General features: G+C 48.2%; 11 protein-coding genes, 1 long non-coding RNA gene and 1 pseudogene across 18 annotated transcripts; 10 read left to right on the forward strand and 3 right to left on the reverse strand.

Moving 5' to 3' along the window:
* Positions 1–2030: 2030 nt before the first annotated feature.
* LOC114607674 (uncharacterized) lies at positions 2031–110546 on the forward strand. Its single transcript, XM_077916264.1, is given in 21 exon segments — positions 2031–2165; positions 4362–4847; positions 5049–5130; positions 75475–75545; positions 77577–77703; positions 78165–79578; positions 80970–80979; positions 81734–81859; positions 84780–85286; positions 85490–85565; positions 92962–93044; positions 94128–94254; positions 94706–96517; positions 96520–96552; positions 96555–96691; positions 104176–104610; positions 104805–104886; positions 105139–105221; positions 107655–107781; positions 108226–109617; positions 109620–110546. Coding segments are annotated over 21 exon segments (7911 nt in total). The 5' UTR covers positions 2031–2045; the 3' UTR covers positions 110201–110546.
* On the forward strand, positions 7093–7842 carry LOC144329330 (uncharacterized; annotated as a pseudogene).
* LOC144324986 (uncharacterized) lies at positions 19984–58164 on the forward strand. The gene is given in 8 exon segments (XM_077916680.1): positions 19984–20878; positions 21003–21507; positions 21678–21759; positions 24552–24634; positions 25859–25985; positions 26424–27283; positions 42092–43329; positions 55291–58164. Coding segments are annotated over 7 exon segments (3603 nt in total). The 5' UTR covers positions 19984–20878; positions 21003–21093; the 3' UTR covers positions 56090–58164.
* LOC114607329 (zinc finger and SCAN domain-containing protein 31-like) lies at positions 31917–39932 on the forward strand. Of its 2 annotated transcripts, XM_028750437.2 has the most exons (4): positions 31922–32563; positions 36510–37146; positions 37332–37413; positions 39820–39932. In XM_028750437.2, exons 2-4 carry the CDS (start codon positions 36733–36735, stop codon positions 39822–39824), a joined length of 501 nt encoding a protein of 166 aa, XP_028606270.2. In that variant the 5' UTR covers positions 31922–32563; positions 36510–36732; the 3' UTR covers positions 39825–39932. The 2 variants fall into 2 exon arrangements, with proteins under 2 accessions (XP_077772801.1, XP_028606270.2); XM_077916675.1 differs by lacking the exon at positions 39820–39932 and having other exon boundaries at positions 31917–32563; positions 37332–37771.
* Positions 61027–70152, reverse strand: LOC114607673 (uncharacterized). Its single transcript, XM_077916638.1, has 6 exons — positions 69814–70152; positions 66007–66504; positions 65725–65806; positions 65381–65460; positions 64584–64710; positions 61027–63859 (listed from the first exon to the last, which is right to left on the reverse strand). The coding sequence occupies exons 2-6, from the start codon at positions 66418–66420 to the stop codon at positions 62619–62621; spliced, it is 1944 nt and encodes a 647-aa protein (XP_077772764.1). The 5' UTR covers positions 66421–66504; positions 69814–70152; the 3' UTR covers positions 61027–62618.
* A 3571-nt stretch (positions 110547–114117) lies between the features above and the next one.
* Positions 114118–128997, reverse strand: LOC114607284 (uncharacterized). The gene is made up of 6 exons (XM_077916611.1): positions 128860–128997; positions 121498–121996; positions 121284–121365; positions 120510–120592; positions 119443–119569; positions 114118–118660 (listed from the first exon to the last, which is right to left on the reverse strand). Exons 2-6 carry the CDS (start codon positions 121909–121911, stop codon positions 116985–116987), a joined length of 2382 nt encoding a protein of 793 aa, XP_077772737.1. The 5' UTR covers positions 121912–121996; positions 128860–128997; the 3' UTR covers positions 114118–116984.
* Positions 128998–132291: 3294 nt separating this feature from the next.
* LOC114607325 (uncharacterized) lies at positions 132292–138717 on the forward strand. Its single transcript, XM_028750432.2, has 7 exons — positions 132292–132619; positions 133897–134141; positions 134973–135098; positions 136389–136442; positions 136553–136783; positions 137292–137402; positions 138058–138717. The coding sequence occupies exons 1-7, from the start codon at positions 132307–132309 to the stop codon at positions 138142–138144; spliced, it is 1167 nt and encodes a 388-aa protein (XP_028606265.2). The 5' UTR covers positions 132292–132306; the 3' UTR covers positions 138145–138717.
* A 6323-nt stretch (positions 138718–145040) lies between these two features.
* Positions 145041–154052, forward strand: LOC114607336 (uncharacterized). Of its 2 annotated transcripts, XM_077916634.1 has the most exons (5): positions 145041–145284; positions 145418–145499; positions 147381–147463; positions 148108–148234; positions 148716–154052. In XM_077916634.1, the coding sequence occupies exons 1-5, from the start codon at positions 145174–145176 to the stop codon at positions 150308–150310; spliced, it is 1998 nt and encodes a 665-aa protein (XP_077772760.1). In that variant the 5' UTR covers positions 145041–145173; the 3' UTR covers positions 150311–154052. The 2 variants fall into 2 exon arrangements, with proteins under 2 accessions (XP_077772760.1, XP_077772761.1); XM_077916635.1 differs by lacking the exon at positions 145418–145499 and having other exon boundaries at positions 145063–145284.
* Positions 154053–158021: 3969 nt separating this feature from the next.
* LOC144324988 (uncharacterized) lies at positions 158022–193758 on the forward strand. Its single transcript, XM_077916682.1, has 9 exons — positions 158022–158113; positions 161215–161708; positions 161907–161988; positions 162258–162340; positions 163061–163187; positions 164137–165213; positions 166113–166216; positions 178002–178118; positions 192022–193758. Exons 2-9 carry the CDS (start codon positions 161295–161297, stop codon positions 193048–193050), a joined length of 3033 nt encoding a protein of 1010 aa, XP_077772808.1. The 5' UTR covers positions 158022–158113; positions 161215–161294; the 3' UTR covers positions 193051–193758.
* LOC114607301 (zinc finger protein 671-like) lies at positions 170664–176328 on the forward strand. The gene is made up of 4 exons (XM_077916678.1): positions 170664–170934; positions 171492–171618; positions 174828–174941; positions 176117–176328. The coding sequence occupies exons 1-4, from the start codon at positions 170707–170709 to the stop codon at positions 176128–176130; spliced, it is 483 nt and encodes a 160-aa protein (XP_077772804.1). The 5' UTR covers positions 170664–170706; the 3' UTR covers positions 176131–176328.
* LOC144324892 (uncharacterized) lies at positions 181563–190244 on the forward strand. The gene is made up of 6 exons (XR_013390288.1): positions 181563–181741; positions 184281–184483; positions 185561–185670; positions 187590–187718; positions 189725–189829; positions 190121–190244. It is a non-coding gene; the product is annotated as an uncharacterized LOC144324892 (long non-coding RNA).
* A 4518-nt stretch (positions 193759–198276) lies between the features above and the next one.
* Positions 198277–209528, forward strand: LOC114607280 (stonustoxin subunit beta-like). 2 transcript variants are annotated; one of them, XM_028750328.2, is made up of 3 exons: positions 199635–199773; positions 203532–203668; positions 207161–209528. In XM_028750328.2, exons 2-3 carry the CDS (start codon positions 203572–203574, stop codon positions 209164–209166), a joined length of 2103 nt encoding a protein of 700 aa, XP_028606161.2. In that variant the 5' UTR covers positions 199635–199773; positions 203532–203571; the 3' UTR covers positions 209167–209528. The 2 variants fall into 2 exon arrangements, with proteins under 2 accessions (XP_077772753.1, XP_028606161.2); XM_077916627.1 differs by lacking the exon at positions 203532–203668 and having other exon boundaries at positions 198277–199773.
* A 7370-nt stretch (positions 209529–216898) lies between these two features.
* FBXW5 (F-box and WD repeat domain containing 5) lies at positions 216899–232134 on the reverse strand. 4 transcript variants are annotated; one of them, XM_028750357.2, is made up of 9 exons: positions 231981–232134; positions 230156–230366; positions 228863–229020; positions 227511–227685; positions 226328–226476; positions 225122–225623; positions 223918–224065; positions 222010–222222; positions 216899–220297 (listed from the first exon to the last, which is right to left on the reverse strand). In XM_028750357.2, exons 2-9 carry the CDS (start codon positions 230337–230339, stop codon positions 220051–220053), a joined length of 1776 nt encoding a protein of 591 aa, XP_028606190.2. In that variant the 5' UTR covers positions 230340–230366; positions 231981–232134; the 3' UTR covers positions 216899–220050. The 4 variants fall into 4 exon arrangements, with proteins under 4 accessions (XP_028606190.2, XP_028606191.2, XP_077772769.1 ...); XM_028750358.2 differs by having other exon boundaries at positions 231988–232119; XM_077916643.1 differs by having other exon boundaries at positions 232002–232024.
* Positions 232135–236896: the final 4762 nt, after the last annotated feature.

Here is a 236896-nt window from a genome sequence, read left to right on the forward strand (position 1 = left end):
TCGTCCGTGTTGCTCCCTCTTTTGCTGCCCTGCTCAACCCACCTCCTTTTCCATTAGAGCCTATTCCCACCCACAGGGCACCCCTACATTCACCAAGATTTAGGGTGCGGAGAAAAGATTTGCAAGTTCTTACAGAACTTTAATGCAAATCTATCTCCGAATGGGGGACTGTTACGGAAGGGGGGGGCATGTCTTCTTCACTACAAATATTTGCTCAATTTCTCTAGGACTCCATCACCCCTGCTCAATTTCTCTAGGACTCCATCACCCCTCCCCTGTCCTCCATAATCTCTCAAGTAAGGTGTCAAGACCCTAATCCTGTCAAAATCACTCTGCCAAACCTTTCCTCCTGGCAATGCCAGGTGACAGACTACGCATACATGGACCATTGTCTTCTCAGGATGTGCTTATCTGCGCATATCTCCAGCTCTGCATATTCCCCCCTCCCTCCTCCATATCTCCAGCTCTCTGCATATTCCCCCCTCCCTCCTCCATATGTTAATCCAGTGTAACCCAACCTCTCCTTAATGTATTCATGATGTAATCTGTGTAACCCAACCTTTCCTTAATGTATTCATGATGTAACTGGGATGCATTTTGCACTGTATTCTGGGACATGGAGGGAGTTTCAAAAGTTCATGTCACCCCTTTTTCGCTGTTCAATCTCGTCTTGAACCTGTTGCGCAATAAACTTGGATCTTCTGCAGTTTGCTCCTGTCTGGCTGAGCTCATTTTCTTCCGCAGGGACCCGCGGACTTACTTAGTCCGACGAGCTGGGTGGCAGAGTAGCCCCGCACCCAGATTTAGCCGTAACACTGGCCCTATCAGCATAGCATAGTCTCTTCAAGGTTGGAATCTCCTGGGCTCACACAGGCAACCATCAAGCTGTGGCTATTGCTTCCCAAGGAATCTTGCAAAAGGTGTGTTAACTTGGAGTCCTTATAAGGGACAAAATTGCCCTTTTTGGTTTCCTCCCCAAGGGTGCTGATGGCATTCCCCAGACAGAGCAGAGGAGTCCTTTGTTGATGTTGATCCCTTCCCACAGTCGATCACCTTCTACTTTGGCCTCCTTTTGCCTTTCTGAACCAGCAAGTTCTGCGGGGTGCAGCTTGGCATGAAAACTGGTGTTCCTGACACTTGCTTTTCTGCTCAATGGTCATGGTGAACGTGGCGTGAGAGTGAGATGACTGGGTGCTCATTGCCCTGGCAGCCACCCTTTGGGAGGATCAGATTGTTACTATTGATGTTTGATGTTTGATTATGTTTTTATGTGTTGGAAGCCGCCCAGAGTTTCTGGGGCAGCCCAGCCAGGTGGGTGGCGTATAAATAAATTATTATTATTATTATTATTATTATTATTATTATTATTATTATTATTTATTATTATTATTCCTTTGACATTTTATGATGTCATATTTGGCCTTTCTCCTCCTCCTACCCTGCCCATCTTCCCTCGACTCACAACATTCCCACACTCTATGTGATTCTATGATTCTCTAAGGGCTTTCCTGCTTTGCAGATCCCTTTCCACCTCCTCCTGTTTCTGGACAAAGGAGGAAGCAGCTCAGAACCCAGCCAGGAGGGTCCCGTCCCCCCCTACCCCCCCCCCCCAGCAAAACCCCATGAATCATTGTGTCTGGCAATTAACCAGAAAGTTGGCGCTTCGAGCTGACCCAGGAACGGCTGCGAGCGCAATTCCTGCATTGCAGGGGGTTGGACTAGAGGACCCTTGGGTCCCTTTCCAGAGAGTACAGCATAGTATGCAGAGAGGGATGAAAAATTCCTTCCAGTAGCACCTTAAAGACCAACTAAGTTAGTTCTTGGTATGAGCTTTCGTGTGCATGCACACTTCTCAGATACACGCATGCACACGAAAGCTCATACCAAGAACTAACTTAGTTGGTCTTTAAGGTGCTACTGGAAGGAATTTTTTGACTATGGCAGACCAACACGGCTACCTATCTGTAACAGAGAGGGATGGTTTTGTTCCCTCGGCTTTGCAAGGGTTAAAAGGAACCGAGCTGGATTCCTAGAGAGGAGAGGAAATGAAGGCGGGAGGAGTGTCCTCCAGAGCAAGAACCCCTCTCTTCCTGCAAGGGGCGGGGTGTGGAGAGGTGGTCCTTTTCGTGCGCAAGCGCTGTGTCGGGGGCGCCTCCTGGGACCTGGTGAGTCTCCTCTCTCTCCCCCCTTAGGGTGCAGTGGGGAGAAGGGGGACCCAGGGCTGCAGGGGAGAGGGGGCGTCTGCCCCCTTCCTCTCTGCAAAGCCAGATGGAGAGTTCTGCTGTGGGTCCGCTGCAACTCTCCTCTCTTTGTACGCTGCCTGCCACTTGGGGGAAGGGTCTTTGGGTCAGAGAAAGAGAGCATGCAAATAAACCCCATGAAATGGGGATGAAAAAGTCGCATTTATTAACAGAGGTCGTAGCCGACTTGAACATTCAGACAACACATACGACAAAAACAAAAAAACCCCCTGCCAAAACTGACCTATGCAATGAATGAATGAATGTACTGCTTGCAATACAGATCCACCTTTAATACCCAGTTATAAGTGTATTTGCAAATATGTCAGGCAAAACTGATTACGGTGGAATTATAGAGTGATTGGGTGATGCTAAGTTATATCTGACTTAGCAATGTTTTGAAATGTTTAAGATTTTTTTTTTGTTAACTTTGTGTTAAATATGTATACTGTAGTTGACCTTCTCCTTTGTAATGTTTTCTTTTGAAATCTTTTAAGATAATATTTTATCTTCCTGTTAATTATGTTGCTTTGACTGTATACTTCATATCTGACTTTCTTAAAAAATGTTTGATTCTGGATTGTTTTATTGATGTTTAATATGCTGTAAACGGCTTTGAGATTTTTCTGAAAAATATAAAGCGGTATAGAAGTGAAATGAATAATAACAATAATAATAATGTTGAACATTGGAAGACGGAGGGCAAAGAAAAGAAAGTGCTTCTTTATGCAGTGCAGAGTTAAACCTGGTACACTCCAGTGCTTGGGGCAAAGAAAGAAGCTGGGAGATGGCTCATATGGGAGTGGAGGAAAAACCTGGTTGAATGCAACCGGACACTGGTGAGGGCTCATCATGGACTCTGCCTAGTGGCAGGGAAGGCAGCACAGAAGCTTCCATTGCACGCTCATGGACAGCAGAGCTGTTCCAGGTAGTGTGGAATCCTTTACAGTCGGCAGCAGCTCACTGCGGCTTTTTTGCAAATCCTTTTGAGGATAAAATCACTTGAATCCACCAAGACCTTGAGTTTGCTGTAATAGCAGATGAATCTCATGGTTTGTCCAGAGCCCTTACTGATCCTGTTGTGTTGGATGAGTTTCAGTTAGTGAGACTCGCGGATGTGGACAAGTTCCCAGATCAGTCAGTGCAACCACTTGCAGTCTGGACCTTTGTCCTTCTTCGATGAGAAGAAATAGCACTGAGGTCCAGCTCTGAGGGCCTTCTGGTGGTTCCCTCACTGCGAGAAGTGAGGTTACAGGGAACCAGGCAGAGGGCCTTCTTGGTGGTGGCGCCCGCCCTGTAGAACGCCCTCCCAGCAGATGTCAAGGCAATAAAAAACTATTTTACTTTTAAAAGACAACTGAAGGTGGTCCTGTTTAGGGAAGTTTTTAATGTCTGATGCTGTATTGTTTTTAATATTCGGTTGGAAGTCGCCCAGAGTGGCTGGGGGAAACCAGCCAGATATTATTATTATTATTATGGCAGGGAGGAGACAGCTAGCTGGGCCAGGGAGATGGTCATTGCCTCCCTGCATAAGTGGGTGGTCCTTTCCTGCCTGAAGGAGGCGGGGGCAGAACCAACCACTTCTCAAGAAACCCTCCCTGCATTTGGAAAATCTAAGTAACTGCAGGCCAGTTGCCAGTCTCCCCTTATTGGGCAAGGTTCTTGAGAGGTTCATAACGGACCAGATCCAGGCGTTCCTGGAGGAAATTGATTTCCTAGATCTGTTTCAACCGGGGTTAGGTCCACTTTTGAACACATACGTATCTGGGCCTCAGAACAAAGACAAAAGGACCTCACCAAAGTAGTATGAGAACGTTGCAGATTTCAAGTGCTAGAAAAAGTGACCGAAGCAGGAAAGAAATGTGCACTGGAGTGGGAGGGAGAGCAACTCTTATGGACCCCAGGGTTAGCACCCCAAGTCTAGCTCAGTGTCCAAATTACACTCGGTACAAATGACTCTTCAATCGCAGTTCTAATGGCATACGTTCACTGCAAACACTGAAAGGTGGAAGAAACCAGGCCTTTCATCTCACAAGACTCAGCCATGCTTAATTCAGGGAACATTTTTATTCTCCTGACCGTGTATCAGTTTTATAATGGAACAATCTATTTGCTTTGTAGAAGTTGCTAGCCCCTGTTGGCAGAAGACCAAGGGGTTCGTTCCGATCTCTTGGAAGCTTCCTGAGAGCCCAGATGGATGAGCAAGACTCAGCTGGCCCTGAAGCAGGAAGAGGTTATGCTGTCCAAACTGGGAGCAGTGGGGGATTCTGGGAAAACTCTGTGAAGAAGATCCTGGGCGAGGAGGACACTCTCTGCTCAGATTTGCAGAGCCAGCAGTTCAGGCAGTTCTGCTACCAGGAGGCCAAAGGACCCCGAGAGGTTTGCAGCCGACTCCACCACCTCTACCGTCAGTGGTTGAAGCCAGAAAGGCACACGAAAGCTCAGATGGTGGACCTGGTGATCTTGGAGCAGTTCCTGACTGTCCTTCCACCAGAGATGGAGAGCTGGGTGAGGGAATGTGGAGCAGAGACCAGTTCCCAGGCAGTGGCCCTGGCCGAAGGATTCCTCCTGAGTCAGGCAGAGGAGAGGAAGCAGGCAGAGCAGCAGGTGAGAGAGACTTTCCTCAGGATGCTGTCAAGGGGCTCTGAACAGGAGGGAGAGTATCCCCCAACACTGTAATAGTTTGCCCATCCTTTTTTGGAAAGCATTAAGTGGATCATATTAGATACCCCTAAATCTTTTGCTTCTGCCATTGATTTTCCAGTCCTTCTTCCCGTTCTCTGTTTTGAATCTTTGTTTCTCTTTCAGGGAAAAGATCTGTTTGCAGAATTGGGCCTGGATTCTTCTGAGGCAGAGAAGACTCCGTTGGACACCAGAGAGAGGCCACTGGGTAAGGAGGAAGGAGTTTTTTCTCTGTTTGGTCACATTCTGTTTGTTTTGGAACTAATCCGCAGGCTCTTTTAATCATTTGGGGCCAAGACCCCAAAGGAGGGGAGATGTATGTTTGCACAACTAACATATGAAATGGGTACAAACATCAACATTCACTCATCAGGTGAGGCTTTTAGAAAGGCTCTTCTGTGTTTAGTGCTGCGCTGCTTAAACCTCTGAGAAGCAGGCACTAAGACTTCCCACTTACCTTTTTGTCCTGCAGCTGACAGAAGGACGATGGCAAGACCTCCTCATCCACCTTTTCCTGGTGGAGGGGAAGCAGTGGCTGTGGAAGGAATTCAGGTAGGAGGAAGGAGCATTGTGGGAAGGAGGCTGAGGGACGGGGCAGCCAGGTGCCTCTGGGTCAGGATGAATCCCTCTCCTCATCTTGGTTTCTGTCATGCCTGTCCTTAACAAAGGCCTAAAATGGAATTCTAGAAGGTTAATAAACAGCCATCTCACCTTAACTGGCCGTAGGAATATTGCTGGTATTATTTATCTGTAATTGTAGTTTTATTTATTGATTTCCCATTTAATATTACAATAGGCTTCTAACCATAAAAATAATAGTGGCCAGGATTCACCAAATGAGCCCCATCAGTTGCGCTTTCTCCCTCCTTCCCCTCCTGTGACCCCCTGCCCCCCCTTGAAGTTGGTCTTAGGGCATTGGGGAGGTTTCCCCCTCCAGAACATCAGACGGGGGGAGGAAAGAGGATCCTTCCATCTGGGAAACAGGGACGCTTGCGCAGACTGATTTGAAGAACGCCATGTGAATTCCGCCACCCCGTTTACACATAGATTAATACCCATTATTGAAAGACATGTAAAAGAAGCATCCATAATTAAAATGTACAACAAAACAATCCCATTAAAAGAACTCAGCAATTAACAGGCAGAAAACAGCAAAGCAATGTGTAGTAGATAATGTTTTCTAAGAAGACGACTTTCCCCTTTTTCTTTTAGGGTCTGGTGTGCTTTGAAGATGTAGCTGTTCATTTCACAGACGAGGAATGGGCGTTGCTGGATCCTGACCAGAGAGCTCTGCATAAGGAAGTCATGGGGGAGAATCGTGGGATCACGGACTCGCTTGGTAAGGCTCCTTGTTGGATCATGATATCTTTTTTGAAATTCTGTACAGATCTCTATGAGATGTACCTCAAGTATTTTGATGAAGCTAAGCAACAACATCCACAGCAGGCTTCCTCAACTTCAGCCCTCCAGATTTTTTTTTGCGTACAATTCCCATGAACCCTATCTAGCAGGACCAGTGGCAAGGCATGTTGGGAATTGTAGTCTCAGAACATCTGGAGGGCTGAGGTTGGGGAAGCCTGACCCACAACATCTGGGATTTTGACAGCCCCACAGTGAACTGTGAATGGAGAGTTATCAGCTGTTTTATCTGTGAATATTCTTCCTCCAATTTTGCCTTTTTAAACCATGTTCTGGCTGGTCTGAACTGCCATGGCCTTTTTAAATGTAGGCTTTGGCGTGGTTAGGTTCTGTTATGTTCTCATGTCTTTCCTTCTTTCTGTCTGTTCTTGGTAGACCAAAGAGACTTCTGACATGGGAGATGGATTGGATTCCATTATTAGATCAAACAAAATCCATCAAAGAAAAGAGCCAGGGTTTCTGAATCTCGGGTTCACATAAATATGTCTGTTAATGCTTGTCAGAAAAGTCAATGAACCCTGTAGTAAGACTTTTAGTAAGTTACCATTGTTTATTAATCTATGGCCTGTAAAAGTGTGGAGGAGAGGAATGTTATTATGATGACAATTTTATTATTAGGCAGCCTATTTACTATGCTTTTATAACTGACAAAGGGTAATAAATTAATAATAAAAATAATAATAACTTGGAGCTCAATCTCTTCCTGGTCTTTCTCTTTTTGATACAGCTGGTAATGAATTGGAAATTGGTGATGAATTGGAAATTAACAAGGGAGACCGTGACAAAATCCACACAGTGGAGAAGCCATATAAATATTTGGAGCGTGGAGAGAGCTTCAGTCAGAGTTCCCATTCCACTTCCCATCAAAGAAATAAGAGCGGGAAGAAACCAAATCAGTGCTTGGAATGTGGAAAGAGCTTCAATTCCAAGTGGAGTCTCACTTGCCATCAAAGAATCCACACTGGGGAGAAACCATTTCAGTGCCAAGAGTGTGGAAAGAGCTTCAGGCAGAAGGAAAGTCTCACTTCCCATCAAAGAATTCATACATTGGAGAAACCATATCAGTGCTTGGAATGTGGAACAAGCTTCACCTGGAAGGAAAGTCTCACTTCCCATCAAAGAATTCATACAGAGGAGAAACCCTATCAGTGTTTGGAATGTGGAAAGAGCTTCAGTCGGAGCACCAATCTCACTTCCCATCAAAGAATTCATACAGGGGAGAAACCATATCACTGCACGGAATGTGGAAAGAGCTTTAATACAAGTGTAAGCTTCCGTCGGCATCAAAGTAGTCATCGTGGGGAGAAACCATTTCAGTGCCAAGAGTGTGGAAAGTGCTTCAGTCAAAAGGGAAGTCTCACTGCTCATCAAAGGATTCATACAGGGGAGAAGCCATATCAGTGCATGGAATGTGGAAAGAGCTTTTACCAGAGCTGCAATCTCACTTCCCATCAAAAGTCTCACAGGATCGGGACACTATTCTTTTGTTGATGCAGCCTAGAATAGCATTAGCTCTCTTTTTGGCTGCTGCTGCATCACTGTTCACACATGTAGAGCTTGCAGTCCACTAAGACCCCTAGATCCTTTTCACATGTACTATTGGCAAGCCAGGTGTCTCCCATCGTATATTTATGCCAAAGTGTGGAACCTGACATTCGTCCCTATTGAATTTCATTTTGTTAGTTTGTTCCCAGTTCTCCAATTCTGTGTTCTGGGGCATTAGCTACCCCTCCCAGTTTGGTGCCATCTGCAAATTTGATGAGCATCCGCTCAGTTCCTTCATCTAAATTGTTTATAAAGATGTTGAACAACAACGGGCCCAGGACAGATCCCTGTGGCACCCCACTTGTCACTTTTTTCCTGGATGATGAGTGTCAGGGAACTGACATCAGAGACTAGCGGAGAGAGAAGTCGCCCCAATGATGCAGGGGAGGGAACTAGCAAGGAGAGAGAGAGAGTTTCCGCGGGGGAAGGGAATCAAGGTGACACCAGGAAGAAAGGGGAGGCTGAGAGTACTTTGGAGGGAAGGCTCAGGGACTCTTCCAGTTTGATCAGCGGGGAGAGTGCAGGACCTCCGCTTGGCACGACCACTCTGCGCAGAAGGCTTCCACGCAGAGAAGCTAGGCGGAGACTTGCTGTCAAGGAATTCTTATGTTGGAAGAAGTTCAGGAAACGCCCACTGACGGATTCTGCCAGCGATTGAGGCAACCGCGCATAAGGGCTGTCCAGCCAGGGAAAGGTTTAACCACCCAAGCAGCTTGGAGCAGTCTGTGGCTTACACAGAAGCAACCCCAATTCCCATTACAATGAGGAACTGTTAATGAGTCCTCTTTGGGGTCAGTCAGTCAGCCAGCTACAAATTCACCTAACAGTTACCTCGTTCAGCCCACATTTTACCAGCTTCCTCGTGAGAATATCACGGGGGACTTAGTCAAAAGCCTTACTGAAATCAAGATACACTATGTCCACAGGAATTCCCCTGATTGACCAACTTGTTACTCCATCAAAAAAAGAAATTATATTGGTCTGGCATGACTTATTTCTGAGAAACCCATGCTGGGTTTTAGTAATCTAAGTGCTCTCAGACAGACACCTGAATTATATGTTCTAGGACTTTTCCTGGTATTGATGTCAAGCTCACCGGTCAGTAGTCACCTGGGTCTCCCTCCCCCCTTTTGAAGGTGGGGACATTTGCATGCTTCCAGGCTGCAGGGACCTCACCTGTTCTCCAAGAATTCTCAAAGATTATAGAAAGAGGCTCTGAGTTTACATCTGCAAGCTCCTTTAATACCCTTGAGTGCAGCTCATCAGGCTCTGGAGATCTGAATTCATTTATTCCCTTACTACCTCTTTTCCTATCTTGGGCTGCAGCTGTCTCCTTGCACCATTGATTCTGTTATCAGCTTGGGCACTGCTTTCTTTTGGGGGAAGACGGACGCAGAGTAGGTGCTGAGTGGTTCAGTCTTCTCTCAGTCACCCAACAGCGTTTCTCTGTCCTTTCCACGCAGAGAACCTTCCACTGGCTTGTTCTTCCTCTTGCTTTGAACACAGCTGAATAAAACTTTTAAAATTATTTTCAATCTCTCTTCCAAGCCTGAGCTCATTCAGAGCGTTGGCCTGCCCAGACCTCCCTGCAACTGTTGGCTACTCGTGTATACTCCTTTGTGATTTCTCCTTTCTTCCATTTGCTATACGTTGCCATAGCAGTGAGACCAGTGGGAATTTCATTCCTCGTGTTGCAGATGCGTGATTGTTGCTGTCACGCGTCTGTTTACATTCCACAGTGTTGGATGTCATGGGAACGGAAGTTCCGATACGCTGTTTCCGTGATAATGCTTTTGCTTTTCCCTTCTCTTGCTGATGAAGAAAGTAAGAGGAGCCATGTTTTCCTTTGTCCTGTAAATAATAAACATAGTGCTTCGTATCCATGCCTCAAGCCTCACTTTCACTGTCTGTTGATACTGTGTGCAGATGTTTACGGATATCTGTTGCACTGGTGGCTCGGGAGGAAGATCAATCACCCGAGTGGCACTTCGAAGAGAGTAACACACCAGCCGTGGTGTTGATTTCCCAATATATCAGTACCATATCAGATAAACTATATCAGTGCTTGGAATGTGGAAAGGGCTTCAGTCAGAGGGTCAATCTCAATGGCCCTTCAAAGAACTCATGGCAGGGAGAAACCATATAAATGGCTGTGTGTGAATTTAATTTGAGGACACTTTATGAATGTGCAGGTGAGGATTGCAACAGTGTTCTTCTCATTTGGCAATCCAGCAAAAAATTGTCATTGTCTCTCAAAACCATGGAGTGCACACACCCTCAGTGCCCAACATCTCTTCCTAGCCAGATCTGTGAGGTGCAAGTCACTGGGCAAGGGGTTGAATACCTGCTTCATGTCATGTCTGCAATTTGCCAGCAATTCATGTACTTCAGGAGCCTCCAATTTACTAATATGTGGTGCTCCTGAACGCCACTGCCATCCTCGGCACGTCCAGGATGGTGGTCGTGTCCCCTTGAAGCTCTTTCTGGTTTCTGTTCAACACACACACACACACACACACACCTTCCAGAAAAGCCACAAGTTTCAGGCTTCCCTCTGTGAGAAGCATAAGCTGAGGATTCCCTTCCTGCTGTCCTCCTTCGATTATTCTAAGTACATTCAGAGCAGATGCAAGGAGCAAAGGATTGTATCCAGGATGAAGAAAGAGCTTTCTGTTTGCTGTACTTCAGAGGTGATTGGGAGCAATGGCAAGCAGTCCAGACCCCACTTTCCCAAGCCAGGTGGAAAAGGCCTGCAAGGCAAGGAGCAGGTCTCTCAAGATGGTCCCTGGCCTCTCCAGCAACCTCTTCAGTGGAGACAGAGTGTGAGAGTAGTGGTTGTTGTCAAGCTCGACTAGTAGTAGAGAAACAGCATTGTAACACCTATTGTAATCAGGTGACAAAAAGAGGAGCAGGAACATTTGAAATCATAAGTTTATGTACCCAACATTATTTGAAACCCTTGTGTTTGTTTTAATAAATCAGTTGCATTCCACCACACATCTCCCCCTTTGGTAGGTTAGGAGTGAAGGTCCTCTCTCCCCAAGGTGGCAGCGGGAATAAAGCGGTGCTCTGATGAAAGACCCAGTCAAGACCCAGCTCATAGCTGTGCATCTGGAATAAAATGGGGAGGGGGCACAAGGGTGGGTGGGCGGTGCCAGAGCACCTAGGAGCGAAGGCAGTGCAGTGTGTGGGGCTTGTTGTTGACTCCTGCTTTCAAGAGAGAAACCACAGAGGGAGAGAGGGGTGAGCCACATGCGTTCGGCTTTGCAAGGGTTCAAAGGAACTGAGCTGGATTCCTAGCAGGGCAGGAAATAAAAGCAGGGGAAGGGTCCTCCAGTGCAAAAGCACCTTTCTGCAAGGGGAGGCAGGTGGCTGTTGCATCTCTGCTTCTCCAAAGCTGCCTCTGTGGAGCCTCCTGGAACCTGGTGAGTCTCCTTTCTGCCTTAGGGTGCAGTGGGGAGAAGGGAGGAGAGGGGGGCCCAGGGCTGCAGGGGGAGGAGTGCTAATGCATGGAGAAGACCCCCAAGTCTGGGAGAAGAGGGCCAGGGTGGCCATGAGTTTGCAACTACAGTGGTACCTTGGGTTAAGTACTTAATTCGTTCCGGAGGTCCGTACTTAACCTGAAACTGTTCTTAACCTGAAGCACCGCTTTAGCTAATGGGGCCTCCTGCTGCTGCTGCGCCGCCGGAGCACGATTTCTTAACCTGAAGCACTATTTCTGGGTTAGCGGAGTCTGTAACCTGAAGCATATGTAACCTGAAGCGTATTTAACCCGAGGTACCACTGTAGTCTTCCTTTAGATCCATACACTGCTTGCCACTTCTGCGGTGTGTGTGTGTCTTCAGGTCAGGAAAGATTTCATGCAAATAAACCCCATTCAGATTGATGAATACGTCACATTTATTAACAGGAGTTGTGGGCAGATGGAAACATTTGTGTAGGAATAACAGAGGACGAGGGGAGGTTGGATGCTGGTGAGCTGTGCAGAGGCTCCTTTTATTAACAGGAGTTGTGGGCAGATGGAAACATTTGGACGTAGAATATGCACAAAATACAAAGACAAAAACCTGACCTGTGCAGTAAGGACTGTTGGAAGATGGAGGGCAGAGAGAAGAAAGTGCTTCTTCATAGATGCCCACCAAGCTAGATGGCTTTTAAAAAGGCACATGACCAATGTGTGGAACTGTGGGCGGCTCCTTGCCCTTTGGGCTGTGCTCTGCAGTGCTTCCAAATCCCAGATGCCGGGCACCACAGGTGGAAAGTGTTGCCCTTGCGCTCCAGTCCTGCTGGGGGGCTTCCCAGAGGAGGCCCCTGGTTGGCCCTTGTGAGAACAGGAGCGGGGGCTCCATGGGGGAAAGTTCACAGGGCTCTCAAAGGCAGATCTTGATCCTTGTCTCTCAGAGAAGCAGGTAGGCCCTCCCAGCTCTCACCTGGGAGCTGCCCTTTCTTCTCCCAGCCCATGGGCATAGCCAAGGGGCAGCAAGGAGGGACAGCTGCCAACCCCCAATTTTAAAAAAAATCAGAAGTACATAGCTAAGGAGGTTCTCCCCCCCCAAAAAAAATATCCTGGCTAACCCCAAAAGCTTCCCTCCCTCCCTTGCCTCTCACACAGGGTCCTTTGCCAGCCAGCCATCATCTTCCAGTGGGTGCCCCCATTAACCCCTTCAGTTGCCTGCATATTTTGAGTGGTCACTGTCCCTCTAGGAGGGATAGAGGTTTACTTCAGCTTCTTCCTGTTAACGGAGAAATCTGAGGGCTCGCTTGGACAAAAAACAAGGACACCAGCCAGGAATAGAATCATAGAATCATAGAGTTGGAATAGACCACAAGGGCCATCGAGTCCAACCCCCTGCCAAGCAGGAAACACCATCAGAGCACTCCTGACATATGGTTGTCAAGCCTCTGCTTAAAGACCTCCAAAGAAGGAGACTCCACCACACTCCTTGGCAGCAAATTCCACTGTCGAACAGCTCAGGAAGTTCTTCCTAATGTTTAGGTGGAATCTTCTTTCTTGTAGTTTGGATCCATTGCTCCATGTCCGCTTCTCTGGAGCAGCAGAAAACAACCTTTCTCCCTCCTCTATGTGACATCCTTTTATATATTTGAACATGGCTATCATATCACCCCTTAACCTCCTCTTCTCCAAGGCTAAACATGCCCAGCTCCCTTAGCCGTTCCTCATAAGGCATCGTTTCTAGGCCTTTGACCATTTTGGTTGCCCTCCTCTGGACACGTTCCAGTTTGTCAGTGTCCTTCTTGAACTGTGGTGCCCAGAACTGGACACAGTACTCCAGGTGAGGTCTGACCAGAGCAGAATACAGTGGCACTATTACTTCCCTTGATCTAGATGCTATACTCCTATTGATGCAGCCCAGAATTGCATTGGCTTTTTTAGCTGCCGCGTCACACTGTTGGCTCATGTCAAGTTTGTGGTCAACCAAGACTCCTAGATCCTTTTCACATGTACTGCTCTCAAGCCAGGTGTCCCCCATCTTGTATTTGTGCCTCTCATTTTTTTTGCCCAAGTGCAATACTTTACATTTCTCCCTGTTAAAGTTCATCTTGTTTGTTTTGGCCCAGTTCTCTAATCTGTCAAGGTCGTTTTGAAGTGTGATCCTGTCCTCTGGGGTGTTAGCCACCCCTCCCAGTTTGGTGTCATCTGCAAATTTGATCAGGATGCCCTTGAGTCCATCATCCAAGTCGTTGATAAAGATGTTGAATAAGACCGGGCCCAAGACAGAACCCTGTGGCACCCCACTAGTCACTCTTCTCCAGGATGAAGAGGAACCATTGATGAGCACCCTTTGGGTTCGGTCAGTCAGCCAGTTACAAATCCACTGAGTGGTAGCATAGTCAAGGCCGCATTTTACCAGCTTCTTTACAAGAATATCATGGGGCACCTTGTCAAATGCCTTGCTGAAATCAAGGTAGGCTACATCCACTGCGTTCCCTTCATCTACCAGGCTTGTAATTCTGTCAAAAAATGAGATCAGGTTAGTCAGAAATCCATGCTGACTATTGGTGATCACAGCATTCCTTTCTAGGTGCTCACAGACTGTTTGCTTAATGATCTGCTCCAGAATCTTCCCTGGTATTGATGTCAGACTGACTGGGCGGTAATTATTTGGGTCCTCTCTTTTCCCCTTTTTGAAAATAGGGACAACATTTGCCCTCCTCCAGTCTGCCGGGACTTCGCCTGTTTTCCAGGAATTCTCAAAGATGACTGCCAGTGGTTCTGAAATCACATCTGCCAGTTCTTTTAATACTCTTGGATGCAGTTCATCTGGCCCTGGAGACTTTAATACATCTAGACTAGCCAAGTATTCTTGTACTATCTCCTTAGTTATTCTGGGCTGTGTTTCCTCTGCTGAATCATTTGCTCCAAATTCTTCAGGTCGGGCATTGTTTTCTTTATCGGAGAAGACTGAGGCAAAGAAGGCATTGAGGAGTTCAGCCCTTTCTGTGTCCCCTGTTTGCATTTCACCATCTTCTCCTCTGAGTGACCCCACGGTTTCTTTGTTCTTCCTTTTGCTACGAACATACCCATAAAAGCCTTTTTTGTTGCTTTTAACCTCTCTAGCAAGCCTGAGTTCATTTTGTGCTTTAGCTTTTCTGACTTTGTATCTACACGTGCTGGCTATTTGTTTGAATTCCTCTTTGGTGGCTTCCCCCCCTTTCCATTTTTTGTACACATCCTTTTTTAATCTTAACTCAGTTAAAAGTTCTTTAGATAGCCACCCTGGCTTCTTTAGGCACCTTCCATGTTTCCGTCTCATTGGTATTGCCTGAAGTTGTGCTTTTACTATCTCCCTCTTAACAAACTCCCAGCCATCATGAACTCCCTTCCTTTTAGTATTACTGTCCATGGGATCTCACCCAGCACTTCCCTAAGTTTTATGAAGTTGGCTTTCTTAAAGTCAATAAATTGAGTCCTAGTATGTTTGGCTGCTCCTTTCCGCTGTATAGTAAACTTCAGAAGAGCATGATCACTCGCGCCTAATGATCCTTCCACTTCTACCCCACTAACCAGGTCATGAACATTGGTTAGGACCAGATCTAAAATGGCTGTTCCTCTTGTTGCTTCTCCCACTTTCTGGACAATGAAGTTGTCTGCAAGGCCAGTGAGGAATCTGTTTGACCTTATGCTCTTGGCTGAGTTTGACATCCAACAAATATCCGGGTAATTGAAGTCCCCCATTACTACTATCTCCCTTCCTTTTGCATGCTTGGCCATCTGTTCCAGGAAGGCATCATCTATGTCCTCCGTTTGGCTTGGGGATCTATAGTAAACTCCCACAATGAGGTCACTGTTATTCTTCTCTCCCTTAATTTTGACCCAAATGCTCTCACTTCGGCTTTGAGGTTCTAAATCTTGGATCTCTTCACAGGTATACACATCCCTGACATATAACGCCACTCCTCCTCCTTTCTTGTCTGGTCTGTTTCTCTGAAATAGATTGTATCCCTCCATTATTACATTCCAATCGTGGGACTTATCCCACCAGGTTTCAGTGATGCCTATTATGTCATATTTAGTTTGCTGTACGAAGAGCTCAAGCTCATCTTGTTTATTTCCCATGCTTTGCACATTAGTGTACAGACATTGAAGTCCATTAATCATTCCTCCGTGTCCCTTATTTAAGGATTTTTTCCTCCCACCACTAGGTCTGTGTGCTGTTTGCTCCATTTGGTCTATGACATTTGGATGATCATCTTCATCAATTGATAGACTCCTACCTTCAGGAGCACTGTCTCCCTCCCCCACATTAGTCAGTTTAAAGCCCTCCTGATGAGGTTTCTGAGATTTTTGGCAAAAACATTCCTCCCAACCGTTGTGAGGTGCAGCCCATTGCTTGCCAGAAGTCCATCTTTAATAAACTGCAGTCTGTGATCTAAGTATCCAAACCGTTCCTGTTTACACCATTTGCGAAGCCAGTTGTTCACTTCCACTATTTTTCCCTCTCTCCCTGGGCCACGTTGTTCAACTGGGAGGACAGATGAGATGACAATTTGTGCATTTGATTGCTTCAATTTCCTGTCCAGAGCCTCGTAGTCTCTTTTGATCTTCTGGAGGCTATTGCTTGCAGTGTCATTGGTTCCCACATGAACCAAGAGGAAGGGGTATTTGTCAGTGGGTTTTATGATTCCTTGCAGTCGTTCAGTTACATCTTGGATCTTAGCCCCGGGGAGACAGCACACTTCCCAAGACATCTTGTCAGGCCCACAGATCACTGCTTCTGTTCCCCTCAGTAGGGAATCCCCTATCACCACTACACGCCTCCTCTTAGGTCTGGTCGGGGTTCTTCCGTGAGCTGTCTGTTCCAAGGTCGCCTGCACATTCCCTGAGGACTGACTTTGCTGCTCGTCTTCATATACCTGATCGACTGTAATGAGGGAGAGATCCTCAAATGGAGTCTGCTCTTCTTCTTCCATGCTAGGGGAGAGGACCTCAAAGCGATTGTGTATTTCTAAACAATCAGAGCGAACCCTGGGCCTCCTACTTCTTTGAGTCACGTTTCTCCATATATGTGGCTCCTGTGTTGGTGAACTAGCCTCCTTCTCAGGGGAGTCCCCTGTCTCTTCCTTGGTGGAGACGGTGTGCTCTGTTGCTTCCAAGAAGAGCTCCAGCTCTCTAATTCTTTGGAGCGTAGCTACACGTTCCTCCAGTTGCTGGACTTTGTCTTGTAAGAGGGCAATCAACATGCAATTGCTGCAAGTAAAGCTGCCTGCAACCTTTGGCAAGATGGCAAACATTGCGCAGGAACTGCAGGCGACTGCAGCTGTTCCCTCACCCTCCATCTTGAGAACATATCGTTGGGGGTGACTACAGCGGTCCTCCATCATAAAAAGCGTGAAGACAGGACAAATAACTCCCCCCCCCCAAAAAAAACCTAGGTCTCCGCCAACAAATGTGTGAGACTAGCTCCCCTAAATCTAAAAGATGGATCAAACTGCGCACGCCGCTGCCCTGCAAACTCTGATAAGCTCCTCCCACAGCTAATCACCTACCTCAACAGAAGCCCTGCCCCCTCTGACCTTTGCACAGAGAGAGCAGCTAATCAGCCACAAGTAACACACACAAGAAAACCCTTTTTTGCACCTTCTTCAGCTGCTGCCCTGCAAGCTCTCAGTGCAACCACTTGCAGTCTGGACCTTTGTCGCTCTTGGATGAAAATAAATAGCAGGGAGGAGGCAGCTGGCTGAGCCAGGGAGGTGGTCAGTGCCTCCCTGCATGAGTGGGTGGTCCCTTCCTGCTTGGAGGAGGCAGGGTTAGAATCAACCACTTCTCAAGAAACCCTCCCTGCATTTGGGAAATCTAAGTAACTGCAGGCAACTTGCCAGCCTCCCCTTATTGGGCAAGGTTCTTGAGAGGTTCATAACGGACCACCAGATCCAGGCGTTCCTGGAGGAAATTGATTTCCTAGATCTGGTTTAGGCCCAGTTTTGAACATGTGTATCTGGGCCTCAGAACAAAGACAAAGTAGTATGCCTTGAGAACGTTGCAGATTTCAAGTTCTAGAAAAAGTGACTGAAGCAGGAAAGAAATGTGCACTGGAGTGGGAGGGAGAGCAACTCTTGAGGACCCCAGGGTTAGCACCCCAAGTCTAGCCCAGTGTCCAAATTACACTCGGTACAAATGAGTCCTCAATCGCAGTTCCAATGGCATACATTCACTGAAAACACTGAAAGGCAGAAGAAACCAGGCCTTTCATCTCACAGAAATCCCTTCAACTGCCTGCAAATCTTGCATGATCACATTCCTCTTGGCAGGTCTAGAACAAGCATCCCCAAACTCTGCCTTCCAGATATTTTGGGACTACAATTTCCGTCATCCCTGACCACTGGTCCAGTTAACTAGGGGTGATGGGAGTTGTAGTCCCAAAACATCTGGAGGGCCGAGTTTGGGGATGCCTGGTCTACAGGCTTGCTTCTCCTCCTTCCTTTTTTTGTTAAAGAAAGTCCAGAGTCTGTGCTGTGGTACAGTCCAGTCCTGGTTCGTAGCAAGACTCAGCCATGCTTAATTCAGGGAACATTTTTATTCTCCTGACTGTGGAGAATAAATTTTATAATGGAACAATCTGTTTGCTTTGTAGAAGTTGCTAGCCCCTGTTGGCAGAAGACCAAGGGATTCGTTCCGATCTCTTGGAAGCTTCCTGAGAGCCCAGATGGATGAGCAAGACTCAGCTGGCCCAGAAGCAGGAAGAGGTTATGCTATCCAAACTAGGAGCAGCGGGGGATTCTGGGAAAACACTGTGAAGAAGATCCTGGGTGAGGAGGACACCCTCCACTCAGATGTGCAGAGCCAGCAGTTGAGGCAGTTCTGCTTCCAGGAGGCCAAAGGACCCCAAGAAGTTTGCAGCCGACTCCACCACCTTTACCGTCAGTGGCTGAAGCCAGAAAGGCACACGAAAGCTGAAATGCTGGACCTGGTGATCTTGGAGCAGTTCTTGGCTGTCCTTCCGCCAGAGATGGAGATTTGGGTGCGGGAATGTGGAGCGGAGACCAGTTCCCAGGCGGTGGCCCTGGCCGAAGGATTCCTCCTGAGTCAGGCAGAGGAGAGGAGGCAGGTGAGAGAGACTGGATATTCCCAAGGGGCTCCAAACAGGAGGGAGAGTTCCCCCAAACTCTCTTCTAATGGCCCATCTATTTTTGGAAAGCATTAAGTGAATGGTATTAGATACCCCTAAAGCTTCCCCCTCAGCCATTCCTTTTCCAGTCCTTCTTCCCGTTCTCTGTTTTGAATCCCTGTTTCTCTTTCAGGGAAAGGATCTGTTTGCAAATTTGATCAGGATGCACTTGAGTCCATCATCCAAGTCGTTGATAAAGATGTTGAATAAGACCGGGCCCAAGACAGAACCCTGTGGCACCCCACTAGTCACTCTTCTTACCAGAGCAAAACAGCAGCCAGTAGGCTTGGTCTTTATTGCAACAGGACTCCCACCTGCCACCAGGTGAAACAAGATGGAAACCCCGAACAAAAGAGAACCCAAACTTTTATTAGATGCTAATCCCCCATGCTACACCCCTAAGACTACATCACTCATACATCATGGTTACATCATGAAAGGGGAGGTCTGGTGGCAGGAATCTGAGCATCCTGGACCCTGCCCCATGGTTCCCCCTGCCCTCCACCAAACACCTGTCAAGTGTAACAAAAAAGATATTTACATTTCCCTGTTTCCCAGCCAAGTTCATCCCACCCTTTTGTCTTAATCTGGGTTTATTTCTGGAAGGGCTACCTGCCTGGCACTCAGGTATCAGGATGCCAGGGATTATCACTCAGGCAGAGGGGCTGCTGAGGAGCTGAGCTCACAGGTCTAGATGAATTTCTGAAGTTTTCCCAGTGAGCCAGTTCATAGAAACATTTATCAGCGAATTGTTACATTTGGTATCCTGCAGCAAAGGCCCTTTGAAGAGACAGGAAAAAACTGTGATGACATGTTTTGTGGGGACAAATCACAAATGTCACAAAAGTGATTGTGCTGATTTTGGTAGTGGGCTGCATGTGCCTGATATCTGCTGGAGGGGCAACACCCCCCCCCCCAACCTATACAATATTCCTTCTGCAATATTCCTTCTGTACTTAAAGAAAGCTCAGAATCCGGACTGTGGTGGAGTCCAGGCTTGGTTCCTAGCAAGACTCCAAGAGCCGGTTGCAAGCTTCTCATGGTCCTTTGGCCTCCAGGTAGCAGAACTGCCTGAGCTGCAGGATCTTCATATCTGAGCTGCAGGTGTTTATCCCTTGGAAGCCTCCATAAGACCGGAGGAAGCCCTTCTGTCCTCTGCCAACTTCTGTCCCCCTCCCGCAAAAGAAAACCTCTCTGGGCGGGTGCAAAGGGCGGGGCTCCTCCCCATTCATCATTTCTAGAGGGGGGGCTGAGCTCGGGGCGCTCCGCTTTGCAAGGGTCGCAGGGAACTGAGCTGGACTCCCAGAGAGTAGAGGAAAGGAAGGAGGGGGTGGGACCAGGTCCCCCCGCCCAGCAAAGGCCCCTCCCCCTCCCTCCCGTCATTTCCTGCAAGCGTGGGAAGCGGGGGGAGGTTTCGCCCGCCTCTCGCCCCGTGTAAGGGGCGCCTCCCGGGATGCGGTGAGCCTCCTCTCTCCCCCCCCCCCCGGGAGAAAGGGGTCCCAGGGCTGCAGCGGGAGGGTGCATGGAGGGGGGGTCCGGGAGAGGAGGGTCCTGCCCCCCTCCTTCCTCTGCACAGCCCGGGAGGGGGCGAGCTTGCCAGGGTGGTCTCCCTTGGGATGCTGAGGAAAGGCAGGCAAAGAAGCCCCTTTCAGGTTAGGGAAAGATGGGCAGAGATGGCAGCCAGGGGGAAACATTCTGAGCAGCTCCCCTTCCCAGACTTCTGGGTCCTGGAAACACCTGTCTGTGGGGTCAGAGGCCTTGGGAAAGAGGGGCGGGTGCCGGGGGGGGGGGCCTGTGGGGAGGGTATGCCCCAGCCCAGGAACTCCCACCAGGATGCCCTTTCTGGGGCCACCCTGCTCCCCCAAATACAAGAGGACCCCCCCCCTCTGCCAGCCTCCCCACCCCAGAGGGACTGTAGGGAAGGAGGCGCTTCTTCAGATATGTCGGGGGTCTAAGTGAACCCTCAGGGGAGACCCTTCAATAGAATGGACAACCATTGCAGCTCTTTTAAAACCGGAATACAGTGGTACCTCAGGTTACATACGCTTCAGGTTACAGACTCCACTAACCCAGAAATAATACCTCAGGTTAAGAACTTTTCTTCAGGATCAGAACAGAAATCATGCTCCGGCGGTGCGGCAGCAGCAGGAGGCCCCATTGGCTAAAGTGGTGCTTCAGGTTAAGAACAGTTTCAGGAGGTCCGGAACGAATTAAGTACTTAACCCAAGGTACCACTGTATTGGGATGTGATATACTGTATTATGATGTTTACACAGTATAATATACATCATAATATACTGTATTCTGATGTTGAAAAGCAGGCATCGTCCAGCCCTAAAAAAGATGCCAGACTCATTAGAAAAGGTACTTGTTGATGCCGTCAATATTATTTTTTTAAAAACACCTTGAACTTTGAATTATAGGATTTTAATAAAATAATAATGATAACAATATAAATTTTATACAAAAAAGACGTATTCCTTTGTAGGATTTGCTAGCCGCTTTAATAAGGACAGACAGAACTTAGCAGAAGGCCAAGGGGTTCCTTCTGATATCTTGGAGGCTTCCTGAGAACACAGATGGATGAGCAAGACTCAGCTGGCCCAGAAGCAGGAAGGGGCCATGCCATCAACACTGGGAGCAGTGAGGGATTCTGGGAAAGCTCTGTGAAGAAGATCCTGGGTGAGGAGGACACCCTCCACTCTGATATGAAGAGCCAGCAGTTCAGGCAGTTCTGCTACCAGGAGGCCAAAGGACCCCGAGAAGTTTGCAGCCAACTCCACCACCTTTGCCATCAGTGGCTGAAGCCAGAAAGGCACACGAAAGCTGAGATGCTGGACCTGGTGATCTTGGAGCAGTTCCTGGCTGTCCTTCCACTGGAGATGGAGAGCTGGGTGAGGGAATGTGGAGCGGAGACCAGTTCCCAGGCGGTGGCCCTGGCCGAAGGATTCCTCCTCAGTCAGGCAGAGGAGAGGAAGCAGGCAGAGCAGCAGGTGAGAGAGACTGTCCTCTGGATATTCCCAAGGGGCTCTGAACAGGAGGGAGAGTATCCTGAAATCCTCTACTAAGCTTTTGGAAAGCATCCCCAAATGGTTTTCCCTTTGCCATTCCTTTTCTAATATTTCTCTCCATCCTCTGTTCTGAATCCTTGTTGCTCTTTCAGGGAAAGATTATCTTTGCAGAAATGGGCCTGGATTCCTCTGAGGCAGAGAAGACTCTGTTGGTCAGGAAAGACAGGCCAATAGGTAAGGAGGAAGGAGCATTTTCTCCCTTTGGTTGCATTTTATGGATTTAGGAACTCATCTGTGGGTTCTTTTCATCTTTTGAGGGAAGACACTTGGGGCCAAGAGAAGGCCCTCTGCCTGGTTCTCTGTAGCTTTACTCCTCGCAGTGAGGGAACTGTCAGAAGGCCCTTGGAGCTGGACCTCAGTGTCCGGGCTGAACAATTGGTGTGGAGACGCTCCTTCAGGTCTACAGGGCTGAGGCTGTTTAGGGCTTCAAAGGTCAATACAGTGGTACCCCGCAAGACGAATGCCTCGCAAGACGGAAAACCCGCAAGACGAAAGGGTTTTCTGTTTCGGAGGCGCTTCGCAAGACGAATTTCCCTATGGGCTTGCTTCGCAAGACGAAAGCCCATAGGGAAATCTCCGGGGACCTGTTTTAAATTGCTGGCGGTCGGGAGCAAAGACTTTCGCCCACAGCCGGCCTTCAGAAGAGGTCCTGGACCTCTTCTGAAGGCCGGCGGGGGGCAAAAGTCTTTGCTCCCCCCCGCCTGCCTTCCCAGGACAGCGGAGACTTCTCCGCTGCCCCGGGCGATCTTAAAATGCTGGCGGGCGGGAGCGAAGCGTTCGCTGCCGACCCCCAGCATTTTAAAATCTCCCCGGGACAGCAGAGAAGTCCCACCCCGCTCTGGATGCCAGCGCAGAGCTGTCTGCCGTCCCGGGATCAGCGCAGCTCTGCGCGGCCATCGGGAGCCGGGGCGAAGCCCGCCCCGCTCCAGATGGCCGCGCAAAGCTGCCTGCAGTCCCGGGACTGCAGGCAGATCTGCGCCACCATCCCGAGCGGGGCGCTAAGTCCCGCCCCGCTCGGGATGGCGGCGCAGAGCTGTCTGCCATCCCGGGACTGCAGGCAGATGTGTGCCGCCATCCCGAGCGGGGCGCTAAGTCCCGCCCCGCTCTGGATGCCGGCGCAGAGCTGTCTGCCATCCCGGGACTGCAGGCAGATGTGTGCCGCCATCCCGAGCGGGGCGCTAAGTCCCGCCCCGCTCTGGATGCCGGCGCAGAGCTGTCTGCCATCCCGGGACTGCAGGCAGATGTGTGCCGCCATCCCGAGCGGGGCGCTAAGCCCCGCCCCGCTCTGGATGCCGGCGCAGAGCTGTCTGCCATCCCGGGACTGCAGGCAGATGTGTGCCGCCATCCCGAGCGGGGCGCTAAGTCCCGCCCCGCTCGGGATGGCGGCGCAGAGCTGTCTGCCATCCCGGGACTGCAGGCAGATCTGCGCCACCATCCCGAGCGGGGCACTAAGTCCCGCCCCGCTCGGGATGGCGGCGCAGAGCTGTCTGCCATCCCGGGACTGCAGGCAGATCTGCGCCATCATCCCGAGCGGGGCGCTAAGTCCCGCCCCGCTCGGGATGGCGGCGCAGAGCTGTCTGCCATCCCGGGATCAGCGCAGCTCTGCGCGGCCATCGGGAGCCGGGGGCGAAGCCCGCCCCGCTACAGATGGCCGCGCAAAGCTGCCTGCAGTCCCGGGACTGCAGGCAGATGTGTGCCGCCATCCCGAGCGGGGCGCTAAGTCCCGCCCCGCTCTGGATGCCGGCGCAGAGCTGTCTGCCATCCCGGGACTGCAGGCAGATGTGTGCCGCCATCCCGAGCGGGGCGCTAAGTCCCGCCCCGCTCTGGATGCCGGCGCAGAGCTGTCTGCCATCCCGGGACTGCAGGCAGATGTGTGCCGCCACCCCGAGCGGGGCGCTAAGTCCCGCCCCGCTCTGGATGCCGGCGCAGAGCTGTCTGCCATCCCGGGACTGCAGGCAGATGTGTGCCGCCATCCCGAGCGGGGCGCTAAGTCCCGCCCCGCTCGGGATGGCGGCGCAGAGCTGTCTGCCATCCCGGGACTGCAGGCAGATCTGCGCCACCATCCCGAGCGGGGCGCTAAGTCCCGCCCCGCTCGGGATGGCGGCGCAGAGCTGTCTGCCATCCCGGGACTGCAGGCAGATCTGTGCCGCCATCCCGAGCGGGGCGCTAAGTCCCGCCCCGCTCTGGATGCCAGCGCAGAGCTGTCTGCCGTCCCGGGACTGCAGGCAGATCTGTGCCGCCATCCCGAGCGGGGCGCCAAGTCCCGCCCCGCTCTGGATGCCGGCGCAGAGCTGTCTGCCATCCCGGGACTGCAGGCAGACGTGTGCCGCCATCCCGAGCGGGGCGCTAAGTCCCGCCCCGCTCTGGATGGCGGTGCAGATCTGCCTGCCGTCCCGGGATCAGCGAAGCGTTCGCTGCTGACCCCCAGCATTTTAAAATCTCCCCGTGTCCCGGTGAGATTTTAAAATGCTGGGGGTCGGCAGCGAAGCCCTTGTTCCCCCCCAGCCCCCCCAGCCTTCAGAAGCCCTTGTTCCCCCCCCCCCCAGCCTTCAGAAGAGGTCGGGGGACAGACTGTCCCCGGACCTGGTCTGAAGGCGGTTTCCCTAGGAACGCATTAATTGATTTTCAATGCATTCCTATGGGAAACCGTGCTTCGCAAGACGAAAAACTCGCAAGAAGAAAAAACTTGCGGAACGAATTAATTTCGTCTTGCGAGGCACCACTGTACCAACATGTTGAATTGTTCTCGGAAACATACTAGGAGCCAGTGTAGGTCTTTCAGGACCAGTGTTATATGGTCCCAGCAGCTGCTCCCAGTCACCAGCCTGGTAGCCTCCTTCTGGCTTAGTTTCTGAGTCCCCTTCAAAGGTAGCCGCGCATAGAGTGCCCCATCTGTAGTTAGAGGTGCATTGCTTCACCTCGAAGAAAAGCATGTGCTAATGGCCACTTCCCTTTGCCTCTCACAGGTGACAGAATGATGCTGCCAAGACTTCTTCTTCCATCTTTGCATGAAGGCAGAGGAGAAGCAGCAGCTCTGGAACCAGATCAGGTAGGGAGACGGAGCATAGCGGGCAAAGAGGCTCCTGCTCTTGACTTTGTAGGATATGAAACCCAAGAGCAGTCAAGTACACGATTCCTAGAGTGAACATGTTTACACATGGGGAGGAATGTTTGTCCAGCCAGCAGGTAAACTTCCTGTTTCCTTCTGAGCTGGGACAGACTTCCTCTGCATGTGACTAGAGGTGGGCGTGGCCTCACCTGTGCAGGTAATGACAAAAGCACAGGGCAGGGCAGCCATCTCTCTCTCTTTGACTACCTGCATCGAAGAAACAACGTCTTCTTAGCCAAAGATGCTCTCTTGGCAAGAGAGGACAGAGGGATTGTCTCCTTATGAGATAGTTTCCAGGTATATGTTACTTTTCTAAGCTAAGTCTGCCTTCTGGGATCTGAATGTGAGCAAACTCTTTTTTATACTTTTGTAGAAGACTGTGTCATGTCTTATCTTTTATGAGGGAATAAGGGGAAAATACCAGAACAGTTATTATAGAGGCTTTAGCGAGCCTGAGCAAAACGGGTCCTCTGCAAAGTTTAAAAATAAGGGAAATGTTAACACAAGTTAGATAAGGATATAATCAGACAATATATCCTTTCCTGCATCCCTGAACAGACTTCTGTCAAAATTGTCCTTAACAAAGGCTGTAAAGGCTACTCCAGAAGGTTAAGTTCAGAGAATGATTAACAACCACCTCATGTTCACTAGCCTTCTGAATGATGCTAGTATTATCTATCAGTAGCTTCAGTTTTATATACCAATTTAACATTTAATACTAAGATAGGCTTCTCAACAGCTGACAAACCATAAAAAAGAGGGGCCAGAATTCACCTCATGAGTCCCATCAGTTACACTATAGGGCTTTCCCCCTCCTTCCCCTCCCTGTGACCCCCTGCACCCCTGAAGTTGGCTGTAGGACATGGCGAAGGTTTCCCCCTCCAGAACAGTAGACGGGGAGAGGAAAGGGGGGAATGTTGAGCAGAGAGAATGATCTGAAAAACACCAGGTGGAGTTCCACCCATTTACACAAAGATGAATACCCATCAATAAAATACACAATAAAACAATTCCATTAAGAGGTTAAAACGTACACCCATAATTAAAATGTACAGCCAAACAATCCCATTAAAACCATAGGGCAACAAACAGACACAAAACAACAAAACAATGTGTAGAAGATTATATTTCTGCTGTCTGAGAGCAAGACTTTTCTTCTTTTAGGGCCTAGTATGCTTTGAAGATATAGCTGTTCATTTCACAGACGAGGAGTGGGCATTGCTGGATCCTGACCAGAGAGCTCTGCATAAGGAAGTCATGGAGGAGAATGGTGGGATCATGAACTCTCTCAGTAAGGCTCCCTGTTGGATCATGATATCTCTTTCGGAATTTAAGATCCCTTGGGAAGAATCTGGGAGAGGAGGAGACTTAGTCAGTTGTGGGAAGGCAGGGCCTTCAGTCCCCACAACTGGCTCATAGGGGCCAGACCCAGAGGGAAGTATTGCTGTGCTCACTAGGCCTGACACTTCTGAGCAGACACTTCTGTTGCTTCTCATAAAGAGTTAACTTCACTTACTCCTTGTGATTTATTGCTGCCCCACTCCTGACACTCAGGTTCCCATACATATGTTCATTGATGCCTGTCAACAAAAGCAGTGAAGCCTGTTGTAAGGCCTTACTTTTAATTCCCTTCAGTTCTTCCTGTGTCCCAAGCATTAATTAGCAAAGTTCAATAACTGAGGGCTGCGTTTCTCCCTGAGGCTGTCATCCGTTTCTTTCTTTGTTGCAGATGGTGATGAATTGGAGATTAAGAACCAGGGAGACCATGACCATGTCTACACCATGGAGAAGCAATGTAAATATTCTGAGTGTAGAGAGAACTTCAGTCAAAGCTCCCTCCGAAGAAATCCATTGGGGAAGAAATCCTATCAATGCCTGAAATGTGGGAAGAGCTTCACCTGGAAAAAAGATCTCACTTCCCATCAAAGAATTCATACAGGGGAGAAACCATATCAGTGCTTGGAATGTGGGAAGAGTTTCACCTGGAAGGAAAGTCTCACTTCCCATCAAATAATTCATACAGGGAAGAAACCATATCAGTGCTTGGAATGTGGGAAGAGTTTCACCTGGAAGGAAAGTCTCACTTCCCATCAAATAATTCATACAGGGGAGAAACCATATCAGTGTATGGAATGTGGGAAGAACTTCGCCTGGAAGAAAAGTTTCACAGCCCATCAACAGATTCATACAGGGGAGAAGCCATATCAGTGCATGGAATGTGGGAAGAGCTTTACCCAGAAAAAAAGTTTGAAAGCTCATCAAAGAATTCATACAGGGGAGAAACCATATCAGTGTTTGGAATGTGGACAGAGCTTCGCCTGGAAGAAAAGTTTAATAGACCATCAATGGATTCATACAGGGGAGAAGCCATATCAGTGTTTGGAATGTGGGAAGAGTTTCAGTTGGAAAGATGGTCTCACTTCCCATGAAAGAATTCATACAGTGGAAAAATCATATACGTGTTTAGAATGTGGGAAGAGTTTCAGTCAGAAAAAGAGTCTCATGGCCCATCAAAGAATTCATACAGGGGAGAAACCATATCAGTGCTTGGAATGTGGGAAGAGCTTCAATCGGAAGTTCAATCTCACAGTCCATGAAAGAATTCATACAGGAGAGAAACCATATCAATGCTTGGAATGTGGACAGAGCTTCAGTCAGAAGACCAGTCTCATAGGCCATCAAAGACGTCACAGTGGGGAGAAACCAAACAATGGCCGTATATGAATTTACTTTTCAGAGACTTTGATTAATATGTTCCACCTGGATCCTGAGTTCCACTTCTGAAGGCCTTCTGCCAGTTCCCTGATTGTGGGAAGTGAGGTTACATGGAACAAGGCTAGGGGCCTTTTTGATAGTGTCACCCGCCTTGTGGAACTCCCTCTTGTTAGATGTTAAGAAAATAAATAACTATCTGACTTTTAGATCAGGAAGTTTTTAATGTTTGTTAGTTTTACTGTGGTTTCACGAATTGTTAGAAATAATAATAATAATTTATAGGCTTTATAGGTCAAAACCAGCACTTTGAATTGGGTGTGGATGCTAATTGGCAGCCAGTTCAGTTGGGCCAGGATCATTAATGCCCATCAAAATAGGTCGTAAGCACTGTAATAAGTAGAGGTCTGTCTACTCAGGACAGCCAGAACTGGGCAGAAGACTAAAGGGATTCCTTCCTTCTGATATCTTGGAGGCTTCCTGAGAGCCCAGGGGGAGGAGCCAGACTCAGCTGGCCCAGAAGCAGGAAGAGGCCATGCCATCCAAACTGGGAGCAGTGGGGGGTTGATTCCAGGCCGTGTCTAGCCCTCCTAGAAGGGAAGTGACCCCGCCAAATGTGATGGCAACTGAGGGATTTCTGTGAGATGAATCTCCCTGTTTGCTCCTGCCTTTTGGTGCTTTTGGTCAAGGAATTAATTTAGAACTGTGTTTGACTGAGTACAATTTTCACACCAGGCTGGGGGGGGGGTTGGGTTTCTAACCCTGGGGTTCTCAAGAGCTGCTCTCCCTCCTACCCCAGGAAAGAGCCCCCATCACCTTGGAGTGGCCCCATGTGCCCAGGCCATTAGACCATTTCAGGTCTCAGGTGTCCAGCATTGCCCTGGCAGCCTCGCCTTCAGTGAGGAAGAGCATGCCCAAATCCTCTTCCTGGGTCTCAGATAGCTTCACGGAGAGCTGATTTACACTCTGCTGCTAAAACATCCTGCCATTTGTTCCACTTTCAGGGTCAGGTAAGGAGAGATGCAATGCAGCGTAAGAGAGGGGAGATTCACAAATGCAGAACACTCAGAAACCGTGCCTAATACATTCTAAAAGGTTAATGGCAGTTAAAGTGGAGCATTATTGAGACGGCAAAGTCTGCTTCCTTGCTTCCCTCCCGGCCACCAGGAAGGCTCCATGAGGAACCCTCACCAGCCTTGGTTGCATTGGACCATAATTTTCCTCCCCTCCAGCCGTCTCCCAGCTTGTTTCCTCGCCCTAACCAGGTCTAACTCTGCGCTGCAGAAGAAGCCTTTTCTTTTCTCGGTCCTCCATTTTCCTTGTTTATTTATTGCATGAGTCAGGTTTCCGTTTTCACTTTTTGCGTATTTTTATGTCTGTCTACATGCAGCCAGTCCTCAGGGCACCCCCAGGGAGGAGGAACGGGGCCTTGAGGGCATGGGGCCAATGGAGCTCGTTCTGTCGGGGCTCACTTGTGGGGCGATGGCTGTGCCAGTGGGCAGGCTGCCCCACTTGGCTCTGTCGGAGTGGGCGCCAATAACTCAGGCTACACTGCTGTCCTGACCCAGAGGTCCCCTCCCCAAAGTGGATGAAAGGAAACTTACCTTGAACCTTTCCTGGCTTTGCAGAGAGGAAGGGGGCAAGACCCTCTGCTCCCTGACTTCAGGGTCCCCCCATGCATGGGCAAAACACATACACCCCAACATCTCACTGATTCAAATAGGGATCCTGTGCCCTAGCCACTCTAGGCAGCTTCCAACATATATGAAAACATTATAAAACGTTAAGCAAAAACGCTTCCCTATGCAGGATTTGGGGGTTGGATAGCTCCATCTCCCTCCGACACATCTCCAATGAAAATAGGGACGTCCTAAAGGAAAATGGCTCCTGCCAGCCTAGCAGTTCAAAAGCACGTCAAAGTGCAAGTAGATCAACTGGTACCGCTCTGGCGGGAAGGTAAACGGCGTTTCTGTGCGCTGCTCTGGTTCGCCAGATGCAGCTTAGTCCTGCTGGCCACGCGACCTGGAAGCTGTATGCTGGCTCCCTCGGCCAATAAAGCAAGATGAGCGCCGAAACCCCAGAGGTGGCCACGACTGGACCTAATGGTCAGGGGTCCCTTTACCTTTTAATGATCCCTTTTAAGGGAAAAGGGGGCATTCCAGGATAAAATCAGAAACCAGGACAGCTTCTCTAAATCAGGGACAACCCTGGAACATAGGGGCACTTGGAAGGTGTGTGAACAGGCCCTGCATGCACATACCCCTATTACCCTGGGACTCCCCCTTCTCCCCAATGCAGAAGGAGGAGGAGGAGGAGGAGGAGGAGAAGAAGAAGAAGAAGAAGAAGAAGAAGAAGAAGAAGAAGAAGAAGAAGAAGAAGAAGAAGAAGAAGAAGGCGACCTAGGCCACCCATCTCTTCCGCTGGAAAGCAGGAGTTCCAGAGGAGCCCAGTGCATCGCGCACAGCCAGAGATGCTTTATTTTGAGGGACCCTCCTGGCTGGCCTCTGAGCTGCTCCCTTCCTTGGTCAGGAACAGGAGGAGGAGCAAGCAGGGGAAAAGGCTCTGCAAGAAGTAGGCAACCCCATCCTAGAGGGAGAGGGTTGGAAGAGGAGTGTGTGTGTGTGGGGGAATCCTCTTTGGCATTAAGAATAGCCATAGGACAAAAGCTCTGGTGCAGAGCATTCATCTCTTCCATCTCTTCCCAGGCAGAAGGTTCTAGGGGTTGCGCCAACCTTGTGGGGTAGGACTATTGTGGAGCTGGAAAACCTTTGGTGAGCATCTGATACCTGGCTATGAAACCTCACCTGTCTCCTCAGGGGAACCTCCAAGGAAGCAAAATCCACCACCATCTTACCACCAGAAAGTTCTTCCTGGTAAGAAAATTCCTTCCAGTAGCACCTTAAGAGAGCAACTACGTTTGTTATTGGTATGAGCTTTCGTGTCTATCTGAAGAAGTCCATGCACATGAAAGCTCATACCAATAACAAACTTAGTTGCTCTCTAAGGTGCTACTGGAAGCAATTTTAAAATTTTGTTTTGACTACGACAGACCAACACGGCAGACCAACTTCTTCCTGATATTTAGTCACAATCTCCTTTCTTGTAACTTGAGGCCATGGGTTCGTGTCCTACCCTGCGGAGCAGCAGAAAACAAGCTTGCTCCATCTTCCATGAGGCAGCCCTTGAGATATTGGGAGGTGGCGTTCGCATATTTCATTCTGGCAGATCTCAGTGAGGAGTAAGAAGACAAATAGTTCCTGCTTTTTTGTCAATGAAGATGGGGGACGCTACATCTATCCCAGTAAATATTCATATTGATTTTTAGTTGTATTTTAGTTCCTTCTCTTATCCAGCATATTATATTGCATTGCACTTTGAATTTTGTGGAATATGAAAAACTGCAATGTGTAAGATATAAAAGGAGCAATAAAAAAAATACAATTAAATATCATGCAGCCTCTAGCAGAGAACATTGGCCAGGGCCTGGGGCTGATAACATTGAGGTCGTGGTTTCTGGGACAGCTGCATATTCCTGCATTGCAGGGGGTTGGACTAAATGATCTTCAGAGCCCCTTCCCACTCTACAATTCTGGGATCCTGCCACAAAAGCTACAATAAACTGAATGAAATCATTAAGTGGCCAGAAATTTCCAAGTGGCTTCTGGTGGTGGGAGTTTGGAAAACCCTGCCGTAAGCTGTGCTGAGCACTTGGGCTGAGAAGCAGCATGCGCACCACCTCAAGGTATCCTTACACTTCTGTCCAGTTGTGGGCCAGCGTGGTCAGTATGAGTCCAATGGGCACCTGGAGAGGAGGTCGCTCCAAGGAGACACCAGCCAGGTCCCAGAGGAGAGGGGGGAGACTCCACCAGGCAAGGCCTCCTTCCACCTGCCTTGCTCCACCCTCTGGTTTCTGCTTCTCAATTTGCATTGTATTATTTTATATACTGTGGCTTGCCATTGTTTTATTGATTATAGTTTAGAAATTAGTGTAAGTGTTGAGTGGATTTCTGTTTAACTTTTATATGTTGATATTATTATTATTATTATTATTATTATTATTATTATTATTATTATTATTATTATTTTATACTATTCTAATGATCGTTGAAGGGATGTGGGTGGTGCTGTGGGTTAAACCACAGAGCCTAGGACTTGCCGATCAGAAGGACGGCGGTTCGAATCCCCGTGACGGGGTGATCTCCCGTTGCTCGGTCCCCGCTCCTGCCAACCTAGCAGTTCGAAAGCATGAAGTGCAAGTAGATCAATAGGTACCGCTCTGGCGGGAGGGTAAACAGCATTTCCGTGCGCTGCTCTGGTTCGCCAGAAGCGGTTCAGTCCTGCTGGCCATATGACCCGGAAGCTGTACGCCGGCTCCCTTGGCCAAGAAAGCGAGATGAGCACCACAACCACAGAGTCGTCTACAGCTGGACCTAATGGTCAGGGGTCCCTTTACCTTTTAATGATCGTTGAATGTTCTTTTTTGATGTAGGTTGCTTGTTTTAAAGTTTTGTTTTATTATCACCTTTTTACCTTGCATTAGATTGTTATAAGATGTACATTTTTTGTTTCTTCAGGTTGTAAGCCACCTTGAGTACTGTAAGATAGAAAGACAGTATACAAATTAAAGATGAGGATGAGGATGATGCTGAAGGTGCCCTCCTTGCGGAAGCTCAGCAGGTCGATGGTGACAGTTTGCAAACTGGTGTTCCAAATTGCAGAGAGGGCTTCCCTGCTCCTTCCCCTCCACCTCTCTTCTTCTAGGATTCTAGCAAGGGGTTCCCTGATCCTTGCACAGATTTCCCCCACTGCCAGCTGCTCCTGCTTCTGTTTCTGGCCAAGGGGGGGAGCAGCTCAGAGCCCAGCCAGGAGGGTCCCCCCCCCCCATAAAGCCTCTCCTCCGGGTGTGCGCAATGCACGGATCTGCTTCGGAGAGAGGAAGAAGAGGGGTGAGCTTGGTGCCCTCGGCTTGCCAAGGGTTAAACGGAGCAGAGCTGGATTACTAGAGAGGAGAGGAAATAAAGGCGCGCGGGGGGGGGGGGGGCAGGTCCTTCGGAGCAAAAGCACCTCCTTGCAAAGCCCGTCCCTGCAAAGGGAGGCTGGTGCTTTTTGTCTTGTCTGCGGCGCAAGCGCTGCCTCCGTGGCGCATTCCGGGATCTGGTGAGTCTGGGGGAGAAGCGGGGGCGGGGTCCCAGGGCTGCAGGGGAACGAGGCATGGGGGGGCTGTTCAGCTGAGGCAATGGGGGGCCCCCCAAGTCAGGAAGCAGAGGGTCCTCCCCGCTTCCTCTCTGCAAAGATAGGGAGGGGGCGAGTGTGCAGGAGCTCTGCAACTCTGTTCTTCCACGGTGGCAAGACGCTGCCATTTTGGGGAGAACATAATGGAATGCAGATCAGCCCATTTCAGATTTGTGAATCAGTCACACTTGTCTGCGGGGGTTGTAGACTAGACAGACGGAAACAGTCGGGCGCAAAACATATGCAGAACAATAACAGTGAGAGCCTGACGTTTGCCATCCAGTGTTGGACAGTCGAGGGCAGACAAAAGAAAGAGCTGCGTCATGGGACAAAGAGTTAAACCGAGGGAACTCCCTCCCACTGGAGGATGGGATGGGCACCAATCCAGACGGCTTTCCAAAGAGGAGGAGGAGGCTGTTACGGCTAAATCTGGGTGCGGGGCTACCCTGCCACCCAGCTCGTCGGACTAAGTAAGTCCGCGGGTCCCTGCGGAAGAAAATGAGGGAGGGGGATGTGGGTGGCAGTTCTGTGCGTCCCAGAGTGAGCTTTGAAGCATCTTCGCCAGGATGGAGATTCTCTGCATCTGCTGCTAGTTGCTGCTACCAAAGTGATGGAGGAGGAGATATTAAAATGCAGTAATACATCAAACATTAAAAGCTTCCCTAAAGAGGGCTGCCTTCAGATGTCTTGTAAAAGTCAGGTAGTTGTTCTCTTTGACATCTGATGGGAGGGCGTTCCACAGGGCGGGCGCCACTACCGAGAAGGCCCTCTGCCTGGTCCCCTGTAACTTGGCTTCTCGCAGGGAGGGAACCACCAGAAGGCCCTCAGCGCTGGACCTCAGTTCAGATGCTTCTGAACTCCAGTTGCTGGAAAACCACAGGCAGGGAGAAAGTTGCTCTTGCACTCAGATCTTGCTGGGGGGCTTCCTGGAAGAGGCCCCTGTAAGAACAGGAGGGGGGACTCAATAGGAAGTCCCATTGGCCTGATCCCGCAGGACTCTCTGATGCTGAGTTCCTCCAGATGCAAGCCAACCCTCCGTTGTTCTTCAGTTAGAAGGAAAGCTTTCCCCACCACCCATTCATCCCACAGGGGTCTTCTCCAGACTTTGACACATGCAGCCTTTCAGGTGTCCCCAGGATCTTTGGAGGCTGAACAGAAAGCCCCGCTGAGAAGCCCTGGAGGTCTCACCATCCAAGAATCCAAGGCAGGAGAGGAAAGGAACCTGAGATGGGGGTGAAAGAGGCAGCCTCCCCCCATTGCTGTAGCTACTGGGAGACCCTCTCCCCATCAGCTATAGTTCCCTGAATTCCCTGCACACAGGACAGATTGTTAAAGCGGACTTGGGGAGTGGCTCCTAGCAGCTCTCAGCATCCTTAAGAAAGTACAGACCCCAGGATTCTTAATTAGGAGGAAGCCAGTGCTCTCTAAAGTGGGATAATCCTGCTTTGCAGATGCCGCGCATATGGGGACCTGGGAGTGTGTGTTGTCTTTTTCCTTCCTTTTTGGAATACTGGTTTATTGGGTTTTATAAACAAGGATCATAGGAGGAATAAAGGATACAAATAAATAGACGGAGTGTTCTCTTGCCATCTGTGCATCACAAAAATCGCAGAATAAGTTTATGGGAACGTCTACAATACCTGGATCATTATTAGTGTACGAGTTCTTCATTCATGATTGGTTTAATCGAAACCAGAAAAGGGGGAAACAGGAGAGAGCAGAGTTAACAGGTCACAGTCCACATTTCCCGGCCAAACGCCTAGTCAGGAGCCCTTGGAGTTAGTTGTGCTTAGGTCAAGTGTGAGGCAGAGTCGTTTTCCCCCTCTTGCGTTACCAATAAAACCATGTAAGGTGCAGATCAACCACACTGAGCCAAATGGTGTTTCTGAGGCAGACATCCTGGATTTAGAAGGTCATGACTTAAAATTCGGCTGGCCTGCGTGTCTTTGGTATGGGAAGGCGAAGATTTATAAAACTTTTATTAACTATATCCTTAGGAAGAATCGGTATAGAGTTAGGGGGAAATATAAAAATCTGCTGGAAAGGGAAACACCTTTATGGCTCTCTCCTATTGAGGCTATTACAATAAAGAGAGTTAATATGGGCAGACAATGGGCAACTTACAGGGAACTGCTACCCTTTACAGAGGGGGACCTAAACTGAAGTCAATGGAAAATGAAGGGAGCCATGTGACAGATTGGCTAAAATATCATCAGTTACATGAAATGTTTAGAACAGACAGGAAAAAATGTTTTTTGGACCAAAGCTCACACTTTGAAAAATAACTTACAAAATGAAGAAAAACTCTTACCTAAAATGTACAATCTGTTATTAGACTGGGAAACAAAAGACGAGCTTGTTAAAGCTTCCATGACACACTGGGCAGTAGATATAGGAAATAATATAGATTTGAATCTCTGGGAAAAGCTGTGGAAGAGCGATTTGAAGTTCACAGCATGTTATTCCTTGAAAGAAAACTACCTGAAAATGATTCACAGATGGTATCTAACTTTGCGTTGACTTGCTAAGATGTACAAGACTGAATCAGCTAAGTGATGGAGATATAATGAGGCTGAGGGTACGTTCCATCATATGTGGTGGTCTTGTAAAAGCGTATTGGGAAATAATTTATAATGAATTGAAAAAATGTTTGTTTGTTTGTTTGTTTGTACTTTTAGAGCCCTTTTCATTGGGGATAATTCAGATGGAAATTACCAGGTGTCAAAAAAGGTTATTTATGTATGCTACTTTTGCCACCCGTGTTTTGTTAGCCCCAAAATGGAAAACTAGTGACGTCCCAACCAAAAAAGAATGGCAACTCAAGTTGACGGAATATGCCCAGCTTGCAGACTTATAGAATAAGAGAACAAGAAGAATACTGTATACATTTAGAGAAGACTGGAATATATGGGGGGAAATTGTGTAAACTTGAAAACGCTGGCAGCATTAAGATAAATTCAACAGTGTAAATAAGTTCTGAGGGATGTAATAATGAAATACTGAATGGTTTAGTTTATATATGTGGGGGTTTATGTTTTGCAAATTGAACCATGGAAGGAGAAGAAGGGAAGTCACTGATATTTTAAGGTTGTTCAAATGAATATTCTAAAATGTAAAATAGAAAAACAATAAACATATAATTTCTCTCTCTCTCATGATGCTCTAATGTTTGTGTGCTTTGTTCTGCCAAAATCTCAGAGGGAGAACATTTCCACTTCCCACAGGCTCTCCCACTTTCTTGAGATTCTATGCGTATCTTGAGGTGTGTCCCCCCCACTTGAGGCTTTATGTTATTGTTGTAAAGCTTGTTGTTGTTATTATTATTATAAGCGCACCCCCCCTTTGGCCTGCCCCATTCCGCCTCTTTCCGTGACATTTTCATTCTGCTTCCTGGTTCTTGACACTGAACATGTTCCTGGTTCTGTGTCCCTGGGAGGTTTGCCTGTTCCTCTGCTCCATTTATTACCCAGGACAAGTTATATCAGTGGTAAAATTCCATCTTAAAAAGAGTTAAAACAAATGACAGCCACAGGAATAGGATGGGTCTGGATTGTCTCAGGTGTCAGAGGCCTTGGTGAAGGGGGGAAGGAGCCAGACTCTTCCCTCTGGGGAGGGAATTTCCCAACCTGGGAACCGCCCCCAGGATGCTCTGTCTTGGGCCACACCACACTCCAAACTCTGAGGGTGTTGAAACGACCAAGAGGGTCGCCTGCCAATCTCAGTTTGACGCCATTCGATCATTGATAACACTGAAAGGAAGGCACAAGTAGGATGATTAATTTAACAGAAATCCCTTCTGTTACCTGCACATTTTGCATAGTAACATTCCTTCCAAGAGCTAGAAAATTACATCTTCCCTTTTCTTTTGTAGGAGAAAGCTCAGAGTCTGGGATGTGGAGTCCAGCCTGTTTCCTAGCAAGACTCCTCCATTCTTCTTCAGGGAACTTTTATTCTTCAGACTGTGTATGAATTTTATTATAGTACAATGTATTTCCTTTTGTAGAATTTGCTAGCAGCTCTACTTAGGACAGACAGAACTTGGCAGAAGACCAAAGGATTCCTTCCAATCTCTTGAGGGATTCCTGAAAGCACAGATGGATGAGCAAGACTCAGCCGGCCCTGAAGCAGGAAGAGGCCATATCATCCAAACTGGGAGCAGTGGGGGATGCTGGGAAAGCTCTGTGCAGAAGATCCTGGGTGAGGAGGACACCCTCCACTCAGATGTGCAGAGCCAGCAGTTCAGGCAGTTGTGCCACCAGGAGGCTGAAGGACCCCGAGAGTTTTGTGGTCGATTCTCCCACTTTGACCATCAGTGGCTGAAGCCAGAAAGGCACACGAAAGCTGAGATGCTGGACCTGGTGATCTTGGAGCAGTTCCTGGCTGTCCTTCCGCCACAGATGGAGAGCTGGGTGAGGGAATGTGGAGCAGAGACCAGTTCCCAGGCGGTGGCCCTGGCCGAAGGATTCCTCCTGAGTCAGGCAGAGGAGAGGAAGCAGGCAGAGCAGCAGGTGAGAGAGACTTGCCTCTGGATAATCCTAATGGGGTCTGAACTGGAGGGAGAGTACCCCCTATTTTTCTAATAATGGCATATCCTTTTTTTTGGGAAAGCATTCAAGGAAGTTTAGGGTTAGGGTTTACATCTGCCTTTTTTCTAATTCTCCCCATTCTCTGTTTTTAAACCTTCCTCTTTCAGGGAAAGGATCCGTTTGCAGAAATGGCCTTAGATTCTTCTGAGGTAGAGAGGACTCCGTTGGACACCAGAGAGAGGCCTCTGGGTAAGGAGGAATATGTCTGGAGGCGGTTGGAGGATGGATGGTGGCTAACGGATTAAGGTTGAATCCTGACAAGATAGAAGTACTGTTTTGGGGGGACGGGGTGGGCAGGTGTGGTCCTGAATGGGGCAACTGTGCCCCTGAAGGACCAGGTGCACAGCCTGGGAGTCATTTTGGACTCCCAGCTGTCCATGGAGGCGCAGGTCAATTCTGTGTCCAGGGCAGCTGTTTATCAGCTCCATCTGGTACACAGGCTGAGACGCTACCTGCCCACAAACTGTCTCACCAGAGTGGTGCATGCTCTGGTTATCTCTCGCTTGGACTACTGCAATGCACTCTACTTGGGGCTACCTTTGAAGGTGACCTGGAAAGATAATATTAGATAATATTTATTACGGCCATAGGCCCATACAGGTAAAAACAACACATAAGTGACAGCTTGTGCCTTGGGGAAAAGAAAAAAAACAGTCGCTAAAATACCACTATAACAATAAATACTATAAGATGGAAAGGCATGCTACGCCTTAATTAGCTTGTAGCGCTCCTTGGCGTCGCTTTTGGGAGAGGACAGCGACCAGGAACCTAGCCACTTTCAGGGTCGTGTGGGAATCCTTATCCTGCAAGATTTGGGCAAGGTGGAATTTTGGTGGGGTACCCTCTAGTTTCTGTATGATTGATCCCAACAAATTTGCCCGTGGCACATTGAACAGGGGGCAAGTGAACATAATGTGCTGGAGCGACTCCGGCGTCACCTTGTCACATTCGCACGTGGCGGGGACTTGGCCCTTTGAGAATCTATGTCTCAGGACATTGGAAGGGAAAACGTTGAACCTCGCTTTGGTGAAGGCCAGTCTATGGGCAGCAGTCGAAAGGGAGGAGAGGTATGATGGAACGCAATAAGTTAAAGTGATACCAATGTTCTGGGGCGAACAAACACCTCCCCCCAGCATATAATTTTGCTGCAAGTCGATGTCATCCAGTCTTTGACAGATCAGTCTTTGAGCAGTGATTTGATCTAGTTTTAGGGAATCTGAGGGAGAGATTCCATAGCTCAGGAGTTTGGCATGAATTTTACTAGTCCAAAGGCTGGAGAATTCATCTCGCCATAAGCATTGGGCAAGGTAATGGTTTGGTAATCTATGCCACAATGATAACCAGTAATTGAAGACTTGCTTCCACAGGCAAGTTTCTAAGGATGCGATCTTCAATTCTAGTCGCATGGCTGCGTTGCTTACGCACAGGGGGAGCATTAGGAGCCGGCGTAGGAATTGGCTTTGCAGAGTCTCAAGGGGAGCAAGATCTGTCATCACGGCCCAGAGCGGGGCAGCATAAGCAAGCACTGCAACCACTTTTGCCTTGAACACCTTTAGGGCCGAGGGAACATGCAGAGCTCCGTCCGAAAAGAAAAATCGGAGGAGCGCATATGACAGGGTTTTGGCCTTGTTAAGTAGGTGTTGAATTTGAGCTTTCCATCCCAAGTTGTATTGAAAAATAACTCCTAGATATTGAAATTTTAGGACTTGCTCTATTTTTGCTCCACCAAGCTTCCATTTGTATAATCTCCGGCTTCTGGAGAAAATCAGAATCTTGGACTTAGCATGGTTGATGGTTAATTGGTTGAGTTGGCAATACGTGGCAAAGATCTTCAGAGCTCTGGTTAGTCCAACACGTGTATAAGATAGAATTACCGCGTCGTCCGCATATAAAAGGAGTGGGCAGCGGTAATCCGCTAGTCTAGGCGCGTGTGTACTTGGAGATGAGTTAACTAGGGGTGCTCGCATGTCGCTGATGAAAAGGTTGAATAGGCAGGGAGCCAATATACATCCTTGGCGCACTCCCTTGTTTATTGGTATCGAATTTGTGAGTATTGGTATCGAATTTGTACCTGGAAAGTACAATTAATCCAGAATGCGGCAGCTAGACTGGTGATTGGGAGTGGCTGTCAAGACCACATAACACCGGTCCTGAGAGACCTGCATTGGCTCCCAGTATGTTTCCGAGCACAATTCAAAGTGTTGGTGCTGACCTTTAAAGCCCTAAACGGCCTCTCCACCCCCATCACTTAGCTTGGACACTGAGGTCCTCCTCCGAGGATCTTCTGGTGGTTCCCTCCCTGCAAGAAGTGAAGCAACAGGGAACCAGGGAGGGCCTTCTCAGTAGTGGCACCCTCCCTGTGGAACACCCTCTGTTTAGATGTCAAGGAGATAACGAACTATACAGCTTTTAGAAGACATCTGAAGGCAGCCTTGTATCAGCAAGTTTTTAATGTTTGATGCTTTACTATGTTTTAAATATACTGTAAGCAACCCAGAGTGGCTGGGGAAACCCAGCCAGATGGGCAGGGCATAAATAATAATACTACTAATATTGTTATTATTGTTATTATTATTATTATGTATTTTTACACAGCTTAAATACGAAATGGCTACAAACAGCCCCATGCATGCAGCAGCTGAGGCTTTTTCTATGGCCAAGCTGTAGTTAGAGATGCCCTGCTTCACTCATGGCTTCCTACTTGCCTCCGTCAGGTGACACAAGGATGCTGGCAAGACTTCCTCATCCATCTTCTTATGCTGGTGGAGGGGAAGCAGCAGCCCTGGAACCAGACCAGGTAGGGAGAAGGATTGCTTGGGGGAAAGAGGCCGAGAGAGGGGGCAGACAGGGTTCTCTGGGCCTCAACGAATCGCTTTCGCTCATCTCTTGACTTCTGTCAAAACTGCCCTTAACAAAGGCTTAAAATGCCATTCCAGAAGGTGTATGCGCTGAGAATGATGAACAACCACCTCATGTTCACTAGCCTTCTGAGTGTTGCTAGTACTATTCATCAGTAGCTTCAGTTTTATTTATATCATTTAATGCTAAAAAAGCTTCTAAGCAGTTGACAAACCATGCGAAACAGTGGCCAGGATTCACCTAAGCAGCTCCATCGGTTACACAATGGAGCTTCCCCGCTTTCCTCTGTGCCCACATGTGCCCTTTGAAGTTGGCATTAGGGCATCGGGAAGATTCTCCCCCGCCCAGAAAAGGGCACAGGGAGAGCAAAGAGGAGACCCCTCCATTTGGCAAACTTGCACAGACAGAATGCTTTGAGGAACACTACGTGGAGTTCTACCCATTTAAGGTAAAGGTAAAGGTACCCCTGCCCGTACGGGCCAGTCTTGACAGACTCTAGGGTTGTGCGCTCATCTCACTCAAGAGGCCAGGGGCCAGCGCTGTCCGGAGACACTTCCGGGTCACGTGGCCAGCGTGACATCGCTTCTCTGGCGAGCCAGAGCTGCACACGGAAACGCCATTTACCTTCCCGCTAGTAAGCGGTCCCTATTTATCTACTTGCACCCGGGGGTGCTTTCGAACTGCTAGGTTGGCAGGCGCTGGGACCGAACAACGGGAGCGCACCCCGTCATGGGGATTCGAACCGCCGACCTTTCAATCGGCAAGCCCTAGGCGCTGAGGCTTTTACCCACAGCGCCACCCGTGTACCCATTTACCCCAAGTTAAATCCATCATTAAAATATGCAATAAGAGAATTCCATTGAGACGTTAAAATAAGCACCCACAATTAAAATGTACAGCAAAACAATCCCATTAAAACTACATAGCAGTTAACAGGCAGAAAACAGCAGAACGACATGTGGAAGATAATCTTCATGCTGTCTGACAGCAAGACATTTTTCTTCTTCTTTTAGGGTCTGGTGTGCTTTGAAGATATAGCTGTTTATTTCACGGATGAGGAGTGGGCTTTGCTGGATCCTGACCAGAGAGCTCTGCATAATGAAGTCATGGAGGAGAATCGTGGGATCCTGAACTCTCTCAGTAAGACTGCCCATTTGATCATAATATCTGTTTTGAAATGCGATACAGTCATACCTCGGGTTACAGCCACTTCAGGTTGCATTTTTTTGGGTTACAGACCGCCGAAACGTGGAAGTACCGGAATGGGTTACTTCTGGGTTTTGGAGGTTGCACATGCGCAGAAGTGCTAAATCGCGCTATACACAGAAGCGCCAAATCTCAACCCGCGCGTGCGCAGACGCGAGTTGCGAACGTGCATTCCGCACGGATCACGTTCACAACCCGAGCCTCCACTGTACATATCTTTATGTGATTCTGACACCCCCACAGCTACCCTTGAATTATCTGTATTCTTGAACTCTAAATAGGCTGGCCTGAACTGCCCTGCCCTGTAAATGTAGCCTTCAGAGTTGTTAGGGAACTTGAAGTAGATTCTGTCACATTTTTTATTTTGGTTTATGCTTCCCACATTTTTGGTTGACCAACGAGATTACTGACATTTGAAATGGCACAAATTATATGACTGGGCCAAGCAAAATCAATAAATATGTATTGCCAGTCAACAACAGTGAACCCTGGGGTAAGACCTTCAGTTTTTCCTCTATCACAAGCCTTCATGAGCAGTGTTCAATAATTTGGGGCTGCATTTTTTCCTGAGGATATCTACTCAATTTCTCCCTTTGTTGCAGGTGGTGATGAATTGCTAATTAAGAACGAGGAAGAGCATGACGAAATCCAAATAGTGGAAAATCCATATATATATTCAGATTGCTGGGAGAGCCTCTTTCAGAGCTCCCATTCCACTTCCCTTCAAAACATTCCCATTGGGAATAAGCCATATCAGTGCTTGGAATGTGGAAAATGTTTTGGGCAGCGTGCGCATCTCAAGGGCCACCAGATTCTTCATACTGGGGAGAAACCATATCAGTGCTTAGAATGCGGAAAGCGTTTCAGTCGGAGCACCCATCTCACTTCCCACCAAAGATTTCATACAGGAGAGAAACCGTATCAGTGCTTGCAATGTGGGAAAAGGTTCAGTCAGAGTGCCAATCTAGCTTCCCACCAAAGATTTCATACCGGGGAGAAACCCTTTCAGTGCATAGAGTGTGGAAAGAAGTTCAGTCGGACAGCCAATCTCATTTCCCATCAAAGAATCCATACAGGAGAGAAACCCTATGAGTGCTTGGAATGTGGAAAGAGCTTCAATGCGAGTTCCAGTCTCACGGTACATCAAAGAATCCATACAGGGGAGAAACCATATCAGTGCTTGGAATGTGGAAAGTGCTTCAGTCATAGGCCTGGTCTCACGGTCCATCAAACTATTCATACTGGGGAGAAACCTTATCTCTGCTCAGAATGTGGAAAGAGCTTCAGTAAGAGGGCCCATCTCACATCCCATGAAAGAATTCATACAGGGGAGAAACCGTATCTCTGCTCAGAATGTGGAAAAAGTTTCAGTCAGAGTTCCCATCTCAAGGGCCATCAAAGAATTCATACGGGGGAGAAACTGTATCAGTGCTTGGATTGTGGGAAGAGCTTCAGTCATAGTGCCAAACTCTCTTCCCACAAAATGTTTCATATTGGGGAGAAACCATTTCAGTGCTTGGAATATGGAAAGAGCTTCATTGCGGGTTCTAATCTTAATGGAGACCACAACCAAATCCACACAGTGGAGAAGCCATATCAGTATTTGGAGAGTTCAGAGATGTTCGATCAGAAGGAAAGTCTCTCTTCAAATCAAAGAATTCACAGCAGGGAGAAACCCTATCAGTGCTTGGAATGTGGAAAGAGCTTCACCCAAAAATTAAGCCTCATTTCCCATCAAATTATTCACACAGGGGAGGTACCATATCAGTGTCTGGAATGTGGAAAGAGCTTTAATACAATTACAAACTTCCGTCGACATAAGTATATTCACAGTGAGGTAAAACCGTTTCAGTGTTTGGAATGTGGAAAGGGCTTCGGTCGGAAAGAAAGTCTCACTTCCCATCAAAGAATTCACACAGGGGAGAAACCCTATCAGTGCTTGAAATGTGGGAAAAGATTCAGTCAGAGTGCCCATCTCACTTCCCATGAAAGAACTCATACAGGGGAGAAACCCTATCAGTGCTTGAAATGCGGAAAGAGGTTCAGTCAGAGAACCCATCTCATTTCCCATCAAAGAACTCACATCGGGTAGAATCAAAGGATTGTAGAGTTGGAAGGCACCCAGTGCCGTCTGGTCCAATTCACCTCTTACCATCAGAACGTTTCCCCTCATTTTTAGTTGGAATCTGCTTTCTTGTAACCTGAATCCATTGGTACATGTCCTACCCTCCAGAGCAAGAGAAAACAAGTTTGCTCCATCTTCTATGTGATAGCTTTTTAGATATTTGAGGATGCCTATCATCTCTTCTCTTTTTCAGTACATACCCAAATACCATTACTGTTCCTCATCAGGCTTGGTTTCCAGAACCTTGATGATCTTGGTTGCTCTCCTCAGAACACATTCCAACTTGTCAATATCCTTCTTAAATTGTGGTGCCCAGAACTGAACAAAGGACTCCAGGTGTGGTCTGAGGAAGGCAGAATAGATTGGTACTATTACTTCCCTTGATTGGGACACTAGACTTCTGTTGATGCAGCCTGGAATAGCATTAAGTGAATTTGCTGCTGCATCTCTTTGTTGTCTCATGTTCAGCTTGTGGCAAGCCAGGATACCCCACCTTATATTTGTGCAACTGGTTCTTCTTGCCTAACTGCAGAACCTGACATTTGTCCTATTTGAAATCCATTTATTCAGCTTCATGGCCAAATTGGGATTTGAACCCAAGTCTCCCAGGGTTCCTGAAACCCTTATCACTATGCCTAATCACTTGCTCTCTAGTAACACTCTTGGAAAATGTGCATGCTTGTTCATCTCCTTAATGTTTGTGTGCAGTGTTCTGGTGTTTTGTATTTAAAGTTGTATACACCTGTATCAAAGTAATTAATGTAATAGTGGTAAGTAAGTAGAATGGTGGTTTTAAGGAAAATTTAGCTAGGGAGTGGGAGGGAGGCTTAGGAATGCTAAAGTCAGAGATTATTGGCTCCGAGTTTGAAAGCACCAAACTGAGCAGTTTTCACATAAATCACAACAAGATCTAAGATAAAGATTCGGTTCAGAAACTTCAGCTGGTGCAGAATTCAGTGGCCAGGTTGCTCAGTGGAGCAAGACAGTTTGAGCATATTACACCAATCCTGGTCCGACTGCACTGGCTACCGATTAGTTTCCGGGCCCAATTCAAAGTGTTAGTTTTGACCTATAAAGCCTTAAATGGCTCAGGAGCGCAATACCTCAAGGACTGCCTTTTTCCATATGAACCCACCCGGACCCTGAGATCATCTTCTGAGTCCCTCCTTCATGTGCCTCCTCCTTGAGAGGTCTGGAGGGTGGCAACACAAGAACGGGGCCTTCTCTGCAGTGGCTCCCCGTCTGTGGAATGCTCTCCTCAGGGAAGTTCGCCTGTCACCTTCATTATACACCTTTAGGTGCCAGGCAAAAGTGGTCCTTTTTAACCAAGGCCTTTGGTTAACATCCAATACCCTTTTAAAATGTAGCTCTTTTTGGGGGGAGTATTATTAGATTATTGCTTTTATTTTTGTTTTATATACTGTGATCTTTTTATGTGAACCGCCCTGAGACCTCTGGGTATAGGGTGGTATATAAATTCAATAAATAGTAAAATAATAAAAATAATAAAGATACAAAAAACTCGACAGCGACAACCCGTCACCCAAAAAGCCCCTAAGCCACAGAGACTGTTCAACAGGCTCAGCCATTGCAGCTGGAGTCAGTCCATCAGTCTTCCCAGGTCAGGTGGGAAAAGGCCTGCAAGGCAGGGAGCAGCTCTCCTGAGATGGTCTATAGTCGCTTCAGTAGAGACAGGTGGAGGGTGAAAGTAGTGGTTGTTTTGAAGCAGTGTTGCATTGGGTAGATTAGCAGTAAAGGAACAGCCTTATAATACCCCTTGTTAGGGACGCGGGTGGTGCTGTGGTCTAAACCACTGAGCCTAGGGCTTGCCAATCAGAAGGTAAGAGGTTCGAATCCCTGCGATGGGGTGAGCTCCTGTTGCTCAGTCCCAGCTCCTGCCCACCTAGCAGTTTTAATGCATGTCAAGTGCAAGTAGATGAATAGGTGGGAAGGTAAACGGCGTTTCCGTGCACTGCTCTGGTTCGCCAGAAGTGGCTCAGTCCTGCTGGCCACATAACCTGGAAGCTGTCTGCAGACAAATGCCGGCTCCCTCGGCCAGTAAAGCGAGACGAGTGCCGCAACCTCAGAGTCGTCCGGGACTGTCAGGGGTCCCTTTACCTTTACCCCTTGTTACAGTTGGGGGAAGAGGTGGGGTGTTCGTGATTTGTTTCTTGTTTTTATCATCATGCACTTGGTGTTTTTATATTGTATATTTATGTTGTGTATCGCCCTGAGATCTGCGGGGGAAGGGCGGTGTACGAATGTAATAAAATGAATAAATAAACTATTTAAAAAAAGAAACAGGAACGTTTGAAAGCATGAAATTATGTACACAAAGTTACCTGGGAACCCTAGTTATCTATCTATCTATCTATCTATCTATCTATCTATCTATCTATCTATGAGTTACATTCCGCTGCACACCTCCTCCTTTGCTACCTTAGGGGTGAAGTGTTCAGATAAGAGTTCTCTGTGATGACAGACAGACTAAAGGGGGTGTTTGGTGAAAACCCCAGTGAAGACTCAGGTTAAAGCTGTGCACCTTGGCTCAAGTGGGAAGGGGGCACAAGCGTGGGGGGCAGTTCCGGAGCAAATCTGAACAGGGCGAAACACCAACTCATGGAACAAACCCCATGAATTACTGTTTTGGACACACCAAGTGGAATGGAAGAAGCGAAAATCGAAGGAATGGTATTTCTAAGTTAGTATGATACATCTTGGGACGTGGGTGGCGCTGTGGGTAAAACCTCAGTGCCTAGGACTTGCTGATCGTAAGGTCAGTGGTTCGAATCCCCGCGACGGGGTGAGCTCCCGTCGTTCGGTCCCAGCTCCTGCCAACCTAGCAGTTCGAAAGCACCCCCAAGTGCAAGTAGATAAATAGGGACCGCTTTCTAGCGGGAAGGTAAACGGCGTTTCCGTGTGCTGTGCTGGTGCTGGCTCACCAGATGCAGCTTCGTCACGCTGGCCACGTGACCCGGAAGTGTCTTCGGACAGCGCCGGCTCCCGGCCTCTTGAGCGAGATGAGCGCGCAACCCTAGAGTCGGTCACGACTGGCCCTGACGGGCAGGGGTACCTTTACCTTTACCTTTTTATGATACATCTTGGCCTACAGGAATGGGTTCGGAAGCTATGGAACTGGATACGAATTAATGAATATTCAACAAAAAATAAATGGGCTAAAACTATTTTGAAGTATGAAGATATGTTACTCTTAATGTTAAGGGGCTTCGAGTATCCAAGAAATCACATTGTGGACTCATGTTCAGCTTGTGGTCTGCTAAGACCCCTAGATCCTTTTCACATGTGCTGTTGCCAAGGCAGGTTTCCCCTGTCTTATATTGGTGCAGCTGGTTCTTCCGGCCTAAGTGCAGAATCTGACATTTGTCCCTATTGAAATTCATTTATTGCCTTTATGTACCACTTTTTTCTCCAAGGAGCTTGAGGTGGGGCTACATGGCTCTCCCCCTCCTCATTTAATCTGACACTAACCCTGTGAGGTAGCTTAGGCTGTGAAGCCCAGGTACATATACACATTCGAAGGATGCTTTGTCGCAACAGACATTGGTCTTTTGCACTCACTATTGGAAGAAAAAGAACGTGCAAATATTGACACTAAAATACATCACTTAACAGTGAAGCAAAACTGGAGCCGTGGTGGTGAGGATTGTGGTAGGTGAGGCTTTTATGGACTGGACCAATTAGGACTGCACTTTGCCATTCGTCCATGTTGACAGCTGCCCAGTGATGCTACTATAAAAAAGCAGATCCAATGGTTCATGACACAAGCCAAAATAAAACTAGACCTCATTAATAACTCAAATACAGTATTGGTAGTAAAATAAACGTAGCATTTCAGTTGTATATTCTACTGTATTCGTATTGACCCTTAGCTGTAGTGCATTGTTTCTCAAACTTGGGTCTCCAGCTGTTTTCAGACTATAGCTCCCATCATCCCCAGTGGATGATGGGAATTGTAGTACAAAAACAGCTGGGAAACCCTGCTCCAGGGCTTGATATATGGATAATGCCCCTTTCATTGGGACAGAAGTAGCTATTAGTTCAGTAGAAACAGCCTCCATGAACTGCAAAACAGACTGAGAGTGCACAGAGGGAGTACAAACAGGGGAGCCAACTCTGCCCCACAATTGGAGATCTCTGTGATAAAAGGGGGCAAACCTGCCTGCTCTAATAACAGAGACAGATCTCATCCAAGACAGGCCTCTATTTTGGCATGGTTGGCTCAGACCCCATCCAGGTATATTTAGAGCAGTTTAAGGCTGTAATCCAAAACTGTTATTTTACACTTGGTCGCATTGCTCAAAGGAATTTGCTTTTGGGTATAAATGCTTAGGACTGTGATGTAAACTCAACCATTGATCAAGATGCCTATCATCATCATCATCATCATGGCAAGGTACGGCTTTTGCATATTGTGTGAACACCTTTGTCCTGTCTTCTTCAAGAATGACAAATCTCTTGCCCCAAAGGACGGCTTTCCACTCTTGAAAAGCCCACTGCTGTTCTGCAAGGTGCTTTAGGTTGCAATCCCATCAACACTTAAGACCTGTTGCCCTTAGTGGGGCTTACTTCCAGGGAGACATGAATTGTACAACTAGTCTTAAGAGCAGGGCTGGATTTAGGTTTGATGAGACACTAAGCTACTGAAGGTAATGGGGCTCTTTCTATATCCAGCTGACCTTTGTCAACAGCAAATTGTTGCTGTTTTTGTGTTGATCTGCTATATGGTCTCCACAGTCACTTATGGACTCATTGTTAAAACCATGTTTACGATCTTACTCGGCTACGAGTGATCGCTGAAGAAGAAGGAGGAGGAGGTATCTGAAGCCATTTGCACGTAACAAATAGAATCCTAGAGTTGGAAGAGACCCCAAGGGCCATCGAGTCCAACCCCCTGCCAAGCAGGAAACACCATCAGAGCACTCCTGACATATGGTTGTCAAGCCTCTGCTTAAAGACCTCCAAAGAAGGAGACTCCACCACACTCCTTGGCAGCAAATTCCACTGTCGACCAGCTCTTACTGTCAGGAAGTTCTTCCTCATGTTTAGGTGGAATCTTCTTTCTTGTAGTTTGGATCCATTGCTCCGTGTCCGCTTCTCTGGAGCAGCAGAAAACAACCTTTCTCCCTCCTCTATATGACATCCTTTTATATATTTGAACATGGCTATCATATCACCCCTTAACCTCCTCTTCTCCATGCTAAACATGCCCAGCTCCCTTAGCCGTTCCTCATAAGGCATCGTTTCCAGGCCTTTGACCATTTTGGTTGCCCTCCTCTGGACACGTTCCAGTTTGTCAGTGTCCTTCTTGAACTGTGGTGCCCAGAACTGGACACAGTACTCCAGGTGAGGTCTGACCAGAGCAGAATACAGTGGCACTATTACTTCCCTTGATCTAGATGCTATACTCCTATTGATGCAGCCCAGAATTGCATTGGCTTTTTTAGCTGCCGCGTCACACTGTTGGCTCATGTCAAGTTTGTGGTCAACCAAGACTCCTAGATCCTTTTCACATGTACTGCTCTCAAGCCAGGTGTCACCTACACAACACAAAACACACAATACAAAACCCTGGTGTTGTATGTAGGTTTTATTTTATTTGTTTTTTATCTTATATCTTGGAAGTGTACATCCAGGTTCTTTTTTCCTTTAAATTTTTTTGAAAAAAGAGAGTGGGGCCCTAAGCTCTTAACTTAGGAGGCTTAACAAACCGCTTCTGCTATAGAGCCCCTCCTTGAAGCTGAAGGGCCGCCGCCATGACACGAGAGGCAGAGCGAGGCGGAGGCGGAAGGCGCTCCGCGTCCCTCAGGAAAGGCGTCCCCCTAGGCGGCAGGGCCCGCGCGCGAAGGTTCCGCCACCGGCGCTTGAGAAACAGAGGGGGGCGGGGAGCGAGCAAGGGCCTGGCCTGGCCGGGGGCTGGACTAGATGGCCTCGCGGGGTCCCGGCTCTACTATTTCTCTGAGTCTGGCGGTGGTGGGCTCTCCTCCCCTGTAAGTTAGTAAGCAGAGGCGCGGGGGGGGGCGCGTCTGCGGGGGATGATCCTTGCACGAGGGGGTTGGACTAGATGACCCCTGGGGGTCCCTTCCCGAGAAGAGGTTTCGCAGCCAGGTGTCTCTGGCATTTTGGATTCTAGGAAGGCGACTCCTGCTTCTTGCAGAGCCTTTTCCCTTCCAGCTGCTCCTCCCGCTCGTGGCCAAGGGAGGGAGCAGCTCAGAGCCCAGCCAGGAGGGTTCCCCCCCAAAAATGAAGCCTCTCCTCTGGCTGTGCGCAATGCAGAGATCTGCTTTGCAGAGAGGAAGCGCAGAGAAGGGCGAGCTTGATGCGCTCGGCTTTGCAAGGGTTAAAAGGAGCAGAGCTGGATTCCTAGAGAGGAGAGGAAATAAAGGAGGGGGCAGGTCCACCTCCAGCTAAACACTCTCCCTGCAGCCCCCCCCCCCCGCTTGCATAGGGAGATCTCTCTCTGCAAATGCCGCCTCGGGGCTCCTCCTGGGATCTGGTGAGTCTCCCCTCTCTTCCCCCTGTGGCGCATTGGGGAGAAGGGGGGCTGCAGGGGGAGGGGGCATGGGGGGGGCTGTTCGGCTCTTGCATGGAGGACCCACCAGATCAGCGAGCAGAGGGTCCCCCTCCACGCCAAGGAGAGCTCCTCGTCTGCAACTCTGCTCCTCCGGATTCAGGGGCTGCCTCCCAATTTGGGGGGGGGGGGCTGGTCTTTGGGTCAGGGGAAATGTAATGCAAATAAACCCAATTCACATTGATGCACAAGTCACATTTCTTACCAGAGGTGGTAGCCAGACGGAAACATTCGGACATTAAATACACAATTAAAATGAAAACCTGAACTGTGCAGTGAAAAAATAAGGAATGTTGGAAGGTGGAGGGCAGAGAAATAAAGTGCTTCTTTCTGCGGTACAGAATTAAACCTTGGGAACACCCTCCTGCAGGAGGCAGGCAAAGTCACCAACCTGGTTGGCTTTGAAAGGAGGAGGAAGCAAATTCGTGGAGGAGGAGAGGGGGAGCCAGGGTGGGTCTGCTCTGCCCTCCACAGTGGGCCCTTTGGCCTGATCCTGTGGAACTCATCTTCTGTTCTGATGCTGAGTCTGTCCCGATGCAATCCAGACTCCTGGCTAACCCATGTGTGCCCATTCAGACATGCAACCATTGCTCAGATATCCTGAGAATCTTTGGAGACTTAACAGAAAGCCCCACTGAGAACCCCTGGGGGTCTCACCATCCAAGGAAAGGAAGCAAAGCTCAGCTGGGGGTGAAACAGGCAGCGCCCCCCTCTTCCACCAGCCCCCTCTGCGCCAAGATACAATTATCTGAGTTCCCTGGCAAGGAGGATGGATTGTTAAACCACTCTGGGGAGGGGGGGGGGTGTCTCCTAGCAACTGCCAGTATCCATAACTATGGTTCCCAGGTTACAGGTAGGTAGCAGTGTTGGTCTGTCATAAGTCGAAACAAAATAATAATAAGAAAATTCCTTCCAGTGGCACCTTAGAGACCAACTCAGTTTGTTCTTGGCATGAGCTTTCGTGTGCATGCACACTTCTTCAGAGACACTGAAACAGAAGTCACCAGACCCTTATATATAGTGAGAGGGTGGGGAGGGGTATTACAGTATCCCAGGGATACTGTGGAGGAAGCCGTAGAATCAGTTGGAAGGGGTTCCTGAGGATCATCTAGTCCAACCCTCTGCAATGTCAGGATCCCTTGTGGTTAATTAAGAGTAATAGTCATATTTCTCCCTATGTTACCAATGAAATTTTAAAAAATGTTGGTCTTTGGTTGAATGTGGGAGCGGTGTTCAAAGTGAAGATAATTTCAATTTAGATCAACCCCACTGAGCCAATTGCTGATGGGGTGAGTGGGTGTTTTCTTGCACTTTTATTTTCCTCCCCCCACACTTTTTTTTTATTGTTCTGGTTGTTGTTTTTGTTACTCTTATTACTAAAACTACATTTATAACCCAGGGCTGGTTGCAACCATATTCAGTATTAAAAACACACTTCTCAGCAGTCGGATATTGTGGTAAAGAGGGGAAGGTGCCTCTCTGGCCTCTGTTGGGAGGGAATTCCCTCACTGCCACCAAGATGTCCACTCTTGGGTCACCCCCAGCGAAAACTCTGAGGGTGGTGATGAAACTCCCAGGAGGACCCCCTCTGCCAACCACAGTTAGTCAGATATTTGGGGGCCTAAGTGAATCCCTCATGTGAGCACCTTGATGTGAGCCTCATACAGCCCATACACATTACTCATTCGTCAATCACAGTTCTGACTTTCAGTCTTTGACTGAAACTATTGAAAGGCAGGAGCAACCAGGCTTACTCGTATCACAGAAATCCCTTCAGTTGCCTCCACATTTTGCATGGTAACTTTCCTTCTAGGAGGGCTAGAGGCTTACTTCTCCTTCTTGCCTGCTTGTTTGCTTGTTTCTTGAATAAAGCTAAGAATCTGAGCTGTGAGGGGGTACAGGCCTTGTTCCTAAGCAAGACTCAACCATGCTTGCTCAAGGAATATCTTGTCTTCTCCTAGCAGTGTATGAATTTTATAACAGAATAATGTATTTGCTTTGTAGGATTTGGTAGCACCTCTCATGAGGACAGACGGAACTTGGCAGAAGACCAAGGGTTCCTTCTGATCTCTTGGAGACTTCCTGAGAGCCCAGATGGATGAGCAAGACTCAGCTGGCCCAGAAGCAGGAAGAGACCATGCCATCAACATTGAGAACAGTGGAGGATTCTGGGAAAACTCTGTGCAGAAGATCGTGAGTGAGAAGGATACCCTCTGCACAGATGTGCAGAACCAGCAGTTCAGGCAGTTCTGCTACCAGGAGGCCAATGGACCCCGAGAAGTTTGCAGCCGACTCTACCACCTTTGCCATCAGTGGTTGAAGCCAGAAAGGCACACGAAAACTCAGATGCTGGACCTGGTGATCTTGGAGCAGTTCCTGGCCATCCTTCCGCCAGAGATGGAGAGCTGGGTGAGGGAATGTGGAGCGGAGACCAGTTCCCAGGCGGTGGCCCTGGCCGAAGGATTCCTCCTGAGTCAGGCAGAGGAGAGGAAGCAGGCAGAGCAGCAGGTGAGAGAGACTTTCCTCTGGATACTCCCAAGGGGCTCTGAACAGGAGGGAGAGTATCCCCCAACACTGTAATAGTTTGCCCATCCTTTTTTGGCAAGCTTCCAAGGAATGATGTCTGATGCCATTGGAGTGTTTACAACTGCCATTCTTTTTCTAATTCCTCTCAAATCCTTCTTGCTCTTTCAGGGAAAGAATCCATTTGCAGAGATGGGCCTGGATTCCTCTGAGGCAAAGAGGACTCTGTTGGACACCAGAGAGAGGCCCCCAGGTAGGAAGCAATGAGGTTTTTCTCTTCCTTTGGTCACGTTCTGTGGATTTTGAAACTAATCTGAGAGGTCTTCACATATTTTTGGAGAAAACATTTGTGACCTAGAATCCTAAGGAGGGGAGATGTTTTTTTACACAGCTAAACAACAAAATGGGTCCAAATGAAAGCAGCAAGTGAGGCTTTGTCTAAGGCCCACCTGTAGCTACAGATGCACAGCTTCACCTCTGAGAGAAGCATGCCCTCATGGCTTCCCATTTAACTTTGGCAGGTGACAGAAGGATGCTGACAAGACCTCCTCATCTGCCTTTCCATGGAGGTGGAGCTGAAGCAGTGGCTGTGGAACCGGATCAGGTAGCGGGAAGGAGCCTTGTGGGGAAGAGGCAGAGGGGTGGGGCAGCCAGACTGCTTTTTGGCCCAAAGGAATCTCCTCTCCTCCTCTTGACTTCTGTCAAAGCTGCCCTGAACAAAGTCTGAGTATGTCAATCAAGGTTTATGTGTTGAGAATAAGGATCTTCACCTAGACTGGCCTTCAGAAGGTTGCTAGCATTATGTATCAGTTTTTGTTGTTGTTGTTTAGTTGTTTAGTCGTGTCCGACTCTTTGTGACCCCCTGGACCAGAGCACGCCAGGCATACTCCTGTCTTCTACTGCTTCCTGCAGTTTGGTCAAACTCATGTTCATAGCTTCGAGAACACTGTCCAACCATCTCGTCCTCTGTCATCCCCTTCTCCTTGTGCCCTCCATCTTTCCCAACATCAGGGTCTTTTCCAGGGAGTCTTCTCTTCTCATGAGGTGGCCAAAGTCTTGGAGCCTCAGCTTCAGGATCTGTCCTTCCAGTGAGCACTCAGGGCTGATTTCCTTCAGAATGGAGAGGTCTGATCTTCTTGCAGTCCATGGGACTCTCAAGAGTCTTCTCCAGCACCATAATTCAAAAGCATCAATTCTTCGGTGATCAGCCTTCTTTATGGTCCAGCTCTCACTTCCATACATCACTACTGGGAAAACCAGAGCTTTTACTATATGGACCTTTGTTGGCAAGGTGATGTCTCTGCTTTTTAAGATGCTGTCTAGGTATTTACATCTTTATCTCTTAATGCTAAAATCGGCTTATCAGCTGTCGGAAAACCATACAACAGAGTGGTGAGGATTCACCTAACTGCCCCACCAGCTGCACAACGAGGCTATTTTCCCTCTCACCCCCTTCCCTGTGTCCCCAGGTGCCCCTTGAAGTTGGCTTTAAGGTACTAGGAAGGTTCTGCCCCAGAACAGCAGACAGGGGGTCCTTCCATGAGGCAAACAGGAAGGCTTGCGCAGATAAAATGATTGGAAGACTACCTTGTGGAGTTCCACTCTTTTCCAAAAGATTAATACCCATCATTAAAAGGCACAATTAAATACATTAAAAGAATCTCACGTGTAATTAAAATATGCAGGAAAACAATCCCATTAAAACAACACAGCCACTGACAGGCAGAAAACAACAGAGCAGCGTGTAATAGATAATCTTTATGTTGTCTAAGAGGAACGTACTTTTTCATTTTAGGGTCCAGTGTGCTTTGAAGATGTAGCTCTCCATTTCACAGACGAGGAATGGGCATTGCTGGATCCTGACCAGAGAGCTCTGCATAAGGAAGTCATGGAGGAGAATCGTGGGATCATGGACTCGCTTGGTAAGGCTCCCTGTTGGATCATAATATCAGTTTTGGAATCATAATATCAGTTTTGGAATTCAGTACATACAGTATGTAACGAACCTCCAATATTTTGATGGGGCTCAGCAGGACCACGTACAACATTTGGGATTCTAACACACACACACACCCCAAAGCACACTGTGAATGGAGAGCTATCTAATGTTTTGTCTGTGAATGTTCTTCCTCCAGTTACGCCTTTTTAAACAATGACCAGGCTGCTGTGAAATGACCAGACTGTTAAAATGTAGGCTTTGGAGTGCTAAGGGAACCTGAAGTAGCTTCTGCCGGGATGTTTATTTATTTTATTGCTTCTGTCAGGTTTTTTATTACCAAAAAAGGCAGGCTTCCATGATAGGGCCAAACAAGAAAGAGCCATGCTTTTCCAAACTCAGGTTACCAAAGATCTGTCTCTTAATGCCAGTTAACAAAGGTAGCAAACCCTGTAGGAAGACCTCACAACTAATTCCGTTCAGTTCTTCCTCTATAACAAGCATTCATTAGCATCGTTCAGTAATTTGGGGCTGCATTTCTTCCTAATTTGTTTCTCTCTTCATTGCAGGTGGCGATGAATTGGAAATTAGGAACAAGAGAGAACAGGACAAAATCCACACAGTGAAAAAACCATATAAATATTTGGAGAGCAGAGAGAGTTTCAGGCAGAGCTCCCATTCCTCTTCTCATCAGAGAAGTCCCATTGGACAGAAACCCTATCAGTGCTTGGAATGTGGGAGGAGCTTCAGCCGGAACTCCAATCTCACCTCCCATCAAATAATTCATACGGGGGAGAAAGCATATCAGTGCTTGGAATGTGGAAAGAGATTCACCCATAAGAAAAATCTCACTTGCCATCAAAGAATTCATACCGGGGAGAATCCATACCAGTGCTTGGAATGTGGGAAGAGCTTCATTCGGAGAGAAAGTCTGACATCCCATCAAAGAAATCATACAGGAGATAAACCATATCAGTGCTTGGAATGTGGGAAGAGCTTCAACCAGAAGAAAAATCTCATTTCCCATCAAATAATTCATACAAGGGAGAAACCATATCAGTGTTTGGAATGTGGAAAGAGATTCCGTAAGAGCTGCCATCTCACACCCCATCAAAGAATTCATACTGGAGAAAAACCCTATCAGTGCTTGGAATGTGGAAAGAGCTTCAGTCGGAAAGATAGTCTCAATTCCCACAGAAGAATTCATAGTGGGGAGGAGCCATATCAGTGCATGGAATGTGGAAAAAGCTTCACCTGGAAGGAAAGTCTCAATTCCCACCAAAGACTTCATAGTGGGGAGGAACCATTTAAATGTTTGGAATGTGGAAACAGCTTCAGTTGTAAGAGAAATCTCACTTTCCATCAAACAATTCATACAGGAGAGAAACCATATCAGTGCTTGGAATGTGGGAACACCTTCACCCAGAAGTTAAGTCTCATTTCCCACCATCTAATTCATACAGGGGAGAGACCGTACCAGTGCTTGGAATGTGGAAAAAGTTTCAATAAGAGGGGCAATCTCACAGCTCATCAAAGAATTCATACAAGGGGGAAACCATAGCAGTGCTTGGAATATGGCAAGAGCTTCAGTAAGCCCCAATCTCACTGCCCATCAAAGAACTCATAGTGCGGAGAAATCATCTATCAGGAGACTTCAGTATGTGGATGAGGATTGCAATGGAGTAGAGCCCCAGTGCCCAGTATTTCTTCATGGTGCAAGTCGCTGTACGAGGTCTTGAATACCTTTTCCACGTCACATATGGGGAGACAGTTTGGAGCAATTTGGCAACACTGACGAGGTAGCCATCAATGCTGATCTCTGAGGACATTGATCTCCAATGTTGCAAATTTGTGCTGCTGCTTACTGCAACTGTTGTCCTTTGCATGTCCAGGATGGTGTCATCATGAAACCCTTCCTGGTATCTGCTGAGCACACACAGAAAATAAGGACGCAGTCCAGGAGGAGGACGCAGAACCATTGCATAACAGTTCCTCCAGCTCCCGTCCCTCCTAGACGGTTGCTGAGAGATCCAGCAGAACCAGGAAACAGCTTTCACATCTGTCCATAGTCCGCCGGAAATCATCGACCTTCGCGACCAAGGCTGTTTCAGTCCCATGATGGGGCCTGAAGCCCAATTGGAAAGGGATCCAAATGGTTTCTCTCGCACCACATGAAAACCCTCTTGAATGAGGAAGGGATAACACACTTGAGGAGTGTTAGCCACATGTCACACATTCATGTATTTGGTGGTACAGTGGTGCCCCCCCAAGACGAATGCCTCGCAAGACGAAAAACTCGCTAGACGAAAGGGTTTTCCGTTTTTTGAGTTGTTCCGCAAGATGAATTTCCCTATGGGCTTGCTTCGCAAGACGAAACGTCTTGCGAGTTCTTGCGAGTTTGTTTCCTTTTTCTTAAAGCCGCTGAGCCGTTAATAGCCGCTAAGCCGCTAATTGCCGTGCTTCGCAAGATGAAAAAACCGCAAGACGAAGAGACTCGCGGAACAGATTAATTTCGTCTTGCGAGGCACCACTGTATTACCTATGTCTGTTTACCCAAGGAAAGCAGGCAGAAGTTAGATTCCAGGGCAGAAGAGACTATGGCGATTGGCTGTGCTTCGGGGAGCAAAAAATATAGGGAAAGGCAGCACAAGGCATGAGGTTCATTTTGCTCATGGGTAGGCATACTAAGGCCTGGGGGCCGGATCTGGCTCAATCGCCTTCTAAATCCACCCCTCTGTCTGGGAATCAGCGTGTTTTTACATGAGTAGAATGTGTCCTTTTATTTAAACTGCATCTCTGGGTTATTTGTGGGGCACAGGAATTCATTATTATTTCTTTCTTCAAAATATAGTCCGGCCCCCCACAAGGTCTGAGGGACAGTAGACCGGCCCCCTGCTGAAAAAGGTTGCTAACCCGATTTTGATGAACACAGGAAGGCTGACGAGAAGAACTTTGATAGATTTTTACAAGGAGTCAGGGATTAGGGTTAGGGGCGTAGGATTAGAGGGTTAGAATAGGGTTGAGGGGTAGGGGTTGCAGTTAGTGTTACATTAGGGTAAGGGGTTAAAGCAGGGGTTGTCAACCTGGTCCCTACCGCCCACCAGTGGGCGTTTCAGGATCCTAGGTGGGCAGTAGGGGGGTTCTACGGCACAAGCTAAATCCTCCTTCCATTGAGCACTGGGAGGCGGTAAGGAAATTTTACCATCAAGAAAGATGCATTTGTGGGCAGTAGGTATAAAAAGGTTGATTACCCCTGGATTAAAGTCACCATTAGAGTTAGGATCAGGGGTTTGTGTTGGGGTTTCGGTTAGAGGGGTTGAGTTCAGGGGTTAGGGATTAAGGTTCAGGGTAGGGTGTGGGGTTAGAGGGTTGTTAGCTTTAGGGTCAGGATAATTGTACAGGATTCGGCGTCAAGTTTAGGATTAGAGCTTGAGGGTTGGGTTACGGTTAGGGGTTAATGTTCAGGTTTCGGCTTATGGTTAGGGATTTAGGGTTAGGTTTGAGTTGGGTTGTTAGGGTGGGTGGGGTTAGGGGTAGGGGAAGCTGGAAGCAAGGCATTGGGCTGGACAGAGAAATGTTTGATTTGCTTGAATACAAGACTATGGGGCAAGAAAGAACTTCTTGGGGTATTGATGGTGTGATCTCCTCCATCGCAGGGTCGGGTTGTAGATATGTGTAAATAAACCATATATCCTAAAGACACCACAGTCGTCCCTCATTCTAGGAAACATAAACCCTGGGTTTGTGAAGAGTGAGATATAGAGCTATGGATTCAACCCCCAACATCTTCAGATGGGGCTGGGAATGTCCTTTGAGACCTTGGAGAACATTTGCAGTCTGTGGAGACAAATCAGAGTTAGCTGAAGCAAAGGTCTGACGTGGGATAAAGGAGCCCCCATGATCCCATGTCTTTGTCATCGTAAAAAACATGGTAGCATCAGTGCAAAAGGATGCTAAACCCAACAAAGGAGTCCCCAGCAGGCCATATGACCTTGGTGAGAAATCTCTGAGAGAAGCAGGAATCCCACTGACACATTCCCCCAGAGAGAGAAGGGGCTAGTCTGGTGTGGGTCGCCATGCATAAGAGAGCCACTGTGGTGTAATGTGTAGAGCAGCCTTTCTCCACCTTGGGTCCCCAGATGTTGGACTACAAGTCCCATCATCCCTAAGGTGGTCAGGGAGTGGAGAGTCTTGGATGGACTAGGACCTGAAAGACCAAGTTTCGAATCCCCACTCCATCACTGTCTCTTAGCTTGACCTGCTTCCCTGTGTTGCTGGGAGAAGACCATGTATGGCGCCTTGAGCTCAAATGGAAGGTGGGATGTCAATATAAATAGCTAATAAATGAAAATAAATAACACACGTACATCAGAATAACATATAAGAATCTATTATCCCCATTCCAACCAAAGGTGACAGAATTCATGAGCTGCAATCCAGCAGTTTCACGCTGCAATCTCCTTTTGAAATTATTCTCTTGGAGAACAAAAGGTTTTGGGAAAGAGTTATGTTCTCCCCCACTTTATACTTTCAGATGCTCAAATGATCAGTGAAGGGCACAATCTGCCCTCCTGTAGCTGCAGGTACAAAGCAAGCATGCCCAAATGTTCTCAGGGCACAGCCGATCTCAATGCCAGTGACACAGCATCAGAGGAAAAACTGAGTTGAGCAGCTCTGTGACTGTAGTGCTAAGTATCCCCATTTGTTTGCTGAATCCACTGAAATTCTAACGAGGGCATGGTGAAAGCAGTGTTAGGAGCTAAATCCTGTGTGTGTGTGTGTGTGTGTGTGTGTGTAGCCTCAGAACTCAATCCTAGGGGCAGTAACGCTTTAGAAACTTAAGTTTTCAGCTCTGCCCCAGCAGGAATATCTTGAGGAGCCAGAAGCTTAGATGAGACCCCCATTTTAGAGAGTCGGGTATCAAAAAAGCGAAACCCATTGATCTATGGTTTCATGTGTCAGAGACTAAGTTCGCAGGAGAGCCATCTTAGAATCAACAACGTAGGTGTATCTCAATGCAAGCGTCAGTTTTTTGGTAGGGGAAGGAAGAATGGCGTATAAACTATGGATTCAGCTGTAAGTTTCATTCTTCAGTTTAAAACCAGTTAGAACTAGTTCAGTTTTTCAAAACCAGAATGTAAATTAATCACCACTTAACCAAGACCCACATTCCTCTCTGCTCTCTGCTCAAAACGTAGGACTAGGAGCAAGCTATCATTCCCCTGACCAAAATGCCCACAGTGATACTGAGTTGGAGAATGAAATCAAGGAAACAGCCTAAAGAGGAAGGGATGCCGGAATCAACAGCAACACTTTATTACAGTCGTAGACCAGCATAATATCAGAATCAGCGACTTCTGATTACCAGCACGTATACTGGCTACATGTGTGTTGTTTTTAAAGGTATTGTTATTGAATTGTTTTTTACACAAAATAAAAATCAGACTAGTCTACAGAAGAAGAATAAAAAACAAACAGGAACATGTACAGAGGAGGGCAAGCGTATGGAAACCAAGTCTTACGACGAATGGTTGAGGGAACTGGATATCTCTAGCCTGGAAAGGAGAGGAGATAGAATAGCTATCTAAAAATGGCTTACCACTGTGTGGTAAGAATTCACTTCTACACCATCTTGTTTGCTACCCAAGTGAAGAGCAACCACCTCTTGAATAAACCACAGAACCAGGGAAACTATTTTTCACGTCCCCCACCTGGATTTAGGGACCCAGCATTTATTATAGCTATTGCATTAGGACAGAGCTCACTCAACGTGCCAGTTGAGAAGGTCTGCCCCAAGGAAATTCAGAATGAAAGGAGAGGGTTCACCTCCACAGGCACATACCTCCACATGTGGTTGGAGTGCCCCCAAATCCAACTATTCTGGACAACAACCAATAAGTAAAATAACCAAGCAAGTATTAGAAATCACCCCAGAATTGGCCCTACTAAACATCTTCCAAGACAATAATGCCCATTTACACCACAAAGAACTCATAACCCACCTACTCTCAGCAGCCAGAAGCATAATAGCCAGACACTGGAGAGACCTGTCAGGAGTAAGCATGGACCAAGGTACCAAATAGTATGGGAAACAGCCTTACTAGAAAAATTAACCAATAAACTGAAACTGACAGGGGGACAAATAGAAGAAGACGCCTTCACCCCGGTATGGCTCCCCTTTATCACATACACAGCCCAACAAAACAACAAGAATCCACCAATAGCATACAAATCAATATGGCTAACCTGATCCAAAACACCCACCCCAGTCACACATGAAACAAAGATCACCACAGCAAACCACAAATGAATAACCACACCCCAGGCCAACCCCAACCTCTCTCAGGAACATAAGTTAACAGCAGAGAACCTGCACAAGCAACGCTGACACCAAACCCCACATACGGTATATTAAGTAAAATAGAAACATCGCCACCCGACCCCACCCCCACGCATCTTCCCCCCTCCACCTCTTTCCCCCTATTCTTCTGAATGTCTCAACAAATGAAACTGATTTGTAAAAATGTTACAGGGGGGGGGATACGAGAGAGAGATTGCAAACACTTTTGTAAATCACTAAGATCTTTAATAAAACAAATAAAAATAAGGCAATCTTAAACATAAAACATCTCCTTTACATGTGTCAAGAAAGGTCACAGGTCACTGGACAGAAAACACGCATGGCTCCATCCTGGTATCTTCACCCCTGCAGTCACCTTGGAGTGGCCCCGATGTGCCAAGGCCATTTGACCATTTCTGGCACTGGATGTCCCTCGCTGCCCTGGCAACCAAGCCTATGGTCAGTCTTTCTTGACATTTATCCATCTATCAGGAAGCTTCCCAGGATTTCTTCCCTGGTGCTACCTCATGACTGACAGAGGAAAACATCCTGTCATTTGTGCCACTTTCTGGGTCAGATAAGGAGAGATGGAATGTAGCCTTAAAGGGGGGAGATTCACAAATGCACAACACACACAAAAACAAGCCTTATACATTCTAAAAGGTTAAATGCAATTCAAGTGAAACATTGAAATATTATTAAAACAATAAAAATAGACACCTGGGGTCACTAATTCTTATATCATTCCCCCGCTGTGATCATAACCTTTTCAAGGATTATGACCACACTTTATCAAAGTTATCAATTGACCTATTGGCCTTAGGTACAAAACAACACACTTTTACAAGCATTGAATACCACAACATAGCAATATAAAACACAGAATGACTGAGAGGAAAACTAATAACTCTCCTTTCAAGGCTTCCTTTATCTCACTAATCTGAGGAGATCAACCTTTCAGGAACCTTGGGGAAGTATTCTCCCTTGCTTTAAACATGATAGTCTAGGTTTTATACACCGTAGGAAGGTCTATTAATAAAGAAACATGAATTTTATTGCTTCAGCTTTTTTTTTATTCCCGGTGTCAAATTAGTCTTCTGGACCCAATATCTTTGCTATTCCACAACAATTCCCCTTTAATGAATCCCTGGTAAGGGCTTTCATCAATCATCAGCAATCTCCTGATTTGGCACACGTCCTGAGAGAAATTATATTCAACATTGCCATCCATTCTGGCAGGTTTCATCCCATTGCAGGTGAAGCTGGAGAAGAGGACCCGCACCAATGGATGGAAGTTGCAAGAATTTAAGTTGCAAGTTGTAAGCATTTTATTTTCAATTTATATTATTGTGCTCCAACATAATTGCACCCCAGATTTAAGTGTATTTGCATATTGGGGGGGGCTATTGGGTGGTTGTTTTTATTCTTATTATGTATTTTGTGGTTTTATATCTTGATTTTGCTTGATTTTACTGTGAACCGCCCTGAGACCCCAGGGCATAGGGCGGTATATAAATTAAACTAGTAATAATAATAAGAAGAAAAGAGATGCAGACTAAACATCAGGAAGAATCTCCTGCAGGTAAAAGCTATTTCAAAGTGGAACCGGCTGCCTCAGAAGGTGGTGGTTTCTCTCTCTTGGTGTGTTTTAAGCAGAGGGTGAAGATTGCTGCATTGTGGAGGGATGGACTAGATGACCTGCAGAGTCCCTGCTCTGATACAATTATATGTCTCTATGATTCCCCCTGCCATGAGTTATTTCATAGAGAGTGAGATTGGAGCTATGTCTGAAGTTCTTTTTACATTCCAAGCACTGCTACGGTTTCTCCACCATATGGATTCGTTGATGGGAAGTGAGACTCCTCTTGGAATTGAAGCTGTTTCCACATTCCAAGCATATAAATGGTTTATCCCCAGTGTGAATTCTTTGATGGGAAGTAAGGCTATCCTTCCGACTAAAGCTCTTCCCACATTCCAAGCACTGATATGGTTTCTCCCCTGTATGAATTCTTTGATGGATTATGAGACTGGTCCTCTGACCGAAGCTCTTTCCACATTCAACACACAGATATGGTTTTTCCCCTTTATGGATTCTTTGATGGGACATGAGACTTTTCTTCCAACGAAAGCTCTTTCCACATTCTGTGCACAGATATAATTTTCCCCCGCTGTGAGTTATCTGATGGGAAGTGAGAGAGGCCATATTAATGAAGTTCTTCTCACATTTTGTGCACTGATATTGTTTCTCCCCTGTATGGATTCTCTGATGGTACATGAGACTGGCGCTCTGAGGGAAGCTTTTTCCACATTCCAAGCACTGATATGGTTTCTCCCCTGTGTGAATTCTTTCATGACAACTGAGAACATTCTTTCGACTGAAGCTCTTTCCACACTCTAAGCACTGATATGGCTTATTCCCTGTGTGAATTATTTGATGGGAAGTGAGACTATCCTTCCGACCGAAACTCTTTCCGCATTCCATGCACTGATATGGTTTCTCCCCGCTGTGAGTTATTTGGTGGGAAGCCAGAGCAGCCCTTTGACGGAAGCTCTTTCCACACTCCAAGCACTCATATGGTTTCTCACCAGTATGGATTCTCTGATGGACTGTGAGGGTGATGCTATGACTGAAGCTCTTTCCACATTCAAAGCACGGATATAGTTTCTTCCCCGTATGTATTATTTCATGGGAAGTGAGACTTTTCTTCCAGGCGAAGCTCTTTCCACATTCCGTGCACAGATATGGTTTCTCCCCTGTATGAATTCTTTGATGGGAAGTGAGATTGGCCCTCTGAATGAAGCTCTTTCCACATTCCAAGCAGGAATATGGTTTCTCCCCGCTGTGATTTATTTCATTGGAAGAGAGGTTGGATTTTCGACAGAGGTTCTTTTCACATTCCGAATACTGATAGAGTTTCTTCCCCAAGAGATTTATTAGATGGGGAGTGGAGTGGGAGCTCTGACTGAAATTCCCATGTCCCGGATATTTAAATGGCTTCTCCTCCATGTGGATTTTGTCATGCTCTCCCTTATTCTTATTTTCCAATTCATCGCCACCTGCAACAAAGAGAGAAACTGATTAGAGCTTCAAGAAGAAATGCAGGTCTTAAATACTGGAACAACCAGCTTCCTGTTTCTTGCCAAGGAAAATGGCTGCCTCTCATGAGATTGGGCCACCGGTCGTGCCAGAAAATCAGGGATAAGAGGAGGGTAATTAGTCCTGCCGACCCCTCCAGGATAGGGGGGGCTATCTCACCCACAGATTTCCATTATCAGCCACCTGCACCAAGATGTCGGGGCTGGGACACTGGGCGCCGATCCTGGCATGAAACTGGGCACTCTCCGGAGCCACTCCCACGAGCGGGAGATACCTGTTTTCTAAAAATTAATAAGATGCAGACTAAAAACAGGCGTGTTCTGGATGGAAGGAGATTTAAAAAAAACCAATCTGCCAAAGTATACAATTGCTGGACACCAAGCTTTGGACTTCAAAGAGACTCTTCTTTTGGCATTTGGATTAATGAGGTGAGCGGCTGCCGTTCTTTTGTTTACGTTATATTTGCTACTTCATGATTTTAAAAGTCCTGAGCAGTTAAGTGCAGCCTGATCGTAGTTTAGAAAGGCAAAATTGGAGAAAGAATATTCACTGACAAAACAGTAGATAGCCCTCCAATCAAGGTGAGCTGTGGGGTGTTAAAATATCAGATGCTGTATGCAGCACTGTCAAACCCCATCAAAATATGTTTCTAAGCAGATAATATGATCCAACAGGGAGCCTTACCGAGAGAGTCCATGATCCCACGATTCTCCCCCATGACTTCCTTATGCAGAGCTCTCTGGTCAGGATCCAGCAACGCCCACTCCTCGTCTGTGAAATGAACAGCTACATCTTCAAAGCACACTGGACCCTAAAAGAAAAAAGGGGAAAGTCTTCTTCTTAGAAAACATTATCTACTACACATTGCTTTGCTGTTTTCTGCCTGTTAATTGCTGAGTTCTTTTAATGGGATTGTTTTGTTGCACATTTTAATCACGGATGCTTCTTTTACATGTCTTTCATTGTGTCTTTTATTAATGGGTATTAATCTATGTGTAAGTGGGTGGAGCTCCACATGGCGTTCTTCAAATCAGTCTGCGCGAGCGTCCCTGTTTCCCAGATGGAAGGATCCCCTTTCCTCCCCCTGTCTGCTGTTCTGGAGGGGGAAACCTCCCCAATGCCCTAAGACCAACTTCAAGGGGGGGCGGGGGGTCACAGGAGGGGAAGGAGGGAGAAAGCGCAACTGATGGGGCTCATTTGGTGAATCCTGGTCACTATTATTTTTATGGTTAGAAGCCTATTTTAATATTGAATGGGAAATCAATAACTAAAACTACAATTACGGATAAATAATACCAGCAATATTCATACGGCCAGTTAAGGTGAGATGGCTGTTTATTAACCTTCTGGAATTGCATTTTAAGCCTTTGTTAAGGACAGGCATGACAGAAACCAAGATGAGGAGAGGGATTCATCCTGGCCCAGAGGCACCTGGCTGCCCCGTCCCTCAGCCTCCTTCCCACAATGCTCCTTCCTCCTACCTGAATTCCTTCCACAGCCACTGCTTCCCCTCCACCAGGAAAAGATGGATGAGGAGGTCTTGCCATCGTCCTTCTGTCAGCTGCAAGACAAAAAGGTAAGTGGGAAGTCTAAGTGCCTGCTTCTCAGAGGTTTAAGCAGCACAGCACTAAACACAGAAGAGCCTTTCTAAAAGCCTCACCTGATGAGTGAATGTTGATGTTTGTACCCATTTCATATGTTAGTTGTGCAAACATACATCTCCCCTCCTTTGGGCTCTTGGCCCCAAATGATTAAAAGAACCTGTGGATTAGTTCTAAAACAAACAGAATGTGACCAAACAGAGAAAAAACTCCTTCCTCCTTACCCAGCGGCCTCTCTCTGGTGTCCAACGGAGTCTTCTCTGCCTCAGAGGAATCCAGGCCCAATTCTGCAAACAGATCCTTTCCCTGAAAGAGAAACAAAGATTCAAAACAGAGAACTGGAAGAAGGACTGGAAAAGAAATGGCTGAGGGGAAAACTTTCGGGGTATCTAATACCATTCACTTAATGCTTTCCAAAAATGGATGGGCCATTAGAAGAGAGTTTGGGGGAACCCTCCCTCCTGTTTGGAGCCCCTTTGGAATACCCAGAGGAAAGTCTCTCTCACCTGCTGCTCTGCCTGCTTCCTCTCCTCTGCCTGACTCAGGAGGAATCCTTCGGCCAGGGCCACCGCCTGGGAACTGGTCTCTGCTCCACATTCCCTCACCCAGCTCTCCATCTCTGGCGGAAGGACAGCCAGGAACTGCTCCAAGATCACAAGATCCAGCATCTCAGCTTTCATGTGCCTTTCTGGCTTCAGCCATTGATGATCAAGGTTGTAGAGTCGGCTGCAAACTTCTCGGGGTCCATTGGCCTCCTGGTAGCAGAACTGCCTGAACTGCTGGCTCTGCACATTTGAGCGGAGAATGTCCTCCTCACCCAGGATCTTCTGCACAGAGCTTTCCCAGATTCCACCATTGCTCCCAGTTTGGATGGCATGGCCTCTTCCTGCTTCTGGGCCAGCTGAGTCTTGCTCATCCATCTGGGCTCTCAGGAAGTCTCCAAGAGATCAGAAGGAACCCTTGGTCTTCTGCCCAGTTCCGTCTGTCCTAAGTAGAGGTAAATCCTGCAAAGCAAATACATATGAAATTGATACACGGTCAGGAGAAAAAAGAGGGTTCCTGACCAAGCATGGGTGAGTTTTGCTGGGAACTAGGGATAGACTACACTGCAGCCCAAACTCTGACCTTTCTTTACAGAAAGAAGACAGAGAAGAAGATGGAAAAGCAGTGAGCACCTTGTCCTCCTGGAAGTTACTATGCAAAATGTGCAGGAAACAGAAATGGAATTTCTGACAGATGGATCAGCCTAGTTGCTCCTGACTTTCAGCGTTTTCAGTCAATGAATGAAGTCAGAACTGTGAATGACAAGCGAGGTATTTGTACCAAGTGTAATTCCAGCAATTGCAATTCAGAAGCATCCCTATCTCCAACTGAGGAGGACAGAGCAGAGCCATCCTGGCTAAGCACTTCTAAAAAGCTTTAAAGAGCTCCTCCTGCTTTTAAAGCCCTGTAGCTTGGCGGTCTCTTGTGGGAGGGAGTTCCATAGGTTTAACTCTGCACTGCATGAAAAAACGCTTTCTTTTTTCTGCCCTCTGTTGCAGGAATTTATGTATAGGTTTGGGGGGGGGGTTGCCCCTCCAACAGATATCATGAACATGCAGCCCACTACCAAAACCAGCACAATCGCTTTTGTGACTTGTCCCCACAAAACACTTCATCACAGTTTCTTCTTCTATTCCAAGGGCCTCTGCTGCACAATACCAAATGTGAGAATTCGCTCATAAATGTATCTATGTACTGGCTCACTGGGAAAACTTCAGAAATTCATCTAGATATGTGAGCTCAGCTACTCAGCAGCCCCTCTGCCTGAGTGATAATTCCTGGCATCCTGATACCTGAGTGCCAGACAGGTAGCCATTCCAGAAATAACAAACCCAGATGAAGACAAAAGGGTGGGATTAACTTGGCTGGGAAACAGGGAAATATAAATATCTCTCTTCTTACACTTGATGGGTGTTTGGTGGAGGGCAAGGGGAACCATGGGGCAGGGTCCAGGATGCTCAGATTACTGCCACCAGACCTCACCTTTCTTGATGTAACCATGATGTATTAGTGATGTAGTTTGGAGGGGGTGTAACATGGGGATTAGCAGCTAATAAAAGTTTGGGTTCTCTTTTGTTTGGGGCTTCCATCTTGTTCCACCTTGTGGCAGGTGGGAGTCCTGTTGCAACTGTCTTCAATAAAGACCAAGCCTACTGGCTGCTGTTTTGCTCTGGTCTTCCTGGCTGGTGTCCTTGTTTTTGTCCAAGGGAGCCCTCAGATTTCTCCGTTAACACCTCCATCTTCCAACAGCCCTTATTTATTTTCTGCTGTTAAGAGGAAAATATTCCGGGGTGAGAGACTACTCAACAGCCCAGCTCGTCGGGGTGCAAGTCCCCTGCAGGTCCATGCAGTCAGTAAAGGAAGGAAGTTCCAGCCAAGTAATTTGGAGCAAAACAGCCGTCAGTAGACCATGATCTATATTGTTGTGCAACAGATCCCCACAGGAGTAAGAAACCTGAACATGTGGTGACATCGACTTTAAAACCTTCCCTCTTTCCCCCAGAGTACACTTTGAGATGCATCATTGATACATCATCACTACATCACTAGCATGTCACAAATGGGGAGGGGTACACAAGGACGCGGGTGGCGCTGTGGTCTAAACCACAGAGCCTAGGGCTTGCTGATCAGAAGGTCGCGGTTCGAATCCCCGCAACGGGGTGAGCTTCCGTCGCTCTGTCTCTGCTCCTGCCCATCTAGCAGTTTGAAAGCACGTCAAAGTGCAAGTAGATAAATAGGTACCGCTCTGGCGGGAAGGTAAAGGATGTTTCTGTGTGCTGCTCTGGTTCGCTGGAAGCGGCTCAGTCATGCTGGCCACATGACCCAGAAGCTGTACCCCGGCTCCCTCAGCCAATAAAGCGAGATGAGCGTGCAACCCCAGAGTCGGCCACGACTGGACCTAACGGTCAGGGGTTCCTTTACCTTTGTACAAGGGTTACACAAGTTCAACATTAGGTCACTTTATCAGACACCTTTCCCAACACCTCTTAAGTACTGTAATAAAAAGATTTAAGGTCTTATATATATAATAAATGTTCATAACTGTACCAACCAAGCACATACATAGATATGTGGACCACATGTCTGAAGCAGCAAAGAAAGACAACCCTGAAACCATTTTGACTCCCAAACTGACCAAATGTTTTCTCTGCAAGGAGGGAGGGGGGTGAGTGAACCTTCCCATTGTCTCAGGAATTGGGAAATCACCATTTCAAAGAAATGGCCAGACTATCAGGAAAGGCAACCCCTGACCATTATCAGATAACCTGATAGACAGGAAAAACAACAACATTCAAATTTCTGTTGTAGACCGCCTGTTCTGTGATGTAGGCATGATGTTTGTGGGTGGTGGTCTTGGGTTACACCCCTTCTGTGATGTATGTATGATGTATAGAGGGGTGGTCTCCAGGGCAGGGAATTTAAAATGTCTATATAAGGGCAGGCACACCTTGGTTCTGGGTCCTCCGTGTGAGAGGAGCCCCCTGTTGCAACAGCTTTAATAAAGATCAGGCTTACTAGCTGCTTTGCTTCTCAATATTCTCTGGTTGGCCTCTGTTATTTTCTCCTACCAATAGAGAACCTACAAAAGGACTCATATGGGCTCTTGGAGACCCCATAAGGGAAGAAGTGCAGATTTTGTTTACAACAGTCCCCACCACCGAAAGAACAATAAAACGCTTTCCATCTCCTTGCCCTCAGGGCTTCTCTGGAGATGGGCTTTCAGAATACCCACCTTGCTAAACTGCCTCTGCGGATGTCTCCTGTTGCCCCCCTGGTCACTCCCTGGGTGGGGGGCCGTGAATGCGCTCTCACGCTTGGGGAATTATGGTGGGATGCCCTGTTCCTGCTGCCTACGTGACTTCCCGCTTCTCGGTCCATGGAGGGAGGGGGAGCCCAATTCACCTTTCTTTAAGGGTTAAAATGGCGTGGGAATGAGGAGAGTCGGTTAAAGTATGGATTTTCCTACGAATTTATAAAGCTAGGTATCTTCCCTGACCTGTCAAGTCGAAAGGCATAAATGTGAGATTAATTTGCACGCCTTTTTTCCTGATTTAAAGAACTACACACCCACCCACTCCGTGGCAAACAGAGTTGGGATCCAAAGTAAGAACAGGGTTGCAGACTTCTTGCAAACTCGCCCCCTCCCTGGCTTTCGTTTTTCAGGAAGGGGGAGAAACCTCTGCTCCCCGATTTTATTTGGGGGGCTCCACGCATCTGGGACCCCCCCTTCTCCCCAATGTACCCGAAGGGGAAAGAGAGAGGAGACTCACCAGATCCCAGGAGACGCCGCAGAGGCAGCGCTTGCACCGGAGGAAGACAAAATATGCACATTCCTCCCCGGGCAGCAAGGGACTCTGCTCTGGAAAACCTGCCTTTCTTCCTTCCCCCTTTAGTAATCCGGCTCCGCTCCTTTTAACCCTTGCAAAGCCGAGCGGAGCAAGCTCACCCCTCGCCCTGTCCCTCTGGAAAGCAGGAATCCGGGAGGAGCCCCGGGCATCGCGCACAGCCAGAGGAGGGGCTTCATTTTTTGGGGGAGCTGTCCTGGCTGGGCTCTGAGCTGCCCCCTCCCTTGGCCACGAACGGGAGGAGCAGCTGGCAGGGAAAAGGCTCTGCAAGAAGCAGGAGTCGCCGTCCTAGGAGAGGAGGAGGGGTCACCCCGGTGGGTCAACCGATAGTGGGGCTTTCATGCACCTTCGTGTATTTCCCCTTGTACTGCCCTGGAGCTCAAGACCACCCTTCCATACATCATACATACACCACAGAAGGGGTGTAGCCCAAGGCCACCCCCCACAAACATCATACCTACATCACAGAAAAGGCGGTCTACAACAGAAATTTGAATGTTGTTTTTCCTGTCTGCCAGGTTATCTGATAATGCCTTATCTGATTGCCTTTCCTGGTTGTCTGCCCATTCCTATGAGATGGTGATTACCCAAGTCCTGTAACAAGGAAGGTTTTTTTTAATCTCCTCCTTGCAGAGAAAACATTTGGTCAGCTTGGGAGTCAAAATGGTTTCAGGACGGTCTTCCTGTGCTGCTTCAGACATGTGGGTTACATATTTAAACCACAGGGTAGGGCAGTGAATTTAAAATGTGTATTTAAGGGCAGTCACACCTTTGTTCTGGGTCCTCCGTGTGAGGGGAGCACCCTGTTGCAACAGCTTCAGTAAAGATCAGGCTTACTAGCTGCTTTGCTTCTCAATATTCTCTGGTTGGCCTCTGTTATTCTCTCCTACCGATACAGAACCTACAAAAGGACTCTATATGGGCTCTTGGGTACCCCATAAGGGAAGAAGTGCAGATTTTTGTTTTCACTGGCCCCAAAGGTTGGCAGCGCCCGTGTAAGGATTTCTCATTGTGCAACGGAACGCTCTCCCCCTCTCCTCTCCCTCCCCCCAAATCTGCTCTGGGCGTCCCCCAACCTTTGAGAGCAGATGTGGGGGATACACAAGGCGCACTGGGAGGAAGGAGAGTGAGGCGGGGACGCCTCCTTGCACTAGTGCAAATCTTTTTGCTGGCACACTCATTTAGTCAAATTACAACCCACTAGCTTTATTTGAGACGTCACATCTCCCTTTCTGCAGATAACTTATTGGTTTTAATACACAGCAAGAAAGACAACAGCCGAGGGCCTCTGAAAAGCAGGAAAAGCATGAAAGCACCACTATCAGCACAATCCCAGTGAGGGTTGACCCACTTTGCCAGCAGGATGAGGTCAACATTTCCCATCGAAGAAGAGCTGGAAACACTTCCCTTGTCCTGCCCTCACTGCCCTGCATCCAAATGCCTCTGGGCTTCATGGCTGGGCTCTTCTGGCCTGAAGTGCCCCTGAAGTTTGATCTGCTCTCGGTTTGAGAGGGACTTGTCTGTGGTAGAAGGGGCTTCCCCTCTCCCTTTCCAGCAGACGACTATTTCTAAACTCCCCCCAGTTTCCCCATGAGGACTGCAGGAAGAGCCTTCACTCCTACCTTCAGCCATCTCTGCCACCAGGGTGGCAGTTTGCACATTTATTTTGTCTTCTTTGGTTTTGTTATTGTATAATTTTTATGTGGTGGACGTGGTACTAGAGAGTGGGTAGGGAATATTAAGAATAGTAAGCTTTCCCCATAGAGTTCATTGTTTTTTTCTGCCTATAACCTTCCTCTTTAGCTATTTCACACGCTAATCGCTTTATACATGTTCCTCTTCTCTTTGATTCTCTCCTATCACACAAACATTCCTTTTGATGCTCTGCTTTCCCCATTCTCATTCTCACACGTTTTCTTTCTGAGTTTATAAACGGTCGCCATTTGTATGCTGCGATTTCAACACACATCTCAAATCCGCTTTGCTTGTGATCTTGGTTCTCCTGCTCGTTTCTGGTTCCACACGCCTTGACTTCCAGGATCAAATCCATAAGTGAGTCTTGAAGAACATCAGGGCTGGGAACACCCCCGCCTGAAATGGTGGAGACACGGCCAGTTCCTATGCAGTGCAAGGGACCAGGGGCCCAACTTGGTCGAAGGCATGTTTTTACTTGAATCAACCTTTTGTTCAGGACCAGGAGCAGGGGAATATTACGCGGGTGGCGCTGTGGGTAAAAGCCTCAGCGCCTAGGGCTTGCCGATCGAAAGGTCGCGGTTCGAATCCCCGCGGCGGGGTGCGCTCCCGTTGTTCGGTCCCAGCGCCTGCCAACCTAGCAGTTCAAAAGCACCTCCGGGTGCAAGTAGATAAATAGGGACCGCTTACTCGCGGGAAGGTAAACGGCGTTTCCGTGTGCGGCTCTGGCTCGCCAGAGCAGCGATGTCACGCTGGCCACGTGACCCGGAAGTGTCTCCGGACAGCGCTGGCCCCCGGCCTCTTGAGTGAGATGGGCGCACAACCCTAGAGTCTGTCAAGACTGGCCCGTACGGGCAGGGGTACCTTTACCTTACCTTTAAGAACATTGAATGGGACGCGGGTGGCGCTGTGGGTAAAACGTCAGTGCCTAGGACTTGCCGATCGATCGGCAGTTCGAATCCCCGCGGCGGGGTGAGCTCCTGTCTTTCAGTCCCAGCTCCTGCCCACCTAGCAGTTCGAAAGCACCCCTAAGTGCAAGTAGATAAATAGGTACCGCTTACTAGCGGGAAGGTAAACGGTGTTTCTGGCCACGTGACCCGGAAGTGTCTTCGGACAGTGCTGGCTCCCGGCCTCTTAAGTGAGATGAGCGCACAACCCTAGAGTCAGACACGACTGGCCTGTACGGGCAGGGGTACCTTTTTAAGAACTTGGAGCCCACTTCCTGGGGAGTGGGGGTGGTGGTGGACTCTATTGCCCTGGAGGTTTTTAAGCAGAGGTTGGAAAATGCACAGAAAAGCTCAAGATACACGTTGATCTACCCACACGTAGTTGTTATCCCTGAGAAACGTAGAAATAAAAATTAGCTGATGAAGGTGAATACATCAAAACAGGGCCCTGTCCTGGTTTCTGATCCATAATTGACTTCTGACTTCTGCTCTGGGATTGAAACTGAGTCTCCATCTGCAAGCTGATAAATTATGAGGATCAACATTATTGTCGAGTGAAAAAGAGAAAATCTTTGTAATGAAATATTGTGTTATACATATCTTTATGAGTTTGAGTTTGTAATCTCTGTTAGAGTTTGTAATCTCTACTTGAGTTTGTAATTCTTGTCAGAATATATACATTTGAATGGATTAGTTTTTGTTACTACTGACTATTGACTTGTGAGTAGGGACCACTCCCACTATTGAAACTTAGATTGGCCTGAGTTCTTGGTGTGCTTTTTTCTCCGCTCAGATTCCTGCATTGCAGGGGTTGGACTGGATGACCCTTGGGGTCCCTTCCTGAGGAGACTGATGAGCTTTCCCAACCAGAAGTCAGAGGCTCCTCCACACCAGAGGAAGGTATTGTCCATCCTCGCAAGGACATGCATAGGAATAGATTGATGCTCTACAGCAGAGCTTTTGTTTCATTGTTATTTAAATAGCAGAGAGGATTGTCCCCTCCTCCTCCTCTTCCCCTCTCCCATTCTAGGGTTCTAGCAAGGGGCTTCCTGCTTCTTGCAAAGCCTTTTCCCTGTTCCTGGCCAAGGGAGGAAGCAGCTCAGGACCCACCACGGCCAGGAGGGTCCCCCCAAAATAAAGCCTCTCCTCCGGGTGCGCAATACGCGGGGCTCCCTCCGCCTGGACTCCTGCTTTGGAGAGAGAAAGCGCGCAGAGGGAGCGAGGCGAGCAGGATTCCCGGAGAGACCAAGAATAAAGGCGGGAGGAGGGCAGAGCAAAAGCCCCTCCCGCAAAGCCCCTTCCTGCAAAGGGAGCCCGGCTTTCGTCTCTCTCTGCAAGTGCTGCCTTGGAGGCGCCTCCCGGGATTTGGTGAGTCTCCTCTCTCTTCCCGCTTTGGGTTCAATAGGGAGAAGGGGGCCCAGGACTGCAGGGGAGGGTGCATTGGGGGGCTGTTCAGATCATGCATGGGGGGACCCCCAAGTCAATGAGACATTGCACATACTTTTGTAAACCAAGAAATCTTTAATATATATCAAGAGATACAGTGAGAGGGAGAGCAACTCTTGAGGCCTCCAGGGTTAGGACCCGCAATCTGGCCTAGTGCTCAAATTGCACTCAGTAAGAATGATTCTCTTGCCAATAACAGTTCTGATTCATTCCTTGACTGAAAATACTGAAAGGAGCAGCTAGGCAGATTCATCCTCCTGCCTGGACAACTTTCCTTCTAGGAGGGCTGGAGGCTTACTTCTCCTTCCTTTTGTTTGTTTGTTTGCTCGTATCTTGAAGAAGGCTCAGAGTCTGGGCTGTGATGAATTCTTAGCAAGACTCATCCACTCTTGCTCAGGGAACTTTGTCATTCCTGTGGCCATGTATCTGTATCATAACAGAACAATGTATTTGCTTTGTAGGATTTGCAGACGCCTCTGCTTAGGACAGACGAACAAGGGCTTCCTTCTAATATCTTGGAGCTTCCTGAGAGCCCAGATGGATGAGCAAGACTCAGCTGGCCCAGAAGCAGGAAGAGGCCATGTCATTAAAACTGGGAGCAGTGAGGGATTCTGGGAAAACTCTGTGCAGAAGATCCTGGGAGAGGAGGACACTCTCTGCTCAGATGTGCAGAGCCAGCAGCTCAGGCAGTTGTGCCACCAGGAGACTGATGGACCCCGAGAGGTTTGTGGTCGATTCTCCCACTTTGACCATCAGTGGCTGAAGCCAGAAAGGCACACGAAAGCTGAGATGCTGGACCTGGTGATCTTGGAGCAGTTCCTGGCTGTCCTTCCACCAGAGATGGAGAGCTGGGTGAGGGAATGTGGAGCGGAGACCAGTTCCCAGGCGGTGGCCCTGGCGGAAGGATTCCTCCTGAGTCAGGCAGAGGAGAGGAAGCAGGCAGAGCAGCAGGTGAGAGAGACTTGACTCTGGATACTCCCAAGGGGCTCCAAACAGGAGGGAGAGTATCTCCAAAATGCTCTCCTAATGGTCTCCTTTTGGGGTGGGAAGCATCCTAGGAATGATATCAGATACCCCAAATTTTTCCTGTCATTCCTTTTGTAATCCTGCTCCCCATTCTCTGTTTTGAATCTTTGTTCTATCAGGGAAAGGATCTGTTTGCAGAAAGGAGCCTGGATTCCCCTGAGACAGAGAAGACTCCGTTGGTCACCAGAGAGAGGATACTGGGTAAGGAGGAAGGAGCTTTTTCTCTGTTTGGTCACATTCTGTGGATTTTGAAACTAATCGGTGGGTTCCTTTCCTTTTTTTTTGGGGGGGGGAGACATTTGGGGCCAAGAGCCCAGAAAAGGAGAGATGTATTTTTGCAGAACTAAATTATGGGTACAAACACTGAAATGCATTCCACAGGGGGGACTGTTTCTGAGGCCCATCTTAAGTGAGAGAGGCACCGTTTCTCCTCTCAGAGAAGCATGAACTCATGACTTCCCTTTGTCTCTCGCAGGTGGCACAATGACACTGGCAAGATCTCCTCATGGTGGTGAAGGAGAAGCAGGGGCTGTGGAACCAGACCAGGTAGGAAGAAGGAGCCTTGTGGGCAAAGAGGGGAAGCCAGGCTGCCTTTCGGCCTGAAGAAATCTCTCTCCTCCTCCCTTGGGCTTTTGCCAAAGCTGCTGTCAAGAAGGGCTGAAACTGCCATTTGGAGAATAATGCACAGCAACCTCGCCTCGCCTCGCCTCGCCTTCTGAATAGCGCTAGCATTATTTATCAATCACTATATTTTATTCTAATTGTTGAATGCTGAAATTGGCTTTGAAGCCGTCAAGAAACCATACAAAACTGTTGTCAGGATTCACCTAAGCGGCTCCATCAGTTGCACAATGGCTTCCCTGCTTTCCTCGCAGGGACCCCTTGAAGTTGGCTTTAGGGCATCAGGAAAGTCTCTCCTCCGCCCAGAACAGCGCATGGGAGAGTAGAGGCAGAGAGGAATCCTTGTGCAGATGGAATGGTTTGAAGACCACCATGTGGAGTTCCACCTGTTCACACCTAGATTAAGACCCATCGTTAAAAGGCAATGAAGAATTCCATGAAGACCTTAAAAGAAGCATCCACAACTCAACTGTGTAGCTAAACAATCCCTTTAAAACAACACAATAATTGATAGGCAGGAAACAAGAGAGCAATAGGAATGTAGACTTGGAGAGTTGGAAGGGATCCCAAGGGTCATCTAGTCCAACCTTCTGCAATGCAATCATTTCAACAAAATGAAATAACATGACAGATGTCCATCCATCCAAGCTCTGCTTAACAACCTCCAAGGAAGGACAACCCATCACCTTCTGAGGGAGTCGGTTCCTCTACTGAATAGTTCTTACCTGCAGGAAGTTCTTCCTCATGTTTAGCATAATAATAATAATAATAATAATAATAATAATAATAATAATAACAACAACAACAACAACAACAATAATAATAATTTATTATTTGTACCCTGCCCATCTGGCTGGGTTTCTCCTGCCACTCTAGGCGGCTTCCAACAAAGATTAAAAATTCATTAAAATGTCACACATTAAAAACTTCCCTGAACATGTAGCTTTTTTCTTGTAACTTGGATCCATTGGTTTGGTCCTACTGTGCAGAACAGCAGAAAAGAGGCTTCCTCCATCTTGTTCCCTCTTCCCTCTTGTTCCTCGATCCATCTTCCACGTGACAGACATTTACATATTTGCAGATGGTTATCATATCTCCTCTCAGTCTCCTTTTTTCCTGGCTAAACAAATAAAGCTCCTTCAAGAATGCCTCATAAGGCTTGGTTTTCAGACACCCCCACCCCCCGCACACATTCCAATTCCAGCTTGTCAATCTCGTTCTTAAATTATGGTGCCCATAACTGCACAAAGGATTCCAGGTGTGGTCTGACCAGGGCAGAACGGAGCAGGACTGTTACTTTCCTTGATCTGGACACTAGATTTCCATTGGATGCAGCCTAGAATGCTATTAGCTTTTTTCCCTCCTGCATCACACAGTCATCTCATGTTAAGCTCGTGGTCTACTAAGACCAGTGCTTTTTTCTTGGGGGACGCAGAGGGACGCATACCCCTAAACATTTTGTGAATCTAAGTTTGGCCTCATTGAGGGGCAGTATTTCAACATGAGTAGGAAAATGAGAGTACCCCTAAACATTTTTTAAGAAAAAAGCACTGACTAAGACCCCCTAGATCCTTTTCATAGGTACTACTGGTAAGCCATATTTCCCCCATCTTATATTTCACAGAATCATAGAATTGTAGAGCTACTAATCCACAAGTTACCTTATCCAGCCCGCATGTTACCAGCTTCACCACAAAAGTATCAGGGAGGACACTGTCAAAAGTCTTATTGAAATCAAGATATACCACATCCACAGCATCCCCCTGATCCACCAAGATTGTAATTATGTCAAAAAAAGAAATGAGATTTGTCTGGCAAGTCTTGTTTTTGAGAAACACATGCTATAGCTTAGTAATCACAACATTCTTTTCTAAGTGCTCCCAGACTGTTTAATCATCTGTTCTAGGACTTTTCCCTGTGTGGAAGATAATCTTTATGCTTTTCTTTTTCTTGTAGGGTTCAGTTTGCTTTGAAGATGTAGCTGTTCGTTTCACAGACGAGGAGTGGGTGTTGCTGGATGCTGACCAGAGAGCTTTGCATAAGGAAGTAATGGAGGAGAATTGTGGGATCATGGACTCTCTCGGTAAGGCCTGCTGTTGGAACACAAGATCTGTTTTGAAATTCTTTACATATCTGTACATGATGAACCTCCAATATTTTTATGTACTTCCTACAGCGTCTGGGATTCTAACACCCTCCCCTGCTACAGCTCAGCTTGAATGGAGTGCTATTTACTCTTTCCTACTTTGAATATTCTTCCTCCATTGATGCCTTTTTAAACCATGATCAGGCTGGTGTGAACTGGCCAGGCTTTTTAAAATCTTGGTTTTGAGTTTGAGTAGCCTCTGTCAGGTTATTTGATTTTGCTTGTTTCCATTTTTGTTTGGCCAAAGAGATGAATGACATTGGAGGTGGTGCGGATTCCATGATTGTGCTAAACAAAATCCATTGCAGAAAAGAGTCTGGCTTTTCAAATCTCAGGTTCCCATATTTTGAATTTGCATTTCTTTTTGAAACTAGAATCAGTTTCTCTCTTTGTTGCAGGTGGTGATGAATTGGAAAATAAGAATAAGGGAGAGCACGACAAAATCCACATAGAGGAGAAGTCATTTAAATATACGGGACATGGGAATTTCAGCCAGAGCTCACACTCCACTTCCAATCTAAGAAATCTCTTGGGGAAGAAACTCTATCAGTATTCAGAATGTGGAAAGAACTTCTGTCGGAAATCCAACCTCACTTCTCATCAAATAACTCACAAAAGGGAGAAACCATTTCAGTGCCAAGAATGTGGAAAGAGCTTCAGTCAGACGAAAAGTCTCAATAACCATCAAAGAATTCATACCGGAGAGAAACCATATCACTGCTTAGAATGTGGAAAGAGTTTCATTTGGAAGAAAAGACTCACTTCCCATCAAAGAATTCATACTGGGGAGAAACCATATCAGTGCCTGGCATGTGGAAAGAGCTTCAGAAACAGGGCCCATTTCACAGTCCATCAAAGAATTCATACAGGGGAGAAACCATTCCAGTGTTTGGAATGTGGAAAGAGCTTCAGTCGAAAAGATAGTCTCACTTCCCATCAAAGAATTCATACCAGGGAGAAACCATCTCAGTGCTTGGAATGTGGAAAAAGCTTCAGTCGGAAGGATGGTCTCAGGTCCCATCAAAGAATTCATACAGGAGAGAAACCATTTCAATGCTTGAAATGTGGAAAGAGCTTCAGTCAAAGGTCTGCTCTCACTTCCCATCAAATAACTCACAGTGGGGAGAAACCTTATCAGTGCACGGAATGTGGAAAAAGCTTCAGTCGGAAGGATGGTCTCATTTCCCATCAAAGAATTCATACAGGAGAGAAACCATATCAATGCTGGGAGTGTGGAAAGATGTTTAATTGGAAGAAAATGTTAACTTCCCACCAAAGAATTCATACAGGAGAAAATCCATATCCATGCTTAGAATGTGGAAAAAGCTTCGGCCGGAAGGATAGTCTCACTTCACATCAAAGGATTCATACAGGGGAGAAACCGTATCAGTGCGTGGAATGTGGAAAGAGCTTCATTCAGAGTTCCAATCTCACTTCCCATCAAATGACTCACAGTGGCGAGAAACCATTTAAATGCTTAGAATGTGGGAAAAGCTTCAATTCCAAGAGACGTCTTGCTTCCCATCAAAGAATCCATATGGGGGAGAAACCATATCCGTGCTTGGAATGTGGAAGGGGCTTCAGCCGTCATGCCAATCTAATGTTCCATCAAAGAACTCACAGCGGAGAGAATCAAAGGATTGTAGAGTTGAAGGGACTCTGCGGATCATCTAGTCCCTCCCCCTTGAATGCTGGAATCTCCACTATGACAGATAGTTATTCAACCTCTGCTTCAAAAACTCAAAGGAAGGAGAACCCACCACCTTCTGATGGAGTCCATTACATAGCTGAATACATCTTACCTGCAGAAAGGCCTTTCTGATATTTAGTATTCTATTTTCTTGTAACTTGAATCCATTGGTTTGGGTCCTACCATCCAGAGCAGGAGAAAACAGGCTTGTTCCATGTGACAGCCTATTAGATATTTGAAGATGGACATCATATCTCTTCTCAGTCTCCTTTTGTAGGCCAAGCATATCCAGATCCCTCAACTGTGCCTCACAAGGCTTGGTTTCCAGACTCTTGATCACCTTGGTTACTCTCCTCTGCACATGTTCCAGATTGTCCATATCTTCTCAAATCGTGGGTGTCCCGAACTGGATACAGGACTCTAGGTGTCCTGTGAAGGCAGTTTTGAGAATCTTTGAGTCTAGTTGGGATTCTGGGTGGTTTGTTCTATTGTGTATCTAGTTTTTGTATTTACCTCAGGAGTTTATGAAAAAGATTCAGCCAAATATCACAGGCAAACTTCAGGCAAGTTATTGCATGAAGGGAGAGGAGAGGGAGATTATATTCTGTGGCAAAAGGGAGAAATCCCTGTGATTAGGCAGGTGCTGCCAACCTTGTGGACCAGTGAGCACATTTCCAGATGCTTAGATAGTGGATGTGAATTTTAATTTTTTCAGTATTTTATCTTTTTGTATGTTCTAAAGCATGGTTGTAGATTTTTCTTGATTTTCTTGTTTTATCTTTTTGTAAATCACCTTGAGATTGTTGTGTTTTTTTACAAGCAGGCAGGATATACATTTCATGAAATAAATAAAAGTAAAAAAAAATATATATTTTGAATTTTGAGAGAGTGCTGGGGGTTGACAGGAAAGAGACTTATAGCAGCAACATAAATAATGGGACTATATAATGAGGATGTGAAAATGAGAAGAGTATAATTCTAACTAAGTTAAAGATTTTAATATTAAAATATATTAGAGCAAGCAGGAGAAGTTAAGATGTAAAAAACCCAGAAGAGGAAGTTGAGGGAAATAACGGAGGGGGGGGGTTGGGAATTGTATTTTTTATATATAGTTGATATGAAATTTTGATGTTTAAAATGCAAAATCTAATAAAAAATATTTTTTTGAAAAGGAAAGAGGGCTTATAGCTCTGTTGTGGAGCAGAAAACCTACATCTGATGTGAAAAAGAGCCTTAGCAGGAGCAGCAAACTCTTTAGATCAGGGGGGCCCAGACTTTTTTCAAAGAGGGCCAGATTTCATGACGTGAACATGCGTGAGGGCCAACCAAAGTTATTGAGCTTTTTTTAGGGTTGAAGTTAGGGTTTTAGCCCGGGATATATACTGCCACAGGGACAGGTGGATCGGATATCCTGGTACCCACAGAGAATATTTCCTAGGTGAGCCTGTGCTTGTGCCCACACTCTGAGCATTCTCCATCCCACCCTGTCCTCCTCTACTGTTCTTTATTTCAGATTCAGTCAAGTAAAAAAGACATCGATCAACTCATAGGATTGCAACAGGTTGAAAGCAGCCTAAGGATGAACATGATCATTAAACGGATTATTCAAAAAAATACCCATCTGTCCATGAACCTGTTACCGTACTTAGATTTATACTGTTGGGTCTTCTCCTTTGGCGATCGGTCCTAGCCGAGTAACAGTGGCGTAGCGTGGGTTGTCAGCACCCGGGGCAAGGCAAGTAATTTGCGCCCCCTAACCCATGGATTTGCGCCCCCTAACCCGTGGATTTGCGCCCCCTAACCTGTGGATTTGCCCTAACCCCAGATGTTGCACCCGGTGCGGCTGGCCCCCCCTGCACCCCCCACGCTACGCCACTGCCGAGTAAGATTGTCTTCCATGAACACGGTCTCAACAGTGAATCTCAACAGTGAGACCATTGGTGGGGGGAGAAAAACCCCTAAACCTGGGAATTAATATATGGTCTGGTTTTGGTTATTTGGGATGTGAAAGGAGAAATGCCAGCTGCAGATTCTAGCAAGGGGTTCCCTGCTTCTCGCAGAGCCCTTTTCCCTTCCAGCTGCTGCTCCTCCTGTTTCTGGCCAAGGGAGGGGGCAGCTCAGGAGGGCCCCCCCCCAATAAAGCCTCTCCTCCGGGTGTGCGCAATGCACAGATCTGCTTTGCAGAGAGGAAGCGCAGAGAAGGGTGAGCTTGATGCGCTCGCATTTGCAAGGGTTAAAAGGAGCAGAGCTGGATTCCTAGAGAGGAGAGGAAATTAGGTTCCGGGTGGGGGGCCCAGTCCTCCAGTGCACCAGTCCCTCCCCCCAAAGTCCTCCCTGAAGGGGAGCAGGCGGCGGGGTCTTGGCTTTTTCTCCTGTGCAAGCGCTTCCTTGGTGGCGCCTCCGGTGAGTCCCTTCTCTCTTCCCCCTTTGGGTGCATTGGGGAGAAAGGGGGTCCGAGGGATGCATGGGGGGGGCTGTTCAGATCATGCATGGGGGGCATCCAAGTCAAGAAGCAGAGGGTCCTGCCCCCCCCTCTTTCCTCTCTGCAGATCCAGGCTGGGAGGAGTCTGCGGCTCTGCCCTTCCTTTGTATCGCTGCGCTGCGCTGCTTGCCACTTTGCAGGGGGGGCTCTTTGGATTCGGAGAAAAGGCGTGCAATATTTATGAATCAGTCACGTTGGTTAACAGAGGATGGAGACAGTCAGAAGTAAAATATAAGCAAGAAATAAAGGCGGAAATCTGCCCTAGGCGGTCAGATGGAAGGTGGAGGGCAGAGAAAAGAAAGTGCTTTTTCATGCGCGCAGAGTTTAACCTGTGGAACTCCCTCCCGCAGGAGCCAGAGATGGCCACTAGCCTAGACGGCTTTAAAAGGAGGAGAGGGCGATGGAGGGTTCCTAGTCGGGGGCAGGGATGCTTCTGAATCCCAGTTGCCGGGAAACCACAGGCAGATGCTCTTGGGCACGGATCCTGCTGGTGGGCTTCCTAGAAGAAGACTCCTGGGCCCCTGTAAGAACAGGAGGGGGAACTCAGTAGGGGCCCCTTTGGCCTGATCCTGCAGGTCTCGTCTTCAATTCTGATGCTTAGTTCCTTTAGATGCAATCAAATCCTCTGTTTTCCTTCAGTTAGAAGTATAGCCCCCCCCCCCCGCAAAATTCACCAGAAGGGGTGTGATCCAGACTCTTGGATGATACATGTGTCCCTGTTCAGACATGCGGCCTCTCAGGTGGAGATGGAACAGGAAGCCCTGCTGAGAAGCCCTGGAGGTCTCACCACTCAATGACTCCAAGGTAGCAGGAGAGGCCCTGTGGGGAAGGAAGCAAAGTGGGGTGGGGTTGGGGGTGAAAGAGGCAGCCCCCCCTAAGAGTTACTGGGAGACCCTCTCCCACCAGCTTCTTCTGCCTGGTCTATAATTCCCAGAGTCCCCAGGCAAAAAGAATGAAGTCTTAAAAAACTCTTAATGGGGTATCTCCTAGGAACTCTCAGCATCCTTAACAAACTACAGTTCCCAGGATTCTTTGGAGGAAGCCAGGGCTCTTTCAAGGGGTCTGATCCTGCACTGCAGATGGAGTGTAGGTGTCTCTGTTGTGTTTCCCCTTCCCTTACGGAATAACCTTTTTATTGGCTTTTATAACAAGGATCATAGGAGTAATAAATGATACAAATAGACGGAGTCTTTTGGCTTCATTTGTAGATCACAAAAATAGAATAATAAATTTGCAGGCCAATCCACAACATCTGGTGCATTATTGGTGGTCGGTGCATGAGTTCCTGGGTCGTGAATGGGTTTAAACAAAGCCAGAAAAACGAGAGAGCAGAGTTAACAGTCCACAACACATGGCCAGATTCCTAGTCATGAGCCCTTGTTGAATGAGGAAGAGTAATTTCCCCCTTGGCAAAGGTAAAGGTACCCCTGCCCGTACGGGCCAGTCTTGACAGACTCTGGGGTTGTGCGCCCATCTCACTCAAGAGGCCGGGGGCCAGTGCTGTCCGCAGACACTTCTGGGTCACGTGGCCAGCGTGACAAAGCTGCATCTGGCAAGCCAGCGCAGCACACGGAACGCTGTTTACCTTCCCGCTGGTAAGCGGTCCCTATTTATCTACTTGCACCCAAAGGTGCTTTCGAACTGATAGGTTGGCAGGCGCTGGGACCGAGCAACGGGAGCGCACCCCGCCGCGGGGATTCGAACCGCGAATTCATACACTGTCAGGAGAAGATAAGATGCTCCTTGAGCAAGCATGGTTGAGTCTTCCTAAGAACCAGGCCTCTACTCCACACAGAGTAATAATTTCCACCTTATGTTGGCAATAAAACAGTATAAAGTGTTGGTCTGTGCATGAACATGGGAGGAGCGTTCAAAGTGAAGATAATGATTTGTGTTTAAATTTAGACCATACCTCCTCTCTCAGTCTCCTCTTTTCCCAGGCTAAACATACTTGGCTCCCTCAACCCTTCCTCATAAGGCTTGGTTTCCAGACCCTTGATCACATTGGTCACCCTCCTCTGCACATGTTCCAGCTTGTCCACAACCTTTTTAAATTGTGGCGCCCAGAACTGGACACAGTGGCGTAGCATGGGGGGTGCAGGGGGGGCCGGCCGCACCGGGCGCAACATCTGGGGTTAGGGCAAATCCATGGGTTAGGGGGCGCATATCCACTGGTTAGGGGGCGCGAATTACTTGCCTTGCCCCGGGTGCTGACAACCCACGCTACGCCACTGACTGGACATAGTATTCCAGGTGTGGTCTGACCATTGCAGAACAGAGTGAGACGGTTACTTCCCTTCTTCTGGCCAGGTCCTCCCAAGTTTCCCAGTACTTCCCCACTGGTGAGGACCAGATCCAAGATAGATGATCCCCTTGTTGCTTCTTCCACCTTCTGGGAAATGAAATCTTGCGAATGTTGGAGATTCCAAGGGGTGGTGGGAGGGAGAGCAGCTCTTGAGGACCCCAGAGTTGGAACCCCCCTTCTAGCCTAGGGTCCAAATTACACTCTGTACAAATGACTCACTTGTCAGTTACCGTTCTGACTGGATTCATAGACTGAAAATACTGAAAGGCAGGAGCAACCAGGCTCATTCTTGGCACAGAAATCCCTTCAGATGCCTGCACATTTTGCATGGTAACTTTCCTTCTAGGTGGGATAGAGGCTTGCTTTTCCTACTTCTTCCTTATGTTTGTTTGCTTGTTAAAGAAAGCTCAGAGTCTGGGCTGTGTGGAGTAGAGGCCTGGTTCTTAGGAAGACTCAACCATGCTTGCTCAAGTAGCATCTTATCTTCTCCTGACAGTGTATGAATTTTATAACAGAACAATATATTTGCTTTGTAGGATTTGCTAGCAGCTCTCATAAGGACAGACAGAACTTGGCGGAAGACCAAGGATTCCTTCCGATCTCTTGGAGACTTCCTGAGAGCCCAGATGGATGAGAAAGACTCAGCTAGCAGTGAAGCAATAAGAGGCCATGCCATCAAAACCGAGAGCAGTGGGGCATTTTTGGAAAACTCTGTACAGAAGATCCTGGGGGAGGAGGACACCGTTTGCTCAGATATGAAGAGCAAGCAGTTCAGGCAGTTGTGCTACCAGGAGGCCAAAGGACCTCGAGAGGTTTGCAGCCGACTCTACAACCTTGACTGTCGGTGGTTGAAGCCAGAAAGGCATACAAAAGCTGAGATGCTGGACCTGGTGATCTTGGAGCAGTTCCTGGCTGTCCTTCCACCGGAGATGGAGAGCTGGGTGAGGGAATGTGGAGCAGAGACCAGTTCCCAGGCGGTGGCCCTGGCCGAAGGATTCCTCCTGAGCCAGGCAAAGGAGAGGAAGCAGGCAGAGAGAAAGCAGGTGAGAGAGGCTTCCCCCTGGATACTCCCAAGGGGCTCCGAACAGGAGGGAGAGTATCCCCAAATTCTCTCCTAATGGTCCATATTTTTTTTGGGGGGGGGAACAGCCTAGGAATGATCTCTTATACCATAAAGTATTTGTCGCTGTCAATCCTTTCTGAATCCTTCTCCCCATTCTGTTTTGAATCCTTGTTGCTCTTTCAGGAAAAGGATCTGTTTGCAGAAATGGACATCGATTCCTTTGAGAGGATTCCATTCGAAACCAAAGAGAGGCCAACGGGTAAGGAGGAAGGGTTTTTCCCTCCATTTGGTCACATTCTGTGGATTTTGAAACTAATCTGCGGGTTCTTTTAATCTTCTTAGATTAAAATATAAAATATTTATATAAAATATAAATATATAAAATGGGTACAAACATCGTGCATGTACTCAGCAGGTGGCGCTGTGGTCTAAACCGCTGAGCCTCCTCTTGGACTTGCCGACAGCAAGGTCAGCAGTTCAAATCCCTGTGACGGAGTGAGCTCCCATTGCTCTGTCCCAACTTCTCCCAACCTAGAAGTTCAAAAGCACACCAGTGGAAGTAGATACAGTGGTACCTTGGGTTACAGATGCTTCAGGTTACAGACTCTGCTAACCCAGAAATAGTACCTCGGGTTAAGAACTTTGCTTCAGGATGAGAACAGAAATCGTGCTCCGGCGGCGCGGCAGCGGCGGGAGGTCCCATTAGCTAAAGTGGTGCTTCAGGTTAAGACAGGGGTCTGCAACCCGCGGCCCCGGAGCCGCATGTGGCTCTTTTACACCTTTGCTGCGGCTCCGGGGCGGATACTAGCGAGGGGAGGAGGCGCATTGTGCGCCCCGACACTCCCCACTGTGGCAGGCGCTGTACTGGCTGTGACGTCGCATGGGGGCGGTGCGTGCGTTAGTCGCACACCGTCCCGACGTCACCTTCCCGCCCGCTGTCAGATCGTGGCTCCGGAGATATACCGTATTTTTCGCTCCATAGGACGCTCCTGACGAAAAGACGCACCAAGTTTTTAGAGCAGGAAAACAAGAAAAAAAAATCGGACTCAAATGTTGTACTAAGCTATTTAAAACAGCAAAGTGTGTGGCTCCTGTCCACTTTGCTGCTTTAAAGCGAGCCACGGTATATAATGAAGTGAATGGGAAAAGGACAGACATTCCATTATAATGCAGCTGTTTTCATTATCACTGGGAAGTCAGTATTGGCAGCAGTCACAAAAACTAAAATTTGAGCATTTTACTGTTATTAATCAAGAATATTAATAGTCAGGGAGAGAAACCAGGGCTGTGCAAATGAGAAGTGCTTGGAGTATGGAGGAACAGCAAAGAGATAAAATGATTGCGCTCCAGTTCCTAAATCTCTGAAGTTTTCTCAAAACAGGCATGGTTGTTTTGAAAGGAAGATTCAAAATGGAGTGACTGAGCAAAGAACAGAGGAGGAAAAGAGGGCAGATAAATAGCTTCCATTCAATAACAAGAGAACACAATGTTTTTGGTTTGGTATAGGTGGACTGTACTTGTAAGAATTTGTACAATGAATTATAGATTTGGAGTGGAATATCAGTGTCTCTTTTCAGCAATAAAGATTAGCTGCCAGGAACATGGTCCACACACAAACACACAGGATGTCTGGTTATAGTTGTGCAGTTTAAACTGTTCCTGAGCCAGATGCCTGCTCAGTTGTAGCTGAGCTCATATTACTGGTTTGTGGAGATGCTTTGCATGTATTTATGACTATTTCTGCAAAACTGCTACTTGAAGAAATCCCCAAACTTAATATTTTTAAACTTCAAATGGAGCTCAGAATCCTGTTAGGCAATCCTCTGCAGTTGAATAAGGAGGCACTGAGAGACAGCAATTTGCTGCTCCCCACCAAGCATCCCAGGGGTGCAGGGCAAAGAGCACCCCAGGAGCACACAGCCTTCCCTCTGCATGCAAACCTTGTCGGGGCTTCAGGGGAAAGCAAAGGCTGTAGGCAGAGCAGTGTGGCTCCTCCCCCCACCCCAAAGAGCACACAGCCTTCCCTCTGCTTGCAAACCTTGTCGGGACTTCAGGGGAAAGCAAAGGCTGCAGGCAGAGCAGTGTAGCTCCTCCCCCCCACCCCCAAAGAGCACCCCAGGAGCACACAGCCTTCCCTCTGCATGCAAACCTTGTTGGGACTTCAGGAGAAAGCAGAAGCTGCCAGCAGAGCCGCGTGGCTCCTCCCCCCCACCCCCAAAGAGCAGCCCAGGAGCACACAGCCTTCCCTTCTGCTTGCAAACCTTGTCGGAGCTTCAGGGGAAGGCAAAGGCTGCAGGCAGAGCAGTGTAGCTCCTCCCCCCCCACCCCCAAAGAGCACCCCAGGAGCACACAGCCTTCCCTTCTGCTTGCAAACCTTGTCGGAGCTTCAGGGGAAAGCAAAGGCTGCAGGCAGAGCAGTGTAGCTCCTCCCCCCCACCCCCAAAGAGCAGCCCAGGAGCACACAGCCTTCCCTTCTGCTTGCAAACCTTGTCGGAGCTTCAGGGGAAAGCAAAGGCTGCAGGCAGAGCAGTGTAGCTCCTCCCCCCCACCCCCAAAGAGCACCCCAGGAGCACACAGCCTTCCCTTCTGCTTGCAAACCTTGTCGGGGCTTCAGGGGAAAGCAAAGGCTGCAGGCAGAGCAGTGTGACTCCCCACTCCACCCCCAAAAAGCACCCCAGGAGTGCGGGGCAAAGGAGCACAGCCTTCCCTCTGCTTGCAAACCTTGTCAGGGCTTCAGGGGAAAGCAGAGGCTGCCGGCAGAGCCGCGTGGCTCCTCCCCCCACCCCCAAAGAGCAGCCCGGGAGCACACAGCCTTCCCGCTGCTTGCAAACGTTGCCGGGGCTTCAGGGGAAAGCGGAGGCTGCCGGCAGAGCACCGTGGCTCCTCCCCCCACCCCCAAAGAGCAGCCCGGGAGCGCACAGCCTTCCCGCTGCTTGCAAACGTTGCCGGGGCTTCAGGGGAAAGCGGAGGCTGCCGGCAGAGCCGCGTGGCTCCTCCCCCCACCCCCAAAGAGCAGCCCGGGAGCGCACAGCCTTCCCGCTGCTTGCAAACGTTGCCGGGGCTTCAGGGGAAAGCAGAGGCTGCCGGCAGAGCCGTGTGGCTCCTCCCCCCACCCCCAAAGAGCAGCCCGGGAGCGCACAGCCTTCCCGCTGCTTGCAAACGTTGCCGGGGCTTCAGGGGAAAGCAGAGGCTGCCGGCAGAGCCGCGTGGCTCCTCCCCCCACCCCCAAAGAGCAGCCCGGGAGCGCACAGCCTTCCCGCTGCTTGCAAACGTTGCCGGGGCTTCAGGGGAAAGCAGAGGCTGCCGGCAGAGCCGCGTGGCTCCTCCCCCCACCCCCAAAGAGCAGCCCGGGAGCGCACAGCCTTCCCGCTGCTTGCAAACGTTGCCGGGGCTTCAGGGGAAAGCGGAGGCTGCCGGCAGAGCCGCGTGGCTCCTCCCCCCACCCCCAAAGAGCAGCCCGGGAGCGCACAGCCTTCCCGCTGCTTGCAAACGTTGCCGGGGCTTCAGGGGAAAGCGGAGGCTGCCGGCAGAGCCGCGTGGCTCCTCCCCCCACCCCCAAAGAGCAGCCCGGGAGCGCACAGCCTTCCCGCTGCTTGCAAACGTTGCCGGGGCTTCAGGGGAAAGCAGAGGCTGCCGGCAGAGCCGCGTGGCTCCTCCCCCCACCCCCAAAGAGCAGCCCGGGAGCACACAGCCTTCCCGCTGCTTGCAAACGTTGCCGGGGCTTCAGGGGAAAGCAGAGGCTGCCGGCAGAGCCGCGTGGCTCCTCCCCCCACCCCCAAAGAGCAGCCCGGGAGCGCACAGCCTTCCCGCTGCTTGCAAACGTTGCCGGGGCTTCAGGGGAAAGCAGAGGCTGCCGGCAGAGCCGCGTGGCTCCTCCCCCCACCCCCAAAGAGCAGCCCGGGAGCGCACAGCCTTCCCGCTGCTTGCAAACGTTGCCGGGGCTTCAGGGGAAAGCAGAGGCTGCCGGCAGAGCCGCGTGGCTCCTCCCCCCACCCCCAAAGAGCAGCCCGGGAGCACACAGCCTTCCCGCTGCTTGCAAACGTTGCCGGGGCTTCAGGGGAAAGCAGAGGCTGCCGGCAGAGCCGCGTGGCTCCTCCCCCCACCCCCAAAGAGCAGCCCGGGAGCGCACAGCCTTCCCGCTGCTTGCAAACGTTGCCGGGGCTTCAGGGGAAAGCGGAGGCTGCCGGCAGAGCCGCGTGGCTCCTCCCCCCACCCCCAAAGAGCAGCCCGGGAGCGCACAGCCTTCCCGCTGCTTGCAAACGTTGCCGGGGCTTCAGGGGAAAGCGGAGGCTGCCGGCAGAGCCGCGTGGCTCCTCCCCCCACCCCCAAAGAGCAGCCCGGGAGCGCACAGCCTTCCCGCTGCTTGCAAACGTTGCCGGGGCTTCAGGGGAAAGCAGAGGCTGCCGGCAGAGCCGCGTGGCTCCTCCCCCCACCCCCAAAGAGCAGCCCGGGAGCGCACAGCCTTCCCGCTGCTTGCAAACGTTGCCGGGGCTTCAGGGGAAAGCAGAGGCTGCCGGCAGAGCCGCGTGGCTCCTCCCCCCACCCCCAAAGAGCAGCCCGGGAGCGCACAGCCTTCCCGCTGCTTGCAAACGTTGCCGGGGCTTCAGGGGAAAACGGAGGCTGCCGGCAGAGCCGCGTGGCTCCTCCCCCCACCCCCAAAGAGCAGCCCGGGAGCGCACAGCCTTCCCGCTGCTTGCAAACGTTGCCGGGGCTTCAGGGGAAAGCGGAGGCTGCCGGCAGAGCCGCGTGGCTCCTCCCCCCACCCCCAAAGAGCAGCCCGGGAGCGCACAGCCTTCCCGCTGCTTGCAAACGTTGCCGGGGCTTCAGGGGAAAGCAGAGGCTGCCGGCAGAGCCGCGTGGCTCCTCCCCCCACCCCCAAAGAGCAGCCCGGGAGCACACAGCCTTCCCGCTGCTTGCAAACGTTGCCGGGGCTTCAGGGGAAAGCAGAGGCTGCCGGCAGAGCCGCGTGGCTCCTCCCCCCACCCCCAAAGAGCAGCCCGGGAGCGCACAGCCTTCCCGCTGCTTGCAAACGTTGCCGGGGCTTCAGGGGAAAGCAGAGGCTGCCGGCAGAGCCGCGTGGCTCCTCCCCCCACCCCCAAAGAGCAGCCCGGGAGCGCACAGCCTTCCCGCTGCTTGCAAACGTTGCCGGGGCTTCAGGGGAAAGCAGAGGCTGCCGGCAGAGCCGCGTGGCTCCTCCCCCCACCCCCAAAGAGCAGCCCGGGAGCACACAGCCTTCCCGCTGCTTGCAAACGTTGCCGGGGCTTCAGGGGAAAGCAGAGGCTGCCGGCAGAGCCGCGTGGCTCCTCCCCCCACCCCCAAAGAGCAGCCCGGGAGCGCACAGCCTTCCCGCTGCTTGCAAACGTTGCCGGGGCTTCAGGGGAAAGCGGAGGCTGCCGGCAGAGCCGCGTGGCTCCTCCCCCCACCCCCAAAGAGCAGCCCGGGAGCGCACAGCCTTCCCGCTGCTTGCAAACGTTGCCGGGGCTTCAGGGGAAAGCAGAGGCTGCCGGCAGAGCCGCGTGGCTCCTCCCCCCACCCCCAAAGAGCAGCCCGGGAGCGCACAGCCTTCCCGCTGCTTGCAAACGTTGCCGGGGCTTCAGGGGAAAACGGAGGCTGCCGGCAGAGCCGCGTGGCTCCTCCCCCCACCCCCAAAGAGCAGCCCGGGAGCGCACAGCCTTCCCGCTGCTTGCAAACGTTGCCGGGGCTTCAGGGGAAAGCGGAGGCTGCCGGCAGAGCCGCGTGGCTCCTCCCCCCACCCCCAAAGAGCAGCCCGGGAGCGCACAGCCTTCCCGCTGCTTGCAAACGTTGCCGGGGCTTCAGGGGAAAGCAGAGGCTGCCGGCAGAGCCGCGTGGCTCCTCCCCCCACCCCCAAAGAGCAGCCCGGGAGCGCACAGCCTTCCCGCTGCTTGCAAACGTTGCCGGGGCTTCAGGGGAAAACGGAGGCTGCCGGCAGAGCCGCGTGGCTCCTCCCCCCACCCCCAAAGAGCAGCCCGGGAGCGCACAGCCTTCCCGCTGCTTGCAAACGTTGCCGGGGCTTCAGGGGAAAACGGAGGCTGCCGGCAGAGCACCGTGGCTCCTCCCCCCACTCCTAAAGAGCAGCCCAGGAGCGCAGGGCAACAGCGATTTGGCTCCAGGGACCACACATTCGCTCCATAAGACGCACAGACTTTTTCCCTTACATTTTAGGAGGGAAAAAGTGCGTCCTATGGAGCGAAAAATACGGTATTTGTTTTAAATGTCGCAATGGTTTTGCGGCTCCCAGTTTTTTCCCCCTTCGAAAATGGGTCCAAGTGGCTCTTTTTGTCTTAAAGGTTGCAGACCCCTGGGTTAGAACTGTTTCAGGTTAAGAATGACGCGCGGCGTAAATTAATAATGCAGAGTTTTTAAGTGAAAGAATAAGAGCTTTACTGAGTTAAAATAAACTTCTTCATAAACCACTTGGTTCCAAACAGTTTGACTGAGATTACATACTGACTCTGCTCACAACTGACTCTGACTGAAATCTTACTGGGAACACAGAGAGAAAATGGCTGCTACTTCTAAGGCGAATGAGTCACATGACAGAGTGACTCAGCATTTAGCAGTTAGGCCTGAAGAACTTGACTAGGCCCAAATGATTGTGCAGTCCCAGCACTTCCCAGCCTGCTTTGCTGCTTCTGCTCTCGTGTGTCTTTGTCACATGACAAAGAACAGACCTCCAGAAAGAATTAAGTTCTTAACCCGAGGTACCACTGCAAATAGGTGCCGCTGCGGCAGGAAGGCAAACGGTGTTTCCGTGCGCTCTGGCTTCTGTCACGGTGTCTTCTTGTGCCAGAAGCAGTTTAGTCCTGCTGGCCACATGACCCGGAAAGCTGTCTGAGGACAAGTGCCGGCTCCCTCAGCCTGCAGTGAGATGAGCGCTTCACCCCATAGTTCCCTTTGACTGGACTTAACCGTTCAGGAGACCTTTGCCTTTACGTTTTACTACTAAAAGCACCCAGTGCTTTTCCAGCTGCACTGGCTCCCGGTGGAGTACAGGGTCGGATTTAAGGTCCTGGTTTGGACCTTTAAAGCCCTTCACGGCCTAGGACCCTCGTACCTACGGGACCGCCTCTCCCGGTCTGCCCCACGGAGAGCCTCAATGTCCATAAATAGCAACACCCTAGTGGTCCCAGGCCCTAAGGAAGTCAGATTGGCTTCAACCAGAGCCAGGGCCTTTTCAACACTGGCCCCGGCCTGGTGGAACGCTCTGCCTCATGAGACCAGGGCCCTGCAGGATCTGATCTCTTTCCGCAGGGCCTGTAAGACAGAGTTGTTCTGCCTGGCCTTTGGCTTGGAGCCAATATGATTCCCTCCCTCTTTCTTTTTCCTTTTTCCTTTTCTCCTCCTGTGATGAGGTTGCATTTTAATATTTTAATGTTTCAATATTTTAATGTTGTATTTTAATCTTGTTTTTAAGTTGTATTCATTCAACTTGTTTTTATTATTGCTTGTTAGCCACCCTGAGCCCGGCCTTGGCTGGGGAGGGCGCAGTATAAATAAAACTTCTTCTTCTTCTTCTTATTATTATTATTACTATTACTACTATTTCTTTGGTCCGTCTGTGGTTAGAGATGCACTAATTCGCCTCTAAGGAAAGCATGCACTCGTAGTTTCCCACCTCCCTTTATTTCTCGCAGGTGACAGAGGGATGCCAGCAAGAGCTCCTCATCCTTCTTTCCATGGTAGCGGAGAGGAAGCAGTGGCTGTAGAACCAGATGAGGTAACCCTAACCCGCCAGTCTGTTTTTCCTACTCAGGAGTAAGCCGCCTTAAGTTCAGCAGGGCTTAACTCCCAGGTCAGTAAGCGTATAAAGACGGCAACCTAAGAAGGGGCTGCTGGGTTTACATGTTCAATAGGCTTTCCCTTGGAAGCCAACAGAGAAATAATAATATATTATTCATACCCTGCCCATCTGGCTGGGTTTATTTATTTATTTATATTTGTATGTGCGCATGCAGATAATCATTATTATCTCATATTAAAAATTGGGAGAGGGTGGCTCTTAGTACAGCCCTCCAGTGTACATTAGTGGCCAAAATTGTGGAACCTACTGGGAAAAATGTGCTTCCGAGGTTTGATGGCTCATGACACCACTTTATTTTGGAGTAATAATAAGGCTTTTTTCTCTGTGGGGACGCAGGGGGATGCATGCCCCTAAACATTTTGTGAATTTAACCGGAGAAGAAATTCACTCTATTTATTTTTCCAGATTTGAACTGTATTCATTTCCCCCCTGTGATGATTTTCTTGAGTCAAAATGAGAGTACCCCTAAACATTTTTAAAGAAAAAAAGCACTGAGTTATACCATAAAATTATATATCAACAGAAATATAATTTAATGAAGAATGTAATGCAATAACTTTTATGAAGGATTATTTATTACAACACCAGTCGTAAAGAAGAAACGTGAAACACACAGAAAAAATGAGATATACAGGTGAATTGCCATGTTGTCACTTTGTGATAAATAAGTGGGTTTTGGGTTGCAGTTTGGGCACTCGGTCTCTAAAAGGTTTGCCATAACTGCCCTAGATCAGTGGTTCAAGTAGGTAGCCATGGTGGTCGGCCATAGTCAAAATAAATTAAAACAATTATTTTAGAAGATATTTAAAAAGACTCTTCTTTTTAATGGGTTTCTCTTTCTTTATTTTAATCTGCCTTTTCTAAGAGCTCACAGACCGACTGTTTCATTCTCTGTTCTAGGACCTTTCTTGGTGTTGATGACACTCTTACTGGTCAGTCATTACCTGTGTGGTAGATGATCTTTAAGCTAAGAGGAAGATACTTTTCTTTTCCTTTTAGGGTCCAGTGTGCTTTGAAGATATAGCTGTTCATTTCACAGACGAGGAATGGGCGTTGCTGGATCCTGACCAGAGAGCTCTGCATAAAGAAGTCATGGAGGAGAATCGTGGGATCATGGACTCGCTTGGTAAGGCTCCCTGTTGGATTGTGATATCAGTTTTTAAATCCTATGTAACAAACCTATATCTTGATGTATTTCAACAATGCTACTTCTGGCATCTGGGATTCTAAGACTCTCGCAGCTCATGTTGGATGTGGGGCTTTCTGCTGTTTGGTCTGCAAATATTCTTCCTTTTGCCTTTTTAAACAATGATCTGGCTGGACTGAACTGCCCAAGCATTTTAAAATGTAGGCTTTAAAGTTGTTTGGGAAGTTGTTTGGAAAGTTGAAGAAACTTCAGTCAGGTTTTTTGTTTTTGTTGTTTCCATTTTTGTTTGACAAATGACATGAGATTGGAGATGTTTCGGCTCAACAAAAGACGTAAAAGAAAAGATCCTGGCTTTTTTATCTTTGTTGTTCCAATATTAAAGAGCTGCATTTCTTCCTGAAGCTCTAATGAATTTCTCTCTTTGGTGCAGGTGCTGAAGAATTGCAAATGAATGAGGAAGACCCCGACAGAATCCACACACAGGAGAAGCCGCTTAAATATTCAGGGTCTGGAAAGATATTGAGTCAGAACTCCCACTCCACTAACAATCTAACAAATCTCTTGGGGAAGAAACAACATCAGTGTTCGGAATGTGGAAAGAACTTCTGTCGGAAATCCAACCTCACTTCTCATCAAATAACTCACAGCACAGAGAAACCATATCAGTGCCAAGACTGTGGAAAGAGTTTCAGTTGGAAGAGAAGTTTCACTTCCCACCAAAAAATTCATACAGGAGAAAAACCCTATCAGTGTTTGGAATGTGGGAAGAGCTTCAGTCGAAAGGATGCTTTCACTTTCCATCAAAGAATTCATACAGGGGAGAAACCATATCAGTGCATGGTATGTGGAAAGAGCTTCAGTCGGAAGCAAAGTCTAACTTTCCATCAAAGAATTCATACAGGGGAGAAACCCTATACTTGCTTGGAATGTGGAAAGAGCTTCCGTCAGAAGGATAGTCTCACTTCCCATCAAAGGATTCATACAGGGGAGAAACCATATCAGTGCTTAAAATGTGGGAAGGGGTTCTATGGGAAGAATATGCTCACTTCTCATGAAAAAACTCATACAGCGGATAAACCCTATCAGTGCTTGGAATGTGGAAAGAGTTTCCGTCAGAAGAGCGAGCTCACTTCCCATCAAAGAACTCATACAGGGGAGAAACCATATGAGTGCATGGAATGTGGAAAGAGCTTCACTCACAGAGCTGGCCTTGTGTACCATCAAAGATTCCATACAGGGGAGAAACCATACGAGTGCTTGGAGTGTGGAAAAAAGTTCAGTTGGAAGACAATGCTCACTTCCCACCAAATAATTCACACAGGGGAAAATCCCTATCCGTGCTTGGAATGTGGGAAGAGCTTTAGTCGCAAGGATAGTCTCACTCTCCATCAAAGGATTCATACAGGGGAGAAACCATATCACTGCTTAGAATGTGGAAAGAGCTTCACCCAGAGGGCCGCTCTCATGTCCCATAAAAGAATACATACAGGGGAGAAACCATATAAGTGCTTGGAATGTGGAAAGAACTTCGCTCACAAAGCTGGTCTCATGTCCCATCAAAGAATTCATACAGGGGAGAAACCATATGAGTGCTTGGAATGTGGGAAGAGGTTCAGCTGGAAGAATATGCTCACTTCCCACAAGATAATTCACACAGGGGAGAACACCTATCCGTGCTTAGAATGCGGAAAGAGCTTCAGTCGGAAGGATAGTCTCACTTCCCATCAAAGAATTCATACAGGAGAGAAACCTTATCAGTGCTTGGAATGTGGGAAGGGGTTCTATGGGAAGAATATTCTCACTTCTCATCAAAAAGTTCATACAGGGGAAAAACCCTATCTTTGCCTGGAATGTGGAAAGAGTTTCCGTCAGAAGAGTGAGCTCACTTCCCATTACAGAATTCATACAGGGGAGAAGCCATATCAGTGCTTGGAGTGTGGAAAGAGGTTCACTCACAGAGCTGGTCTCATGTACCATGAAAGAATACATACAGGAGAGAAACCGTATGAGTGCTTGGAGTGTGGAAAGCGGTTCAGCTGGAAGAATATGCTCACTTCCCACCAAATAATACACACTGGGGAGAATCCCTATCCTTGTTTGGAATGTGGAAAGAACTTCAGTCGGAAAGATAGTCTGACTTCCCATCAAAGAATTCATACAGGGGAGAAACCATATCAGTGCCTGGAATGTGGAAAGAGCTTCACTCAGAGAGCCAGTCTTATGTACCATCAAAGAATTCATATGAGAAGGAACCATATCGGTCCTTGGAATGTGGAAGAGCTTCAAACAGAGGGCCAGTCTCACTTCTCATCAATTAACTTACCGTGGGGAGAAACCATATAAGTTTTGGAATGTAGAAAGAGCTTTACCCACTCACCGTCAAAGAATTCATATGTTGGAAACCATAGAAATGTTTGTAATGTGAAATGAGCTTCAGCCATAGCTCCAGTTTCACACTTTCCATCAAGAAACTCACATTGAGGAGAACCATAGCGTCTCAGAATTATGGAGCTGTAGCATTTGAGAGGACTCTGTGTGTTGTCTAGTTCACCCACCTGGAATGCAGGAATCTACACTATGGCAGATGAGCATGCAACCTCTGCTTAAAAACCTCCATGGAAGGAGAACCCACCTCCTTCTGAGGCAGCCTGTTCCACCGTTGAATAGCTCTTACCCGTAGAAGGTTCTTCCTGATGTTTAGTCTGATTCTCTTTTCTTGCAACTTGCACCCATTGCTTCAGGTTCTATCTTCCAGAGCAGCACAAAACAGGCTTTCTTCACCTTGTCTCCTCTTCCATGAGACAGCCCTTGAGATATTTGAAGATGGCTATTATATCTCTTCTCAGTGTCTTCTTTTCTAGGCTGACCATTCCTCATAAGGCTTGGTTTCCAGACCCTTGAATGTCTTGGTCACCCTCCTCTGCACCCATTCCAGTTGGCTTGTTTTTTGTTCCTTTTCCATGGTGTTAGGGACTGGGCAGAGGAGGAATGGTGGAGACCACCTCACCAGCCTGACCTTTCCAGAGAAGAAGATGATGGGGAAAGCTGGGAAATAAGGGGAGATGAGGAGGAGGAAGAGGAATCACTAGGAGGGCAATAGCTGACAGACACAGTGTCTTTAGAAAGCATTCTAGACCCCCCTCTCCCAGACCCCGGCAAGCCTTGAAAGTACAGTGGTAGCTCGGGTTACATACACTTCAGGTTACAGACTCTGCTAACCCAGAAATATTACCTCGGGTTTAGAACTTTGCTTCAGGATGAGAACAGAAATTGTGCTCTGGCAGTGCAGCAGCAGGAGGCCCCATTAACTAAAGTGGTGCTTCAGGTTAAGAACAGTTTCAGGTTAAGAACAGACCTCCAGAACGAATTGAGTTCTTAACCCGAGGTACCACTGTAGAGCAAAGGGCCCTCAGTGCCACCCGTAGGGGAGAAGGTGACAAATGAGGGAGAAAAAGGGAAGAAGAGGAAGAGTTTGGATTTGATATCCCGCTTTATCACTACCTGAAGGAGTCTCAAAGTGGCTAACATTCTCCTTTCCCTTCCTCCCCCACAACAAACACTCTGTGAGGTGAGTGGGGCTGAGAGACTTCAGAGAAGTGTGACTGGCCCAAGTGTGACTCCTCTGCATGTGGAGGAGCGGGGAAGCGAACCCGGTTCCCCAGACTACGGCTCTTAACCACTAGACCACACTGGCTCCCAGGGAGTGGAGAGTCACGCAGGACAACACCATTAGTCCCAGAGGCTGCGTTCCAAGCCTCTGTCTGTAAATATTGAATAAAAAGCAGGTGGTAAGGACTTTTCATTGTCTGTTCCTGGCAACCTGCTGCCTGACTTTTATTGTATGTCAAAAAATTCATTAAATTTCCTTCTGCCCTCACTCTTTCGGATGCTTCCTTGATTTCATTCACCAACGCAGGATCACTCTGGGCATTTTGGTCAGGGAGATGAAAGCACCTTCCAAGTCCTACTTTTCAAGTAGACAGCAGAGAGGAACGTGGGTCTTGGTTAAGTGGGGAATAATTTACACTCTGGTTTTGAAAAACTGAACTAGTTCTAACTGAAGAACGAAACTTAGAGCTGAATCCATAGTGTATATGCTACTCTTCCTTCCCCTACCAAAAAACTGCAGCTTGCATTGAGATACACCTACGTTGTTGATTCTAAGATGGCTCTCCTGCGAACTTAGTCTCTGCCACATGAAACCATAGATCAATGGGTTTCGCTTTTTTGATACCTGCCTCTCTAAAATTGGGGTCTCATCTAAGCTTCTGGCTCCTCAAGATATTCCTGCTGGGGCAGAGCTGAAAACTTAAGTTTCTAAAGCGTTATTGCCCCTAGGATAGAGTTCTGAAGCTTTTTTAAAAACTGGATTTAGCTCCTTGCACACAGTGCTTTCACCATGCCCTTGTTAGAATTTCAGTGGATTCAGCAAACAAATGGGGATACTTAGCCCTGCAGTTACAGTGCTGCACAACTCAGTTTTTCCTCTGATGCTGTGTCACTGGCATTGAGATCGGCTGTGCCCTGAGAACATTTGTGCATGTTTGCTGCATACCTGCAGCTACAGGAAGGCAGATTGTGCCCTTCATTGATCATTTGAGCATCTGCAAGCCAAAGCCTATTAAAGTATAAAGTGGGGGAGAATACAACTCTTTCCCTAAACCTTTTCTCCCAGGACCTTTTGTTCTCCAAGAGAAGAATTTCAAAAAGAGATTGCAGCGTGAAACTGCTGGATTGCAGCTCATGAATTCTGTCACCTTTGGCTGGAATGGGGATTATAGATTCTTATGTGTTCTTCTGATGTACGTGTGTTTTATTTATTTATTTATGAATGAATGAATGAAGCTGAGGGACCTGAAGTGCTAGTTCCAACTGGTTTTAAATTGAAGAACAAAATTTACAGCTTAGCTTATATGCCACTTCCCCTACCAAAAAACTGAAGCTTGCAGTGAGATACACCTACCTTAGATTAACCAAGCTTTTGAATAGATTTTATGGAAGAAATGAAAAAAAAGCAAAAATATGTTTTGAATTTTGGGAGAGTGCTGGGGGTGTCAGCTACAAAACGACGGAGGAAGCGTGGCTTAACACCCAATGGCTGGCTTGGAGCCTGGCGTAGCACTCAATCAGAGAGACAACAGCCCCAGGCAACTTTACGCATCCCCTAGGGCGGCAGCGATGTTCTGCTTGTCCTGATCTAGAAAGCGCTCCCTCCCCCCCCTCTCTCTTTCTCTCTCTCTCTCTCTCTCTCACACACACACACACACACGTGTCGTCCCTGTTTAACAACATGGAGTGTTCATCAGTACAAGGGGAAATACAGGAAGGTGCATGAAAGCCCCACTATCGGTTGACCCACCGGGACGACCCCTCTTCCTCCTCTCCTAGGACGGCGACTCCTGCTTCTTGCAGAGCCTTTTCCCTGCCAGCTGCTCCTCCCGTTCGTGGCCAAGGGAGGGAGCAGCTCAGAGCCCAGCCAGGACAGCCCCCCCCCCCAAATGATGCGTCTCCTCCGGGTGTGCGCAATGCACAGATCTCCTGCTTCGGAGAGAGGAAGCGCAGAGGGGTGTGCTTGGTGCGCTCAGATTTGCAAGGGTTAAAAGGAGCTGAGCCGGATTACTAGAGAGGGAAGGAGATTGCGGAGGGGGTGGGGCCAGATCCTGCCGAGCAGAGCTCCCTCCCCCGCGTCATTTCCTGCATGTTTTGTCTGTCTCCTGCGCAAGGGCTGCCTTGGTGGCCCCTCGGTGGATCAGGTGAGTCTCCCCTCTCTCCCCCCTTTGGGTGCAGGGGGGAGAAGGGGGTCCCAGGGCTGCCGGGGGGGGGGAATGCATTCGAGAGGGTCCTGTGCATGTCATGCATGGGGGGGGGGGAGCCAGGGAAGGGGCGAGTTTTCGGGAGGAGGTTTGCAACGGTGCTCTTTGTAGGGATGCGACGCTCGCCGCTTTGGCGAGGAAACAATGGGCTGCAAACAGCCCCCCTTCAGATCTACGAATCAGCCGCATCTGTTAGAAGAGGTTGCAGCCAGACGGAAACATTCCGACATAAAATCCACCCAAACAATAAACGCAGCTTGACCTATTCAGTAAATAAATAAGGAATGTGGGAAGATGGAGGGCAGAAAAGGTGCGTCTTCATGCGCCGAAGAGTTAAACCTACCGAACTCCCTCGGCAGGAGGCAGGGATGCCCACCAAGCTAAGTAACAATTATTATTATTATTATTATTATTATTATTATTATTATTATACCCCGCCCATCTGGTTAGTTTGCCCCAGCCACTCTGGTCAGCTTCCAACACGTATAAAAACACAACAAAACAATAAGTAATAAAAATCCAAAACAGTATAAAAAGTCACAGTAAGATTAAAATAAACAACTTATATAAAATAAAACAATATTCAATAATGCATTATAATCTAATAGTAAACAGTAAAATTAAACATCAACAAATAACAATTAAACAATATACACTTATCAGTTACAGTGGTACCTCTGGTTACGTACTTAATTCGTTCCGGAGGTCCGTTCTTAACCTGAAACTGTTCTTAACCTGAAGCACCACTTTAGGTAATGGGGCCTCCTGCTGCCACCGCACAATTTCTGTTCTCATCCTGAAGCAAAGTTCTTAACCCGAGGTAATATTTCTGGGTTAGCGGAGTCTGTAACCTGAAGCGTCTGTAATCTCAAGTGTATGTAACCCGAGGTACCACTGTACAATAAAGAATTACTAATCCATAACCTATAAGAATAAAGGAAAGTCTCAATGCATATAATATCACAAAACATACAAAACCATGTAGATGGTTTTAAAAGAGCAATGAGGCCAATTCATGGTTCCCATGATTCTGTGGAGGAAGCCAGGGCTCTTCAAAATGCTCTGTTGCTTTGCAAACGCAGTGCAGACGGGGCCTGAGTCTCTGTCTGTTGTATTTCCCCTTCACTTATGGAATAACTTTTTTATTGGGTTTTATAAGCAAGGGTCGTAGGAGTAATAAATGATACAATTAAAGAGATGGAGTCTTTTCGTGTCATCTCTAGATCAGTATTTCCCAACCTTTTTTGGGCAAAGGCACACTTGATTGATGAAAAAAATCTCGAGGCACACCACCATTACAGCCTCACGCCGGGAGGGACGCACGAAAGTGTAAGTTTCAATTTTTTCCCCTCCCCCTTGCCGGGGAACCTCCAAGCTTTGGGGGTGGGGGGGGAGGAGGCAGCAAAGCGAGGGACTGAGGGACTCCTCCAACTCCTCCTCCTGCTCGTCCACGGCCGGGTAGAGCCGCTTGAGGCGCCGCTTGAGCTCCTTCTCCTGCTCGTTCAGGGCCGGGTCGCCGCCGTGAGCGGAGGCGGCGTGGGGGACCCCGCAGGTCAGGGCGAGTCGGCTCGTCAGCTGCCACGACAGGAGCAGGGCGGGCGGCGAGGGGGTGGCTGGGTGGGGGAGATCCCCCTCGGATCTGCTCCCTCTCAGGCTCGGTCGGCGCTGTCACGAAGCGCCTCCTCCCTCCGCAGCAAGCGTGGCCTGGCGCGAATCAAATCGCCGCTCCTGTCCCGTGCGCTCAGGTGGGCAGCTCCAAAGGGGCGCCCGCGTGCGCCGGCTTGGGGTGGCTGCCCAAGCGCCTTCTCTCTCTCGCCTCCTCCCACGAGTTCGGGGTCAGCCTCCCGCTCCTCCTCCGCTTCCTCCTGCCAGCCGCCGGGGTCTTTGGTCACCGCAGCCTCCCGTCCAAGAAGCACCTTCGCCCAGGCAAGGACGCGCGCGGAGCTGGCGAGCGCCGAGGGGTGGGGCTTTCGCGCCCGCCTCCCGAACCAGGAGGGCCGGGTCGCCGCCGTGAGGGAAGGGCGCCGGGGCGCTGCTGCTGCTGCTGCTGCCGCCGCTCCCGGCAGGCATGGGCCCAGCTGAGGCGGCGGCGATAGCGGGCAGAGGAGGGGGCGGCGGCGGGGCCGAGGTGGCCGGCGGCGGCGGGGGAGGCGGCGGTGGGTGGAGCAGGAGGGCGGCCGAGGCCGGTGAGGGAGTAGGGTTGCCCGGGGCTTGAGGAGCCGTCGCCGGGAGTTGCTGCTGCTGTTGTTGCTGCTGCTGCCCGGACATGCCGGCCTCCTCCTCGTCCGCTGTCTCGCGCTCCTCCCTTTTGCGCGCGCTGCCCCGCCGCTGCCCCATTGGCCGGGTCCTGTTAGCTGATCCTGTGTTATTTCCTGTGTGTGTGTGTGAGGGGAGAATGGAGAGAGAAACCTTGGCACCACCACCGCGGAGCCGCCCCCGGCTCGACGCGGATCCTCGCCGCCGCCGCCCCGCCTCTCGCCGCCCGACTCGCCCGCCTCCCTCCCACGGCACACCAGGCAAGGTCTCGCGGCACATTAGTGTGCCGCGGAACACCGGTTGGGAAACACTGCTCTAGATCACAAAAATACAATAATAAATTTGCAGGCAAATCCACAACATAGGCTGAATTATAGGTGGTCAGTGCATGAGTTCCTGGGTCGTGAATGGGTTTAAACAAAACAAGAAAAAAGGGAAACAGAGATTGGAAGAAATTTAAAGAGTACTTACAGAAATATTGTAAAATTAATGAATGTTAAAATGATGTTGGATGAAACTTATGTGGTTTTTAGCTATAACGCTATAAGGAGTATGGAAAAAATGGGGTATTAACAGTTAAAAGTTAATGTTACACATTATTTCAAGATTAAAGATTAGGATAAACAAAGAGGGGAAGGATTTGCTGAACTAACAAATTGAACTGGAATACAAAAAGGGAGGTGTGAGGAGGTCCGGGAAATAAGCAAATGAAAGAAAGTGATGGAATGATGGAATTGTTTTTTATCTATCTTTATTTTGTATTTTTCTCTTTTCTTTTTTCATTTTGTAAAATTCTAATAAATATCTGTTAAAAAAAGGGGGGGGGGGACAGAGAGCAGAGTTAACAGTCATCAACACATGGCCAGATTCCTAGTCAACCTTGTTAAATGAGGAAGATTAATTTCCCCCTTATGTTAACAATAAAATAGTATAAAATGTTGGTCTATGCATGAACATGGGAGGAGCGTTCAAAGTGAAGATAATGATTTGTGTTTAAATTTAGACCATACCTCCTCTCAGTCTCATCTTTTCCAGGCTAAACATACTCGGCTCCCTCAACCCTTCCTCATAAGGCTTGGTTTCCAGACCCTTGATCACATTGGTCACCCTCCTCTGCACACGTTCCAGTTTGTCAGTGTCCTTCTTAAATTGTGGCGCCCAGAACTGGACACAGTATTCCAGGTGTGGTCTGACCAGGGCAGAATAGACTAAGATGGTTACTTCCCTTGATCCAGGCAGGTCCTCCCAAGTTTCCCAGTACTTCCCTGCTGGTGAGGACCAGATCCAAGATAGATGATCCCCTTGTTGCTTGTTCCACCTTCTGGGAAATGAAATCTTGCGAATGTTGGAGATTCCAAGGGGCAGTGGGAGGGAGAGCAGCTCTTGAGGACCCCAGAGTTGGAACCCCCCTTCTAGCCTAAGGTCCAAATTACACTCTGTACAAATGACTCGCTTGTCAATTACCGTTCTGACTGGATTCATAGACTGAAAATACTGAAAGGCAGGAGCAACCAGGCTCATTCTTGGCACAGAAATCTCTTCAGTTGCCTGCACATTTTGCATGGTAACTTTCCTTCTAGGAGGGATAGAGGCTTGCTTCTCCTCCTTGCCTGCTTGTTTCTTGAATAAAGCTAAGAATCTGAGCTGTGAGGGGGTACAGGCCTTGTTCCTAGCAAGACTCAACCATGCTTGCTCAAGGAATATCTTGTCTTCTCCTGGCAGTGTATGAATTTTATAACAGAACAATGTATTTGCTTTGTAGGATTTGGTAGCACCTCTCATGAGGAGAGACGGAACTTGGCAGAAGACCAAGGATTCCTTCTGATCTCTTGGAGGCTTCCTGAGAGCCCAGATGGATGAGCAAGACTCAGCTGGCCCAGAAGCAGGAAGAGACCATGCCATCAAAACTGAGAGCAGTGAAGGATTCAGGGAAAGCTCCATACAGAAGATCCTGGGTGAAGAGGACACCCTCTACTCAGATGTGCAGAGCCAGCAGTTCAGGCAGTTCTGCTACCAGGAGGCCAAAGGACCCCGAGAGGTTTGCAGCCGACTCCACCACCTTTGCCATCAGTGGCTGAAGCCAGAAAGGCACACGAAAGCTGAGATGCTGGACCTGGTGATCTTGGAGCAGTTCCTGGCTGTCCTTCCGCCAGAGATGGAGATCTGGGTGAGGGAATGTGGAGCAGAGACCAGTTCCCAGGCGGTGGCCCTGGCTGAAGGATTCCTCCTGAGTCAGGCAGAGGAGAGGAAGCAGGCAGAGCAGCAGGTGAGAGAGACTTTCCTCTGGATACTCCCAAGGGGCTCTGAACAGGAGTATCCCAAAATTCTCTCCTAATGGCCCATCCTTTTTTTGGAAAGCATCCAAGGAATGATATCAGATACCACCAAATTTCCCCCCTCAGACATTTCTTTTCTAATCCATCTCCCCATTCTCTGCTTTAATCTTTGTTGCTTCTTCAGGGAAAGGATCTGTTTGCAGAAGTGGGCTTAGATTCCTTTGAGACAGAGAGGACTCCGTTGGACACCAGAGAGAGGCCCCTGGGTAAGGAGGAATCGGTTTTTTCTCTGATCAAATTCTGTGGATTTTGAAACTAATCTGCAGGTTCTTTTAATCATCTTGGAGAAGACACTGAATTGTGTATTTTTGCACAACGAAAATATGAAATGGATACCAATGTCTCACATGCACTCAGCAGGTGATACTATTTTTTTGACCCGTCAGTGGTTAGAGATGCACTAATTCTCTGAGAAAAGCATGCACTCATGGTCTCCCACTTCCCTTTATTTCTCGCAGGTGACAGAAGAATGCCAGCAAGACCTCCTCATCCATCTTTCCATGGTAGCGGAGAGGAAGCCGTGGCTGAAGAACCAGATGAGGTAAGGGAAGGAGCATTGTGGAGAAAGCAGCAATCAGGGTTCCTCTGAGGCTGAGGAAATCTCTCTCTTCCTGCTCTGTCTTATTGCTATATTGATGGTGGAATGCTAGTATATGTTGGGAAGCTGGTAAGAAACCATAGAAAAAAGTTGCCCGGATTCACCTAACCAGCCTTATCCGTTGCACAAGGGGCTTCTCCCCCCTTTCCTCCTACTCTCCATGCCCCCATGCTCCCCCTGAACTTTGCTTTTGCGCATCAGGAGAGTTCCACCCCAGAACTGTGCACAGGGAGAGTAAAGAGGGGATCCTTCCCTCTGGCAACAGGAATGCTTTTGCAGACATAGTGATTTGAAGACCACCGTGTGGAGTTACACCCATTTATACAAAGATGAATACCCATCGTTTAAAGACACAATGAAAAATACATCAAGATGTTAAAGGAAGCACTGCACCCAGACTTAAAATGTGCAGCACAACATTCCCATTAAAACAACATAGCAATTAACAGGCAGAAAACAACAGAGCAATGTCATAGAATTCTAGAATTGCAGAATTGGTAGGGACCTAGCTACTTTAAATGAATTGAAATCTCCAGGGCCTGAAGGACTGCATCCAATAGTACTAAAGAAGCTTGTGGATGTAATTTCAGACCCTTTGTCTATTATATTTGAGAAATCTTGGAGAACAGATGAGGTCCCTGCAAACTGGAGGAGAGCAAATGTCCCCAGCTTCAAAAAAGGGGGAAACGGAAGAACCAGTTAACTGCAGACCGGTGAGCTTGACATTGATACCAGAGAATGTACCAGAACAGATCATTCAACATTTGGTCTGTGAGCATTTAGAAAAGTATTCTGTGATTAGTAAGCATGGGTTTCTCCAAAATAAGTCATGCCAGTCCATTCTAATTTCTTTTTTTGATGGAATTACAAACCTGGTGGATCAGGGGAATGCCGTGGACATAGTGTATCTTGATTTCAGAAAGGCTTTTGACAAAGTCCCTCGTGATATTCTCACGAGGAATATGGTGAAATGTGGGTTTAACAAGGTAACTGTTAGGTGGATTTGTAGCTGGTTGACTGACTGAACCCATGAACCCAAAGAGGACTCATTAATGGTTCTTCATCATACTGGAAAATAGTGACAAGTGGGGTGCCGCAGGGATCTGTCCTGGGCCTGATGTTGTTCAACATCTTTATAAACGACTTGGCTGAAGGAACTGAGGAGTTATTAATCAAATTTGCAGATGACACCAAACTGGGAGGGGTAGCTAATGCCACAGAAGACAAAATCAAAATTGAAAATGACCGTAACAGATTGGAGAACTGAGTGCAGGCTAACAATGTGAATTTCAGTTGGAACAAAGCTCAGGTTCTGCACTTAGGCAGGAAGAACCAGGTGCACAAATATAGGTTGGGGGACACCTGGCTTACTAGCAGTACACGTGAAAAGGATCTCAGGGTCTTGGTAGACCATAAGCTTAACATGAGTCAACAATGTGATGCAGCAGCAAAAAAAGTGAATGCTATTCTAGGCTGCATCAACAGATTTCTAGTGTCCAGATCAAGGGAAGTAATAGTCCTGCTCTAATTTGCCTTGGTCACACCTCACCTGAAATACTGTGTCCAGTTTTGGGAGCCACAATGTAAGAAAGATGTTGACAAGCTGGAACATGTGCAGGGCGACTAGGATGATCAAGGCTCAGGAAGCCAAGTTCCTTATGAGGAACGGTTGAGAGTGTATGTTTAGCCTGGAAAAGAGGAGCTATGATAGCCATCTTCAGATATCTTCAGGGTTGTCACATGGAGGATGGAGCAAGCTTCTTTTCTCCTGCTCTAAAAGGCAGGACTCGAATAAAAGGCTTCAAATTGCAGGAAAGGAGATTCTGACTAGACATACGTAAAACATTCTGACACAGCTGTTCAGCAGTGGAACAGTCTCACTCCGGAGGTTGTGTACTCTCTTTCCTTGGAGGTTTTTAAGCAGAGGTTGGATGGCCATCTGTCAGGGATACTTTAGCTGAAATTCCAGCATCGCAAGGGGTTGGACTAGACGGCCCACAGGGTAATAGAATCCTAGAGTTGGAAAGTACCCAAAGGTCATCTAGTCCAACCACCAACGAAGGAGAGTCTACAGTTTCGCAAGGGAGTAGCAATTCTATTTCATTCTGTTAGTTAGGCTAGATGAGGGGAGTTATAGCTGGTTGCCTGACAGAATTTCAAGATGATGAACATAGATGGTCTGTGGTGCATGAAACCTTAGATCAATGGGTTTCTCTTTCTTTTTTTTATCTGCCTTTTCTAAGTGCTCACAGACCGAATGTTTGATTATCTGTTCTAGGACCTTTCCTGGTATTGATGACAACGTCACTGGCCAGTTAGTGTAGTAGATCATCTTTATGCTGTCTTAGAGGAACATACTTTTCTTTTTCATTTTAGGGTCCAGTGTGCTTTGAAGATGTAGCTGTTCATTTCACAGACGAGGAGTGGGCATTGCTGGATCCTGGCCAGAGAGCTCTGCATAAAGAACTAATGGAGGAGAATCATAGAATCATGGACTCTCTTGGTAAGGCTCCCTGTTGGATCACAATATCTGTTTTGAAATTCCATACGTATATCTATGTGACAAATCTCCAATAATTTGATGGAGCTCAGCAGGGCAACCTATAGCAGCTGGGATTTTAACACACCCACATCTCTAAAAGATTTGCCTGCAAATATTCTTCCTCAAGTTCTGTGTTTTTAAACAGTGATCAGGCTGGACTGAACTGCCAAGGCCTTTTAAAATGTAGGCTTTAAGGTTGTAAGCAAAGTTGAAGGAATTTCAGTTGAGTTATTCGTTTTTGGTTGACGAAAGAGATGACTTGACATTGGAGATGGAGCAGATTCCATATTGGACTCAACATAATCCATCAAAGAAAAGAGCCTGGTATTTTTTATCCTTGTTTTTCTGATATAGAAGAGCTGCATTTCTTCCTGAAGCTCTAATTAATTTCTCTCTTTGGTGCAGGTGCTGAAGAATTGCAAATGAATGAGGAAGACCCCGACAGAATCCACACACAGGAGAAGCCGCTTAAATATTCAGGGTCTGGAAAGAGATTCGTTCAGAGCTCCCACTCCACTTCCAATCTAACAAATCTCTTGGGGAAGAAACAATATCAGTGTTCAGAATGTGGAAAGAACTTCTGTCGGAAATCCCGCCTCACTTACCATCAAGTAACTCACAGCGGGGAGAAACCGTATCAGTGCTTACAGTGTGGAAAGCGTTTTAGTTGGAAGAGAAGTTTTGCTTCCCATCAAAGAATTCATACAGGGGAGAAACCCTATCAGTGCATGGAATGTGGGAAGAGCTTCAAACGGAAGGATGCTTTAACTTTCCATCAAAGAATTCATACTGGGGAGAAACCATATCAGTGCATGGAATGTGGAAAGAGCTTCAGCCGGAAACATAGTCTGACTTTCCATCAAAGAAGTCATACAGGGGAGAAACCCTATACCTGCTTGGAATGTGGAAAGAGCTTCAGTCAGAGGGCCAGTCTCACAGTCCATCAGAGAATTCATACAGGGGAGAAACCCTATAGGTGCTTGGAATGTGGAAAGGGGTTCTATGGGAAGAATATGCTCACGTCTCATCAAAAAGTTCACACAGGGGAGAAACCCTATCAGTGCTTTGAATGTGGAAAGAGTTTCCGTCACAAGGGCGAGCTCACTGTCCATCAAAGAATCCATACAGGTGAGAAACCGTATCAGTGCATGGAATGTGAAAAGAGCTTCACTCAGAAATCCAGTCTCACGTCCCATCAAAGATTCCATACAGGGGAGAAACCATATGAGTGCTTGGAGTGTGGAAAGAAGTTCAGTTGGAAGACAATGCTCACTTCCCACCAAATGATTCACACAGGAGAAAATCCCTATCCATGCTTGGAATGTGGGAAGAGTTTCAATCGGAAGGATAGTCTCACCCTCCATCAAAGAACTCATACAGGGGAGAAACCATATCAGTGCTTGGACTGTGGAAAGAGCTTCACTCAGAGAGCAGGTCTCATGTACCATAAAAGAATTCATACAGGGGAGAAACCATATCAGTGTATGGAATGCGGAAAGAGCTTCACTCACAGAGCTGGTCTCGTGTCCCATGAAAGATTCCATACAGGGGAGAAACCATATGAGTGCTTGGAGTGTGGAAAGAGGTTCAGCTGGAAGACAATGCTCACTTCCCACCAAATGATCCACACAGGGGAGAATCCCTATCCATGCTTGGAATGTGGAAAGAGCTTCAATCGGAAGGATAGTCTCACTTCCCATCAAAGAATTCATACAGGAGAGAAACCATATCAGTGCTTGGAATGTGGAAAAAGCTTCACTCAGAGAGCAGGTCTCATGTATCATCGAAGAATTCATATGAGGAGGAACCATATCAGTGCATGGAATGTGGAAAGAGTTGCATTCAAAGAACCAGTCTCACTTCTCATTGAGTAACTCACAGTGGGAAGTAATTGCCTCAGTGCATGGAATGGGGAAAGAGCCTCAGTCGGAAGAATAGTCTTACTTCCCATCAAAGAATGCATAAAGAGTAGAAACCATATAGGTGCATGGAATGTGGAAGTAACTTCAATCAGAGGGCAAGTCTCTCTTACCAACAAAGAACTCACAGTGGGCAAAAACCGTATTAGTGTGTGGAATGTGCTTCACCTGGAAGGAAAGTCTCAGCTCCCATGAAATACCATATTTTTTGCTCTATAAGACTCACTTTTTCCCTCCTAAAAAGTAAGGGGAAATGTGTGTGCGTCTTATGGAGCAAATGCAGGATGCGCAGCTATCCCAGAAGCCAGAACAGCAAGAGGGATTGCTGCTTTCGCTGCACAGTGATCCCTCTTGCTGTTCTGGCTTCTGGGATTCAGATTATTTTTTTCCTTGTTTTCCTCCTCCAAAAACTAGGTGCGTCTTATGGTCTGGTGTGTCTTATAGAGCTAAAAATTCGGTGATTCATACAGGGAAGAAACCACATCAGTGCATGGAATGCAGAAAGGGCTTCACCCAGGATCAAAGTCTCGCCATCAAAGAATTCATATGTTGGAAACCATAGAAATGCTTGTAATGTGAAAGGAGCCGTACCTCCAATTTCACTTTCTATCAAGAAACTCACAATGAGCAGAATCATAGAGTCTCTGAATTACAGTGTTGTAGCATTTGAGAGGACCCTGTGTGTTGTCTAGTCTACCCTGTTCCTGGCAACCTGCCGTGTGGGTTGTTTCCTCTGCTGCCTGACACGTAGACTAGTCTGACTTTTATTGTATGTCAAAAAATTCATTAAATTTCCTTCTGCCCTCACTCTTTCGGATGCTTCCTTGATTTCATTCTCCAACGCAGGATCACTCTGGGCATTTTGGTCAGGGGGACGAAAGCACGTTCCAAGTCCTGCTTTTCAAGTAGACAGCAGAGAGGAACGTGGCTTTTGCTTAAGTGGTGATTAACTTGCAGTCTGGTTTTGAAAAACTGAACCAGTTCTGACTGGCTTTAAACTGTGGAACGAAATTTACAGCTGAATCCATAGCATATATGCCACTCTTCCTTCCCCTACCAAAAAACTGCAGCTTGCATTGAGATACACCTACCTTGTTGGTTCTAAGATGGCTCTCCTTCTAACTTGGTTTGTGCCACATTGATCAATGGGTTTCTCTGTCTCTGTCTCTGTCTCTCTCTCTCTCTCTCTCTCTCTCTCTCTCTCTCTCTCTCTCTCTCTCTCTTTTTCCCACCTCTCTAAATTTGGGATCCTGCTGGGGTAGAGCCAAAAATTAAGGTTCTAAAGGCTTGTTGCCTCTAGGATTGGGCTCTGAGGGTTTTAATATATATACCAGATTTTGTCCCTAGCTCAGTTCCTTTACTATGCCCTCATTACAGTTTCTGTGGATGCAATAAACAAGCAAGCAAACAAATGGGGATACTGGAACCACTTCCCTCACTCCTTACCTTGATGCTTTCTCGGTGGGATTGAGACGGGGTGTGTGGCTGAGAATGTTTGCAAATGCTTCTTGTAAAGCTGCGGTTGCAGGAGGGCTGATTGTGCCCTTCATCGGTTACCTGAAGATTTACAAGCCAAAGCCTATTAAAGTATAAAGTGGGAGAGAACATAACTCTTCCCGATACCTTCTCTCCCAGGACCTTTTGTTCTCCAAGAAGGGAAAATTCGGCATGAAACCCCTGGGTTGCAGTTCCTGAAATGGTTCAATTCTGTCAGCTTTGGTTGAAATAGGGATAAAAGATTCCTATGCCCCATGTGTTAATAATTTTTATTATTTAGCTAATTATATTGACATCCCATCTTTCTTCCAAGGAACTCAAGGTGTCGTATGCCACTCTAGAAATCTGAAGCTGGGGGACCTGAAGTGTTAGTTCCAACTGGTTTTAAACTGAAGAACGAAATTTACAGCTTAGTTTATATGCCACTTCCCCTACCAAAAAACTGAAGCTTGCACTGAGATACACCTGCCTTGATGGCTCTCCTGCTAGCTTGGTCTGTGCCACATGAAACCATAGATCAATGGGTATTTCTTTCTTTTTTTACCCACCTCTCTAAAATTGGGATCTCATCTACAATTCTGGTTTACTGGGGCTCCTCAATATATTCCTGCTAGAGCAGAGCTGCAAACTAAGTTTCTAAAATTTTATTGCCCCTAGAAATTGAGCTCTGAGGTGTGTTTTTTTAAATCGTGCCCTTCACTGATCATTTGAGCATCTGCAAGCCAAAGCCTATTAAAGTATAAAGTGGAAGAGAACATAACTCTTCCCCGATACCTTTTCTCCCAGGACCTTTTGTTCTCCAAGAGAAAAATTTCGAAAGGAGATTGCAGCATGACGCTGTTAGATTGTAGTACATGAAACGGTTCGATTCTGTCACCTTTGGTTGGAATGGGGATAATAGATTCTTATGTGTTATTCTGATGTACATGTGTTATTTATTTTTATTTATTAGCTAATTATATTGACATCCCCCCATTCTTCCAAGGAGCTCAAAGCACCATACATGGACTTTTCCCAGCAACACAGGGAAGCAGGTCAGGCTAAGAGAATGACAGAGTGGGGATTCGAACCTCGGTCTCCCAGGTCTTACTCAGCTACGAGTGATCGCACATGCACATGAAAGCTCATACCAATAACAAACTTAGTTGGTCTCCAAGGTGTTACTGGAAGGAATTTTTTTTGTTTTGTTTCGACTATGGCAGACCAACACGGCTACTTACCTGTAACTAATATTATGAGGCAGTTTGTTTTTTCTAGTATAATTTTGTTCCAAGATGCAAACACACTCTTGGCTTTTAAAACTGGTGATAATACACACCAACTGTTTCCCTCGGTGGTCTAAACTCAAAAGCCTGGTGACTTGTGCTCTGTGTGGGGCTGCCCTTGAGCTTGTTCCAGAAGCTGCAGTGAGTGTACAGTGCAGTGGCATAACTGCCCACTGAGGCAGACCCCTGCCACTCTGTTATGTCCCTGTGGAAAGAATTGCACTTGATAGCTGCCAATCTTACTTCAAAAGCAATAAATCATACTCTGATAATGACTAATACTTTGTTTTTATGCATTATCTAAAAGGAAACGCAAACCTATGCCACTTCCCCTTTCAGAAATGTTTAATTGCTAATTGAATTGACTTTTATTGTTATTATTCATCCACCGTTGGTCCACACCTTACACTCAGCTCTCGTTTGTGGCTCCTAGAAGCTCTTGGTATGCAAATGTGGCCACATCTTGGGTAATGGCTTTGGTCTGCTAAACCAGGTGAGGGTAGCTGATGGGTCTTAAACCCTTGGTGACTTAGGGACTTACCTATCTTCTGCATGTGAAGACAGGCTCGGCCAGATTGAGCCATCAAGACCAATAGGTCCAACAATCAAGAAGGTAGTTTCTGCACAAGGAAATAAGGAGCAGGTGTGGCTTTTCAACCTGGGAAGGTAGTCCATCTAGAAGAAAAACTCTGATCCTAAACCTTGGCTGCCTTGCAGCTGTACTCATTTGTGAGAAAGGCTTGGGGAATAAATCCTGAGGAACAATCTGTAGCCTTGCGGGATACCTTTGGGAGAAGAAAAGGCTAAGGAGTAAACACTGTACAAATCTGAAGTCCCTACGGTGTCTTGTATGCCTCCTTCCAGCAGCCAAGCAGGTGCCAAACATATTGTTCTGATTTTTTTGGACCACACTAGGCAGCCCAGGACCTCCATACACACTGCCCAGGCCTATGCCCTGGAGATACCGCCATTCATCAAGAGACCAAAGGGCAGTTTGCAACATAGAACACATCATTGAAGAGACAAATGATGCCTTGCCCAAGATTTCATTAATCAGGTGGCAGCACCAAATATGGGGAATCACCATAGCTCAGTAGTAGAGCATCTGTTTGTCATGCACAATGTTTGACCCCAGGCTTATCCCTACAGAGATAACACAACAGCTTTCCAGGTTAATTAGCTGTAAGGCAGTTAGCATAGTGGCCCTCTGCTCTCTAAGATGTCAGCTGCCACAGCAATTACTTTCTTGAGCCACTTTAGCACTGTAATGCATACCTTTTCTATTTAAAAGGGTTAATTTTTAATTCATGGCAGTATGTGAACATCTACTGACACATTTGCACTTTTTATAGATGGCCAAGCTTGCAGGCGCATGACTAAGTGCTGAAATTCTCCATGATGCTCACTAGATTCTAAACATTTGGGGGAAAGGGTGTGCCTCTTTTCTTCATTTTCATTATCAGTTATTTCTACCTAAGAAATTGGGAGAAAGCAGCAGGGTTCGTCGGGGTTCAGATTAATGAGCCAACTATGGTGTAATTCTTCTGCAATAAGTATGATATATTATTACCTGTGAAGTGAAGCCACACTTGAAACACTACAGCAGGAGTCCAAGGGATTTTCCTAGGAAGCACTTTATTTAGTCTCATCTGCAATTATGTGTGCTGAACACACAACAAACACATAGATAATATGAAATTACTGAGAGCTATTGTCTCCAAACATTAAACCCATGCAAAGAGATTCATAGAACAGTACAAATGATTCCCCCTCCCATGAATTCACTAGGCAAACAAATTTTTATGATACTTTACCGTATATGAAATGGAACATTTCTACTGTAACATTAAATCTTAAGATACTCTGCTTTGACACCGAAGTATCTCTAGTCTATCCATCTATATAAGGTAAAAGGTAAAGGTACCCCTGCCCGTACAGGCCAGTCTTGACAGACTCTAGGGTTGTGCACCCATCTCACTCAAGAGGCTGGGGGCCAGCGCTGTCCGGAGACACTTCCAGGTCACGTGGCCAGCGTGACATCGCTGCTCTGGCGAGCCAGAGCCGCACACGGAAACGCCGTTTACCTTCCCGCTAGTAAGCGGTCCCTATTTATCTACTTGCACCCGGGAGTGCTTTCGAACTGCTAGGTTGGCAGGCGCTGGGACCGAGCAACGGGAGCGCACCCCACCGCGGGGATTCGAACCGCCGACCTTTCGATCGGCAAGCCCTAGGCGCTGAGGCTTTTACCCACAGCGCCACCCGCGTCCCTATCCATCTATATAGAAACCCAAAAAAGTCACAATGCACCAAAGGAACTTTTTTAAAAAAAACAACAAAAACCCCAACAATTCAAAATAAATTCAGGTGTGGGTTGTGTGTGCCGGGGGAAATGTGCTTTAAATGAAAGGTGTGTACAAAGTCTCAGTGGCACTCGAGGTTCCGCAGCTTCAGATTTCTTGACCTAAGGAACAGGACAGCCAATAGCTAAGCAGGTTAAAGGGTGTGATATGATTTCTGTGACCAGTTGTTTAATTCCAGGTTAGAAGGTGGGTGCCCTAGTCCAGGAGCACATGGACTGTGCCAGATTCCTCTCTGGAAGCTGCAGAACCCAACATCATGGACACTGTCTTTGGGGCAAGGCGCCATCTTTTCACGAACTTCTGAAAGACTTTATTTCGATTTCATTGTTTGGAAGACTGTATTCTCGTCTGGTTTTCATATGTGACGGTGGACAATGCAAAAAGTTACCCTTGCAATTAACTGTCCACTTTGCAGCAAAAGCCATAATTTCTATTTATTCATTTATTTTAAAGATGATGGGATTAAGAGGACTGGGAGGTAAGAGGACTGGGAGGTAAGAGAGAGGATTGCTCAGCTATGAAGCTCAGGGCCAGCCAGTCACAGTCTCTCAGCCTAAACTACCTTACAGGATGGTTCATTTAAGTATTTATAGACAGCTGTATCATCAAAATATACTACAGGAGTTTAGAGCAATATAAGAACATAAAACCAATTAATATCATAAAAATTAAAATTAAAAGCAAGTTAATTAAAAACAAGTTAAAAATAAAATTTAAAAACAAGCATCAATAGACCCCTGAAGGGGTGTACGTACTCTTAATGGAATAGAAACAAAAATAGCAGGCAGTTAAAAGTTGGCACAGCAGGAACCTACGGAATCTCTAGTGGCAGGATGTTCCACAGGACTGGGCCCATGACAAGAAACGCTAAAATAAAGCCTTGAAATCAACATTGGTAAAAGATGCACAGCTGTGAGCTGGGTCTTTCACCAAACACCTGCTTTTCTCCTCTGCCACTCTGACCAGACCACTTCAGCCCTAATGTAGCAAAGAATGAGATGTGTGGTGGAATGCAACTGACTTTTTAAAAAATAAAGGTTTCAATGAAATTTTGTGTACACAAACGAATGCTTTCAAATGTCCCCATTTCCATTTTTGTCACTTTATTACAACTGTAACAACAGGTATTATAATGCTGTTCCTCTATTCCTAATTTAACCAAGGTTGCTCCACAACAACCACCCCTCTCACCCTCCAACCGTCTCTACTGAAGAGGCCAGAGACCATCTTGGCCATCTCCAGAAGACCAGTTCTCAGCCTTGTAGGCCTTTTTCCACCTGGCCTGGGAGGGCCCAGACGGAAGGACTGACTCCAGCTGCAAAGGCTGAGCCTGCTGAACAGGCTCTGGGGCGTAGGGATTTTGGGGTGGGGAGGCTGTTGCTGTTACTTTTTCCCCTCTTGTATATTTATTTTAGATCTTGTTGCAATTGTTGTGGAAACTGTTGAGCTTGATTGTATATTTTTAATGTTTCGTTCATTGTTTATGACTATTTTTCGGACACCATATTTATTCAAACCTCCTTTGATACTCAGCCAATCACCTCTCACCCCAGCATTCCAAACTCTGCCCCACCTCCCTAGCTAACAGTACCTTAAATCTACTGTTATACTATACTTATTATGAATTACTTTGATACAGGTGCATACAACTTTACATACAAATGGAGCCCGAGAGAGATACAATAGCCATCTTCTAAGATCAAAAGGGCTGTCACATGGAAGATGGAGAAAACTTGTGTTCTCTTGCTCCAGGAGCAGGACCTGAAGATATGGATTAAAGTAACAATAAAGGAGATTCCAACTAAACATCAGACAAGAACTTAGACAATACCATAATAGCTATTCAACAATGGAAGGGAATTCCCACAGAAGGATTGGGTGGCCATCTGTCTGAGATACTTTAGCTGAGATTCCAGCCTTGAGGGGATTGGGGTAAATGAACCTCAGGGTCAATTGATCGCTACAATTTTATGATTCTCTCCTCTGGAAGATCTTTCATGGGAAGTAAGATGGATTCTCTGACTGAAGCTCTTAGCACATTAGAAGCATTGATATGGTTTCTCCCCTGTATGAATTATTTTATGGGTCACGAGATTGATGTTCTGACTGAAGCTGTTTCCACATTACGAGAAATGATATTGTTCCTCTCTTCTGTGAGTTCTGTGATGGGAAGTGAGATGGGTGCTTTGGCTGAAGCTCTTTCCACATTCCAAGCATTGATATGGTTTCTCCCCACGGTGAATACTTTGATGTCGACGGAAGTTTGTGCTTGTATTAAACCTCTTTCCACATTCCAAGCACTGATAGGGTTTCTCCCCAGTGTGGATTCTCTGATGGGAAGTAAGATTGGCCCTCTTACAAAAGCTCTTTCCACATTCCATGCACTGATAGGGTTTCTCCCTTGTATGAGTTATTTGATGGGCGGTGAGATGGGCACTCTCACTGAAACTCTTTCCACATTCCATACACTGAAATGGTTTCTCGCCTTTATGAATTATTTGATGGGAAATGAGACTTTCTTTCCAGGTAAAGCTCTTTCCACATTCCATGCAGTGATATGGTTTCTCCCCTGTATGAATTCTTTGATGAGCCGTGAGATTGGTGCTCCGACTGAAGGTCTTTCCACATTCCAAGCACTGATATGGCTTCTCCCCCGTATGAATTATTTGATGGGATGTGAGATAGGTGCTCTTATTGAAGCTCTTTCCACATTCCAAACACTGATAGGGTTTCTCCCCTGTATGGATCATTTCATGGGAAGTGAGACTTTCTTTCCAGGTGAAGCACTTTCCACATTCCAGGCACTGGTAGGGTTTCTCCCCTGTATGAATTCTTTGATGGGACGTGAGATAGGCACTCTTACTGAAACTCTTTCCACACTCCAAGCACTGATATGGTTTTTCCCCACTGTGAATTCTTTGATGGGACGTGAGATTGCCCCTCTCTCTGAAGTTTTTTCCACATTCCAAGCACTTGTAGGGTTTTTCCCCTGTATGAATTCTTTCATGGGTTGTGAGATTGGCACTCTGACTGAACCTCTTTCCACAGTCCAAGCACTGATATGGTTTCTCCCCTGTATGAATTCTTTGATGGGATGTGAGATTGGCGCTTTTATTGAAGCTCTTTCCACATTCCAAGCACTGATATGCTTTTTCCCCGTTGTGAATTCTTCGATGGGCCGTGAGCTTGCCCATCTCACTGAAGCTTTTTCCACATTCCAAGCATGGATAGGGCTTCTCCCCTGTATGAATACTTTGATGGGATGTGAGACTTTTCTTCCAGGTGAAGCTTTTTCCACATTCCAAGCACTGATAGGGCTTCTCCCCAGTGTGGATTCTTTGGTGGCAAGTGAGATGAGTGCTCTGACTGAAGCTCTTTCCACATTCCAAACACTGATAAGGTCTCTCCCCTGTATGAATTCTTTGATGGGAAATGAGATTGGCCCTCTCACTAAAGCTTTTTCCACATTCCAAACACTGATACGGTTTCTCTGTTGTATGAATTCTTTGATGGGCCGTGAGCTTGCCCCTCTCGCTGAAGGTCTTTCCACATTCCAAGCAGTAATATAGTTTCTCCCCTGTATGAATTCTTTGATGAGACGTGAGACTTTTCTTCCAAGTGAAGTTCTTTCCACATTCCAAACACTGATACAGTTTCTTCCAAATGGGATTTATTTGATGGGAAGTGGAATGGGAACTCTGACTGTAGCTCTGTCCAAACTCTGAATATGGATATGTCTTTTCCACTGTGTGGATGATGTCGTGGTCTCCCTCGTTCTTAATTTCCAAGTCATCATTATCTGTAACAAAGAGAGAAATGGATTAGAGCCTCGGCAAGAGATGGAGCCCCAAATTATTGAACATTGCTCATAAACACATGTGATAGATTAAGTACAGAAGGGAGTTATATGTGAGGTCTTACTGCCTTAGTTTACTGGCACTAACAGGGATATTTATGGGAGCCTGAGATTCCAAAAGCCTGGCTCTTTTCTAGGATGGATTTTGTTTGGCCACATCATGGAATCTTTGATCAACCAAAAGCCGACACAAGCAAAAACGGAAAAACCTGCCAGGGAGCTACACCAACTTCCCTAATAATTCTGAAGCTTATAAAAAGGGCCAGGCATTTAAGGCCAACCTGATTATGTTTTAAAAAGGCATAACTTGGAGAATAAGATTTGCAGACTAAACAGTAGATAGCTGTGCATTCAAGGTGAGCTGTAGAGGTGTCAGAGTCCCAGATGCTGTTGGTGCACTATTGAGCCGCATCAAAATATAGGAGGTTCATCACCTGTATTGATTTTCAAAACAGATACAGTGGTGCCTCGCAAGACGAAATTAATTCGTTCTGCGAGTTTTTTCGTCTTGCGATTTTTTCGTCTTGCGAAGTACCTCTTCAAGCAATGCACCCTGGGTATTAACGGTTTTAAGAAAAAGGAAACAAACTTGCAAGACAAACTTGAAGCAAGCCCATAGGGAAATTCGTCTTGCGAAGCAACTCAAAAACCGAAAAACTCTTTCATCTTGCGAGTTTTTCGTCTTGCGAGGTACCACTGTATTGTGACGCAATAGGGAGCCTTACCAAGCGAGTCCATGATCTCACGATTCTCCCCCATGACTTCCTTATGCAGAGCTCTCTGGTCAGGATCCAGGAACGCCCACTCCTCATCTGTGAAATGAACAGCTACATCTTCAAAGCACACTGGACCCTAAAAGAAAAAGAAAGTATCTCTTCTTAGAAAACATACAGATTATCCACTACACATTTCTTTCTTACTTTAATGGATTACTTTTTTGCTGCACATTTTAATTATGGATGCTTCTTTTAATGTCTTAAGGTCATTCTATTACTTTGTATTTTAATTATGGCTATTAATCTATTTTGAAATACAGTGGTGCCCCGCAAGACGAATGCCTCGCAAGACGAAAAACTCGCAAGACGAAAGAGTTTTCCGTTTTTTGAGTCGTTCCGCAAGACGAATTTCCCTATGGGCTTGCTTCGCAAGACGAAACGTCTTGCGAGTTCTTGCGAGTTTGTTTCCTTTTTCTTAAAGCCGCTAAGCCGTTAATAGCCGCTAAGCCGCTAATAGCCGTGCTTCGCAAGACGAAAAAACCGCAAGGCGAAGAGACTCGCAGAACGGATTAATTTCATCTTGCGAGGCACCACTGTAGATGGAATGCCACACTGTGTTCTACAAAACATTTTGTCTCTGCAAGCATTTCTCTCTCTTCTCTCCCCATGTGCAGTTCTGTGGCGGGGACCCTCCTGATGCACTAAAGCTTCAAGGGGCGCATGGGGGCGCAGAGAGCAGGAGGAGGGGGGGGAGCCCCATTGTGCAACTGATGAGGCTGCTTAGGTGACTCCTGGCAACTGTTTTGTATGGTTTAACTACTATTTTCACATTCAACAATCAATATATAAATAAAATAGCAACCAGTGGTATATGATACTACAAGTACTCAGAAGGCAAATTAAGGTGAGGCAGCTGTTCATTATTCTCAGCACATAAACCTCCTTGAATGGCATGTTCAGCCTTTGTTAATGTCAGCTCTGACAGAAGCCAAGAGGAGAGAGGTTTATCCTGGCCCAGAGGCACCCGGGCTGCCCTGCCCCTCAGCCTATTTGCCCACAATGCTCCTTCTCCCTACCTGATCTGGTTCCACAGCGGCTGCTACTCCTTTGCCACCATGAAAAGATGGATAAGCAGGTCTTGCCAGCATCCTTCTGTCACCTGTGAGAGATAAAGGTAAGTAGGAAGCCACGGGTGTGTGCTCTCAGAGGTGAAGCAGCGCACCTCTAACTACAGATGGGCCTTCGAAAAAGTGCCACCAGCTGAGTGCATTTTGATGTTGGTACCCATTTCGTATTTTAATTGTGCAAAAATACTGTAGATTCTGGCGTATTAGATGACCCCCCCCCCCAAATTGGCAGCTGCAATTTGGGGCTTCGTCTTATAAGCCCAGTCGCCTAATACGCTGGGCAGCTCCGCACCGGGAGAAAGCCGCCTGGCGCAGAGTGGAGCCCACCACCCCTCCTGCTGCTTCCGAAGTAGGGGGGGCGGGATCCATGCCGAGCGGCTTTCTCCCGGTGCGGAGCAGAGCCAGCTGCCCGCTGCTTCAAAAGCAGCAGCGGGAGGGCGGGCCCCGTGCCAGGAGAAAGTCGCCTGGAGTGGAGTGGAGCCCACTACACCTGCTGCTGCTTCCGAAGCAGCAGTGGGCGGGCTCCGTGCCGCCCATACCCAGCGTATAAAATGACCCCCGGCTTTTTAACCTCTTTTCCGGGGTTAAAAAGTCGTCTTATACGCTGGAATCTATGGTACATATCCCCTCCTTTAGGCTCTTGACCCCAAGTATCCTCAAAAACATGAAAAGAACCCCCAGATGCAAAGAATGTGACCAAACGGAGAAAAAACTCCATCTTACCCAGGGGTGTCTCTCTGGAGTCCAATGCAGTCCTCTCTGCCTCAGAGGAATCAGGGTCAATTTCTGCAAAGATGACTGTTCCCTGATATAGCAACAAGGATTCAAAACACAGATTGAGGAGAAAGATTAGAAAAGAAGTGGCAGAGACCAAAAAAAAGGATCTCCCATATCATTCAGAGCCCCTTGAGGGTATCCTGAGGAAAGTTTCTCTCACCTGCTGCTCTGCCTGCTTCCTCTCTTCTGCCTGACTCAGGAGGAAACCTTCGGCCAGGGCCACCGCCTGGGAACTGGTCTCTGCTCCACATTCCCTCACCCAGCTCTCCATCTCCGGTGGAAGGACAGCCAGGAACTGCTCCAAGATCACCAGGTCCAGCATCTGAGCTTTTGTATGCCTTTCTGGCTTCAGCCACTGACGGAAAAGGCGGTAGAGTCGGCTGCAAACCTCTCGGGGTCCTTCGGCCTCCTGGTAGCAGAACTGCCTGAACCGCTGGCTCTGCACATCTGAGTGGAGGGTGTCCTCTTCACCCAGGATCTTTTGAACGGAGATTTCCCATAATCCCCCGCTGCTCTCAGTTTCGATGGCATGGTCTCTTCCTGCTTCAGGGCCAGCTGACTCTAGCTCATCCATCTGGGCTCTCAGGAAGCCTCCAAGAGATCGGAAGATTGGTCTTCTGCCCAGTTCTGTTTGTCCTAATGAGAGGTGTTAGCAAATCCTACAAAGCAAATACATTGTTTTGTTATAAGACTAATACACGGTCAGGAGAAGAAAAAGGTACCCTGAGCAAGCATGGATGAGTCTTACTAGAAACCAGGGCTGGATTCCACCACAGCCCAGAGTCTGAGCTTTCTTTAACAAAGGAAGCCCTCCTTTGATAGATTCTAAAGATAGAGGTGGATTCTCCCTGCCGGATTTAAGATTATATTATGAAGCATCCTGTTTATGCTGGCTAAGGGAATGTATATTATTTAAAAACTCATTTTAGATCTCAAAGTTTATGACAATAGATAAGGTTGGCATGCATTTTTGTGGTACAAGAAGGTTAAAGTACATACAGCTTTCCTAAATCATGTAGTAAGAAAATCGGTTTATGAAGTATAGAGAAAATATAAAAATCCATTAGAGTAAAAAACACCATGGTGGCTTGACCCACAGGAAGCGGTATCTTTGAAAAAATTCAGTATGAGAAATGACTTGGCAACTTACAAAGAACTGTTAATGGAAGTAGGACATCAACTAAGATTTAAGAGCTTTGAGAGTATAAGAGAAGAATTAACTGATCGGTTACAATACCATGAGCTAAATGATATATTTAAGATGGATTAAAAGAAGGTTTTCTTAATAAAACCTCTAAATTTGAAAAAGAGCCGTTAGAAAACTAAATTGCTTTTTAAAATGTATAAATTCATATTAAAATATTAATATTAGAATAGCATACGAAAGATGAACAGGTTAAATCAGTTATGATACACTGGGTGAAGGACTCTGGATATAATATGCAAATTATAGCATGGGAGAAGCTATGGAGCTGGGATCTGAAGCATGTTATACATTGAAAGAAAATTGTATGAACATGATGTATCTTTGGTCTTTAACTCCTAGTAAACTAGCTAAAATGTACAAAACTAGGTCAAATACATGCTGGAAATGTAAGGAAAAAGAAGGCACATGTAAGGTAGTAAAAGAATTCTGGGAAATGATACATAATGAACTGAGGGGAAAATGTTTGAAATAACCTTTTCTAGAAAACTCGAAGCTTTTCTTTTAGGAATTCTAGGTGCTGAAATTCCAACAGATCAGAAAAGACTGTGACCACTGCTGCTCGGATGTTATTAGCCCAGAGATGGAAAGAAGACAGAGTCTTCTTCTTCTTCATACCAGAGAAGAATGGAAGATTAAGTTGATGGACTATGCCCAATTGGCAAAAATGACCAGAAGAATCAGAAACCAGGAAGACCAAAATTTTAACAAGGAATGGGGAAAATATATAATTTATCTTAAAAACCACTGTAAACAACTGAAATTATTAGTAGGATTAGAATAACACTTCTGGTTTAATGTTGAATTTCGGCTATAATAGATTTAAAAGATTTGGATTAATAGACAAGATGCAGGAGGAAAAGATTACCGTAATATAAGGACCCACCAAAGGGAGGAGGAAGTTCAGGAGATCCTTTGGAATTCTCTTTTTATGTTGGTTGTTTGATAATTTTGTAATTTTAAAAAATCTAAATAAATAAATAAATAAATAATCCTCCAGCCCTCCTGGAAAGAAAGTGACCATGCAAAATACGCAGGCAAGTAAAGGGATTTCTGTGAGATGAAGCAGCCTGGTTGTCCCTGCCTTTCTGTATTTTCAGTCAAAGAGCGAAGTCAGAAGTGTGATCCACATGTGAGTCGATCGACTACGGAATGTAATTTGGATACTAATCTAGTGGGGGTCCTAACCCAGGGATCCTCAAAAGTTGCTCTCCCTCCCATCCCCACTTTGGGGACAATTTCTTTCCTGCTTCTTTCTCGTTTTCTAGCACTTGGAATCTGCAACACTCTAAAGAGTGGGGTGGGGCACCCCCAAATGGGCAGGGTATAAATAATAAAATTGTTGTTGTTGTTTTCCTGAGGGCCAAGTGGGCGGGGTCAAAGGACACCACTTAAAAACGAAGTTAATTAGGAGTAATTTTCTTTCTGTGATTGCAAGTGGTTTTAAACTGTGCTTAATATTGTGTATACCAGGAATAGGCAAACTCGGCCCTCCAGATGTTTTGGGACTACAACTCCCATCATCCCTAGCTAACACGACCAGTGGATTTAACCTCCTTCCATCGGGCCTGTAAGACAGAGCTATTCTGCCTTTGAATTCAGCCTGATCTTTTATTTCTCTTCTCTTCCCTACCGCTCCCCTTTTATGAAGATCACCCGTTCTGAGACCCCACAGCTAATTCTCCCCTGGCCTCCTCGCTGGCCCAAGTAGGACCAATTCAGCCAGCTAGCCCTGGGGATTATCTAATGGATTTTTTTATTTTTATTGTTATTCATGTTTTTATACTGTATTTTATGCTGCTTTTACAATTAAGTGTTTTAAATTTGTTATTCACCGCCCTGAGCCCGGTTTTTGAACTGGGAAGGGTGGGATATAAATAAAATTATTATTATTATTATTATTATTATTATTATTATTATTATTATTATGCCCGGCATATACTGTCCTGGGAACTTAGGGTCAAGCACAGGTAATCAATATTAACAATATTATCAATAATAATGCTACATAGCGTATTCTGCCCCCCAGCCATATATTCCTGGGTGCCACACGGCCCCTGGAGGCTCAGGTGGCCTCAGTGACGGAGCAGGGCCCATTTCTAGCTCCAGCTCCTTTGCCAGCCACCATCCCTTGGGGGCGGAGGGGACGAGGCCATGGGGCTCCCCACTCGGGATCAGGTGGGGCATCGCAAGACCCTCCATGTGGAGCAGACGCCCTTGAAGGCAACTGTGAGGGACACTCTGGAGAGGCAGATTCTGCCAAAGGGCGGGCGTCTCTCTCTCTCTCTCTGATTGGCTGCCAGCCCTTTTGGAGGGAAAATCCAAGGAGCCCTTTTTGAGGGAAAGAGTTGGACAGGGCCTGATCAGAGAGGGGGAATTTATTATTATTATTATTATTATTATTATTATTATTACTACTACTACTACTACTACTACTATTATTATTATTATTATTACAGTGGTGCCCCACAAGACGAATGCCTCGCAAGACGAAAAACTCGCTAGACGAAAGGGTTTTCCGTTTTTTGAGTCGTTCCGCAAGACGAATTTCCCTATGGGCTTGTTTCGCAAGACGAAACGTCTTGCGAGTTCTTGCGAGTTTGTTTCCTTTTTCTTAAAGCTGCTAAGCCGTTAATAGCCGCTAAGCCGCTAATAGCCGTGCTTCGCAAGACAAAAAAACCGCAAGACGAAGAGACTCGCGGAACGGATTAATTTCGTCTTGCGAGGCACCACTGTATTTAATGGGGGGCAGTTAGCGGGGTGAGTCTGCCGTGTTATTAATCGGTGGCTAGCAGTGGGTTCTGCTACAACTTACAACCTGGTCCAAAATGGAGCAAACACATTATCGGCTGGGTTCCCTCTCTTTATTAACGACATTTCCCCCCCCCCCAATCTTTTCCCCCCAGAGCTCAAGGTGGCCTCCATGGATCTGCCCCTCCTCATTGAACCTCATTCCTGTTTTTGGTGTTCCGTTCATTTTGGGGCCCAATTTGAGGTGTTCACACCAGGGGTTCACTTAGGTCCCCAAGAATCTGAAGAACTGCCTCCTTTTCTACCGCCATAACCCCACTTCCAGGTTTTGGCTACACACTAAGCTACACACACAGCATCATGAAAAGGAGAAAAAACCCTCCCCAGGAATATCCCCACCCCTTCAGGATTGGGCTGCACCTGGTTGATCTAAATTTGAATTTAAACATAAACTACTATCTTCACTTTCCTCATGAGAAGAGAAGACTCTCTGGAAAAGACCCTGATGTTGGGAAAGATGGAGGGCACAAGAAGAAGGGGATGACAGAGGACAAGATGGTTAGACAGCGTTCTCGAAGCTACAAACATGAGTCTGACCAAACTGTGGGATGCCGTGAAAGACAGAAGTGCCTGGCGTGCTCTGGTCCATGGGATCACGAAGAGTCGGACACGACTAAACGACTAAACAACAACAACAACAACAACAACAACAACAACAATCTTTACTTTGAACCCAGGTTCATCAATAGACCAATTACTTGATATTGTTTCATTGGTAACATAGGGATGTGTGCTAAGTCCCTACCCTATACATACGATTGTGTATCATCTGACCCATCTACTGCAATTATTAAGTTTGCAGATGACACCACCGTAATCGGTTTAGTAACAGGTGGAGACGAATCAGCGTATAGAGGGGAGGTCCAAAAAATATCTACCGTATTTTTTGCCCTATAGGACGCACGGGCCCATAGGACGCACCTAGTTTTTTTGGGGGGGAAATCAAGGGGGGAAAATTTATTTTCCCCCCCCAGGTTTGCGCAGCCACCCCCAAGCTAGAAGAGGGAGACGGAGCGCTCCGTCTCCCTCTTCTGACTTCAGGGACAGCCTCTCTAGCCTCCGTGGCTCTAGCCTCCTTGCCAGCTGCCAGCCTCCAGATCAGGTCGGGGAATAGCAGGGTGGCGGCGCTCCGCCTCCCCGCTATCCCCCGAGCTTGTGGGGCTGGCGGGGGGAAGAAGCAAGCTTGCTTCTCTCCCCCCCCCCCCCCGCCAGCCTCCAGACCAGGTCGGGGAATAGTGGGGTGGCGGCGCTGCGCCACCCCACTGTCCCCTGAGCTTTTGGGCTGCAGGCTGCTGCCCGCAAGCCTTGTGAGCCCGCGGGACCTCCCGCCGGGCTTGCAAGACTTGAGGATAGCTTCCTGAAGCCTGCATTCGCCCCATAGGACGCACACACATTTCCCCTTCATTTTTGGAGGGGAAAAAGTGTGTCCTATGGGGCGAAAAATACGGTACATGGTGCCTAGGGAACAACTTGCACCTTAATACCAGCAAGACAAAGGAGATGGTATTGGACAAAGGAGATGGTGTTGGAGGAAGAGAGGAGAACTAGCCCCACTGTGTGGAGAGAGTCTCTTCCTTTAAATTCCTAGGAGTTTATCTCAGTGAAGACCTTACTTGGGAAATCAATACAACCCAGGTGGTTAAGAAAGCCCAACAGAGACTCCATCTCCTCAGAGTATTGCGGAAGAACGATGTCAATCAACATCTGATGATCTCCTTCTACCGGTCCACAATAGAAAGTGTCCTTTCCTACTGCATCACGGTGTGGGACGCGGGTTTGACATCAACAGATAGGAAGTGCCTACAGAGGGTGGTGAATACAGCACAAGATATTATGGGCTGTCCCATGAATCCGCTGGATGACATCGCGGAAGAACATTGCCTCAGGAGGGTGAGGAAAATTCTCAGGGATGATTCATACCCTGGCCGGCACTTTCTTGACCTCCTGCCCTCGGGCAGAAGATATAGAAACAGGATTAGTCGTGCCAACAGGGTGAAGAACAGCTTCTATCTGTGGGCTGTTAGGCTGCTGAATGAAAAGATAACAACAGGGCAACTGACTTTCAGTAAATGAGGGGAATTAAGACTAAGAGAGCTGAGTGGGGGGGGGTGTGCTCGTGTAATCTCACTGTACACAAGTTGTACAAGTGACAATAAAGTATTTCAATTTCAATAGGAGGAAAAATGACTATTTTTCACACTTGACCTCAGTGCAACCCCAAGGGCTCCTGGCCAGGCCTTTGGCTATAAGATGCTCAATGTTATCTGTTAACTCGGTCCTGTTTCCCCCTTTTCTGCTTTAGGTTAAACCAATTCATGAACTGAGAACTCAGACACCCCAATAATAATCAACCATGTGTTGCAGATATTCCTGCCCATTTATTATGCTATTTTTGTGATGCAGAAAAGACTTGGTCTTTTGTTTTCCCTTATCCTTTATTCTTCCGATGATCCCTGTTCATAAAACCTAATAAAGTTATCCAAAGACACACACACACACACACACAAAAGCACAACACACATTGCCAGCCCCCCCCCCCGGCTGCATCTGCAAAGCAGGATGAGACCCCTTTAAGGAGTCCAAAGAATCCTGGGAACTGTAGTTTGTAAAGGGTGCTGGGAGTTCCTAGGAGATACGCCCCTTAAGAGTGTCTGAGCAATTCAATCTTTTTGCCAGGAAACTCTGGGAATTACAGGGAACCAGGCAGAGGGCCTTCTCGGTGGTGGCGCCCACCCTGTGGAACGCCCTCCCACCAGATGTCCAAGAGAACACCAACTACCAGACTTTTAGAAGACATCTGAAGGCAGCCCTGTTTAGAGAAGCTTTTCATGTTTGATGCAATAGTGTATTTTAATATTTTGTTGGAAGCCGCCCAGAGTGGCTGGGGAAGCCCAGCCAGATGGGCGGGGTATTAATAATAAAATAATAATAATAATAATAATAATAATAATAATAATAATAATAATAATAATAATAATAATAATAATATAGCCCAGTCAGAGGGAGCCGGTGGGAGGGGGTCTCCCAGTTAAGGATGCTGAGGGTTGCTAAGAGACCCCCCCCCCAAAAAAAAGGGTTCTAAGAATTTGTGCTTCATGCCAGGGAAATCTGGGAATTATTGCTCGGCCAGAGGCGGCCCTCCACCTCTCCGCCTTCCTTATTGATGGAGTGCACAGCTCAGGTTTTCCTTTGATCTTTTGCTTATATTTCACGCCCCGTCCAGCTGAAGCCTCTGCTCGCCCCTGTGGCTGATCCTGATCCGTCTTTCCTGCATGCTCTTTTCCCCTGACCCAGAGACACCCCCCCCCCAGTAGCAAGCAGCAGCCCAGGGATCCTAAGAAAGACTAGAGCGCCAGGCTTGCTGCAAACACGTCCCCTCCCTGCCTTTTCATGGAGGGCTAGGGCAGGACCCTCTGCTCCCAGACTTGGGGGTCCCCACATGCATTAGCTGAGCAGCCGCCACCCCCCAGCACACACCCCCTCCAGCCCCTTCTCCCCCAGACTCACCAAACCCCAGAATGCGCCACGGAGGCAGCGCTTGCTCCGCAGACAAGACAAAAAGCACCAGCCTCCCTTTGCAGGAAGCGATGGGGGGGAGGGGGTGTTGCAATGGAGGACCTGCCCCTCCTGTCTTGCCTGTCCTGTCTAGGAATGCAGATCAGTGCCTTTTAACCCTTGCAAAGCCGAGCTCACCCCTCCCTCCCTCTGCCCAGGAGGTTTTATTTGGGGGGGCCCCTCTGGTTTGGGATCTGAACTGCTCCCTGCCTTGGCCAGCAAAAAGAAGCGCAGGGGGAAATGCTTCCAGCCAAGAGCCCCCCCCCCAAATGAATGCTCTCTGGGTGTGCGCAATGCACGGGGCTCCTGATTTCAAGAAAGAAAGTGCAGAAGGGGGGGGGGGGAGCTTGGTGTCTCGGCTTTGCAAGGGTTAAAAGGAGCCGCGCTGGATTCCTAGAAAGGAGAGGAGGAGAGGCAGGTCCTCCAGAGCAAAATTCCTTGGCTTTTGTCTCTCTCTGCAAGCCAAGCGCTGCCTAGGAGGCGCCTCCTGGGATCCGGCGAGTCTCTTCTCTCTTCCCCCTTCGGGCTGCAATGGGGAGAAGGGAGTCTCAGAGAGGGTGCGTGGGAGGCTTGTTCAGATCATGCAACGGGGATGAGCAAGGAGCAGAGTGGGGACTCCTGTGGACTGATTCTGCAGGGCATCTGTTCTGATGCTGAGTTCCTCCTGTTACGGAAATTACGGGGGTGGCGCACAACTTGTTAAACGCTACAAATATTATGCATAAATGTATCCTTTCGACTTGGCAGCTCAGGGAAGTTACCTAGCTTTAACAATCATATAAAATCAACTCCTTTGCCAGCTTCCTCCATTTCAACACTATGACTCTTTTCCCTGCCCCCCCCCCCAAGCCTGAGGACATGTATACACACCTCCTACCCCAGGAAGTTCCCAGAGGTGGCAATTGCTGAGCTGATTGTCGGCCAAGGAAAGCCGAATCCCATCACCAAACTTGCCAAGGGGTCCAGACATGCAAAGGAAGTTCTCTTGTACTTGTCTGGACATGTTTGCCAAGGTTGAACTAGTGTAACCCCTGTTCTCATTATTCCTTTTTTTTTCTTTTTTCTTTTTTTGTTAAAGCCAGGGTAAGTGCTGTGGTGCAGTCCAGCCCTGGTTCCTAGCAAGACTCAATATTAGAACAAAGTACCGTATTTTTCCATCTATAAGACGCCCCATGTATAAGATGCCCCCTATTTTGGGGGACTCAGATTTAAGAAAATGGAAGATGCATCTGTGTATAAGACACCCCCTAATTTTTGACATTATTTTTTAGGGGGAAAACCTAATCTTATACACGGAAAAATATGGTATTTCCTTTTGTAGGATTTGCTTTTTTAAAAAAAAGATATTTATTAAAGTTTCAAACAATAAAACAAACTTCACAAAACAGGATAAGAAAAAGGAAAAAACACCATCACAATCAATCCAAAAAACAGAAAAGCACAGTAAAAAACCCATCATAAAAAGCAAAAGAAAAAAGACATAAAAAAGACATAAGAAAACCAATTTCTTAGATATTGTTCTCGTAATCCTCCTTCCAGACTCCCTCACATCTCCCTTTTCTGTGTTCCCTTTTACACAATCTTATTCAGCAATGCCTCACCTTCTTTCAAATCTTATTTCATATTATACATTTCAACTATTATGCCTCCAATTTTCCCCCATTTTTTCATTTTATTTAAGTTTGACATAATATTATTCTGACTTCACCTTTGTTCTGTAAACCATTTTTTACATACTCCTTTCAACTATATCACTAATACCATATTATCTTTATATCCCGCATCATTCTAACATTCATACAATTTACAATACTTTTGCAAGTAGTCTTTAAATTTCTTCCAGTCCTCTTCCACTAGCTCTTCTCCCAGGTCTCGGATTCTGCCAGTCATTTCTGCCAATTCCATATAGTCTATCAGTTGCATCTGCCATTCTTCCAGAGTGGGCAAATCTTGTGTCTTCCAGTGCTTTGCGATAAGTATTCTTGCTGCTGTTACTGCATACATAAAGAAAGTTCTGTCCTTTCTTGGCACCATTTGGCCAACAATGCCCAAAAGGAAGGCCTCTGGTTTCTTAGGGAAGTTATATTTAAATACCTTTTTCAGTTCATTATAGATCATTTCCCAGAAAGCCTTAACCCTTGGGCACGTCCACCAAAGGTGAAAGAATGTTCCCTCAGTTTCTTTACATTTCCAACACTTATTTTCTGGCAAATGGTATATTTTTGCAAGCTTGACTGGGGTCATGTACCACCTATATATCATTTTCATAATATTTTCTTTCAAGGCATTACATGCCGTGAATTTCACACCAGTGGTCCATAACCGTTCCTCCTTTTGTAGGATTTGCGAGCAACTTGAATAAGGACAGACAGAACTTGGCAGAAGACCAAGGGGTTCCTTCCGATATCTTAGAGGAGTGGCACCTTGAGATGTTGGAATATGTGGGATTCGCAGGAATGACCAGTAGAATAAGAAATCAAGATGAAATAAAGGTTTAAGGAGGACAGGATAATATATATATTATTATATATAGTTGCTAGTAACTTCAGTGGTGTAAGTAAGAACAGGAGATAAAGAGTAAAAGAGAAAGGATTGGAAAACTAAGATGTGGGAGGGAGTGGATTATAAAATGAGCCATGGAAGGAGAGGAAGGGAAGACCAATAATGTTTGTATCTTTGAAAGTAATAGAAGAAGTTACAGTTTTGAAATGCAAATAAATAAAATATGTGTTGGGGGTGTTGGTTATTTTGCAGATTAGTTGGGCTGCAGAAGGTGTGCTGGGGAGACCACACATTCAAGAAACGCAAAAGTATCTTTTGCTTGGTTTAATAACAAAAACAAAAACTCCTTTTACACTAAATTACATTATATCAATAAGTACAACCCTTCCACCAGGGTACCGAGAGAGCCACATGCTATACCCAACAACTTAATTAACACAATTTAACAACACCTGCTGTTCTGCTTCGCAGCTGCAAAACTATGTTATTTGCTCTGGCCTTTAAAGAAATACTGTACACATCTTGTAAAACAATAATGAACCTTATATTTAAAGAAACCATTCAACAGGGAGAAGCGGGGATGGACGGGCGAGCGGGCTTTAGCATCTTTGTGTTTTGCAGGGTTTTTGGAAATGAGGCCCCTGTACTTATGCGCCTGCCCCCTCATGTTTTTATAACATTTATGAATAGCAACTGCTGCTCCCTCTTGTGGAGTTGTTTGGTTGCTCGGATCCTGTTTTCCCATATAGGCGTCTGGTTGCTCGGATCCTGGCTGGCCACTGTGAGAACACGATGCGGAGCTCGGGGAACCATTCAGAACAGAAACATGAGCCAAGGGCTCTTCTGGGCCTGATCCCGCAGGTGGTTCTTATGTTCTTGCAATTCACGGTGGCAGCAATGCTTCTGGATCCCAGATGCTGGGAAGCGCAGGTGAAGAGCTCGGATCCTGCTCCGGGTTTTGGCATAAGAGGCAACAGGTGGGGCCCCTTCTGCCTCCAGGTCTCTCCCCTAGTTTTCATAGATGCTTTCCCGGGGCAAGTCCGAGCTTCGCTCCAGAAATTCCTCCGTTGCGCAACCTTGCGCTTCCGGGGAGGCGACAAAGTCCGTTTTCTCCTCCCGCTGCTGCGCTCAGTGCGCAAAGGCTGCCATCCCGAAAGCAGCACCAGCCCCGTCTGCGCGCAACCAGCTGGAAAGACCGTCGGACAAAGAGGTGCGGGGGACTCGACAGGGGGGGGGCGCTTTGCTGGAAGCTGGCCCCTTTGTTTGATATGGGGGGCATTTATTTTTGTTTTTTTAAAAGTTGCGTAGGGGTCTCACTCCCGTTATTTGGGGAGCGCGGCTTATTTATTCCCCCCCCCCCGATGTGGAACGCCTGTAATCTCTCTTCAAGGCGCCGGGCGGAGAAGGCGGCTCCCCTCCATCTCCCTAGCTCTGTGCCTGACCAAGGGGGGGTTGGGGGGGGGGGTTCCGGGGCTGCTGCAAACGGCTTCGAAGCCACCTCGCTGCAGGAAGTAAAAACTTCCTTGAGTCAAAGGGGTTTTCCAGAATCTGGACTCTGCCCTTCCGTCGCTAGCGCTCTCTGGACAGGGGCCAGGTCTCCGCCCGGGGAGCGAAGAGGAATCGAAGCCGGGGAGCCGAAGAGCTCTCGCACCCGGCCCCCATTTAAGCCCCAAGGGAGCAGTCTGCGGGAGGGGGGGGTCTGCCCATGGGTGTAGCCCCCCATCAAGTAAATCCATAAAAATACTGTACTGTACTTGGCTAACTGAGATTCTGCACCCCCTAACATAAAGCCTGCCCTCCAGCATAAATCGTGGCTGCGTTCATGGGTCTGCCCCCCCCCCCAACATTTTAAGCTGAACGCCGCTTCCTTCGCACCTCCAGACTGGGGCCACCCAGCACCTAAAGACGCCCCTCTCCCTCAGGTGGGCGGAAGGGGGACCTCCCCCTGGCCTGGCTCCACGAATCCTCCCCCCTCCACGGAGCAGGCTGACCTGACAGTGCTCCGTGCAATAGAGAAGCCTGGAGCTGGAAGGGGTCCCCAAGGGACATCTAGTCCAGCCCCTTGCAGTGCAGAAATCGCCAAACCTACAGGAGCTGATTTGTCTCCACCTTTCTCTCTGGTTCAAGACGCCCCCTTCCCGCCATAACCTTTGTGCTGCAAAATTCTCCTTGCTTATCGCCCCCACCCCAACTACTTATTCCCACCTCCTCCTCCATGAATTTGCCCAGTCCTCTTTCAAGCCATCCAGGTTGGTGGCCATCTCTGCCTCCTGTGGCAGGGAGTTCCACAGATTCATTGCACAGGAGGACTCTATTTGATTTGCCCTGAATCGTCCCACATTTGGCTTCCTGGGATGTCCTCACAGTGTTAGGAGAGAGGGAGGGAGACCCCTCTCTCTCCTCTTTCAGGCTCCCTCCAGGCAGACCCTGCCCTCTTCTCCTCCCTGAGCCCCCCCCAATTCTCTCTCTTCTCCCCCCCCCCCCCAGGTGCATCTTGTGGTTCCCAAGGAGGCGTCATGGCCAGCAGTAGCAGCATCGTGAATGTGTCCGGGGCGGAGGGCGGAGAGAAGACGGTGATCCACGTCAACATCACCCAGGAGTCCTCCCTCGGCTCCCTCCTCAAGGCCCTGGCAGCCTGGAGGAAGACCCCCAAGCCTCGCCCCAAGGACCCCCAGGGCCCCTCCGCCCCTCCGAAAAAGGCTGGGTGCAATGCAGAGCAGAAAGTGCTGGGGGTAAGGGCCAGCTGTGGGGTGGGGCGGAAGGAGGGGAGGGGCCCCAGGCTGTGAGGATGAGCAGGAAAGAGAGAAGGGTCTCTCAAGGGCCATCTAGCCCACACACCCCGTGATGCAGGAAGGGGGCAGCTGAGCCTGAAGTGAAGGTGGGAAGTCTGCAGGTGGAGATCAGCAAAATCCCTCTCTTGCAGGAAGTTGCTGCCCCGATGCCAGAAGGGAGGCAGCTCTGGGGCTTGGGGAGCATTTTCAGAGCTGGAGGGAGTGGGACACATGCACACTGCTGGAAATAATAATAATAATAATAATAATAATAATAATAATAATAATAATAATAATAAATAAATAATAAATAAATTTTATTTATACCTCGCCCTCCCTGGCCAGAGCCGGGCTCAGGGCGGCTAACGCCAATAAAATAAAATCACAGTAAAACATAATAGGGGGAAAAGAGAGGGAGAAAAAAAACCAAACCAATTTAAAATACAGGTTAAAATGCAATTTAAAATGCAGCCTCATTTTAAAATAGCTGATAAATCAAGACCACAAGGGGAGGGAAACATAAGGGTCAGAATGAGTCCAAACCAAAGGCCAGGCGGAACAGCTCTGTCTTGCAGGCCCTGCGGAAAGATGTCAAGTCCCGCAGGGCCCTAGTCTCTTGAGTGCCTGAGTGCTGGCTGCATGGAACTCTCTGCATGCTCAGAGACAGCCCCTCCTGGCCTGGCAGCTCTGAGAGGGACTTGAGTTGCTTTGTGGGGGTTGACTTGTGGGGCGGAGCATGTGCTGGATCCTGTCCCTCATTTGTCAGCCAGCCTCGTCTCTCTTGCTTTGCAGGGGACACAGATCCTGCTTGGACTGCTCACCATCGCCATTGGGTGTGTCCTGTGCCTTGGACAAGGGGCTGACGATTGGATATTCCGACCACTCTGGAATGGAGCTCCTTTCTGGTCGGGGGGCGTGGTGAGTCCTGTGGGGCTGAGAGGAGGCTCCGCTCCTCTGGAAGGGTGGGGCGGAGGTCCCCTTGGAGGCATCTGTTGGCCCTAAAAGAGCCTGCCTGGAGAGAAGGCGAGGGAGAGACGGGACTTTGTCAAATGATGCACAGCCTGGAGAAAGGGAACAGAGGAAGCTTTTCTCCCTCCTAATGCGAGAAGTGGGCACCCACGGAGGCTGAATGTCGGAAGATTCAGGACAGATCAAAGAAAGTCCTTCTCCACACAGCAAGTGAAGTTAAACTATGGAACTCACTTCCTCAGTAGGCAGCGATGGGCCCCATCTTGGACGGCTTTCAGTGGAGATGGACACATCCATTGAGGAGGAGAGGACTATGGATGAGGACGAGCTGAGATGGCTCTGCTCTGCCTCCCCTGTTCTGAAGAACAGTCCTCTTTTGTGGCCATCCCAGTTGGCGGCCGTCGCTGCCTCCAGTGGCAGGGAGTTCCATCGTTGAACTCTGCCTGAAGGATTTTCTTTGATCTGTCCTGAATCTTCCAAGCTTCCTTGGAGGGCCAGGAGTTCTGGTGCCACAAGAGAGGGGACGAGTCCTTTTCTCTTTCCTCTTCCTCCATGCCATCATAAATGTTCATAAATGTCTACCAAGTCACTTCAAACTCGCCTTTTCTCTAAACTTAAAAGCCCCCAATGCTGCCGCCTTTCCTCATTGGGGACTTACTCCACCTGCCTGGAAGTTTGGGCTGCCTTTACCTGAGCAGCCCAGGCAGCAGGTCCAGCCCACTTCCCCCGGGCTCAGGTGAGAGGCCAGGTGTTGTGTTTGCGGCCGTGGGGGTGTGTCATTCTGGGCTGCGGAGCCATTGCAGGTGAAGGAGCACACCTGGCGTTGGACGGAGAGCAACCTCAAGGCCTCCGAAAGGCGGTCGCTGGGGAAGGTGGGCAGGAGAGGAGGGGGATGCCTGATTCTTCCCAGTTCCTCATTGGCAAGAAAGGGCAGGAAGCAGATGGTTCAGGCCGGTGGAGATATCGCAGAATCCTAGAGATATCATTATCATCATCATCATCATCATCATCACCATCATCATTATTTATTATTATATATTGATTTATATCCCCACCTGGCGGGACTCAAGGCGACTCACAGCTAAAAATGAGAATGGCTAAAAACAGAGAAAAAGCAATGACTAGAAAAAAATCAAACATTGATAGAATAAAACTGTATACATATATGAAATCTATTTAAGCCAATAAGGACCCTGGGGGTCATCTCTGTGGACCCCTGACCTTGGTGTTTCTCCCCAGCTCTTCGTGGCCGGTGTCCTCTCCGTTGTGGGCGACAGACGTGGTGGCCGCTGGGTAAGTGAGCGGGGTGGGGGCTGCTCTTCCATCCCAGGCAGGGGAGGGGGCTGCTGGGCCTGGGGCTGCTGCCCCCTTCCTCACGGCTGGGCCTCACTCTCCCTTCCCAGGTCCACCTGGCCACCTTTTCCCACCTGGCCAGTGTTGTCGCCTGCTCCGTGGCCCTGGCAGTCGGTGAGGCAGACTTGCCCCCCCTCAAGTACGATTCCTACTACTCTGAGGAATTGTGCAGGAACACCCAGTACAGGGACCGCTATGACCAGCCATGGGAGCCAACCGCCCGCATCCCTGCGGACAATGGCAGGGTCCAGCGGTGTGAGGAGATGATCCAGAATCTCTGGGTGAGTTGTCTGGCTCATGGTGAGGGGTAGACAGTGTGGCTTAGTGGTCAGAGTGCCACACTGGGACCTGCGAGAGAGCAGGGTTCAAGTCTTCCCACTCGGCCATGAAGCTCTCGCTGCCGTGACCTGGGGCCAGTCACTGCCTTCCCTCTGCCTCTCCTCCCTTCCTCGCAGGGCTGTTGTGGGGACTGAATGGGGAGGGGGGGAAGAAGAGGAGGTGGGATAAAAAGGCAGTGAGTCTGTGCATCCAAGTAGCCGTGAGGAGCATGGACACTGAAGTGAGGAGGGGAGAATCTACTGGATTCCTGGCATGGTGGATCTCCTGTTTCCAGACCTTGGTTGCAATCTATGCAATGGGTGGGGGCTTCTTGTATGTCTTGAGCTGCTCCCTGGGGGTGGGGGTGGCGTCACCCCACTAGACCCCAAGGGAGCAGTTGCTGTTGTGGGGAGGGGGAATATTGCCATGCTTCATCCTCACTTGCCTCTCTGCTTCCCCACACCCATCCAGAAAATTGCTGCTGGACTCAGGATCCTGCTGTTAGTCCTTTGCATCGGGGCTCTGGTGATCGCCGTCTTCTGCCTGGGCAACGGCCTACGCCGGCTCTGTTGCTCCTTCCTGGTACTTGCACTGGGGGGGGGGGCAGTGGGTGGGAGAGAGGAGTGCTGGGCCCAAACAGACAGGACCTGATCTGTGACGCTCTTGGTGCTCGATTGTAGGGAGAGGTCCAAAGTAGAGGACTCTCCTTCCTGGGAGGTCTTTAAGCAGAGGGCGGGGGCCCCCTGCCAGGGATCCTTCAGCTGTGATCCCTGCATTGCAGGGGGGGACGACTGGATGGCCCACACGGCCCCTTCCAACTCAGCCCTGTCCCCCAAATTGTTTAGGGCTCTCCTAAACCTGTGCCTGGCTGTGGGCAGGTGGGGGCACTCCCTGCCCTCCATCCCAGCTCCCAGCCGCTGTGCTCTGCTTGGCACCAGCTGCAGCTTCTGGGCAGCTTTGGGGTATCAGGAACTGCAGGAGCCCGACTGGGATGTGTCCAATGCATGGCCTGGCCCTTCTGCCATGGCTGACCTACAGCTGACCAGGGTTTTAAAAGGTCCCCGCTCATCACACTTTCTCTGCACGTAGATACTTGTGTGAAGGCACCTCGGCAAACGCTTTCAACTTGTTTAGCAGAGCTGCTGGGAAGCAGCGAAACAGCAACTTGAGTTAGTTTAGAGATGAAAACACTCAGTGTCAGTCTTTTCCTCAAACTGCCCTTTCTCCCACCTTCCAGGGTCGCTGTGAGAACTACAGCCCCCTTGAGGACCCTGAAGTGCCCCCTCCGTATGAGGAACCAGCCAAGGAGGAGAACACCGCCTGAGCCGTGGGGCAGAAGGAGCCGATGCCTGCCTCTTGCCTCTTGCCCCTTCCTCTTGCCCCCTTGCTTGCCTGGGTGGGGGGACCTTGTCCTGGTGAGCGAGCCAGGTGCCCTTCTCACCTGGAGCCCCCACCTGGTCCCAGGACCTAGATGCTGAAACTCTGGCTGTCTCACAGCTGCCCTTTCTTTCTCTCTGCATATCTGCTCATTCCAGCCTCTTCCGGAATTGGGGCTAGAAGTCACCTGCTAGAAAAACACAAAGCAGGGGGAAGCCCCCCCCCCAGTCAAGGGGAGGGGCAGGCAGGCAGAGTCCTCTTTTGCCGTTTCCAGCAGAAATCCAGAGCCATTCACGCCTTCCCTCCATCCTGGCTGCTGCAGTTGGGCTCTGAGCTGCCACTTCTGACCTTCCCCGGAAAGGGCTTCCCCGCCTGGTGCTTTGCCACTTCTTGATATTACTTGTTCAAACTTCTTCTTCTTCCACGAGCCCCTGGTTTCCAGGGGGTGACAGATGCTGCCTCTCTGCCTGCCGCTTGATTTGTAACCAATATATTCTCTAATAAAAAGATTTATCTCTTCTCCTGGGAGTTTTGCTCATTTGCTTCCAGTCCCTTTTCCAGGAATGCCTGGCCCAGGGGTGGCTCTTTTCGCAGCTGCTGGCTCTGCCGTAAGAACCTGAGAAGAGCCTCCTGAATCAGGCCAAAGGGGGCCCACCTAGTCCAGCAGGGGCCACACAGGGGCCCATTGTGGGAAAGGCGCAAGCAGGACATGAGCACAACAGCAGTACGCCATCTGTGGAGCTTGCTGCCACTGCAATGGCTTTCAAAGAGGATTGGACAAATTCCTGACAGAGGTGAAGGCAGTCTAGGGCTGGATGCCTTGGAGTGCCAGCTGTGTGTCCATTCTTACATGCAACGTGGCGCCAGTGCCAAAGGGCACATCCTTTGGCCTTCCTCCTGGGTGGGGCAGGTGTGTGTCTTTCTGTTGCTTTGCCTGCCTGGATGGGGCTCCGGGTTCTCTTCCCTCCTCTGGCCCAGAAGGATCAGGAGAAAGAGGAGGCTCCTGGCTGGCCGGTGTTCTCTGTGTGTGCTCAGAGGCACACACTCTGTGGAGAACTGAGGGAGCCTCTTGCCTTGCATGGGGAGGATCGGCTGAGGAGCCCCCCCAGACAGGGGCAGTCCATACCAGGGACTGCCTGGCAGGACTTGGAGTGGGGATGAAGCCCCCCAACAACCGCCTGGCCGCTGTTGCCTCCTTGCCAGGGCTTTCTGGACTCCTAAATTGTTATGTTGTTACAAAAGCAGTGTGCCTGCCCCTCTCTCTGCCGAGTGGTGGCAAGAGCCCATGGGGTCCCAGGCACACATGCAGGGTCTGTGTCCCTTTGGAGAATGGAAGACATGGCGGAGACTGCCTTGCTTTAAGAAATATGGTTTATTCACCTAATTACACCTTCAGCCCAAGAAGGATCTCAGCTCTCTCACCTCCTCCTCCTTCCTAGAACACCCCCCTCTCCCAGAGCAGTTACCCTGGCTGCCTTCCAAATCCCTGGTCTTTGTCCACCCCTCAAGGCAAGAGGGAAGGAGTTCTCTTGTACAGTGGTACCTCGGGTTAAGAACTTAATTCGTTCTGGAGGTCCGTTCTTAACCTGAAGCACCACTTTAGCTAATGGGGCCTCCCGCTGCCGCCGCACCGCTGGAGCACGATTTCTGTTCTCATCCTCAGGGGCGTAGCGTGGGTTGTCAGCACCCGGGGCAAGGCAAGTAATTTGCGCCCCCTAACCCGTGGATTTTAGCAGGGCGCAGAGAGCTGCGAGTGCGAGCGTGCCCCCCCCCCCGGATGTTGCGCCCGGTGCAGCCGGCCCCCCCTGCACCCCCCACACTACGCCACTGCTCATCCTGAAGCAAAGTTCTTAACCTGAAGCACTATTTCTGGGTTAGCGGAGTCTGTAACCTGAAGCCTCTGTAACCCGAGGTACCACTGTTAATGGCCAGCTATTCTTCTCTCCATAGCCACAGTTCAGCCAGCCCAGGAATTCCCTGTCTGGCACAGCTCTGCACCTTATGTTTTATCCATATCCCCGTAATGAACATCCTAGCATTTATTCACCCTCACCGGATCTATAACAATATTACCATAAAGGCATTTCTACCCGACCCCTTCAAGCTCCAAGAATCTCAAAGTGGCGCACACGGATTCTCAAAGTGACCTCTTTCATTGGAGGTTTTTAAGCTTCTGTTGGATGTCCGTCTTCCAGGGATGCTTTAGCTGAGATTTCTGCATTTGCAGGGGATTGTATTGGATGGCTTTTCTGGCCAAGGGAAGGAATAGCTCAGAACCAGCCAAGAAATAAAAACAAAACCTGCTCTGAAGGGAGAAAACACTAAACAACCACCACAAGCAACACATCGGCTAATATGACATACTGTATGTTGTTTCAAAATTCATAAACAGAGAACAAAATAGGTGCATGGAGTCATAAATTAATGCGAACCGTATAAATGTTCCATAAACAGAAATGGTAGAAGTGGTAAGTAACTTAAATGAGCGCTATAATGAAGGCCGACTGGACAGTTCTTCCCGGATCATTCGGGAAGAAACATATATGTTTTCTGTTTATGAATTTTAAAACAATACATGTTATTTTATTAGCCGACGTGCTGCTTGTGCTTGTTGTTTAGCGTGTTCTGTTTTGCAGGGATTTTCTGAAGGGAGAAAACGCAGAGGGGGGGGGAGGGGGAAGAGGGGGGGAGGATCTTGGTGCTCCCGGCTTTGCACGGGTTAAAAGGAACGGAGCGGGATTCCTAGAGAGGGCAGGAGAGAAAGGTGGGGGTGGGGCCAGGTCCCTCCCTCCCAAGTCACTTCCTGCAAGCGGGGGGCGGGGGGCCTCTTCGGAGAGCTGGTGAGTCTCCTTTTCCTCCCCGCCCCCCCCCCGGGTGCATTGGGGGAGGGGGGTCCCAGGGCTGCGGGGGAGGGTGCATGGGGGGCTGTTCGGCTCATGCATGCTGGGGACCCCCAAGTTTGGGAGCAGGGGGGCCTTCCCCTTCCTCTCTGCAAAGCCAGGGAGGGGGCACTTTGCAGGAGGTCTGCAACTATGTTCCTCCTTTGTATCAATGCGCTGCTCGCGGGCACGAAGGTAAACCCGAACCCCTTTCAGATTGATAAACCGGTCACGTTTGTCAATGGAGGTTGCAGCCAGACGGAGACATTCAGGTGTCAAATGCACCCAAACAATAAACACAACCTGACCTCTGCAGAAAATGAATAAGGAATGCATGGATGGAGAAGGCGATGGGGGCATAGCTGTCAACTTTTCCCTTTTCTTACGAGGAATCCTATTCGGAATAAGGGAATTTCCCTTAAAAAAGGGGAAACGTTGACAGGTATGGGTGGGGGCCTCCTAGCCAGAATGGCCAGTCGGAGGCAGGGATGCTTCTGAATCCCAGTTGCTGGAAAAGCCACAGGCAGGGAGAGAGACGCTCTTGGGCTCGGATCCGCCTGGTGGGCTTCCCAGAAGAGGCCCCTGGTTGGTCCCTGTGAGGACAGATAAGGGGACTCAATGGGAGCCCCTTGGCCTGATCTTGCAGGTCTCTTCTTCTGTTCTGATGTTCCTCCAGATGCAAGCGAAATCTCCGTTGCTTCTGCTCCCCCAGCCCCTTCATCAGACAGGAGTGTCATCCAGACTCTTGGGTGACACACGTGTGCCTGTTCAGACATGCAACCTCTCAGGTGTCCAGACACCTCACTCTGAGGGGGTGGCTCCTAGCAACTCCCAGCATCCTTAACAAACTACAGTTCCCGAGATTCTTTGGAGGAAGCCGGGACTCTTCAAAGTGGTCTGATCCTGCTTTGCAGATGCAGTGCAGATGAGGGGTGTGTGTGTGTGTGTGTGTGTGTGTCTTGCCTTTTTCTTTTCTTTTTGGAAGAACCTTTAATTGAGTTTTATAAACAAGGTTTGTAGAAGGAATAAAGGGCACAAATAAATAGGCTTCTCATGTCATTTGTGTATCACAAAAATAACATAATAGATTTGCAGGGATATCTGCAACATTATTAGTGGTCAATGTTTGAGTTGTAGGTTTGTGAATTGGTTTAAACAGAAACAAAGGGGAAACTGAGTTAACAGATAACAGTCAACAGCCAAACACCTAGTCGAGAGCCCTTGGGTTTGTGCTTTGGTTAAATGTGAGTAGTAGTCATTTTTCTTCTTATGTTACCAAAGAAACAATATAAAGAGGAGGTATGGTAGACAGTGCCAAATATCTGAAGGACTGTCACATGGAACAAGCTTGTTTTCTCCTGCTCCAGAGGGCAGTATTCGAATGAATGACTTCAAAGTTAAAAGAAAGGAGATTCCAAACTAAACATCAAAAATTATCTTCTGGTGGAAAGAGCTGTTTGTCAGCAGAGTGGTCTCCCTTGGGAGGTGGTGGACTCTCCTTCTTGGAGGCTTCTAAGCAGAGGTTGCCTGGCCATCGGTCATGGATGCTTTAGCTGAGATTCCTGCATCGCGGGGGTTGGACTGGATGACCCTCAGGGTCCCTTCCAACTCTACAAATCTATGATAAAGTGTTAGTCCAGTGTTTCCCAACCTTGGGTCTCCAGCTGTTTTTGGACTACAACTCCCATCATCCCTTGCTAGCAAGACCAATGGTCAGGGATGATGGGAATTGTAGTCCAACAGCAGCTGGAGACCCAAAGTCTATTGATGAACGTGGGAGGGAGGTTCAAAGCAAAGGTAATGCTTTGTGTTTCAATTTAAATTCAGATCAACCAGATTGAGCCAAATTCTCAAAAGTCTGCAAATTTGAACAAGCTCCATGCCTGTTTCTTGAGCCTCTCCACGTCCCTTGAGGCTATTTTCCCACATGCTTGAAGCTTTAGGCTTTGTACTGAATGTTGTTTTGCCTATTCTTCCTCTTTCTATGATTCTAGTAGGCTTTATCTTTTTTCCACGCTGGAGGCTTCATTAGTGTAGTTGTTTGTTATTATTATTGCTGTTGTTACCACTGTTCCATTTGTTACCCAGAGCAGCTTACAACCAATTTAAAATATTTTTAAAAGTCAAAACAAATAACAATCAGAGGAATAGGCTGGGTCCTGAAAACACATGTCTCCATTGTCAGAGGCCTTGGGAAAGAGGGGGAGGTGCCTGTGTGGGGAGGGAATCCCCCAATGGGCGTCCTGCCCCCAGGATGCCCTCTCTTGGGCCACCCCACCCAAGACTCTCAAGGGAGTGAAGCTACCAAGAGGGCGCTGTCTGCCAAATTTCACAGCCAAAGGGTCTGCAGCCAAGAAGGTGGTTCTACACATATCTAGGGGCCAAAGTGAAGTCCTGTGAGCACTTTGAATTGGACCTGGAAATGAAGGGACCACCAATGCAGCTGTTTTAAAACAGGGATTAAATGTGTTCTCAAGGGTTGTAATGGGGGTGGGATTCAATGAGGAGGGGGAGACCCATGGATGCTCCTTGGAGAAAAAGATGGGAAAGAAATGCTCTTCATAAAGAAAGGGAGCCCAGCCAACAATCTGGCTTCTGCAATTTGGAGCAGATTCTGAACTGTGCTGGGCCCAGGGGTAGCCCAAGTAATGTGGTCCAGGTCCGGTCCCGAATCCAAGGGTTCCGTGAGGAGTGAGTCTGACAGGGCCAAGGCAGGACACGAGGCAGGAAACCAGGCAAGGTCAAGCACAGGATCACAGGCAGGATCTGGCATACAGCAATGTTGCTCCCGCAACCTGGGGCGGGGTCCGACAGCCTTTTATCTTTGTCAGGTTAATGGCCGGTCCTGATCCCCAGGCGACTCACCTCCCTGTCTCGCCCGAAGGAGAGCACTCCTCCTGCGAGTACTCAGGTCTCTCCTCTCAGACCTGAGTCTCTGCAGCTTGGGAGATGTCAGTGGGTTACTAGACCCAGGGGCCGCCTCAGCCTCCCCTGACCCAACTGGTAGTGGAGCAGCTGTAAGTGATGGCCCAGCTGGAGGCAACGAGGTCATCCCTGCATCTGGAGTCAGGGCAGGCTCAGGCCCCTGACTCAGCCCAGGTGGAGTTTGTTGCAGGGGAACCTGTGCAGACTGGGGCTTTTCAGAATCAGGCCCCAGACTAGGTTCAGATGCCGCCTGAGGCAAAGGATCTGGTGTGGACTGAGACTCCTCTGGCTCTGAGTCCCAGGCCAACACATGAACCATCATCAAGAGCAGTTCCACTTAGATCCTATCTGATCCACAGCAGAGAGTACCCTGGCCATGTCATCTCTGCTCCAAGGGGACAGTGGTGGGCAAGCTGGCCAGAGCTGGAAAGGGGCACTCAGTGACCATTCTGGATCCAGGAATACCCCCAAACATATATGGCTGCGTGTGGGTTAAGCTATGCAACATTTTTATTAGTAGTATTATTAACCTCCTGTTTATCCTAAGTACCCTGGGCAGACAACCACGTTAAAGCGCAATACTAAAAACAGTTTAAAACAACTTACAACCACAGAAAGGAGAGCCCTTCTTTACTTGCTTTCTAGCGCTGCCCTTTGGCCTCACCTGCTTGGCCCTCATGGGGTGGGTTGGATAAGGAGAAAGGAAAAGAGACACCACCGAAGTTGTCTGTCTTGAGAACTTTGCAGGTTCCAAGTGCTAGAAAATCAGGCAGAAGCAGGAAAGAAATGGGCCCTGAATTGGGGGAGGGAGCAACCCTGGAGAACCCCAGGGTTCGGAAACCCACATTTTAGGAGGGCTAGAGTCTCTTCTTTTTGGTGTTGAAGAAATCTCAGAATCTGTGATGTGGTGGAGTCCAGGCTTGGTTCCTAGCAGGACTCATCCATGCTTGCTCAGAGAACATTTCCCCCTCCTGACAGTGTATTTGCTTTGTAGGAGTTGCAGAGCCAGCAGTTCAGGCAGTTCTGCTACCAGGAGGCCAAAGGACCCCAAGAGATTTGCAGCAGGGCTCTGCCACCTTGACCATCAGTGGCTGAAGCCAGAAAGGCACACGAAAGCCCAGGCGCTGCACCTGGTGATCTTGGAGCAGTTCCTGGCTGTCCTCCCCCCGGAGATGGAGAGCTGGGTGAGGGAATGTGGAGCGGAGACCAGTTCCCAGGCGGTGGCCCTGGCCGAAGGATTCCTCCTGAGTCAGGCAGAGGAGAGGAAGCAGGCAGAGCAGCAGGTGAGAGAGACTGTCCTCTGGATGCTGTCAAGGAACTCTGAATGATATGGGAGATGCATCGTTTTTTGTCTCTGCCACCCTTTTTCTAATCCTGCTCCCTATTCTCTTTTTGGAATCTTGGTTGCTCTTTCAGGGAAAGGATCCATTTGCAGAAATGGGCCCTGATTCCTCTGAGGCAGAGAGGGCTGCACTGGACACCAGAGAGAGGCCACTGGGTAAGGAGGAAGGAGATTCTTCTCTACTTAGCCCACATTCTTTGGGTTTTAAAACGAATCTGTAAGTCCTTTTAATCTTTTTGGAGAACACACTTGATGTCCTGTGAGGGACAGTGGAGCCAGAGTGGAGTGTGGGGTGCAGCGCCTCCGAGATTCCACCAGGGGGCGGGAGCCTCTCTCTGTCTCTGATTGGCTGCCAGCCCTTTTGGAGGGAAAATCTGAGGCGCCCTTTCTGAGGGAAAGAGTTGGGCAGGGCCTGATCAGAGAGGAGTATTATTATTATTATTATTATTATTATTATTATTATTCGGAGAGGCTCTTTTCTGAGGGAGAACTGGCTCTGATCTGAGGGGAGAATCTCTCTAGCCAGAAGAAGGAGTCTCACAGCAACTTAGATAGGAAGGCGACCCAGTGGAGGGTCTGGGGAGAATATGGAGGCAGGAATTAATCTGGAGGGCTGAGTCTGAGGAGCCAGGAGAGGCAGAAGCTGTGGGAAGACGGACTAAAGCAGGGTCTCCTTCCAGTCAGGAGGGGAGAGATCTCTAGGAAAAGGAGTCCCCCTGTAGTGATGTTAGGAAATGGCCTGTGAGGGACAGTGGAGCCAGAGCGGAGTGTGGGGGGTGCAGTGCCTCCGAGATTCCACCAGGGGGCGGGAGCCTCTCTCTGTCTCTGATTGGCTGCCAGCCCTTTTGGAGGGAAAATCCGAGGAGCCCTTTCTGAGGGAGAGAGTTGGACAGGGCCTGATCAGAGGGGGGAAGTGAGGATTATAAAATAATAATAGTAATTGCTATTATTCAGAGAAGCTCTGTCTGAAGGAGAACTGGCTCCGATCTAAGAGGGGAGATGGGGATATTATTATTATTATTATTATTATTATTATTATTATTATTATTCGGAGAGGCTCTGTCTGAGGGAGGACTGGCTCTGATCCAAGAGCAGAATGAGCCCCACAGCAGCTTAGATAGGAAGGCGACCCAGTGGAGGGTCTGGGGAGAATATGGAAGCAGGATTTAATCTGGAGGTCTCAGGAGGCAGGAGAGGGAGAAGCTGTGGGAAGATGGACTAAACCAGGGTCTCCTTCCAGTCAGTTGGGGAGAGATCTGCTAGGAAAAGAAGACCCCCAAACCAAGAACAAGGGCTGAGAACATCTCCTGGGTCTGTGGGAAATCCCTCAGGAGTGGGAAGGTTAAGAGAGAGGCGGACGGACGAAAAATGCCCCTCGCTCAGGAACCAAAGTATTAGGCTGAGAAGGAAGCTGTGCTGCAGTAAAAGTCATAAATAAGTAAAGAAACGAGAGGGAAGAAACAGAAACCGAGTTAAGCCTTTTACCGCCTATGGTAGAAACCTGAACATTTAACTGCAGCAAGTGAGCTTTTAGCGACTGAAGTTTAAGAAAAGCTGTGCATGTACTACAGTGAGATCTTTCTATTTAGTTTAAGTAATCAGCTAACTTTTATTTGAACGAACGCATCTCCTGACCCCAAATTTGTTTCATGGACCTCTTCTTTTGTAAATAAAACTGTTCTTGTTCATTCAGCTCCTTCCTAAGACTCTAAATCACTAAGTTTCCCCTCTCACAAGATCCTCACAAGGGAGCCTATGGGAAATTGCAGAAATTCGTGTAATTTGCATACCATGAGGTGGGTTTGCTATATTTAATGGGGGGCAGTTAGTGGAGTGAATCCACTCCTTTATTAGGTGATGGTCACTGGTGGGATCCTAGAGCCCAAAGCAGGGTGCATCAATTTTCACATAACTAAAATATGAAATGGCTGCCAATGTCCAAATGCCCTCGGCAGGTGAGGCTTTTTCTGTGGCCCACCTCTCGTTCACCATGCACAGCTCCACCTCTGACTTCTCATTCACCTTTCTGTCTCACAGATGGCGGAGGGATTCTGGCAAGACCGCCTCATCCATCTTTTCTTGGTGGCGGAGGAGAAGTCGCGGCTGTGGAACCAGACGAGGTGGGGAGAAGGAGCATGGGGGTGGGAAGAGGGTGAGAGACGGGGAAGCCAGATTGCCTCTGGGCCTGAATGATTCTCCTTCTCTTGGCTTCTGGGCTTAAAATGTCATTCCAGATGGCTTATGTGCTGAGAATAAGGAACAGCCACCTCATTTTAACTAGCCTTCTGAATGTCACTAGTATTATTTGTCACTAGTTAACAGTTTTATTTCTATATTTATTGAATGCTAAAATAGGCTTCTGAGCAGTTGACAACAGGGGAAAAACAGTGGCCGGGATTCACCTAACCATCTCCCTTAGATGCACATCAGAGATTACCCTCCCCCATGCCCCTTTGTACCCCTTGACTTTGGGGCGTCAGGAGAGTCTGCTAACCCCACCCCCACAACCGTGCACAGGGAGAGAATACTTGATTTGAATAACACAATGTAGAGTTCCCATTTACAACAAGATTAACACACTTCATTCAAATACACAGTAAAAGAACTCCATTAAGATGTTAAAATAAGCATCCATGCTTAAAATGTGCAGCAAAACAATTCCATTAAGGCAACGCAGCAATTACCAGGCAGAAAACAACAGAGCAATGTGTAGTAGATGATATTTATGCTGTTTAAGAGGGTGACGTTTTCCTTTTTATTGTAGGGTTCAGTTTGCTTTGAAGATGTAGCTGTTCGTTTCACAGACGAGGAATGGGCATTGCTAAATCCCGACCAGAGAGCTCTGCATAAGGAAGTCATGGAAGAGAATTGTGGGATCTTGGCCTCTCTAAGTAAGGCTCTGTGTTGGGTCATGATAGCTGAATTGAAATTCAATACGTATCTCCATGTGAGAAACCTCCAAGATTTTGATGTAGCTCAACAGCACCACCTACAGCATCTGGGATTCTGATAGCCCCACAGCTCACCTGGAATGGAGGACTATCAACTGTTTGGCTGTGTATAGTCTTCCTCCATTTATGTCTTTTTAAGCAACGATCAGGCTGGTCTGAACTAACCTGGCCTTTTAAAATGTAGGATTCAGAGTAGTGAGGGAAGTTAACGTAGTTTCAGTCAGGTTTTACTTGTTTGGTTAAACAAAAATGATAGAAAAAATGAACAAAGAGAAGACTCACAGTGGAGATGTAGCAGATTCCATGAATGGGCCAAACAAAATCCATCTAGGAGAAGATCTAGGCTTTTCAAATCTCAGATTCCCGTTATCTAGGGCTCCATTTCTTCCTGAGGTTCTAATCCATTTTTTCCCCCTTGCAGGTGACGATAAATGGGAAATTGAGAACCAGGCAGAATATGACAAAATACACACGGTGGATAAACCATATAACTATTTGGAGTGTGAAGAAATCTTCAGTCACAGCTCCCATTATACTTCTCATCAAAGAAATCCCATTGAGAATAAACTCTATCCATGTTTGGAATGTGGAAAGAGCTTCAGTAAAAGGGCCCACCTCACAGCCCATCAAAGAACTCACACTGGAGAGAAACCTTATCAGTGCTTGAAATGTGGAAGGAGCTTCAGTCGGAACTACCACCTCACAGCCCATCAAAGAACCCACAGTGGGGAGAAACCATATCAGTGCTTGGAATGTGGAAAGAGCTTCGCTCAGAAGTTAAGTCTTACAACCCATCAAAGAACTCATACCGGGGAAAAGCCATATAAGTGCTTGGAATGTGGAAAGAGCTACATTCAGAAGTTCAGTCTCACTTCCCATCAAAGAACTCATACTGGGGAGAATCCATATCAATGCCTTGAATGTGGGAAGAGCTTTCATACAAGCACAAATTTCCGTCGACATCAGAGTATTCACCGTGGGGAGAAACCATATCAATGCCTGGAATGTGGCAAAAGCTTTATTCGGAAATCTCATCTCACTATCCATCAAAGAATTCACAGTGGTGAGGAACCATATCAGTGTTTGGAATGTGGAAAGAGCTTCACCTGGAAGGAAAGTCTCACTTCGCATCAAAGAATTCATACAGGGGAGAATCCATATCAGTGCTTGGAATGCGGAAAGAGCTTCTGTAAGAGGGCCAATCTTACAGTCCATCAAAGAATTCATACAGGTGAGAAACCCTATCAGTGCTTGGAATGTGGAAAGGGCTTCACTCAGAAGGAAAGTTTTAATTTCCATCAAAGAATTCATACAGGGGAAAAACCCTATCAGTGCTTGGAATGTGGAAAGAGCTTTGGTACAAGCGCTTACTTTGTTCAACATCAAAGTATTCACTGTGGTGATAAACGGTATCAGTGCTTGGAATGTGGAAAGAGATTCACTTGGAAGGAAAGTCTCACTTCCCATCAAAGAATTCATACAGGGGAGAAACCATATCAGTGTTTGGTATGTGGAAAGAGCTTCAGTAAGAAGGCCAATCTTACTTCCCATCAAAGAATTCATACAGGGGACAAACCTTACCAATGCTTAGCATGTGGAAAGAGCTTCAATCAGAGAACCCATCTGACAGCCCATCAAAGAATTCATACAGGGGAGAAGCCCTATGAGTGCTTGGAATGTGGAAAAAGCTTCAGTCGGAAGGAAAGTCTCACTTCGCATGAAAGATTTCACAGAGGGGAGGAACCATTTAAATGTTTGCAATGTGGAAAGAGCTTCAGCCGGAACGCTCATCTCACTTCACATGAAAGAATTCACAGCGGAGAAAAACCTTTTCAGTGCTTGGAATGTGGAAAGAGTTTCAGTCGAAAAGAAGGTCTCACTTCCCATCAAAGAATTCATACAGGGGAGAAACCATATCAGTGCTTGGAATGTGGAAAGAGCTTTAGTCAGAGGTCCCATCTCACAGCCCATCAAAGAACTCACAACGGAGAGAATCATGGAATCATATTATTGTAGAATTGAAAGGCACCTTGGGTGTCATGCAGTCTAACCCTCTGTAATAAAGGAAACTCAACTAAAGCATCCGTTGCAGGTGGCTATCTGCTTCAAACCCCCAAGGAAGTAGAGTCCACCATCTTCTGAGGGAGTCCATTCCAATGTTGAACAGCTCTTACGATCAGAAAGTTCTTATATGTCAAGGTAATCTCCTTTTTTGTAACTTGAATCCACCAATATGGATCCTATCCTCCAGAGCTGGAGAAATCTAGCATTGTTCGTCTTCCAAGAGACAGTACTTTAGATATTTGAAGATGTCTATCAAAGGTCCTCCCAGTTTCCTCTTTCCCAGGCTTAACGTACCCAGCTCCTTCAACTGCTTCCCATAAGGTTTGGTTTCCAGACCTTGGTCACCCTCCTCTGCACACATTGCAGCTTGACGTATCCTTAAATTGTGGCTTCCAGAACTGGACACAGGACTCTAGGCGTAGTCTGACCAAACCAGAATACTACAACTTCCCACGATTGGGACACTAGACTTTTGTTGGTAACAGCCTAGAATAGCACGAGGGATTTTTTACCGCTATCACACTGTGGACTCATGTTAAGCTTGTGGTCTACTAGGAATCACCTAGATCCTTTCACATGTAATATTAGCAATCCAGGTGCCTCCCATTTTATATTTGTGCAGCCTAACTGGAGAACCTTATGTTTGACCTTATTGAAATTTCATCTTGTTGGTTTCAGCCCAGTTTCCCAACCTGTTAAGGTCATCTTGAATCCTGATTCTGTCTTCTTCAGCTACCCCATTCCACCCCGCCGGTTTGGTGCCCTTTGTAAATTTAACGAGCATCCTCTCAATTCCTTTGTCCGAGTCATTTATAAAGACGTTGAACAAAAACAGGCACAGGATAGAACCCTGTAGCACCCCAGTTATTCCTTTTTTCCAGGATGACGAGGAATCATTAGTGAGCACTCTTTGGTTTCGGTCAATCAACCAGCTACAAATCCCACATTTTACCAGCTTTTATACAAGAGGGTGATGAGCAGTTTGGCAGTGCTGGTGAGTTAGCCATCAACCCTGAGCTCTTCCTTGGAGAAGCTGACAAACAATTCACGTACTTCCAAGAGCCTCCAACTCACAACTTTGTGATGCTCCTGGCTGCAACTGTCTTCCTTGGCATGTCCAGGATGGTGGTGGTGCCAGCTTGAGCCCTTCTTGGTTTCTGCTGAACACACACAGGACATTTTCCAGAACAGCCAGGAGTTCCCTCTGTGAGAAGGGTAGGTCAAAGATTCCCTTGCTGCTGTCCTCCTTTGATTCTTCACAGTACATTCCGAGAGGATGCAAGGAGCAAATAATTGTATCCACGAGGAAGAATGAGTTTCGTGTTCATTGTACTCAAAGGTGGTTGGGAGCAACAGCAAGCACAGTTTATTTACTTCGGCCAACTCCAGTTCTCATCTGCACATGTCTGACCCATGGAAGATGGCTTAGATTGAACCAAGATTCTGAATGACAGTGCAAAACCTGACATTTGTCCTTATTGAAATTCATTTACTGCATTTATATGCCGCCTTTTTCTCCAGGGAGCTCAAGGTGGTGTCACACGGTTCTCCCCCAAGCTCCTTTAATCCTGACAATAACCTTGTGAAGTAGGTTAGGCTGTGAAGCGGTGACTGGCCCCCAAGGTCGCCCAGTGAGCTTCATTGCCAAGTGGGGATTTGAACCCACTTCTCCCAGGTTGTAGCCTTGACACACTAACCACTAAACCACACTGCCTCTCTAATGAGCCTCTCTGAAAGTGTGCATGTGTGTGCATTTCCTTAAAGTTTGCCTGTGATGTTGTGGTGTTTGTATAAGTTGTATACACATGTAATTAATATAATAATGGTAAGTACAGTATAATAGTAGATTTAAGGTAGTGTTAGGTAGGGAGATGGGGAGAATGAATTTGGAATGCTGGGGGTGAGAGGTGATTGGACGAAAGTTTTAAGGGGGGTTTGAATAACTACAACATAACAAAAGTAGTGATATACAATAAATATACAAGATCTAAAGTAAAGATACAAAAAATCAACAGGAAGAACCCCCCTCAAAAACTCCCAAGCCCAAGAGTTTGTTCAGCAGCCTCAGCTTTTGTAGCTGGAGTCAGTCCAGGCCAGGTGGAAAAGGCCTGCAAGGCAGAGAGTAGATCTTCCAGGACTCAGCCAATATGGTTTCTGGCCTCTTCAGCAGAGACAGTTGGAGGCTGGGGTGTGAGAGGGGTGGTAGTTGTGAAGCAGCGTTGGGTAGATAAGGAGTAGAGGAACAGCGTTGTTATCCCACACAATGCGCTCTGATTTCTGCTACCGTTGACATCTGTTTTAATCCCCCAGGCATTTGCTGCCCCAGTTTAGGTGCTATTTTTTAGTGTTTCATACTTGTTGCTTTCTTAAATTGTGATTTTAAGGTGGGGATATTTTGGAGGGGGGACGACGTTGATTTATGTAGGCTCCTTTGAGCTGGAAAGGTGACCGTGACATTGCCCTAATACTGAGGCAAAGGGAAGGGAGTTGCTGTGAAGAATGGGCAGGAGGCATCTCCCAGCGGAGAGCCAGAGCTGAATATTGTAGCCCTGAATATCTTGGTTGTGTCCCAGATTCTTTTTTTCTTTGATATTGGGGGAGGGCATTTCATGAGTCTGTTCCTGGCCACACACACCCCAATTCAAAAACAGGGACACACAGGGTGGAGATGAATTTTTAAATTTGTTATTATTATTTAGCTGCATTATGGCTATATCTATTCCACTTTCCCCACAAGTTGGTCAAGGAAGTATCCTTTTACCAGTGTTAATTTCAAGCCTTTACTTTAGTCTTCTGTGTCCTGTGGAAAGTCCTGCCACTGGAAATTCAGTGGGTGCCTGCTGTCCCAGCCTTTTAATGCTTGTTGGAAAATTTCCTATTCTGCCCTGCATGTACAGGTAATTAAGAGTACAGTGGATGCCCGGGTTGCAAACAAACCTGATCCATGCGGGATGCACGTTCGCAACCTGCAGCGTTTGCAACCCGCAATGATGCGTCTGCGCACGCACAGGTTGTGATTTGGCGCTTCTGCACATGCACAAAGCACGATTTAGCACTTCTGCGCATGCGCGACTGCTGAAACCCAGAAGTAACCCGTTCCGGTACTTCCGGATTTCGGCGGTCCGTAACCCGAAAAAACGCAACCTGAAGCGTCTGTAACCCAAGGTATGACTGTGCATCCCCCACAAGGGGCTATCAATACTGGGGTTTTTTAATTTTATTTTTGTTTTTAGCTTATTTTAGACTTTTATTATTGTTTGGGTTTTTATTGCTGTAAACCACTGTGGTATATTTTATGATACACCTGTGTATAAATATTTAAACAAACAAACAATTCTTTAAGGTAGTTTGGGCTGAGAGACAGGTCTCGGCTACTTTAGTAAAGAAGCAACGAATTGAATGCGTTTTAAACATGCAACACCAGATGGCACCAGAGAGCAGGAATGGTTTAAAACATTTCCCATGGCACTTTTCTTCTTTTGTTTTCTTTCTGGCTTATTTATAGCGTTCCTTTCCTGTGTTTGGATCCACCCACAGGGACTGACTGTCCCAAGGTCACCCACTGAGCTTCGCAGCTGAGCAGAGACATTCTCTCTTACCTCCCAGGTCTTCTCCCTCCTTCATATGACCTGTAATCCCTTCATCTTTAAACTAAATGAATAAAAAGAAATGATGGTTTCTGCCGCAAAGTGAACAGTTGCCAGGGTAACTTTCTTATAGCGTCCATGGCCACATCGGAAAGCAAGGCCAGAATAGAAGACAGTCCTCAAAACACCCACATGCAATCGAAATAAAGTATTTCAGAAGTTCATGAAAAGATGGAGCCCTGCCCCAAAGACATCTGACACAGTCCATGTGGTCCTGGACTAGGACACCCACCTTCTAACCTGGAATTAAGCAACTGGTCACAGAAATCATATCACACCTGATATAAGTAAAAAAAACCAGCTCCTTTTCCCTTATAGGGTACCCAAGAGCCCATATAGAGTCCTTTTGTAGGTTCTCTATTGGTAGGAGAAAATAACAGAGGCCAAGCAGAGAATATTGAGAAGCAAAGCAGCTAGTAAGCCTGATCTTTATTAAAGCTGTTGCAACAGGGTGCTCCCCTCACACGCAGGAGAGAGGAGGAGGACCCCGAGCCATTCGTGCAAGCCCTTATATAGACATTTTAAATTGCCCTCCCTGGAGGAGTCCAAGACCACCCCCGGAAACATCATACAAACATCACAGAAAAGGCGGTCTACAACAGAAATCTGAGTGCATTGTTTTTACCCTGTCTGCCAGGTTACCTGTTAATGGCCACTTGACTGGATTACCTGTGGAACCTGGCCATTCTTTTGTAAAGATAATACTCAATTCCTGAGCAAGGTCACAGGCTCACCCTATTCACACCTTAAATGTGCCCTTAAAGCAATATTTGCGAGGACAGAGACAATGGGGAGGTTTCTGCCTTTCCTTCGACTTTGTAGAGAAATATTTGAGGTGACTGAAAGAGTCAAAATGGCTTTAGGACTTTTCCTGTGGGTTTTGCACATGTGGTTTATATATTTATGTATGTGCTTGCTTGGTACATTTATGAACATTTAATATATATATATATATATATATATATATATATATATATATGAGAGACCAAAAAATTCTTATAGCACACCCCTTAGCCTAGGCTGTCCTGTTCCCTAGGTCAAGAAATCTGAAGCTGGGGAACCTGGAGTGCCACTGAGATTTTGTACACACCTTTCATTTAAAGCACACACAACCCACACCTGAATTTATTTTGAATTGTTGGTTGTTGTTTTTTAAAAAAATGTTCCTTTGGTACAAGGTGCCTCCTGAATCCGAATCTCAGCAAACCCTGCACTCAACGTGAGTAGCTGCTGCCTTTCCCAATTTTTTAGGTTGAAGTGACTGACACGGAACAGGAAGAAAAGAGGGACACCTTTTCCCTCAATATTGGGAATCTAGAAAGCACCATGCAGAATTACAGCACTTAGTCCTGGTCCTGCAAGCTTGGCCGCCTATGAAAATTATGAATGTGTAAGTATTTGTTCACACAATGCCAGGAGCTAAAACAACAACAAACCTCTTTTTCAAAGCTACGCATTACAGGGCGAAAGTGTCTCAAGAAAGTAGGAATTGGCACCTTGGAGATCGCAGTGTCCCCATGCCCACTGCCTTGTGCCCTCCTCTGCACACAGAGAAAAGGAGGCTGCATGAGTCACGCTGCAGGCATTTGGCCTTGAACTCTTTCTAAACCAGGCAGGGCAGCTGGGCGTTTTTCCGAACAAAATCCAGACGTGGGGGATGGGCCTCTCACAAGATGGACTGAGCACTTGAGCGCAATTTGACCCATTTTTTCTTCTAAATTACACCAACAGGGCAGGATCAGAATCCAGGACACAGGACACTGCAAGCAGAGGGCATTTGGGGAAGGGGCTGGAGGGGCTTCCAGAAGTCTGGGAACTTATGCGTATATGTGGAGCCATTTCTCTGGAGTGAAAGGATGCAAATCTTTCCTGCCCCTGGATGTTTCAGCTGCTCGCCTGACCTTGGAGGGTGGTGGGCATTGCATTCTCAGGAAGGAAAGGATCCAGACTCCTGCTCACATCCTCCAGGAGGAATTAATTCTCCAGGGGTGAATCCTTCCTTCTCCCCCCCCCCCACTTCTATCTCTCTCTTTTTAATAATTTATTTTTTTCATTCTTTATAATACCCTTTCATCCAGTGATGTCGAATAACTTACAAAAAAAACATTCAGTCGAAAATCTAACAATAACATGCATCAAAATCCTCCTCCTCCTAGTTATTGATAACCGTATATATTTTTGTCCCTGCTCATTTATCCTATTTTCCCCCCTCCTCCCTCCCCTTTAACCCCTCCCCCAAAACTTGTTCTCTCTTCAGATCTTTAACCATGTGCACAGATTATGCATTCTAATTTGGATGCTTGGGTTGGCTTCTCCCGGTGCTATCCAATTCCCATAACTTGTCCATTTATTCAAAATCTTTTGACATTTGTTTCCCCATGTATCTTCCGTCATTACCTGTTCAAATATATCAGATTGTATTGTTGCAGAAATTTATGTATAGGTTGGGGGGAGTTGCCCCTCCAGCAGATATCATGCACATGCAGCCCACTACCAAAATCAGCACAACCGCTTTTGTGACTTTTGTGATTTCTCCCCACAAAACATTTCATCACAGTTTCTTCCTGTCTATTCAAAGGGCCTTTGCTGCACGATACCAAATGTAAGAATTCGCTGATCAATGTATCTCTGTACTGGCTCACAGGGGAAACTTCAGAAATTCATATAGAGATTTGAGCTCAGCTCCTCAGCAGCCCCTCTGCCTGAGTGATAATCCCTGGCATCCTGATACCTGAGTGCCAGGCAGGTAGCCATTCCAGAAATAACAAACCCAGATGAAGACAAAAGGGTGGGATGAACTTGGCTGGGAAACAGGGAAATGTAAAGATCTCTTTTGTTACACTTGATGGGTGTTTGGTGGAGGGCAAGGGGAACCGTGGGGCAGGGTCCAGGATGCTCAGATTCCTGCCATCAGACCTCCCCTTTCATGATGTAACCGTGATGTAGTCTTAGGGGTGTAACATGGGGCTTAGCAGCTAATAAAAGTTTGGGTTCTCTTTTGTTGGGGGCTTCCATCTTGTTCCACCTGGTGGCAGGTGGGAGTCCTGTTGCGACAGTCTTCAGTCAAGACCAAGCCTCCTGGCTGCTGTTTTGCTCTGGTATTCCTGCCTGGTGTCCTTGTTTTTCTGTCCAAGGGAGCCCTCAGATTTCTCCGTTAACAGTTTATATTCAAAAACCTTCCTGACACAGGTGGGATGTGTGTGCAGAGTCTCCACGTGGGGCCCCCAAAACCGTGGCCCTGGAAGGGAGGGAGGGTCAAACCTAAGCAGGCTCTGGCCAGCGGACAAAGATGGGATCCCATGTCCCACGCAAACAACCACAGTGACACCCGAGGAGGAAAGCGGCAGCAGAGGGAGGGATGGGGAGGAGGCTGGGGGGGGGGGCAACTGCCAGGGATGTTTTAGCTGAGATTCCTTCCTGATTTTGGGGGGGGAGGACTAGGGGGTTCCCCTTCCAATTTTAGGATGCGGTTTCCTGCTCCTTGCAGTGCCCGTTTCACAGCAAGCTGTTCCTCCTGTTTCTGGCCAAGGGGGGAACAGTTCAGAAGGCCACCCAAGAGGGCCCCCCAAAATAAAGCGTGGTAACCCACTTTTGGGGGTGTGATGAAACGGGGGGGGGTTTCAGTGCAAAAAGGTTGCAGAACGATAGCAAAACTTTGGCATTGACTTGGATGTACTCCTTAATGCGCTTCCTATAAGACCATTGCCAAACTTTGGGGTGATATCTATGACCCTCAGAGCATCACTTACGGGGGGGGGGGAGAGATGCAAAATACACGGGTGTTTCGCTGCAAAACGACCTCACAACTTTGGCACAGGTTTGGAGAGGATCCCAAATGTTGGGGTTAATAAAATTAAGCTTTTCTGGCGAGAGAGAAAGCGCAGAGAGGGGAAAGAGGGGGGGAGCTTGCTGCCCTGGCTTGCCAAGGGTTAAAAGGAGCTGAGCTGGATTCCTAGAGAGGACAGGAAATGAGGGCGGGGGGGAGGTCTTCCAGAGCAAAAGCCCCTCCCTCCCTACCTCCCTCCCCCGTCTCTTTCTGCCCGGGGTCGCGGGGGCTTGCATTTGGCTCTCTCTGCAAGCGCTTCTTCTGGGCGCCTCCAGGGACCTGGTGAGCTTCCTCTCTCTTCCCCCTTGGGGTGCAGTGGGGAGAAGGGGGTCCCAGGGCTGCAGGGGCGGGTGTGCATGGGGTGTGTGCGTGCTCAGCTCATGCATGGGGGGTGGGGAGGACCCCCAAGTCAGGGAGAAGACGTCCCTTCCCCCTCCCTCTCTGCAAAGCCGGGAGGAGTTTGCAGCAGGTCTGCAACTCTGCTCTTCCTTGCCGTTTTGGGGAGGGGTCTTTGGGTCGCGGGGAAAGTGGCATGCAGATAAACCCCGTTCAGGTGGATGGAAAAAGCCACATTTATTATTAACCGGGGTTGTAGCTGGGCGGAAACATTCGGACATAAAATATATGCAGAAGGGGAAAAAAGAAAACCTGACCTAATGCAAAAAAAATTCCTTGCAGTAGCACCTTAAAGACCAACTAAGTTAGTTCTTGGTATGAGCTTTCGTGTGCATGCACACTTCTTCAGATACACGAAAGCTCATACCAAGAACTAACTTAGTTGGTCTTTAAGGTGCTACTGCAAGGAATTTTTTTTGTTTTGACTATGGCAGACCAACACGGCTACCCATCTGTAACTGACCTAATGCAGTACAGAAAGAAAGACTGTTGGAAGGCGGAGGGCAGAGGAAATAAAAAAGCTTATTCGTTGGTTATTTTGCAGATTAGTTGGGCTGCAGAAGGCGTGCTGGGGAGACCACACATTCAAGAAACGCGAAAGCATCTTTTGCTTGGTTTAATAAAAAAAAACAGAAACTCCTTTTACACTAAATTACAATATATCAATAAGCATGACCCATCCACCAGGGAACTGAGAGAGCTACATGCTGCTCTTTATATACTATACCCAGCAGCTTAATTAACAGGTAACTTAACAGCACCTGCTATACTGCTTCACAGCTGTAATAATAATAATAATAATAGTAATAGTAATAATAGTCATAATTTATTATTTATACCCCGCCCATCTGGCTGAGTTTCCCCAGTTACTTTGGGCGGCTCCCAATCGAGTGTTAAAAACAATACAGCATTAAATATCAAAAACTTCCCTAAAGAGGGCTGCCTTCAGATGTCTTCTAAAAGTCTGGTAGTTGTTCTTGTTGACATCTGGTGGGAGGGTGTTCCACAGGACGTGTGCCACCACCGAGAAGGCCCTCTGCCTGGTTCCCTGTAGCTTTGCTTCTCACAATGAGGGAACTGCCAGAAGGCCTTTGGAGCTGAACCCCGGTGTCTGGGCTGAACGATGGGGGTGGAGACGCTCCTTCAGGTATACTGGGATGTGGCTGTAAAACTAGGTCATGTTATTTGCTCTGGCCCTTAAAGACATACACATCTTGTGAAACAACAATGAAACCTAAAATTTAAAGAAACCATTCAACACTTGTAGCTGGACGGAAACATTTGGACATAAAATATATGCAGAAAATAATACAAAAAGAAAACCTGACCTAGTGCAGTGCAGAAAGAAAGACTGTTGGAAGACGGAGGGCAGAGAAAAGAAAAAAGCTTATTCCTTTGGTGCAGAGTTAAACCTACTTCTCACAGGAGGCAGGGATGGCCACCAAAGTAGATGGCTTCCAAAGGAGTTGGGGGCCAATGCATGGAGGAGGAGAGGGCGGGGGGGGGGGGGGCTCCTAGCCAGGAGGGCCATGTCTGCTTTCTTGTAGTCAGAGGCAGCCACAATTCTGAATCCCAGTTGCTGGAAAAACACAGGCAGGGGAAGAGTTGCTGCTGGGCTCAGATCCTGCTTGTGGCTTCCCAGAAGAGGCCCCCGCTCGGCCCCTGTGGGAACAGGAGGGGGGACTCAATAGGGGACCCCTATGGCCTGATCCTGCAGGACTTGTCTTCCGTTCAGATGCTGAGTTCCTCCGGATGCAAGCAAACCCTCCCTTGTCCTTCAGTTAGAAGGAAAGCTTTCCCTACCACCCATTCATCAGACAGGGGTCTTATCCAGACTCCTGGCTGAACAATGTGTGCCCGTTCAGACATGCAGCCTCTCAGGTGTCCAAATGATCTTCTGAGATTGAACCTGATGAGGAATTGAAGGCAGGGGAGGCCCTGCTGGGAAGGAAGCAAACTTGGGGTGGGGGTGAAAGTGGCAGCCTCCCCCCATTGCTGAGAGTTACTGGGAGACCCTCTCCCACCAGCTACCATTCCCAGAGTTCTCTGGCAAAAGTGACAGGTTGTTAAACCACTCTAGGAGGCTGTCTTCTAGCGGCTCCCAGCATCCTTTGCAAACTACAGTCCCCAGGATTTTTGGAAGAAGCTTTGGCTCTCTAAAAGTGGGGTGGTCCTGCTTTGCAGATACATGGCAGATGGGCCCCAGGTGTCTGTGTCTGTTTCTTTCTTTTTGGAATAACTTTTTATTGGGCTTTATTTTAAAAAAGGATCATAAGAAAAAGGGGGAACAGGATAGAGCAGGACCACTCTAATTTCCTAGAGCAGATCACGGCATTAAAACCCAATCTTAAAACCAGTTCAGAACCACTTACAACCACAGAAAGGAGGTAACTCCTACTTGCTTTTGAGCGCTGTCCTGTGGCCCCACCCACATGCCCTTTGGCCTCGCCCATTTGGCTCTCAGGGGGTTGGCCAGATAAATATCTGGCCCTCAGAATAAAAAACAAAAAGGCACTTCACTCCAGCAGTATGCTTGCAGATTTCAAGGGCTAAAAAATGAGGCTGAAGCAGGAAAGAAATTTGCACTGAAGTGGGGGTGGGAGGGAGAGCAACCCTAGAGGACCCCAGAGTTAGGAAACCCCACTCTAGCCTGGTGTCCACATTACACTTGGTACAAATGACTCACTTGCCAATCACACCTCTGACTTCATTTGCTGATGGGAGACACTGAAATGGAGGAGCAACCAGTCGGATTCATCTCACAGAAATCCCTTCAGTTGCCTGCACCTTTTGCATAGTAACTTTCCTTTTAGGAGGGTTAGAGGATTCCTTTTTCTTTCTCATTGTTTGTTCCTTAAAGAAAGCTCAGAGTCTGGGCTGTCCAGTCCTGGTTCCTAGCAAGACTCAACCACGCTTGCTCAGGGAACCTTTTTCTTCTCTTGACTGTGTATGAATATTATAACAGAACAAAGTATTTGCTTTGGTAGCACCTCTCATTAGGACAGACAACTTGGCAGAAGAAAAAAAGGATTCCTTCTGATTTCTTGGAGGCTTCCTGAGAGCCCAGATGGATGAGCCAGACTCAGCTGGCCCAGAAGCAGGAAAGGGCCATGCCATCAACACCAAGAGCAGTGGGAGAGTCTGGGAAAGCTCAGTGCAGAAGATCCTGGTTAAGGAGGACCCCTTCAGCTCAGATGCGCAGAGACAAAAGTTCAGGCAGTTCTGCTTCCAGGAGGCCGAAGGACCCTCAGAGGCTTGCAGCCAACTCTACCACCTTTGCTATCAGTGGCTGAAGCCAGAAAGTCACACGAAAGCTCAGATGCTGGACCTGGTGGTCTTGGAGCAGTTCCTGGCTGTCCTTCCACCGGAGATGGAGAACTGGGTGAGGGAATGTGGAGCAGAGACCAGTTCCCAGGCGGTGGCCCTGGCTGAAGGATTCCTCTTGCGTCAGGGAATGGAGAGGAAGCAGGCAGAGCAGCAGGTGAGAGAGACTGTCCTCTGGATGCTCCCAAGGGGCTGAGAACATGAGGGAGATAACCCCCAAATTCCCTCATTGGACAATCAGTTTTTGGAAAGCATCCGAGGAATGAAACTGGATACTGCTAAAGTTTTTTCATCGGCCATTCCTTGTCTAATCTTTCTCCCCATTCTCAGTTCTGAATCCTTGTTGCTCTTTCAGGGAAAGATTATCTTTGCAGAAATGGGCCCCGATTCTCCTGAAGCAGAGAAGACTCCCTTGGACACCAGAGAGAGGCCACCAGGTATGAAGGAATGAGGTGTTTTTTTCCTGTTTGCTTACATTCTGTGGATTTAGAAACTGATTTGTGGGTTCTTTCCATCTTTTGGGGGAGGACACAGGGCCAAGAGCCCAAAGTGGGGGAGTGTATTTTTACATAGCTAAAATACAAATGTCAAAATGCACTCAGTAGATAAGGCTCTTTCTAAGGCCCACCTGTAGTTGGAGATGCACTGCTTCACTTCTAAGAGAAGCGCACACTGATGGCTTCCTTCTTGACTTTTTCTATTGTAGGGGACAGAACATTGCCGACCAAAGCTTCTCCTCCGTCTTTCCACGGTAGCGAAGGGGAAGAAGAGGCTGTGGAATCAGATCAGGCAGGTGGAAGGAGCCTTACGGGGAAGGAACCTGAGGGGTGGGCGAAGCAGAGGTGGCTCTGGGCCCAAACACATCTCTCTTCCCCTTGGCTTCTGTCAACACTGCCCTGAACATGCCGGTCAAGGTTTATGTGCTGAGAACAATGAACAGCTCCCTCACCTTCGCTAGGCTTCTGAATGTGACTAGTATTATTTATCAGTAGTACAGTTTTATTTCCATACTGGTTGCTGAATGCTAAAATAAGCTCTTAAGCACAGTTCACAAACTGTACAAAACAGTGGCCAGGATTCACCTTAGCAACCCCATCAGTACAATACAAATACAGTGGTACCTTGGTTCTCAAACTTAATCCCTTCTGGGAGTCCGTTCGACTCCTGGAACTGTTCGAAAACCAAAACTCGCCTTCCGATTGGCTGCAGGAGCTTCCTGCACGCAATCGGAAGCCGTGTCATACGTTCGGCTTCTGAAAAATGTTCGCAAACCGGAACACTCACTTCCGGGTTTGCAGTGTTTGGGAGCCTATATGTTGGGAGCCAAGCCGTTTGAGTACCAAGGTACCATTCCATTAAGGCATTAAAATAAGCATCCATACTTAAAATGTGCAGCAAACCAATCTTATTGAAACAAGATGCCAAGGAACAGACAGAAAACAACAGCGCAATGTGTAGTAGATATTCTGTATGTTTTCTAAGAAGGGGACCTTTACCTTTTTATTTTAGGGTCCGGGGTTCTTTGAAGATGTAGCTGTTTGTTTCATAGATGAGGAGGGGTTGTTGCTGGATCCTGACCAGAGAGCTCTGCCTAAGGAAGTCATGGAGGAGAATTGTGGGAGAATGGACTCTCTCGGTAAGGCTCCCTGTTCCAGCATGATATCTGTTTTGAAATGCAATATGTATCTCTATATGACAAACCTCTAGTATTTTGATGGAGCTCCACAGTCCTACCAAAGCACCTGTGATTCTGATGCTCCCGCAGCTCACCTTGAATGATTTGTGTGCACATATTCTTCCTCCAGCTGTGCCTTTTAAAACCAGGAACAGGCTGGTCTGAACTGCCCATGCCTTTTAAAACAGGGGTAGGCTCCCTGAGGCCCGGGGGCCAGATGCGGCCCAATCGCCTTCTCAATCTGGCCTGCGGACGGTCTGGGAATCAGCGTGTTTTTACATGATAGAATGTGTGCTTTATTTAAAATGCATCTCTGGGTTATTTGTGGGGCCTGCCTGGTGTTTTTACATGATTAGAACGTGTGCTTTTATTTAAAATGCATCTCTGGGTTATTTGTGGGGCAAAGGAATTCGTTCATTCCCACCCCCAAAAAAATATAGTCTGGCCCAACACATGGTCTGAGGGACGGTGGACCGGCTCACAGCTGAAAAAGGTTGCTGATCACTGTTTTAAAAGATAGGCTTCAGAGTTGTGCAGTAACCTTTTTGGGGGGGATTATTTTTGCTTCTGTCCATTTTCGGTTAACCTGGAGATGGTCAGTCATCTCTTTAGTCAACCGAAAATAGACAGAAGCAAAAACAAACAAAAAACAGAAGTCAGACTAGCAGATAAACATCTATACAGTCGTACCTTGGAAGTCGAATGGAATCCATTCCGGAAGTCCGTTTGACTTCTAAAACGTTTGAAAACCAAAGCACCACTTCAGATTGGCTGCAGGAAGTTCCTAATATTGTAAATTTATTTTTATATTGTAAACTGCTAACTGATTTTACATCACAAGCATTCATGTTCAATTATTTGGGACTCCATTTCTTCCCGAGGCTCTAATCCATTTCTCTTTTTGTTGCAGGTGGCGACGATTTGGAAATTAAGAACGAGGGAGACCACGACAAAATCCCCACAGTGGAGAAGTCATATGAAAATTCAGAGTGTGGAGAGAATTTCAGTCACAGCTCCCATGCCACTTCCGATCAAAGAAATATCACTGGGAAGAAACCTTATCAGTGCCTGGAATGTGGAAAGATCCTCAGTCGGAAGGAAATTCTCACATCCCATCAAAGAATCCATACAGGGGAGAAGCCATATAAGTGTTTGGAATGCGGAAAGAGCTTCAGCCACAGAGCCAATCTCACAGCCCATCGAAGAATTCATATAGGTGAGAAACTATATTTGTGCTTGGAATGTGGAATGAGCTTCAAACGGAAAGAGAGTCTCACTTCCCATCAAAGAATTCATACAGGGGAGAAACCCTATCAGTGTTCGGAATGTGGAAAGAGCTTCACTCGGAGGGATAGTCTCACTTCACATCAAAGAGTTCATACAGGAGCAAAACCGTATCCGTGCTTAGAATGTGGAAAGAGCTTTAGTCGGAAGGATAGCTTGACTTCCCATCAAAGAATTCATACGGGGGAGAAACCATATCAGTGTTTGGAATGTGGAAAGAGCTTCGCTCAGAGTACCCATCTCATTTCCCATCATAGAACTCACAGCGGGATGAAACCGTATCAGTGCTCAGAATGTGGAAAGAGCTTCAGTCAGAGCGCCCATCTCACTTCCCATCAGATAACTCACAGCGGAAAGAAACCCTATCAGTGCGTGGAATGTGGAAAGAGCTTCGGTTGGAAAGAAAGCCTCACTTCCCATCAAAAAATTCATGCACGGAAGAAGCCGTTTCGGTGCTTGGAATGTGGAAAGAGCTTCACCCAAAAGCAAAATCTTACAGCCCATCAAAAAACTCATACAGGGGAGAAACCCTATCAGTGCTTGGAGTGTGGAAAGAGCTTCAGTCAGAGCGCCCATCTCACTTTGCATCAGAGAATTCATGCAGGGACAAAACTATATGTTTGCTCTGAATGTGGAAAGAGCTTCAGTGAGAGCGCCCATCTCACTTCCCATCAAAAAACTCACCGGCCAAAATTACAGAATCGTAGGATGGTAAAGTTGGAAGTCACCACCATGGTCATCTAATCCAACTCCCTGCAATGCAGGAATCTCCACTACAGCATTCCATGACAGATGGACACCCAATATCTCCTGAAAAACCTTCAGTGAAGGAGAGTCCACTACTTTCCACGGTTGTCTGTTCTCCTTTCCAATGGCTCTCTTGTAACTGCATCAGGAAACTGATGAGATCCATCTAGCATGACTAGTTTTTGAGAAACTCAATGCTGTGTCTTAATAATCACAGCATTCTTTTTAATTCCTCACAAGCCAACCATTTAATTATCTGTTCTAGAACCTTTCCTGGTATCCATGCCAAGCTTGAGCATTCAGTGTTACCTGGGTCTTCTCCCCACACTTTTTTATAGATGAGGACAATATTTGACCTTCTCTAGCCTGCAGGGACCTCATCTGTTCTCCAGGAATTCTCAAAGATTATAGACATAGTGCCTGCGATTGCATAAGCAAGTTCCTGTAGTACCCTTGGGTGCAGCACATCAGGCCCTGGAGATTTGAATTTATTTAAAGTAGCTAGGTGTTCCTTTACCACCTCTTCCTATCCTGGGCTGCAGTTATTCTGTTAACACCGGGTTCGACACGGCTTTCCTTTTGGGTGAAGACAGGGGCAGAGTGGCTATTCCGCCTTCTGTCACTTAATTTCTGCGTCTTCTCCATGAAGAGGACCTGCTCCCTGCTTGTTCTTCCTCTTGCTTCCAAGATAGCCGAAGAAACCCTTTGAGATTAGTTTTAACCTCTCTTCCAAGCCTGAGCTCATTTTGAGATTTGGCCTGCCTGACCTTTTCCCTGCAGCTTTTGGCTCCTGGAGAATACTCTTCCTTCTTCGTGAGTTGCCCTTTCTTCCATTTGTTATCCATCCCATATCAGAGGAACCATATCCGTGTGTGGAGTGTGGAAAGGGTTTCAGACAGAGGGCCTGTCTCATGGCCCATGAAAGAATTCATACGGGGGACGGGACCAGATCAATGGCTGTGTACAAATTTAAACTTAAGAAATTTGAATGACTCTGTGGGTGAGCACTGCAACAGTGTCATGTGGCAACCTAGCAAAGAAGTTGACTTTTCTCTCAAAGCTATAGAGTACACAACCACTGTCCAGTCTTTCTTCAGACTACATACTCGGGTCTCGGAGGTGCAGGTTATGGGTTAATGGTACTGAATACCTTCTCCACATCCATCACATCTGGAAAGAGGGTGAAGAGCAATATGGCACCACTGCTGAGATAACCCTCAGTGCTGAGCTCTTAAAAGAAGTTGGCAAGCGATTTGTGTACTTCAGGAACCTCCAAGTTGCAAATTTGCGGTGCTCCTAACTGCCACTGTTCTCCTTGGCATGCCCAGGATGGCGGCAGTGCCCCCTTTGAAGCTGTTTCTGGTATCTGCTGAGCACTCCCAGGTCATCTGCCAGAAAAGCCAGAAGTTTCAGGCTTTCCTATGTGAGAAGCTTAAGTCAAGGATTCCCTTGCTGCTGTCTTCCTTCAATTACTCAAAGTACATTCTGAGCGGGTGCCAGGATTGTACCCCTGAGGAAGAAAGAGTTAGAAGAAGAAAAAGAGTTTGGATTTGATATCCCGCCTTTCACTCCCCTTCAGGAGTCTCAAAGCGGCTCACATTCTCCTTTCCCTTCCTCCCCCACAACAAACCCTCTGTGAGGTGAGTGGGGCTGAGAGACTTCAGAGAAGTGTGACTGGCCCAAGGTCACCCAGCAGCTGCATGTGGAGGAGCGGAGACGCGAACCCGGTTCCCCAGATTACATGACTACCGCTCTTAACCACTACACCACACTGGCTCTTGTTCATTGTACTCAAAGGTGCTTGCGAGCCATGCCAAACACATTTTGTTTTCTTCAGCCAACTCCAGTCCTCATCTGCACACATTCAGTACATGGATGAAGCCTTAAATTGAACCCGAATTCCAAACATCTCATCCCAGTGTGGCAGCATCTGAGACATCTTTTCCCAGGCCATGTGCACAGAGTACCAGATCTCAACCGGTGGGACATTTTTGCCTGTGTCTCGCATCTATTCCTTGAGCAGGGGACCCTGTTCTGCTTTTCCCCCAGTGTGAACTGAGACTCTGTCGCAACGGACCAGGTATTTCTGGAACCATGCTGGGTGCGTGTGTCTCCAAGGCCTTGCAACCCTCTTCCCATGAACCCCTGAGCTCCAGAGATTGTCGGTTCTCGCACTCCCAAAAAGTCTTGCTCCTTTTCTCAAGGTTTGGAAACTGCTCTGCCCAATGTATAACTTTTCTTTATGTGTATCCAGTCTACCAATCTTATCACCTGTGGTTCTTTCCCATCAGCTATTATCGAGTGCTAATGTCTTTATTGCAACATTAAAATATATTGCAAAATACATTGATGGTTCTGGCAGCATATTCTGTTGTGGTGTATCAGAGTGTGATGCCCCCAAAGACCCTCTGAAGAGCACGAACTCTCCAGAGGCTCCTGCGGAAGGCAGCTGTCTGAGTGAGTAGGAGTTCTTGTCAGGATAGGATCACTTCTCCACTGCAGAGCCTGGCTGCGATATCTAGCCCACCTCTTCCAGCACCCTGTTCTCAGAGTGGCCAAATACCCCTAAGAACCCAACTTCATGTGCCACCTCCAGGGGAAGTCAGGAGGGTGGCGACACAAGAAGAGGGTGGAATCAATCCCCAAGAGCTACATGTTCCTGCATTGCAGGGGGTGGGACTAGACAATCTCAGGGTCCCTTCCCACTGGACAAGTCTATGATTCTGTGATATCTCAGGTGTTGTGTGAAAACATTCCTCTTCTCCCAGGCCTTCAGCTATTTTTTGTTTGTTATGCAAAACAAAACTTTTTTGAAATAATTTTTATTTGGTTTTACAAGTATGAAATTATAACAATACAGCCAAACACATCCATATTTAAAGATTCCTCCGAATTTCAGGACTTCGCACCTTCCCAGTACATTTCTGAGCACAATTCAAAGTGTTGGTGCTGACCTTTAAAGCCCTAAATGGCCTCAGTCCTGTATACCTGAAGGAGCGTCTCCACCCCCATCGTTCTGCCCGGACACTGAGGTCCAGCTCTGAGGGCCTTCTGGCGGTTCCCTCACTGCGAGAAGCCAAGTTACAGGGAACCAGGCAGAGGGCCTTCTCGGTGGTGGCGCCCGCCCTGTGGAACACCCTCCCACCAGATGTCAAAGAGAACAACAGCTACCAGACTTTTAGAAGACATCTGAAGGCAGCCCTGTTTAGGGAAGCTTTTAATGTTTAACAGACCACTGTATTTTAATACTTTGTTGGAAGCCTCCCAGAGTGGCTGGGAAACCCAGCCAGATGTGCGGGGTATAAATAAATAAATAAATAAATATAATAATAATAATAATAATAATAATAATAATAATAATAATAATAATAATAATAATAATTTCCCTCCATGGGTCCTACGGTGAACCTTATCAACTGCATATTATTCAGTAGTCCATGTTTAATGTCACTCCATTTTCTCTATAGTATATATGGTATTTTACACTGGGGAAGACATTGTTTTGTTTGTTACCATGATATGCATTTTTGGGTTTTCATTTTGTAAACTGCGCTGTGATCCTTGGATGAAGGGCGGTATAGAAACTCAATAAATAATAATACAATAGGAGTCGAGATAGACTGCCTCTGCTGCTGAAGGTTTCACTCTGAAGAACATAAGAAGAGCCCGCTGGATCAGGCCCGTGGCCTGTCGAGTCCAGCACCCTGTTCTCACGGGGACCGACCAGAGACCCTATTATGGGAAACCCTCAAACAGAACCCAAGAACTGCCTGCTGTTTCCACCAAATTCAGAAGCACACCAATTTGGAACCAGTTCAGAGTCAATGGGTTTTGGACCATTTACTTGTCATTCTGGTTTGGGTGTTGATTACTCAGTTTGGGGGAAGGCACAAAATGGGTTCACAGCACAAGACTGGCACCAGTTTGGAGTCAATAGGTGGATTATTTTGGCATTTACCTGTATCATCTGCTCAGTTTAGGGGACAGCAGGAAACATGGGAGTTCGCATTACAAACGACCATTAAACTTTGGCATCAGGTTGGGGGAATCTGAAATTTCGGACCAATGGAGCTGTATTCTTTTGGGAATTATGGGGTCAGAACTACCTAAATCGTATAGAGATTTATTTATGTCTGCTACTACAGAAGCAAGAATGTTGCTCGCCCCAAAATGGAAAGAAGCAGAAATCCCAGCAAAGGAAGAATGGATACCAAAAACTTAAGAAATATGCAGAAATGGTGAAACTTACTGGAAGAATAGGAAATTGAGATAAAATTTTTATAGAAGAATGGAAATGGTTTGTTGGATATTTACAGATAAATTGCAAACAGATAAAAACATTAGCATGATTATTGTATTAACCTGCAGTTATATTTAAAGTAGATAAACAAGTGAGCAAATTAAATGAAATTGGATATGCAGGAGGTGCATTTCCTCAATTTTACTAATTTTTTCCTTTATTTATACATTTCCTTAATTTTCCTAACATTTCAAATCTTCATTCCCCCCCCCCTTTCTGCGGTTCCTTAAAGTTATTATATATAATATATACATTTCCTTAATTTTCCTAACATTTCAGAACTTGACTTCCCCCTATTTCTGCGGTTCTTTAGTTATATTATAACTTTAAGGAACCGCAGAAAGGGGGAAGGAAGTCAAGTTTTGAAACGTTACAATGACTGTAAAATTAAGGAAATGTATCAACCTGAAAAGTGTTTGGTTTTAAATAAAAAATTAAGGAAATGTATCAACCTGAAAAGTGTTTGGTTTTAAATAAAAAATTAAGGAAATGTATCAACCTGAAAAGTGTTTGGTTTTAAATAAAAAATTAAGGAAATGTATCAACCTGAAAAGTGTTTGGTTTTAAATAAAAAATGTGGCTGTATTGTAGCTACATCCCGGCCTCTGATCCCGGCGGGGAGCCCTCTCCACGGATTTGCCTAATCCTTTGGAAGCCCCCTCCCCTCCCCGGCCCCCCATTGTTCTGCCGGGGGTCCCGCGCCCTCTCCCTCCTGTCCCCCGGGCTTTGTTCTCGATTTGGAGAGGCGGCGAGGCTCGGCTCCGGCTCCGGGAGAGGGAGGCTGCCTTCCAGCCCGCCGTGCGCCCCGGGAGCCTGGACGGCGCGGACGGGAAGGAAGGCGCTTTGGGGGGCGCGGGGCGCCGTCCCCTCTCCCAGCAGCCCGGCAGGTAGGGGAGGGCGCGGAGGGGCGCCCGGCGCGGAGCTGGGAGTCTCCGCGATGCCCCGGCTCGACGGGGCGGGATAAAAAGGCGGCGCCGGCTCGCAGCGCCTCCCCGAGCGCCCTTTGCACTCCGACCGGCGGAAGCGGAGGCTACGCGGCTGCGGCCGCCCAGCCTGGCCGGGGATGGCGGCGCTGGCGGGGCGCCAGGTACCGGCAGCCCTCGAGGGGAGGCGCCCGCCCGCCCGGCCCGGGAGGCGTCGCAGCGCCAGATGTTGCCGCTGCTGGAGAGCCTCCGAGCCCCGGGAGGCGGCGTCCAGGCGCGCTGGGGGATGCGGGAGCCGAGGGGGCGCCCGCGGGGGAAGGGAAGGGGAAGCCCCTCCTCTGCAGCGGGCCCGAGGGCCTTGGCGCTCCAGCGTCTCCTCCGGTGGAGAGCGGGGGACCTCCGGTTGGGGGCCAGCAGGGGTGCCAAATGGATTAAAATATTGGGGGGCGCCCAGGTAAGCCCCACTCCGGGATAGATGGATTTCTCTAGCCAAGAGAGTTACTGAGATTGAGGCCTGCCTGAGCTCTGGGCTCCTAATCTATGGGGAAAGCCGCTCTGCCCATGCTCAGGAGCACCATTTCATTTATCACTGGCCCCTCTTGTTCACTGTTGCTTCCCTTGCTGTGGGGCCGAAGCCCAGCCCGGAAAACAAGGCAGGGGCCAGAATCCAGTTACAAGGGAGGAGATTCTGACTAAACCTTTTGAAGGCCAGACCAGAAGGGGCTCCCTTGGAGGTGGCCGACTCCCCTTCCTTGGGGGCTTTTAAGCAGAGGTTGGGTGGCCATCCCTGCATGCTTCTTGAGATTCCTGCCTTGCAGCGGGTTGGTCTGGATGACCCTCAGGGTCCCTTCCAACTGTACAGTTCTTTGATCTACAGGGGTTGTGTCAAGAGGTTCCACAGCCCCTGGCCCTGCGAGTTCCAGGGGGTCCGTGAACCCCCCTCGTGTCTCGCGATGGAAAGAGATTTCTCTAAGGAGTCAGGTCCCCCTTTTCTTTCTTTCTCTCTCTCAGCTTCCAGTGACCTTTGAGGACGTGGCCGTCTATTTCTCCCCAGAGGAGTGGCCCCTGCTGACGGACTGGCAGAGGGACCTCTACTACGATGTCATGCAGGGCAACTTTGAGCTGGTGGCTTCACTGGGTGAGCATCTTGGGGGCCCCACATCTTGGGGGCCCCACGGGCAGCGTTAGAAACTCAGGTGCAGGTGAAACTCTGAAAATTAGGATATCATGGAAAGGTTCATTTATTTCCGTAATTCAACTTAAAAGGTGAAACTAATATATGAGATAGACTCATGACATGCAAAGCGAGATATGTCAAGCCTTTATTTGTTATAATTGTGATGATCATGGTGTACAGCTGATGAAAACCCCAAATTAACAATCTCAGAAAATTAGAATATTAAATGAAATCAGCAAAACAAGGATTGCAAATAGAGCAATATTGGACTCTGAGAAGTGGAAGCATGCATATGTACTCAGTACTTGGTTTGGGCCCCTTTTGCATCAATTACTGCCTCAATAATAATAATAATAATAATAATTTATTATTTGTACCCCACCCATCTGGCTGGGAAAGTTTCCCCAGCCACTCTGGGCGGCTTCCAACAAAGATGAAAGATACACTAAAACATGCAGCATGGCATGGATGCTATCAGCCTGTGGCTGAGGTGTTATGGAAGACCAGGATGCTTCAACAGCAGCCTTCAGCTCTTCTGCATTGCTTGGTCTCATGTCTCTCATCTTTCTCTTGGCAATGCCCCATAGATTCTGTATGGGGTTCAGGTCAGGCGAGTTTGCTGGCCAATCAAGCACAGTAATCCCATGGGCATTGAACCAGGTTTTGGTACTTTTGGCAGTGTGGGCAGGTGCCAAAGTCCTGCTGGAAAATGAAGTCAGCATCCCCATAAAACTCATCTGCGGAAGGAAGCATGAAGTGCTCCAAAATCTCCCAGTAGACGGCTGTGTTGCCCTGGACTTAATGAAGCACAGTGGACCAACACCAGCTGATGGCATGGCTCCCCAAATCAACACTTCACATTTAATTTTTATACCGCTTTATATTTGAAAGAAAAACAACCTCAAAGCGGTTTTACAACCCATTAAAACATTGAGCGTAAAACAAATTCACGCTTCGAGGAAATTATTTCCGATCCTTCTCTAAGAGACATTTTGTTTCCCCCATACAGTCGTACCTTGGAAGCCGAACGGAATCCATTCCAGAAGTCTGTTTGACTTCCAAAATGTTTGGAAACCAAAGCGCCGCCTCCGATTGGCTGCAGGAGGAAGCTGCATCGGATGTTCGGGTTCCAAAGCGCCTTCGCAAACCTGAACACTCACTTTTGGGTTTGTGATGTTCGGGAGCCAAAACGTTCGAGTCGCAAGGCGTTCGGGATCCAAGGTACAACTGTATTTATTTACCTAAATTTATAAAGCTGCCCCATAGCAGGCGCTCTAGGAAGCCAGGGTGGAGCAGTGCTTAGAGTGTCGGACGAGGGCCTGGGTTCGAATCCCCACCGGGCCATGAAGCTCTCCCTGGTGATGTTGGAGCCAGCCACAACCTTTTAACCTAGGGATTAACAGTGGAGGTGGGAGGGGGGTGGACCATGGGATATGAATGCAGACATGGAAAATGTTAATGCTCAGAGTAATGGAGGTAGCTCAAACGTCATCAAGGCCAGACCCACTGATGCGTAAGACCCACTGCTGAGGCCTGCCTGAGGAGACAATTGAAGCTTTGCTCAAAAGCCTCTGGCAAGGGAGACTCCGCCCCTTTTCCCAGGGATGGAAATGTGGAGACGTGTGTTTAAAAAGCAGCAGTCATGGATTTTGCAATTTACTGCATCCCAGTTGGGGCCTCTCCTCTTCTGGAATATTTCCCTGGTCGGGGTGATTTGTGATCTCGGCCTATTACCAGCGTGACAAATCTATTTATTTCAAGCTGTTGCATTTGTAGCCCAACTTTTTCTTCAAGGAGATCCAGGTGCTGTACGTTTTTAAAAAAAAAACAAAAACAAAGGGGCCATACTCTGTTTTTATTTGCTAATTACATACATTTTATTGTTATTTTTTAAAACGCTTAAACAACACAGAATAAAAATAAACATGAGAACATAAAAAGGAGACAGGGATACTACATCACTATAAGATTCACAGTTGCAATTCCATAGAGTTTAATCTAATATATAGATATTATTATCCAAATAGATATATATTTATTTTTAACCTTGCTATATTTTGTATAAATGTGCTCCAGTGTGAGGTTGAGAGAGAGTAACTGGCCCAAGGTCACAGTGAGCTTCATGGCTGAGTGGGAATTTGAACCCTGGTCTCTGTCTCCAGGGCCCCAGTCTGACGCTCTAACCACTGCTCCACACTGGCTGCCTTATGAACAAGGAACATGGGAGGAAGTCCCTTACTGGGCAAAGTGCAAACCCCACATCCTCACTTGCCCATCTGCAAAATGGGAATAGCAGTGGCTTACTTCAGAGGAGCTGGGCGCTGAAGGAAATAACATCTGAAAAGAGTGAGATAAGGCAATGGCCTTATAGCTATTGGAACTGCGATTCCCACAAGAGGTTTTGGGGCCTGATGTTCAAAACAGATGTAAAGTGGTACCTTGGAAGTCAGACGGAATCTGTTCCAGAAGTTCGTTCGACTTCTGAAAACGTTCAGAAACCAAGACGCGGCTTCCGATTGGCTGCAGGAAGCTCCTGCAGCCAATCGGAAGCTGTGTCGGGTGTTTGGGTTCTAAAGAGCCTTTGCAAACTGGAACACTCACTTATGGGTTTGCGGCGTTGGGGAGCCAAAACGTTTGAGTCGCAAGGTGTTCAGGATCCAAGGTACGACCGTATATTTAAGGAGAAACCGGAGTGTGCACAGGTGCAGTTTTCTGGATACTGTCTGTGCAGGGAAAGGATGCGCAGGAGAGAATTTCACTGCCAATCCCAAGGAGGCTCTTCTGCACAGGTCTTCCTGGCGGCGGCTACGGGGAGTTGTAGTCCTCAGTGCCTGGACAGCACCAGGCTGACAAAGGCTGTCTTTAAGTGCACGCACTTAAGGTGGAAAACCTGCCCTGCCTCAGAGGCGAATGGAGGGCAGAGCGACTGGTTCTGTCCCCCTGGGGCACTGCAGGGCATCACAGCTATGATGTAGTGAGCAGAATGGAAGGCAAGAGGAAGGGGGTTCCGAATTTTGGCCTCGCACAGGGTGCCCCTGGAATTTGAAAGACCCAAGCCTGCCCACGCCAGGAGCTCCTGCACCCCTCGGAAAGGCAAGGTCTCCTTTTGTCCATTCTCTTGCTGCTAGCAAAGGCCGACTTTTCTTTCTTTGCTGTCTGTCTGCACACAGGAGCTGTTCCTCCCAGACCGGAGCTTCTGTCCCGGATTGAGCGAGGGGAAGAGCCCGGCATTGTGGGTCGCCCTGGGCAAGGGGACAGAGACGCCCAGGGGAGTGCCAGTTCTGGTGAGTATAGAATCCTAGAATTGTGCGGCTAGAAGGGACCCCCGGGGTACCTGCAAAGAAGGAATCTCAGCTGAAGAATCCCTGAGACAGATGTCCAACCAAGAGGGCCAGATTCAGACTTTAGAGCCCATAATAATAATCATTTATTAATACCCATCTGACTGGATTGCTCCCACTACTCTGGGCAGCTCCCAACAAAATATTAAAAACACGATAATACATCAAACATTAAAAACTTTCCTAAACAGGGCTGCCTTCAGATGTCTTCTAAAAGTCAGATAGTTGCTTATTTCCTTGACATCTGATGCAAGGGTGTTCCACATGGTAGGTGCCACCACTGAGAAGGCCCTCTGTCTGGTTCCCTGTAGCCTCACTTCTCGCAGGGAGGGAACTGCCAGAAGGCCCTCAGAGCTGGACCTCAGTGTCCAGGCAGATCGATGGAGATGGAGACACTCCTTCAGGTATACTGGACCGAGGCCGTTTAGGCCTTTCAAGGTCAGCACCAACACTTTGAATTATGCTTGGAAATGTACTGGGAGCCAATGTAGGTCTTTCAGGACCGATGTTATATGGTCTTGGTGGCCGCTCCCAGTCACCAGTCTAGCTGCCGCATTCTGGATTAATTGTAGTTTCCGGGTCACCTTCAAAGGTAGCCCCACGTAGAGCGCACTGAAGTAGTTCAAGCAGGAGATAACCAGCGCATGCACCACTCTGGTGAGACAGTCCGCGGGCAGGTAGGCTCTCAGCCGGCGTACCAGATAAGGCTGGCAGACAGCTGCCCTGGACACAGAATGGATCTGCGCCTCCATGGACAACTGTGAATCCAAAATGACCCCCAGGCTGCATACCTGGGAGCCCCCATACAGATCTCATTCAACTTACAAATGACAACCTAAGACCCAGGGGCCGATGTGGCCCAATCGCCTTCTCAATCTGGCCTGTGGATGGTCTGGGAATCATCGTGTTTTTACATGAGTAGAATGTGTGCTTTTATTTAAAATGCATCTCTGTGGTGCATAGGAATTCCTTCATTATTTTTTTTCCAAAATATAGTCCGGCCCCCCAGAAGGTCTGAGGGGCGGTGGACCGGCCCATGGCTGAAAAAGGTTGCTGACCCCTGATTCCACTTTATTTATATTTGGAATGAAAATCTCTTACTTTTTCTAATTGCTCAGATCCCGAAAACTAATCTTCGGTCACATACCTGCTTCTGTACTTAGTAGAGATCTAGGCCCCCGGCCTGCCCTGTGGCAGAGTTGCTTCTGTTGGGATTTTTAATAGACTTCAAGTGAGAACGCTAAGGCTCCACTGAGCAATTTGTGACCATTGATGTTAGAAATCTGGCAGGGGAAATTTTCCATGGTGCCTCCCTTTCCCTTGATGTCCTACGCAGGTGCTCATTTTGCTTCATTTTGGCAACCAACCTCTCTTTTAAAAACCTCCAATGAATCAGAGAATCGTTGCGCTGGAAAAGCAGCCGGAGTGCTGGGCTGGATGGGCCAATGTTCCACCCTCCAACCTTTCTCCAGGGAAAGAGGGACATTCCGTTCTGCGGCAGGAAGCCTTCTCCTGCGTTTGATCTGGTGACGCACCCAGGCGTCGTCCTGGACTCAGAGGCATCGGTCACCTTGAACCAAGGACAACCTCACCTCCCTCGCAGGAGTGTCGTAAAGAAAACATGTGCGAGGGAAGGGATCATTTACAACACCTCCCACAGATCAATGGAATGAAGAAAAGCCCGTCAGGAAAATCATCATCATCATTGAAACACTAGGAATATTCAGGAACATACCAGAGAGTAAATCTTACTGAACTCATTGGGATTGCAGTGTAAGGATGCCCAGCCTTGACCCCATTACCTGGGAGTCAGCTCCATTAAAAACAGTGGGATTACTTCTGAGTAAACAGAGCAGTTCCGAAGGAATAAACACTCCCTGCGTTTCCTCAGAAATGTCTGGCTGCGCAAGCAACGCAGTGAAAGAATTTAAAGTAGATTGGGGACCTTTTCCTTCAAAATTGCAGGGAGGGTTTCTTATGTCAACTTCACCCTTCATTCAGTGCAGGGCTTTTATTATTGGTATAAACAGAACTCTATTTTTGCACCTACACACACCACTTTTAGAGGGGCTGGAAAAAGGAAAAACGGGACATTCTAGGATCAAATCAGAATCTGGGACAGCTTCTGTAATTCTGGGACTGTTCCTGGAAATCCAGGACACTTGGAGGGTATGGGGTGGCCTGATCCAGCAGGTTCTCCTTATGTAGGTTTTATGTCTTCAACTCCATTCCCAGACTTGGGTTTTGCACCTTCTCCTTCTTCTTCCCGCAGGAGAATCGAGCATGAGCTGGCGGAGCAGTCGAGCACCGGAGTTGGCGATGAAGGAGGAGCCGAGGGGGGACTGGAACCCGCCTGCCTCCCCTCCCTGGTCCCTCTCGGGACCCCAGTTCCTTGCCCTCCAAGAGCTGTGCCCCACTTGGTGCCAGGTGGAGCTGACGAACATCCGGAGCCTTGCCCAAGAGGGGCCTCTGGAGACGGGCGCACTGCAGGAGCCCCAGCTGCTGATCTGTGGCGAGTGCGGGAGGAGCTTTGAGGACGGGGGCTCCCTGGCGGACCACCAGGCCACCCACGAGGAGCAGAAGGGTCCCTTCGCCTGCTCTTCCTGCGGGAAGCTCTTCCTCTACCGCCTCAACCTCCTGACCCACAAGAAGCACCGGGCGAAGGCTCAGCTTGCCTGCGCCCCCTGTGGCCTCCGCTTCTGCCTCAAGGGGGACCTCCTGCGCCACCGGGCCAGCCACGCCGCCAAGGAACTCTACCCTTGCGGCACTTGTGGCGAGGTCTTCCAGCGCAAGGCCCACCTGCTGGCCCACGAGGCGGTGGAGCATGCTGGGAGGGCGGGCCGTGACTGCCCTGAGTGCGGGGAGGCCGTGGGCGGGGAGGCGGAGCTCGCGCAGCACCTGGAGGCGCACCACGAGCAGCGCCGCCCCTTCGCCTGCGCCTTGTGCCCAGAGACCTTCAGCTGGAAGGAGGGCCTGCGGCTGCACCAGCGGGCGCACGCCCAGGAGGAGGGCCACCGCTGTCCAGACTGCGGGAAGAGCTTCAGCCGCCGCGGGAACCTCCTGACCCACCAGCGGCTGCACACCGGGGACCTGCCCTTCGCCTGCCCAGAGTGCGGGCGCGCTTTCCCCACCAACGTTGCCCTTGTGGCTCACAGCAAGATGCACCTCCGGGGCAAGACTTTCGCCTGCCAGCAGTGCGGCGGCTGCTTCCGCTCGCGGGAGAAGCTCCTCCAGCACCAGAGCCACCACAACGGGCGGCCGGAGGAGGACGGGGTCAAGGAGGAGGGCGAGGCGTAATGCCCCCGTTCTGCCTGTAGGTGGAGCAAGTGAGACTCGGGGAACCCCTTCTCTCTCTCTCCATTATCTCGGACTTGTCATAAATCTGTTTTTCAAAAACGCACCTTGACTGGTTTGTTTTGTTTGTTGTCTCTGCCTCCCACCTTCTTCTTTTTTAAAAAAATAATAATTCATTTTTCTTTTTCATTCATTACATACATCTCAAATTCTTAACATTTTCTATATAATCCTCCCTCCCTCCCTTCCAGGGCTTCCCCCAACATCCGCTTCTGGTTCATTTCTCTTTTCAACCACTTTGCTGTCTCCTAACAGAAGAAAATTATTAATAACATAACATCCAGCCTAAAAACAGAAAAATAGAAGTAAATACACCATAATATTTCACCATCTTCTAAACATTTTCTAATACTAATAATGCAAATGTTTATTTAAATCCTGCCAGCAAGTCTATTGACTTTCTTTGTTCCTGCAAATATGGTTCCCATTCTTTTTCACTGTTGTCTCTTTCTCTTCATCTGTCTGCCATTTTTGCCAAGTCTGCACAGTTCATCAACTTCTCTTGCCAGTGTTCTTTAGCTGGTACTTCCCCAGCCTTCCAATTTTGTGTAATCAACATTTTTGCTGATGTAGCGGCATTTGGCTTCCCGCCTTCGTTCCAAGCTCAGGCTTCTCCTCTGTGAAGTGGCTCAGGATGAGAGAAGGCAGGGAATGGCTGCCAAAGTCATCCCCAGGGAGCTCCATGGCCAAGTGGCCGGATTTGAACCCTGCTCTCTCCCAGGCCCCAGGCCGACACTCTGGAGCACAATATCACACCACCCTGCATGTTCACCAGAGGTCCTTGGGGGGCCTGGCGGGGGGAAGGTGAGGTCCAGAGATGCAGGGAGCCTTGTGCTCACCAAACACCTCCAGGGGTGATCACATTTCCTCTTTATGCACCCCAAGGTGTATTGCAACTTCACCCTTCCAAGGCGAGTGTTCTGGGCAGCTGTGGAGGGTTATTGCACATCTTCCGAGGGGCCTCTCTCTGCCTTTTTGCTCCCTTGGGGAAAACGTGTGATATCACACGGGAAACCTGTAATAAAAGAACCCACTGCTGCCTTCTCCAGCACTTCTAATATTGGATAGCTTTAGCCTACTCGGGAATCAAAGGTTTTGTGTGTCTCTTGCAGGAAATGCCTACTGTTTCTCGTGCATTTTGCGATCCCTCGGGAACCAAGTGCCAAAGGGAAGACTTGGGCCAATTTCGTAGAAACTTAAGAGTTGGGACACCCAGGGTCATCTAGTCCAACCCCCTGAAATGCAGGACTCTCAAGCAAAGCATCCCTGACAGATGGCCATCCAACCGCTGTCTAAAAAGCTCCAGTCGAGGAGAGAGAGACCGTTCCACCGGCAGAAAGATCTTCCTGCTGTTTAGTCAGAATCTCCTTTCTTGTGATTTTAATCCAGCGGTTCTCAACCTGTGGGTCCCCAGATGTGTTGTTGGACTACAACTCCCATCATCCCTGAGCTCTGGCCTTGCTAGCTAGGGATGATGGGAGTTGTAGTCCAACAACATCTGGGGACACACAGGTTGAGAACCGCTGGTCCATTGGTCCAGGGTCTTGCTGTCTGGAGTGGCAGAAAGCAGGCTTGCTCCATCTTCCAGGTGACAGCCCTTCAGACGGGGGTGCAAACTTGAATATTTTATTGGGGGGGGGGGGGCGAAGGGACCCTGGCCCCTAGGACTTGGCTCCTATGCCTTCAGATATTTGAAGAGGGCTATGGAGAGAATTGCAGCTCTTCCAGGAGATCAATGGAGAAGAGAACCTGTTCTTGGACTTCTGTCCCGGCAGCACCAGCTGTGTCCAGGGGTTGTAGTCCAGCCCCATTTGGAGGGTGACCCCTGGAACAGACCCTGCCCCTCCCATCAAATACCCAGGTGTGAAGGAAAACCTGTCCCCCTACCCTGGCCCAGTGCCATAAAAATAGAGAGACAGGCAAGCCCATCTTACTGGATGAAGGGAGTTGAGACCTGGACCACGTGAAGCTAAATTCTTTTTCAGGTGTTAGGAGAGACAGCCCTATTCCCAGGGGGGTTTTCTAACTCAAATCGGGAGATAATGCTACCGAGAGCAGCTCAGCTACTGTCTGAAGAAGGGGGGATTATTGTTATTATTTTCAAAGCCCCCCCCCCCCATGTCTTGAAAGGTAAGCCCAGCCCCAGCCAAACATTCTGAGATACTTTCTAACCCAAGGAAAATTGATTAAATCTTTAGGGTGGCATCATCGCCTGACCTCCCCAAATGCTGAACCGAGCCTGGTTTGAACATTTCGGCCCTGCACCGCTTTTCATATGAGTAGACCGCACAGTGTGTTTTTTCTTCTCTGCTGCAACACAAAACTGAAAACTGAAAATGCTTTCACCCTGCAAGGAGCTGCTGATGTTTTCAATTGCCCTTTTTGAAACCTTTTCAACCTCTACGGTATCCCTTTGGGAGTGAGGCGACCGGAACTGTCATTCCAAATTGGGGTTGTGCCATAGATTTTGTGTAATGGGCACTATGGGCATTTTTGAATATTTTTTTTTGGGGGGGAGATCCATGATCATCAACCAGCTACAGAGTTAGGTTTGTGCATAAGTGGCGGTCCTCAGCCCCCAAGGGAGTCTCTAGGGAAGGAGGTGCTTTTCAGGGATGTGGGGCATAAACCACTGGCTGTTTCAAAGGGTAATCTGAGCACCTTGAATTGGGACCCCGAAACAAACTGGCTGTTGCCTGATTTACACCACCAACCCCGCCGAATAATCTGTACTTTGGACCAGCAGAAGTCTCCGCTTCCAGGGCAGCCCCACGCAGAGCCCATGGCAGTGGTCCAGCCGGCAACTGAGCAGGGCAGGGACTTAATGGGGCCAATCGCCTCTGTCCAAAAGCGGCTGAGGCTGGAAAGGGGCCCCTCCCGGACCCCCAGAGATCACCCCTCAGGTGCATCTCCATCATCCCTCCCCACTGCGCCATGGGGAGCCCCCCTCCCCGTCTGGGTGGGGGCCAATTCCCTGCCAGGGGGAGCCAGGAGGGCGGCGTTGCTTGGGAGGGGGGCTCCCACCCGCACCCAGGAAATCGGGGGCGGGGGTTGCAGCAGCCCCCTTGGAAGGAGCCTCTCCCGGGCGGGCGCCCCCAGCCAGGGCACCGGGGGGTGGAGAGTTGGGTGCTGCTCTCGCCGCTCCCCCCGCCCTCTCCAGACCCCTCCCCCCGCCCTCGCCGGCGCGGGGGCTGCCGGGACTTGTAGTCTCCTCCCCGCCCACAACAAAGGCAGGCAGAGCCCGAGGGGCACCAGCCGGAGTGCCGGGCGCGCGCGCGGAGGGGCCCAGGCAGAGCCAGCTGCTCCCCGTCCTCCTCTCGCCGGCCGGGCTCCCCCCGCGCCCCCTTGGCGGGGAGGCCGCCCCCCACGCCGCCTCCTCTGCAGGCCAGGTAAGCCCCCCCCCCCGCCACCAGCGATGCTTCTCCCCCCCCCTTTTGCAATAAAAGCCCCTTGCGAAACCCCCACTCAGCAGGGGGGCATGCAAAGGGGGCGCAGGAGCGCGGCTGCCCTGCTCTGCAAGAGGGGCGCCCTAGGGATTGCGCCCCCCCCGATCCTGCAGAATCGGGCCCAAGGGGGCGCAGCCTCTTCTGTCTCCGCCGCCCGCCCCGTCGGGCGATGCCCGCCTTGCCCGCTCCAGGAGGTCCCCCCCAAAAACCCTTTCTGGGTTCAGGGCTGGTCTGACTCAGCTCGGCCCCGATTCCGAGGACCAGATTTCCTGCCCATATAGCACATTGGAGGGGGGGTGGTGATTTGGCACCTGAGGACGAGAGGGCTGCTGGGCATGTGCAGAGTGCCACTCGCGCACTCCTGGCAAGCCTCCACCAGCTTCGACTGGGCTTAGCAGTCCAGGGGGTCCTTTCCCTTCCCCCTTTTATGTGTGGGGTGCAGCAGGAGTGACTTGGGGGGTGAGATTGGCAAGGCCCCAGCCTTGCTTGGGGAATTCAATTTGCAGAAATGGAAAGGGATGGACCTAAACGGATTAAGACTAGCAGAGGGCAGGAGGTCGAAATGCCAGCGGGCAGCCAGCTGCCTATTATGGGAAGCCCAGAAACAGGTCCCAAGGAAAACAGTATTTTCCTGTTGTACCCCATTAGCTGGTTATTCAGAGGTAGACTGCCCCTGGGCATGGAGGTTCTGCCACCACAGGAGAACTTGTATCTGGAGAGCCTTGAAGCTGGATCAGGCCAAAGGGGACCCATAGAGCCCAGCCTCCTCTTCTCACAGTGCCCAGCCAGATGCAGGATCCGAATACAAATTCAAATCTCCGCTCCTGTGGTTATCCAGCATTCATAACCACTGCCAGCTGAAGTTTGGTGAGGTCAGGCCCCCCTTGCCAGGACGCTCCTGGGCACCCCACACCTCTCCAGAGTTTCCCCGTTTTGTGGGGGCCGCAGCACGCTGCCTTGGGAGGTCAGAGGCCTGGATGGGCAGCGTCTGGGGCAAAGGGTCTCTGCCTCGGTTTCCCTGCATAACAGCAGGCGGGTTGGGAAAGGGAGGCAAGGGCCGGGCTGTTCTCGAAAGTGCGGAGGCTGCCTGGAGGCAGGGAATAAATGGAGGCGGAGGTGGAGCGAGAGAGATTTTGTGGGGAGATGGCTCTCAGTTGTGGCTTGAAGGACTGACATGGAGGAGTCTCTTGCTAGCGCATGGCTCAGCGAGGCAGCAGGGCTTCTGAATGCCAAGAATATTCTTGTGCTTGGATCCTGCTAGCAGGTTTCCCATTTGGAGGACTCCCTGGTCCTGGATGGGGCAACTGTGCCCCTGAAGGACCAGATGTGCAGCCTGGGAGTCATTTTGGACTCACAGCTGTCCATGGAGGCACAGGTCAAATCCGTGTCCAGCGCACCTGTTTACCAGCTCCATCTGGTACGCAGGATGAGACCCTACCTGTCCACGGACTGTCTCGCTGGAGTGGTGCATGCTCTGGTTATCTCCTGCTTGGACTACTGCCATGCGCTCTACGTGGGGCTACCTTTGAAGGTGACCCAGAAACTACAACTAATCCAGAATACGGCAGCTAGACTGGTGACTGGGAGCGGCCACCGAGACCATATAACACCAGTCTTGAAAGATCTACACTAACTCCCGGTACATTTCTGAGCACAATTCTAAGTGTTGGTGCTGACCTTTAAAGCCCTAAACGGCCTCGGTCCAGTATATCTGAAGGAGCGTCTCCTCCCCCATCGTTCAACCTGGACACTGAGTTCCAGCTCCGAGGGCCTTCTGGCGGTTCCCTCTCTGTGAGAAGTGAAGCTACAGGGAACCAGGCAGAGGGCCTTCTCGGTGGTGGCGTCTGCCCTGTGGAACGCCCTCCCATCAGATGTCAAAGAGATAAACAACTATCTGACTTTTAGAAGACATCTAAAGGCAGCCCTGTTCAGGGAAGTTTTTAATGTGTGACATTTTAATGTATTTTTAATCTTTGTAGGAAGCCGTTCATAGTGGCTGGGGAAACTCAGCCAGATGGGCGGGGTACAAATAATTTGTTGTTGTTGTTGTTGTTGCTGTTGTTGTTGTTATTTGGGCATCTGGTCAGCCACTGAGAGAACAGGATGCTGGGTTCACTGGGCCTGATTCAGCAAATGCTTGTCTTATGATTTCGAAAACTTAGCACAAAGGATTGCGATCGTTTCGCAAATGAAGCAGTTACAATAACAATAATAAAAAAGCTGCTTTTCTCTAATTCTCTAATTCTCCTCTTCCTTATAATGTGGCTGGCCAAACTTAGTCCTAAAGAGTTAAGAGGGGCCCAAGCCTCACCTAGTCCAATGTTTTTATTTTGTATTTTTATGACGTGAACTGCCCTCAGATCTTCAGATGAAGGGTAGTGTACAAATCAAACAAATAAATTTGCTTCCCCATTTCCCAAATTGCAGGCAATAGCAGGCCTGATGTACAATTCCTTCCTCCTTCTGTTTCTCCTCATTGCAGGGATGGAGCTCTGCGCATGTTCACTGAAGCCACAGCAGGCAACGTGGTGATGGGAGCAACAAGGACCCCAGTGATGTGGTCCAGAGAGCGCTGGGCGGGCACCCCCACATCGTGTGGGGCTTAGCGTTGTGGTGCGTTGACGCTGTGCGCAAGGCAAGTTGGCTCTTTGAGGCTGCGAGTTCCATGTCTCTCGTTCCCCTTCGGTGAGTCCTGGGCGCTGTGGAATCACAGAATTGTACGGCTGGGAGCGACCCCAGGGGTCCTCTATGGAGGGATGTGGATAGGGAGGCTAAGAGAGGGTATATTTGTTAGATATTATCCTTCCTTCCTCTCGATTGTGAGTTTAGCAGAGTGCACCCCTGTGCAGCTTAAGAAGGGAAGCTTAGATAGGTTAGTTTTAGCCTTTTTGTTTAAGTAATCCAGAATGCTTTAAGGCAGACAATCACAGTCGGTCCATCGTTTGGAAAAATAAGACTTCAGAGCTGTCTGCCCCCCAAATATTATCCAGGCATTCCGTTTGGGTGACTGCAACTTTAGTTTAAGGAGCCATTTGGCACCTAGCTCATATATCTGAGTTTCTAATACTGATTTACTCACTCAGAATACAGAACCAGATACAGCAGCTGTGTTCATGCAGGCTTAAAATGGTAATTCAGTTACAAAGACCTACTTTAGTCTAACTTAAAATTGTTTCTGAGCGTTGGAACTCAGACTTGCAGACGTCCTTCATATTTCTGGCAGAGTTTTCTCTAGCAAACTTTCAGGAAAACTCTGTGGCCTTCAGCTCCTATCACATGCCTGTCTGGGGAACATAGAAATATCATTTCCCAAAAGCATTTCACTTCTTTACTTGTCCACCACATATGGAAGAATGGCCCCTCTACCTGCTTACATTTCCAGCATTTTCTACATCTTGGCTGGTTTTTTTGGTGTTAAATGCCACCTGTACATCATTTTGAAATCATTTCCTCTAAGTATATAAAAAGCAGTAAACTTCATATCCTTTCCCCATAACTTCTCCCTGGAAGCCCTATCCAAATTATGACCTGAGTCTTTAGGCCAGTGTATCGTGGTTGATTTAACCATTTCATCTTTAGCACCCCATTGTAGTAACATGTGCATTGTAGAAATCAATTTTTCACTACTCTCAAGCAACCCCATCTTCTGAAATGTTCTGTCATGTTGTTATTTATTGTTTGGAATTTGGAGTTTATTGGAATGACATGCAAGCATAGAAATATAATAAATCAAATCAAATTCCCTCCCTTCCTCTTGGGCAGGTGGTGTTGATGCAAAGCCCCCATTAGCCGTTGGAGCAGACCCAGAGGGGAGGCCACCCCCCCCCCAGGAGAGGAGATGGAGGAGAAGAGTCTGGAGCCCCCCAGCCCAGGTCAGTAACGGGGAGACTTCCCTCCTGAGCCCTCCGTGAGTCGCAGGAACCCAGCTTGCCAGTGGCAGAGATGCAGAACGGAGCCTAAACACACTCCCTGTTCAGTCTGATTTGTTTAGCTGGATGTTGGTACCCTCCTGGGGGGGGGGGCGGGTTTCCAAGATTATTTGATTGACTTGCAGGTCGCTTTTCCACCATGAGCTTCTGTTCAAGGCGGCTTATGGCAAACAGCCCCAACCTCCAAATGCAGAGCATTGAAATACAAATACAGTGGCACCTCTGGTTGTGAACTGGATCTGTTCCGGAGGCCCATTTGCAACATGAAAAGAGCGCAACCTGCAGTAGTTCGTCTGCGCATGCGCGGGTTGCGATTTATCGCTTGTGTGCATGCGCGAAGTGCGATTTATCGCTTGTGCGCATGCGCGAGCAGTGAAACCCAGAAGTAACCCTTTCCGGTACTTCCGGGTCGCCGCGGGACATAACCTGAAAGAACGTAACATGAAGCAAACGTAACATGAGGTATGGCTGTATGCAAAATGCGGAATGTTTTGGCAAATCCAAAAATGATCAAAAAAACAACAACAAACAACCCCAGCAATTTGGCCAATGCAAAATAAATTCAGTATTGCACAAAATAAATAAATATAGGCTTGGAAGTCATAGAAGGGACTCCAAGGGTCTAGTCCAGCCCATTGCAATGCAGGAATCTCAGCTAAAGCATCCAAGACAGAGGGCCATTCAAACTCTCTTGAAAAACCTCCAAGGAAGGAGAGTTCACCACGCTCCCGTTGCTCGGTCCCAGCGCCTGCCAACCTAGCAGTTCGAAAGCACTCCCGGGTGCAAGTAGATAAATAGGGACCGTTTACCTAGCGCGAAGGTAAACAGTGTTCCGTGTGCTGCGCTGGTGCAGGCTCGCCAGATGCAGCTTGTCACGCTGGCCACGTGACCCGGAAGTGTCTGTGGACAGCGCTGGCCCCCGGCCTCTTGAGGGAGATGAGCGCACAACCCTAGAGTCTGTCAAGACTGGCCCGTACGGGCAGGGGTACCTTTACCTTTACCTTTTTTTACCACTGTACATGGGAAACGAGAATTAACGGACAATAAAGGTTCTAGCACAATGCAGCTCAGAGAGGGTGGGGTGAGGGTGGCACAGAGCTGGCTCCCATGTCCTTAGTCCAGAGGAGGCTGAGAGCAGCAAAAGGCAAATGTTGGAGAGGGAAATGATTAACTGTTTATTCGGGGACAGATGTGCTCCTCACATCTCTGTCAGGAAAATACAGCAATGCAAAAGCAAGCTGCAGGTGTCTGGAATGCAAAACACAATGTTGATGTCTGGGACTGTACTATTGGAAAAAGGGGGCAGTCTATTCAGTGTACTGAGCACCAGATGTTAGCTCAGAGTGTCATCTGACCTGTACTGGAAGTACAGAGGTGGAGTCAGTGTGGTCTTCTGCTGGAGACTGGAGGGTACAGACATGTTTCTCTGTACTGCTGGAATGACAGAAATAAAGAGATGTAAATAGATTTCTGTCTGTCTCTTTTCTCCTCCCTGAAGAAGCAGGGAGGAGGGAGGAGGGTGTGTCCCTCTCACGTTGAGTGGGATCGCCAATTTGTGACCTTGCCTGTAACCTGCCGGGAGACGCAGCCGGGAAGGTCATCAAGGATCTCGAGCCGAATGCCTGGTGTGAGGCCAGTTACCTCTGACTGCGGCTGAGAATCCTGACAGTTTTGCCTTTAGAACGGCAACTTAGGGATAAGTTAAATTCTTCCGGTGAAGAAACTCCCCCCCCCCCCCCGCGGAAGTCCTGGTTTCAATAATTGTGGAATGCATTTTATTTTGTCTTGTGTATCTTGGGTGGTTTCTTGGTAACGGCTTCGGCTGCACAAATAAATTAATATAATATTCTTGCTCCATGCAGCTGCCGGCTGGGCTGCTCCCTCGGGGCGCAAAGTGGTGGTGAAGGAGGAGCCTGAGGAGGAGCTGCGCATCGGATGCCCCCAGGACCCGGCGGAGGCAGAGAGGGAGCCGCTTCCTGACTCCCCGGCAGGTGAGACGGGCTGGGGAGCAGGTGGAGGGGTGCATGACGCAGCCCCCCAGGACACCCAGAGCAAGGTGAGGGGTCCCCTGGAGTTGGCTACCAGTGGCCCCCAGTGCCCGCTGGCCCCCTTGCACTCCTAAGCTTGAAGGTTCCCACACCTTCTCTGAGCTACTAAGAACAGCAGTTGCTGTCTTAGCAAACCCATCAGCAAATCTCTTTGGAGGTTTGCCTTTTGTGGCCCTTTCAGACCTGCGTACTAGACGCAAGTCTTCTGCACTCACCTCCTCCTTCTTAGGAGAAAAGTGGCCAATGGTGAACAGTGGTTCTTCCAGCTCATTGTCAGACGCATCAGATGGTCTGACTGAGGCCTTTGCGCTCTTGTAGTCTGCTGTGTCATCACTGTCACTGACAACAGCAGCAGCGCCGCCCACTGAGCTGGAATCTGAACTCTGATCATCATCCTCAGCTTCCTCTTCTACCTCTTCATCATCTGCTTTTTTCACATCATCTTCATCCTCCTCTGAGTGACTCTGGAAAATTCCCACATTTCCCCCCTACTTAGGATTGTACTCAACACTCTTTGTGAACCTAATGGACTGAGAGTCAGTCATGAATACCCTGGTGTATCACAGGCCTGTTTACTTTCAGCTCTCGCTGAGAACTTCCGTTTGTATATAGCTTTTGTATCACGGCGCTTACAGGAGAGTAAGACTGCTGAAGACTGCGAGATTCTGGGCCCATAACCCTCTTGTTGGGATTCTGCCAGGGAGACGTAGGTATCAGGCAGCCCCCAGTTGTCTCCGGACGATCACTGGTCTCCCGTGGAACAGCATCAGTCAATTAGCAACACGAGCCTCAGAGACGTTCCAAGACCCATGCACACCCTTTCAGTAGAGTGTGTAAGTTTCCACAGCGAAAGATGCAGACAGAGAGAGAGCATATTTACAGCTTATTCAACGTAGTTCAGAACAAAGGAAAAACACGACTGCTTCCCTCCGTGTCCAGGAAAACAGCAATGATACAAAAGCGATATACAAACGGAAGTTCCCAGCGAGAGCTGGAAGTAAACAGGCGTGTGATACACCAGTCATGCCTGCTCCTTTTAAGGTGGAATGGAACTATATCCTAACAAAAACATTTGGTCAGTTTGGGAGCCAAAATGGCTCCAGGACTGCCCTCCTGTGCTGCCTCAGACATGTGGCCCATACATTTATGTACGTGTTTGCCCGGCACATCCATGAACATTTATTGTATATAGAAGACCTTAATTTTTTTTATTTCACTTTCCTGGGGGGAATGCTTTGTCATGTCACATAATGCCTGTTCCCCATTCATTACAAACTCGCCCTTTTTGTGTGGCAGCACCCGTACCCTTTGGAACTCCCTGCCTAGTGACACCAGGCGGGCGTTTTCACCATTCTCTTTTTGGCACCTGCCGAAAGCATTCTTGTTTAGAGAAGCAGGTGTTTAGAAAGACGCTGTGAGTTCTAACCTGTTCATGGTCTGCTGTTTTAACTTTTTGAAAGTTTTAAATTGCTGATAATTCTTCTTCTCGGTAATGTTATTGCTCTGCCTTTTTTTACAAACCGCTTTGGAGGGTCTTTTTTACCCTTAACGGAGGAGAGGGCTATCGATGGCTATGCTCTGCCATTGGAGGCAGCAAACGCTTCCAGATACCAGTTTCTGGAAGACGCAGGAGGGGAGATGGTTGGTTTTGTGTGTGAACCTTGCTTGAGCGTTTCCCTGGGGGGCATCTGGTTGGATCCTGGACTACATGGGCCATTGGCCTCAACCAGCAAATTCTTCTCTTCGTCTTAAGAGGCGTATAAGTTTTATGAAATGAGGAGACGCCACTCCACACCTGATTCCCTTCTGCCTATGGATTTGCAGGCGTCTTTCGGGGCGCAAGCCCCCCTTGTTCAGAACTGTGTGTCAGAGGCAGAGGTCTGTGCCCCCCAAGAGGGCACCCGGCCAGAGCAGTAAACGAGGCTCCTGGATTTTCTCTCCTCTTTCAGGGATCAAACCAGAGGTGGCCATTAAGATGGAGCCAGAGGACGACTCGTATGCAGAAGAGCCGTGGGACTACAGTGGCGGGGAATCCGGCGACGACACAGACTCCTGTGAGTCCAGGAAGCCTGTGCTGCTTTTGGCGTGAGGGGCGAGGTGTCCGTGGTGGGAGGTGGGCTATAATAAGGCTCTTTGGGGCAGCTGGGTCTCTGCCCCACAGCCTGTCTGTGGCCGTGAGGAAGGCTGTCAAGGCGCATGGCCAAGCCTTGCAGGCCGGCCGATTTGGGGGTGCTTCTGTCCAAGCAGAGGGCCTTTCCGGATGCTGCAGCCCCTTGCCTCACAGAACCAAAGGGTTGGAGAGTTGGGAGGGAACCCTGAGGGTCATCTTGTCCAACCCCCTGCAGTGCAGGAATGGCAGCTGAAGAATCCCTGACGAATCCTCTCTCTCTCCCTCCATACAGCCGACATCCGACCTGACGTTATTGTGAAGATGGAGCCAGAGGAGGAGGAGGAGGAGGAAGAAGACGATTTTGGGTGCCCCCCGGGAGAGATGGAAACAGGAGCATCCCATGCCACCCTTCTCATGGGTGAGTTCTGCGACTCTCCCATCTTGGCTGAAGGAGAAGTGCAGGAGTGTCAGGGGGCATGCGGGTCTATTAGGTCTTCTTTGTTATTGTTTTTCTTACGTTTCTAATAATAATAATAAATCATCATCATTTTTTATTTATACCCCGCCCTTCCCGGTTCAAAAACCGGGCTCACTTAATTATAAAAGCAGCATAAAATACAGTATAAAACATGAATAACAATAAAATTCAAAATTCAGAAATCAATTTAGGGGAAATAAGCATTAGATAATCCCCAGGGCTAGCTGGCTGAATTGGTCCTACTTGGTCCAGCGAGGAGGCCAGGGGAGAATTAGCTGTGGGGTCTCAAAGCAGGTAATCTTCATAAAATGGGAGGGGAAGGGAAATAAAAGATCAGGCTGAATTCAGATTAAAGGCCAGGCAGAATAGCTCTGTCTTACAGGCCCGACAGAAGGAGGTTAAATCCTGAAGGGCCCTAGTGTTTTTATATTGTGATTTTACGTCATTGCCCTGAGACCTGCAGGTATAGGGCGGTATACACATTTAACAAATAATAATAATCCAGTGGGAGTGAGTTCCACAGTTGAACAATGTGCTGCATGACAAAGGAATTTCCTTTTCCTGTCCCAAATCTCCCGACATTCATTGCCATTTCCACATGTTCTGGTGTTAGGAGATGGTTCATTTTCCATATCTTAGTTTACAAAAACTAAACCATTCAGCATTCCACCATTGCATCTATCAAAACATATTTACACTGTTGAATTTATCTTAATGCCACCAGTGTTTTCAAGTGTAAACAATTTCCCCCCTATATATTCAATAAACGTTTTATAATCTTCTCTAAACGTATGTTCTTCTACTTATCTTATTCTATATGTTAAATCTGCAGGCTGCGCATATTCTGTCAACTTCAGTTGCCATTCTTCTCTAGTTGGGACTTCACTCGTTTTCCATTTTTGGGCCAACAAAACACGGGCCGCAGTAGTGGCATACAGAAATAACCTTTTTTGACACATGGGAATTTCTGACTGAATTATCCCCAACGAAAAGGACTCTGCTTTTTTTTGGAAAGTCCTTTTAAACATTTTATCACTTAAAATCCCTGCTAGAGGATAAAGATCCAGAGATCACGCTAGGGGTGGCCAAATTTTGCACAGCTGCCATAAAACTCGGGGAACAAGCTGTGCATTACAAAGACTAAGGCCTCAGATGCAAACTCTAGATACTATTTTAGAGACTAAGACCTAAACCACATTTCTAATGGCTGTCATATTTGTATTGTTTGTTGTTATATTCGATTGTTAATTCAGACTTAATTCTATTGTGTTTTAATGTTCGCTTAGTACGGTATGTGAAGCTGGTCTGGGACCGTAAGAAATTTCATCTTCATTTCAAAGCTCTTGTCTTGTCTTCTGATGCCTTGCCCTTTCCCTTCCTCACCACCAGATGGTGACATCCAGCCAAGTCGGAGGAGAGCGGAAGCAGCCGCCTCCGCCTCCCAGAGCGTCCGCAGCGGCAAGGGCAGTGGCAGCCAGTGGGCGAAGCTGGCTGGCCCAGAGCAAAAGAAACCGCCTGCCCCCGGAGGCTCCGGCAGCCCTCGGGAGAAGCCCCGTCCTCGGACCCCGCCGGACGCTGCTGGCACCCCCGAGGGTGCGCGGCGCCCCAAGAGCCACGCGGCCTGCGACCGCCCCTTCGCCTGCAGCATGTGTGGCAAGCGGTTCCAGCACCGGGGCAACCTGGTGACGCACCTGCGGGTGCACACGGGGGAGAAGCCCTTTCCGTGCTCCGAGTGCGGGAAGAGCTTCAGCCAGAAGGGGGACCTGATGCGCCACCTGCGCATTCACACGGGCGAGAAGCCCTTCGAGTGCACCGTGTGTGGGAAGAGCTTCTGCTCCAAGCAGACCTTCGTGCTGCACCAGCGCATCCACACGGGCGAGAAGCCCTACTCGTGCGCCGACTGCGGCAAGGCCTTCAACCGCAAGGCCAACTTTGTCACGCACCAGAAGATCCACCGCGGCGAGCGGCCCTTCGTCTGCGGCGAGTGCGGGAAGGGCTTCTGCGCCAAGAAAACCTTCATCCTGCACCAGAAGATCCACGTGGGGGACCGGCCCTTCGGCTGCGCCGAGTGCGGCAAGAGCTTCAGCCGCAACGGGGACCTGACCCGCCACCAGCGCATCCACACGGGCGAGCGGCCCTTTGCGTGCGGCGAGTGCGGGAAGTGCTTCAGCCACAACGGGGAGCTGATCAAGCACCAACGCATCCACACGGGCGAGAAGCCCTTTGAGTGCACGGCCTGCGGCAAGAGCTTCAACCGCAAGAGCACCCTCATCACCCACCAGCGCATCCACACGGGCGAGCGGCCCTTCGTCTGCGGCGAGTGCGGCAAGACCTTCAACCTCAAGACCACCCTCATGAAGCACCGGCGCATCCACACCGGCGAGAGGCCCTTCACCTGCCTCGAGTGCGGAAAGAGCTTCAAGTACAAGGGCAACCTGAGGACGCACCACCTCACCCACACGGTCGAGCGCGTCTACCCCTGCACCGAGTGCGGCGCCGTCTTCGGGCAGCGCAAGGAGCTCAAGGCACACCAGGCGGCGCATGCCGAGAGCCGGCTGCTGCCGTGCTATGGAGATGACGGGGGGAACCTGAACCCCTTCCTGCAGGTGCACCCCCTGTTGCTCTCCTGCTCGCCCATGGAGACCCTGGCGAAATTCAAACAGGAGGCGGGCTTCACAGACCCTTAGCGGGACCTGGGAGGAGGGAGAGAAGGGGCTGATTTAATTTATCGGTTAAGCGGGCAACCGGAAGACCTCCTGGCCCCAGAGATGTCGCAGGGGTTGGCGCCCAGAGATGGGCAGACGAACGGAGCAGAGGAAACTTTCCTCTTTTGTGGGGCGCCCAGGCCGTGGGTCTGCAAATGTTGGCTGTGGGCCATGACTTCAGGACAAAGCTATAACTGCAGGCCATGCCCCAGCGGACTGACAGCTGTCTGTTAACGTCTTCCTCGCAGTAGCAAGCAGGAGCGATTGCAGCTTGGTTGGTTCTCAAACTCTCGGAGAGTTCAGGAGCAGCGATGCACTTGCCCCATGGGGGACGCAGCGGGCGGGGTAGGGGGGCTTTTGCTTTGGCCGGTGGTTTTATCGGGGGCGGAGGGAAGAGGAGGGTGTGTGTGAATCGGGACGATAAATTGATAGGCTCGTTTGAAGTCCAGGTTAGTTTTCAATTATAGGAGATGCCGGCGATGCCGGCATGATCAAATTCATTGATGTTTTTTAATAGCTCGAAATGCTAGGCTTGAGGCGCTTCAAGGAAATGTTCGTTTGAAGATTAAAGTGGTGGTTGAAGGACAAGCAGTAGAGTGAGTGAAAAAGTAGCAAAAACTCCCCTCTTCCCCCCTCCCCGGTACAGTTTTTGAGATAGCTGAAAGCAAATAAACCAACGATGACGAAATCGGAAGTGGCTGAATGCGACTGCTTGGGAAATGGCCTCTGTTTGGACCTTGCGGGGGGTGGGCAAGAGAGTCTTGATCCGGGGGCGCTCAGGGGCCTCTAAAATTTAGAAACTGAATTACAGAGTTGGAAGGGGCACCCCAGGAGCATCTAGTCCAACCCCATGCAATGCAGGAATCCCGGTTCAAGAATCGCTGGTGGGGGTCACCCAGGGAAGGAGAGTCCAGCACTTTCCAGTGTCGAAAAGTTCTTGCTGCCAGAAAGCTTTTCCCAGTGTTTAGTTGGAATCTCCTTTATTGCAAGTTTATTCCATTGTTGGTCCTGCAACCCCAGTGGGGCACTCCGGCCGAGGAGTGGGGCTGCCCAGCCGCCTGGTGTTTTATTTCCTTTTGAACCCAAGCTGGTCAGTGAAGGGCAGATCTCTTATCTGCTAGGAACAGTTTTGATTTCAGGTTGCACAGGCCAAGGAAACGGGGTTTGCAGCTCCTGGTTGGGGGCATGTCGAGAATCCAGCTCGACATCAGTAGGAAGATCAGTAAGAAATCAGTCTCACACCAAGATGACTTGAAGAAAAAGCTTTGGCTTCAGCCGTGCAATGTTTATTGTGTGCAGTAAAAAGAAAATCATCCTCCCTCCTCCAGCACTGCGCTTGTTCTGCCTGGTACTCAAAAGTAACAAATCAAAGGAATGTAACCTTGCTTTTGCCCACAGACAAAGAGAGTGTTATGCTACGTGAGCTAATCATTAGTCTAGCATGAGGTATTCACGCGCTCATCATGCTCCAAGCAATATCTCGTGCTGCAAAATCACCCTGCAATAATAAGAACTTTGCTCATGCTCTTATGTACAAGCAATCATTTTCCCACATGCCCTCTTTTCTTGTTTATATTATAAGAGGGAATCTTAATCAGAATCATATATGTCATTACCTAAGCGTTTATATTTTGCAACATAAATTCCCCTTGTAACCCCTGTGGTGGGCCGTGGTCGATACCACCATGCAGTACATTGGGAAATCAAAGAAGGCAAGCATTGAATACAACAGCACACCATAATAAAACCAACAATACATGCAATTACAATCAATAACATTTTTCTTAACCATAATCGATTAGGCAACCAAGAAATTAACCAATCCCATGGATCAAAACCTTCAGGTGGATTTAAAGGATTATGGGCTATCATTTGTTCCATATAATCAATAGTAACAGAAATATTGGCTGATTGATCAGATATATACATACAACAATGAAAATGAATTAAGGCATAAATTCCACCTTTAGAGGCAAGGATTACATTTAAAGCATAAAAATTTTATAAAGCAACTTCTCTCATTTCTGACCTTTTTTTTGTTTTTTGTTGATTATTTTTAAAACAAAGATGGTAGAATTAAAAACAAAGCTTCGGTCCAATTTGCCACAGAATAACCATAAATCAGATTGAAGTAAATATGCAGATTTACTGCTCTTTCTCATCCAGTTGAACCAAACATAAAATCTCTACACGCAGCCTGTTGTTCATAGGTCATGTAGGTTGTGACATTATTAACTGAGACTTTCGGCCTATCACTCATAGTGGTAATTAAAACAAACAAACAAACAAACAAAAATCCATCAAAATACTCATAGGTCCAATTACAATATAGATAATGACCTAAAAAGTTATCGCTATTATGATTGAAATGAAAACAATAAGACATTATTTCAACAAGCGATAAAAACACAGGCGATAAACATATATGATTATCCTTCATATTATTGCTAATCTTATATAAAGCATTTACTGGAATGCTAGAATACCACCACCAAAAAAGGCTCAAAGCTTCGAGAAGCTTTTTAAAATCATTTTTCTCAGCAGCTAAAAGGCACTAGCCAAGCATATTTCGCTTCAAGCATATTCCGCTTGCTGTAACTAAAAAGATTGCAACAAGGTCGAGAACAGAGGCCATTGTCTTCGCAGGCCTTGTTAAAAAAAAACCATGTTGCAACTTGCTTTCTGTCCGGGAACCATGCCAAAGCACAAGAATGAAACAACTGGAACACATTGAAATCCCCTCACCCCCTCCCTTGCCAAGAGTCCACAATAGTTTCAAGACAGCCCTCTGTACATGCTCAGGGGAATACATCATAAGGCAGGACTCCTGAGGGAGGAGAAAAAAAGAAGTGATCTGGGGGGTAAAATCCAAGTGATGTCAATAAGGATGAGAATGGTAAATTAGTCCAATGGCCACTTCCGAGCAACCTGTGTGATATTTCGTGGCTCGATTATTGGCATGTAAAAACCACAATCCAGAAGAAGTCACACAACCATTTCTGCAGATACAGGAGCCCATTTGCTGTAAATAAGTCTGATGTATTGCTCCTTGTACTGCTGAGTCAAAAGTCCAAGCCCAATGAAGCGTGATGACACAGATGGGATGGTCGCTATTAGGAGGCAGCAAAACTGTAATGATGTTTGGTGGTTGAAGTGGCTTCCCAGGGAAAAGGGGGGCCAATGCAGTAGGGATGAAGATGGCCTTTCAGCGTGCCAGGAAACACTGGAACAGCTGTGGAAGAGCCTCTTCCATTGCAGAGGTGATTGTGATCTTGTCTGCTGGATCCTTATGTCCTTTAAGGGCAGAAAATAGTGGAGACAAAGTGGAGGTGGGCAGGTCCAAATAACTCTTTATCCAATTCAGCTGTCCAAGAATTTGTTGTAAATCCACCAGTTTAAGATGATGAGGAAACTGTAGTTGAGGCGTAACTGGAATGGCAGCAGATGCTGTCAGCTTGTGTCCCAGGTACATAATGGGTAAAGTCCGCTGGATTTTTTCCTTAGCCACTGTCAATCCAACAGGTTTTATCCTTTGCAGGATTTTGGGACACTGTGGAAGATAAGGCCGTGGCTAGAAGGTGAGCTTTGTGTGTCTCAGTGCCCACTGACTGGCAGGCTTTAAGCATAACAGCAATGGCTATGTTTGATGTTGCCATCAGAGGGCGCAGCGCTTGCTTACAGTCCTCATTCGAATTATCAAACGCAAGCTGGCGTACGATCACTTCCTGGGCTGCTATGTCCTGAACTTGGCGCTTGAGGGTATTATACAAGCGATCAACAAATTGTCCATAGGGCTCTGCAGGGCCCTGCCTGATGCTGCCCCATCGGCCATTGCGCTCATTCCTGTCATCAGGGACAGAGGCCAGAGCCTCTTGGGCTGAGGCTGTGGTGGCTGCCCAGTACATAGGATCAAGGGCCAACCGTTGGGCAATGGTAAAAAAATTGCCTCCTCTCGTCAGCCCATCAAGAACATCAGTTTGGTTCAGCATAATGGGGGCTGGGGGTGTAGGGCCATTGTCCTTGACAGAAGAATACAGTTCCTTTATGAATCTCAAATCAAACTGTTCGTGCCTGGCTGGGCCTCCCCCCGGGGGGGCAGGAGCAATCACAGGAAAGAGATTAGGAGTTGTACAATCAAAAGCTAGCAACGGAGCAGCGGCGCGAAGGGCCTCTTGAGGTGGGGTGGAAGCGGTGACAGATACCTTGGGCGGAGGAGGTGGAAGAGCGGGGGGTGCTGAATGCGAAGAATGCAGAGGAGGGACGACAGGAGCCGAAGGAGGAAAAATGTCTGCCTGTTTAGGAGGCTGATAAGACGGTGCTTCTGAAGGCAGCATGAGGATTGGGAGGGGGGGCAAAGGAGCTGAAGCAGCGGCCAGGAGGAGATTTGTAGGAGTTAGGCTTGAGATAGCCTTATAAACCTTACAGCAGGCATGCAAAACTTTGACATCAATCTGAGGGTGGTTTTGGAAAAATTGTCCTATTTTTTCCCAGTCTTTTAAATGATAATTCCCATTCTGAGGAAACCAGGGACAGTGAATATCCAATGCTTCTATAAGAGACACGACATCAGCATCTGAGACAATAAGGCTGTTGCTGGCCAAAAGAAATTTAAGGTCTTCAAAAAACTTTTTCTGTGGTGGAGAGAGAGACTGCCCCATAATGGCAAAAGAAAGGGGGGGAGCAACTCACCGGGATCCACTAGGTGGATGAACGACGTCTGGAACCCTTGCAGGGCGAGGCGAGAGCTGAACGTTGCAAAACAGCGTGGTGTCCGAGATAAATCACACGGGGCACCAAATGTCGAGAATCCAGCTCGACATCAGTAAGAAGATCAGTAAGAAATCAGTCTCACACCAAGATGACTTGAAGAAAAAGCTTTGGCTTCAGCCGTGCAATGTTTATTGTGTGCAGTAAAAAGAAAATCATCCTCCCTCCTCCAGCACTGCGCTTGTTCTGCCTGGTACTCAAAAGTAACAAATCAAAGGAATGTAACCTTGCTTTTGCCCACAGACAAAGAGAGTGTTATGCTACGTGAGCTAATCATTAGTCTAGCATGAGGTATTCACGCGCTCATCATGCTCCAAGCAATATCTCGTGCTGCAAAATCACCCTGCAATAATAAGAACTTTGCTCATGCTCTTATGTACAAGCAATCATTTTCCCACAGGGGCACCTGCCAGCTGTGGTTGCTTTCGCCTGTGGGGTGAATGGTGTTGTGTTTTTGTTTTTGTTTTTTTACCAACCACCAAAACGGAAACAGTGAAACCCCCCAGGCGGCTGATACTTTGGGTATGCAATATTCAATAATATACATATTCAATAATATTCCATAATAACATATTCAAATCAACCATATGTACTCTTCTATATACCTTAACACCTCTCCTTCCACAAGGTTTATTTAACTTTTAACATTTTAATTGCCCCAAATTGTTCAAACCTACTCAAATAATTCAATATCTTCTCAAACCAATCCTCCTCTTTCTCACTGACCTTAAACCCTTTCATTCTATGTATGTTCACAGTTAGGCATTCTAAAATTATAATATTATTCAGTTTTTTCCTCCATTGGTTCACCCCTAGTTAACTGCATTTTTCCAGTTACTCGCTATAACCTGTCTGGCTGTAGTTACCATCTATTTTACCCATTTGCATTCCTCTTTTGTTTTTAACTCAGTACTACTCAGGGTAATAAGAACCATTAATTTAGTTATTTCCACCTTCCTTCCCACAATTCCCGATATTTCTATACCAATCTGTTTCCAAAATTCATTAAGTAACGGACTATCCCACCACATATGACTGTATGTTCCCATCACTCCACATTTCCTCCAGCAATTCTTACTTCCAGATTTTGTAATATGATACAGTATAACCTTACCGGTGTATAAATACCATTTTTGTACCAGCTTCAACCCCTGTTCCTGGATTGTCCTAGAGGTCGCAACAAAGGGTGGTTGTGGAAAGATTCTTTCCCAATCTTCATCTAAAATCTGTTCCTGAGTATCTAACCTCCAATATTCTTTCAAACTTTCCTTTGGTGATTTCCCTGTGGGGTGAATGGTGACCCCCTCACCCTGGTCCCCTGGTCAGCCACTGGATGGGAGACCCACTGAGAAATTCCCATGTGCTTTGCCTTGAGGTTCCCTATCAGAAAGGCGCTCTGTGAATAAATGCAATATTGTCAGGAGGCGGGTTAATTTGGATGTTGGGAAAACCCATTTCTGGTATGTGTGTGTCTTTGGAAGCTGGGAAGGGCAGAGAAAAGAAAAGAAAAACCTTTATGCAGCACATAGTTAAACCCTGTAACTCTCTGCTGCAGGGGATTTAGGCAGATTCGTGGAGGGCCTTCAGAGGACAGCCTTGCCGTGCGCCAGAAGGCCAAGGAGAAACAAGCTGCGCCACCTCCCAGCAGGGCCCCCACCCAGAGCTCATGAGGCTGAGCACAGGCCTTATCAGGGTGGAACACACAACGTATCTCAAGGGGCAAACTTGCACTCTTGTAGGTGAAGCGGCTTGGGAGTCTGGCAGGGCTCGGATCTGTGGCTGCAACGTTGGGGCGCAGTCCACTTCATGACAACGGATTAAATTTGTGGGGTCCGGCTCCTCGTGGGCCCTGCCTCACCCAGTGCTAGCTGTGGGGTGTATATACTTTTGTTTTGGATCCCGGACGCAGAAGGCAAGGCCCAGGTCTGGAATTCCCAGGTAAGAAGCATCTGTGGGGAATGGCATTCAAGGATGGAGACTGGGCGCAGTTCAGAGAGGGAAGGAAGGAGCTGCCACTACCATGAAGTCCTTGACCCACACCTACTCTAGAACAGACCTATCTGGATCTAGGAACATTGGGACCTCCCGGTTCAGAGGAAGTCTACCTCTTGCTGCTGGGGGAGAAACAACAGGAGGGGGCTCTGGGCTTCGTGTCCCCTTGGCGGGTCTCCAAGATGCAGCTCATGTAGAAGTCTGGGGTGTTCTTTTGCTGAACTCTTTGATTATACAGTCATATCTCGGGTTACAGGCACTTCAGGTTGCGTTTTTTCGGGTTACGGATGTTTTAACATATCATTTTCAACAATAATTACACATACATTTATATCTTATACAATTTTTTTACTTCCGTCAATCACATCTGAAAATTTTCCAATCTGTTCACTTACTTTACATTTCTTACTTTCACTACTACATTTAAATTTCAAAACTAATCTCTCTATTCTTTCTCTACTTTGCAATATTTCATATATTCCTCCTTACAAAACGTAGTCCTACTAGTGCAATTTGTTGATTACAATTGCTCTTCAAATAGTTGCGTATATTTCTTCCAATCTTCTGTGAATCTCTGGTCCCGCAAGTTTCGAATCCTTCCTGTCATTTTATCTAATTCTGCGTAGTCTATTAATTTCGTCTGCCATTCTTCTTTCGTCAGAATTTCTTCTTGCTTCTATTTCTGGGCTAACAATACTCTTGCTGCTGCTGTTGCATATAAAAACAAATTAACATCTTGTCTATTAATGTCCTCACCTGTAATACCCACTGCTCTGTCTTTGCAGGGTCTGTTTCAGCTGTCGTTGCTGATGACATAGAATCATAGAGCTGGACGGGGGCATTAGGGGGCATCTAGTCCAACCCCCTGCGATGCAGGAATAAGCATAGACAGGATCCTTCAAGTGTTGTGGCTGACCCCATCCTCTCTCGACCCTTGACCCCGCTTGACTTCTTCAAGCTAGGCAGGGATCCTGCATGTGTGGCTGGCTGGGTCCAGGCTGCTGTCAGCATACCTGTGATCAGAGGAAACGCGGTGGCCTAGTGGTTAGCGTGTTGGAATAGGACCTGGGAGAGACCAGGGTTCAGAGAGATCCACCTGGCCGTGAAGATCCCTGGGTGATCTTGGGGCCAACCAGGGCTATTTTTCTAGATAAAGAAATGAATCTCTCCTTTGTTCTCTCCACTGGAGAAGAACCGGAACTAAATTCTGCCAAGTTCCAGCTTGGGGGGGGGGAGACCCTGGGGCCAACTCCCAGACTAGCCTACCTCACAGGGGTCTTGTGAGGATAATATGGAGGGTGGGGTCATGCAGGGAACCTTGAGCTCCTGCGAGGAAAAGTGGAAGACAAACACACCTGCCTGTGTGGGTTCCTTGGAGGAAGGACTGACTGCCTGCCCTTAAAGAAGCCCACCTTGCACCCACTGTTTCTTGACAACGCCTGATCACGAAAACTTTTGGGGGAAGGGTCTTGAAGGAGTCCTGGGGGCCCTGCTGCAGGCCCTGCAGGGATGAGGCTGATAATCCAGACCCCAAATCAGCCCTGGGGAAGGACCTTTATTTGGGAGAGGGACAATGGGAGCGTGACGGGTCAAGTTCCCTCCATCTCTCAGCAAGTCCTCTACAGCTTGGGACGAGGTAACCTCAGAGACACCCTAATAATAATAATAATAAATTATTTATACCCCACCCATCTGGCTGGGTTTCCCCAGCCACTCTGGGAGGCTCCCAACCAAATATTAAAATACTGTGGGCTGCTGCTGAGGACCTGCCGGTGGCACTGGACACAGAGAATGGTAGAATGGTAGAGAGGTAAGGGACCCTCAAGTATTATATATTTATACATCCTTACAATATTGGTAACCTAAAACTCTCAGGAATTCCACTTCCCTCTACCCCTCTTCTGGTTTTCTTGTTTCCACACTATAATATTTACACGTTGATTTATATCAGCATACTGTTCATATCTATACATAGTTCTTTCTATAATCTCACATAGAATGCTCCATCATTTATACGTTGTAAGGTTTCTCTCAGACCTGCCAGTGTTCTTATATGTAAACAGTGTTTCTCAAGGTAAGTTATAAATTTCTTCCAGTCTTTTTGGAACGTCTGGTCGTCCTGCTCACAAATTCGTCCCGTCAGGCTGGCTAATTCTGCGTACTCTACCATCTTTGTTTGCCATAACAAAGTCGGCAGATCTTGATGTTTCCATCCTTGAGCTATCAAAACTTTGCTTTTATATGATGTGTTTCCTTGTTGGGCTTTTCATGTCGACCAGTCTAGAAACTCCGCTAGCAAAATGACTCTGATAACAACATGGGGTTTTACTGCGTTCTGGACCGCTTCCAAAGGCAGCCCTCTGCAGAGAACGCCTTGCTGATCTAATCTGGCCAGCATGCCTGCCTGCAGGGGCCAGATCCCTCTCTCTTCCAGGAAGGGTGCAGTTGGCACAGCAGTGCAAGCAGATAAAAAAGGCCCTCTGGTGCCCCCTCAGACTCCATCGGCAGGGCTGGCTCTATCCGGGAGGACCTGCTTCTTAAGAGGAAGTGAGATCCCACTGCTACCCCCATTCAGAGGAGACCAACCAGTCCCTCACACAGGAACCTGCTCTGCACTGAGTTGCTCCATCGAGCTCAGCAGAGTGCAGGACGGACTGGCAGAAGCTTCCTGGGGTTGCAGCCCCCCCCCCAGCAATGCCGTGATTTGAATCTAGGACCCTCTGCATGCGACCCTCAGTAAGACCGCAGTCCTTATGAATGAATAAAGGGCAATTTAAATAGGAAGATAGTTTTGCACGCCAGTCTCCAAGCGGTGTGAGATTCCAGGGGTTCCAGGCACTTGCCCAGAACTCTGTCATGAAATTCTCCTCAATATTGATCCAGATCAGAACTCCAATGTATACTTAGCGGAGTAAGAATAGACCAGAGGCAATGAATACTTCATCCAGCAGAGCTTCACTGCTACTGAAGGCAAATGAGCATCATGGTCACAAATCTAAGGATTGGCACTGCCCATCAGAAATCCAGTTAAACTTACAATAACTTATAATAAGACTAAAACCTTAATTATAAGCATACCATGTACAGAAGACCACGCCAGAAGGAAAAGAGACAGAAAGAGAAAGTGAAACCCAGGCTTCTTCTGGCCGCATTATTATAGTCAGCATGACCGTGACAGAAGAGATATGAGAACCATTTTAAGCCAGCTGTACTCAGCTTCTCGGAAGAAATAACCCAAACATCATGAACCTTCTGCTTGTTCCTTTAACACAGAGAAGCTCCCAGAACCCTCTTGAATTAAGTAGAATAGGAAAGATCTCTACACATCAAATCAATACTTTCTGCACCAAGAGATGCAAACTGACAAACTCCTGTTTCTTTTTGGAATAAGGCACAATGGAGAAAAGAGGAGACTGAGAGGAGGCGTGACAGCCAACTTCAAATATCTCAAGGGCTGTCACATGGGAGCATGCTAGGCTTTTAGCTCCTCTGCGGCGCAAAGCACAGATCTATCAGGGGCAAAGCCAGGTGAATCTTGGAAGCTGGAAAATCCTCAACCACTTTTGGTCAACGTAATGGAGGGAAAGAGTCAGAGGAATGGCTAGGTAGTCTTCCCAGGAGGACTCGGTTTCTCCACCTTTTCCTCTTGTGCTTTTTTAGAACTTTCACCTCCTGCCGTTCTTTTCCTGTCCCATCTCCTGCAGAAAAGCCACCCCTGGGCCCAGCAGCAACCCGGGTGACGCAATGGCTGAAGACGAGCAGGTGATCGAGATGGCAGCTCTCGGCCGCCCGTTCCAGCTGGGGATGCTCTACGACTGCCGAAGGGACAACCTCATCCCAGGTAAATGGACGATCCCTCTGCCTCTCCCGGTGCCCAGAGAGAAGGAGATTTTCTGGCAAACCACCATGAGCCATTATGGGGGCTGGGTAGTGGTGGGAGGTGGCAACCCTCTTTCCTCTCAAACCCTCTAAGAAGGCCTCAAAGGTGGTGGCTGGAGAGTCTTGGGATTTTATTTGGCCATCAACATTTCAGCTCCAGTTTGTGATGTTGTGGTGATGCCACTTTCTGGAAGGCGCCAAAACTGTCATGGAATTCTACTCTTATTGATCCGAATCAGAACTCCAATGTATAATTAGCAGAGTAAAAACTTAAACACGTTGCAGGATTCCCCAAAAAATAGACCAGAGGGGATGAATACTTCATCCAGCAGAGCTTTACTGTTACTGAGGGCAACTGAGCGAAATGGTCACAAATCCATTCAGGATTGGCACTGCCCGTAAGAAGTCCAGTTGCAGCAGACTTAACTTAAACTTACAATAACATAATAAGATTAAAACTTAACACTACATACAGAACACCACACCAGAAGGAAGAGCTAGAAAAGAGTGAAACCCAGGCTCCTTCTGGCCTTATGATTACAGTGTTACCCAAGTAGTACCTTGGGTAACAGACGCTTCACATTACAGACGCTTCAGGTTACAGACTCCGCTAACGCAGAAATAGTAACTTGGGGTAAGAACTTTGCTTCAGGATGAGAACAGAAATCGCACAGCGGCGGCAGCGGGAGGCCCCATTAGCTAAAGCGGTACCTCAGGTTAAGAACAGTTTCAGGTTAAGAACGGACCTCCAGAACGAATTAAGTTCTTAACCTGAGGTACCACTGTATAGTCAGCATGACCGTGACAGAATGAGATAACAGGACTGCTTCTCTGAAGGAATAACCCAAACATCATGAACCTTCTGCTTGTTTCTTTCACACAGAGAAACTTCCCATATCCCCTTGAACTAATTAGAATAGGAAAGATCTCTACACATCAGATCAATACTTTCTGTACCAAGAAATGCAAACGGACACAAACCTGTTCTCTACTTCCTCTAAAGTTTTCTTCCTCCTCCTCAACCGAAGCCTCTGCTTTTCAGCCTCAAGTGCAGGAAGGCAGGGAAGAGATCAGGGGGGCAGTCACTGATTTTGCCGCCAGGACCACATAACACTGGTCCTGAGAGATCTGCATTGGCTCCCAGTACGTTTCCGAGCACAATTCCAAGTGTTGGTGCTGATCTTGAAAGCCCTATACGGCCTCAGTCCAGTATACCTGAAGGAGCGTCTCCACCCCCATCATTCAGCCCAGACACTGAGGTCCAGCTCCAAGGGCCTTCTGGCAGTTCCTTCCCTGTGAGAAGTGAGGTTACAGGGAACCAGGCAGAGGGCCTTCTCGGTGGTGGCGCCTGCCCTGTGGAACGCCCTCCCACCAGATGTGAAGGAAATAAGCAGCTATCTTCTCTTTAAAAGACATCTGAAGGCAGCCCTGTTTAGGGAAGTTTTGAATATTTAATGCTGTATTGTTTTTAACACTTTTTTTTTAAAGCGTTTATTAATTTTCCAATTAAAACATCTAATTAACATATCAAATCCAAAGAAAATAAAAAACTAAAATTAAAAAAAGTCCAATTGTCTTCCAAATTGCAATAATTTTTGTTTTGGCTTCCCACGGTCTGAATTCCGAAGCGCTTGCAACATCATAGCCCTGCCTCTCATCATCATCATCAATGTTTTTCATAATTCCATATCCGATCTTTTCCTCCATGTTTTGACTCTGGTTCTGCGATCCTCATTCATGTCAGAAAACAGATACTTTTTCCCCCTATGGAGTGCAGATTTGTCCGTATATTGTATATTGTCGCACGGCTTCATTTAATTGCATCCAAATTCAGAGTTCTGTCCAGCTCTTTGAGAATTGTTATTTTGGCAGCTCCCAAATCGTTAATCTTTCCCGTCCAGGTGTTATGAAAGAAACAGAGAGAAACCTCCTTCTGAAACTCCTTGTTGATTTATTCTTAAGCAGACTGTTTGCAATGTAGCCATATATCAGACAGTTAACAATTGGCCTTTGGCATCCACCCAATCCCTCCTCCGGGCCCTAGAGGGGGGCTGCCAGACATCCATTTAGCCCTCTCTGTCACTCAAAATAAAAAACTTCTTTTTGCAAACAGTTGTATATATAATATTGTTTCCAGTCTTTATAACCAACCATCAGTTAGCTCCTGTTTCTCTTAATCAGGGAAGTATTTCAGATATTCCATAAATGCATAGTGGGTAGACGCCATTTTTGTTCTTTGTTCTTTTGTTTTCGTCTTTAACAGGCATTTCAAATCTTAGAAGAAAAGCAGCTGCGGATAAGTCCCAATTATATATGAAAGTCCACCTGTACTCACTTTTTGAAGAGCAATTTAGGTTCTTAATGAGGCTTGGCATGCAATACGGATTGTTAATGTTAGAGGAAGAAGAAAAAACTTACCAGCCCCTCCAGATTCCAAACATCATGATGAGGATCTCTTTGAAGTTTGATCTTTTGCACCAGAGATTGTACGTTCTGCAGGTTTCCCCCCAGCTTCGTCAGTTCAGAGCGTGTCTGTTTGTTTTTCAAATCTTTATATTTCCCCAAACAGATGCGTCCGGCTATGGGGTGGCATCGCAGGAGAATGTCCGTCCCTTGCTCTGTGACCCAGTGCCCCTGCCGTCTGCCACATCGGCAATCTGGGGCAAACCACGAGACAGTCCGCCCCTGCCTTGGGGAGGCTGCCAGGGCTAATTACCCCCATATCAGCCCTGAATTATCGGAAAGGCTGAAGTCCGATCGTGTGGAATCCGCCATTTTCCACCGCAGGAAACAGGAAGCCACTGTATTGTTTTTTAACACTTGATTGGAAGCCACCCAGTGTGGCTGGGGAAACTCAGCCAGATGGGCGGGGTATAAATAATAAATTATTATTATATTGCTTTCCGTCCTTTCACCCGGCAGTGACTCCCAGCTGCCCCACAGCATCATACAGCTGTACTGGCTGGGGCTGACGAGAGCTGTGCACCCAAACAGCTGGAGTGGGCTCTTGATGGCTATTAGCCATGACGGTTATCACAGATGGAGGCAGTACTGTGAGAACAGCATCCTGGACTAGAAGGGTCCAGCAAGACTCTTATGCTCGTTTACATCACACTGCCCTCACTCTCCATTGGACTTCACTTGCCATCAGTGATGGTAGCACGTAGCCAAAACTTGCATCTGGTCAGCCACCGTGAGGACAGGATCCTGGACTAGATGGGCCCCTTTGGCCTGATCCAGCAGATGCTCTTCTGATGTTCTTATGTTGCATAAGTCTTTATTGTCTCCCAGTAGCCAAACCTAGGAAGATGTGGATTGTCATATTCTTTTGCAACCGCAATAGAACTGCCTGCATACACATTGGCGAAGGGATTGCGCATAACAGAGCAATATTTCACATGCAATTCCACATCCCATTGCACTGACCTCTCGCTGCGTCTCTGTTCAATTGCAGGCATCACTTTGTGGGATCCAGGGGTGCTGAAGGAGAACATTGATGTGCGGCCACAGCCCAACACCGCAACACAAGTCGTTGAATACGACATGATCTTACACAAAACCCGTGCACTGAATGTCTCAGGATCGTTGAAGGCCAGTTTCTTGGCAGGGCTGGTCAAGGTGGACGGATCAGCCAAATTTCTCTTGGATACCCGGAAGTTCACACGCCAGGCCCGAATAACCCTCCAGTACTCGGCCACCACACATTTTGAGCAGCTGACCATGCACCATCTGGGGCTGCAACATATCACTTACCCAGAGGTCTTCAGCGAAGGGCTGAGCACCCACGTGGTCGTTGGCATCCTGTATGGAGCCCACGCCTTCTTTGTGTTTGACCAAATGTCTTCTTCCTCCGAGAGTGTCCAAGATATTCAAGCCAAACTCCACGTGATGGTGGCCAAAGTTCCTCTGGTTTGCCAAGGAGAGACAGAGACCAAGCTGAAAGGTGAGGAAGAGGCTGTGGCTGAAAAATTCAGCTGTACCTTCCATGGGGACATTGCACTAGAAAGCAACCCAACCAGCTACGAGGAAGCCTTGAAAGTCTATTCCAGCCTCCCCAAAATGCTGGGTGACCAAGGGGAGAAGGCAGTGCCTGTGAAGGTCTGGCTGTACCCACTGAACAGGCTGGAGTCCAAGGCTGCAAGGCTCATGCGTCAGGTCAGCTCTAAGCTGATCTCTGACATCGAGGAAGCTCTGGAGCAGCTGGGGGACGTCGACAGGAGGTGCAACGACCTCCTGAAGGAGCCAACTGCCACCGTCTTCCCAGAAATCCAGAAGAAAATCCTGCAGTTCCAAGATCTGTGCTGGCAGTACAGGCGGGCTTTGCAGAAGCAGGTGGCAGGGCTCTTGCCTGCGATTCGTGGCGGAGCAGCGCAAGAAAGTGCCTTGGGGGACACCCTGAGGAAGCACCAGCAGTCGGCGTTCAGAAGCCAGTGGCTCCACAAATTCCTGGATCTGAAATTGCGAGAGATCTATTACGTCAACTTCTTCCTGGGCTTGTCAAAGGGGAAGGTATCCTCCCAGGATGAGGTGGTGAAGAGGGTGCTCGATCACAAAATTGACATCGTCCTTGCATTTACGTTCACCTCATTGCACGCGAAGGAGCCCTACTTGGAGAAGTTAAATGCAGCCTTGGATCAAGTATCCGAACTCAAGCCAGAGACTTCTGCAGGAGACAAGAGCTTTGCTCCGTGGTTTGAGGACGAAGACCTAGTAAAGAGAGTCCAGAAGGCAGCCATGGTCTTTGCAGAATACTCTCTGTTTTCTCAGCCTGGGGAGGCTCAGTTTGTGGTGACCTCGCAGGCCGATAAGAGTGATCCAGGTGCCGTGATCATCCGATACCAAAGTGGGTCTCTGGAAGGAACCAAATTAGACATTTTCTCTAAACCTCGCCCTCTGCTGGCGGATGCTGTCTCCTGGGACCGGTACCAGCTGACATTTAAGCCGGCAGAGTCTGAGAAAGGGGTGATCTCGGGATATTATATCCAGCACAGAGTTCTGGGGGAGGAAAAATGGGTGTTTGCACATGTAAAAGGCAGTCAGGAAAAGTTTTGGGTCACAGGACTGGAGCCAGAAACAAAATATGAATTTAGATATGCTGTAGAGACCAAAACAGGCCTCAGTCCACTCAGTGATGTGAGCAGAGTGGTGACCACCTGCCATTCAAGCCCCCCAGGGAAACCAGCCCTGAGGCCTAGAAGTTCCTGCTTCAGCAGCCAAGTCCAGGTCACGTGGGGCAGCCCCAGCTTCGTTGCAGCCGGCATCGTGATAAAAGAGTACAAGGTGCAGCTCAGGAGAAGCGCAGACGACACATGGGAGGAGCAGAGAACAGGAGAGAAAGTTGAGAGCTATTGGCTCCCCAAACGTTCTCTGAAGAAGGTGGCCGCTGTTCGGGTCATTGCAGTTTATGCAGACGGGTTTGAGAGCAAGCCCAGTGAGGAGCTGCTCCAAGGGGAGTTTTAGATGGGAACCATCTTTGGGTGGGAGATCCCCCTTGTGCTGCCTTCCTCCAGTGCATGCCATCCTTTCCTGATGTAGTAGGAAAGTTACGCTGTTATATGCATTGATGGAGAGCCCAAGATGTCAAGGCAGTCAAAGTGGTGGAAGGTGGTGGACTCTCCGTCCTCGGAGGTCTCCAAGCTGAGGCTGGATGGCCATCTGACCAGGATGCTTTAGTTGAGATTCCTGGTCTCTATAGTATAGTGTATTTTAAAATGGGTTTTAGAGTTTTTAGGGGTTTTTGAATGTTTTATGTAGTTTTGTAGTAGTTTTATGTAGTTTTTCAATTTCATTGTTCTGCATGGGACAATGACAATAAAGATATCTATCATCTATCATCTATCTATCATCTATCTATCTATCTATCTATCTATCTATCATCTAACATCTATCTATCATCTATCTACCTATCATCTATCTATCTATCTATCTATCTATCTATCTATCTATCTATCTATCTATCATCTATCTATCATCTATCTATCTCTATATCTATCATCTATCTATCTATCTATCTATCTATCTATCATCTATCATCATCTATATCTCTATCATCTATCTATCTATCTATCTATCTATCTATCTATCTATCTATCATCTATCTATCATCTATCTATCTATCATCATCATCTATATCTCTATCATCTATCTATCTATCTATCTATCATCTATCTATCTATATCTATCTCTATCTATCTATCTATCTATCTATCTATCTATCTATCTATCTATCATCTATCTATCTATCATCTATCTATCATTGCAGGGGGTTGGACTAGATGACCCTCAGGACCCCTTCAAACTACATGAGGGATTGTCCACACTTGTCCCATGCCAAGAAAGCATGGGTCCAAGCAGTTCCCCCCTGCCCCCCTCCTTTCCCAGGGAAAACCCATTCTTTAGCTCTAGATCGGAGCAAACATCAATCTGTAGAAAACCCAGATTGCTGTTTGTTCCAACAGAGCTCTAAAGAGCGGTTTTCCCCAAAGGAAAGCAGAGGGACCAGAGGATGTTTGGATCAATCCTGAGCATGAAGAGGATGTTGAGCAATAGGATAAGGTGGAGGAGGATCTGCTTCCTTGGACTGTGTTAAGAACGTGCCCAGAATGTTGAAGCCCCTGGGGCAGACTGGGGAATGCAGAAGGTCTAAAGCAGACTTCCTCAAACTCAGCCCTCCAGATGATTTTGGCCTACAACTCCCATGATCCCTAGCTAGCAGGACCAGTGGTCAGGGATGATGGGAATTGTAGTCTCAAAACAACATCTGGAGGGTCGAGTTTGAGGAAGCCTGGTCTAAAGAGATAATCGAGTACCTTCAACACAAACACAGCAATGTCCTCGAGTGCATCTCTGGATGGCTGGAGGAATTGTGGCGTGAAGGGCACCTACCACCACAGTTGGTGGAACTGCACGGTGGTGCAGCAGTTGTGGCAGAGGGTTTTTGGTGAAATAAATAAGATCCCAAAAGAAAATGTTGTTCTTGCCCAAGTTGGTATTATTATTATTATTACTATTAGCAGAGAATAAAAATGCAAAATCAAAAGATTTGTTGAATTACTTTCTTATTGCTGCAGGACTGTCGATTGCCCAAAGATGGAAAACACTGTCTGAAATTAACACCTCATTATGGTGGATAATATATGAACCATCGCATTACATGAAAAACCTAGCGGCACATTCGTTTTTTGAAAGTCTTTTTTATTTTTTTTTTATTTTTTTTAAAATAATTTTTATTAATTTTCCAAACATGTAATAAAAACAAACAACAAAACAAAACAAAACATACACACACATAAACATGTATAATTTCATAACCTCATTTTCCTCCACCTTATTTCCCGGACTTCCCCATACCTCCCTTTTTCTGCATCCTTATTTTTCCCTTTTGACAGCAACCCTCCATTCAATTAATTAGCTCATCTTCATTATGATTCCCTTAAATTTATGATATACAGCTGCAATTCTCTGTTTCTTAACACCATAGCATCTCAGCACTCCTCAATGTTACAACAATTTTTAAGATATATTTTAAATTTCTTCCAATCTTCTTCCACTGTCTCACTCCCCTGGTCACGGATTCTGCCGGTCATCTCTGCCATTCCCATGTAGTCGATCACCTTCGCTTGCCATTCTTCCAGAGTGGGTAGCTGCTGCGTCTTCCAATACTTTGCCAGAAGAATTCTTGCTGCTGTGGTAGCATACATAAAGAAAGTTCTGTCCTTCCTTGGCACCAATTGGCCCACCATGCCCAGGAGAAAAGCCTCTGGTTTTTTAGAAAATGTCCATTTAAGGACCTTTTTAATTTCATTATAGATCATTTCCCAGTAGGCTTTAATCCTCGGGCAGGTCCACCAAAGGTGATAGAAAGTACCTTCAGTCTCATTACACTTCCAACATTTATTATTGGGCAAATGGTAAATTTTTGCAAGTTTGACTGGGGTGATATACCACCTATAGATCATTTTCATTATGTTTTCTCTCAAGGCATTACAAGCCGTAAATCTAACACCAGTATTCCATAACCTTTCCCAGTCATCAAACATAATGTCATGACCTATGTCTTGTGCCCATTTAATCATAGCTGATTTTACTGTTTCATCTTGTGTATTCCATTTCAGCAGCAAATTATACATTCTTGACAAGTTCTTAGTATTGGGTTCTAACAATTCTGTTTCCAGTTTCGACCTCTCCATCTGAAAACCTATTTTCCTGTCCTGTTTGAATACCTCGTTTATCTGAAGGTAATGCAACCAATCTCGTACTTTAGACTTTAATTTGTCATAACTCTGTAATTTAACCCTTTCACCACCTTGCTCTAAAATTTCACAGTATTTTGGCCATTTGGGCTCCATATTAAGTTTTTTTGTCTCTTTAGCTTCCATTGGCAATCGCTTTTGTCTCCGTTTGGTGGTATTTTCTTGAATACATGAAAAAAAAAAGGAAAATCTACTTTTGTCCCTTCCACAAGTCTCTCAAGAAATTTGGAATAAGTAACATTTAATTGGTGTAAATTTTTTTCATGATGTAATATAGAGCGTTTTATTCTTGGTACTCCGGTGTCTCTGTGTTCAGTTATAGATGTATGTTTCTGGATATCAGGTGAACCACACTTCTTGTTCTGCACTACTGATGATTATACCTTTCACTTACTTGTCTGTAATCTTCTTTAAAAAGCACCCACAACCAACCAACCCAGACATGCAGTAATGAGGCCCCCAAGTGTGGGATTGGAGTCTCAGGCTAAGACTGGGGAGACCCCAGTTCAAACCTCGTGAATCTCCCTGAAGAATCTCCCTCTTTCTCCCCCAGCAAAGTCTACTTCACAGGGCTGTTGTGAGGATAAAAAATGGGGAGGGGAAGAAGTATGCTCACCATAATATGATGTATAGGTTCATATATTGGAGGTTACCAATGTTTTATGTAAGATGTAGGACTTATCCAAACCTCTGTTTGCCCTGCCGTCCCCACCCCCCGGAAAACCCAGGGGTTTACAGCTGAATGGGATTTTCTGCCATTTGTAGAAGTGTTTTCCTATTCCCACCCCCTCCAACATTTCTCCAATGAAAATAGGGATGTCCTATTGAGGACAAGCAGGACATTTCGGAATCAAATCAGAAACTGGGACAGTCCCTGGAAAATAGGGACACTTCGACTTCCGCTTGAGGCGCCACGGAAGATGGCTGAAAATACCATGGGGTAATTAGAGGCTGAGATGGGAGTAATCAGCCTCCCAAAATCTTCCCAGGGTACGGGAAGACACAGTCTCTTCCGCAGATGCCCAACAAACCAGCCCCAATTTCGTAAGGAAGGAGGGGCTGGGGGCACTGGATGGAAATCCCCCAAGAGAGTCTGACTCTCCTGGACGCTGTCTCTGCGAGCGAATCAAGTTCCATTTCTTAAGATGAAAAATTGGATTAAGTTTTGGACATGCTTTGAGCGAGGAGGGAGAAATTACTCTGCCAACTAAGCCAGCCACTGAGGTGCCAAAAAAAAAGACTGAGTGGAAGGATTAACATCTAAGTTGGTATGTTGGAATGGAACGGAAAGGGGGGCGGGTTTAAGCCTCTCTTACTATTGTTCTTTGCTTCAATATAATATTCGGCAAACCCCGCCCCCCCCCCGAAGTACCGTTTACATTAACCAAGCGAGCCTGGAAAGTTTTGTATTTGTTGACATAAATATGGCTCTAAAAAACTATAAACTGTGTGGAAATAACAGTATTATATAATTAAGGCTTTTGATCTTTGATTTGCTTCGAAGAGGATAAAAGAGTCTCCAATTTGTTGATATTAGACAGAAGCAGGATCTCATTAGCCGCTGGAGAGATGTTAAAAAACTTTGGACGGTTTCCTAGAATTTGTGTAGGAGTTGTGTCGCACTTTTAATTTGGAAATCCGCCATGATGGAAGTCAAGACTGAGCTGCAGAATTACAAACAGCCAAAGGGGGAGGTGAGGCTTTAATATGTCATTGTATTTGTATTTCCAGTTTGATTTCGTAAACCTGCCCTGGAAAGGCTAATATTTGATGCAACTGGTCTGGGAAAAATAATGAGCAGACGCTTAGACTTGATTTCATGGGAACTGAGTGAAGATGGCAGCTGAGATGCTGCAAACATATAGAGGGGAATCATAGACATAAAATCCACACAGAAACATATCATTGTTTGTTTCAACTCGCTTGTGGGAACAACTCAGAGGCCGTGAAAGAAGGAAGGTTAACAACAGGAAGAATTAGAGGAACCATCAGAAATGACTATGAAAAGCAGTAGAAGTATGAGATGGTCAGAGCCCTCCGAACTTAAAGCAGGGGAAGTCCTATTAAAACATTTATAATTTGGCAGAATATTCGGATTATTTGATACGTATATGTATAATCTGGAATATTTAATGTGATTTGATTGGATTGTTAAAGTGGAAAATTGAATTAAAATGATTTTTTAAAAAAGAGAAAGGAAAGTAGGGACACTTTGGAGGGTATGTGATCAGCCAATGTGGGTGTTACTCTGTACATGCTCTGGGGGCAAGGAGTCACCAAGTGCTGAATCATTGGAAAGGGAGGGTGAAAAGAGCCAGGCTTCCTACACCTGGCAGTTCAGGGGGGTAGGAAACCAGGGTGGGGGCTAGCAACATGTGGGCGGCTGCAGTTTGGCAGTCCCTAACCCCAGAAAGCTAGTTGCGGCCCTGAGAAAGGAGTCGTGCTTGCCCTTGCTCAAGGCCCCACTCTGCTTCTAAAGCAAAACAGGGAGGAGGCTTTCAGGCCAAGCTTAGCCCAGCTGCACACGGGGCAACTGAATGATGCCACCTCTGAGACTTCCTTGCCCTGACTTGCTGGCATTTTCCTGGCTCATCCTTCTTCGCAGTTTTGCAAGGATGGTTGCTCTGAGGAAGCTGCCCCTGGGCTGGGCAGCAGCTGGGGAATGGCTGCATAGATGGGGAAGGAAGGAAAGGTGCAATGTGGTTATTTGTGCGAGAAAGTAAAATCCTCCCCGCTTTGCCTGGTCTAGCTTTTGAAAGGAGATGAAGTGAGGGGTGTCTGGGGGCATTAATAAAAAGAGGTGCCCTACTGGCCACTCTCATTCCTGCCACTTTGGGTTAAGGGTAGGGGCACTGCTGTAATCCTCCTCCTCCTGCTGCTTGACTTCTCCATGTATTTGGTCTCCTTCAGGACCTTCCCTGGCAGACTGCAGTTCCAAAAGCCTCTCTGGGGAGGGGTGTCCTTCCTGGCCAAAATGCGGGACCAGAGACAGACCCTAGAAATGGAGCAGGAAGCCCAATGGCCGGTCGTTAGCTCTGCAAAACGGAGCGAAACTCAATCCAGCGCAGTAGCTGCAACCCATGCTGAGCTTGCAGTGTTCATGCAGCCGCAAGCCGTTTTTTCCTTTATATACCTGTCCCCGATCTCCTGAGACTTGATAGCGAGCACAAACTCAGGAAGGGAGGCTCGATTCCCGCTTGACTCGTGGCTGTAAATCATCTCAGCACCTGCCCCCTGTTCCAGCCTGGAGAGGGAGGTGGGGGGACCAATTATGTGAGAGTATCTGCTTCCCCCGCAGTCAGAGACCATCACCTGCGGGTTGCCTAGTGGTTAGGATCCAGTGCTCTCACTGCCGCAGCCCGGGTTCGATTCCCAGTCAGGGAATGTAGCTCAGAGCAGGAGACTCTTAATCTCAGGGTTGTGAGTCCCACTTTGGGCAAAGGATTCCTGAATTGCAGGGGGTTGGTCTAGATGACCCCTGGGATCCCTTCTAACTCTACAATTCTGTGAGACTATGATCCTCGGTCCTGTATACCTGAGGGAGCGTCTCCACCCTCATTGTTCTGCCTGGAAACTGAGGTCTAACTCTGAGGCCCTTCTGGCGGTTCCCTCCCTGCGAGAAGTGAGGTTACAGGGAACCAGGCAGAGGGCCTTCTCGGTGGCGGCGCCTGCCCTGTGGAATGCCCTCCCAGCAGATGTCAAGGCAATAAACAACTATTTTACTTTTAAAAGAACCCTGTTTTTGATATTTGGTTGGAAGCCACCCAGTGGCTGGGGAGACCCAGTCAGATGGGCAGGGTATAAATAAAAAAAATATTATTATTTTATGTGGGCAAGCGCAGCAAAGCACCAGTGATCACTGGACCTTGTGGGGAGGCAGGGCAGCTCATGGGAGGCAGAGCTGAGGGCCCCCAGCACACAAAAGTTTGGTACAGAGGGGCATGGTTTGCCCGCCACGAAACTGGTCCCAATTTCATCGAAGGCAGAGTTTCAAGACCCACAGTGCAAGACGAATGCAATTTTTCTTTCAACCCCATTTTTGTTGTTATTTTTAACAGGGCATGGCTATTCTTGCGTACTCAGAAGTAAGTTCCACTAAGTTCCGTGGCGGTTACTCCAAGGTGGCTGCATCAAGGACTGCAAACGTAGCACCAAAGTACAGAATGATGCCGTAAACCTTCAGTGTTTGCACATGGATTGAAACTGGTTCTGGTTCTGGTTCTGGAGTCTGGAAGAAGAGATGGAGCATTTGGACCAAGTCTGGTTTGCAAATTGTTTATACCTCAGCACGTGCTCCTAAACAAATGAATCAAAGCCTCTGGTGCGTTCCAGATAATGGAAAGTTTCCTAACGTAAAGACTTTTGTGGCTACTTAATCATTGTTCGAGGGACGCGGGTGGTGCTGTGGGTAAAAGCCTCAGCGCCTAGGACTTGCCGATTGCATGGTCGGCGGTTTGAATCCCCACGGCAGGGTGCGCTCCCATTGCTCGGTCCCAGCGCCTGCCAACCTAGCAGTTCGAAAGCACCCCCGGGTGCAAGTAGATAAATAGGGACCGCTTACTAGCGGGAAGGTAAACAGCGTTTCCGTGTGCTGCTCTGGCTCACCAGAGCAGCGATGTCACGCTGGCCACGTGACCTGAAAGTGTCTGCGGACAGCGCTGGCTCCCGGCCTCTACAGTGAGATGGGTGCACAACCCTAGAGTCTGGCAAGACTGGCCCATACGGGCAGGGGTACGTTTACCTTTAATCACTGTTCAAGGAGAGGGGGAACATAATCCTGAGACGTGTTCCCATAATATGAAAACAAGCCATGTCAACAATATAATCTGGTTCACAGGTCATCCCACAACTTTAAACTTCAGGATGCAAAAACTGCTGCAATCGCCCTCGGTTCTGACGTGCATCTGCATTCTCAGAAAGCTGCAATCTCAGACTTCCACTTTGCCATTTCCTTCTTTTATTCACACATAAAGACTACCATCAAGACAAGCAGAACTTGCTCAAAAAACATGTGGGGTTTTTTTGTATTCTTAAGTGCTGATAGGTTGCATTTAGTCACACTCAAAATATTTGAAATGCCAGCCTCTCGTACTTGCTGCTCGAAATTCACTCTCACCCTGAACACTTAAAACTGAACATGCACCCTTTTTGGGAAAGAATCATGGAATTTGTTGAGTTGGAAGAAACCCTGAAGATCATTTGGTCCAACCCCTGCAATGCAGGAATCTCAATCCAAGCATCTCTGACAGATGGCCATCCAACCTCCAAGGAAGGATGGAGAGTCCACCACTTTCCATCCCATGGATGATCAGCTCTTACTGCTAGATATGTATTTCTACATTAGGCCCGCAACTGACACAGGGGGTTGTGTTTCAAAGATCACACCTAAAGCCAAAATTCCATCTGCTCAGAGCCCGTTGGGTTCCAGGAAGAGAGAGACTGCTCTTTGTGGCAAGGAGGTCAGGAGGAGAGAGGGGGGGTCAGAGGAGGCCTGTCCGCCCTCTTGCCATCTGCAACTACCCCTCCCTCCCGCTAGCTTTGCACCTGCTGGTGCAAGGGACTAGATGGTCCCTTGTGGTCCCTTTACAATTCTATGATCTCTGCACCTGCAGTCAATCTATACCTCCCAGCTGCAGCACTAGCTGCAAAGCAGAGGGAGTGTCAGGTGTGCGTGCAGGAGCCAGGCCCTGTGACCAATAGGTCTTTGCAGGACTGGGGCCTTCCTAAGTTTGTTCTGGAGAGGCAAGGTGTGGCTGCACAGGTGAGGCCGCTTGGTAACTCGCTGCACCTGGTGGCAAGAGCCGGGAAGGGGTATAAGGTCAGCATTTCCCTTCGACTCTTTGCCACAGCAACACGCTCCCTGCCTTGCTGCGTTTGGTTTTTGCTTCTTGATCCTCGGACCCTTGACTTCTTGACTCCTTGCTTCCTGACCCTCGGACTCTTGGCTTCCTGACTCCTAGACCCCTGTTCCTGCTCCCACTCCACCATCTTGGCCCTGGTCCTGATGTCCCCTGCCGGGACTTCGATCGCCCGTGAAGCAGACCGCGACCGAGAGGGCTGATGCTTTCCCTTCTTGGAACTGCTTAAACTGTTCTTTTAGAAAACTGAATGGGGCTTTGAGGTTCTTCTTTCATATTTCACATGCACCCCACATTCAATATTCTTCACGGAATTCCCGCATGGCAGGACCAGCTGAGCCTTGGGCTTCCTTCCAACTCGACAATTCTATGGCTCTAAGCAGGGCTTTTTCTTCAGCTGGAACTCACCGGAACCGAGTTCCAGCACCTCTTTGGTGCCTTACGCCAGCTCTTGGGGCCGTGTGCCGGGGGGAGTCACTGCGTCTGGGGCTCAACAACTTTGGGCGGGTGCTCAGCAAGTTCCACCACCTCTTTCTCTAGAAAAAAACCAAAACCTGGATCCAAGTATCCAGCGGGAACAGTCTCTGCCATTACTTGTAATTATGCCAGTTTTCCGATTCTTTGATCCATGCAAAACTTTCGTGTGGGTTTTTCAAAGTGCATCCTCTGGCAACGTCATGGAAAAGACTTTGCCACATCTTAGGAGGAGAGCCAGACTCTGCAATTAATACAGTATTGGACCAATATCTGCCAGCCTCTCTCCCGCCCTGTTCTTCAGGAGGACTTGCAAGAACCAACCAACCAGCTTTTATTTCTAGTCTTCCTTTATAGCTCCTTTCCCTGCCCTGACCCGCCATCCCCGCCCTCCGAGCTCCCAGGCTTCTGGAATCTATTTTTAAATGGCTCCACTGATCTCTGCTAATGGCTCGGCAGCCCTGTCCTGCTACAACTTTGGAAACAGAAGCCCCACGTTTCCACGGATGCCGCAGGAAGCGGGGAAGTGCCCAAAAGGTACACCCAGGAGAGAGGTCTGTGGAGAGGCTGCTTTATTTCCACGCAAGCTTTCAAGTGGTGAAAGGAAGCCAGAAGAGGCACCCAGAGATACATCCGAACTAGCAAGTAGGGACTTGGCAGCTAGGAAAAAGGAAAATCTAATCCTCAGATTCCCTCCCCATTTGGCACTGTGCTTGCCCCCTCCTCCCGCTCGGCAACTCTCTCTTTCCCTCCTGGCCTCCATGGAAAGGCAAAGTAGGTGTTTGGGAGTGCTCTGGACAAAAGCATAGAGCTTCTGCAACCAGAGTGCTCAAACCAGGGTGAGCGCTGCCCTGGTTGCAGAAGCTCTGCAACCAGGAAGGAACGAGGAGCAGGTGGCGGCTCAGCCCAGAAACAGCCAAAGGGATGTTACTGGGCAGAGACAGAGACCCTGAACTCTCTGGAATGCGAGGCTTCCCCACAGACCGATTCCTGGCTAAAACACAAGCCTGCCAGATCGTAGGGTCCAGGTGCCAAGGGAAAATAATAAGTTAAATGTGTTTTTCAATCTACCTAGAGATGAGCGGGAGGGGCTCGGCCAGGGCACTATTTCATGATCGGCTGTAGAACAGGAGCACTGTGGAAACGTTTCTGTTCCTGCCCATGGAAACAGAAGGAGATCAGCGTTTGGGTGGCAGGAGAGAGGGGCTTGGAGGTTTCTGGTACGACATGTTAATACTGTGCCCTCTTGCGATTTCCCCAGGGCTCTGCCATAGTTGCCTTAACTGAGAAAAGCAGTGCCATAGCGTGGGTTGCCAGTGCCCGGGCTGTGCAGAGGGTGGTAGTGGTGGGAGTGATGGAAACAAACGGAGTACGCATGTGCATTCAACTGCCTAATGGTGATTGCAGCCACAGAGATAAGAAAAGAAGAGTCGTTCCGGTGTCTGGAGAGGTCACTTCCTGGTTCTCATGAAGAAGCCATTTTGAACGGACCCCAGTGGTGGAAGCACATAGCCGTGCTGAGGCAGCCCCGGGTGTCAAAATCTGCACCCCTAACCATTTTGAGCCCAGGGCAACTGCAGCCGAACGGGTTTCCCCTCTTAGCCAGCGAACCCCACCCTGAAAACTCCAGAACCCCCTTCTGATCTCACCCCAGGCCACTGGGCCCGCTGTCTGTCTACGGCAGGGCTTTTCACGAGGGATCCCAGCCACAGCAAGCAGACACGGTGACCTTGCAGGTTGCAGGGCCACAACAGTTCGGTTCACCTCCTCCGGTTTGTGACCCAAGGGAAGGAGAACTTTTGTGGCCGCGGCTTCTCAGCCTGAAGGAGCCTCACGGTGCGGGGGGAGCGCCACACTTTGATGGCCCCGTCGTCGCTGGCCGTCAGCAAGAGTTCCTGTTCCACGGGGCTGAAGGCCACCGAGTTGACCACGTCGCTGTGCTGCAGCTTGGCCAAGCAGATCCCGTAGTGCCGGTCCCAGACGTAGCCGTGGTGATCCTCCGCCCCACTGCGAGGGATACGAGAGAGAACGGTCGTAACTTGCCTTCTGCCGCAGAGGCCGTTGCAGGGGCTGTTGCCGCTGAGCGGCTGCAGAAGACATCAAGATTCTAGTCCTCAGTATTATTAGTAAGTGGCTGGTACCAGGTCTGGCAAATGGCCTTTTACTACAGGGGCAGGTAAATCTTGCTTGCAACGAGGATCCACCTTGTTTTTACGGTTGCAAGGTGTTTTTAAATTGTTTTTAATAGTGGGGTAGGAGAGCTGAAAATGATGCCCATATTTTTCACATCTGGTAACCAATGCACTCCTTGGGTTTCAGATAGTACATTTTTAGGTGAGTCTAAAAAGCCTGGGACATAATATTTCACAGCCTTCCAGCAGCTATGTAGGCTCACTGACCAGAAGTAAAGTATTTAACATCAATTCTGCAATTATATACTCGATTCTGACCAAACGAAGACTCCGAGAGCAAAATATAAATCAGGAAGCTTTGTTTGTTCAGAATGAAGTATACACTTCCATAGTTAATGCTAAATACAGTCGTACCTTGGAAGCCAAACGGAATCTGTTCGGGAAGTCTGTTCAACTTCCAAAAATAGTTCGCAAACCAAAACACTCACTTCCAGGTTTGCTGCATTCAGGAGCCAAAATGTTCGACTCGCAAGATATTCGTCAACCAAGGTACGACTGCACGACTGCTAGAGGACTGTGAAAATTTGTGTCCTGGGCTTTTTAGACTTGTCTACTCATATGCTGTACAGTGGTGCCTCACAAGACGAAATTAATTCGTTTCGCGAGTTTTGTCGTCTTGCAATTTTTTTCGTCTTGCGAAGCACGGTGTCGGGAAAGTTTTGGAAAAGCTTCAATAACCTCAAAAAGCTTTAAAAACCTCAAGAAAGGCTACCACACCGCGTTCTATGAGTTGCTCCTCGAAGTCAAGTCGCAACTGTATTAACGGTGTTAAGAAAAAGGAAACAAACTTGCAAGACGTTTCCGTCTTGTGAAGCAAGCACATAGGGAAAATCGTCTTGCGAAGCAGCTCAAAAAACAAAAAACCCTTTCGTCTAGCGAGTTTTTTGTCTTGCGAGGCATTCGTCTTGCGAGGTACCACTGTACTATCTAAAACAAAAGTGGGGCATTGGTTGCCAGAGGTGAAATATCTTGGCATTATTTTCCTACTCCAGTATAATGCAGTACCCTGCTCAGGGATCTTGCGGTGAAGGGACGGCAATCAATCAATCAATCAATATCCTGAATTAATTTATACAAGTATCTGTCCCAGATTGCAGGAAGCTCCTCCCCTCCTTTGCTCAAGAGAAGAGAAGAGACAGCCCTTTCAGTTATTGATGTTCTCAGCCTCAAAATCTTGTGATTATGAGGACTAAATCCAACAATTCTTTCTTTCTTTAAGGCATCCACACAAGCTGTTTCAACGAGCTCTGTAGCCGCAGCCTGCACTGAGAGAGATGCATTGAGGGTCAGCCCAAAGGCCAGTCACCTTCAGCAAAGCGGGTCCGCCAGGCCGGGGGCTCAGATGCCAGACTGGACTTCCCCACTGCTAGTTCTGGCAACGGCCTGCAGGCCAGTGCGGTGAGGAAGGGCATTCAGGTGGAGGGGAGGGCGGCAGAGCGAAAGACTGAAACAGCAGGGAAGTGCTGTTTGGACCCCCACTCCACCCCACAGACTGAAGGACTCTGACCAGCTCCTCCTGCAGCTCACCTGGCCACAAAGTCTCTGCTGACATCCAAGAATATGAAGAAGAAGTCGTTGCTGGGAGTGTGCGCCCGGTGGCCTCGCAAGGGTCCCTGGGCCTCCGTCATGGTCTTGAGGTCCACCACGTGGAGGTCAATCTCCTCAGAGATGGGGGGCGGGTGCAAAGGGTCGGAAATGACAGAGTCCTGGGGCCAGGCCCGGCTGTTCACGTACAAGTACCTGCAGGCGAGGCAGGGAGGAGGAGGAAGAAGAAGAGGAAGAGGAGGAGGAGGAGGAGTTTGGATTTGATATCCCGCCTTTCACTCCCCTTCAGGAGTCTCAAAGCGGCTGACATTCTCCTTTCCCTTCCTCCCCCACAACAAACACTCTGTGAGGTGAGTGGGGCTGAGAGACTTCAGAGAAGTGGGACTGGCCCAAGGTCACCCAGCAGCTGCAGGTGGAGGAGAAGAGACGCGAACCCGGTTCCCCAGATTACGAGACTACCGCTCTTAACCACTACACCACGCTGGAAGAGGGTGGTTCAATGGGGCTCCCCCCACCCCGCTTGCCTCCGCATGACCCAGGAAAGGGAGCAGTTAAGGGGGGAAGACGACCTTTCTCTGCCCCCAATCCTGAAGAGGTGCTGCTGCCAATTGGGGCAGGCGATACTAGGCTAGATGGACCCCCGAGATAAGGCAGCTTCATCCATTCAGTCAAGAATAGCTAAAGCTCAGGACTGTGGCCAGCACAGGCGGCGACGGGGGGGGGGGGGCTCCTCAAAGTTCTTGTCACTCTGAAGAGGCTTCTGCACTTGAGACATGGAGGCCGCCTCCCCTTGGAGACTGGGCTGTCTTTTCTGGCAAGCTGCTCCCCAGTAGATCGCCTTCCATGACTAAGAATGTAGGGAGAGCCCGCAGGATCAGGCCAAAGGGGGCCCAACCTTGTCCAGCATCCTGTTCTCACAGTGGCCAACCAGATGGCCCAGAGGGAAACCCGTGAGCAGGATCCGAGCGCAAGACCAGCCCTCTCCCCTCCTGGGGTTTCCAGGAACTGGTCTTCAGAAGCACGGCTGCTTCCAACAGAGGAGAGCCACTGACAGCCCTCTCCCCTTCCACAAATTTGCCTAATCCTCTCCTGAAGCCAACCAGGCCGGTGGGTAACCCTGCTTCCAGTGGGAGGGAGTTCCACAGGTTCACTAGGCGCTGTGTGAAGAAGGACTTCCTTTGATCTGTCCTGAATCTCCCAACCATTTAAAGGGTGAGTGGATTTCCCCCTTTAAACTTCCAAAGACCACATTCTCCAGGGTGTCTGTCTAAAACTCCTGGTGGAGGACAAAGATCTAGAGATCATGCTAAGGGTGGCCAAATTCTGTGCGTCTGCAATAAAACTTAGGGAACAAGCTGTACTACCAAAATGATTAAGGTTTTAAATGACAATTTTAGGTTATATTTTAGTGATCAAGATTTCATATATATTTTTAATTGCCACTATATCTGAATTGTCTCTGTTATGCCCAATTGCAATTCAATGTATTCCTCTTGTGTTTTATGATTTTCCTGATATTGTGAGCCGGAACTGGTCTGTGACCATAATAATAAAATTCAATTCAATACAATTTCCAGGGTGTGAAACAAGGCAGGGTCTTTCCCAGATACCACTGGGGACCGAACTTGCCTGGGCCTTCTGGAGACAAATGGGGGGAGGGGGGTCTTCTGCAAGAGCTAAGGGTCCATCTCCACCCCACAGCCTCAGGCAAAGGGGCTTTCTCATCCCTGGAAACCAAACCTCCTTTACCTGGAGCTTCCGGGGAAGACACCTTGGGAATTCCTGCCTGCAAAAGAACCCTGCTGCCTCCTACCCTTCAGATGAGATTTCCCCCTTCCTCCTCCTCCTTCCATATGGTCGGCAGCCCCCCCCCCCGGCCCACCTCCTTACCTGTGGTCAGGGGAGAGGCCCATGCCGATAATATGCCCATGGAAATCGATGACGTGGTCGAGTGAATCAAAGAACTTGTCCGAGTTTCTCTCCTCTCCAAGGACGGGGCCTGCGGTCGTCATCTGGTGAGGCGAGATCTGCTTAATCCCTGGGGGAGCACAGAGGGTGGGGGAAGAGGCAAGAAGATCAGGAACAACTTTCTGAGGCCAAGAGATGCTCAACCGTGGAACGGTCTCCCTCATAAGGTTGTGGCCTCTCCTTCCTTGGAGGCTTTTAAGCAGAGGTTGGGTGGCCATCTGCCATGGATGCTTCAGCTGAGATTCCTGCATTGCGGGGGGGGGGGGGGGGGAGGACTGGATGACCCTCAGGGTCCCGTCCAACTCTATGATTCTATGGAAATATTATCAAAATAAAAAACTGACACCAGGGTCTCCATTTTTTACACCAGTGTGTCTCTGGCAGTCTTCAGTGTCTGGGGTCAGACCAGAAGGTCCTGCTTTCAGAAAACCGGGAGTATGAAAATGACAACCACCTTCCCTTTTTCTCCCCAGAAACTAATTATAATATAATAATTTAATAATGATAATTTATTATTTATACCCTGCCCATCTGGCTGGGTTTCCCCAGCCACCCTGGATGGCTCCCAACAGAATATTAAAAACACGATTAAATACCAAACATTAAAACCTTCCCTAAACAGGGCTGCCTTCAAATGTCTTCTAAATGTCATATAGTTGTTTATTTCCTTGACCTCTGATGGGAGGGCGTTCCACAGGGCGGGTGCCACCACCGAGAAGGCCCTCTGCCTGGTTCCCTGTAACCTCACTTCTCGCAGCGAGGGAACCGCCAGAAGGCCCTCGGAGCTGAACCTCAGTGTCTGGGCCAAACGATGGGGGTGGAGACACTCCTTCAGGTATCTTGGGCCGAGGCCGTTTAGGGTTTCCAAGGTCAGCACCAACACTTTGAATTGTGCTCGGAAACATGCTGGGAACCAATGTAGGAGAGAGGCTGTTTTTCACACCACCCAATAATAATATAATAATACTATAATAATAATTTATTATTTATACCCTGCCCATCTGGCTGGGTTTCCCCAGCCACTCTGGGCAGCTTCCAACACAATATTAAAATACAGTAATGCATCAAACATTAAAAGCTTCCCTAAACAGGGCTGCCTGAGCCCCACACAAATACCCCCCCTTACCAATCTGGTGTGGGGAGAAGGCGAGGCAGCCGGTGGTGAAGATCAAGTATTTCTTAGTGCTCCCCTCCGTGGACAGCAGGTTGGGCTCGGGGGGCTTCGTCCTGTTCTGTGCCAGGAGCTGGGCGACTTTGGCTTCCATCTGTAGCTCCGTCATGACCGGCCGGACTCGCCCCTCCATGATGTCCGTCAGGAAGCGGCCCAGCCCACTGCCAGCGCCCGCCTGGCTCTCTGCCCCCGAGGAGCCCGGTTCTGGCGCTGCCTTCTGCTTGGCTTGCTGCTGCTCCTCCGCCTGCTCTTCCTCCTCCTCGCTGTCGCTGCAGAGGTTGGGGGCCTGGCAGGGGCTCCTGGTCCCGCCCTCCAAGTGCTCCCCATGGTTCAGGAGGAGGTCAGAAGGGTCGTAGCGGCTGCAGTCAGCCACGGTAACCATCCGGATCTTGCTGGCGTTCAGGTTCTGGATCTTGAACAGCCTCTTCACCACGTTCATGTTCTCGGACTCGACGCCCTGCAAGCCCAAGAGGAGGGAGGTGCTGTGGGTCTCCTTCTGCTGTGACATTTAAGGCAGCTTTACTTGGTCACGGGGGAAACCACGGAAGGGGAGCCCAACACACCTGTAAACCACACAGGCTTCTATGCAGGCAGCCCCTCGCCTTAGCTTTACACACACACATAAATTAAGTCGTGCTCTCAGAGCTGGGTTCCTCCTCTCCACCAGGCCTGCTCAAGGCTGAGTTTTACCTGCCCAAACACACTTCATATTGCCAGAGCAAGCAGATCCCCTCAACAATGTCCTTTCCCGCACTCGTTTTTTGCATTTCTCTGCTGCCTATCAAAGCATGCACTCGGATTCTCACTACAGAGGGGTGGTGAGGTAGCTGGTTCCTTTTCCCTGCAAAAGCCAACAGCCCCCGGCACCCGGGCAGTACGGCAGGGCAATATTTGGTTTTCTACATAGTGATGCATCACCAGCTAAACATTTCAATATACTGATATATCACAACGCCTGAAATAAGGATGGAGCTCCAGAGAGGCATTGGGTGGATTCACAGTTTCCCCCACATTGTGATTTTTGCATAGGGGACACACACACACAGACCATGACTGGCAATATATATTGCCAGGTCAGAAATTATGAAACCGATATCACGATATGGACTTTGTTTTCAAATATCTCGCCCAGCCCTAGCGGGCAGGCCCCCCCTCGCCCACCTGGAAGGCGTTGTTCAGCCACAGCACGGAGCAGGAGGTGTAGTTCCCCATACGGTGCAGGTTCCCAGAGATCAGGTGGGTCTCGTTCAGCCAGCAGCCAAACACGTCGTAGGGCTTGTTGCGAACCCGGGACAGGAGGGCAAAGTTTTCTGGAAGGAGAAAACGCAGAGAACCTAAGATGGATTTCGTTTTATTATTATTATTTATTTATGGCATTTAAAAACTGCCTTTTATCTTCCAAGGATCTCAAGGTGGCCTCGTGGTTCTCCCCCTCCCCATTTCATCCTCACAACAACCCTGTGAGGTAGGACTGACCCCTATCAAACTGTTGCCGGTTGCTTTCTACTTCGCTCTAAGTCTCTTCCTCCACAGATAGATGTTTCGCAAGCAGCCTTAAAACTATGCCAGGGGTGGGGTGGGGAATCTGTGCGACAGGGAACCAGGCGGAGGGCCTTCTTGGTGGTGGCGCCCACCCTGTGGAACGCCCTCCCATCAGATGTCAAAGAGATAAACAACTACTTGACAGTCAGAAGACATCTGAAGGCAGCCCTGTTCAGGGAAGTTTTTAATGTGTGACATTTTAGTGTATTTTTGGTCTTTGTTGGAAGCCGCCCAGAGTGTGTGTGTGTGTGTGTGTGTAATTATATAAATAATATATATAATATATATATATATATATATATATATATTAATATATATATATATATATATATATATATATATATATATATATATATATATATAAAATAAAATAATTTCTTCTGCTATTTCGTCTGCTACTTGCAAGACCCTGGAGTCCAGTGGGGAGGGGACCTTAGCACAGGTAGAGCGGCCAGTTCCTGTGCAGCTTCTGACGCCTCTCCCCTCTGCCTTTGCTTCCTCTGCAGAGACTGAACTGCTTTCTGCACATGGCTCCTCTTGCTTGCAAAAGCCTGTTGCCTCTTCAGCACCAAACCTTTCCTTCTCCCTCTGACCAGTCCACCACCCCACTCCCCAAGCTCCAAGCCTCCCCCTTCTGTGGCTTCCCTAGGGGGTTCTCTGGCAGGTGCTTCCCTCTGTTCCTCCTCATCCAGCCAGTCCTTGACACCAGCAGACTTTGCTAAAGGACGGCAGCTTCCAGGAAGCTCATTCTTAAGCTTTGTGGGGTGACAAGGGAGGAACAGCAAAGCCCGTTGCTTTTTACCCAGATCGATGACAGCGATCTCGCCTGAGGAAGTAGTCCGGGGCCCCACGAAGACCCCAGAGACAAGGAGGAGGGAATCGTCTGCGTTGAACTGGGAGAACTGGGTGTACTTCCAGTTGTACTTCTTCATGCTGGTGCTGTGGAGCAGGGAGAGAGGCAGGCCATTGTTCCAGATCTGCCAAGAGAAAATAGGAAAGAGAGGCCCATCAAGATGGCTGGGCAGCAAAAGGGCAGCTCTAAGTTACTAGCCCCTATCGCCGGGGAGACACACTTGGAAGAGGACGGGCGATGTCCTCTGCGGAGCCGAGGGCCCAATCTTCTGCTTGTCTCTCCTCTGAAATGCTCCACTGTGTCCCAGCGCAGCTTCCCGCTGATAGACAATTTCACTTGGGTCTCTAGCTGCTGTGGGACTACAACTCCTATCATCCCAAAGAGCAGGACCAGTTGTCAGGGATGACGACAACAGCTGGAGACCCAAGTTTGGGAAACCCTGGTTTAGATTTTTGTCCCTCTCATGATCAGCAACACCCACTCCAGAAATAATGCAATACAGTCAAACCTCGGTTCTTGAACGGCTCAGTTTTTGAACGCTTTGGCTCCTGAATGCCGAAAACCCAAAAGTAAACGCTCTGGTTTTCAAACATTTTTCGGAACTCGAATGTCCGATGTGGCTTCTGTTTGAGTGCAAGACGCTCTTGCAACCAAAGGGAAGCCACACCTTGGTTGTCAGAAGTTTTGGAAGTCGAACGGTCTTCCGGAATGGATTATGTCCGGCAACCGAGGTTTGACTGTATAAAATAGACCATGAATGTTGGTCTTGAGTTGGAGAATTTAGTGTTTCTATGGGAAATCATTGGAAGAGTTGCAGGAATGCAGGAATCTTCTGCCCAACATGGGACTCAAATTCATGACCCTGAGAGGTTATGTGTGTATTTAAAGTACAGGACACACAGCCCTGCCTTAGAATGCTCCCCCGCCCTTTCACAGAACCCTAGTGCTGGAAGGGACCCTGAGGGTCATCCAGCCCAACCCACGGCAATACCCGCCTTTCCTCCAGGAAGGTTTCGGCAGCACACATGAGGCTCCCTCGCCTGCTTATGCCATCCTCACAACAACCCTGCAAGGTAGGTGAAGCAGAAAGGATGACTGGGCCCAAATCACCCTGTTCTCTTCAGGGCTGAGGCGGGGCTCTCAAGCTGGGTCTCTCTGCTCTCAATTCCCGTCACCGATGCAGGGATCAAAACAAGCAACCTACCTTCCAGGGTTGCTGTGAGGATTATGGAGCAAAGCTTCAACTGCTTGAAACACACTGTGTTACAGTTAGGATTCGTTCCCCCTCTGCCCTGCTTCACCTTAACGGTACAATCCTTGGAGCAGGAGGCCAGCAGGTAGCCATTGTGGGAGAAGCTGAGGTGGAGGACTTGGTCGCTGTGCTCTGCCAACGTCTGAACTTCCACGCAGGGGATGGTGTCGGACAGCCGCTGGAACTCACCATACCAGGAAGTGGCAGCTGCAGAGGAAGAGGACCCACCACCCCTCGCTGAAAATCTGAAGGGATTACCAGACCACCTCCATCAAGCCTCCTTTTCCTCAAGGGGCAGCCATTGCATCAGGCTGCCTCTCCCTCAGGCACCACCAGCCCCGGAAATGGGCCAGCCTTTGGCCATCACAGGAGCAACTGTTCAGAAACTGGTGTCCAGGTTTTGATTTTCCTTCTTCCTCTCCTCCCTCTTTCCTTGTGTGCCATGGTCTTGTTTTGTTTTGTGGATTGTAAGGCTGCAGGGGCAGGGACTGTCTTGTTTTGCTTGTATATATGCTGCTCTAGGAGCCTTTTCAGCAGGAGTGCCCAGCACACATGCTCTAAACCAAGGATAGGCAACCTAAGGCCCGTGGGCTGGATGCGGCCCGATCGCCTTCTCAATCCGGACCGCGGACGGTCCAGGAATCAGCGTGTTTTTACATGAGTAGAATGTGTCCTTTTATTTAAAATGCATCTCTGGGTTATTTGTGGGGCCTGCCTGGTGTTTTTACATGAGTAGAATGTGTGCTTTTATTTGAAATGCATCTCTGAGTTGTTTGTGGAGCACAGGAATTCGTTCATTTTTTCCCCTTCAAAATAATAGTCCGGCCCACCACATGGTCTGCGGGATTGTGGACCAGCCCACGGCTGGAAAAGGTTGCTGACCCCTGCTCTAAACAAATAAATGAAATCAATAAATACACAGAGACCTAGACTCAGGCAGCATTTCTACTATCCTGCATTATCCCAGCTGGCCTCTCTTTCTGCTGCGATTATCACAGAATGGTAGAGTTGGAAGGGATCCCAAGGGTCATCTAGTCCAACCCCCTGCGATGCAGGAATATTTTGCCCAACGTGGGGCTCAAACCCACAAGCCTGAGATTAAGAGTCGTCTGCTCTACAGGCTGAGCTATCCCAGCTGAAGATCTACAAGTGTTATTCCTTGCTTCCTCTCTCTGCCTTGAGTGCGAGATTCACTCTCCAGTCTGTTTCCAATTTTCCTCATTCCTCAGCTAAAAGCCTCACCTCCAAACCGAGCTGACCCCAGAACGGGGCAACAGATTAGGGGAACAGCAATTACTCTTTTCCAGTTTTGAGGCTGCTTGCTCTACAAGGGAGGACATACCTGGGTGTCGTGGGACGTCCCGGGCTACTGGATAGTATCTGTAGAAAAGGTCCTTCCAGAGCACTTCGTCCTGAGCCACGGCATGCCACTGCCGGCACACGAGCCCCGCTGAGAGGACGTCCGAGTAGTCCAAGTACAGGAATATCTCAAAAAGGATGCTGTCAGGGAGAACCCCACCGTCCATCGTGGCATCCTGTCACTGCCAAGCGCCCTGCAAGACCAAGGGAAAGAGGGACAGGTTTAGGCAAAGGATGCTCTAGAACGGTAGGAGAAGAAGCGGCTATGACGAAAAAGAGAGACAGCATGGTGTGGTGATTGGACTAGAAACTTGGAAACCAGGGTTCAAATCCCTGGTGACAGTCAGTGAGAACAAGACAGTGCCTGCTCCTGCAAGCTTGCAATCTTCGAGAAAGAGAGACACATGAGAGGAGAAAGGGATGAGGATTGAAGGGGGGAGAAGCAAACTCAGGCAGCAATCTGTACAATTTCTTGTTGTCAGTGTTAGAAACTGAGATATGGAAGCCAGGAGCTAAATGCCACCTTAAACCATGGTTATGGGAGCAACAATGGAATGTCCCACTTTTTTATGGCAAGAATACAAAGCTGAAAATGAATGAACTGCAGCTAAAATCTTATGTTCATTTTTCACATGGACTAGTCCTTCCTCTGCCCACCCCCTAATATTCTTAAGAGGGTCTCTTCTCCAGTCTTCAGAGTCGCTGGGGTCCTCCTTTCCTCCCACTCTGCAGTCTTAATCTCAAATCTTAGGCGCCCTACTGCGCACAGAGCTCAAAAACTGCTGGCGCTAATGAAATTCACTGTCGCAAAATGCACCTAGAACAATGGGAGTTCGGACACTGCTTGTTGCCAAATAACTTGGGAATTTGTAGGGGGAAACCCCCTCTCCCTTCTGCTTCAAACCTTGTGAGGCCTTGTCAGCATGTAACACCTCTGCTCAGAGATGTGCACCAGCTGATAATTTGCTGCTGGGCCCAGTTCAAGGTGCTACTATGAGCATATAAGGCCCTTAACAACTCGGGACCAATTTACCTAGCAGATTGTGTGTCTACTGGTGCCCACTGGCCTTCTTCAAGTGGCAGAACTGGCCCTGCGGAACAGGTCTTATGTGGCAAGAACCTGGTCGCTTAATGTGGCAGCACTGGCACTTTGGAGCTCCCTGCCCCTTGGGCCCAGGCAGGTGCCATCTGCTAAAAAAATTCCCTGCTTAGATAAGCATCACCCAGCTGCTTAGGAAATCAAGGCCATTGCCATCTGCTTGAGTATTTTCACAACGGTGTGTTTTTAAATGTAGGGTTGTGGGTTCCCCCTCTATTTTGCAGTTTTGTCTTTTAAAAAATAATAATTTTTATTTGATTTTACAAGTGTAAAATTAGAAAAATTAAAAAATACATATCCACATTTAGAGATTTCTCTGAATCTCCAGACTTCCCACTCTCCCCTCCGTGGGTCCCATTGTCAGTTTTATCTTATTTTTGCTGGTTTTCTGCAATGGGGTGATGGGGTGGTGCATAAATGTTAGGAAATAAATAATAATAAATAACAAACCAGCCAAATCTGCCTCCTGCCCCCCCCATAGAGATACTCTCCCCATTTCTCCCCCCCCCCCTTCCCAGCTCCCCTCTTGGGCCTTTTGACTGGTTTGTTCTGGTTCTCAGCCCCCCTATTCCCCAAATTGGCCCCCCTCCCCCCCATCCATACAGACTCCCCTCCCCCTCGCATCTCTTTGGGGTCCCCTCCCCCCCGGCATCCCCTCCCCCCGCATCCCAGGCGACTCCCCCCACCCTTCCCCCCCACAACAACAGACCTCCTACCAGCTGCTTCCTACATCATTTCCGGAAGGGCCCTTCCGCTTCCGGCCGCTGCCGTCAGAAGCCGCCTTCCGATCCCTGCTCTATGCTTAGCCCCTCTAGGCATCCTTTCTCTGTGGTTCCCCTCCCTCGTCCGCCGCTCTCCCTGCGCAGGCGCGGCGGGAGAAGACGAGCCCGGAGACGCCGGGGGTGGGAGGGAGAGCAATTCGCTGTTTGGCCACAAGAGGGAGCTCGGCCGCGGCGCCTCCGGGCGGAATATTGTGCATTGCAGAATCAAAATGGGGGTTTTTGGTTTAATTGAGAGAGAGGGAAGGAGAATTCGTGAAGATGGGTCCCCATTAAAACATATTGGTCATTATGTTACTGTTATAAGAATTTTAAGGTCTCATTCATCTATATCTCATATATATATGAATGAGACCTTAAAATTCTTATAACAGTAACACATTTTTTAATACAGTATATATATTAGATGTTCATAAATGTACCAAGCAAACACATACAAAAATAAAAAAAAATTATTTCCAGTAGCACCTTAAAGACCAACTAAGTTAGTTCTTGGTATGAGCTTTCATGTGCATGCACACTTCTTCAGGTATCTGAAGAAGTATCTGAAGAAGTGTGCATGCACACGAAAGCTCATACCAAGAACTAACTTAGTTGGTCTTTAAGGTGCTACTGGAAGGAATTTTTTTTGTTTTGACTATGGCAGACCAACACGGCTACCTATCTGTAACATACAAAAATGTAAAACACATGTCTGAAACCCACAGAAAAGTCCTGAAACCATTTTCTCTCTCCCAGAATGACCTCAAATATTTCTCTGCAAGGTTGAAGGAAATGGGAAATCTCCCCATTGTCTCTTTCACAAGTCCTGTCTTAATAGCACATTAAAGATATGAATAGGGTGTGAGCCTGTGACCTGGATTCAGGCATGGAGTAACAAAAGAGTGGCCAGGATGCCCAGGGAATCCAGTCAAGCAACCTAGCAGACAATGGGGGGGGGGGGGGGACAACGCGCTCAGATTTCTGTTGTAGTCCGCCCCTCCTGTGATGTAGGTATGATGTATCTGGGAGGTGGTCTTAGGTTACACCCCTTCTGTGATGTATGTGGGGGTGGTCTTGGACTCCAGGGTGGGCAATTTAAAATGTCCATATAATCATAGAATCATAGAATCATAGAGTTGGAAGAGACCACAAGGGCCATCGAGTCCAACCCCCTGCCAAGCAGGAAACACCATCAGAGCACTCCTGACATATGGTTGTCAAGCCTCTGCTTAAAGACCTCCAAAGAAGGAGACTCCACCACACTCCTTGGCAGCAAATTCCACTGTCGAACAGCTCTTACTGTCAGGAAGTTCTTCCTAATGTTTAGGTGGAATCTTATTTCTTGTAGTTTGGATCCATTGCTCCGTGTCCGCTTCTCTGGAGCAGCAGAAAACAGCCTTTCTCCCTCCTCTATGTGACATCCTTTTATATATTTGTACATGGCTATCATATCACCCCGTAACCTCCTCTTCTCCAGGCTAAACATGCCCAGCTCCCTTAGCCGTTCCTCATAAGGCATCATTTCCAGGCCTTTGACCATTTTGGTTGCCCTCCTCTGGACACGTTTCAGTTTGTCAGTGTCCTTCTTGAACTGTGGTGCCCAGAACTGGACACAGTACTCCAGGTGAGGTCTGACCAGAGCAGAATACAGTGGCACTATTACTTCCCTTGATCTAGATGCTATACTCCTATTGATGAGGCCCAGAATTGCATTGGCTTTTTTAGCTGCCGCGTCACATTGTTGGCTCATGTCAAGTTTGTGGTCAACCAAGACTCCTAGATCCTTTTCACATGTACTGCTCTCAAGCCAGGTGTCCCCCATCTTGTATTTGTGCCTCTCATTTTTTTTGCCCAAGTGCAATACTTTACATTTCTCCCTGTTAAAATTCATCTTGTTTGTTTTGGCCCAGTTCTCTAATCTGTCAAGGTCGTTTTGAAGTGTGATCCTGTCCTCTGGGGTGTTAGTCACCCCTCCCAGTTTGGTGTCATCTGCAAATTTGATCAGGATGCCCTTGAGTCCATCATCCAAGTCGTTGATAAAGATGTTGAATAAGACCGGGCCCAAGACAGAACCCTGTGGTACCCCACTAGTCACTCTTCTCCAGGATGAAGAGGAACCATTGATGAGCACCCTTTGGGTTCGGTCAGTCAGCCAGTTACAAATCCACTGAGTGGTAGCATAGTCAAGACCGCATTTTACCAGCTTCTTTACAAGAATATCATGGGGCACCTTGTCAAATGCCTTGCTGAAATCAAGGTAGACTACATCCACTGCGTTCCCTTCATCTACCAGGCTTGTAATTCTGTCAAAAAACGAGATCAGGTTAGTCTGACATGACTTATTTTTCAGAAATCCATGCTGACTATTGGTGATCACAGCATTCCTTTCTAGGTGCTCACAGACTGTTTGCTTAATGATCTGCTCCAGAATCTTCCCTGGTATTGATGTCAGACTGACTGGGCGGTAATTATTTGGGTCCTCTCTTTTCCCCTTTTTGAAAATAGGGACAACATTTGCCCTCCTCCAGTCTGCCGGGACTTCGCCTGTTCTCCAGGAATTCTCAAAGATGACTGCCAGTGGTTCTGAAATCACATCTGCCAGTTCTTTTAATACTCTTGGATGCAGTTCATCTGGCCCTGGAGACTTGAATACATCTAGACTAGCCAAGTATTCTTGTACTATCTCCTTAGTTATTCTGGGTTGTGTTTCCTCTGCTGAATCATTTGCTCCAAATTCTTCAGGTCGGGCATTGTTTTCTTTATCGGAGAAGACTGAGGCAAAGAAAGCATTGAGGAGTTCAGCCCTTTCTGTGTCCCCTGTTTGCATTTCACCATCTTCTCCTCTGAGTGACCCCACGGTTTCTTTGTTCTTCCTTTTGCTACAAACATACCCATAAAAGCCTTTTTTGTTGCTTTTAACCTCTCTAGCAAGCCTGAGTTCATTTTGTGCTTTAGCTTTTCTGACTTTGTGTCTACACGTGCTGGCTATTTGTTTGAATTCCTCTTTGGTGGTTTCCCCCCTTTTCCATTTTTTGTACACATCCTTTTTTAATCTTAACTCAGTTAAAAGTTCTTTAGATAGCCACCCTGGCTTCTTTAGGCACCTTCCATGTTTCCGTCTCATTGGTATTGCCTGAAGTTGTGCTTTTACTATCTCCCTCTTAACAAACTCCCAGCCATCTTGAACTCCCTTTCCTTTTAGTATTACTGTCCATGGGATCTCACCCAGCACTTCCCTAAGCTTTATGAAGTCGGCTTTCTTAAAGTCGAGAAATTGAGTCCTAGTATGCTTGGCTGCTCCTTTCCGCTGTATAGTAAACTTCAGAAGAGCATGATCACTCGCGCCTAATGATCCTTCCACTTCTACCCCACTAACCAGGTCATCAACATTGGTTAGGACCAGATCTAAAATGGCTGTTCCTCTTGTTGCTTCTCCCACTTTCTGGACAATGAAGTTGTCTGCAAGGGCAGTGAGGAATCTGTTTGACCTTATGCTCTTGGCTGAGTTTGACATCCAACAAATATCAGGGTAATTGAAGTCCCCCATTACTACTATCTCCCTTCCTTTTGCATGCTTGGCCATCTGTTCCAGGAAGGCATCATCTATGTCCTCCGTTTGGCTTGGGGATCTATAGTAAACTCCCACAATGAGGTCACTGTTATTCTTCTCTCCCTTAATTTTCACCCAAATGCTCTCACTTTGGCTTTGAGGTTCTAAATCTTGGATCTCTTCACAGGTATACACATCCCTGACATATAACGCCACTCCTCCTCCTTTCTTGTCTGGTCTGTTTCTTTGAAATAGATTGTATCCCTCCATTATTACATTCCAATCGTGGGATTTATCCCACCAGGTTTCAGTGATTCCTATTATGTCATATTTAGTTTGCTGTACCAGGAGCTCAAGCTCATCTTGTTTATTTCCCATGCTTTGCGCATTAGTGTACAGACATTGAAGTCCATTAATCATTCCCCCGTGTCTCTTATTTAAGGATTTTTTCCTCCCACCACTAGGTCTGCATGCTCTTTGCTCCATTCGGTCTATGACATTTGGATGATCATCTTCATCAATTGATAGACTCCTACCTTCAGGAGCATTGTCTCCCTCCCCCACATTAGTCAGTTTAAAGCCCTCCTGATGAGGTTTCTGAGATTTTTTGCAAAAACATTCCTCCCAACCGTTGTGAGGTGCAGCCCATCGCTTGCCAGAAGTCCATCTTCAAGAAACTGCAGTCCGTGATCTAAGAATCCAAACCGTTCCTGTTTACACCATTTGCGAAGCCAGTTGTTCACTTCCACTATTTTTCCCTCTCTCCCTGGGCCACGTCGTTCAACTGGGAGGACAGATGAGATGACAATTTGTGCATTTAATTGCTTCAATTTCCTGCCCAGAGCCTCGTAATCTCTTTTGATCTTCTGGAGGCTATTGCTTGCAGTGTCATTGGTTCCCACATGAACCAAGAGGAAGGGGTATTTGTCAGTGGGTTTTATGATTCCTTGCAGTCGTTCAGTTACATCTTGGATCTTAGCCCCGGGGAGACAGCACACTTCCCGAGACATCTTGTCAGGCCCACAGATCACTGCTTCTGTTCCCCTCAGTAGGGAATCCCCTATCACCACCACACGCCTCCTCTTAGGTCTGGTCGGGGTTCTTCTGTGAGCTGTCCGTTCCAAGGTCGCCTGGACATTCCCTGAGGACTGCCTTTGCTGCTCGTCTTCATATACCTGATCGACTGTAATGAGGGAGAGATCCTCAAATGGAGTCTGCTCTTCGTCTTCCATGGTAGGGGAAAGGACCTCAAAGCGATTGCGTATTTCTAAACAATCAGAGCGAACCCTGGGCCTCCTACTTCTTTGAGTCACG

Source organism: Podarcis muralis, chromosome 12, assembly GCF_964188315.1.
Source record: "Podarcis muralis chromosome 12, rPodMur119.hap1.1, whole genome shotgun sequence".
Taxonomy (NCBI): Eukaryota; Metazoa; Chordata; class Lepidosauria; order Squamata; family Lacertidae; genus Podarcis; species Podarcis muralis.

Bases quoted from the DNA above. Each gene is read 5' to 3' on its own strand.
- LOC114607301 (XM_077916678.1), top strand. From the start codon at position 170,707: ATGTTGCCGCTGCTGGAGAGCCTCCGAGCCCCGGGAGGCGGCGTCCAG. The intron at 170,935-171,491 runs GTAAGCCCCACT...TCTCTCTCTCAG, and splicing joins AAATATTGGGGGGCGCCCAG to CTTCCAGTGACCTTTGAGGA. The intron at 171,619-174,827 runs GTGAGCATCTTG...GTCTGCACACAG, and splicing joins TGAGCTGGTGGCTTCACTGG to GAGCTGTTCCTCCCAGACCG.
- LOC144324988 (XM_077916682.1), top strand. From the start codon at position 161,295: ATGGATGAGCCAGACTCAGCTGGCCCAGAAGCAGGAAAGGGCCATGCC. The intron at 161,709-161,906 runs GTGAGAGAGACT...TTGCTCTTTCAG, and splicing joins GGAAGCAGGCAGAGCAGCAG to GGAAAGATTATCTTTGCAGA. The intron at 161,989-162,257 runs GTATGAAGGAAT...TTTCTATTGTAG, and splicing joins CACCAGAGAGAGGCCACCAG to GGGACAGAACATTGCCGACC.
- LOC114607673 (XM_077916638.1), bottom strand. From the start codon at position 66,420: ATGGATGAGCAAGACTCAGCTGGCCCAGAAGCAGGAAGAGGCCATGCC. The intron at 65,461-65,724 runs GTAAGGAGGAAG...TTTGTCTTGCAG, and splicing joins CACCAGAGAGAGGCCGCTGG to CTGACAGAAGGACGATGGCA. The intron at 64,711-65,380 runs GTAGGAGGAAGG...TTTTTCTTTTAG, and splicing joins TGGCTGTGGAAGGAATTCAG to GGTCCAGTGTGCTTTGAAGA.
- LOC114607329 (XM_077916675.1), top strand. From the start codon at position 36,733: ATGGATGAGCAAGACTCAGCCGGCCCTGAAGCAGGAAGAGGCCATATC. The intron at 37,147-37,331 runs GTGAGAGAGACT...TTCCTCTTTCAG, and splicing joins GGAAGCAGGCAGAGCAGCAG to GGAAAGGATCCGTTTGCAGA.
- LOC114607284 (XM_077916611.1), bottom strand. From the start codon at position 121,911: ATGGATGAGCTAGAGTCAGCTGGCCCTGAAGCAGGAAGAGACCATGCC. The intron at 121,366-121,497 runs GTGAGAGAAACT...TTGCTATATCAG, and splicing joins GGAAGCAGGCAGAGCAGCAG to GGAACAGTCATCTTTGCAGA. The intron at 120,593-121,283 runs GTAAGATGGAGT...TATCTCTCACAG, and splicing joins CTCCAGAGAGACACCCCTGG to GTGACAGAAGGATGCTGGCA.
- LOC114607325 (XM_028750432.2), top strand. From the start codon at position 132,307: ATGCTTCTGGATCCCAGATGCTGGGAAGCGCAGGTGAAGAGCTCGGAT. The intron at 135,099-136,388 runs GTGAGTCCTGTG...GTTTCTCCCCAG, and splicing joins CTTTCTGGTCGGGGGGCGTG to CTCTTCGTGGCCGGTGTCCT. The intron at 136,784-137,291 runs GTGAGTTGTCTG...ACACCCATCCAG, and splicing joins AGATGATCCAGAATCTCTGG to AAAATTGCTGCTGGACTCAG.
- LOC114607280 (XM_028750328.2), top strand. From the start codon at position 203,572: ATGGCTGAAGACGAGCAGGTGATCGAGATGGCAGCTCTCGGCCGCCCG. The intron at 203,669-207,160 runs GTAAATGGACGA...GTTCAATTGCAG, and splicing joins AAGGGACAACCTCATCCCAG to GCATCACTTTGTGGGATCCA.
- LOC114607336 (XM_077916634.1), top strand. From the start codon at position 145,174: ATGGAGAGCTGGGTGAGGGAATGTGGAGCGGAGACCAGTTCCCAGGCG. The intron at 145,285-145,417 runs GTGAGAGAGACT...TTGCTCTTTCAG, and splicing joins GGAAGCAGGCAGAGCAGCAG to GGAAAGGATCCATTTGCAGA. The intron at 148,235-148,715 runs GTAAGGCTCTGT...TCCCCCTTGCAG, and splicing joins TGGGATCTTGGCCTCTCTAA to GTGACGATAAATGGGAAATT.
- FBXW5 (XM_028750357.2), bottom strand. From the start codon at position 230,339: ATGGACGGTGGGGTTCTCCCTGACAGCATCCTTTTTGAGATATTCCTG. The intron at 226,477-227,510 runs GTAAAAAGCAAC...TTCTCCTTCCAG, and splicing joins GATCGCTGTCATCGATCTGG to AAAACTTTGCCCTCCTGTCC. The intron at 225,624-226,327 runs GTGGGCGAGGGG...TTGGGCTTGCAG, and splicing joins GGCTGAACAACGCCTTCCAG to GGCGTCGAGTCCGAGAACAT.